This window comes from Marmota monax, unplaced genomic scaffold, assembly GCF_021218885.2.
Source record: "Marmota monax isolate L192 unplaced genomic scaffold, Marmota_monax_Labrador192_F-V1.1 WCK01_AAM20220418_F8-fsc00002, whole genome shotgun sequence".
In the NCBI taxonomy this organism is placed as follows: domain Eukaryota; kingdom Metazoa; phylum Chordata; class Mammalia; order Rodentia; family Sciuridae; genus Marmota; species Marmota monax.
In genome coordinates, this window is record NW_026693571.1 from 27,868,509 (window position 1) to 28,071,304 (window position 202,796).

At 38.1% G+C, this 202,796-nt stretch overlaps 4 protein-coding genes, 1 non-coding gene and 1 pseudogene across 9 annotated transcripts; 4 read left to right on the forward strand and 2 right to left on the reverse strand.

Annotated features, from left to right (window-relative positions):
* Positions 1–523: 523 nt before the first annotated feature.
* On the reverse strand, positions 524–132,924 carry Herc3 (HECT and RLD domain containing E3 ubiquitin protein ligase 3). Of its 5 annotated transcripts, none has more exons than XM_046458854.2 (27): positions 132,791–132,924; positions 130,399–130,459; positions 123,679–123,810; positions 119,401–119,654; positions 80,680–80,839; positions 77,466–77,542; positions 76,541–76,762; positions 75,133–75,224; positions 73,643–73,773; positions 72,899–73,059; positions 71,269–71,345; positions 61,580–61,704; positions 59,454–59,513; positions 56,221–56,332; positions 54,752–54,941; positions 52,809–52,972; positions 52,567–52,680; positions 44,509–44,532; positions 44,327–44,416; positions 42,184–42,354; positions 40,224–40,367; positions 39,088–39,254; positions 34,950–35,016; positions 34,009–34,091; positions 4,006–4,189; positions 3,705–3,807; positions 524–1,575 (listed from the first exon to the last, which is right to left on the reverse strand). In XM_046458854.2, exons 3-27 carry the CDS (start codon positions 123,696–123,698, stop codon positions 1,367–1,369), a joined length of 3,201 nt encoding a protein of 1,066 aa, XP_046314810.1. In that variant the 5' UTR covers positions 123,699–123,810; positions 130,399–130,459; positions 132,791–132,924; the 3' UTR covers positions 524–1,366. The 5 variants fall into 5 exon arrangements, with proteins under 5 accessions (XP_046314810.1, XP_046314812.1, XP_046314811.1 ...); XM_046458856.2 differs by lacking the exon at positions 123,679–123,810 and adding an exon at positions 129,670–129,739; XM_046458855.2 differs by lacking the exon at positions 123,679–123,810.
* Positions 20,278–22,283, forward strand: Nap1l5 (nucleosome assembly protein 1 like 5). The gene has a single exon (XM_046458858.2). The coding sequence runs from the start codon at positions 20,414–20,416 to the stop codon at positions 20,987–20,989; it is 576 nt and encodes a 191-aa protein (XP_046314814.2). The 5' UTR covers positions 20,278–20,413; the 3' UTR covers positions 20,990–22,283.
* Positions 126,167–126,239, reverse strand: Trnaw-cca (transfer RNA tryptophan (anticodon CCA)). Its single transcript has one exon. It is a non-coding gene; the product is annotated as a tRNA-Trp (tRNA).
* Positions 132,925–154,130: 21,206 nt separating the features above from the next.
* LOC124102706 (heterogeneous nuclear ribonucleoprotein A1-like) lies at positions 154,131–155,181 on the forward strand (annotated as a pseudogene).
* Positions 155,182–182,430: 27,249 nt separating this feature from the next.
* Positions 182,431–184,560, forward strand: Pyurf (PIGY upstream open reading frame). Its single transcript, XM_046458846.2, has 2 exons — positions 182,431–182,785; positions 184,419–184,560. The coding sequence occupies exons 1-2, from the start codon at positions 182,583–182,585 to the stop codon at positions 184,558–184,560; spliced, it is 345 nt and encodes a 114-aa protein (XP_046314802.1). The 5' UTR covers positions 182,431–182,582.
* Positions 184,561–184,645: 85 nt separating this feature from the next.
* Pigy (phosphatidylinositol glycan anchor biosynthesis class Y) lies at positions 184,646–187,016 on the forward strand. Its single transcript, XM_046458847.2, has one exon. It carries the CDS (start codon positions 184,646–184,648, stop codon positions 184,859–184,861), a length of 216 nt encoding a protein of 71 aa, XP_046314803.1. The 3' UTR covers positions 184,862–187,016.
* Positions 187,017–202,796: the final 15,780 nt, after the last annotated feature.

Below are 202,796 nucleotides of genomic sequence, written 5' to 3' on the forward strand. Positions count from 1 at the left end.
TTTGAAGTTGTATCACGGTTCATAAATACTTCATTTTATATAAATAATTTTTCTGTAGTTACCAAGAATTTAAAATTAGGCTTACACGGGTTCTTTGATCATGTAGAATTCTCTTATCCCATGATGAAGAAGGTTGAACATGTCATTTTTGAGATACATATATTTGATTTAAACATAATCCCCTCAAAATCCCACTGTAAACAAACATTTCAAATGTGATAAACAAAAATTCCATCATAAAGAATGTCCATAAGTCTAACGATTGGGGAAGAGGAAAAAAAAATCTAAATAGAAAATTTGAAATTTAAATAAAAGTACAAAAAGAAAAACATCATGCATCCACCAGGAGGAAAAGGAAGAGAGAATTAAATCATAACAAAGAAGAGAATGCAGTAGAGAAGAGAGGAAAGCAAAGTTAGGGAGGGGTGGAAAGGAGAAAAGAGAAGAAAGATGACATGAAACAGAGAAAGGGACGAGAAATTTATTGTTTCTACTTTTCTTGGGCAATATACTCTCTTTTAAAAAAAAAAAAAATTAACACAACTTGCTCCAAAAGCTAGATAACGGAAGGAGTGGGAGGCCTATCAATTCATCTTATTGTCAAAGGGACATGGTTGAGGAGCAAAACAAAATTAGGCTCAACTGCAACTTGAAGCTGCTCTGCATATCTTTAAGGAGGCCTAGGAAATATGCACAGACATGGGAAGGTTGCTGTTCCCTCAAGAACTTTTTTATTTTTATTTTTAAGCAAGCTGTGTTCATAAAGGCTCCTGGAAACTCAAGAGCTCTGCCAAAGTAATGGATCCAGTCTCAGCTTTGGGGGATTGGGAGTTTCTGAAGTAGTCCTTTCCTCCTGTAGATTAGAGTAGGGCTGCAACAAGCCAGGGCATTTCCAAGGCTGAAGAGAAAGGAGGCAGTCTGCATGCGCAGGTAGGAAGGAACAGATCAAAGTCATTCTTATAGAGGAATGAGAAGTTAAGAGAAGGAAAAGGAAGCATTATAAGGAAAGAACCAGCTGAGAGAGACATTTAGGAAATGAAAGGTTAAAAGTCTACTGCCATTTTATCCAGCAGAATGCAACACATTCACAGGTAAAAAGAATACTGGGTAGTTTGGTTTAAAACAAAAACAAAAATCCAAACCAACTCCCATACCAGAGCCAATTTTTCATCCTATCCCCAACCCCTGATTTTTTGACCAAGCTGTTAGCTACTTACAACCCCAGAAACACATCAACCATTTTTAGGATTCAAAAGTCCCAATCCACTTAGACAATAAAAAAATAGATCACTCCCCATGATTTTCTATATAGGCCTCAATGTGGACACTGAGGAAGGAAGGGACATCAAGGACGAGCTGGGGAGATTCAGGCCAAACTAAACCCCTCATAGTTGTCAAGCGCCTGGGTCAGTCGTGCACTCAGAATCTCTTTGCTGCTGTACTTGGGGAGGTCGAGCAGGTTGTAGCAAGTGTGGGCCACAGGCAGGTACTCCTCCCCACTGGCCGTGGACTGGATGACAATCTGTAGGCTGGCCATGCCATAGATGGGAATCCGGTCACTGCCAGTCAGGAATACTGTGGAAGAAAGTGAAATGGCATTATCATTCTCTCAGCAACACAGAGGATGGAATGACACCCTGTGGCTCCCATGGGAAGTACAATTCCATTCATGTGCCAATATGTACCCAAAGCAATGATGGATGCTTACAACCACCCTCAAGTAAAAAATGTCATTAAATGCATGCCCTCATAAACTTCCTAAGTTTTCACAAAACCAAAGACAAAAGGAGTGACTGACATAGAAAAAGAGGAGATGCCCTCAGGGGAAACCAGGAAGACCAAGACTCTATGATCTCAAATCTCCTCTCATGTCAAGTGTCTGATGCCATCTGACGTGTGAGCTTCCATCTGATGTCAGATGTCCACTCCCTCCTTCAAAACCCAGAAGAGCTGATCCAGACACCATATAAGTCATTTCAATCTTATAACATCACTGTGATTTGACAAAAGTCAGGGCAGGAGGTGGGGTGGGGCCATAGGAGCTTGTCTTTCCTTCTTCCTAGTACAGGATAACTTTGTCACAGTAGAAATGCTGGAAATCACTATAATGAAATTGTCACTTAAGAAGCACTTTCAAATAACCTGAGGCCATGATGTAGGGACATCATTAATCCAGAATTAATAGAAACTTCCCCAAGTATAATGGTTCCTGAACAGAAAATGTCTTTTTCTATGGAAATCCCCAAAGCCATAATAGGCTTCTCTTGAATGCCTTACCACATCACTTAGCAAGACTTATCCTGTCACCCAACTAATGCCACTGCTTCTCAATAGCCCAACATCACCAGCCAAAGTAGAGCTGGGCCTCTTGGAAGAGTTCTGGTGTTAGATCTCCACTTCTTTGTCTTTGCTGCATGTGAGCAGCAGAACATGCACCTATGTCCTACATTAATATTAATATGTGCTCATTCTTATAAAGCAAAACTAATTTCCCTTTCAAACCCTACCTATTTATTTATTTATTTAATATTTATTTTTTAGTTTTAGGTGGACACAATATCTTTATTTTATTTTTATGTGGTGCTGAGGATTGAACCCAGTGCCTCACAGGTGCTAAGCGAGCACTCTACCACTTGAGCCACAATCCCAGCTCGTATTTTTTTGTTTTATATTAATAAAAATTCTATATTACTCATTGGCTAATTTCTGACTTTGATTATATATAGACATGAATAAAGGAAAGATTTTAGGTGTTTTTAAAAGGCCGAATTTGTTCATGTAAACTAACTTCATTTTCCTTTCCAAGGATATTACCCTTCTCTGATATCATCAAACCAGTCACAAAGAATCACATATTATATAATTCCTTTCATAGGAAATGTCCATAATAGGCAAATGCATAGTACAGAATGATGGGGGGCTATCAATCATACCTCCCCACTTCCATCTACAAAGGCACTTAACAGTACGTTTTAAATTTTAATTTAGTTTTTTGTTGTTGTTGTTTAAACTTAGCAATATTTTTTAAAGCCTGCAGATATGAGGGAGGCTAGTCCAAACAATTTCCTTCCCTAAATGTAATACTTAAGGAATCACTTTCTCTTTTGGTAGGGCATGGAGGATTGAATCCCAAGGGTGCTTTACCACTGAGCCACATTTCCAGTTCTTTTTTACTTTAATTTGAGATAGGGTCTTACTAAGTTGCTGAGGCTGACCTCAACTTGCAATCCTCTTGCCTAAACCTCCTGAGTAGCTAAGATTATAGGCATGCTCCAACCACACCTGACAAGGAATCACTTTCATATAAAATAACTATTACATTCATTTATTCATCTGCTTTTGAGACAGGGTCTCTCTCTGTTGTCCAGGCCAGGCTCAAACTCTGGGCTCAAGGGGTCTTTCTGCTTCAGCCTCCTGACTAATGGGAACTATAGGTGGGCATCACCACACCCATTTAAATAACTATTTACTTTTAAAGCAACTGAAAAAAATCAATAAAAAGCTTTTTTCCTCCCTTTAGGCAAAATATATAGATGAATAATGTATGTTGTGCCTGAAATCACTGAACAAAAAACAAAACAAAAATAAGTATATTTACTTACTTACTCTTTGCCTCTTGGAAAAGTTAAACCCTACCTATGGGGTATATTTCCTTACACTATACACAAAACTAAAATGTGGATGAACACCATATTGATACTTACAGAGAAACTTCTTCTTCTTTTCCAATGGAAACTCATGAAATGTTTCCCAGAATAGTTTCACAGTGGGATGTGTGGCTGAGTAATCACCCTTGTAGATGGCAGTCTGTCCATAAAAGAAAAAAATTATCTTACAGAATATTATAGTAGACATGGAAATAATTTTCTTTGATACTAAGAAATAGCTACCAAAATGCAGAGACCTCCAAATCCTACTCAACCACGGTATACTTTGAAGGGATACCAGGCCCTGGGCACACCTACCAGGCAGCTGCTGGTTCAAGCTAGCATCTTTTGAGCTTACCTCTTCTAGTTCTTCCCAGTTGTAGTTGCTGTTCCCCACCATCATGGCCCTCAGTTCTGAAGGCTGGAAGAGCTCAAGTACTTTGCCACCGCACACCTTTAGGAAGCCACTGGAGAATGCTGTGTACCATTCATGAACTGAGATGTGGAAGACATAATTGACATAGGCATCCACAAATTCCTGCCTGCCAGAAAACCAAAGAAATAGAATTAGCTCAAGCCTGTGTAAATTATGAAGTTGCCCTTCTACTCTGAGCTTGAGAGTGATGAAAAAATGGAATTCCATCAAATTCCACACCAGGTGGTATGCTAAAGGCATCACCCAGGCCACTGGCCCTCTGTGCATTCCCTTCTATCCCTAGGATTCCATGGAGTGTTTCAGGTGACCTGGATGGGAAGGGGAGAAGGTCAGGCAGGTAGAACCATGCTGCTGACATTACCTAAGGATTTCTAGTTTCTCCCTTGTTTAATGTCCTGCTTAAAATTTAGTTTAGGAAACAAAGACTTTTTCTTTCAAGCAACAGTAGTTGTATGATAATTGTTCTAAGTCATTTCCCCTATCTTTGGAAACAGATAAAGCTAAACAACTTGATATTTGTATCCTTGTGTATATTAAAAAGCAATCACCCTGGGCTGGGGTTGTAGCTCAGTGGTGGAGCGCTTGCCTAGCATGTGTGAGGCACTGGGTTTGATCCTCAGTACCACATATAAATAAAAAAATAAAGGTATTGTGTCCATTTCCAAATAAAAATATTTTTTTAAAAAAGCAATCACCTTATAAATGGTAGTCTGTCCAAAGAGGTCCAATAGGAAAAAAAAAGTGCATTTTACAGAATAAGAATGATATTATAGAAGATACTGTACCATTTGCATTTGAGGCTATGAAATAACTACTGAGATGTAGGAGACCTCTAAATCCTACTCAACCACAGAAGTCTTTAGACAAGACAAGAACTCTGAATTCTGAACCGTCTTTCTTATACATCCTTTAAGTACCTCAAAAAAAAAAAAAAACTATCTCAAACAATAGCTCCATCTCACTAATAATGAAATGCAAATGAAGACAACAGTAAGTTGACATTAATATAAAGATCAGATGGTGAAGACATTGGGGAAATGGGAATTTCATACATAGCAAAGGGGAAGATACACTATGAAATGATAAGAAACACACATAGCTATCATAAAATAAATGAAGATCAACCAAATGAGAAAAGCAATGGCTATTTAATTGAAGCTTCCTATATAGCAAGGCAGTCAGCCACTATCACTTGTGTTTGGCAGAGACTCAAAGACAGGCAGAGAAGTGGGAATGCTTTATAGTAAAAAAGGGAGGCTGCAGGTACACCCTGCCTGGAGGCTGTAGGCATAAGGATGCTGTAGATAGGCTACCTAGAAGTGGAGCATCCTATATTTGGGGTGTGTATTTGGCTTTCTCTGATTGGCCCTATGTCAGAAGTGGGGGAAAATTAGGAGAACTATAGGCTATTAATAAAATCTTGGCCATTCTGAGCCGATTATTACAAAATTTATTGAGAAAGATGGCAATGAGGCCTCCTCCAATCCTCAGTTTCAGTAGGCTGGCTTCCTGGGTTGCTTGTTGTAGATAAAAGTTTGGCAGGTTGCTGCAGATTATGGGACAGAGCTCAACTTTTAAATATGGCCATAGTGCTGTACACATGTATATTCAGTCTCTTACAATATAAACTGTGACATGAGGCATAAACATTTGAGAAGAAAATTGCTCAATATCTAGAAAAGTTGAAAATAGAAACACCCTTTGCCTGAGCCACTCCACTAGCAAGGGGGGTAAATCCAGAGAGACTCACATAAGCATAGGGATTCCTGATTGCAGCACCTTTTCATAATATAGATAATTTAGAGAAACAAAATTAAACATCCATTAATATGAGAATGGACTTAGAAAAGGTAGTATAGTCATACAACAGAAACCATAAACAGTGCATTTTACTGGAACTAATTAGATCTGTATTTGTCAAAACAAGTAGAATCTCAAGAGCAATGAATGAAAAGCAAGTTTTTCAATATTAAGTACAATATGCCAGCACTTATGTAAGTTGTTGTTTATCCCCCAAAACAATGAGCTCTGCCGCTTACAGCTGTGATTCTTGGGTAAGTTGTTTATTCTTTCTTTGTCTTAGTTTCCTCATCTGTAAAGTGGGAAGGGTAAGAAGACATACAACACTGCTGTTGGGATTAGTTAATACATGTAAAACAGTTTAGAACTCAAGCTAGTATATAACATTTGCTTTGTAAGTCTTAGCTATCATTGTCATACTGTTTACAGATAAAATATTTTGTTTATGAATATGAAATTACATATGATACGTGATGTGCAAGTGTTCATCTTTTAAAAAAAACACTATTAATGTTCATTGGTCTTTCTCTTACACATTAGTTCTAAAATATAAAAACATGAAAGGATACACATCAAATTAAGAATTTTGTCTACATAATAAAGAATGGTAGAAAAAGGGGGATGGTATCAGTTAATTTTTTTCATTTAAAAAATCTACTTATTCCAGTCATAGATACAAATATGATTGTTATTTGTATTTATTTGTATTTTTAATTTAAAAAAAATAGTAATATCATGAAGATGGACACTTTCTACTTACCAATAACTGTCAGATAATATTTCATAAAATTTTGAACTCTTGGGCTTCCTCCAGGACAATTCTTTGTGCATAGTCACTACAACACTAACAAATGATGTAATATAGTGGATAAGTGGGCCAGACAGGGAGGGGTTCAAATCCAGGCTCTACCATGTTCTGCCTCTAACTATAAAACCTTTTTTTCATTTTTAAAATGGGACAAGTGTTTAATTTTGAAAATAATATAAAAAAGATTGGTACATTTTATCATGGTGCCAAAAGTTTCTTACACTGCATGCAATGCACTACTTCTCTGAAACCCATTACACAAAGCTAATAATATTTTTCTGCTTCAATTGCCCAAAAAGAAGCTCTTTCAACAGTCTAGATGTTACTGTGAAGGCGATTTTTAAAAATGGGATTACCATTTAAATCAACAGGATTTGAGTAAAACAGATTAGCCTCCATAACACAGGTGGGCCTCATCCAACCAGTTGAAAAAGATTGAGGTCCTCCAAAGAGGAAGGAAACCTGCTTCCAGATTGCCTGAGGACTCAAGGCTGTAATGTCAGCACCTACCAGAATTTTCAGGCTGATAGCCTATTTTTCAGACTTGCCATCCATCATAAATACGAGCTAACTCTTAAAATCAGTTGCTCTCTTTTTCTCACCTCAGATGGCCTTGACTTAAGATGCTTTGCCTTTTGAATTTTAACTGTACAATGACGCAAAAGCTACATATGTTCAGTAGAAACCAGTCTTCATGAGATTCAAGATGCAGAAAGGAGTCACTCAGCAGCACTCACTTCCTCCTCCATAAAGAAGAACCAAAGCAACAGGTGTACAACTGACTGCATTTTGAGGTGAGTGGCCATGGGAGAACACTGGCAATCAGCAAGAGGGAGCCTGGAACATTACAAGATTCAGACACCTGGGCCAACAGCACAGTGAGAAACAAAACACTCCACACATCTCCTACCCCAGCTCCACACTGGGAGAGTGGAAGTCTTCCTTTTATAGGAGTAGGAGTCAAAGAAAGCCCCAATAATCTTCACTAGTGCAGAAACTAGAGACCACAAAGTTTCATACTCCTCACAGGCTTGCAGCCACTTAAATAAGTAATCTGAAATCTGTACAGCCACCTTGTTTTGAAAAAGGATCTCACATTATCTCCCAGAGACCCCTCCCCCAGGGTGTGGTAGCCAGAAGCTGTCTTCAGAAGTAAATTGTTGTCTGAGTTGGGGATGTTCTGGGGTCAGAAACCCTTGAATACTCCCATTTTAAACTACACAAATACTCTAATGCACGGTCTTGGGAGGTAGCTACCTAGTGAACCCAACTTGGTCCAACAAAGTGACCATAATCTAAGTGCACTATGTGCCCTATACTGTAGAGGACAGTGTTGCAAGATGGAGGCAAACAGCTTTGCCAGCTACTTGTAGCCTTGTACCAATGCCAGGATAGAACTCCCAAGTTGCACTCAGGCACCTGCTACTAACAGAGAAGGGAAGAAACACAGCAGTCCCTGCTGCTCCTGCTCCACCCACAGAGAAGCACTGAGGGGACCTTGAGCAACTCTATGGCTCCAGCTCTCATCCCACCACCAGATGTGAACAGCTGTATCTGCCTCCCAGACAGGGATTGTCACTGAACCAGCAGAGAGGAACACAACAGTTCTGCTACCACTCCATCTACACTACTTTTGCTGCTGCCGCAACTCTGCACCCAGTCTGACTGCGGATACTGCAGAGGGGGTGCTGTGATTCCCACAACCGACTTTCCTCAGTTGGACCAGTTTCGACTGGCTAGAAGTCAACTGCTTCAGACCCCTCTCATCACTATTTGGACTGCCAGTCCCAGAGGTCCTGGCTAGTGGCAGAACTAGCATCAACAGTGCCTGAGGAAACCCCCATTGTCTAACAGAGGTTACCACTCTCATTGTAGGAGTAGCCACACAATGAACACCCCACACCCACTGCTGTCTGCGCCACACTGGCCTAAACTGTCGAAGTGTCCCCAATTCTTGCCTGGTCTGCAGAGACAGTGAGACTCACCAACTCTACCATGATATGCACCATGCCTAAAGTTGTCAGTCATAGTCAAAGAAGATATAGGGAAACTATACTATGGTGCTCAGCTAGAATCACAGACAACACTGTCCAACAAACTGATAACTCAAGATCCATCTTGAGGAGAAAGTCACTTTTACAGTTTGGATCATAAATGTCCTCAAAGAGTGCACATGTCTAAAGATTGGTCCCCAGCTGATAGTAATACTGGGAGTGGTAAAGACTTTAGGATGTGGGGCCTAGTTGGATAAGGAGGTCCTTGAAGGGCATATTTCCCCCTATTCCTTTCTCTTTCTGCTTCCCAGCCACCATGAGGTGAGCAGCTCTGCTCTGCTGCATGCTCTCTGCCAGGAAGTTTTGCCATGCCATGGGTCCAAAGCTGGGCCAAGTGACCATGGACTGAGCCAGAATAAACCTTTTCTGGCTGATCTCACGTATTTTGTCACAGTGACAAAAAGCTGATGAATGCAGCCACTTGCTAAAAAGGCCACTCCAAAAAAGGTGGGCCCTTTTATCATCTACTAGATGCAAAAATCAACACAGGAGCAGAAGAAATATGCAAAATTAAGGTAACATAATGCCTCCCAAGAACATAACAACTCTCTAACAAAAAATTCCAAAAAAATCAAAATAGCAAAATGCCTGAAAAAGAATTTTAAAGGATGATTATAAAAAGTTCAGCGAGATTCAAGAAAATACAGATAAATAGCTAAATGAAATTAGAAAGACAATGAGGAATGTGAATGAGGAATTCAGACACAGGTTTTTAGAAAGAAAGAAGTAGAAATCCTATAAATAACCTGGAATGTAAATGAACTAAATTTTTCAGAGCTCAATATGTCAAAAATTAAAGTTGAAAGCCTCAAGAACAAGCTATGTCAAGGAGAAGAAAGAATATCTGAATGTGAAGCAGGTCTTTTGAAATATTACAATTGGAAAGAAGGAAGGAAGGAAGGAAGGAAGGAAGGAAGGGAGGGAGGGAGGGAGGGAGGGAGGGAGGGAAGACAGAAGGACGGAAGGAAGGGAGGAAGGGAAGGAGAGAAAGGAATAATTAAGAACTGTAGGACTCCGTTAAACAAACATCTATGTTTTCAGATTACCCAAGGGTGAAAAGAATAAAGTTAAGGGCACAGAAAATATATTCAATAAAATTAAAGAAAATTTCCCTAATTGTGGTAAAGATATGAACATCCCATACAAGAGGCTTACATAGTACTTCAAATAGACATGACCAGAAAAGATCTTCACCGTGGGATATTATAGCCAAACTTTCAAGAGTACAAACAACAAAGAATTTTAGAAATCCGCAAAAGAAAAGCACCAAGTCACATTTAAATGTATTTCCATTAGATTAACAGCAAATTTCCTGGCAAAAACCCTATTGGCCAGGAGAAAATGAAATAACACATTCTGAGTCCTGAAAGAAAATGACTGCCTACCAAGATTACTAAACCCAGCAAGGCTATCCTTCAAAATGAAAGATAAATAGATATTACAAGACAAGCAAAACCTGAGGGATCCATGACAACTAGATGAGCCTTACAAAAGATGCTTCAGGCAATCCTACGTAAAAAAAATCACAGAAAGATAACTACAATCATTATATGTTAAAATATAAATCCTCCTAGAAGACATACACAAAACTGAAAATATTCAAACATTATCAATATAGTAAACCATTAAATCACAAAGAGAAACAAGGCAAAAAGAACAACAAAGAATATTCAAAACAACTAGAGGAAAATCAACAAAATAACAAGAACAAATCCTCATCTATAGATAATAACCTAGAATGTAAATGCACTAAATTCTTCAGTTAAAAGATAGATTGGTTTAATGGATTTAAAACACACAGACACACACAAACTCACACACATACACACACACACACACACTCACACACAATATGCTGCCCATAAGAAACTCACCTCATCAGTGAAGACACACACACAGGCTGAAAGTAAAGGGATAGAAAATTATATTTCAAGCACATGGAACCTGTGAGGAGTATCTATACTTATATCTGATAAGACACATTAAGACAAAAACCACAAGAAGAGATAAAGGTCACTACACAATGATCAGGGGATCAATTCAACAAGAAGATAAAATGAGTGCAAATCTAAATAAACCCAATTACAAAGCACTCAATTTTATAAAACAAACACTATTAGATGTTAAGGGAGATGGAGGTGCCCATTCAATAATAATGTAAGATATCAACACACCACTATCATCAACAGACAAATCATGCAGACCAAAATCATCATCATCATCATAATCATCAATGAGAAACAATGGAATTAAGCCATCCTAACAGACATTTACGTAACATTTCCTCTAACAGCTGAATACATTCATCAGTACATGGGACTTTCTTTAGAATATACTACATTAGGCCATGAAATGAGTCTTTAAAAATTCAAAAAAAATGTAACCATATTCTGCATCTTTTCTGATCACAATAAAAATAGAAGAAATAAAATTAGAAGTCAATAAAAGAAATTTTAGAAATCATACAAACGTACAGACACTGAACACTACACTTTTGAACTAACAGTAGTTCACTGAGAAGTCAGAAGGGAAGAAAAGTACCTATCTCATCACTTTGTTCAATATAGTCCTAGAATATTTAAAAATTCCTAAAACAAATGAAAATGGAAACACAAACCAGGTACAGTGGCACACACCTGTCACCCCAACTATATGGAAGGCGGAGGCAAGAGAATAGCAAATTTGAGGTCAAGCTTGGCAACTTTGTGAGACCCTGTCAAAACTTTAAAAATGAAAAGAGTTGGGGGTGTATCTCAGTGGTACAGTGCCCCCAGATTTAATTCCCACTACTAGAAAAAAGGAGAAAAGAAAATGGAAATACAACATACCAAAACTTGATAAAGCTTTTGCTAGATCAACCAAGGGGAAAAAAAATAAGACCCAAAGAAAATAAAATTAGGGATGTATATAAGGAGATGTTAAAATCGATACCACAGAAATACAAAAGATCATTAAGGATTTTTACAAAAAAAACATATGTAACAAATTGGAGAACCTAGAAGAAACAAATTTCTGGACACATATGATCTATCAAAATTAAATCATGAGAGGCTGGGGTTGTAACTCAGTGGTAGAGCGCTTGTCTGGTGTAGAGTGTTGGGGTTGATCCTCAGCACCACATAAAAATTTTAAAAAGGCATTGTGTCCACCTACAACTAAAAAAAAATTTTTTTAACTGGGTCATGAGGACATACAAAACATGAACAGACTAATAACAAGTAATGAGACTGTATGAGTAATAAAGTACCCCAAGAAAGCAAAAGCCCAGGACCCAATGACTTAAAATTTCACCAAACTTTAAAGAAAAATGTCAATTATTCTCAAACTATTCCCTAGAGTTGAAAGGGAAAGAATCCTTCTAAATTCATTCCATGAGACTTTACTCTGTTACCAAAACCAGACAAGAACACAATAAAAAAGAAAATACCAGAGCAATATCCTGGTCAACACAGATGCAAAAATTCCAACAAATTACTAGCAAATTCAATTCAACAGCACATAAAAAAAATCATTCATAACAATCAATTTGTTTTATCCCAGGAAAGCAATAATGGTTCAACATTTGTGAACATATTTAATAAATGTAACATAACAATAAAATAAGGATAAAAATCATATCACCTAAACAGATACAGAAAAGTATTTGATAAAATTCAACATCCCTTCATGATAAATGCCCTGAACAAATTAGGTATAGAAGGATCATACTGCAACCTAATAAAGACTATATATGACAAACCCATAGCCAACAACTTACTGACTGGGGAAAAGATGAAAGTATTTCCTCTAAGATCAGAAAGAAGAAAAAGTAGCTATCTCATCACTTTGTTCAATATAGTCCTAGAACATTTAAACAGAGAAATTAGGCAAAAGAGAGAAAAGGGTGCAGTGGTGCATGCTTATAACCTCAGCAACTTAGGAGGCTGATGTAGAAAGATCACAAGTTTGAGATAAGTTTTGGCAATTTAGACTCTGTCACAAATAAGAAAGGCAGGGGATATAGCTCAGTGGTAAAGCACCCCTGGACTTAATCCCCAGTACCCCAAAATGAAAATTTTTAAAAAGGAAAGAAATAAAAGGTTTATAAATAGGGAAGAAGTCATATTACCCCTACTTGTAGTTGATATGATTCTACATGTAGACAAATCCAAAGACTCCACTGACAACTGTTAGAACTTATCAATTCAGTAAAGTAGCAGAATACAATATCAATATACGAAAATCAGTACCTTTTCTATATACCAATAACAAAGTGCTGAAATCACAAAAGCAATCCTATTAAAATAGCTACCAAAAAAAAAAAAAGAAAAGAAAGTATCTAGGAACAAACTTAAAACAAAGAAACAAAAGATACATAATAAAAATTACAGAATTCTGATGAAAGAAATTTTTAAAAACCACCCATGTTCGTAGATTGAAAGAATATTGTTCATATGTCCATAATACCCAAAGTGATCTACAGATTCAAACCAATTCCAATAAAAAATACCAATGATTCTTTTTTTTTTTTTTTGGTACTGGGGATTGAACTCAGGGACGCTCTACCACTGTGCTACATCCCCAGCTCTTTTTATTTCTTGAGACAGAGTCTCACTTAAGTTGCTTAAGGCCTTGCTAAATTGTTGAGACTGGTCTTGAACTTGCAATCCTCCTGCCTCAGCCTCCCAAGTCACTGGGATTACAGGCATGTACCACTGGCATCTAACACTGCATCTCAAGGACATTCTTCAAAGAACTAGAAAAAACAATCCTAAAATTCATATGGAACCATAAAAGAGCCCAAATAGCCAAAGCAATTTTGAGCAAAAGAACAAATCTAGAGGCATCACAATACCCAATTTCAAGACATACTACAGAATCACAGTAGCAGAAACAGCGTGGTAATGGCATAAAAACAGACACACAGACCAACTGAACAAAACAGAGATCCCAGAAATATAAACCCATGCATCCATAGCCAACTGATTCCTGGCAAAGGTACCAAAAACAAAGACAGCTTCTTCCACAAATGGTGCTGGGGAAACTGTATATCTACATGTTAAAGTGTGAAACTTGACCTCTAGCTCTTACCATATACAGAAACCAATTCAAAGATGGATCAAATGGGGCCGGGGTTGTTGGTGAGTGGCAGAGCGCTTGCCTAGCATGTGTGAAGCACTGGGTTTGATTCTCAGCACCACATATAAATAAATAAAATAAAGGTTCATTTACAACTATAAAAATATTTTTAAATAATGCATCAAAGACCTAAATGTAACACCTGAATCTACTACAAGAAAACTTAGCAGAAACATTTTGAGACATTGGTACAGGCAATGATTTTCTGGATAGGACCTCAAAAGCACAGGCAACTAATGGGGGGGGGGGGAAACAAATGGGATTATATCCAATTAAAAAGCTTCTTCATAGCAAAGAAAACAATCAACAGAGTGAAAGATACAACTTACAGAATGGGAGAAAATATTTGCCAGCTATCTGTCTGACAGAGGGATAACATTCCAGAATATATAAGGAACTCAAAAACCAAACCAATAACAGCAACAATACCCCCCAAGCAATCCACTTTAAAAATGGGCAAATTATCTTAAGAGTCACTTCTCAAAAGAAATACACATGGCCAATAAGCGTAAGAGAAAATGTTTAATATCATTTGTCATTAGGTAAATACAAATTAAAACTACAGTGAGATACCATCTGACCCTAGTTAGAATAGCAATTATTTTTTTTAAAAAGTAACAAATGCTAGTGAGGATGTAGAGGAATAGGAACTCTTACACACTACTTGCAGGGATATAAATTAATATAGACATTATAGAGAACAATACCGAGATTCTTCAGAAAACTAAAAAGTGGCAGCAAACCACATAGTTCCCAGTTATCCGTTGGCTTGCAAGAGTCAACAACAGAGGGTCTACAGAACAGTGTTCTGTATTGCTAAGATATGATGTTTGGTAGGCTACGGATATTAAATGCACTTTGAACTTACAATGAGTTTATCAGGACTAGCCCATTCTAAGTCAAAGAGCATATGTATATACACATACTTATGCATACCCTATTGGTTCTGTTTCTCTGGATAACCCCAGCATACAAATATCAGGGTGCTTTATAGCAAATACTTAAAAATACAGAAGTGGCTTTAGAATTGGGTAATAGGAAGAGCACAGAAAAGTTCTGAGGAGCTTGATAGAAAAGGAATAGACTGCCTTAAAGAAACTATTGTTAGAAATATGGACATCAAAGGAGATTCTGGTGAGAGAAAAAAGAGGGAAGTTATAAAGAAGTTTCTACTGAACTAGAAAATATACTGTCATAAACAGAATGCTGCTGGAAATACCAATGTTGAAAGTATTTCCGGTGAGGTAATGCACTCCACTATTGTCATGTATGTAAGAAATAAATTTTTAAAAAAAACAAGTTATACAAACTAACAGAAAGTCTAAGAGTAGAAAAGTACACTATTTCCAGAAAAGTAGGGGATTGAAGGAGGAATAATCTGAATAATAATCTGATTTATCACAATAATTTTGTTCTGACTATAGCCTGAATTTCTCAGGTATTTTTTTCATTTCTCAGGTATTCTTGATCTTTTCTATGATTTGGGAAATATATGTTATATTTCATATTTTATTCTGCAAATATTTCCTAATCAAATTAAATGTAGATCTGTGAATGAAAAGATTAAAAGTATCATTAAAAAAGAAAAAAAAATAAAGAAAGAAAGTGCTTCCAGTGAGGTCCCTGATAAAAATAAGCAACATGCTATTAGAAACTGGAGAAAAGACAATCCTTACCATAAAGTGGCAGAGAACTTGGCCCACTTATGTGCTAGTGTTCTGTGAAAAGTAGAAGTTGGAAGCAATAAAGTTAGATATTTAGCTGAAGAGATTTCTAAGCAAAATATTAAAAGGTGAGACCTGGTTTCTCCTTGCTGCTCATAGCAAAGAAGAAGAGGAAAGACGTAAATTGAAGAGGAAACTGCCAACAAAAAGGAACTAGAAACTTGGATATTGGGACAATTTTTAGCTTAACACCAATAGCATGTTCTGGAAACAGGGCCGTGTGATTTAACAATGGTTTGCTACAGAGATTAGGCATATGGCTCATAGATCAATGAACTATCTCAGCCGAAGTCAGGCATAAAGATGCTGTTATACAGAAAGCTGTGGAGCCTTCCTGTATAAGTACTGGGCCCCTGTGAATTGTGTGGGATCCCACCAAGGTTATTGAGAATTTCAAACTAGCAGAAGCACTGCCAGCTTGGATCAAAGGGACTGAGATGAGATAAAATGAAGGCGAACTGTTGAGATTTCTGAAATTCCACAGGCAGGAAATGGACAATAGAGTTGCCTGGCTATAAACATGTATTCTCTTTTTAAGAAACAGGAAGAATGACCACAAAGATAGTTCAAAGGCTATCAAGACTGCCACTGCCACCAGAAGCCAGACTGAAGAAGGAGTGGTGATGCCACTTCAGGGGGTCTATCACCCTGGTGGGCTAGAAGCTGGAGGATGGAGCCTTAAGCCTTCTCAAGCCTCGAAACCTAATTGAATTTTTCCTGCCAAGGTCCAGACTTGCTTTGAACCTGTGACCCCTTCAGAGTGGTAATGTCTATCCTATGCCTGTCCCACCACAGTATTTTAGAAGCAGAAAACTGTGTGGCTTCACAGTTTAAAGCTCTTGAAGAATTTTGCCGCAGGATGAATCATACCTTGAGTATGATTCATGCTTGACTTAAATGATGTTCAGATGATGTATTACTCAAGGTTCTCTAGAGAAAAAGAGCCAATAAGGTGGGCTCTGTGTGTATGTGATTTATTATAAGGAGGTGACTCATGCAATAGAAGCTGCAGTCCCAAGATCTGCAGTTTGCAAGCCGCAGGCCCGAGAGAGTGGATGGTGTTTCAGTTCTAAGGCAGGAAACACTGATGTCAATTCTTTTCTATTTGAACCTTAAATTGATTGGATAAAGACCATTTATATTAGGGAAAATGATCACTTTACCCAATCTCCACATTTATATGTTAATTTCATCCAGAAACTGTTTCACAGACATACCCAGAATAACAATTAGCCAAATATCACGGCATCTCATGGTCTAGTTAAATTGGCATATAAAGTCAGCCATCACAAAAGAGATTGTGGACTCAGAGTTGACTGTGTTAAAAGAATACTGGAATGGGGTGAACATATTTTGTGTTTAAGAAGGACACGGTAGCCAGGCCTGGTGTTGCATGCTTGTCATCCCAGAAACATGGGAGGCTAAAGCAGGAGAATCACAAGTTCAAAGCCAGCCTCAGAAACTCAGCAAGGCCCTAAGCAACTTAGCATCTCTGGGTTTAATTTCTAGTACAAAACAAACAAACAAAAGAGGACGAAGATGTGAATTCTGGAGACCTACAGGGTAGAACATCATAAACTTTGTGTTCTACCAAATTCATATATTCAAGTACCAACTCCCTGTAAATCAGAATTGACTGGGAGATAGGATCTTTACAAAGATAACCAAGTTAAAATGTGGTTACTAGGGAGGGCTCTAACATGATATGACTTAGAAAAAGGAAAAACTGCATACAGAGACACACCTAGAGGAAAAGAATGTGAAAAGATGTAAGGCTTAGAACAGAACATTCCCTCACAGCCCTCAGAAAGAACCAACCCGGACAAAATACCTTGACTTTGGATATCTAACCTCAAGAACTATTAAAACGATAAATTTTTATTGTTTAGACCACCTAGTTTGTAGTAATTTGCTGCAGCATCCTTAGCAAATTAACATATAAATTCTCATCTCTAACACATCAATTATCATTGCTCTCAAAATATTTTTTCTTTAATAATGTCCACTAACAGTACTTACCAGGTACTAATCCTTGCAAGAAGTTCTTAGATACATATTATCTCAGTGAATATTCAAAACTAATATTTGAATGAATTTTAGGGTATTAAGATTAATGAGAAATAATTAGGTTACTAAAGTACATGCCGATACAGATGGATCTCCAATGCATTATGCTAGTGAAAAAAGCTGAACTCAAAAATTTACAGGATTCCATTTTCTGACATTCTAGAAAAAACAGAATTATTAACAGTAAACAGTTCCAGGAGTGAAGAAAGAACTATAAGGGAATTGTGTTTGGGGGGGGGGGGGTATGGTATTGTCTCATCTCTTTTTTTTTAACATTTATTTTTTAGTTGTAGTTGGACACAATACCTTTATTTTATCTCTTTATTTTTAAAAAAATATTTATTTTTTAGTTGTACACAATACCTTTATTTTGTTTATTTATTTTTATGTGGTGCTGAGGATGGAACCCAGGGCCTCGCACAGGATAGGCGAGCACTCTACTGCTAAGCCACAACCCCAGCCCCACTGTCCTCTATCTTAATAACAATAAATCATGCTTACATACCTACATTTGTGAAAGCATACTCCAAAAGGGTGAATTTTACTGCATGTAAATTATACCTCAATAAAACAGACTTTTAAACAACAGCCTGGCTTAACATCAAGTCTTAAAGTCTGCTGAGAAGGAAATATCTAAAACAAGTTAAGTTAGTCAACAGATTTGATTAAAATTGTTTTTTTGGTTTGTTTAAGTCTGTCACAATTTCCATACAACAAGAATCAGAAGGCCTACTTCCTACCCATTTCTGTCAATTAAGTGATAAATGCATTAAGAGAATATTTTGTGTTTCTGATTCTAAGCTTGATATCTACAAAACGAGAAAAATCACTCCTATTCTCAAGATGGCTGCAGCCATCAAAGATGATAAATACAATACTCGGAGAGAGAATACATACAGTGTCAGCTAACCAAATGTAAATGCACGAATATATCAAATTCCGTCAAGGCTAAGGCTGAAATTTCAGCCTTAACAATAAAATTCTGTTATAAATGGTAACAGGGAAGGGAGAAAGCAAATTTTCTGGAACAGAATTAAGAAAGTAAAATAAGGGCTAAGGGTTTACCTCAGTGGCAGAAGCACAACTAATACTGGTAAAACCATGGGCTCAATCCCTGGCACCAAAAAGAGAAGGAAAAAAAAAATAACACAGCTAGTGGGAATAACAAGTACATTAAACAGCTAGGATACTGACTAATGGGAATAACATTGGCCTTTTATAAATGTTTACTTTGGAAAATGGCACAAAAAAATGTCCATTTCTGAAAGATTACTATAGATGTCATTTTCTGCATGTTAATGCAATCATTTTGTAAAACATTATCAGGTGCTTGCTCCATATCACCACCAAGTGATTTACATATTAACTAATTTAATAGTCACAAGAATCAAAAGATGGAAAGCGATTTTCAAAATTCACTGCTTAAAGCTTTAGCAAGTCCAAAAAGCACTTAAATCAGCAATGAAAGTATTCCTAAGGAATCATGTACAACCACAAGAATGGGATCCTAATTAGAATACGTTATATTCCATGTGGGTATGTCAAAATATACTCTACTGTCATGTATATCTAAAAGAAACAAATTTTTAAAAAATTTAAAAAAAGAATGCTTGGAAGGATCCTTTGCTTACTATGCCTAAATTTTGTGTGCTAATCCTTATTCAAGAAGCTCTGGTTTGGGTTATAAATATAACAGGGTAAGAAATTAAAATGCTACTCACTTTGCTGTCAGAGAACGAGAGTTTGCTGTTTAAGATCTGCCAGCAAATGCTCTCAGATACGAACCACCAGCAAGACCCATAGAGCAGTGCTGAACTGTGTTATGCCTTGGGGACAATGACTGTGTGTGTATACACACAGGTACAGCAGTATTAAACACATAAATCAAGAGAGAGAAGGGGAAGTCCTCTTCCTGCGCCCTATGCTTTAGAGAGTCTTATTTTTCTTTGGCTCTCCTCCAGTTTTATTCCTCCCCATAGGCCATAATGTGGAACTTTCTAGAACATCCACCAACATACCGGAAGCTCTGAGATTTCCACCCAAACAGTTCCAAAACCGCTTCCAAGATCCATCCCATGACTACCTTGTCACAAGGATAAATGCTACCAGATGTGAGAGATGGGGAGGCAGCTAGATGGAGAGATATAGTCCATACACATACCACACGTAGAAGGGAGCTGGCTCTCCCATGCTTTCCACTTTCCAGAAATGAATTCAGAGGATTTAGGGCGTGATCAAGGCAGCCTCGGGAAGAACTGGGCATATACTCACTACCAAGACAGAGCAACACCAGTAATGGGGAGATGCAAAAGCTGACAGGTGTACTGGCAGATAGAAGTACCCAAGAGCCTAGATAGGGAAAAAGAAGTGCGCCAAAACCAGGATGCGGCAATATGCAGTTCCTGGAAAAAGTGCCTCAGGCATCCTCTGGCCTTTGCAGTCCAGCTCTGCAGAGAGTAGGGGGCAGGGATCTGCGTAACTAGGAGCTGGGTGTCCAATAGGAGGGTTTTGAAGGCCGAGGAGATGGTAGGGTAGCAACAAGAGGAATCTGGTGCAGTATGAGCGCACAACCATCAGCTGATAGCGAGGAACCAGTCAAGTGCCGCGATTTAAAAGGGCGGGGCTGCAGCCGACGTCACCACCGCGGCACTCGTCACCCGCGCTTGCCGCATCCCATCCACAAGATCTCTCTGGACCAGCTCGGGTGCACACGCGTCTCTGCGGGAGCCAGCCTAGACCTCTGCGGCAACTCCTGTATCATGGCCGACTCGGAGAACCAGGGACCTGCGGAGCCCAGCCAGGCGGCAGCGGCGGCAGCGGCGGCGGCAGCGGCGGCAGCCGAGGCAACTGAGGAGGTAATGGCGGAAGGCGGTGCGCAGGGTGGAGATTCTGACAGCGCCGCTGGCCACAGTGACAGCGCGGCTGCTCAGATGGCTGAGGAGCCCCAGACCCCCGCAGAGAATGCTCCAAAGCCTAAAAATGACTTTATTGAGAGCCTGCCTAATTCGGTGAAATGCCGCGTCCTGGCGCTCAAAAAGCTGCAGAAGCGATGCGATAAGATTGAGGCCAAATTTGATAAGGAATTTCAGGCTCTGGAGAAAAAGTATAATGACATCTATAAGCCCCTACTCGCCAAGATCCAGGAGCTCACCGGAGAAATGGAGGGCTGTGCATGGACCCTGGAGGGGGAGGAAGAGGAGGAGGAGGAATACGAGGAAGAGGAGGAGGAGGGCGAGGAGGAGGAGGAGGAGGAGGCTGCGGCAGCCGCGGGGGCGGCCGCGCGGGTGAGAGATGACAGTCACCATGCCGAGATGCCTGATGACGCCAAGAAATAAGAGGGGGCAGAGATCACCCGGAGAAAGTCGCCGTAAACAACAACCCATTTTTTTTTCTTTTAAATATTGGTGGACTGTAAAAGGCTCAGGTTTTTGACCAAAAATACAATGTGAATCTATTCTGACATTCCTAAATAATTTAAATTGAAGCAATTCGATTCTGGTCAGCCCATTTCAAATTTGACTTTCATTTTGAACACAACAAAGGTATCAAAAGATGTCGAAGAATACCAAATTAGGCTTAAAATGGTTTTTTCATGATCTGTGAGGACTGGGACTGAGGCTGCAATGGGTGTCAGCAGATGTAAAAGAAAGTACGTCACTTTGAAATCCATTCATAACGCGACCATTACCCTACCCATGGAACAACCCCAGCCAAACTGTACTGCATTCTCCATACTAATTCTTCTTTAGTCCTTACATTTCCCAATGCAGAGAAAGCAAACCCAAGAAAGACGTCATCTTTTAAGACTTTGCTTTTGCAACCCCGACATCAGCTTTACCACGTCAGAGGAGAGACGGTGAGAGACTGTGTGGAGGAAGCCTGCGATGGAGATCATGAGACTATTGCTAATGAGGCCAGGAAAACTGCCATTTCAATTTCTGAAAAATGTTCTGAATATTTGGATCTAGAGCAAAACATGGTTTCAAGAAGGAGAGTGTATAACATGTATAATATTGTCAACATATGTATTCATTAGTTACAGTTTCATGTTTAAGTGTTTTCTTGGTAGTGTCTTTACAAAGGCGTAAAAATTACCCTAAATGTTTTAAGTCACTTTACCTAGAATTGTAGAAATATTAATTTACTTGAAGAGATGTAGAATGTAGCAAATTCTGTAAAGCATGTGTACCCAGTGTTATGTAGTTTGATCCTTGTGAAGTCTTTGTCATGTAGCTTTTAGGGTGTAGCTGTGAAAATCATCAGAACTCCTCACTGAAGCTAATGTTTGGGAAAAAAATATATACTTGAAGAACCAATCCAAGTGTGTGCCCCCATCCCCAGCTCAGAAGTAGAAAGGGTTTAAGTTTGCTTGTATTAGCTGTGCCTTCATTATTTTGCTATTTAAATGTGACATATTAAATATAAAATGGTGCATAATCAAATTTTACTGCTTGAGGATAGACTGGCATACAGAAAGGATTTTGAGGAAAGAACACATTTAATGTAAAGACTCTTAGCTTCTTTGTGGGTTTTGAATTATGTGTCAGTCAGTGATCTACAAAAAACCATAAGCATAAAGTTGTTTACCACTGTGGTGTTAATAAAACAGTATTTTCAAAAAAAAAAAGACTTGGTATTCTTATTGCGTATATTCTCATCTATAAAAGGGAATGGTCCCTTATGAGTTAATACACATTAACCCTATAGAACAGTAAGTGCTGGATAATTTTCGGCTATTATCAATATGATTACAGAAAAATTTAACCCTCCCATTACAAAAGGGATAACACAGCCATCATTATATCCCTACTTATTATTTATTATCAGAAAAGAATTTGCCATTTAATTCAGAAATACAGAAAATTCAATAAACTTGATTTCTTCAACATAAAATCAGGTTTTGATTTCCTCTCAGAAAGGATAAAAGACTTTAACATGACATTATGAATATACAAAAATGGTTATCTTCAACTTTATGTTTGGACATTCTGAATAAAGAAAAAAACCAAAACAAAAACCTAGGCTCCAAAAACATTTTTAAAAATCAGATGCCAATCTCTTCCATTTCTTAAGGGTTAAAATTACGCAGGAGCAAAAGCTGACTGTTTTTGTAGGAAATGGAAGGCAGCTCTGACCTGTTGCTAATGACAACAGTGAGTACAAACACCTAGGGTAATGTTAATCTTCCCGATAGCCAGAAATTAAAAATTTCCTTTTAATTTAAAAGAAAATTAAAATAACATTACATAAGTCATGATTATCTTAAATCATGATTATTTTAACAAAGCAAAGAAAAAACTAATAAAATATTCATTTCTTATCTCTAGAAATGAGAGATTCTCATTTAATATTTTTATGGATCCAGTAAAAAGCAAAATTGATTAAAATACTAATAAAGGATCTTCTTACTAGGGAAAAAAAACTTGGCAGACATATGATTATTTATATAAAGAAAACCCATTCAGCTGAAAAACTATTAGATAAAAAATAATTGAAATGCTAATAATAATGGGAAAAAAATTTTGCAGGCATATGATTATTTATATAAAGAAAACCCAGAGAATCAGCTGAAAAACTATTAGATAATCGTCTGATAACTGATCTGGCTATCAGATAACAAAAATTTTTATTAAAAATAATCAAAATATATGGAAAAGGATTTCACAGTAGAAATAGTAAGACAAAAATATTTATACCAACTTCTGATAAAAAAATTATATATAACCTATGTGAAAAGAATAAACATTGGCCTTCACAAATGTAACATAGGCCTTTGAATTGTAAGATAGAAATAAAAAATATATGTTAGTTCTTCTCAAATTAACCTTTAATTTGTCACAATCCATCAAAACTCAAACTTGATGTGGAACTTATTAACATATACCCCTCATGCTTACTCATTAGAATAGCTAAGAAAACTTAGTAATATAGACTTTAATGGACAAAAAAATTTTAATTGAAGAAAATACACTAAATATTTATCAATTACTGAACATGTAAAGTCTAAGCATGGCATAAAACCAAAAGGACAACACAGAAATTAGGAAATTATAAAAAATTATACATATACTCAACATTTTCAAATGCAAATAACAAACTGGGAATCAAATCTATAATTATATTCAATGTGATTTATATTCAAATCTATAATTATATTTCAATGGGCTCAAAAAGAGCTAATAGTCAATGTAATAGTTCGTATGAACCATATGAAAATCAGGTGTTTTATAAAAATATATAAAGGATATAAGTAGGTTACTTTAAAAGGAGAAAATAAGATACTGAAATGGAAAGACACATTCCTATATGGCGGCAGCACTAGGAGAAACAGGGCTCTAGCAAGCTTTTGAGACACAAGTTCCCCAGGGTGTTCTCTGATCAGCAGTCTTTCTTTTATAAGGGCTTTAGCTCTTGGGTTTTCACTCCTTCAAGGATACGGGGATGTTTATGATGCAGTTCTTAATGCATAATGTTTCCACCATTTCCTAACTTGGCTGATCCCAGAGTACTTATTTGATAGTTTGTCTGTCAGTCATAAAACCTGCAAGTTAACAGCTAGCAAGATACCCTCCCTTCAAAGCCAATCAAATACTATCAATCAATAAACCATTTTTAACCCATTTTAGGCCAAACTTAGTCAACAAAGCACAAAACAGCAGAAAGAAGGGCAGCATGCATTACATGTAAAACTGCAGCACTCTGATGCTTACTGTGCAAGCAGGGCACAGCAGCTCTCTCTGCTTGCGAATTTCATACACAGATACATTGGACACACACGACACAAATGCTTTTTTCTTTTTTCTTCTTTTATTAAGGTGAAATCCACTTAATATAAAATTAGCCATTTTAAAGAAAAAATTCAGGGGCATTTCGCACATTGAATGATGTTGCATGGATACCACCTCTTATTTGTTTAAAAAAATATTTTAGAAATAGACATAGCAGAAAAAGGGATCAATGTTGTGCAGAATATGTAAGGTATCCTATATATAAAAAAATTAATGAAATTGAATTTCTTATCTACTTTTTGGTAAAGAAAGAATACCACAATATAAGGTTTTAGTGACATGGATATTCTCATACACTGATGATGTATAAAAAAGTACAATTCATTAGCAAAATTAATTTAGCAAAAATATCTGTCAACACATTCAAAATGCTATACATTTTATTTCATCCTTGGAATCTTATTAAAAAAACAATTTTAAAAGCAAAAAAAAAAAAAACACCTTTACACATAAAAGAGAAAAAAGGGAAATAAAAAAACATACAAGCCAAATATCCAAATAAAATAACACATTAACACAACAGACTGTACAACTATTATTAAGATGTCCATAAATATTTTGTAACATTTTAATACTATATAAGCACTGTCCCTATACCTGTTTAAAAATTCAGACATTCAATTTCATACACATACAGTATGTTTTAACTAAGCCAACCTTGTTTTCAAAAAATTACATAGCCTGCTTGGTAAAACAGCAAACTCTTTACAATAATTTTTCTTCCCGGGGGAGAAGGATACAGGAACTCTGGCTCTCAGTTGTAGTACACCGATGCTCAGGGAGCACTAAGCTGAACAGTTGGTTTTGAATCCTGGACTTCCCGCTGTGTAACCCTGACCAAGTAACCTATGCCTCTTTGTGCCTCAGTTTCCTCATCTGTGAAGTGGGGAGGCTTACCTGTTAAACACTTAAAATAGTGCCTGACACATGGTAAGCACTAAGGAAGTGTTACTGGCATCTCAATTATCTGCTGTTCCTGTAACAATCCAGTACAAATGTAATGCAGACTTTAAAGACTGCACCTCTCATATACTATCATGAGAAGTTAACTGAAGTTAATCAGAATTCTAACCTCAATAGATTTTTAAAAAATATTTTTAGTTGTAGATGGACACAATACCTTTATTTTATTTATTTATTTTTATGGGGTGCTGATGATCGAACCTAGCGCTTCACACAGGCTAGGCAAGTGCTCCACCTCTGAGCTATAGCCCCAGATCTTAAGGAGAAAGAAGTGTTTGTCATGCGTTAAGTTTTATTCACAGGTACCCTATGGAGCATTTACCTTACTAAGTCTAGCATTTCTCAGTGTTTAGTCCTTTTACTGTTTATTGTCGCTCTTCCCCCACTTCCCTCATACAGGGGAACATACAGAAGGACAGCAATTGTGATTAATTTAATCGTATCAAATCAAAGTAAATTTGGGGGGATTTATAACAATATGTGAGTTTTTAATTAGTGTTAATAACACCAATATAGCATATAATAAATACTTAAACATGAGTAGTCTTGTGATATAGTATTATCCAGATGTGAAGACAGCGGTGGCAAGATTTAGCTATGATGCAGACATCAGCATCAACCACAGATATTCCTTTACCCAGTTGTCTATAACTCATTTGACTGTGTAGTTCTTGTCCAAGGATAGAAAGCAATTTTAAGACCAAATAGAATGAAATAAATTATGGATCCACAATTGGTATTCCTCCGGCATTGCCCTCCAAGGCAGCCATGACAGCAAATATCTTACTGTTAATGAAAACAGCTTCAATGTCAATAGTATCTGTGTACATAGATGCCTAAATTAAAAATCCAACAGATATTATTCCTATAGTTTTTTCATTTCTTATCTTATTCATATCATACAGGACCCCTGGTGACAAGATTATGGCATATAGCAAGCAAAGGAATGCAGCTATAACGATTAATCTTTTATCATTTCATAAACCTTCTTACCAGGATCTCAAGGTACTTTGCTGATAAGATGTGTTTTGTGCAGCTTAAAATGAAATGGGGATAAAAATCAAATGTCTTTTCTTCTGGCTGCCACTAATGAAAACAGCTGAATTAAGTAGTGTGGAAGTAACCATATTAGATTCTTGGAAGCTGCTCAACAGTATTATGGGCTGAATGTTTGTGGCCCCCACTCCCAAATTCATATGTTGAAACACTGCCTTCCAATGAGATGGTAGTAAGAAAGTGGAACCTATGGAAGGTAATGTGGATCAGATAAAGTCATGAGGGTGAACCCTCCTGAAGGGGACTATTTATAGGAGCCATGAGAGCTTGTGTCCCCTCACTGCCCTCCACCATTCAAGAATATAAGTAGTTGGCCTTCGAAGAGGACCCTCACTAGAATGTAACCAATGTTGACACCATGATTTTTGGACTTTCAGCCTCCAAAACCATGAGAAACACATTTCTGTTGTTTATAAACCACCCCATCTATGGTACTTTGTTACAGCAATCTGGACTAGGATAAACAGATAACTGAAAGCACAGGATCTGTCACCAAGTGACACAGAAACAAGTAAACAGTGACTAACACTGTATGGATGAGCTCACTGTGTGCTTAGTGAGTGCTAGTGACCCTGAAAAGCCAGAACCTAAATTTCTACCTAACACAGAAGTGGTTCCATATGTTAATCTCAAATATAGTGTATCGGGAATCCCTACTTTGCTTGGCAATATGTAACATAACCACATATTTTATTGTACAAAGACTTTTAAAACTTTCGAAAACTATTACTTAGTAAGTCACAGTAACAAAAAAATATGGAGTTTTCTAATACAAGATAAATAATATGGGCTCCTTTTTGTGATCTTATATATATTTTGGTTTTGGCTCATAGTCACTGTATAGTGCTCATAGCCCTAGATATTTTCTAAATAACTAGTATTATAAGATTAAAAGATTTTTTCCTTTTGTCCTTGGTCTGCCACAGCTTCAGAATAGTTTTAGAGAAAAAAGGTTAAAGACCACAATGTTATAGTGCTTTAGTCTGTAGAAACAAGCCTTAGAACAAAAAAATCTCTCTCTGGCCTTCCCCTGCCCCCCTCCTTATTTAATGGACACAAAAATAAATTTTATTTATTTATTTTTATGTGGTGCTGAGGATTGAACCCAGTGCCTCACAAGTGCAAGGCAAGCACTCTACGGCTGAGCCACAGTCACAGTCCCTCCCCTGCCCTTTTTCCATCTAAGAAATTATTTCTGTCTCCCAAGGCAGGTTCTTAGAAACAAACAAACAAACATGGCCATGATGCGGCAAATTTATAATCACAGCAATAAAGTAAGAAGATCACTTGAGTTCAAGAGTTGAGACCACCGAGACAACACAGGGAGACCCTGCCTCAAAAACAAAAAAAGGAAGAAAAAATCCTCTGACTCATCTGATAGTAAATCATAAGACCCTGATTCCAGAAAGGGTCCTGCCCCATTCCTGGAAGAAGGGAATATTGCTCAGACAGGCAAGAAGATGGGCCTTGCTGGATTTCCCTACTCAGTCTCTTGGCATGAAATCATACCCTTTTTATCCAATCACATTTCTACATGGTTGACCATGCTTCAGTCATGCTTATATAATGAAGTCTTAGGGCTGGGGTTGTGGCTCAGCAGAAGAGTGCTCGCCCAGCATATGCAAGGCACTAGGTTCAGTCCTCGGCACCATATAAAAATAAATAAATAAAATAAATGAAGTCTCCATCAAAACCCAAAAGGACAGGGTTCAGAGAACTTCTGGACAGTTGAACACATGGGAGCTCCACGCTGTGTCTCACACCTCATCCTATGCATCTCTTCATTTATATCCCTTCTAACATCCTTTATAATAAATCAGTAAATGTGCATATGTGTTTCTCTGAGTTCTATGACTTGCTCAAGTAAATTAATTGAACCCAAGTAGGAGGTTGTAGGAACCTTGACTTATAAGCTAGTCAGTCAGGGGTACAAGTAAAACAATCTGGGGCTTGCAACTGGCACCTGACAGAGAAGCCCCCCAACCTGTGGGATCTGACATTCTCTCCTTGGATTACAGAGTGCTCAGCTGGTATGCTGCAGAATTCATTGCTTGCTTGCTTGCTTACTAGTGGGACAAAAACCCCACACCTTTTGGGGTCACATAAGTAATCTGTGTTGTGAGAGTACAAGAGGTTAAACTGAGCTTATTTTTCTTTCTGTTGCCTTAAAAGTACTTTTGGATTTATGTATAATTTTTAAATTAAAATATGTATTATTTATGTATTATAATTAAAATAACATATGTGTTAGCAGAACATCTTTATCATAGGTGCTCTGTAAGAGCAGTTCTAAAGTCAATGAAAGGCATACAACTAAAAAGGGATAGAAAAGAAAATCAGCATGACTTTTAAATAAATAACATGATGGGCCAGTGATCATTAATTCCACTGAATTTAAAACAAAACAAAACAAAACAAATAGCCTAGCATGTGCAAACCCCTGGGTTCAACCCCCAGCACCGAATAATAAAAAAAAAATTTTTAAATTCTCAGAGTCAGTGAAAGCAGAGTTGAGCAATGTCCGTGACCACACATATGCCAGCAATAGTGGAGATTGAAAAAAAGATCCATGGACAAGGTTTTATAGTGTAACACCTAAGCTTAGCAAATAATGGTGGCTTCTTATTATCTGCTGAATGAAGTCTCATTTCTTTAATTATCAGTTCTGTAATCTAATCCTGCAGCTAAGCCAATGTCAGTTGTTCAAATAAAGCTTTTGCCAGTAAAGTTCCTGCCCAACACCCATCTCTAACTTACTGTTCTCTGCTTAAAATAGCAACCCAGATTTATGCATCACTTTACAAAGCTTTCATTTTTATGTCCATTTCTCTACTTTCTAGCATTCAAATCTTAGTAGGCTTCTAAACCTAACTCTATCCCCAATCTGTTCTCCTAGTTGCATCTGTTCAAGTTGAATTCTCTGAACGCCTTCAGATTTGACCACTCAATTTAGTCTTCATGTTCCATTTATGGTTGCATGAGACGAGATTATCACCCTAAATAAACTGTTATATTTCAGTATTCCTGCATAGTTTGTGTTCCAACTGTTGAGTCAATTCAACTGTTGATTCAAAGAAATGTCTGTTGAATAAGGAGAGAGACATTGAGAGTGACAGGAAGAGAGAGAAGCAGAGACAAAGAGGAAAAACTCAGAAAGACAAAACATAGCAAAAATAACAGAGACAAAAGTAAGCTAAGAGAAATAACTTGGTAAAAATACAAACAGGAATTATAAGACCCAAGAAATGTCTCAATTACAGACTATGTCACAAATTGCCTATACCTGCACTAGTTCACTCTCTTTCCCACCCAGTGCACTGTCAGAGCACGTTGACTCACCAGAGCAGGAAGACATTCTCAGTGTTCCCTTCTTCAGACTGCCTGCATATCCCATTGTTAGCATCTTACAAATGATATACATGTTATCTTTTCTAAAACCTGATGCAAAAGCTAACACATCCTTTGCAAGACTGAAGCTGTAGGCCACACTCTGCTTAATGACAGGGAGACGCTCAACATAATGCACCAGATGGGCTCATTGTTGAGTGAATATCAAAGTATTCTCACACAAGACAAGACAGTCATTTGACATGACCTCTTGATACAATCAAGAGACATGGTAAACACAAAATGCCTGAAGCTGCTGCAAGTGTAACGTGGCATACACTTTTACAGTAAACTTTTTTTTTTGTAAGTAGGAGCCCAGTATAAAATAATGATAAAAATTATAGTAATATACAAACATACTTGTTTATTATTTGCATATTATGTTTCATATGTAATTGTATATGGCTGGCAGCAGCACAGCAAGCTTCTTATACACTGCATCTCCACAAATGTGTGAGTAATGTGCTGTACTACGACATTATGACAGCTGCAATATCACCAGGTGATAGAAATCTGTCAGTCTATTATAAAATCTTTTGGGATCACCACAGTATATTCAATCAGTCATTGAACTAAATGTCATTATGTGGCACATGACTACATATCTACATATGTAGCTGGTACATATGCTATAATGCAATCACCAAAATTAGGAAAAGAAATAATCTAATAATCTAGCCATTTCATAAATCCGCCATATATTTCCTCATTCTAAAAACGTTTTCAGACTATATGGGATAATGGGCTTGTTCTTATTAAGAAAATAAAGAACTGAAAATAAATTACTTGCTATTCTAAAAACTACCAATGTTACATATGTAAAGAAAACTGCTTTTAGCTCTAAGAAATTCTTATCAAATAAAGATTTTTTTATTGCAAAATCTAATTGAGACAAGACAAGCCTCTACATTAGGGTCTCCAGAACCAACATAATTTCATCATCTGAAGCCATTTTTGTTGGATGTCCGGTAGCTTCTTTATCATTTCACTAAACTGGTACTATTGCTCACACTCCACCCCCCCACCCCCCACCCCCGCCACAAAGCCAAGGCTTCCTGGATAGTCTAGAAGGTTTACAGGACAAAAATGGTTACTAAAGTTACATTAGGTCATACAAGCTGAGCACCCCTAACCTGGAAACCTGAAACCCAAATACTCCAAAATCTGGAACCTTGAGTATAACATGATGTTCAAAAAGTTTCAGATTTTAGATTTGTGGATTAGGTAGCTCTGCTGGTAAAATGCCTGCAAATAGTCTAAAATCTGAAAACTTAGAAATCTGAAACTTCTGATCTGAAGCATTTCAGGTATAGGATAGTGAATCTGCACTAGCTTCTAGTTATTTTTAAAACTGTCAAAGGATGAAAGAAGTCTACCCATTCTTCTATCATTTCTATTTTCAAAAGGAAAGAGTTATGGAAGGAAACCAAAACTCAAGAGTAAATATGGATACAGCGAATATTATAGGATTTCTAATTATATCTTGCAATTATTTAGAGTAAGATGCCAACTAAAGATCAGTGTTAGAAATTAAAAAAATAATTCCCTAACATGCTTACAAATAGAACCCAGTTTCTGTACTTGCGTCACAATTTAAATGATCTTTTGCTTTCCCCTGTAAAGGCTTCCTCACTCATAGCCCTTCCTGTTGGAGACTGCCATTCTTTCATATACCCAATCCTCCCCCACATGCTTTTTTTCTAAGCCAGGAAGTATTACCTCAGCCCTGTATGCCTATGATGCTCAAATTCTCAACTAAAGGGTCTGCATTTTATTCTAATTGTACAGCTCATTTGAGAATGCACATTTTCTTTGTCCTTGTTTTTTATTTATTTTGCTTTACGGCTTCTTTTTTAAAATTTTTTTAATACCTTGATCTTTCTTTCTTTCTTTATTTATTATGTGGTGCTGAGGATCGAACCCAGAGCCTTGCCTGCGCCAGGCAAGCACTCTACCGCTGAGCCACAACCCCAGCCCTTCATGGCCTCTTTCTTTGTGGTTCTCATTGTAAATGACCTCAAATTCACTGGTGATTGGGAATGGCGTAAGTAACTAAACAAAATAATCGTGTAAGACTTCTTTCTTAAAATACATATATGCTTTCAGTTTTAAGTATAATCACCTTGGTATCAAGCCAATATATCAAAAGCAACATATTCTAAATGGAACTTCCCCCACCTCAAACCTGCTTTACAGTCTGTTCCCTATTAGTAAGTTGTCCAAATTAGAAGCCTCGTAATTGTTATCAAAACACGCCTCATTTGTACAATCAATGTATAATCAGACACTTGCCTGTTGATTATATATCCAACTTAATATTCCTACTATGTCCATTCTTTACCTCAATTACCTTAACAGCCTCCTATGGGCTTCCATGCACATGGTCTATCTCCATATAGCTAAAGTTATTTTTCTATGTCCATATGGCCACTGAAGTTATCTTTCTAAAACTTACATAAACCCAATCCAGTCCCATCCAACCTCTTGATAACCTTCACTCTGACACTATCACAACCATCATCCATCCAAGTCTTATCCCACACACCACAAGAACTGAACAATCTTTATCATGTGTTGACCTTGAGAGTCCTGACTCATGTTATTCCCTGTGCCTAAAATTATTCCTCACACTTGAATCCTTTGACATCGAGTAAAAGCATTATAGCCTCTCACCTTAGTTCCATGGCACTTGACCTATAAATCCTGTCACACATATCATAATCCATCATAATCATTCATGTACATCCACCCTTTCCATCTCATCTTGAGATTCTCAAGGACAGAGAAGTTAAGGACAGAAGTTACTCATCTCCAATATTCAGCAACATACCAGGCACACAATAGGCTCTCAAGTATTTATAAAGTGAATTAATTAATGTGTATGCAGATAACTGGTTTAATACAAAAGTAAAAAAAATTGAGTAACTTATCCCTCTAAGTTATCCCTCTAAAGGGATAACTCAGACTGTGAATCATCCTGAAAATATCAATCCTGAATTTTCATGAGGCAAAAAATAACTAAATTTAAAACCTATATTATACATTCTCCATTAGTAGGATAACAGTAATAAGTAAGCACTTTGTGATATGATAAATACACACTATGGTTTTGTTTACAAATTCTGGTTCCCTAAGGCAGATCATAAAAACTCGAATTTTTGCTGCTTTTCTCTGACCTACCTTGTTTGATAGTACATGTTAATATCCCTATGTATAAGGGGTTCTGTTCCTAACTGGGAGGATGGAATGCTGTACAGACAGGCCAAGAAAAATCTGAACAGACAGGCCTTGCTCAGTTTCCTACCCAGTCTATCAGCATTATATATGTGAAGGAGTCTCCAAAAAATCTAAAAGGACAAGGTTCAGAGAGCCTCCAGATAGCTAAAAATGTGGCGCTTACTGGAAGGTAACAGAGAGGGCATGGAAGCTCACTTTTGCCATAACTCACACTATGCATCACCATCCTTTGTAATATTCTTTATAATAAACCAGTAGACATAACTATTTTTCTGAGCTCTATGAGCTGCTTAAACAAATTCATCAAAGCAGTGAGTCAGAAGCACAGATAAAACTACAGGGGGCTTGTGATTGCCATCTCAAGTGGGGAACAGAGGGCTGCCTTGGGGAATGAGCCCTTAACCTATGGGATCTAACAATATCTCTAGGTAGAGAGTGTCAGAATTCAATTGAAATACAGGACACGCAGCTGGTATCTGATGCAGAATTAGCTGCTTGCTAACCGGTAAGGGGAAAAACTCTCATACTTTTTAGGATCACAAAAGTAACTTGTTGTGAAAATATAATGGGATAAAACAGTTTGAGTTGATTTTTCCTCTATATCCCCAAATTTTTATGACATTTACTTTCCTATGAGGTAGACAGGACAAATATTATAATTCCCATTTTATAGATGAAAGAGAAAACAGTTCACATGACTTGCTCAGGGTCAAAGTTAATAAGGTTTAGATCTAGAACTAAACAGTCATTCCCTAAATCCAGGTCTGGTGTCTGTTTTGCTATTAAAAATTCACCATAATCTGCAAACTCTTGTTCTATCACCCTTATCTCTTCTGCAAAGGGATTAAAACATAATTTTTAACTAAAAGTCAAACTGCAGAAAAATAAAACAGCCATGTTTTTGGTCTGAGGTCAGGACTAACCTGTTATCCTTGCACACAGTCACTTTGTCTCCCCCAGGTATCAGCTTCTTCTGTTCAATTACTCCATAGCTTTCTCGGCAGATCTACATTTAAGGCAGAAAAGACATGCTTCAATTCTGTTTACCTCTTACCTTTCTAGAACCCAAATTACTGAGACACGCCTTCAGAACAACTTTAACTTAGTGGCTATTATCTCAGAAAATTCACGGGAGAGGATTAAGAATACGAGTCAGAAAGTGTCAGCACCTTTAAAAACAAATTTTAAGTTACAGAGTTGACAATAAATGTAATCTATAAGAAAATGGCATGAACTCTAGAAAAGAAAAACACTGGCTGTGTCTGAAGTAAAGAGAATTAATGCTTTTATAATTTTCCTAAGTGCACAGATTAACCCTTTATCCAACATACTTACTGAACTCCTATAACACAAGATACTATGAGTAAAATAATTTGATTCAGGGAAATCTAACTTTGTTGTTTAATTTGGAGAGGAACTAATGTTAACTATGACTTTTAAGCATGATGAAAGAGAGACATAATTTTTGTTGTTGTTGTTTTTTGTTTGTACTGGGTGGTTGAACCCAGGGGCACTTAACCACTGAACCACATCCCCAGTCCTTTTAAAAACATTTTTATCTTGAGACAGAATCTTGCTAAATTGCCTAGGGTCCTGCGAAGTTGTTGAGGCTGGCTTTGAACTTGTGATCCTCCTGCCTCAGCCTCCTGAGTCACTGGTATTGCACGCATGTACCACGTCATCAAGCCACATTTGCTAAGTACAGGAATTCTTTTTAAATTTTTTTTGTAGTTATAGATGGAAAGTATACCTTTATTTTATTTGTTTTTAGGTAGTGTTGAAGATTGAACCCAGTGCCTCACATGTGCTAGGCAAGTGCTCTGCCACTGAGTTACAGCCCCAACCCAAGTATAGGAATTCTTACTGTGAAATTGAGGCAGAAAGTTTCCTCAACGTCTTCACCAGGGTAATCCAAAAGCTCTTGAAGACTCCTAATCATAGAATAACAAAAGGAAAAGAGGCATATCAGGCATTGTAATAGAGTTTTTAAACTCACTTATATGTCCAGAATGTTTGCGAGGAAAAACTAAGCAAGAACATTCTAGACAGAACATCGAGTTTAGACTAACAGAAAACTATGTACCTATGAATTGAAGACAATTATTCAGATGGATTTTTATATGACATACTTGTGTTCTCTTAACCCTGGTATTGCTTGGAAGTATATACATGAAGATGTGGTACTAAATGGTCCTAAAGACTTGCCTTCTGCCCATTTGCATTAGTAAAATAATCCAACCTTCATTTAAAAAAAAAAGCCAGAAGTTTACCTCATCAATTTTGGAATATTAATAGTGGCTATGAGCTATAATCTCAAAAGACACAATCCCAAACACTGTAATCTCTAATGCTGAAATCCTGAAAGATCAAAATCTCTAATGTCTAAAATTCCAAAAAATATAATTCTGAAAAAAATAATTTTAAAAATTTTAGGGCTGGGGTATAGCTCATTAGTAAACATGTTTGCCTAGTATATGCACAAGCCCTGGGTTTGATCCTCAGCACTGCAGGGAAAAAAAAATTAATGAAAGTATTTATACACACATTTTTAAAAAGCCAATTTGATTGATTGTGGTGCTGGGGATAGAAACCAGGGCCTCATGGATGCTAGGCAAGTGTTCTACTACTGAGCTACAAACCCCAAAATCTAAGATATTTATTTGTACTTCTTTGTTTGAGAAACAAAAACAGTACACTTTACACACAAAAAAAACAAATTGGCAATAATGCTCATATTTTTGCAAGCACACATACTCAAATAAATAAAAAAAATTTGTACAAGTATTATAGTTACAAGAAAACAAAACATTTATAAAGATATAGATAAAAAATGACGTATATAAACAGATTATGATGATTGGTAATTATGAGCATCCAGCTTTATAGCTGCAGCCATTTAAACTATGGTAACAAAAAACCTAAGTCTTTTGAGGAGATGGATCAAAAACTGCAATGGGTCATCACTACATTTACAGCAACCCAAAGAACTAAGACTTTGAGAAATTTACAAATGCAGGTGAGCAAAAAGGAGATCTCTTCATTTACTGAGGAAATTTCAAGATTTTTTATGTACATGCAGAATGCTAACACAATGTCAATGTTGTGATAATATACTTTCATGGAGTCCAATTTACAAAAAAATTGCATAAAATGAATAAACTCTCGAAGTCTCTGCATGATTTATACATACAGTATTGGAAATCATGCAATGATGAAATATACATAAGCATAGAGAATTGTAAAGAAAATCATGCTGACAACTTAAAATAGTGGAGGGGGGCGAAAAAAAAGTAAAAAAGCCTGAAGGCTGCAGGTATAGGTCCTAGAGTCCTGAGGCCAGTGAGCCTACAGTTCTACTGTCCCATCTCAGAACAGCTGGCTCTCAGTACCTGTTCTCTCCAGGGCCCACCCCTACCAGTGGCTGGCTTGGCCAATGCCCACCCACACTGAGGGCATATCTTTTCCACCTCATCCACTCAGACACACATTAATCTCTGGAAACACCTTCACAGACACATCTTTACCAGGTTCCTAGGCATTCATTATGCCTAATACAATGCAAGTATCCTGCTGATGACTGAAAATGGACTAAAGCCCGGGAGTGTAGCTCAATGGTAGAATGCTTGCCTAACATGCACAAGGCACCGGATTCAATCTCCAGTAGGAGAGAGAAAGTAAATGCATTAATTATATTCCAGAATCTAGATTTCTACCCATCCCTGTTATATTGCTTTCTTTCTCTTTTTTTGGCCTCAACAGGAATTGTGGTTTTCAGGATTTCAATCTTCGAGGACTGAAATTTTCAAAATTTTGGACTTTGGGGACTTTACCATTCAGGTTTATAGTTTTTGGCATTATGGTTGGCACCACTTAATGGCTTATTAATGCAATAGGCACTATATCATAAAGATACTTTATTATCTAATAAATGAACTAATGAACACTGAAGAAACGTACCTTTTTTTTTTTTTTTTTGGTAGTACTGGGGATTGAACCCAGAGGCGTTTTAGAACTAAGCTACATCCCCAGCCCTTTTAAAATTTTGGTTGTAGATGATGTGTACAATACCTTTATTTGATTTATTTATGTGGTGCTGAGGATCAAACACAGACAAGCACTCTACCATTGAGCCACAACCCTAACCCACTTTTAATTTTTATTTTGAGACAAGGTTTCATTAAGTTGCCCAGGCTGGCCTCAAACTTGCCACCCTCCTGCCTTAGCCTCCTGAATTTCTGGGATTACAGAAGTGCGCCACCATCTCTGGCAAGAAAAAAAATGTACTCTTAAAAGAAGAATGTGTTTATATCAATAGTAATCATATCCCAACTCCCAAGGGAATACATTCTTAAAACTAGACCTCATTCACACTTTCTTCTTTAGTGAGCTTCTCTCTTGCAATTCCATCAAGAGTTGCCCAGAATGAAAATTCCTAATGTGGAATTTAATCTGTTACCAGGTTAACCAGCCAAAATCATTACTTAAAATATATAATTCTCAGCCAATCTGGCAAAGCAAATAGCACACACTTCTGTCATTCTCCAGCCTTCTCTTTTAGTAATCAAAAAATTAACACTGCCTGGTTCTTCTCTGCCTTTTTTTTTTTTTTTAATTCCTTCTAAATTTTCTCTTTCTAAGTGTTCCAACCCCTCCTACCCTTGATGATTTCTCAGTTCTGGTGTTTGTACCAGAGATGTTAACAGTCTCATTTTTACCTTAAAGACCACCTTCCTTTTGCCATAAAAGATGATGTTCTCTCCCTGCTAAAGCTGTCTTTTTATGTACTTGATCTTATGTTGACTAAAAATCAATATAGAGCTGGGCATGGCGGCACACACCTGTAATCCCTGCAGTTTGAGAGACTGAGACAGTAGGATGTGAGTTCAAAGCTAGCCTCAGCAATTTAGCGAGGCCCTAAGCAATTCAGTGAGGCCCTAAGCAATTCAGCAAGACTCTGTCCCTAAATAAAATATTAAAAGGGCTGGGGATGTTGCTCGGTGATTAAGCACCCCTAGGTTCAAAACTTGGTACCAAAAGAATCAATGTAGAGAAACTCAAGAATACAGGGGGCTTTAAGATTCAGAAAGAAAATGACATAAGAGCATGGCCTCACTACTTTGTAAAATAGTCTGATAATTTCTCAAAAGGCTAAATATAGAACTATGAACCAAAAATTCCATTCCTAGTATATACCAATAGTAATTAAAACTTATGTCTACACAAAAGCTTATACACAAAAGTTCACAGCAGTATTATTTATAATAGCCCCCAAATAGAAACAACCTAAATGTCCATCAACTGATTTATTTGGAAATTAAAAATGAAATAAAAATTCATGCTACAACATAGATAAACCTTGAAATTATGCTGTGTGTATGCATATATGCAGAACCACATACTGTATGATTCCATTTGTGTAAAATAGCCAGAACAAGCAAGCTGACAAGGCAGGAAGTAGATAAGTGGTTGCCTAGAGCTGGAGTATGAAGATGCTCATAGATGATGACAAAGGAGTGCCAGGTTTTGTTGTTTTTTTGTAGGGTGATGAAAATATTCTAAAAGTGACTATGGAATGGTCATAAACTCTGGATATAATAAAGTCACTGAACTGTATTCTTTAAATGGATACTGTATAGTAAGTGAATTACATGCCAATAAACTTTTGTTTTAAAGTCTCCTTTTTCAAATATTCCCTCTGTTTTCTCTGTACTATGACAAGTTTCAAAAGGTTCAAATATTTGTTTTAGGATAAGAAAGCAGAGATGTTGTCTTTCTGGGCAGCTATAACCTCTTTTATTTTTTTCCTCTGTCCTTAAAAGTGATAAAGATAGTGCTTCTAGAAACTAGCTGTGCGGCTACAGCTTAAGCAAAGCACATACAATGGACTATGAGGGTTCCATAAACTCAAACTTATGCATATGGTACTTTCAGCCTTTACTCCCTGAGCCAAAGGCAATTAAATCAGTTCCTCACACCCATCTGCATATCTTTTAGCTTTGTACCTTCCTTCAGTGGGTGACAGTTCCTTTAAATCTTCCAAGCCAGGTTTTACGTTCAGTAATTTTTTGTAAAGAGCCAACGGGAAATGGAGATCAACCACGGTGGAGTTGTAGATAGCTAGTCCACAGGTTATGCCAATCAAGTGAAACCAGTTGTGCTCTACAAAACACTTTTAGAATGTACATAAATGTGTTAAAAAATAAATGCAGCATTTGCAGCCCTTAAAACACTCTACTATTTACCTGAAAAGTTTCAGCATAAAGTAATAAAGATCACATTCATATTTAGTTACTTTCAAGGCAAAGAAACACCCCTGACATCTACTATCCCCAAAAGATGCAAGGCAGACAAAGTCAAGCATTTATGGATCTTCTAGTGATAAAGAGAACAGCTTACAGTTATCTAGAGCACAGTTATCCACAGAACTCTCAGCAATGATGGAAATACTCTATTTTATGCTGCCTATTATGGTAGCCACTTGCTACTAAACACTTGAAATGCAGCTGGTGCAAAAGCAAATGAATTATTATTATTTAAGTTTAATTTAAATTTAAATTTAAATAGCCACATATGGCAGGTGACTACCTTTTGGGACAGTGAAGATCTGGGGATAAAACTCCGGAAAAATAAATAAATAAATTATAGACTGAATGAAAATGGCTTTTAAAATTTTGCTTTCCTACTAAATTTTTAAAAATAAAATATGTCTATGTGTGCATGTTAATCAATACACATTGTTATTAAAATACAACATTTGAGTACTGACTTTTCACACATCACAAAACCAACTTCTTTGTCACACCATATTCCTTTTTCCCTTCATGGGTAGTAAGACCTGAATCTTACTTACTGGGAATGGCAATGGGGTTCATGGCTGACAAAATGCAATATGAGGTCCAGACAACAGGCAAAAAATAAAGATTGGATACATTAGATATTTTAAGTTCTTTTCTTGAAAATTTATTTATTTTAAATTATTATTTCTTTACTATGCTTCCCTTTCCAAGTTAGAAACCAGGGCTGGGAATGTGGCTCAGTGGTAGAGCACTTGCCTAGCATGCAGGAGGCACTTCAAAAAGCAAACAAATGATAAACAAAGAAAGTTTAACGCAATCCATTTGCGACATTATGAACTTACTGTATCTGAAAACCACAAGAGATGTGACTCCTGATAGTAGGTAAACATTCCATAGATGGGATTCAAAAGTTCTTTTAACAACAAAAGAAAGAACTCCTTTGTAACACCACCAGCATCAACTGCTTCTTCCCCATCAAAGATTACCTTAAAATCATGAAAATAGAGTTAATATTTCAGGTAAATCTATGACAAGTTTCATCTTTTTTTTTCCCTCTTTTCAGGAAGATTCTCTTCTAAGGTCAGGACAAAGAAGGAAGACATAATGGGCTATAACCAATGCAAGGAAAACTCCAAGGTATATCCGCTGGTGACGGCTGCTGGCATAAATGTTTAACAAGGCACTTATAGATGCACACAATTTTTACTAGGTGCTCTTTAAGATACAAAGAAACTCAGAAGTTTAGCACATGTTCACAGAAAGTCTACCACCTATTCAAGGTGAGTAAGATAAACATAAAAGAAGTACTAAGTTGGGCACAGTAGTGCACACATGTAATCTCAGTGACAGAGGAGGCTGAGGCAGGAGGATTGCAAGTTCAAGGCCAGCCTCAGCAACTAGCAAGACCTTAAGCAACTTAGCCAGACCCTATCTCAAAATAAAAAATAAAAAGGACTGGGGATGTGACTCAGTGATATAGCACCCCTGGGTTCAATCTCTGGTATCTCCCCACCTCAAAAAAAAAAAAGGCCATTTTATTTTCAAAGAGTAAAATATATAATAAGAAGTAAATGTTCTGGAACACAGAGAAAAACAATGGTAAACTTGAGTAAAAGAATACTTTCTGAAAGAAATACTCTCAACAGGATTCTTGAAGTCACGGAAGCATGTGGAAAGGAGGAAGGCATACTAAGCAGAAAGAAAGAGGGGCTCCATGAATGGCTATAAATAGGCATGTTGGACCCATAATGGTCATTAAGAGTAACAACTACAGCAAACCAACAAATGACACTGAGTTTACCACATGCCAGGACTTAAAAAGCTATTAACCTAAACTTCAAAACAACCTTATGTATAAAAATTATCATCATCCCCATTTTACAGATAACAGCTCAGGTTCAGAGCTAACAACAATATTTGAAATAGCTTATACTGTGGATGTATTCAACTCTGTCTAAAGCAGGACAAGAATAACGGTGGGGACAAATACTAGGACTCTGATTGCACAGATGCCAGCAGGAGACAACTCAAACACACTACAAAGCAAGAACGGCCCCATCTGGGTTAGTGATTGAAAGTAGCAATAAGAAGAAAAGCAGCATCTAAATATAAACCAGAAGTTGTAGGAAGAACAACTAGGCAAATTGATGGGACTTATTAGACATTTTGAAAAGCATAACAATATTATGGAAATAATCAGTTTCATTTCTTGCTTATTATGTTTCTAAAACCAGTGTTTACAACAGGAGTGGAAATAAAGATATGGAGATACTTTTAAACAACTTGAAATAACTAGAACATCTACTGTACACCAAGCATCATGCAAAGCCCTAGTAATACAATAAGGAGTAATACAAACATGTATGATCTAAGGGAAAAGATAATTTCTTCATTTAATAAGTTTAGATTGCTAAATTTACCTATCTTCATAAGTCCTGTACACAATTTCACACCTTTACATTTTCCTATTTTATCTTCTCTTAAATCTCTAACAATCAAATCTTCCTAGGTACCCAGTTGAAGCTCTATTTTTGTTGTTGTTGTTTGCTTATCTTTAGTCTAAAGAGAGTATAAGAAAGACAGCAGAAACAAAGTCCTATCATTCTTTGAATAATCCACTAGTATTTTTAATCTGATGTTACGTTGAGATGTTTGGTGATTTGACAGGAGGAAGTGATAAAATTCTTGTAAAATGAAAGAAAGTAATGATTTCACTTCACAATTTTAATAAGATCTTTGCTGTTTTCACTGCTTAAAGAAAACTTATGAAGGTATTTAGAGAAATACACTAAAGCAGCTCACTTTGAGAGGCTTTTTCAAATCAATATCAGAATGAATGCTCAACTCTCTTAGGGCATCACCAACGAGGTTATTCCTGCGAACGTGAAGGACCAGGAAGGGGCTTCTGGCCAGCAGAGGCTCCAGAGTGAGAAGCATGAAGACGTTCTGCAGATTGGCTCCATTGACTGCCACCTGGAACAGCATGCCCAAAACACAATTACTCAGAGTACCCCTGTGGGTGGGAAGAACAACCTGCTATGCCTTGGCATATGCTCAGAGAGGTACAGCCATAGAGCAAGCTGTGCCTTGGAACCAGAGAAGGCTGACTGCATTCTTTTGTCTCCCACCCACTCCTTCACTTACACATTTTCAAGTTACTTATGTTCACACAGCATACAAGTCTTTCTTACCTGGCTCAGATTAACTGAAACAGTCTATGAATCCTATTATCTATAACCAGGTCCAGAGGAATGATTTAGATTAACTGATTAAGACTAAAATACCAATGTGCTTAAAGAAACATGGCAGAACAGGTAAAGCCATGACTTTTAAAAATGGCAGGAAAGAAACCTAATAATCACTAAAAGGTTAAAAAGTTTTCATTTTGACAAAGGCATCCATTTTTCTGGGAAGGCTTTAAATTGTCAATGTCATGGATATATCACTACAAAAACAGACACACATGAATAGACAGAAAGGCAAAGGTGGAGAGACAGAAAAATAAATAAAGGTACATATGCATCAATAGTAGGAACTGGAAGATTTTGATTGCAACTTCACAAACATGTTTGTAGACTTACAAAATCAATTATGTTTTACCAAAAAAAAGTATTAAAATAAATTAAATAAATCCCTATAACTTAGGTTTCTATTTAATAAAGATCACCAAACTCCACTTAATTATTTCTTTCTCTGTCAGGAGTCAATAAGCTATGATCCCACGGATCAAATGAAGCTTGCTGCTTGTTTTTTGCATATCTCTCCCACTAAAAATGGTTTTTAAACTTATAAGTGATCAGAAGAAAAAAGAAAATCAAAGGAAGGATAACATTTTCTCATATAAATATATATACAATTCAAATTTCAGTGTAGATAAAGTTTTGTTCAAATACTGCCACTTACTCATATTTATTCATTTATTATTGTTTATCACTGCTTTTGTGTAATAACAGAGATGAATTGTGTAACAGAGACCATACAGCTTTCAAAGTCTAAAATATAAACTATGTGGCTTTTACAGAAAATATCTGCCACCCCTGATCTATATAAATGTGCATTCATATATGTGTATTAAAAATACATATAAGAGGATGTGAGGCGAAGGGGAGGAAAAAAAATAAGAGAGAGTGAGATAAATGAGTTATGGTAGATGGGGTAGAGGGAGGGGAGGGGAGAGGGAATAGGAAGGGGATAGGAAGGGCAGCAGCATACAACAGACACTTGTTTGGCAGTATGTATAAACGTGGCTGTATAATCAACACGATCCTGCAATCTGTACATGGGGGGAATAATAAGAATTCATACCCTATTTGAAAAAAATGTATGATATATGTTATGTCAAGATCAATGTAATGTTTTGAGCAACTAATGAATTTCTGATGTTTAAAAAAAAACAAATTGAGGAGATATGGGATTGATAACATTGAAGGGGTTTAGAATATGCCACCCCAAGGTGTACCATTTTGGTCTGTTGACAGTTTTGATCTGAAGGTACAAAAGAAAGAGAAGATATAGGAAAAGCTCTCTGATTTTTCTCTTTCTACCTAGAAGCGAGTCATATAATTTCTCATGAGAAAGGAAGAGAGGAACATCCTCATCACTGAAGATTGGGAGTTGATGCTGAAATGGATCTACTTAATAACTCTTATGGCTATTAGTTTCTGCCATGTAATTCCTAGTCACTATCCCTCAATTTACTTTCCTTAACCCAAGGTCTGTTGTCTTGCCACATTCTCACTATTTATTATTTTTTAAATCTTAAATAAAATATTTAAGCTTTGGGGCCTAAATATAAAATTACTGAAAGAAAAAGTAGAACTTTTTTAACAGTTATAATGGAATCCCACCCAGATATTCCTTTTAGGAAAATTACAACGATGTCTAGAACTTAAACAAAACACACACACATAGTAAAAAGAGGAAATAACTTTTTTAAACATGATACCTGCATCTGTAGTTCAGCATCAGTTTGCAACATTTTGGTCTTAGCTTGGGCATCAAAAATGAAAGGATATGAACAAAGTGTTACAGCATCCTAAAATAAGACATAGTATTGGCAGTATTACAGTATTGTACAGAGAATACTATTAGAAAAATATATAAGTAAATTTTAAAAGAATCATTTACCTGTATTATAGATGATCTAGCCTTCTGTGTAAAGAAAAAAAAAGTCTCTTACGTGGATTATAAAACCTGTTTCTTTTAAGCAACATATTATTATTATTTTAGTTGTATATAGCACACATAAAAATAAAACAAAGGTATTGTGTCTAAGGATAGAACACACATGCCAGGCAAGTGCTATACTACTGAGCTACAACTCCATCCCCTAAAACCTCAATTATTAACCCCCCAAATGTAAACTAAAAAAATAAAATATATAGCCAGGCTCAGTGGCACACCCCTGTAATCCCAGCAGCTCAAGAGTCTGAGGCAGGAGGATCTCAAGTTCAAATTCAGCAACAGCGATACACTAGGCAACTCAATGAGACCCTGTTTCTAAAATACAAAATAGGACTGGGGTTGTGGCTCAATGGTCAAGTGCCCCTGAGTTCAATTCCCAGTACCCAAAATAAATAAATAAATAAAACATAACCTATCTGACCATTCAGCCATCGAACTAACACTACTTCAACAGCTGGCTACATTTCAATAGAAAAGAATAGATGCTTTGATGGACACAGAAAAAGAGTTAAAAAATTTGTTTAAAGTTTTAAAGGATCTTTAAAGGCCATTTCACTAACTGTTTATAATTCACAGCATTAATAATGAAACCTAATTCTAAAACAGGTGATTCACAACCTTGATTTCACAGGTTAATTTTGCTGGGTAAATTGAGTTATCTCTTATTTGAAAAACATTTCAAAAAAATGTTTTGAATTTTTTTAGGTTTTGGAATATTTAAACATATATAAATGAGAAATCTCAGGGATGGTACCCAAGTTTAAACATGAAATTCATTTGTTTCAGATACATCTTATAGGCCTAGCCTGAGGTAATAGTGTACAAGTTTCACAGTGCAAAAATTTCAATTGTGACATCATGTTGGCATTAAAAAAGTTTCATAGTTTTGAGCAACTATTTATTCAGATTTGGGATGCTGAACCTGTGATAAAAATTACATTTTACTTTTAGCGTATTCCATGTTCCATCGCACTCACATAGGAGAAACCACGTTTGTAGAAAGAAAAGATATCCTGGTTCAGCACTTAGACCAGTACTTTGCCTGTGGAAGATACTCCATGAACATGTGAATGGATTTTTGTGGGTAAAGAACTTAACAAATACGACCACAATAAAGTATATCTAACAGGTTATGTTTTAGTTTCATATGTCAGATAAAAGAGAAATCCATTGTGAAAATTTGTCAAGTTAGTAACATTTGTTACATAATCTAACAGAAACAACAACAAAAATATTGACAACATAGACCATATGTTGATCTGTACCAATATTTCTCCAACAAACATAACCATGGGTTTGTTCTGAAATCTGAAAGTTTGTTTTTTTTTTTTTTTTGGTACCAGGGATTGAACTCAGAGGCACTCAACCACTGAGCCACATCCCCAGCCCTATTTTGTATTTTATTTACAGACAGGGTCTCACACTGAGTCGCTGAGGCTGGCTTTGAATTTGCAATTCTCCTGCCTCAGCTTTCGGAGCCACTAGGATTACAGGTGTGTGATACAGCACCCAGCCTAAGAGTGGTTTTTTTAAAAATGATTTCCTAAACATAATACAAACACATTCTGAATGACTTCCTCATAATTATGTTACCACACAATTTACATTTATTTTAGTGTCTACCGACAGTGCCACATAAATACTTAATTGTTCAAGGGTAATGAGAAAAGCAGTCTTGCCAGGAAAATGCTTCACTTTCAAAGAAAAGGCCAGGCTTGCTGCACGAATGAGGTTTAACAGCAGATGAGAGGAGAAAGGAGCTGAGTCATTCCAGGCCGACAGGCAGTGAAATTTAGGAGCTACACCTGAGAGTGTAGGTGCTCCCCATCCACAATGCAAGAGTGGTTAGGTTTTACCCTCCACATGAAGTCAGTGAGGTTAATGTGCATTTTATTCATTTTAATAATTGTTTAAATACCACATGAATAAGAAATGTAAACTTCCTTTTGTGTTTATATCAAAGGAACTTAGGTTGCTTTTGCCAAAAGCAATGACACTGGCCTGCAGGCCAGTGGGAAACTAAAAGCAAGATAAACCTGACATTTCTACCTTCATTTTGTATCTGTCTCCTTGATTATTTGAATGTTGGGTCAGGTCCCTGATCAGCTCTGCATGTGGGCATGTTAATGACTTATGGAGTATTATACAAGGTCATGAAGCTGAAATTTACCTAACTTATCTTATTCTCCTTTCTAGACCGAGGACACCAAGATAAGAGTAAGATATTTTCAAGATTTGCACGGATGTTTCACTGCCCAACCTTTGCAGTGGCACCTAGAAGTCTCTAGTCATTGCCCTAAACCTGCAATCACACTGAATTCCAGGAACAGAAAAACCCTGGAGCCAGACTGCTCCATATTGAGATCACCCCCCTAAATGGGAGCATTTACCCCATGACAGGAAGAGGCTGCCCCTCTAAAGAGAAGTAGTCACCCCATAGGAACCTGATTGCCTACTCGAGGGAACCAGCCACCTCACAAAACCATTCCATGGCCTGCCTGGTCATGTATGATCAACCAGGCCATGGCCTGACCTGTATCACTTACGTGCTACCAGCTAGGCAAACCACTCAGCCACACAAGCCTACAACCCTGCTTTGTTTCCCTTTTCTATAAAACCTCAAAAAGTTTGTCAACTCCTTGATGACAGATCTTTGGTCACTGTACCCCTTTCTCTGTTCTTCCCAGAAAGACCACACTGATTAAAGCTCCTTTCTTGCACTTTGATTGGCACATTGAGATGGTGGTCAAGCTTAGTCTGCTGAGACTACCAGAGCTGGGGCTTTTGCCCAAGGACTCTCTGATAAGATTTATGCATATTTAAATAAGATCATTTAAAGGCAATTTTAATTAAAATCTACCCAGTTAATCCTTTAGAACTAGATGCCTCTAGGGATCATGGAACATTTCTTTAGACTAAAAAACAATCATCACAGACACTTCCAGTCCAGTGAGACCAGGTATGGACTCTTGTTGAGAGCCACAGCCGAAGGGGCCCCAGCAAACTTCCAGCTGCCAGCAAACTTCCAACTGCCGGCTGATGATTGGCTCACAGCAGCCCCAGCAACATCTAGCTGATTGGCTCCTCTGCGGTGATGCTCATTGGGCTGTTTCCCTGCCCTTTCAGACCACGGAGCTGCTCATTGGGGGACTTTTTTGGCTCCGCCCACATGACCCAGCCAATCGGCCTCAAGAGCAGGAGGATTGTGGGAGGTGGAGAGAAGCTTATGGGGGAGAGAGAGGCTTGTGGAAAGCCGGTGGTGGCAGTTGAGGCTGTGAGGGTTTTTCCTGAGAGGCTGTTTTGTTTGGCGTGTGTGGTTCTAAAAATAAAGTTAGTTTCTTTTGACAAGTGGCTCCTGATTGTGCCCAGCCAGACTGCGGCAGACTCTTGCCTATATAATCCAGGTCAATCAGACTGACTCTCATACCCTACATATCCAATTACTTTGAATTTAAGAACTGGACATACTTAAAAACAACAACTATGCTATAACATACTACCATGGAAAATAAAATTCTTCAAGTTTAGGTACTTACAAAAGATCCTGGGAAATTCAATTAAAACTGATACCAATATTTAGGATTTTCTAATTCTTCTCAAGAAAAATCAGTTTACTATAAGCATTGTTTGTTTATTCTCAAGGGAGACGTTCTTGAATGTATGTTGGTATATAAGACAAGGTAAATATTTGAACAATTTGAATGTAAAAAGTGATGTATAGGAGAAGTAATAATGAAATTGGCTAAGGTAAGAACATAACTATAAATAATTTCCTTAAATAACAAAGTGCTCAAGTTGTTTTTCCAGAATCCACTCAAGGATAGTGCAAAGCCATCTTTTCAAGAATGGACATGCACAAAAGCTACCAGCTCACTAGTCAATGATATTTGACATCACATGCTCAAAATCCCCTATGCCAAACATAATTCCTCCCAAAACAGGTCCTCTTGACCTGTGAAGAGGAATGAGGACTGTATGCACCTGCACAAAAGAACCCTAAAACTTCCCCTTCTAGCCAGCTTCTCCTCTCTCACTCCCTATAAACTCCACATACCAACTTATCAGGGCAGAATATCTGAGCTTACACCTCCTAACCTCCTTCCTAGTTATCTGTACGAAAAAGCTCTTTGTGTGTGCGTGTGCATGTGTATGTGCGTGTGTGTGTGTGTGTGTACAAAAACTGGTGCCATGATATTGGCTTCTATGTTCATCAGGCACTGAGCCTGTGCTTGGATATCACTAACATTGACTACAAAAATACCTGTGGCATTACAGGGTCCTAATATACCTCACATTTGTAAGTACTGGTATTTTTATTGGTGTAATATATTACTTCAGCCATCAGCAAGAGTTATATCTATCTCTTGGCTCTCTCCAGTCCCATTCCTGTTCTGATTCTTTACCATCCTCTCCCTGTGCAAGCCCACCGCAAGCCTCCCTGCCCACCTTTAATACCCACCTTTGGCACTTTTAGTCCCTCTCATCACCCCTCACTGATTCTTCCCTATTCCCCAATGTCAAAGAACCCAGTTGGAAGGTTAATCTCTCTACTAGAAAAGGAGAGGAGTTAAATTGAGACAGGGTCACCATTCTCTCAGTGAGGTGGGTTGGCTGGAATGAAATTCCAATTTCCTCAGATAGGAGCTAGAGCCAAGGCCAGAGAGAAGCTACCCAGAGTTGGTGATCTAGAGATGTCTGCAGGGGATCTACCAAGGCAGGCAGAGAGTCAAGGTGCCAACTCTAAGGAAGGCAAAGGAAGGAAGAGTACTCAATCAAAAGAAGTTGCAGATCTAGATGAAGGTCGCTCTATACTCTATAATTTTTTATAAGTCTATGAATTTTTATATTTGAAAAATAATTTTACTGATTTTCTTTTATAAAGGTTGACTTTAAGAAATTGTATTAATACTGGCATTTCTCTATTATGTGAAATGAGTCTGAATGATGTTTGTGTCACTACTGCTGTTTTTAACCTACAAACATACACAGGCTGATCGGATATGTGATCACCTCATACAAGGCTGTTTCTCATTCACTGCCCCAAAATAATTCTAAAGCAAAGTTAGCGGACCATATTTCAAGGGTTCTGACCCAAAATGGGGTTGCACTGTGACCTAAATTCACTTTTGAAGTGTATGAAATAGAAGCAAGTGAGCAAGTAAATGGTATAGAACTGACAAACTAAGAGTAACTCTTTTTTTTTTTTTTTTTAGTGCCAATGTTTCCTAAATGTGGCTGTGACTAAGGCAGTATGCATTTACATAAAACCTGCAGTCCTGGGGAGGAAACCCAGCCACCTCTTCTTAGGGTTTACTTTGTCTAACATTTGTACAGTACAGGTACTGCCCCCTTGAGCTGCACCTCCTTTAATACAGCAAGATGTCAAGGTTTTTCCAGCTTTTATTTTCAAAGGATTTATGAATTCCTTACCTGTGCTGCCCTCTATGGGAGCTTACAATGAAACTCTGTGCTATTTAGTTTTCAAGCACAGATGATGGCAACTTATTAACTGAAATAAACCATTATCATCTTTTCTTAAAATGAGCAAAACTCAGCCACTTTAGAATGCTATATCTGCACAAATGTACTCTAACCCTTTGTAATTTTTCATTGCAGCCTCTGTACTGAATACACTAGCAAAGACAGACACCTTATCCAGGTCACGTCTCCATCTCTAGTAACCAGTCCAGACATATGACATTCATGAGGTGCTGAAGAACTGCTTAAAATAGTTATTAAGGGCTCATTATGATGCCAAGCACTCTGCCAAGAGGGACCTCTTTCCACGCTTTCTCCCACTGAATTCTCACAATACTATTATAATTTTCATTCACAAATAAGGATGCTAGGCCTACAGAAATTCAGTGACTTGTCTAAGCCATAGCCAGTAGACCAGAGTTGAGATTTGAATCCAGTTCTTTTGATGGAAATATGTGTTCTGTGCTATATACTGCTTTCTCTGGTACCAAGCTAAAAAACTAATTTTAAAAATCCATTTGTAGGGCTGGGGTTGTCACACACCAAGTACAGCTAATTTTGTATCTTTCCTTAATAACTACATTAATTACTGAAGAGGAAATGGGCATCTGTTATCCAAGATCTGATACTTGGTTATAACATTTTGAGAGAAAGGAACTATAACAAATGTTAAAGTTACTAAGTACCTCCATTCAGAGACTATAGTCATGATAATCTAGATTTTTTTTTTTTACATGAGCAATTCTTTTTCAGGATCAAAAAATTTTTTTAAATTATTTTGTGGGTCAAGTGTGTGATATGTCAAGATCATTGTACTGTCATGTGTAACTAATTAAAACAAAAAAAAAGTTATTGAGTTGGTGGAAAATTGTTTATTTTTAAAATTCTCCAGGTATCCATTTCCTCACCTGGAAACAAAGCAATTAGCTTAAATAGTTTATAAGGCTTATTTTAGTGCTTAGAATTTTATTATTTAATGGAAAAAAATCACAAAATGATAAAACAGAAAAGCTTATCTTTCACAATTTCTAAATTCAGTGAGAACACAGTTCATTGGTACCTCCATGTTAAATTTCCCATGTCAACTCATTTAGAATACTAAATATTTAAAAATATTTTGTTTTTTTCAGGGTAATCATAAAATCTTTTAAAATTATAACACCATCAATTTTTAAAATTCTCCACAGAAAAAAATACAACTTTATGTTCAGCACACGTCATATATTATCTGACAAAGAAAACAACCCTGTTTGTTTAATTAAATAAACCTATTTAAATGTCTAGCTTTTGGAGACCACTGCTGAACTCCAAAACTCTACAGGGAAAATATCACCCTAATGTTGCTGATTAATCTGTTCAACTCAAAAAAGACTCACCTCAGATGTATTTGTTGCACATAGCTTCACTAAATACAATAACCAAATTATCATTCTGTTTTCTGACATAACTCAAATTTATACATATGCCACAGATGGGGACTCCTGAAGAGCCTTGCACATATACCAAGCCAGTCTGCAATCAAATTGAGCAGTTCCTTCAATGCCAGGGATGGTAGGCAGGAATCCACAGTCCCCTGAACAAATGTCTAACATATGTGAAAGCTGGGTCAGGGATGTGCAACATTCTCACACAAACAGTCTTAAATCAGAGGTGACATACAGGGTCTAGGCAACTGGCACATGACAACTAAAGTAGGCTGGCTGTCAGAAGACAATAATTAGCAAATGATACATTCCTCGATGTCAGGGATAAATCAATCTGCATTGGGGACTGTGGTACACATAAAGCCTCATCTAAAGAGCCACCACTGAACTCTAGCCAGTTGGTGCCATCTGGGACGACAGGCTGTGTTGCCAGATCTTCCAAGTTTCAAGAAAAGCTGGAAATTCATATTTTCATATGTCTGGATTTTTAAAAATTGTGGTAAAAAATAAACACATAAAATTTACCTTATTCACCATTTTTAAAAGTTCACAGTACTGAGACTATGCATACTGTCATACAATGGATCTATAGAACTTTCTCATTTATAAAACTGAAGCTCTGTGTCCATAAAATAACAACTCCCATTTTCCCCACCACTGGTCCCTGGCTACCATTATTATACTTTCTGTTTCTATGAATTCTGATTACTTCACATAGCTTGATTTTTTTGTTTTATTTATTTATTTTTTAATGTGGTCTTGGGGATCCAACCCAGAGCCTTGCATATGCTAAGTACACACTTTATCACTAAGTTACATCTCCAGCCTCAGACACCTTGATTTTTTAAATGTTGGTAACTAATAAAATTCATAACATTCTGGGTGACTACTCATTTATGACTCCTCATGATAGTTATGATTACCTAAAGCACTTCCAAGTTTCCAGAATGCAAAATTCAACTAGGTGAAAGACAGATATGACACTATCAAAGTCAGACAAATTATATGGTTCCAGTGTGCTTTTCATGTCCTTATTTGTGCTCTTAAAAAAAAAAAAAAAGGACTAAAGGTTTAAAATATACTTTACATGAATTCTTACCATCCCTGCTTGATGCAAGAACCACATGAGGTAGTCTTCCTGAATGTCCACGAGACTGGAAATCTCAGGAATGTAAAATGCATCATATTCCACATGTTTCACTTTAAGATTTACCTGAAGAACAAAGTAAGAACAATTTAACCCAGAGAACGGAAAACCAGTTTCCCAGAGAACATCTCAGTAGGACATTTTACATTTCTATCTATTCACCCCATCTCCACACTGGCTCCTCCTATGCTCACCTTATATAATTTCTCCAAGAGCTTGAGAGCTGCTGTAATATAATTGTTAAACAATACAGGAATTAAGAATGTCTTTCTCCCTCTCAGTAGATAAAGGACTGCTCCTTTATAGAGGTTTATCAGCTTCATGAAATACTTTGGGCATACCTGAGACCACCAGTTATCTTAAGAAAAAAAGAAAAGAACATTTTAATTCATTATCTTGAGCAAGTTTTCTGCCTGCTAGCTAAAAATTCCTATAGCTAAAAGATACACATTAGACTAAATGTAGTTTCCCCAAACTGACTGTAAAAAGAATCCATTAAAACGTTTCTGGAGAGAGCAGCAGCTGTATAAGACTCCCTAGAGTTTTTTTTGTTTGTTTGTTTTTTGTAAAGCTTAATCTGATTTTTTTCAAAGGCTTATATAAAAATTCAATTCCAAGACTGCATGGGAACAAGATACAAATATTGGGGGCAGGAGGCATGTCTACTGTATCTTTCCAAATAGTGTTCATATGTCCTCATGCTATGTCAGCACTATTCTCAGCCATTTCAATCCTACACCAGGATGTAAAGGATGATGTGCCTTAAAAGTGACAGAAACACAGAAAACATTCCTTCCCTCCAACAAGCATAATTAATTGAAAAACTACATTTGCTTCTCTCTAAACATTGCTTTCTCATAATCAAACAAAAAGATTATGCTGCTGTCTTCTATTTTGTTAGGAAGAAACCCAGCCATATTAAAATATTTAGACAATGAAATAATATGATACCTGGGATTTCCCTTAAAATATCCCATCGAAAAAAAAAATAAAATATCCCATTAAAATATAAAAAGGTAGGTTGGGGGGACAAAATAGAAAGGACAAAGTATTGATAACTGTTCAGTTTATGTGATGAGTATCTGCAGTGTTCTCTCTACCATAAGGTATTCCTTTAAATGTCAATAATCAGAAGTTTACAATAAATTAAGCATAACACCGAACAACTCTCATCTCTTTTATGTCATTAGACCTGGAAAAAGAAGTTTTAAAACCCCAAAACTTAAAAGTCAGGTAATATCTCTTCAGAGACTACCATCTTTCTAGCTCATTTCTATAAGAACACCTGAGGAAATGTGCCCCAAAAGGATTTTGAGCTTAAAAAAATTCACTACTAATATATTACTAATGTGTTTGTTATTTGTTTTTATCTCTTGTTCAAACGTGGAAGCAATATGGAAAAGCCAGAAACAGGTCTCTTCACTTAAACGGAGACCATGCTCAAGTAACATCCCAGTCCATCTGGAACACAGAAGTTACTGAGTTGCAATAAACACCTAAAAAAAAAATTACCAGTGGGGGAAAAAAGTAAAAAGCTGGTCGGGTGACAGACTTTCTGTACTTGATTAATAAAAACATCTCAGGCGCTACTCCCATGAGAGACACTCTCCAATTCACTGAGGAACGGAAGGTTCTTATCTCAGCAAAGTGTCCGGAGCCTGCAAAAATCAGTGTGGACTCAACTGTCCTAAAAAAGAAAAACAAAACAAACATTTGGTAAGTCCCCACTAGGTCATTTTCTGCCTCTCCTTTCTTGGAGATCTCTGCATCACCAAAATTGTTCATTTTACTCCCACCCCCTAAAAGAAGGAGAGATACTAATTCTTGAGGCACTATTAACTACACAAGTGGGAGGGAAAAAAGTAGTTTAAAGTTGAATAATCTGACTTTGTGGTATTTTAAAATCAAATTAATCTGGCATTAATCACTTCAAATAAACTAAATAAATGGTTGAATTTGCTCAAATTGCAAACAGGGTTATAGTTAAAACTTAATGGTAAAGAAAGAAAGGTTTAAATGTTAAAGCTCTAAAATGACAACAAATAGATTCTTGAATCTCAATCCACTGAGAGCCAGTGGTTATACCAACAAAATAAACAAGAACAAAACCACTGGTATTAAATTTTAGCACATTCACCTAATACTTTGCTAGGGTTTGTATCCAGTCGCAGAATGGCCATTGCCAAGGGAATAGTCAACGTTATGTAATACTTGGAATCCTGGAGTAGGGGAAACTCAGGTAGTATTAAGTAGATTCTCATTGCTTCAACATCTGGTGGTGAACTTGACAACTGGGGAATCAGGCAACTTTCAAAGCTGTTTAAGATCTGTATGACAGAAAAGAATAAGAAATTCAAACATCCCAGATATCTAGTTAACTTATCTCTAAATTCTTAAGCCATTTGATAGACTCAACTCTTATTCATTGGTCCAGGCTCTCAAAATACATCAGGGAAAAGAAAGGCCAAAAATTCCTACCTATGCAGACCTAATATTCTGAAGGGACAATTCCTCAGAAAGATTAAAGGCAAAAAGAAAGCAAAATGTAGGTCAAATTCCCAAAATGAATATTTATGCAAAATTAAGATGTGTTCAAGACTTGGACTTTTCATCATAACTTTTTTTTTTTTTTTTTTTTTTTGGCAGTGCTGAGGTTCAAACCCAGAGCCTCACACACGCTATGTGAGCATTCTACCACTTAAATATATTCTGCAGTCCATTTTTTTTCTTAAAAGTTCAATTATTCAATTGAAAAAAATGCATTTTAAAGGTATACTCATACATTGCTGGTGGGACTGCAAATTGGTACAACCACTATGGAAAGCAGTATAAAGACTCCTCAGAAAACTTGGAATGAAATCACCATTTCACCCAGCTATCCCATTCTTTGATTTAAATCCAGAGGACTTAAAATCAGCATACTGCAGTGAGACAGCCACATCAATGTTTATAGCAGCTCAATTCACAATGATTTAACTATGGAACCAACCTAGGTTGGCCCTTCAGCAGATGAATGGATAAAGAAATCTGGTATATATACACAATGGAGTATTACTCAGCCATAAAGAAGAATAAAGTCATGATATTCGGGCTGGGGATATAACTCAGTTGGTAGAGTGCTTGCCTTGCATGCACAAGGACCTGGGTTCAATCCCCAGCACCACAAAAAAACAAACAAAATTATAACATTCACCAGTAAATGGATGGTAGTGGAGACTATCAGGTAAATGAAACAAACCAATCCCAAAAAACCAAAGGCCGAATATTTTCTCTAATATGCAGATGGTAATTCACAATAAAGCAGGGAGCACTAGAGAAGAATGATGTTACCTTAGATTAGGAAGAGAGAAGTGAAGGAAGGGGAGAGGAGGGAATGTGGGGATAGGAAAGACAGTAGAATGAAACAGACATTATTACTTTATGTATATATGTGACTGACTGCACAACCAATATGATTCTACAACATGTACACTCAGAAAAAATGAGAAATTATATCCCATCTATGTATATCAAAGTGCATAAATGCATTCTACTGCCACGTATAACCAATTAAAACAAATTTAAAAAAATTTTTTTAAATACACTTTATAAATGTAAGAAACATACCTGTTCTAGAATCATGGAGTGCTGAGAGTTCATTAATTTCTCAAATAATACCCTAGTTGAATTCAGATCAATCCCAGGGATTTTGGGACTTGTTTTAAAATGTTCATCAATCCTAAACAAAACAGAACAGAAAAATATAATAATCATAATCATAATCATCACCATCATCATCATCCCATAGCAAACACACTAATAAAAATCATAAAACAAGTAGATAAAATGCTTTGTCCATTCTGATCAGATTTAAATTTGACCTGGCAGACAAAAATCCAAAAGAATATCATACTTTGGGGAAGCCCAACAGAATATCTTCACAATAATACCTTTTTCAAAATGATTTTAAATTTTCAAGGAATGTTTTCCCTACAAGTCAAAGAATAAGAACAACCATGTCAGGCCGAGACAACCTTGAAGTTCATAAACAAACATTAATTCCTAGATTTACTTTTTGTGTTTTTTGTCTTTCTCTGGTCTAGTTGTAGATGCTGTGGTTAGATGAAGAAAAACATTGCCTGTGCAAACTGGCCCACTCATCACAAAAGGCAAGTACAACCTTCTTCCTGAAATTCCTTAATGCATTTAACATAACAATCTGATCTACAACAAATGCAAAGTTAATGTCTCTCTCAGTTAACAGAAGGGATACAATTACGTTCACCCAAAAACTAATTTCATAGCAAATGTTTTTAACTTCCTGACAATGAAATCATTTTTCCAACCTTAAACAGTCAGCCTTTCAGAGACTTAGAGAATGTCTCTTAAATTCCTACTCTTGAACATACTGCATTTATTAATTTACAAAAGAGTTATTTGAAAACAGGCTTCTGTTTATTAATAATCAACACATGCAGAAAGTTTTAGCACTTTTCTGACAGTTCTGTTACAATTTCTGAAGATATGTTTTCTAACACTGAAGAAAATCATATATATCGCAACTTAAATGGTCAAACCAAGAGGAATTTCTTAGACTTTCTTTGTTGGACCTTTTATTGTTCTAAAAATAAGTCTGTCCCAAACTAATTCTGGTGTTCCAAATGTAACCTTACATATACTTAGAGGTACTTTCTACTATGCTGTTAAGAAAAAACAAAATCCTTTATATGTATATACTGATTTATGAAATTGGTTTCCTATGCATATATTAGAAGAGCAGCCTTTCTGAAATAGCACAAATGTCAGTTTTTTAAAAACCTTTACCCACAACTGTAATGAATACATGATCTATGGATGAATAACCCAAGAAGTCTGGCCAAAAGCTATTCCCAATCTTCATAAAAGCTATCCTTCTAGAATAGGGTTTTCACCCTTGATTGTCACTGACTCTGGGAGCCAAACAACTCCGTGTTGGTCAGGTGGGACTGTATGATGTTTAGCAGCATCCCTGGCCTCTTCCCACTATATCCAAGAAAATACACCTCTCCACTGCAACAACCACAAACATCAGCAGACATTGCCAAATGTCCCCTAGGGAACAAAGCCACACTGGTTGAGAACTGCTGCTCTAAAAGACCAACATCAGCATAATCGAGAATACCTTTCACTAGAAGAAAAGCTTAATTATTAAACATGAAATGAATTGAATGATCCCATTCCAGCTGCCCTAATATATGAGTAACTGACTGAAATATCTAACTGTAACTGCAGAGAGTTTCTGAAGTGACCATTTGTTGGGTTGTGTCTGGTTAATTTTAGATGTCAATTTGACTGGATTATGGGATGGTAACTGGTAAAGCACTATTTCTGGGTATGTTTGTAAGAGTTTCTGGAAGAGACTGGCTTTTGAATCAGTGAACTTTGTAAGGAAAATTCACCATCAACCAATGTGGGCAGGCACCATCCAATTGGCTAAGGACCCAAACAGAACAAAAAGGCAGAAGAAAGGCAAATTCACTGTCTCTCTATTCTGGAACTAAGACAACCTTCTTCTTCTGCCCTTCCATAGCCAAACTCCAGGTTCCTTGGTCTCTGGGCCTTATACCAAAGGCCTCCCAGGTTGTAAGGCCTTCAGCCTCAGACTTAGAATTATTCCACCAGCTTCCCTGGTTCTAAAGCCTGAGGCTGAACCAGTCTACTAGCTTCCCTAGTTCTGTAGCTTGCACAAGGCACATCAGGAATGTCATCTCAGCCTCCATAATCATATGAATCAATTTCCACAGTATATCCCCTCTGATCCATCCATCCAATTTGTTCTGAACCCTATAGTGTGGATCTTGAGAATGTCCCCCAAAGATATATGCATTGAAGATTTTGTCCCCAGCCTGTGGTGCTACTGGGAGTGGTAGAACCTTCAGGAGATGAAGTCAACTGGAATAAAGTTAAGTCATTGGGGCCATGCCTTAAAGAGAATATTAGGACCCCAACCCCTTCCTTTCTCTCTCTTTTGCTTCCTGGCCACCAAGAGGTGAGTAGCTTCCTTTGTTACACTCTCCTACTATGCTTCCTCACCATGAGACCAAAAGCAATGTAGCCAACTGCCCATGGACTAAAAATCATTTAAACCACGAGTCAAAATAAACCTCTCCTATTTTACGTTTGACTACTGATTATTTGTTACAGTAATTGACAGCTGACCAACATACTCATCTTCAAGTCTCATTAGTCTGATTACTGGCAGAAAAGGACTGACAGATGATCAGATTTGGTAGCATCAAAGATCCAAACCCATGACAAAACTCTTTTGATGAATCATGTTCTTGAGAGGGATATTTGCAGAAGGAATACAACCAAACAAATGTTCTATTTGTTGCCTGTGGAGCTCAGCCTCAAATATAATTTCCCAGTGAGCTGGGCTGAACTGGAATCCAAGAAGCCACTAAGTTTCTTTGGAACTCTTCCCTAAACTTACTCCTTTTGAGAAAAGAAAAAACAAAATGGTAAAGCAAACCAAAGAAAACAAGGAAATTATTTAAAGATTAAGAGTTTACTAACAGTAAAGCACAGATCTTGGGGCTAACATTTTAGAATATCCTGAAATTCTGACTTTGAATTACACCAATTCTTCCTGAGATATAGTCTTTCTCATTAGCAATCTGCTTCTCTGCCAAACAGGCGTGATTCAGCATTGTCCTTCCTGATCTCCTCTCATTCATCATTCTTAGGCAATCCAATTTTTGTGGAAAGCATCAGTTTTTTCACTGAATTAAACCCAACTACTGTCAAAAAGAAAAAGTCTTTTTCACCTTTTGGTAAGTGTTTGCATCAGATGTGGGTTTTTTTCAGACTAAGTCACTTACTTTTTTTCAAGAAAACTTCCATTCCAACAGGCTGCAGAAGATAATATCTGAACAACGCCACTGCTCAAAAAAAAAAAAAAAAAAGAGAGAGAGAGAAAAGAAGTCTTTAATAATTTTTAAAAATATGGTTATTTGAGCACCAGCAATAAGTTAGTCATTATTTATTTCACACCCTCACTGAGCAGATTTCATTTATGGCAGCTCTTAGATTAACCTTGAAAAACATACATTTGTTTTAGATAAACAGTGTGTCACACATCAAAATGAGCAAAACCTTATATTTTCCATACATTATTTTTTAAAAATAAAAATATCAAAGCTCTTAAAAGAATAAATCTTGGGCTGGGGTTGTGGCTCAGTGGTAGAGCGCTCGCCTAGCATGCACGAGGCCCTGGGTTCGATCCTCAACACCACATAAAAATAAATAAATGAACTAAATAAAGGTATTGTGTCTAACCAAAAAATAAATATTAAAAAAAAGAATGAACTTTTGTATAACTCTGAGGGTCTCCTTCCATTTCCATGCATTTTCCCTTCTCTCTCCCTTTCCCTCCCACCTCTCATCCCTGTTTAATGTTAATCTTCTTCTCATGCTCTTCGACCCTACTCTGTTCTTAGTTACTCTCCTTATATCAAAGAAGACATTTGGCATTTGTTTTTTAGGGATTGGCTAGCTTCACTTAGCATAATCTGCTCTAATGCCATCCATTTCCCTGTAAATGAGGGGAAGGGGAAAAATAATATAAGGGGGACAAATGAATGTCAGTAGAGGGAGCAGAGAGAGAAGAGGGGAGGGGAGGGGAGGGGAGGGGGGATAGTAGAGGATAGGAAAGGCAGCAGAATACAACAGACACTAGTATGGCAATATGTAAATCAATGGATGTGTTACTGATGTGATTCTGCAATCTGTATATGGGGTAAAAATGGGAGCTCATAACCCACTTGAATCAAATTGTGAAATATGATATATCAAGAACTATGTAATGTTTTGAACAGCCAACAATAAAAAATTTAAAAAATAAATAAATAAACAAACAAACAAAGGAAAAAAAAAAAAAGAATGAATCTTGCTCCTGATAACAATCTTGAACATTCTCCTACCACAAACCATTTAAAACATGCCCTACTTTACCTCTAAACATAAACAAAACAAAGCGTGGGCTGTTATTTCCCCCACAAAAATTATTTATGCAAATTAATAATTAATCAACCATTTCCTTGTATTTTATTGCCCTATTGAGAAAGAAACTAAAAGTTAGTGCAATGAGCATTTCTGTTACCTATTTTATATAGGCTCTCAGAAAGTAGTGTGAGGATCCAGAATAAAACTGCATATCAGGATCCTGGATACTCTTATTTAGTATAAGGAGAAGGGAAGAAATAAAAATATATGGCTAGGGAGAAGACTTCAGTAACTTCTGTTAATCAGAGAAAGGTCTTTAGAGATCACTTCTTCCCTCTCTACTACTGGTGAAACACAGGGTCTCTGACTCCCCCTGCTGATAATCAGCCTGGTCCTCTTCTCACCCCTACACCCCTTCCACTTGTATGTTCATTTCTAATCTTAGTATACATTAGACTCTATGACAAAAAGGAAATGCTAAGGAAAGCCAATGAAGGTATATAAAATGATGCAGAAAATATTCTAGTTTAATAATAAAACAAACTTGATTAAAGGCCTAAATACTTTTTACTAAAGTATTGAGTATTTTTTCCCTATATGACTACGAATTCCCATTTCAACTAATCATTTTGAGTGAGGAAATGCTAAAAACTATTCATATTAAATAAGACAAAATGCTTCAGAACATGAATGTGAAGAAACCCATTAAGGTTATACAACATAATACTGAGCACAAAGGATGACTTAGGCTCTCTTTGGTCAGGAAGACCTTACACTGGAAAAGGCTGAAAAGTACACTCTGTAAGAAAAATGGGAAGCAATCACTGTTACTGGGGCCTCATGAGACCAAACCCTGAATAAATGTGTGTGGGGCTGGGGGAAGGATTCCCTAAATGTAAAACTCCATCTATATTCATAGCCTCAACACAGAAGTAGGGTAGGAAAAAAATCACTAAGCTAAAAAGTTCTAACATGGCAAAACTAAAGACAAGCAATCACGTACTTGATTGTATTTGCATTGTTGTGTTCTGAGAGTTTTTGTCTCCAAACTGCTATGGTTTCATCATTTATTAGACTGGTATAATGTGCTTGGTTCATGGTCCTAAAGTCAACAGCAGGAGAAGAATTCTGGAAATTAAACAGTGAAAGAAATTATGTATCATGGATTTTTCCTCGTCTTCCCCCCTATACACTCACCGCTTTGGTTCCACTCATAAGCTGAAAGCTGTGGGGCACTGCCCAGATAGCTCTGACTTCAGAAGGAGGCACTCACTCCCTAGTTTCAGGGTATACAGGCTCCTGACTGCTCTCACTTGGGCTTACCCTTAGCTACATCCAATGCCAAAGTGAATTGTGGTATAAGAGCCTAACCTCCTTCCCTCAACTCAGGACTGGCTGAAGGGCCATCCTAACTCTAGAGTCCCACAAGAACTGGCCAAGGCTTCTGCTGTAACAGAATTAAAGGTCAACTTCTCCCTCTGCCCAGCCCTTCCTCCTTCACCCCTGAATAAATGTTCTAGAAAGCGAGCACACCCCCTAAAACTTTGAGCTTCAAGGTCTACTTCCCAAAAAAACCAACCCAATGTGACTTTTACAGATTTTTTTCCCCCTTGCTTTAAATCACTATAACATCAAGGCTTCTAAGGCTTAGAATTATAATTTTTTTGGCCAAATTCCAGTAAAATACATTATTAAAAAGTCAGTTGAATTTGAACCTATATTGCAAATAATTTATGAAAATTTAATGCCCATTTTTATGTCTTGCTCCAAGTATATAGCTGTAAGCTTATGAGAAAAGTGTCAAAAAGGATGTTAATAATGGCCTTAAAAATCCCAGCACTGTACAAGCTTTATCCAGTGAGGCTTAAAAAGACAAAGAACTTTCACTTTCTAAAATTGCTTGTTTTCAGCTTTATTTTTCCCCAATTTTGTTCATGATCTAGAAGTAAAAAGCTGTTGATGGGGTGTTTATACCTCCTATACTTGACACTAATAAAGAGGGGGAAAGTAAGAGCAAAGCAAATATCCATTCATTCACAGAACCATCATTTTTTTTCTTCTTTGTATTTAAACATAAAACATAACTTTCAAAATAAATTTTCCTGGTTACTTTCCTATAGTTGTAAGATACCACTGTAGGGAGAAAAAAAAATGACATGTAATTCATTAGAGATGCTTGACAAAGTTTTTGATCAATTGGTTCTTATTAACCATTATACTAAAATGGCCACAGACATATTGAGAAACTCAAAATAATATTGAACTACAACAGAAAGAACATGGAAGCCAAAGGGGAACACACACACACATACACATACACACACACACACACACACACACACACACAGAGATTGCTTTTCTTTCCACTTGTGGTTTTAAAATCACTATTATGTAAATTTTAATTAATTCCCCCATTCAAAGGGGCAACAGAAACAAAATATTTACAAAAACACTGACATGGAACTATTTTCTTATTCTTTATTACATGTCCAAATAAACCACAGATGCCTTAGGTGAAATACAATCTTAAAATCACTTAACCAAGAAAGAGCATCATTTTTCCATGCCCTCCCTCCCAGTGTGGAGGTCAAAACCCTGGACCTTCCACATGCTAACAAGTGTTCTTCCTCTGAGAAACAACCCCAGCCCTCAGGTCCTTCTATAAATTCAGGCCAAAAAGAAAAAATTGCTCTAGGTCAGTGTTTCTCAACTTTGGCTGGACTTTGAATCACCAGAGGATGTTTAAAAATTGCCGTTAACCAAGTAACATTCCAGATTATTTAAATCAGAATCTCTACAGGTGTATTTTTTAAAGCTCCCAAGTAATTCCAATGGGTAGCCAAGGTTGAAAATCATTGTCTAATACTACTACTAGTAAATAACAATAATAATAATAAGCATTAAGTCAGCCAACAGGCTTTGAGGCTACGAGAGACAGATACATACTCCCAACATTTTTCCCTTTTCAATCCTATCTAGAGGACTAGATGAAAGGTAAAAGAGAGGCTACAGTTTATATTCACTAAATTGCCAAGATTAAGAACCAAATGTAGCAAATGAGTATCTGAATGAAGGTTGAGAATCCTTGATCCATAAATTCAAAATCTGAAATGCCCTAAAATACAGAACTTTGAGCACCAACATGATACCACAGTGAAAAATTAAACACCATGAAACTTCGTTTGATGAACAAAATTTAAAATACTGTACTAAATCACCTTCAGGCTATATGTACAAGATCTATATTAAAGTGATTTATTTTTTAGAGCACTATAGTTATACATAGTTGTATTCATTTTGACAAAATCATAAATGCATGGAATTGTATCTCAATCCTCATTCTCCCATGTTTCCCTCCCCTTCTCCCTCCCCCATACTCCAATGATCTTCCCCATATATTTATGATCCTCCATCCCACTGCTATTTTTCAATTTTTTTATTTGTTCTTTTTAGTTATACATGACAGTAGAATTCTTGAGGTTGTACATGATGTGGAGGTACACTGGTCGCATATTCCTATATGAACATAGGAAAGTTATGCCCGATTCCTTCTACTATCTTTCTTATTCCCTTCCCCTACTTCCCTTCATTCCCCTTTGTCTAATCCAAAGTACTTCTATTCTTCCTTCCCACCCCCCACCCCACTCCCCCCACTCCCGCCTATCTCCACTTATTGAGTGTTAGCATCTGCATATCAGAGAGAACATTCGTCTTTGGTTTTAGGGGATTGGTTTGTTTCATTTAGCCTGATAGTCTCCACTTCCATCCATTTACTAGTGAATGTCATAATTTCATTCTTCTTTATGGCTGAGTAACACTCCATTGTGTATATGTACCACATTTTCTTTATCCATTCATCTGCTGAAGGGCACCTAGGTTGGTTCCATAGTTAAGTCATTGTGAATTGAGCTGCTATAAACATTGATGTGGCTATGTAACTGTAGTATGCTGATTTTTAAATCTTTTGGATTTAAATCGAGGAGTGGGATAGCTGGGTGAAATGGTGGTTCCATTCCAAGTTTTCTGAGAATCTCCATACTGCTTTCCATAGTGGCTGCACAATTTGCAGTCCCACCAGCAGCCTAAGAGTGTACATTTTTCCCCACATCTTTGCCAACATTTATTGTTGCTTGTATTCTTAATTGCCATTCTGGCTGGAGATGAAATCTCAATATAATTTTTTTTTGGCGGGGGAGTACTGGGGATTGACCTCAAAGGCACTCAAACACAGAGCCAAATCCCCAGCCCTATTTTGTATCTTATTTAGACAAGTCTGAGTTGCTTTAGTGCCTCGATTTTGCTAAAGCAGGTTTTGAACTCATGATCCTCCTGTCTCAGCCTCCCAAGCCACTGAGATTACAGGCATGCATCATGCGACCCAACTTTAATATTGTTTTAATTTGCATTTCTCTAATTGGTAAAATTGTTGAATATTTTTTTCAAATATTAATTTATCAACCATATTTCTTATGTGAAGTACCTGTTCAGTTCTTTAGCCCATATATTGATTGGGTTCTTTTAACACCAAAATTGAGTTAAAATTTTTGAGTTTTTTATATATCCTGGAGATTAATGCTCTATCTGAGGTACCAGTGGCAAAGCTTTTTCCCATTTTGTAGGCTCTGTCTTCATGTTCTAGATTATTTCCTTTGCTGTGAAAAAGATTTTTAGTTTGATATCATCCTATTTATTCATTGATGATTTTACTTCTTGCACTATAGGAGACTTGTTGACGAAGTCAGTTCTTAAGCCAACATGATGAAGAACTGAGCCTACATTTTCTTCTAGTAAATGCAGAGTCTCTGGTCTAATTCCTAGGTCCTTGGTCCATTTTGAATTGAGTTTTTTGCTGGGTGAGAGACAGGGGTTTAATTTCATTTTGCTACATATGAATTTTCAGTTTTCCCATTTGTTGAAGAGGCTATCTTTTCTCCAATGTATGTTTATAACACCTTTGTCAAGTATAAGATGGCTATGTTTATGTGGGTCTGTCTCTGTCTTGTATTCTGTACACTGGTCTACATGTCCGTTTTTGCACCAATACCATGCCATTTCTGATACCATAGCTCTATTATATAATTTAAAATCTGGTCTTTTGAATGCTTCCTGTGTCACTTTTCTCCCTAAGGATTGGCTATTCTGGGCCTCTCATTTTTCCAAATGAACATCATAACTGCTTTTTCTACTTCTATGAAGAATGTCATTGGAATTTTAATAGGAATTGCATTAAATGTGTATAGCACTTTTGGTAGTAAGGCCATTTTGACAACATTAATTATGCCTATTCGAGAACATGCACATCTGTCCATCTTCTAAGGTCTTCTTTTATTTCTTTCTTTAGTGTTCTGTGTTTTTAATTACAGATGTTTTTCAACTCTTTTGTTAGATTGATTCCCAAGTATTTTATTTTTTTGAGGCTATTGTGAATGGGATAGTTTTCCTAATTTCAGGTAATTCATCATTGGTGTATAGGAATGCAGTTGACTTATGGGTATTAATTTGTATCCTGCTATTTTGCTGAATTTGTTGAGTTCTAAGAACTTTCTGGTGGAGTTTTATTTTTTGGGGGGGTCTTCTAAATATACAATCATGTCTTCGGCAAATAGGGATAGTTTGAATTCTTTTTTTTGAGAGGGGGTACCACGGATTGAACTCAGGGGCACTCGACCACGGAGCCACATCCCCAGCCCCATTTTGTATTTTATTTAGAGGCAAGATCTGAGTTGCTTAACACCTCACTTTTGCTGAGGCTGGCTTTGAACTCGTGATCCTCCTGTCTCAGCCTCCTGAGCCACGGGGATTACAGGTATGCGCCACCACACCTGGCTGGTTTTCACTTTTATTTTTCATTTCTTCATGAAACATTTTATTGAGTATGTTTTGTAGTGTAGGCCTTCTAGTTGTGAATATTTTAACTTTTGTTTATCATGGGAGGTTTTGATTTCATTGTCAATTCTGAAGCTTAATTTTACAGGGTACAATATTCTTATTTGGCACCCATTTTCTTTCAGAGCTTGGTATATATTATTCCAAGAGTCCTACTTTGGAGGTCTGGGTTGAAAAATCAGCTGACATCTGGATTGTGACCTATCATTTTTCTAAATGTGACCTATCATTTTTCTCTGTCACCCTTTAAAATTTTATCCTTACTCTATATGTTAGGCATTTTTATAATAATGTGCCTTGGTGTGGGTCTGTTGTAATTTTGTATATCTGGGGTCCTATAAGCCTCCTGTGTTTCATTTTCCACTTCATTTTGAAGGACTGAAAATTTTTCAGATATTATTTCATTGAAAAAGACTGTGCATTTCTTTGGTTTGTATCTCCAAGGCTTCATCTATCCTAATAACTCTAAAGTTTGGTCTTTTCATGTTATCCCATATTTCTTTCTTTCTTTTTTTTAATGGCAAAATGTTTATAAGAATTTTTATTTATTTTTTCCCCTTCCCCTCACTTCCTCTTATATGTAATTTTGTATAACAATGAGGGTCTCTTTCCTTTACCATGCAATTTCCCTTCTCTCTCTCTTTCCCTCCCCCCTCTCGACCCTGTTTAATGGTGATCTTCTTCTCATGTTCTTCCTCCCTATTCTGTTCTTAGTTGCTCTCCTTATATAAAAGATGACATTTGGCATTTGTTTTTTAGGGATTGGCTAGCTTCACTTAGCATAATCTGCTCTAATGCCATCCATTTCCCTGCAAATTCCATGATTTTGTCATTTTTTAGTGCAGAGTAATACTCCATTGTGTATAAATGCCACATTTTTTTTTATCCATTCATCTATTGAAGGGCATCTAGGTTGGTTCCACAGTCTAGCTATTGTGAATTGTGCTGCTATGAACATAAATGTAGCAGTATCCCTATAGTACGCTCTTTTAAGGTCTTCAGGGAATAGTCCGAGAAGGGCAATAGCTGGGTCAAATGGTGGTTCCATTCCCAGCTTTCCCAGGAATCTCCATACTGCTTTCCAAATTGGCCGCACCAATTTGCAGTCCCACCAGCAATATACAAGTGTACCCTTTTCCCCACATCCTCGCCAGCACTTGTTGTTGTTTGACTTCAGAATGGCTGCCAATCTAACTGGAGTGAGATGATATCTTAGGGTGGTTTTGATTTGCATTTCCCTGACTGCTAGAGATGGTGAGCATTTTTCATGTACTTGTTGATTGATTGTATGTCCTCCTCTGAGAAGTGTCTGTTCAGGTCCTTGGCCCATTTGTTGATTGGGTTATTTGTTATCTTATTGTTTAATTTTTTGAGTTCTTTGTATACTCTGGATATTAGGGCTCTATCTGAAGTGTGAGGAGTAAAGATTTGTTCCCATGATGTAGTCTCCCTATTTACCTCTCTTATTGTTTCTCTTGCTGAGAAAAAACTTTTTAGTTTAAGTAAGTCCCATTTGTTGATTCTTGTTATTAACTCTTGTGCTATGGGTGTCCTATTAAGAAATTTGAGCCCGACCCCACAATATGTAGATCGGAGCCAACTTTTTCTTCTATCAGACGCAGAGTCTCTGATTTGATATCAAGCTCCTTGATCCATTTTGAGTTAACTTTTGTGCATGGCGAGAGAAAGGGATTCAGTTTCATTTTGTTGCATATGGATTTCCAGTTTTCCCAGCACCATTTGTTGAAGATGCTATCCTTCCTCCATTGCATGCTTTTAGCCCCTTTATCAAATATAAGATAGTTGTAACTTTGTGGTACCTTTTTCCCTACATCCTTACCACACTGTATTCTTGATAATTGCTGTTCTGACAAGAGGTGGACCTTAGTATAGTTTTGATTTGCATTTTCCTCGTTGCTAGAGATGTTGAACATCTTCTCATGTATTTTTTGGTCATTTGCGTTTTTTCTTTAAAGAAGTTTTTAGTTCCTTTGCCCATTTATTAATTAGGTTGGTTATTTTTGTTTAAGTTCCTCCCACCCACATCATTTGTTAATTGTTTATTTACTAAGAAAAACTATTCCTTAGCCCATGTGTTCCTGAACACTTTACAGTTCAGAAACACAAGTCAGTAATCAACTTCTAAGGAACTCAATCTAAAGAAATTCTTTATATTCCAAAAATTCTTTATATTCCGGCCTTCTTCATCTCCTCAAAATCTTTAATAAAATCATAATTTTTGTAGAAATCGGCATATGACTTCCTTCTTGGTTCAGCCACACCAATCTCAACCCCCAGGGCAACCATGAATGCTCCACCAGTTGAAACCTCATATGATTGGCCAAAAGACCCCACACATCAGAGGTTCTGTCAAAGCATCAGAACCATGGCAGTTATTGTCCTCCACACCAATGTCCTTCCCAGATGATGGAGAAATTTAGTGGTGATGTTAAGTTTTTGAGTTCTTTATCTAATCTAATCTGGATATTAATCCCTTCTCAAAGGGGCAGCTGGCAAAGATTCTCCCATTCTGGGCTTTATTTTCAAATTTGTAACTATTTCCTTTCCTATGCAGAAGTTTTTTAATTTGAGAGCATCCACTCAGAATTCTTGGTTTTATTTGTTGAGATTTAGAGACCTTGTTTGGGAAGCTGGTAGTGCCTACCTATATGATGGAGTGTTAAACCTGTTTTCTTCTAGCAGTTGTAAGGTTTCTGGTCTAATTCCTAAGTCTTTGATGCATTTTTATTTTACTTTTGTGCAAGATGAGATGAACCTAATTTCATGTATCTAAAACAAGTGATTTTCATGTTTACACTTGAGCCCCATCCCCAAGATCTCACTATATACATACAAATATTCCAGACTCATAAATATATAAATAAACATATGAAATGTTTTTCTATTCCTAAGCATTTTGGGTAAGGGACACTCAATCTATTATCTCCTCTCCTCCCTTCTTCCACTTTAAGGCTTGAATTAAAGAATGAGCACTATATAAATATAAAATGGAGGCTGTCACTATTCAAATGCTTTTCTTGGTCTTTGATAATGGTAACTAGGTAACCACATTAATTTTATCAGTTTATATCTAAACATCTACAGTTAATAGTTTAAGTATATGTGCATCGGTTTCCATTTTAAAAAGAAAAACACCTTAAGAAATATTCCATTTTATAGTTGCTTTTATCTTTTTTATCTCGAGTTTTCAATGCATACCTCTATTACCAATTGTTTATTTTATTTATTTATTTGGTACCAGGGATTGAACCCAGGGGGTGCTTACCCACTGTGCCGCATCCCCAGCCCTTTTTTGTATTTTGTTTAGAGACAGGGTCTAGCTAACTTGCCTAGGACCTTACTAAGTTGCTGAGGCTGGCTTTGAACTTGCAATCCTCCTGCCTCAGGCTCCCGAGCCACTGGGATTACAAGCATGCACCACTGCTACCAACACCAGTTGTTTATTTAACCTGCCCTATTTCTCTAATATTGCCTTATGATACTTTACTTTCTTTTCATCAAAGTATTGTTTTCTATACCCAACAATGTTAATCAATTTAAAATTCAACTATAGATCAGATTCTATATTGATAAAAGGAGTGAAACTAAGTTTTATGTTGAATAACACAGAAAAATCAAGTTGTAAAATATTACTCAAGTCAGTTTGTTAAGGAAATGAATATTCAAAATTCTAACTATTCATGGACAAAAAAAGTTACTACACTAAAATCCTATGTTTTCAATTTTGCTTTTGAGGCATCTAGAAGAAACAAAGAATGACTTCCATTTCCCTCAGGATTTCTCTGTGATGTCTAAACAAGCCAAAAGTAGCAATTCCACATCACCCCAGAGGGCAGCACTAAACAGTCTTCCTCAGGCTCCTGACCTAGAAAATTTTAAGTTCCAGATGTCCAGCCTGCAGCCTCAGTGTTCACCAGTACCTTTTTTTTTTTTTTACCAGAATCATAAAATTATAATAATTATAATAACTAGAGGACAAGAACTTTATGTATTTAAAGATGGCAACACATGAGACAAATGGGGACAGGACCCTTTTTCCCACAGCAATCCTGATTCCTTTATCATCAGTCAGGGCCCCTTCAACGCACAACAGAGTTGGTCCTACCAAAATGCTTATCGAATAAAAGTGGGGAGGGGGAGAGAAGCACATGAATAGGGAAAAAGTGGAGGGCTGCAAACAAATCTATGGGGCTTTTCTTAGACTGAGTGCCTCTGAAGAAGTGTAACAGATCCTCTCACAGATTCTTGGATTCCCACTTGACTCTCTACCGTAAACCTGAAAAGACACTATCATCATTCTCCTGGCTTACCCACTACAATGATGCAAGAAAAAGGAGGGAAATTTTGGTGCAGTGTCATGAACAGATTATAAATAAAAGATATATGACTATTGTGGTATCAGTTATATGTTACACTCAATCACATCAAACAAAGAAACCACCAAATTCTGAAATACCTAGAATGTGTTGCTACTTAACAATGAAGAAAAGAAATGAAAAGTCAAATAATGCCAAAGCAAGCAAAAACTCTTTAGGCCTCGTTAAATTTTTGTTAGAAAAAAATATGGGCAAAAATAAATAAGTTGTAAATTAGAACTCTATGATTATACCAGGAACATTATTAACACTTCAAAGGAACCAAATGGAGATAACTTCTTTAAGATTGTTTGCTTATATTAATAAAACAGGTAAAAACAAAGACCAATACCACTTTAATATAATTATTAAAATAAACATTGGTTTACCAATATTTCACCCCCAAGTGATAGTCAAAAGAAAATTTTACCTCATATTTGGAGCAGAGTACAAAAGTTTGGTCTCCTCCAGAGAAGATCTGCTTAACAATATGATATTTAAAGCGATCTGCCAAAAAAATTTCCAACAGCATATTTTTCAATAATTGAAGTTTCTTCTTGATCCCTTTTTTAATATTCCAAAATATGCATCAGAGTGGCTTCTTATCCATTTTAATCACATTAGAGAAGAAACCAAATCTCCTGGCTCAATGCCTAGTATTACTTCTACTGCAATTAAAAATAAATATATAAAACAGTACCCTCCATTCTAGCTCTGCCCCCACTTCACTGCCAGCTAATCCTGATCTCATTTCTATTTTTCATGCTAACTCTATCATGGCACTGACCTGAAATCTAAAATGGGCACTACTATAAATGGTAACATATGCCTAACAAATAATTCCGCATCTGAGGTGGACCCTAGCCACTTCAGGATAAATCTGGCAACATAAGGACTTCTATTTCCTGCTCTCTGATTTATCCCCCATTACATGCACCCACATAAACACTGATACCATGATATTGCTTTATTGCTAATATCCCACACAATGTTATTCATTCTCCATGCCTCTTTCCTCTACACCCTAGCACACACTGTATTCTCCGAGGGATACCTCCTAGGGCAGAGTCTGAATGGTGCTCCTGGAATTTTGCCACTCCATGGGACTGCCACTGCTACTCAAAGTCCTCTATCTGGCTAACTCCAAATCACCCTGTCCAACACAGCTCACACTTCCTCTAACCAAAATACTCTTTCATGTCTTCTTCTGTGCTCGCATATTACCATGAGGTTTCCTAAAGCCACAGCATTTACACATTTATAAAATCATTTTGTCAAACATCTAAGCAAGGACAGCCTCAGCAACTTAGCAAGACTCTGTCTCACAAAATAAAAAGGAATGAGGATGTAGCTCAGTGGTAAAACACCCCTGGGTTTAATTGCCTGTAGTACCACAAAACAAAAGAAAGGAAAAAAAAAAAAAAAAAGACGAGGCAGCACTCAATATGAATGACTGCCTTATTTTGATTTCCAAACAAATGAATACTCTGTTGCATATTTTTAAGAGAAGGGGGGAAAAAGGCATGAAAAGAGATCACGTTATGCTATGACCAAAACACCAACAGAAAGTAGAGAAAATAACACAGAATTGGCACTAAGAGCATAGGCTTTCAAATGGGGCCAATCTTGGTTCAGTCCTGCCTCCAGGATCCTTGTGACTTTAGGAAAGTTACTGACCCTCTTGAAGACTCAGTTCTCTCACCTCTACAAAGATGACAACCACTAATAGGTTGTTCTGAGGCTTAGCATAATAATGAATTTGGTTAAACATTCCATAAATAGTTAACCATCAGTATTAACAACAATAAAACTTACACACTATCACCAAGATTCTCGGTGCTAACATTTTGTGTTTTATTTATTTTCTAGGATTTCAGAGTTTCATGCATAGCAAGAACTGAAATATTTGTTGATTATTGTTTTTAAAAAACTTCATATTAATTCCCTTCAAAAGACTTCAAGATATATAAGAGATGTAAATTCAAAATATGTTGGAAACAAACATATAGATATATGCTTTAGTCATTTAAAATATAATTAAATTCTAGTGCAAATCTTACCGGCTCGGGCTGAAAGCTGTCCACTGTGGGCAGCCCAATAACCCTTCACAGGAGATGGGCACTTAACGTTACAAGTGTGTCCAGTTCCTAGTTGACCTCTAGCTCCACAACCAAATGCGTAGATGAGTCCAGAAGAAGGCACAAAGGCTAGAGTGTGTTGTCTGTGGAAAAATTAAACAACTCATGGTCAAAGTATCTACTAACATGGACACACTCTCAGACTCTGACCTTTAATTTCCAAATAAAAGCATAGGAGTCCTTAGGTGTGCCCCATGGAACCTCCCCAGTGACAATATGTGACTTTTCTTTTTTTTTTTTTCTTTTTTTTGCAATGACTGGCTCTCCATAATATTCTCCTTCTCTCACACTCCAGTTAATGGGGAGGATAGTAACTTGTGGAAAAAGTTGAATAAACCTGCTGCCATATGGATGAAAGGGAAGAAGCAGTGTAGGCCCAGACAAAATTTCCAAAAGGCTCTGTGGGACTTTCTCCTTTCTTCATTTCTTCCCCACATGCTGCTACTCTTTATCCCAAAAGAGGCTTACTATTCCCTATTTCTCTGCTTACCTAAAACCCTTCCTTGCTACATCCCAGAATCTGACTTTCTCCAAATTTCACCGTAGGTATGCATGCAGTAAAGATTTCCTAAAATGATGGAACTTAGGTGTCATCACATTCTCCATCACTATAAGAACAAGATCCATTTCTGGGTCTTCTAGCAGGAAGCTCTGAGGAACACTCACCTGCCACAAGCAATCTGAGTTACTTCACTGCCCATCAGCTCTAGAACTCTTCTTGGATTAACCTCATCATTCATGGAGTCATGTCCAAGTTGCCCACAAGAACCAGCACCAAAGGTGAACACACCTCCACTCTAACAAAGAACAAACGTCAATATGACATTACTGTATCTCTAAATTTAAGAACCTTCCTCTGAAACCTGTATACAAAATTCCCATCAGAATGGTCCATGCAAGACACTATGCTCACTTAATACTTGGCCAAAATCACCTCCTGAGAACATTATTTAAATAGCAAAAAGAATAAAAAAGAAATTTAAGACTATGTCTTCAAGGAACATAGAAAGCCCTTCTCAAGGGAATGTGTGCCATTTGTAAATTTTGGAAACTGTTTAAAGCACAATGACATATTAGGAAGCAAAATTAAAGAAAAACAAGAAGATATTAAGAGAACAGGTGTGGTGATGTACATCTGTAATCCCAGTTGGTAGGGATGAGGCAGAGAGATCACAAATTTGAGGTCATGTGAACAACTTAGCAAGACCCTGCCTCAAAAAAACAAAAAAGGCTGGAGATGTAGCTTTGCGTAGGAGAACCCCTAATTAAATTCTCAGTACTAAAAAGATGAAAGGAAGGAAGGAAGGAAGGAAGGAAGGAAGGAAGGAAGGAAGGAAGGAAGGAAGGAAGGAAGGAAGGAAAGAAGGAAGAAAATAAATTAAGTACTCCACAAACTCCTTGAAAAGTAAGGTTTTTTAAAAGTTGTATTAGATTAAATGCTAACCTATTTAATTAAAGTGAATATATAATGGTATTTGCTCTATATGAAAATACAAATTTTCTTTCTAGAATGTAACTATTTAGAAATAAAAGAAACAGATTAATGATTTTAAAACAATTAAATTGCTATTTCTTTTTTACATATTTTATTTATTTACTTACTTGCTTATTTATTGGTACCAGGGATTGAACCCAGGTTCTCTTAATCACTGAGCCACATCCCCAGCCTTTTTTAGTTTTAGACAGTGTCTCACTGAGTTGCTCATGGCCTCACTAAGTTGCTGAGGCTGACTTTGAACTTGTGATCCTCCTGCCTCAGTCTCCCAAGTTCCTGGGATTACAGGTGAATACCATTGTGCCTGGCTTTTTAAAAAATAACTTATTTTAAAAGAACACAGGATTCTGTTATTTATTTACTTATACACACACACATACACATTTATGTATATATATTTAAAAGTTATTTCATTGAACTATTTTTTTCATTTTTATACTGAAATATATTTAACTGGTAGAAATTTACCAAAGAGGTAAACACAGATACAAGAAAGCAATTTTGTTCCTATTCCTTTGGAAAACAATAAAACAAAATCTAAAGGCAGCATTCAAGTTCAAGCCACAATATGGTAATTAAACATAATCACTACTCTAAAATAATGTATTATAACTGCCTATCCCATAACCTGAACCAAAGCAGAGTTCTCCAATGCCCTTACCTTTGTGAGGACTGCTGTATGTTCTTCTCCACAACTAATATAGACAACTTTCTGGGTTCGTAAAAGTTTCACATGGCAAGGAGACTCTCGATCTAGAATAAGATCAATGAAGCATTAGAATATCACTACCATTAATTTTTATATGAAATACACACAACTATCATAGCATGAATTTTGGGTCTCCCCTGGTTTCCTGGCACATATGCAACTTCCTACCTGCATCTCTGTTTGGATGTTGTTATGGTTTGGACGTGAGGTGTCCCCCAAAAGCTCATGTGTGAGACAATGCAAGATGGTTTGGAGGAGAAACAATTGGGTTATGAGAGACTTAACTCAATCAATTTATTAATACCTTGATGGGGATTAACTCAGTGGTAACTGAAGGCAGGTAGGTTGTAGCTGAAGGAGGTGGGCATTGGGGGAATGGTTTTGAGGTAATATATTTTGTATCTGGTGAATGGAGACTCTCTCTCTGCCTCCTGATCATCATGTGAGCTGTTTGCCTCTGCCATACTCTTCCACCATGATGTTCAGCTTACCTTGAAACTCAAGGAATGTACTTCTAAGGACTGAGACCTCTGAAACCATGAGCCCTCGAATAAGCTTTTTCCCCTCTACAATTGTTCTGGTTATGTCTTTTAATCACAGCAGTGAAAAAGCTGACTAAAACAGATGTCCAACAGATCTCAATTTTAATGTATCCCAAAGCTAACTCATGGTTTCCCGACACTTTCTTACTCTGCCCACTCACCCTCCACAAAATAACTGTATCCTACTTTTCTCTGTTTTAAACCACACATTCAACAACGTGCAAATAGGTCCTCTTCAAATGCTGCACAAAAATCAGACTTTACTCTCACTAACTCCAACCTGGTTTTCCCCCTTAACCCACTTATGCAGCTAATGGCAGCTAATGGTCAAACAGGATCACTTCTCTCCTCCAACACTTAGTCTTGCTAACAAGAGCAAGACTCACTAACAGATGAAGCCAAATCCTCACCCTGGTACTACCTCTTTGACCTCCATCTGTCCCTCCTCCCATTTCTCCCTCTAGACCATACATCTTTGCACAACAGCATTTGCACATACTGTTTCCTTTGGCTGGAATATTCTTTCTGCAGAAATCTAAATGTCCCACTTCCTACGGGCTCTGCTCAAACAAGTTCCTATCAGAACTAGGTATTTACTAGTTTGTTGTTTGAGAATCCTTGACATACCATATATTTATGAGTTTGCTGTTTATGTTTGCCCACTAGAATAGTTTCCAGTAAGCCACAGATGTTCTGTTTTGTTCATTGCTTCTCCCTTAGTATTTAGCATGAGGCCAACACATAATAGAACCTCAAGAAGTATGTATTAAACAAACAAATGTGCTTCTGAATTAAAGAGGTACATGTAGTTTACCAACCTTTTTCATCACTGAGTCCTAGCTGTCCTGCATTATTCATCCCCCAGCCAAAAACAGCTCCTGAGAGAGATAGGGCAAAGCTGTGAGCCCCTCCTGCAACCACCTGGGCCAACGGGATGCCCTCCAGGGACCTCACCCTCTGCGGGCTGGCTTGAGAAGGGAACTCCTTCCCCAGCCCCAGCTGACCATGGCTGTTCTTTCCCCATGTGAAGAACTGGCCATCTGAAAAAAGAACAGAATAACTAATTTTACAAAAATGGATACAAGTTGTATGCACAAAAATAATCTCGTTATTAGGATCATTTGTTAGTTGCCCTCCCACATATCCCAAACTCACCCCAGAGCAAAGGAACAAAGACACTTCATGCTTTAAGACTATCAAAACCAAAACTCCCACTTGACATGACAATACTATTATGCAAAGAACACATTAAGTAAATAAATTCAATTTTGAACAAGCCACCTACCAGGCTTAGATCTATTAAGCAAGTTCAATTAGTTGTGACCATATTAAGATTAAGAGACTTAGAACTTCAGGAGATCCAGGCTAAGAGCACCAACTTCTAAACAAATGATTGAAGAGGAGGTGTAAGGGCAGATGTCTTCTAACAAAGTACAGTGTTGTTTGCTGACTTAGGTTTCTCTTAACTCCTTCCTTTACATTTATTCCAATTTTCTATATTCTCAAGAACACTTGGGTATCATCCTGCTTCTCATTCATCTTCCCCTGTGTGTGCTGGGGTAACAATGATTAGCACCTATTTCATCCACACCCTAGAGAAAGGATGAGATATGCAAAGGCTGTCTGAGAACTGTTACTGCTCAAGACCAATGCAGTTAAAGTTTGGAGATAAATTAATGCAACTGCAGGAGAAAAATATTTTCAAAATTTCACGGCATTGGCATATATTTAATGCTACATTACCTGCTGCAAGAGCCAAGCAATGCCAGTTGCCACAGGAAACTTGTAATATTGTCTGTTGGTTCAGCTTCTGTATTAACCTAAAACAGAAAAGGCTTTCCTAAGACTGAACATTCACATACAAACACAATTATCGCTAATATTCCCACTGGGTTCAGTGGCGCAGAACTATAACCCCAGCTACGAGGGAGGCTGAAGCAGGAGGATCACAAGTTCAAGACCAGTCTGAGCAACTTAGTGAGACCCTGTCTCAAAAAAAAAAAAAAAATTAAAAGAGCTAGGGATGCAGCTCAGTGGTAAAATGTCCCTGGGTTCAATCCCCCATACCAAACAAACTACAGGACTGTCATGATCCAGCAATTTTACCTCTAGTTATATATCCAAAAGGACTGAAATCATATTACTAAAGAGATACTTTATGTTTACATTCATAGATTCATTATTCACAATGGCCAAAAGATGCAATCTTGTATTCTGCAAATCTATTGGCACCATTTTTTCCCAACTACTCAGATGATATTAGCATTATTTTTTTTTTGCAATAATGTTTTTTTTTAAATTAAGATATGTACTATTTTTTTCCTTCTGCTGGGAACAGAAATCAGGACCTCACACATGGTAAGCAAGTGCTCTACCACTGAGCTACACCTGCAGTCATGTATTAATTTATCATGTGTGTTGGTTCAAAGATCATCATCAAGGATTCTTCATGGTGCACTTTTATAATCACTCCTCCCCTGTCTCATTACCCAACCCTATCCCCCGGAAACCACTAACCTAGCCTCTATTTCTAAAATGCTGTTATTTTAAGAATGTTACAGAAATCAAATTACATACCCTTGGGGATTAGCTTTTTTTAACTCAGAATATTTCCCTGGTCATTCAAAGTTGTTACATATATGAATAGTTTATAGAATCTCGCTGATTTTAAAAATGTTAATGCATTACTACCAAGTGTGTTAGGAGTTACAATGCAGCAACGGCCCTTTTTCCTGACCAGTTTCCATAAAAAATCCCCAGAACAAATTGTCCCCTTATTGGATCAATTCTCAAACAACCCTCATGATCACATTTAGGAAGAGAAACAGATCAAAAGAACAAAGATAAATATAAAAATTACACCCTGGAGGTGGAGAGGAGGGGTACATACAATACAAACATAAACTATGCTTTACCTACTCGTCTCGTTCTATCTTCCCAATAACTCCATAAAGTAAAAAATATAAAATTTCATTTTGAAGTTAGGAAAATGTGGCTTAGAAAAGTTCAATTTGCCCAAAGTCATTCACCTTGTAAGTAACAGAACCAATATTAAATCCAAGGCTGTTTGTTCTCAAAACTGTTACTTCCCAAATACCATGGTATTAATAATTTATTTCAAGTAAATTATATAGTTAAAACTATACAAATCGTTCTTGTAAGTCATTCATAGTTTAAACATGATTAATTAAATTGTTACTATAACACAGATTACTTTGTTTTTAGAAAAGAAATGAGATTTAAAAACTTAGAATTGAGTCTTTGGTCACCAACAAATGAAATATTTTTGTAATTAATGTTATCAAAATTTTTCCCTAAAGTTACACACAATGTAACTAAAATACAGCAATCCTCTTTTCTTACTGCCAAATTAATTTTTGGAAAAAATAATATAAGACATTACTGGCTGGAATTTATCAGGAAATAAATTGCTCTCACCTCCATGTTCCTTTTTCCCTTAAAACAGCTTTTAATTAAAGAGAAAAACTTAGGAAAGGCAAAAAGGAAGAGGGAGATATACTGTCCTTAAAAAGGGGACAAGAAGGGGAAAACAGGCCATTTATTAACCTAATACTGAGCAATGTATGGACCAGGAACCCTTAGAAATGATAATATTAAAATGAATAATCCAGGTCTCCTGCCATCAAGAAGTCAAAGTTTTGAAATAAAAATCAGACATTAAAAGAAACAAATACAAAGAACATAACAAGTACTAGTATATAGAAATATGCAGTATACCAAGCATGTGGTACAAGGGGTATGTAGAATAAAAGAACTGGCATTAAATGAAGAAAATTAACAGCCTCTCTCATCATGAAAAATCCTCAACAGGACTGGGGAGATAGCTCAGTGATAAAGCACCTGCCTAGCATGCATGAGGCCCTGGGTTCAATCCCCATCATCACCACATAAAAAATAAACAAAGTAAAATGACAAAAAAAAAAAAAAAACCTCAACAGACAGACACCACCCCAGCAAAAATCATCTGAAAATAACTTCACTATTTTGAATATTTTCTTAAGTGATGAATTATCTATTAGATACTTGGCTAAATCTTCTAAAATTTTGAAGTAGCTGGGTGTAGTGGTGCACGCCTGTAATCCCTGTAGCTCAGGAAGCTGAAGCAGGAAGATTGAGAGTTCAAAGCCGGCCTCAGGAAAAGTGAAGCACTAAGCAACTCAGTGAGACCCTGTCTCTAAATAAAATACAAAATAGGGATGGGAATGTGGCTCAATGGTGGAGTGCCCCTGAGTTCAATCCCCAATACCGCCCCCAAAAATAAAAAAGAAATAAACAAAATTTAGAAGTAAATAGTTAAGAGATTCAAAACCATTAATTATATTAATTTTTGCATTAAAGAATCTATATTTGGGGCTGGGGTTGTGGCTCAGTGGTAGAGCGCTTATCTAGCACATGTGAGGCCCTGGGTTCGATCCTCTACACCACATAAAAATAAAACAAAGGTATTGTGTCCAACTACAACTAAAAAATAAATATTAAAAAATAAAAGAATCTACATTTGATATTTTAGCTATTTTTAATGCTAAAGGTAATTTGGCATATAAGAGTCAGCCTTATGATTCTACTTTAAAGTACTTAACTGAATAATTCAGATTTTTTATAATCTTATGAAGGTTGATAAATCTAAGATGTGAAAAGATGCCTTTTTTATTCAAATATTTATCGAGTGCCAGGAAGTCAGCTCGTAACCAGGCTACTAGAAAAATAAAATACGGTTCCTGACCAACTTACTTTTTGAACTAGAGGCAGACATTTCTGTAAATAATCACAATTTTTGTGCTACAGCAATATAAAGGCACAGCAGTAGCACAAAGGAAACAGCAATACAATAAAGAAAACAGAACAAAAACAAGGAGTCTGCCATAGCAACAAGCAGAAAGTAATTTTTAAAACAATTGAGACTTGAAGCCCAGATTCCTTTCTGTGGCATTCTTACCTGGGCACTGCCACAGAATCCTCAGTAGTCATGAGTCCTAGTTGACCATCACTCCCTGCACCCCAAGAGAACAGCTGGCCCCGGTCACTAAGGGCCAGATTGTGGGACTCTCCACATGCCACATGAATAATGTGCTGATCTGCCAGAGCTCCAATTTGTTCTGAAAGAGATCAAACCAAAGGAAGAAAATGTATATCTTAGAAACAGGTTATTTTGCTACCCTTCCACAGAATTACCCTTATAGGACAGTTCTCCACTCCCATTCTGGAACTAAGGACTTTTGTTTTTAAAGAGAACCACTAAATCTGCATATGTGCAGAGATTATAAACTTTATATATTTCCAAATGTTATCAATTTAGATTTAGCTACACTAGGTAGCATACATGCCTATAGTAGCACACACATCCCGTTTGTTCTCTGAACCTATAAAGCCATGTGCCTGGTGCTTCTCTATCCAGGGAGAAGTCTGAATGGAAATGATGAACAAAAGAAGCCCAGATTTAAGTGGGAATGAGACACATTCCTGTAAGTACTGTCACTGTGTGAAATTCTGCCTGGAACAATGAAACACACCCCCATTTACATTCCTCCTATCCACAAAAATATCCAGAATTCTAAAGACCTTTCTCCCATCAGTTCCAGAACATATTCTTGTGTGTATCCTGGGAGACAGGGGGACCTGTCTCCGGGAAAATTTGCCCAAATGGGCATGGGCTTATAACCACACCTACTACTAGAGTGCATCCTATCCTGAAAGCTAGTAGCCATAGCACATCTCCATTCTTAAATCTGTACCCTCATTCCACTCACATGGATGGCTGCAGCACTACAACCCCAACTGCTCAGAGCCTAGGCCTAGAAGAAAGGCTGAGATTCTAGCTGCAAAACCCAGGCAGCATCCCATTCCCCAGGAAACAGAAGACTTGAACAAAGGGAAAGCAGACACAGAGCCCAACATGCCCATGCCTACTTGACATACAGCCAGGGAGCAGCCCCAATCCCAACAAAAACACCATACCACCACAGTCACAAACACCTACAGCCTAGGACACTAACATAGCCTCAGACAACCTACATAATAGTATCTTTCTATTCCATAAAAATTGGAAAAGGTGACTGGTATACTGAATGTATAGGCATCAATTAGAGATGAATTAAAAAGCAAGGAAAGATGACACTCTAAGGTACACAATAATTCTCTAATAACAGACCCTAAAAAAAAAGGAAGCATGATCTTATGGAAGCTCAGTGAGATAAGAGAATACAGACAGACAATCCAATAAAATCTGGAAAATAATGTCATCGTATGAGAAACACAACAAATAGATATCATTAAAAAAGAACCAGAAATTTTATAGGTGGATAATTAAATGAATGAAATTAAAAAATAAAATTGAGAGCCACAACAGATTAGATCAAGAAGAAGAAAAGAATTTCTGAATGTGAAAATCGGTAATTTTAATTAACCCAAACAGGAGGTGAAAGACAACCATATCTCAAAGGTCCCACAGATTAAGTAAACAAATATTTGCATTATGTGAATTCCAGAGGAGGAAGAGATGGAGAAACATGCACAACGCACATTTAACAAATAAATAGCTGAAAATTTCCCAAGTCTTGAGAGAGAGATGCATATCCAGAACTCCAATTAAACTCAAAAGAGGTCTCTCCAAGACATATTATAATCAATCTATCAGAAGTCAGAGAGAATTCTAAAACCATTAAGACTCAAAAATGCATACATACAAGGGAAATGTCCCTAGAGTAACAGCAGATTAAACTTTGTAGGCCAGGAAAGAATGAGATGATATATTCAGAGTGATGAAAGAAAACCCACTGACAGTCAAAATACTACATACGCGGCTGGGAATATAGCTCAGTTGGTGGAGCACTTGCCTTGCATGCACAAGGCCCTGGGTTCAATCCCCAGTATCAAAAAAAAAAAAGGGCTGGGGATGTGGCTCAAGCGGTAGCATGCTCGCCTGGCATGCGGGCGGCCCGGGTTTGATCCTCAGCACCACATACAAACAAAGATGTTGTGTCCGCCGAAAACTAAAATAAATAAATAAATAAATATTAAAAAAAAAAAAAAGAATACTATATACCACAAAAGCTATCATTAAGAAACAAAGCCTGTAGCAGACAGATAAAAACTGAAGGCATTCCTAACTACTAAACTGGAAGCATAAGAAATTCCTAAGGAGCACTAGAACAGACACCCAATGCTTAGTAGAAGAAAAAGTAGGATAAAATCTCCACTAAGTCGGCTTAGGAACTGACTTCCTTAACAAGACTCCTAGAACACAAGTAGTAAAACCAAGAATCAATAAATGGGATGGTATCAAACTACTAAGCTTCTTCTCAGCAAAGGAAACAATAATGTGAAAAAACAGAATGGGAGAAAATCTTTACCACATGCACCTTAGATAGAACATTGATTTCCAGGATGTATAAAGAATTCAAAACAAATAACCCAATCAATAAATGCACTAAGGAAATGAACAGACACTTCACAGAAGAAGAAATACAATCCATCAACAAACATATGAAAAAAATATTCATCATCTCTAGTGATTAGAGAAATGCAAATCAAAACTACTCTAAGATTTCATCTCACTCTAGCCAGAATGGCAAGTAACAAGAATACAAGCAACAATAAGTATTGGCAAGGATGTGGGGGAAAAGGTACACTCATATGTAGCTGGTGAGACAGCAAATTGGTGCAACCACTATGGGAACCACCATTTCACCCAGCTATCCCACTCTTCAATTTATACCCAAAGGACTTAAAATCAGCATACTACAGTAGCACAGCCACATCAATGTTTATAGCAGCTCAATTCACAACAGCTTCATGCATTAACATTTGGGGTGAATTTGGATCTGATGGATCTTTTAGGATATCAAATAAAGGTCCCAACTCTCCTGTTGGTATGCCTAGATAAGGCCTTATCCAATTTACATCTCCTAATAACTTTTGAAAGTCATTAAGTGATTTGAGTTGATCTACTCGTATTTGAATTTTTGGTGGATGGACCAGGGTTGAGAATAATATAACTCCTAAATAATTAATTGGAAAATTTAAGTGTACTTTATCTATTGCTACCTCTAGATTATAATTTTTTAATAAGTTTGTAAGTGTGGCATAACATTCTAGCAATGTGTTTTTATCTTTGTGTGCTAACAATACATCATCCATATAGTGAAATATTTGTAGTTCAGGATTTTGATTTCTAAGTGGCTGAATTGCTTTGTTAACATAAATTTGACACATAGTTGCGCTGTTAGCCATCCCTTGGGGGAGTACTTTCCATTCATATCTCTGATCAGGACCTTCATGATTCAGTGCAGGGATAGTAAATGCAAAACATGGACTATCCTCAGGATTAATTGGAATTGAAAAAAAAAACAATCTTTAATATCTATAGCTAAAACATACCAGGTTTTTGGCAAAGCAGACAATTGAGGAATCCCTGATTGAGCAGGTCCCATAATAACCATCTCATTATTAATGGCTCTTAAATCTTGCAATAATCTCCATTTACCAGATTTCTTTTTAATGACAAAAATTGGAGTATTATGGTGAGATACAGAAGGTTGTATATGTCCCTCCGCTAATTGTTGTTTGACCAGGGCATGGGCTGCTTGTATCTTTTCTTTAGTCAGGGGCCACTGAGGAACCCATACTGGTCTTTCTGATTTCCAAGTAATTTTGATTGTCTCAGTGACCCTTTCTGAAAACCCAATCCATGTCTATCTATTTCTTGATCTATTTGTATTGGTGCTGCTATACCTTGTTCTTGTTCTCCTAATCTTTTTTCTTTCCTAAAATCTTGTCTAGCCCTAATAGTGGGTGCATTTGGATTGATGTTATTTCTTAACGTCAAACCTAATTGATCTAGGACATCTCATCCCCATAAATTTAAAGGAAGATGATCCAATACATATGGCTGTATAGTTCCTTCACATCCTTCAGGATCCTTCCAATCTAATACCATTACACTTCTATGGGGATTAGTTGCTACTCCTAGGCCTCGAAGCGTTTGAGTGGCTTGTTGTAATGGCCAATGTTTTGGCCATTCTTGACGAGATATGATGCTAAAGTCTGCACCTGTATCCAGTAGCCCATTAAATTCATATCCTTGAATATTTAGTTTTAGCATTGGGCAAGAATCTAAATTTAAAGACAGCACAGCCCAATCTACACCTGTGGAGTCTAATCCCCTGGAACCTCTTTCTATAGTATGACTGGAAAATTTATCATGCAGGCTGGGTATTATTAATAACTATGCTATTCTATCTCCTGGTGAAATTACTGATATAACTCTTGGAGAACTAGCTATAATTTTTATTTCACCTTCATAATTGGGATCAATTACCCCAGGACTTATCATAAGTCCTTTTAGAGTAGAAGAACTGCGTTCCAATAATAAGCCACTGTTTTTAGGGGAAGAGGTCCTTTTACCCCTGTGGGAATGATTTGAACTCCCATCTCTGGAGTTAGTACTGCTCTGGCGGAGGCGCAGATATCCAACCCTGCGCTCCCTCTGGTTTGTCTGATGAGAGATCTAATAGACAATGTGTCCTGGGCACTACCCTGATGGTGTCGCTGGGTTCCTCCAGTGCCCTGTATATTTGTGGTCGTGGGCCCTGGAGCATTGGGCCCCCCTGTCCGTTTTTTGGCAATGGAGCCCGATGCTTTTCTCCACAATATCATGGGTAAACACCTGGTCCTTGTCCATTTTTTGATAACGGAGTACTCTCTATGGTGGTTTGAGAACGGCTTTCATTAGCCCAATGTCTCCCTTTACGGCATCGGGGGCAAATACCCGGTATTCTACTCCTTTGATACGTAGCTTTGTTAAACCCTCCTCCTATGGGGCAACTCCTTTTAAAATGTCCTGTTTGTTCACAATTGTAGCATGTTTTCGGCCTGGCATCTAAAGCCTGTTGTACTACAGCTGCCAGGACTTGCCCTTGTTCATTAATGTCTCTACATAATTTGATATATGTGTTTAAATCTCCATGTTTCCATGGTCTAATGGCCTCCTTGCACCATCTGTTTGCTTATTCAAAGGCTAGCTGTTTAATTAATGGCATTGCTTGTTCTGTGTCCCCAAAAACTCTGGTAGCTGTTTGAATAAGCCTATCTACAAAGTCAGCGTAAAGTTCATTAGCTCCTTGTACCATCTTAGATAATTGACCTTGTAAATCTCCATGTCCTTGTAAAGTCTTCCATGCCCTAACTGCATCTGCAGCAATTTGTGAATTTATAGCAGGATCATATTCAATTTGTTGCTGTTGACCCTCATAAGGTCCTTTTCCTAACAACATATCTAGATTTCTTTGAGGGTATCCGGCTGCTGCATTTCCCCTAGCCGTCTCCATGCAAAATTCCTCATTGGCAACCTTCCATAACAAATATTGTCCTCCATTTAGCACAGATTTACACATGCTAGCCAAGTCTGCTGGCGTCATGTCCAAGTTGGTAATGGATTCGACTATGCTTACAGTGAAGGGTGCTTGGGGACCACAGGTTGTCACAGCCTCCTTTAACTGCTTCACTGTTTTGAAATCTAAAGCACGGTGAATTCGCTGCCCTCCTGCCTGCTCAAGTACAGGGCATGCTAATCTTTGAGGTCCTGTCTCAGGATCCCATCTGTCAACTACGGGGGTTGGGGGCCCCATAGCATATGTTGTCTCTATAGGTGGAGCTGTTGGTTGGACACTTACGCCCTCTGGTGATAGAAAGGTGTTAGTAGCAGCCTCCTGTTGTAACTTTTTTCCTGATAGTTCTTCCTCCTTTAAATTTTCTTCCTCTGACTAGCTCGAGAGACCTTCTCTTTTACTTGATCTAAAATGTCTTTCTCCATGGTCTGAACCTCTAACAATTTACTTAACACTCTTTCGGTTTGTTTTTTACTAATTTCTAATCTACTATAAAGATAACGCAACCCAACAAGATAACACAAAACAAAACCAAAACAAAATGAAACAAAAACAGAACAAAAAATCGTTGTATCAATTTTCCTATTTTCTTGACATGTGCATTTGTGGTCTATTTCTATCTCTTCCTCAGGGGCGAACAACTTCAAACCTTGAGCCAACCATTTTTCCCTGTTTGCCTGAGAAAGTTCTAGGGATAGGCAGCTTGAAACAAAAACAAAACAAATCAAAACAAGAACACATTGTTTTTTGAAATGGTCACCCATTCCCTCGCCTTCCCTCAGGGGCGAGCAATTTCACTTACCTCCGAGCTTCAGGCGTTCCCCACACAGGCCACCAACTGCCGCAGTCTGGCTGGGCACAAATCACAAGCCACTCAAGCAGGAACAAACTTTATTTCTGAACTCCACCTGCACACTCCCCGGGAACTCTCCCGAATGCCACCCACGCAGCTCCTCCAGGAACACACCACACACCCATTGGAACTCCCACCCCCGGAACTTTTCCAACCAACGTGAACTCTTCAGGAATCCCCGCGAGACCTCAACTGGAACTCAACGGGAACTCCGCGAGACCTCAAAAGTCATCATCTTAATGGCTCGCTGGCGTCACCTCTCAACCACTACTTCTGGCAAAAATGCCATGCGTCATCCTGACTTGGCTGTGGCCCTCAAACTATGGAACCAACCTAGGTGCTCTTCAACACATGAATGGATAAAGAAAATGTGGTACATACACACAATGGAATATCACTCAGCTTTAAAGAAGAATGAAATTATGATATTTGCAGATAAATGGACAGAGCTGGAGAATATCATGCTAAGTGAAATAAGCCAAACCCAAAAAACCAAAGGCTGAATGTTTTCTCTGATAAGCAGATGCTAACCCATAATGGGAGGGAAGAGGGGGAATGAAGGAATTTTGGATTGTGCAGAGGGGAGTGAGGGGAGGGGAGTGAGGAGAGGGGAGGGGGTGTGGGGAGGGGAAGGACAATGGAATCAGACAGACATTATTACCCTATATGTATGATTACACAATGGCGTGACTCTGCACCATATTCAGCCAGAGGAAGGATAAGTTGTATTCCATTTGTGTACAATGTGTCAAATGCATTCTACTGTCATGTATAACTATTTAGAACAAATTAAAAAATGAAATAAAAAGAAGAATTATTTGGGGGGAAAAAAAGAAATGCTTAAGGAAATGCTACATCTAGAAGCAAAAGGCCAATAACTACCATCATGAAAACAAAGAAGTACAAAGCTCACTGTAAATAAAAAACAAAGAGAAAGGAATTCAACTTTGTGACTACACAGAAAACCACCAAACCACAAAGATAAACAATAAGAGAGAAGAAAATACAAAGGCTATTCATAAAAACCAGAAAGCAATTAATGAATTGACAGGAGTCGGCTGAATATAAATGGATTGATAACCACCTAGAATGTAAATTAAATCCCCCGACTAAAAGATATAGACTGGCTGAATGAATTTTAAAAATGACCCAACTATATGCTGCATATAAGAAAATCACTTTACCAGTAAAAACACATATAGAATGAAAGTAAAAACACATAATGAATGAAATATAGACATACACACACACACACTATATATATATATAAAATATATATATATATATGTAATATATATATTATATATATATAATATATATAATATATATATTATATATATATATAAAACCAATACCAAACCACTCAAATATAATAAAGAAAATATTATATCTAAAAAGGAGAGATAGACACCAATACAGATGGATGGAGATTTTAACACCCTACTTTCATTAGTGGACAGATCATCCAGACAGAAAAAATCAACTAGGCAACACAGTTAATGTATACTATAGGCCAAATGGACCCAACAGACATATATAGAATGTTTCATTCAACAGCTATAGAATACATATTCTTCTCATCAGCACATGGAACATTCTCCAGGAGAGACCATATGTTTGACCACAAAAGAATCTCAACAAATTCAAAAAATTTAAATCACATCATGTTTCTTTTCTAACCACAATAGAACAAAATTAGAAATAAAGACAAACTTTTAAAAGTCTACAAATACATAGAAATTACACAATATGCTCCTGAATGGCCAATGGGCCAATGGAGGAATCAAAAGGGAGATCAAGAAATTTCTTCAAACAAATGAAAACAGAAACACAACATACCAAAATCTTTGGGATTCAGCAAAAGCAGTACTAACAAGATAAATTTATACCAATAAGCACCTACATTAAAAAGAGAAAAGACTCTAAATAAACAATCTAATAAGGCAACTCAAGAAACTATAAAAGCAAAGGTAAATCCACCCCCAGATTTGTAAAAAGAAATATCAGAGCAGAAATAAAATAACAAAACAAAACAAAAGATCAATGAAACAAGGGCTGTGGTTGTAGCTCAGTGGTAGGCACTTATTTGCCTAGCAATGTAAGGCACTGGGTTTGGTTCTCAGCACTACCTAAAAATAAATAAATAAAATGAAGGTATTGTGGGAAAAAAAAAAACTAAATCAATGAAACAAAAAGTTGGTTTGGGGAAAAATGAAATTGAAGAACTTCCAGTTAAATTAAGGGGAAAAAAGAGAAGACTCATAAATAAAGTCAAGAGACAAGGAGACATTAAAACTGATACCACAGAAATACAAAGGACCATTAGTACCTATCATGAACAACTACATGCCAACAAACTGGAAAACTTAGAAGAAACTAGCAAATATCTAGACACATTTAACCTACTAAGAAAGAACATGAAAAAACAGAAAACCTAAACAGAGCAATAATAAGTAATGAAACGAAATCAGTAATAAAAAGTCTACCAAAAAAAGAAAAGCCTAGGACTAGATGGCCCCACTGCTGAATTCTACCAAACTTAAGGAAAAAAAAAAAAAACACTAATACCAATTTTTCTCAACTATTAAAAAACATAAAATGAACGAAATTCTTCCATATGCATTCTATGAAACCAGCATCACCCTGATACCAAAACTGGATAAGGGCACAACAAAAACACTATAAACCAAAACACTATAAACCGGGGGTGGGCTGTGGCTCAGTGGTAGAGTGCTCACCTAGTATGCGTGAGGCACTGGGTTCGATCCTCAGCACCACATAAATATTAAATAAAGATACAGGGTCAACCTAAAACTAAAAAATAAAAAATATTTTTAAAAAACACTATAAACCAATATCACTGATGATCAGATGTAAAAATCTTAAAACACTAGCAAACCAAATCCAATAGCACATCAAAAAGATTATATGCCATGATCAAATATAATTTATCCAAAGGATTCAAGGATGATTCCACATATACAAAATCAACAAATGATATACTACACCAACAGAATGAAGAACAAAAACTATATGACCATTTCAGTAGATTCAGAAAAGGCATTAAATCAAACTGAACATATCCTCATGATAAAAACTCTCAACAAATTGAAAAATCAAAAAAAAAATCAAAATCAAAAAACCTATCTCAGCAAAATTAAGGTCATATATGACAAGCCTATAGCTATCATCATACCAAACAAGAAAACAGTGGAAGTATTTCCTAAAAGATGTAGGTCCAGACAAGGATACCCTCTCTAACCACTTGTCTTCAAAATAGTACAAGAATTCATAGCTAGAACAATTAGTCAAGAGAAAGTAAACAAGGGCATCCAAATTGGAAATGAGGAAATCAAACTACCTCTGTTCACAGATGACATGATTTTATCTATAGAAAAACTTAGACCCCCCCTAAAAAAAAAAAAAAAAAAAACATTAGAACTGATAAATGAATTCAGTAACACTGTAGGATACAAGATCAACGTACAAAAATCAGAAGCTTTTTCTTTTCTATATTCACAAACAAGCTATCTGAAAAAGAAATCAAGAAAACAGTCTAATTTACAATAGCTTAAAAAAAAAAACTACTAGGGAAACATTTAACCAAGGGGTAAAATAACTCTACCAAAAAAGGAAAAGAAAAAGAAAAATTACAAAAACACTGATGAAAGAAACTGAAAAGGACACCCCCAAAAAGGGAAAGACCTCCCATGTTCATGGATTGGAAAACTAATATTGTTAAAATGTCATACTCCAAAGTAATCTACAGATTCAATCCAATCTCTAACAAAACACTAATGATATTCATAGAAGTAGGAAAAACACTCCTAAAATGTTTGTATGGAAACACATAAAACCCAAATAGCCAAAGCAATTTTGAGATAAAGAAGAAAAGTGGAAGCATTACCATACCTGACTTCAAAACATACTACCAAAGCTATAGTAACCACAAATGCATGCGACAGGGAGATAAAAGGGTCCATTTTCAGGCATGTAAGGCTGTCAAAATATTTAACACCTAAGTGGCTTTTCTCAGAAAGCTATTTCTCAAGTCAGTCTTGCCAGAGCATAAACAGTCTCAACTCATTTTGCAAGTGTAAGGAACCCCTACCAGAGGAGCTCAGGTGACTCAAACTATTCTTCTAACCAAATTTCCATCTTGTACCAGTTGCAGGACTTGGGCAGATTTTTCCATTCCCCTGGGCCTGGGACCTAGCCTCATTCATTCATGATTGAAGCCTGCCTCTCCACACCTGATCTTCCTGCTGCCAACCAGTACCCTCTCCTGCCTGAATTTTAGCACACCCCCTAAAATGACACTATCAACAGTTTCTCCACTGTACCGATGAGCACTGAACTGTCAGCTAGCTGACCTGACAATTATTTTCTCACTCCAAAATCTTAATACCATCACTCTTAGTCTTATTTTTAATCACAGCTTAGTAGGGCATGTCTAGATTACAATTATCATTTACTCCCAGTCTGATCAAGCTCTAAGCAAACCAATTCCTGTCCCATCACATATCAACCATCAAACAGACATCAAAAACCACCCTTACCACAAGAAAACTTTCAGCCTCAAGGCATAAGTACTGTTCAATAATGCAAAGACTGCAGGGAAATTAAACCATGGTTACACATAACCAATTTATTCTCCGTGTTCTAAAAGCCAAAAAACTGCACCCATCTGATTGAGGCTAGAGACTTGTCCTAGTAAACCACTCTCCTAGAATCTACTCCCTAGGTTAAGCCAACTTGCCAATGGTTGTCCCATTTACTTCTTCCCCTGAATATTCCGTTGTCTCCAGACGGGAACAGTCAGATTGTAGTGCACATTTTCACTTGCAGTCTCTGCTGATTGATATGCTATGTTTTACAGACGGTGACAAAAAAAAAAAAAAAACAAAACGCAACCCACATAATTAAACACACAAAAGAAACATTCAGCATTTTTTGAGGATAAAAGTATATTTTCTCTCTGATCCTCTGATGGCAACACTTTTTAAGTCTTTCGTAGTCTTCAGCAATGTTACCAACTCTGAAGGAATCACAGTAATAGGGTGGTAGGGACAAATACAAACTGCTGCTTAGAGCAAGTCAGCAGCTCAATGACTTCTATTATAGGGATTAATTCTCCTTGATTTTTGAGTGCATCCTAATTTTTAAATTTTTTGTAGTTAATGGAATATTTGGCATTAAGTGTCAAAGGGTATGGTAACAGAGAAGGATGATATGAGCCTAGAGGATAGATGGGTGATTCCGACATTTATTCCTTGCAACAATCTGGACCCAAGAGCACTAACTATGATTATTCTCGGCTCAAGATACTTAATTTGGCACAGTTCACAACTAATAGTGGGGAGCTAGGATGAATACCAGATCTGTTTGACTTCAAAGCCCATTATACCCACTAAGCTATATTGGTTGCCCTTGTGGGAAAGAACTAGATAGATTTTAAATTAGTAAAACACAACCGATAAAGTGAATACTCTATTCATGGATAATGGGAAATTAACTCATTTCCCTCACTGTCTGTTCTAATGAGAAAGACCCCTAATGGATTGAAGTTAATAACATGAGCAGCTGGGTGGAAAGTATACAGAATATACAAAATCAGTGATCAATATTCGATTCTGAACTTTTAACTAATAAAACCATAACAAAGTAAAGTAACTGTCAGCAGCTGGTATGACAAAAGGGGTTGAACTTTCATCATTTGGAGAAACTCTTTCCTGGGTTTCCCAACTGTCTACTCTAAAGCTATACTTTTCTATAATAGAGAATAAGAAACCTGCTGTGGGAAACCCAGCTCTCTGCCCTTCCGCTGTGTAGATTCCAACTCCTCACAGTGACCCCCCAGCTCTGATTTCCTGTTTGCAGGAAACTCTCACCCTCCTGCACCTCTTACCTCCTGCTACTGCATACTACTCTTTCAGGATTTCTTTTTTCCTCAAGCCACTCAAAACAATATTATACATCCAAGTTCCTCAGCAGTTCCCAAACATAGAGAATGTCCTAGTACCTGATTTTTTCCCTACGGCCCTACTGACTCTTAAAGTGACTAGGCACTCTCCTCCTCATTTTCTTTGCTTCTGTGTCTTGAAAGGTTCTTTTTCCTAAGCTATCTTCCTATTTTCTTTGTTAACTATTTTGGTCTAAACATTTTGGGAGGCCTGGGCCATTTCTACAAGAGGACCTACACTTTGCTCTTGAGTCAATGCACTGATGAAATTACCTAACTATGCACTTCTCATAACATATCCCCTCAAACTTCAGCTCACATGCTACTATGAATGCTTTATCCTTCATAGATCTTTCCTTTGCCATACAATGACCTGCTTCTGTACAACAGCCTATTTGGGGATCTACAAGAACTAGAGTGGGTAGCCAGTTGCAGTGGTGCACACCTGTAATCCCAGCAGCTCGGGAGACTGCAGCAAGAGGATCATTAGTTCAAAGCCAGTCTCAGCAACTCAGTGAGGCCCTAAGCAACTCATTGAGACCCTGTCTCTACATAAAATATAAAAAAGGTCTGGAAATGTGGCTCAGTAGCTGAACACCCCTGGGTTCAATCTCCAGTATCAAAAAAAAAAAAAAAAAACTAGAAGTTCAAAGAGGACTGCCTCACACATTTTTTTTTTTTTTTTTGGTGGTGGGGGAGTATCGGGGATTGATATCAGGGGCACTTAACCACTGAGCCACATCCCCAGCCCTATTTTGTATTTTATTTAGAGACAGGGTCTCACTGAGTTTCTAAGTACCTCACTTTTGCTGAGGTTGGCTTTGAACTTTCAATCCTCCTGCCTCAGTCTACTGAGCTGCCTGGATTACAGGTGTGCCACCACAGTCGGCTGGCCTCAGACATCTTTATGAAAGACTGAAATATTAAAGAAATGCTAGGGAACATCTACCTGTTGACTTCAGAAAGTCTTTGATAACCAAAATACAAAAAAGTCAGGTTTTAAGATGTTTTGAATGATTACCAAAGAGCTCACAGGCAATTTACAGTGCTGTAACTCATATTAATTAACATGGTAAATCTCATCATCCAAGATGTGGAACACCTATAAAAACTAAAATTGAGCAACAAATATACCATTTACAGTAACTTTTGAAATAAATGTTTTTAGAGTTCTATTCTTTTGAGAAAAGCAATAGGTGAATGACTACAGCATTTGAAAAATGTATTTCATATATATAATAAAGAAGATATAAGCTCTAGATTATTATTTCCAAACTATTCTAACATACTTACATTGATTTATGAAATATATCAGAAATATGTGCAGAATTAAAAACTTGGAAATTAATTAGTTTAACGGGGGAGAAAACAAAAACTACACATCAATCAGAAGTGAAAGAACCAAGTTAGGACCATTTAGAAAAGTATCATAACTAGAACATTTATTCTCATCCAGAGTGAAAATCTACCTCTCATAATTTTCAACCAGTGGAACTAACTGCTTCCTTAGAGCTCAAATATCTTTCACTTTGGCCTCCTTGGAAGGCAACCAATACCCATGGATCAACCCCAAAGAGAATAAAAAAGCCCTCTATGCGAAGTCACAAAAAACACAGTGAGAAGTTGACATATTTTAACTGCAATCTCAACAAAACACTCTCCAATTCTTTTCAAGGAGGCCACTTAAAAAGTCTTTATCTTTAACTTCACATTTAAACTATGGTAAACCTAAAAATTAACTTTGGTTAAGCCAAAAGACAGAGATAAGTTTATCAGCTTTTAGAAAAAGAATGAAGAAAAAATTGGCAAATTGAAATTATGATATAAATTTGATCCATACCTTCCAAAAAAAAAATAGATATCAAACTTAATATGTTATCAATCAGCACACACTTTAAGGCAAACGTTTTGACAATGTATTGTAAGCCTTAAAATTTTGTATAACCTTTGATCTAAGAGATTTATTTCTATAAACATATCTAAAGAAATAATGTACATTGCATTGCTATTAAAAGGAGGGAAAGAGAGATTGAAATTTAATACTATAAAATCAAATATGCAGTCATTAAAAAGGATAATATAGGCACTGGGAATGGAGTTCAGTAGTAGATCTTATGCTTAGTATAAACAAAGCCCTGGCTTCAATCTCCAGGACCCAAAAAGCATACTGATGTAGAGCTGTATGAAAATGATCATCACAGAAAAATATTCATGAGATACAAAATGGAAAAGTAGGTTAGAAAATGGTATTTAGGATATTACTTCATTTTAATAATCACATTGATGTAAAAATTTTTTCAGGTGGTAAATTAGAGTATTTCTAATTTTCTTTTGCATATGGATATTTAAGTTGTGAGCAATAAACATGTATATCTTTCATGACATGAAATTCTTTTTTAAAAGTTTTTTAAAGGACTCCTCACTACTTCTCTCTCCTAGTCACATTTTTTTTCCAACTACTCAAAGTATTTTCACTCAACATGATGTAATAACAGGAAACAATCTGCAAGCCTGCAGATTATTTTTTATTATTTTAAACTGTATGCAGTCTTAAATGTTACTTTATATCATAATGCAAGATGAGATTAGATGCTCCTGAAGAAGCTTCCTAAAAAGAACCAATTCCATTAAATTTTTATGGATTTGGGCCCGCCCGGTATGGTGGCACATGGCTATAATCCCAGTGGCTCCAGAGGCTGAGGCAGGAGGATCCTGAGTTCCAAGCCAACCTCAGCAAATTATCAAGGTCCTAAGCAACTCAATGGGACCCAGTCTCTAAATAAAATACAAAAAAAGGGCTGGGGATGTAGCTGAGTGGGTAAGAGCCCCTAAGAAAGAAAAAAAAAAGTTATTGATTTGGAAAACTTTTTATCACATTAGAAAACTATCCCCACATTAAGATCCATTCATTTTACCTTTGAAATTGTAATACTCTTTGGCCTCCTTGGAAGGAAGCTACTGAGCCACATTAAAAAATATGTACATATAAAAACACCAATTAGAAGACAGGGATAGTCAGATTAGATGACAATGAGAACCAACTACATTGTGTTTTTTTGTTTTTTGTTTAAAAAAAAAAATACAGTAAACTAAAAAGAACTGAAAGGATTTAAAAAGATTATCATGCTTACATATAAAAAGTTATTCATATAATACAAGATAGATTATTATCAGATTTTTTAAAAATGACATCTCATGATGTTAAAAGGATCAATTCATCAAAACCTAACAATGTTAAATGTGCAATACCTAATAACAGAGCTTCAAAACTCATGTAGCAAAAACTTATAAAGTCAAAAAGGAAAATAAACAAACCCAAAATGGTAATCAAAAATTAACACCACTTTCTCAGTAATTGATAGAATAAGTAGACACAAAATCAGTAAGGATATAGATTTTAACAGTATCAACTAACTTGACCTAAATGACATTTAAAAGACACTCCATCAATAACAGAACACTGTTCTTTTCAAATGTGCACAAAGCATTCACCAATAGACCATATTCTAGGCAATGAAAATACTCCATAAATTTAAGAAGATTGGGCCAGGTATGGTAGCACATGCCTGTAATCCCAGACACTTGTGAGGCTAAGGCAGGAGGAAGGCAAATATGAGGCCAGCATGGACAACTTAGTAAGATTCTGTCTCAAAATAAAAAGGAAAGGGTAACACCTAAGTGGTGGAACTGAGCTACAATCCTCAGTACTTTAAAAAAATATATAGGAGGTTTAGAGATTTAAAATATGTACCCTGACCAAAGGGGGATTAAACTAGCAATCACTGAAAATTATCAGCAAAATCCCCCACATATTAAACACGTCAAAATAACACATGGGTCAAAAAATATATCATGAAGGAATCACTACAAAGTATTTTGAACTAAACAGAAACAAAAATATATACAATTAAAGTTCATGAAACAGCCAGCAGAAGTGGCATACACCTAGAATTCCAGCAACTGGAGAGGTTGAGGCAGGAGGATTCCAAGTTTGAGACCAGCCTCAGGAACTTAGCAAGGCCCTAAGCAACTTAGTGAGACCCTGTCCCAAAATAAAAAATAAAAGGTCCAGTGGTAAAGTGCCCTTGGGTTCACCCCACAGTGTCAAAAAAAGAAGAAGAAGATATGAAATCCAGCTAAAATTATATTTTAGCATAAAGTTCTTATTAGAATAGAAAGGTTACAAATTAGTAACCTTCCACATTAAGAAAGTTAAAAACTATATTATAACAAATCATATAATGTACAGGTATGAAGACACGAATTAATATGAATATACTGTGTATACAACCAGAGATATGAAAAATTGTGCTTCCATATGTGTAATAAGAATTGTAATGCATTCCACTGTCATGTATAAATTAAAAAAAAAACAGGAAACAGAAGAAAGGAATTATAATGGTAAAAAACACTGAATGAAAAAACAAAAAATATGAATTAATGGAATAAACTTGTTCAATAAGATGTATTCACTTCTAGCCAATCTAATCAGGAAATAAAGAAGACACAAGTAACTTAAATCAGAAAAACAGTTTTCCATCTTGTTCTTCTACAGTGCTGTGGACCAAACCCCACGGCCTTGCACATGTCAGGCAAACATTTCTACCACTGAGTTACATCTCCAACCCAGAAAAAAAGTTCTTACAAACATGAAAAGAGTAATAAGAAAATATTATAAACAATTTTATGCCAATAAATTTGACAACTCAGATGAAGTGGGCAAATTTCTCAAAAAACAAAAGCAAAGAAAGGTCACCTAAGAAAAGATAACTTGACCTCTATCTTTAAAGAAGTTAAAAATTATAATTAAAATGTTCACACTAATAATTTTTTTCACACTAATAATTATTTAACAGTATATATTACAACTTCACACTGTATATTTTGAGTACATAATTTCTGTCAACATTGGCTGAGAATCCATTATTGTTACTCTAACAAGGATTCCATTGTATGTGACTTGACACTTTTTTCTTGTTGTTTTAGTATTATCTCCTTGTCTTACACTTTTGACAGTTTGCATGCAATATTTCTTCAATTGTACAAACTGGTAATCAAAACATAAAGTGTGTACCTTGCTTTATTGCAGTGGTCCAGAACCAAACCTCCAATGTCTCTGAAATAAACCTGCGAATCTATGAGAAACGTAAACATATCCACAAAATAAGTGTTGGTAGCAGCATTATTTGTAACAGTTGTAGTAGGAACCACTGAATATCACCAACTGATGCATGTATAAACAGAATGTGAAATATCCATACAATGAGTATTCTTAGGCCTTAAAAAGGAATTAAGGGGAGGAGGCTGGCTCAGCCAGAGCACTCACCTAGCACAAGCGAGGCCCTGGGTTCAATCCTTAGCACCACATAAAAATAAATAAATAAAATAAAGGTACTGACAACTACAACTTTAAAAAAATAAATAAATATTTTAAAAAGGAATTAAGTACTGACATATGCTCCATGGACGGACCTTGGGAACATTATGCTAAATAAAAGCCAGCCAGAAGACCACATGTTACATCATTCCATTTACATGAAATGTCCAGAGTAGAAAAAACTACACGAAGTACATTGGTGGTGCACAGAGATGAGGAAAAACTGCTAGTAGGTATGGGATTTGGGGGTAAATTGAAAATATTCTAAAAACTGACTGTAATAATGATCATACAACTCTAAATACAATAAAAACCACTAAATTGTACAGATAATGTGGGTAAATTGTATGGTATGCAATGTGTCAATAAACTTGCTATTAAAAAACAAAGGTGAACTTCTATTCAACATACTCCTGGAAACTCTGGTCAGAGCAATTAGACAGACAAAAGAAATTAAAAGGATACGAACAGAAAAAAGAAAAACTCAAACTATCACTAATTGCCCACAACATTATTCTATATTTAGAAGATCCAAAAAAATTCCACCAGAGGGCTGGGGCTGTAGCTCAGTGGTAGAGCACCTGCCTTGCATGTGTGAGGCCCTGGGTTCAATACTCAGCACCACATAAAAATGAATAAATAAAGGTATTGTGTCCACCTACAACTAAATAAATATTTTTTTTAAATCCCACCAGAAAATTTCTAGAACTAATAAATGAATTCAGCAAAGTAGCAGGATATAAAATCAACACTCATAAATCAAACGTGTTCCTATACATCAGTGAGAAATCCACTAAAAGAGAAATTCACAATAGCCTCAAAAAAATAAAATACAATACTTGGGAATCAATCTAACAAAAGAGGTGAAAGACTTCTACAATGAAAACTACAGAACGCTAAAGAAACAAATAGAAGAAGACCTTAGAAGCTGAAAAGATCTCCCAAGTCGGAATTAATACTGTCAAATTGACCACCAAAAGTGCTATACACATTTAATGCAATTCCTCTCAAAATCCCAATGACATTCTTCACAGAACTAGAAAAAGCAATCATGAAACTCATCTGGAAAAATAAGAGACCCAAATAGCCAAAGCAATCCTTAGCAAGAAAAGTGAAGTAGGAGGCACCACAATACCAGACCTTAAACTACAGAGCAATAGTAACAAAAATGGCATGGTACTGGGACCAAAAGAGACACACAGACCAAAATACAGAACAGAAGACATGAAGAGAAACCCACATAAACACAGTTATCTCATACTAGACAAAGGTGCCATAAACATATATTAAAGAAAAGATAGCCTCTTCAACAAATGGTACTGGGAAAACTGGAAATCCGTATGCAACAAAGTGAAATTAAACCCCTATCTCTCACCCTGCATAAAACTCAACTCAAAGTGGATCAAGGACCTAGGAATTAAACCAGAGACCCTGTGCCTAACAGAAGAAAAAATAGGCCTAAGTCTTCACCATGTCGGCTTAGGAACTGATTTCCTTAACAAGACTCCTAGAACACAAGATGTAAAATCAAGAATCAATAAATGGGATGGATTCAAACTAAAAGCTTCTTCTCAGCAAAGGAAAAAATGAAGAATGTGAAAAGAGAGCCTACAGAATGGGAAAAACCATGTGCACTTCAGATAGAGCATTGATTTCCAGGAAAGAACTCAAAACACTCAACACCAAAAAAACAAATAACCCAATCCATAAATGAGCTAAGGAAATGAACAGATACTTCACAGAAGAAGAAATACAATCCATCAACAAATATACGAAAAAAAAGTCCAACATGTCTAGCAATTAGAGAAATGCAAATCAAAACTACACTGAAATTCCATCTCACTCCTGCCAGAATGGCAGTTATCAAGAATACAAGTAATAATAAGTGTTGGCGAGGATATGGGAAAAAAAGGCACACTCTTACATTACTGGTGGGACTGCAAAATGGTACAACCACTATGGAAAGCAGTATGAAGATTCCTCAAAAAACCTGGAATGAAACCACTATTTGACCCACCTATCCTACTCCTCAGTTTATACCCAAAGGACTTGAAATCAGCATACCACAGTGACACAGCAATATCAATGTTTACAACAGCTCAATTCAAAAGAGCCAAACCATGGAACCAACCTAGATGCCCTTCAAAAGATGAATGGATAAAGAAAATGTGTTATATATAAACAATGGAATATTACTCAGCCTTAAAGAAGAATGAAATTATGGCATTTGCAGGTAAATGGATAGAGAATATCATGCTAAGCAAAATGAGCCAATCTCAAAAAAACCAAAGACCAAATTTTTTCTCAGATATGCAGATGCTAATTCAAAATGGGGTTGGGGGGAGGAGAAGGGAAGAATAAAGGTACTCTGGATTAGGCAGAAGACAGTGGAGGGAAAGAGAAATGGTACAGGGTTAGGAAAGATAGTAGAATGAATCAGACATTATTACCCTATCTACATGACTGGTGTAATTCCATATCATATACAACCAAAAAAAAGTTATACTTCATTTATGTATGATGTGTCAAAATGCATTCTACTGTCCTGTATAACTAATTAAAACAAATTTTAAAAAATAAAAACAAAGGTGAGCCAGGAATGGTGGCACATGCCTATAATCCCAGTGGCTCAGGAGAATGAGGCAGGAGGATCACAAATTCAAGGCCAGTCTCAGCAATTTAGCAAGAACCTGTCTCAAAATAGAAGACTGGAAAATGACTGGGAATGTAGCTCAGTGATAAAGTGCTCCTCAGTTCAATCCCTGGTACCAAAAAAATAAAAACAAAAACAAAAAACAGGCAATTCTAGATGGTTTACAAGTGCACACATCTACCCCAAATCATCATGTTTCTCTTATTTTTGGAACACTTAGTTTTAGGATTATAAAAGAAATTTCACATGTATTTGGGTAAACAAATTAATACACTGTAGGGAGTCAACACTCAAGATATCTGTGTACCTAACACCAATAGTATAATTCCAACTTATTTCACAGATACTTCAAATCAAAAACTCAATAAGGCAAACCTGCTGCAGGAATGCAGGCAGAAATTCTAGTGTGACCTTTTCTTCCCATCTGCTTTGCATATATGTAAACCATGCAGATCATTACAAGCCATTAAACAAATGCCTAACAGCAGAAACTATGTAAGCCTGTCTAGAAATGAATTCCACTTAACAGCAACTCATGTGAAAAAAAAAAAATCAAATGGACTTAATACTTTCAAAATTTGTGGAACTGGGTATGGTGGCACCACCCTGTATTCCTAGCAAGTCAGAAGGCTGAGGCAGGAGGATTACAAATTTGAGGCCCTAAACAATTTAGCAAGACCCTGTCTCAAAATAAATAAAATAGAATTAGAGGTCAATTATTTTAAAAATACTTGCTAAAGCTGCATTTATTATGTGTCGTACAATGTTCTATGTGTTGGAGATACAAAACAATGCCCTGATCTTCATGAAACTTGAGCATATATTCAAGAAAGAGAGGGGAAGGGGAGGAAAAGATAGAACGAGTTCTACTGTATCTATGTTATCAGAAATAAATGCTATAGGAAAAAAAATGGAAGGAAAGGGGCTGAGGTGCTGGGCAGGATAGGAAATACACAGAGTGGTAAAGGGAAGCATCTCTAATAAGGTGACATGTGAGCATAGACTGGAAGTAAAGCCATCAGTCATGCAGAAACAGAAAGAAAGTAATTCCAGGGTTATAGAATAGCAAGTACAAATGCTCTAAAGAGGGACCATTGAGACCAGAGGAGCAGAGTATGTAAGGGAAAGAACAGTTAAGAGATGGAACAAGAAACCAATGGAAGAATTAGAGGAGAGGAATATTATGATTGCTGCTGTGTAGAGAAGGGGTCAACGGTGGAAACAGTGAAAAATCAGACTACTGCAATGATCCAGAGGAGAGACAATGGTAACTTGGACCAGAGAGACAGAAAGAGATGTCAGATTCTGGTTACATTTTCTCAACAGAGATTTTGCATAGATTTTTTTTTAGATGAATTAGATGTGCAATGTGAGGGAAAATAAGAGAAACTGGGGATGACTCCAAATATTTGGCCTAAAGAATAGGACTCTCATTTACAGATAAGGAGAAAAAGTGGTGATAAACAGGTTTGGGGGAGAAAACCCAGTTTGGCTTTGGATATTAAGTTTAAGATGTCAATTACACAGCCAACTAGAGATTTTAAGTGGATATCAACTTTGAAATTTGGTGAAGTTGAGACTGGAAATAAATGCGAGTCAAGAATACAAAGACAGAACTTAATGAAAGCTTTATCTTATGACTTTCAGTTATATTTATCCAACATAGTCCCTAGAGGATGAATAGGCTATTTCCATTATTTTGCCCTTAACACTGCTATGATAAGCACAGTTAAAAATATTTTCTTATGTTATATATTAACATTTTTATTCACATAAAAAAGCTTCCTAAAATGGAGTTACTTATTCAAAAGGTATGAAACATTTTAAATTTATACTTTTAAGTTTACAAAAAGATTGGAGCAGCTCATACTTCCTCAGTCAGCACAAGCTAGTAACCATTTCCCACATAAGTGAGCACAAGTATTACTCTTTAAAATTTTTTGCCAATCAAAAGATGAAAGAGTGGTATCTCATTTTAATTTTCATTTCTCTTAACTTATTTGCATAAATTCATTGGCCATTTATAAGCACTCCTCTATAAAATGTCCATTTTATTATAGGGTTGTTTATCTTTTCCTTGTCAACTCAAAAATGCTCTAGTATATTAAAAATATGAAAACTTGGGGCTAGGGTTGTGGCTCAACAGTAGAGTGCTTATGTGAGGCACTGGTTCAATTCTCAGCATTGCATATAAATAAATAAAATAAAGGTCCATTAGCAACTAAAAAATATTTTTAAAGAAATATGAAAACTTTATCCAGCAATGTTTGAAATTATATCTCAATCTATCATTCATCTTTTGTCTTTGTTTATGGATGCCTTGTGCCATAGGAAATTTTTTATTTTTCATACAAATTTGTCAATCATTTTTCTTCATGGCTTCCAGACCACACGTCTCATATTACCATCCTCCAGGGTCGAACACATTCTTCTGATAAATCAGGGGGTGTGCTTTCGTAAGTTTTGTATTATTTTTTACATTTGTATCTTTCATACATTTAGAATTTACTCCAGAATATGGACTGAGCCAGGAGTCTCGTTCTGTATGCCTCAAATTATATCAACACCATTGATTGAGTAAATCTCCCTTTCCCACTGAAATTCCCATCATCACATACCCAACAGGCCTGAGCAGACATACAGTCTTGACCAGAAATCAACTCCATATAAAGCCTAAGGAAAGCCAAAGTGCCCTAGTACTTTATAAAATATTCAAATTATACCACACAGTGACATACAAAATTCAGAGTCAAGAAGGCATTAAGGGAAGGGGAACAACAGTAAAAGTGAAAGGAGATGAAGTGTGACCTTTTCTTGATTTGTGGCCCTGCCCTTGCCATGATGCCCAGCCCAGAGGAAGAAACAGAGGAGACAAACTGAAAACAGAAAAGGATTAATATATTTTTAAGTCCCTGGCTCCCTCCAATTTTTCCTGTCATGAAGCTTTTACTGGATGGTTCCATCCACACACACTACCTGCAAAGTTCAGTCATAAGAAGGTCCCCAGACATCTGTTTGGCTAGCACAGATGTAACTGATCATCACCTGTCAAAGCTGATGGTCCATTTAAACTGAGAACAAACGTGGAAACAGTGTTAGTTGCTTTCTGACCCAAAATATCTAAATCCAAGCAGTAAAATAGCAATCCATAAAGTGACTGAACAAACGGGTGGCAGTAAAGAAATGAAATCAGGTTTTTTCCCTTTCCTTGAGCTCATATGATGCTAAGAAAAAAAAATGTTCTGTAGATCCAGTGTACTTTACTTGAAAGTAAAGTACAGTCAATTTATGTCTGGTGGTGGGCATCCACCAGAGAGAGGAGGGCAGGGGATAAATGCAGCCCTCTTGCTCTCTGGGCACTGTCCTACCCTCTCCCACTCCTACTCATAGGTTGTCAATTTAGAAATATAGAAACAGCTATTTACAAAACCTTGACCAAAGACGAGTGCCCCCTGTAAGAGGTTATAAGAGGCTTTTTCAAAAAATAGAGAATAGTAAAGAAGAATCTGGGAGTTCAGGGGTATGGTTCTGTGGTAGAGCACTTGCTAGTATGCATGAAACCCTGGATTTGATCCCCAGCATCACAAAACAAAAAGAAGAAAGGACACAGGCAACCCACTAATGTGAACCATACTGTGACCAATGAGAGAACATGGAGTAGCCACAATGACTATACACTGTTGACCACTCATGTCCCCGTGTTACAAATACTACAGACATTCACCACAGGTTTCCTGCTTCAAAAGCTTTCCTTTTAGGAAAGAATCAGGAACAAAAAGATGAAAGCATGGGCGAGCCCTTATAAAGATGTCACAAAAATTCTCAACTTCTCATTCACCACTAACCTGATTTAAAGTATCCCTGTCACACACCACCTCAAAGTAAATAAAAACACTCAATTAATTTGGCCTTCTTTTCTTCATGTAAAGGGAAAAAAGAACTTTTTACCCTGGTGAGCTCTGCAGGACTATCTCCCCATTTCCTATCTTTCCTTTCTCTCTAATTTATTTTCAGCTGGGCCTGGAGACTGCCAGCCTGCTGCCCCCACTTCTTTGACGAAAACGAGAGTACTTGCTGCCTAAGGACATAAAGATCACCATTTTCCTGGGCTCCCCCCACTCTTTTTTTTTTTTTTGGTACCAGGATTGAACCCAGGGGCACTCAACCACTGAGCCACATCCCCAGCTCTTTTTACATTTTATTTAGAAATGGTATCGCTGAGTTGCTTAGGGCCTCACTAACTTGCTGAGGCTGGCTTTGAACTCACGATCCTCCTGCCTCAACCACCAGAGCCGCTGGGATTAGAAACGTGTACCATGCACCTGGCTAGGCTCCCTATTTTGTCTGTGTGCAAACTGCTTCTGTGTTTCAGCGAATGTAGAACTGCCTCAGTCAGCACAATCTATTAGTATAGTGCACACAACCCTCGGCCAATTTCAAGCCAATAGTGAAAAATTCCTTTCAAGTAAAGTACACTGTAAAGTAAAGTAAAGTCTGTCTGAAGTGGAAAACAGGCTTTTTAATTATAAAGGGTCATCACCCAGCTATCATTAATATGACTCTGAAAAGAGAGAAGATAGACTCTTAAAACCCTCTGCCTAGCAGAATGCACAATTAATTATGTTAAAGTACTTTTCTTGGGAACAATGAGATAAAGAACCTAAAAAAAACTGAAAACAGACTGTCCCTGAAAACTTAAACATAATATGTAACCACTTCCTTAACAATCCTAGAGCACAATATCTTCTTACACCGAATGTCCACACCTACCATTTGTCAGATCATACAGTGTTAAGGGAACCTATAAAAATGTTCAACACAATTATATGCACACATTAATAATGAATTTATTAATTTGTTAATATATTGGAATAGCAGGATCGAAAAACTTACAATAGGGTTGGGGCTATAGCTCAGTGGTACAGCACTTGCCTCACACATGTGAGGCACTGGGTTCTATCCTCAGCACCACATAAAAAATTAATGATTAATAAAGATATTGTGTCCATCTACAACTAAAAAAAATTTTTTTTAAACTTACAACAGAGGAGGTTAACACACATTATTACTACTATAAATAATAATAGCTATCACTGATTAAATGCTTATCAAAGGCCAGGCATTGTTCCAAACATCTAACATGGAATTTATTCAATCTTCCCTACACTAATAAATTGATACTATTATCCAACACTTACAGCACTATTAGTGAACTGTCTTAGATCTAACTCTTCACAGCAGGACAACATATTTTGACACATTGAGAATCGTTATCACTTGCTTACAACATGGTAAACTGCATTATACAATCTTTACAGGTGTATCTTACATTCCTACCTAGTCTATATCTTCCAAAGGATAGAACTGGACTAAATTTGTTGTATTCCAACAGTATCTAGAACAAATGAGAAGTCCAGTAGTCTAGTCACTATCTATTCAATCAGTGACTGAATGGTAATTAAATAATTCAAGGAAATAAAGAACAAGAAGCAGGAGCTGGGGTTGTGGCTCAGAGGAAGAGCACTTGCCTAGTGCAATTGAGACACTGAGTTCAATCCTCAGCACCACATAAAAATAAACAAAATAAAGTTATTGTGTCCATCTACACCTAAAAAAAAATTTTTTTAAGGAACAAAAGGCAAATTGTGAGACAAAAATATATCGACATGAAATGTGAACTATCATATGTACTTGCCCCTATATTATCTAATACTCAAAAAAAGATAAAAGTAGGCAGACAAACATTAGTCCAATAATACTAACGGTGAACAGGAAATTGTTTCCCATACCTTTTATCAAAAGTACCTGGATAGTATTTGGTATTTAACCAGTGAATTAAAGACTATAACTTCTTGGTGGCCAAACTGATAGCCTCTTTGTTTCTCCAAAAGGACTGAGTGGAAATTAAATGTAAACAGGAAAAAGGTTTGAGAATGAAATCCTATCAGGCCTTCCTTAAGGTTAAAAACATGTCCATGGACAAAATCCTGGAATTACCAAATCAAACTGTCAGTTTCCAAGCAAGACTCAAACTCAACTCCCTTTACTTCTCCTCTATATACACTGCAGATAATAATACTGAACTACTTTACAGAGCTAGCATGAGGATTAATCATCTTTAAAAAGCTAAGCACAGAGATGAAGAAGGCTTATGATACCTAACAACTTTTACAATTAACAAATGAACAGAGCTTTTTTCAAGATCCAGACCACTATGTTAATTACTTAAAAGTAATACTGAAAATTTTAAAGTCACAAATGACACCTCTCATTAAGAAGAATGCTCATTAACAAATATATGTTTTCTAAAACACTCAAATGTCTTTACAGAAAGTAGGCTGAGTACCATAAACAGAAAAAAAGTAACTTTCAAATAATCACACTGGATAACAAAATTATTAAGCAAATGCTGTTCCCAATCCTTAGACCTCTGAACCATAAGGCTATCCACCCAGCTATCAAAGAAGGCAAGACATCCCACTGTGTTTGATTACTACCATTATCACCAACATCTGAAAGGGGTGTGCAGCCTCCTGCCACCTGTCACTTCTAATGAGTAAGGGATGAGGCACTAACAAGAGCAATGTTAAGATCTGAACGTTTCCTATGGCATTTTCTGCCTTTTATTTCAGAGTTATGCCCATAGAAACATGCATTTCAATAACAGGAAGTCATTATAAGATTTCTCCTATTTCCTTCCTTTCAGCTCAGCTAGTTTGCTTTTTCAGCAAGAGCTGATTGAAATGACAGTTATTGCGTCCTTCAGATGCCCGAGAGCAACCAGATAAGCTAGTTGAAAGAATTATTTCTACCACCATTGGAAGCAACCACAGTTTTGGGAATTGAGGTTTTGGACTTCAGCTTTATAAACCTCATTTATCAAACAGCAGGATAGCTGCTACATATGTTGATGGGCATTATGGAATTGCTTAGATTGAATACAAAATGTGAGTGAATTGGATTAAATTACCTGCAAGAAAGAGAAACTAACTCAGGAGGAATTAAAAAGAACCAATCATAGATATGAATCAAACAGAGTTGCACAGAAATGTTAGAGCCCGCTTACAAATTGTTACTCTTGAGGTTTGCTATTAAAAGGTTTCCTGGGATGTTTGTGCAGAATTTTTCAAATGTAGCAGAGTCAAATTAGATTAAATAATTGCACCCACCAGTTTTTGCCAATTCAAGATAGGAAGGAAGGTTACTGAATATTTACATAAATTTAGACATCCCTAATAACACAGGATTAGTTTATGCTAAAATCCCAATACTAAAAATCAGAAGGTATGGGGAAAGAAGAAATGTGAATTAGCTGAAGACTAGGGTCTATAATGTGGTAGGGTGAGAATAAGAATGGCACAGTAAAATATTTAAATTCTTTTTCATGGACAATCAGTTTCTATTTTAGCTTAATAAAAGATTTCTAGATTTACTTAATGCTCAATTATAAATCACTTTACTTTGAAAAATATTTATTAGCTGGACATGATGGAACATACCTATAATCCCAGTGGCTCAGGAGGCTGAGGCAGGAGGATTGCAAGTTCAAAGCCAGCCTCAGCAATGTAGCGAGGCCCTGAGCAACTTAGCAAGACCCTGTCTCAAAATAAAAAATAAAAAAGGGCTAGGGATGTGGCTCTGTGGTTAAACACCCCTGGGTTCAATCCACGGTACCAAAATAAATTTTTTTTAAAAAATTCATGTTTTTGTTTGCCTGCTTTACTGAAGAGTAGATAGGGAGCACACAGGTCTTCCTATAATGCCAGCTCTGTAACTAGGTCTTACAAAATTATGAGATGAATTCATGGACAAAAACATGAAGAAAAAAGTAATAATCCTATAAAACCTCTAATCCCTAGAATTCTCCCTGACTGGGAAGAGGGAGACTTATCAGAATGTGAGGGTGAGGAGGTAGGAGAGAAAATTCATGTGAGAGGAATATGCAAAAGAGCTATTATCCAATATTTTATTAATAAAAAGTTGAACATTGCATTTAGATGTGACTTTTCTGCATAGAAAAAAAATGTTTCTGAAAATCCCAGGCCTCTCTGCCCATGGCCCATGCACAATGGATGAGTCATGGACATACCTAAGCAAGTATCGTACAACTCTTGACACACTGTGAAAATATTTAGTGCCTACATAACCAGGAGTTGAAGTATTTGATTTGTCCTTTAAATGCCTCCTTCCCGCCACACAGAAACACACACAAAGTTGGACACAAAAGGGCATTATGAACATGAGCAGTACAGAAATGAAAGTCTCAAGAAAACACAGGAGCCTTGGGGCAACAACAGCAATAGGAAACTGTCCAATAATCCAGGATGGAAAAAAAAGGTCTCCATGACCCTTAAATCATGGTGGAGCACTTTATACCTTTGATCAGTCAAATCTACAGAATGTGTCCAAAAAATGAATCCACGTGCCTTCTATCTGTTCCAGTTGGAGACAAAGTAAATAAACAAATTCTTTATTCAAATTGTTTATTCACATGGCTTGTGGTTAAGTAGAGGACTTTCATCCTGGTACATCACACCAACTTCTTCCCATTTCCCTTCTCCTCAGCAAGATCAGACTGAGTGGCTCTCAGGGTCATTTGCATTTGAAAAGAAAAAAAAGTTTTAAGGCAAAGCAATGAATATTCCGGCTTGTGCGATATAACCACACTCAGACTGCTGGAGGTCCTGATAGGAATCAATTTAGATCCAGTAGTTTGATGGGCAGGCATTACTCCATTTCCAGAGAATACTGTAAAACCAGAAAATCTTAAATTTTCCACTTGTGCTCAAAACTGTATATGCCTCCTGGGCGTGGTGGTCCATATTTATAATCCTAACTACTTGGGAGGCTGAGGCAGGAGGATTGCAAGTTCAAGGCCAGCCTGGTCAATTTAGCAAGACTCTGTCTCAAAATAAAAAGGTGAGGAGATCTAGCTCAATGGTAAAGCACTCCTAGGTTCAATCCCCAGCATGGTGGGGGGTGGGGATGACACAACTGTCTATGTCCCCTGGAAGTAGGGCACACCAAAGTATCTACTAAAACTCTCTTCTTCACATTCTCAAAGCCTTGGAGGAAATCAGTCACACTTCTATAAAATCCTTTAATCTCAAAGGCAATTGATTTGGATAATGATGATGAAACTGCAGACTTGCCCACTGCCGCAGAAATGCCCCCTTGGGAAAGGGCTTTCTGTCAAGCTCCCTCCTTAATGCCAGAGGCTCCTTGTAACATTCCTGCAGAACACAGCAACATACAGCCTGTCTGCCACTGACTTGCCTTCCATATTTAGCAGCTCTCCAGGTCAGGGTTCTCAATAAGCACACATACACAAAACAAGCTCATTCTCTTTTTTCTCCTCCTACTCATTAAAAATAGGCCCAAATGGTCCCCAGATTTGGAACACACCTACCAATGAAAAAAGTTAAAAGAAAGGAAGGCACCCACCTACATAATCTTTTCATTCAAAGAGGCACTCTTTCACAGCTGCTATGGAGTTTATAATTAACAGACAAGCTTAACCAACAGAAATTTCTGGAATCTTGTAATTTACCCTAGAGTCTGGCTTATTCCAAAGTTAGATCACAGTCTGGATTCTGTGGCCAAATCAGAAAACCTTAGCACCCCTCTAGCTCAGGTTCCATGCCATCACTCAGCCCTGACTGCAGTAAGTGGCTGCATGATGACAAGCTGCTGGCCTGACTCAGTGTGCAGCAGACAGAGTGGCTGCTCCACAGGACTCACTCACATCCAGGAGCCCAAATGCTTACTACTAGCGCCACAGAGCTATGTCAGGAGACTCTAGAAGAGAAATGTCAGATTGCACACACATGTATTCTCCATGGTGCCTCTAACAGAACTTTGCTATGGTTGTACTGCAACATTTCTGTTTCCTTTCCCACTTGCTACCCCAGGTGAATCTTCTCTCCCTAGGTTTTAAGACAAAGGTGTATAGTGAGGCACGTCGGAGCCTCTTGCTCTGCAGTGAGGCTGTCTGCCAGAAGGCAGGGCTATGGAAAACAAAGGATGAGGAGGATAAGAGGTGAGGAGGATAGCCTTCATAGGCTGCAGGAAACTTTGTAAAGTCTTCTTTACCATTTGAATTTACCTCATTAAGAACTACAATATTAAAACCAGAAGTCTCTTTCTTTTACAGGAATAGGAACTCACACTCAGAAATAGAAAGAAACTTGCCCAGGACTAAGCTATTACTTCCTGGTGGACAAAGAACTAGATTTCAGTTTTCAAACTCCCAGCCCAGGCATCTTTCCCTGTAACTCCAGAGACGGCTTTCTGCCAGGTGGTGAAAACATCTCAGTGGCATGATTTGGAAGGCATGAGGTAAAAAAAAGCACCAGACACTGCATTAGATGCTGACACAGATTAGCTCCCTCTATTATAATCCTCATTTTAGGTCAGAGAGAATAATGCCTCCATTTGTTACCTGACTGAAGTTCATCCTAAATCTATTATCTCCAGGAGTACTAGAAAGATCTCTCAGTTCCCAAAATACTCCCTTCAGAGTCTGGCCAGAGTGAACACAAGTCCTTCAAGAATCACTGGAGTGGAGGAGATCCAACATGGCGGCGGGCGCGGAGAGATCAAGTCTCTGACCTCTTCGGCTGCGCGGACATAGGGAGTCGTAAACCGTCTAAATGCTGTTTGCTCAGGATCACTAGGCAATGCTGAGCTTACGTGGATCTGGGGCGAACAGTCTGGGCCTCTCAGAACACACACCGAGCCCGGATCAGCTGAATTCAAGATCCCGTTCGCCTGCTTCTCGCAGACAAACTGCTGTGACTCAGCACTAAATAATCCCGTTGAAACAACTGGTGGGCCCTTCTGCACCTATGGAGGTAAATGCCAACCGAGCCTTCATAGGCAGTGGCCACAGGATTGAAGCGGGACTTGGGAGACCCAGTCAGGACCCACCCGTTGCATTGGTCACCCGGCAAAGGGAAATGAACTGTCGCCATTTGCATGGGATACCACCATGGCAGAGAACTGATGTCACCAGAATGCAGCAGAGGAGACAACTTCATTGAAACCAGCGGCGACAGTGACTTCTTCACTTCCCTACTAATACCTTTCCTCCCAAGCATCAAACAAATTTATAGGAGTAAACAGTAACTCAGCAGTCAAACAGAACAAGAAGTAACATGAGCAGCATGAAAAAGCAAGGAAGAAAAGGAGTACAAACAATGAAGGACAGCCTAAATATTCAGGAGGACCTAGAGTCATCAGAAAAATGGTCATATAAAGAACTCAAGGAATACCTTAGACAGATGGAATGGAACCTTAAAGAGGATATGAGACAGCAAATTCAAACAGTGAAAGAACACATTGAAATTGAATTACATAAACAGATAAAAGAAGAAGTTAAGCATCTTTATCAGGAGATAGAGATTATAAAAAAAAATCAAACAATAATTCTAGAAATGAAGGAAACTATAAACCAAATTAAAAACTCAAATGAGAGTATCACTAACAGAGTGGAGCAAGTAGAAGCCAGAACGTCAGATAATGAAGACAAAATATATCATCCTGAAAAGAGTCTAGCCAACTCAGAAAGGCTGGTAAAAAATCAAGAGAAAAACATCCAAGAGATATGGGATAACATTAAAAAACCAAACTTAAGAGTCATCGGGATAGAGGAAGGTATAGAGATTCAAACCAAGGGAATGAGTAGCCTGCTGAATGAAATAATTACAGAAAACTTTCCAGAAATAAAAAAGGAAACGGATACACAAATTGTAGATGCATACAGGACACCGAGCATACAAAATCACAGTAGACCAATGCCAAGGAACATTGTTATGAAGATATCCAATATACAGAACAAAGAGAAAATATTAAAAGCTACAAGAGAAAGGAGGCAGATTACATTCAGGGGTAAACCAATAAGGTTAACAACGGATTTTTCATCACAGACGCTGAAAGCGAGAAGATCCTGGAACAACGTATTTCAAACACTGAAAGACAATGGATGCCAACCAAGAATTCTGTATCCAGCAAAATTAAGCTTCAGGTACGACAATGAAATAAAAATCTTTCATGATAAACAAAAGTTAAAAGAATTCGCAGCCAGAAAACCAGCATTGCAAAGCATCTTGAGCAAAACACTACATGAGGAAGAAATGAAAAACAACAACCAAAACCAACAGTGGGAAGTACCTCAGTAAAGCGAGAGTGGGGGTGGGGGGAAAGCCAATCATGGATAAACAAACCAAATTTAAAAAAAAAGATAAATAATCAAACATGACTGGAAGTACAAACCATAAATCAATAGTAACCCTAAACGTTAATGGCTTAAACTCACCAATAAAGCGACATAGGCTGGTAACGTGGATTAAAAAAACAAATCCAACAATATGCTGCCTCCAGGAGACACATCTGATTGGAAAAGACATACACAGGCTGAAGGTGAAAGGTTGGGAAAAAATATACCACGCACATGGACCTCGTAAGCAAGCAGGGGTGGCCATCCTCATATCGAATAAAATCGACTTCAAGAATAAGTTAATCAAAAGGGATAAGAAAGGACATTATATACTGTTAAAAGGAACCATTCACCAACAAGACATAACGATTATCAATATTTATGCACCAAATAATGGTGCTGCGACGTTCATAAAACAAATTCTCCTCAAGTTCAAGAATCAAATAGACCACAAAACAACAATTATGGGTGACTTCAACACACCTCTCTCACCATTGGACAGATCCTCCAAACAAAAGTTGAATAAAGAAACTATAGAACTCAATACCACAATCAATAACCTAGACTTAACTGACATATATAGAATATATCAACCATCATCAAGTGGATATACTATTTCTCAGCACATGGATCCTTCTCAAAAATAGACCATATATTATGCCATAGGGCAACCCTCAGTAAATATTACGGGGGTGGAGATAATATACCATGCATTTTATCTGATCATAATGGAATGAAACTGGAAATCAATGATAAAAGAAGGAAGGAAAAATCCTACATCACATGGAAAATGAACAATATGTTACTGAATGATCAGTGGGTTACAGAAGACATAAAGGAGGAAATCAAAAAATTCTTAGAGATAAATGAAAATACAGACACAACATATCGGAATCTATGGGACACAATTAAAGCAGTTTTAAGAGGGAAATTCATCACCTGGAGGTCATTCCTCAAAAAAAGAAAAAAACAACAAATAAATGAGCTCACACTTCATCTCAAAGCCCTAGAAAAGGAAGAGCAAAACAACAGCAAATGTAGCAGAAGGCAAGAAATAATTAAAATCAGAGCGGAAATCAACGAAATTGAAACAAAAGAAACTATTGAAAAAATTAACAAAACTAAAAGTTGGTTCTTCAAAAAAATAAATAAGATCGACAGACCCTTAGCCATGCTAACGAAGAGAAGAAGAGAGAGAACTCAAATTACAAACATATGGGATGAAAAAGGCAATATCACAACAGATGCTACAGAAATACAAAAGACAATTAGAAATTATTTGGAAAACCTATATTCCAATACAATAGAAGATAGTGAAGACATTGATAAATTTCTTAAGTCATATGATTTGCCCAGACTGAGTCAGGAGGATACACACAATTTGAACAGACCAATATCAATGGATGAAATAGAAGAAGCAATCAAAAGACTACCAACCAAGAAAAGACCAGGACCGGATGGGTATACAGCGGAATTTTATAAAACCTTTAAAGAAGAATACCAATACTTCTCAAGTTTTTTCAGGAAACAGAAAAAGAGGGAGCTCTTCCAAATTCATTCTATGAGGCCAACATCACCCTGATTCCGAAACCAAAGACACCTCAAAGAAAACTATAGACCAATATCTCTAATAAACCTAGATGCAAAAATCCTCAATAAAATTCTGGTGAATCCGATACAAAAACACATCAAAAAAATCGTGCACCATGATCAAGTAGGATTCATCCCTGGGATGCAAGGTCGGTTCAATATACGGAAATCAAAAAATGTTATTCACCACATCAATAGACTTAAAGACAAGAACCATATGATCATCTCGATAGACGCAGAAAAAGCATTCGACAAGGTACAGCATCCCTTTATGTTCAAAACATTAGAAAAACTAGGGACAACAGGAACTTACCTCAACATTGTAAAAGCTATATATGCTAAGCCTCAGGCTAGCATCATTCTGAATGGAGAAAAATTGAAGGCATTCCCTCTAAAATCTGGAACAAGACAGGGATGCCCTCTATCACCACTTCTATTCAATATAGTTCTCGAAACACTGGCCAGAGCAATTAGACAGACGAAATAAATTAAAGGCATAAAAATAGGAAAAGAAGAACTTAAATTATCACTATTTGCGGAAGACATGATTCTATACCTAGAAGACCCAAAAGGGTCTACAAAAAAACTACTAGAACTAATAAATGAATTCAGCAAAGTGCCAGGATATAAAATCAACACGCATAAATCAAAGGCATTTCTGTATATCAGCGACAAAACTTCTGAAACGGAAATGAGGAAAAACACTCCATTCACAATATCCTCAAAAAAAATAAAATACTTGGGAATCAACCTAACAAAAGAGGTGAAAGATTTATACAATGAAAACTACAGAACCCTAAAGAGAGAAGAAGAAGATCTTAGAAGATGGAAAAATATACCCTGTTCATGGATAGGCAGAACTAGCATCATCAAAATGGCGATATTACCAAAAGTTCTCTATAGGTTTAATGCAATGCCAATCAAAATCCCAACAGCATTTCTTGTAGAAATAGATAAAGCAATCATGAAATTCATATGGAAAAATAAAAGACCCAGAATAGCAAAAGCAATTCTAAGCAGGAAGTGTGAATCAGGCGGTATAGCGATACCAGATTTCAAACTATACGACAGAGCAATAGTAACAAAAACAGCATAGTACTGGTACCAAAACAGGCGGGTGGACCAATGGTACAGAATAGAGGACACAGAGACTAATCCACAAAGTTACAACTATCTTATATTTGATAAAGGGGCTAAAAGCATGCAATGGAGGAAGGATAGCATCTTCAACAAATGGTGCTGGGAAAACTGGAAATCCATATGCAACAAAATGAAACTGAATCCCCTCCTCTCGCCATGCACAAAAGTTAACTCAAACTGGATCAAGGAGCTTGATATCAAATCAGAGACTCTGCGTCTGATAGAAGAAAAAGTTGGCTCCGATCTACATATTGTGGGGTCGGGCTCCAAATTCCTTAATAGGACACCCATAGCACAAGAGTTAATAACAAGAATCAACAAATGGGACTTACTTAAATTAAAAAGTTTTTTCTCAGCAAGAGAAACAATAAGAGAGGTAAATAGGGAGACTACATCATGGGAACAAATTTTTACTCCTCACACTTCAGATAGAGCCCTAATATCCAGAGTATACAAAGAACTCAAAAAATTAGACAATAAGTTAACAAATAACCCAATCAACAAATGGGCCAAGGACCTGAACAGACACTTCTCAGAAGAGGACATACAATCAATCAACAAGTACATGAAAAAATGCTCACCATCTCTAGCAGTCAGGGAAATGCAAATCAAAACCACCCTAAGATACCACCTCACTCCAGTCAGATTGGCAGCCATTATGAAGTCAAACAACAACAAGTGCTGGCGAGGATGTGGGGAAAAGGGTACTCTTGTACATTGCTGGTGGGACTGCAAATTGGTGCGGCCAATTTGGAAAGCAGTATGGAGATTCCTGGGAAAGCTGGGAATGGAACCACCATTTGACCCAGCTATTGCCCTTCTCGGACTATTCCCTGAAGACCTTAAAAGAGCGTACTACAGAGATACTGCCACATCCATGTTCATAGCAGCACAATTCACAATTGCTAGACTGTGGAACCAACCCAGATGCCCTTCAATAGATGAATGGATAAAAAAAAATGTGGCATTTATACACCATGGAGTATTACACAGCACTAAAAAATGACAAAATCATGGGATTTGCAGGGAAATGGATGGCACTAGAGCAGATTATGCTAAGTGAAGCTAGCCAATCCCTAAAAAATCAATGCCAAATGTCTTCTTTGATATAATGAGAGCAACTAAGAACAGAGCAGGGAGGAAGAGCAGGAGGATAAGATTAACATTAAACAGAGACATGAGGTGGGAGGGAAAGGGAGAGAAAAGGGAAATTGCATGGAAATGGAAGGAGACCCTCATTGTTATACAAAATTACATATAAGAGGTTGTGAGGGGAATGGGAAAATAAACAAGGAGGGAAATAATTACAGTAGATGGGGTAGAGAGAGAAGATGGGAGGGGAGGGGAGGGGGGATAGTTGAGGATAGGAAAGGTAGCAGAATACAACAGTTACTAATATGGCATTATGTAAAAATGTGGATGTGTAACCGATGTGATTCTGCAATCTGTATTTGGGGAAAAAAATGGGAGTTCATAACCCACTTGAATCTAATGTGTGAAATATGATATGTCAAGAGCTCTGTAATGTTTTGAACAACCAATAATAAAAAAAAAAAAAATCACTGGAGTGAAGTGGGCCTAAAGTGTCTCCAAGTACTTTCTGAATGTAGATGTCACCCCAGGAAACAGCAGGATCTTGAGCTGTGACCTGCCATTAACCCCTCTGTTAGAATCTGGCTCTTATCTGGGAAACAGAGCACATTTAGGAGAGTGAGTTGTAATAGGCAGAGGGAAAAGAAGACCTTAGTTTTTAATCTTTTCCAATAAGACCATTTGAAAATCAAAAACCTCCCTGCCACTTTCATGTTAGTTGTATACTCTATTTATAATGCCCTAATTAGTAAACACATGATGAATAGGATGTATTGACTTAGGAATCAGTGGCACTTTCAACAGGATTTTATTTTAATAAACAGCAGGATCACTGAAAACCTGTAGTATTAGGTGCATTGTACATACAAGAGAATTAGTCTATAGGTGATTCAGCAAACCCCCTCCTTGAAATCCCGAGTTCAGGGCCCACAGGCTAAGAAAGTCCAGGCTAGGACACTGGGTTTTACTTCTTGGTGAACAAGCCTGGAGGGCTGTCTTAGGTAGGGAACCTGGGGGCAGAAAATGAGGAAGTGGAAGCCTATGAAGAACACCTCACATACTTCATAATTTTTCTTAACACTAACCCTGCAGCCCTTTTTCCAATGAGCAATATAGAAAGTAAAGATTATACTGACATTTGAGCAGGGAAACTAGGGAGCCCAGCCACTTACCATGAGAGCCAATGAGAAAAATAGGAAACAGTGTCACAGGAGAAAACTAGCTCACCCAAGTTTACTTGCCTAAATGAACACATATGAGTAACACTGTGTGGTAAAAACAGCCATGCTGTTCTTTAATGAAGCCTTAGTGTCTAGATTTGATCAGTGTTGCATGAAAAGGATAGCAGGTAACAAAGCAGCAGGTAAGGGCCATGCTAATGTGGCAAATACGTGGTCAGATTTAAGATCCTACCTATTACTTCTTACCAAAAGAAGACTCATTCAAATATCATCACTACTAAAAGTATCTCATAAATCCATGCTTTACATATACTGAAAGTCAAACTTAGATTCTTTAAAAATAAAGAGGAAAAAAATTCAAACCAATAGACTTAAATAAGCATAGCACCTGTCACCAAAAAAAAAAAATGGAAAGCACTAAAAATTGAGGAAATTAGTTAGCTCCCTAGCTTTCTAGCTTCTTTTCTCCAGTTACCCTCTAACACCAGTCTCAGCACACTCTGACCCGGTACTGCACTTCTGTAGTCACACTACTGGGTATACTCAGTGCAATAAATTGATGTTCCTGAACATTCTCTCTCCCCCCTCCCCTTATCCCTCTTACTCCCTCTTTCCCTCCTTCTCCTCCCCGCCTCCCTCTTGCACACACACAGAGTCCTACTCATACTTCCCACCCATCTCCTGAAGGCAGAATGAATCTCCCTCTGCCCCAGCAAGTTCTTCACCTCACTGCATTCAGACTTCCATGACAGCACTTGCCACGGGGGATCACTGGAGCCACCTAATCACTGTATCTCACTCATCTTTCTACTCACAAGACCCAGCACAGAACTTAGCACCAAATGCTTTACAAAATTCAGGAGAAAAACTTCAGATATTGATTGGAGATTACCTGCCCACAAAACCTTCATAATGTCTCAGCTTTTAATTACTGGTGGAGGGGGGTGGTGAGAAATCAACCCATTAGTCACCTCCCCTTCCCTGGTAACTGATATCACATGTTATGTAACAAGATGAAAAAGAAAAAGTCTGTTTTTCCATCAGAAGGCTTGAATTAGACACAACAGTTGTAAATCGCAGGGAATCCTGCATTGCTCAAAACAGCAAGAGACTTCCTGAAAAATAAACGCCTGGTGAGGAAAGCTGCAGCCAGCCTCCTGCTTTCCCTTTCCATTCCCCATAATCAAGGCAAACAAGGTGCACTCACCTGGCTTGTTTCCTTCCCTCTCATGGCCGAGCTGCCCCTTGGTGTTCAAGCCACATGTGTACACCTCTCCATCCTCCAGCAGGAACACTGAGTGGTTTCCTCCACAGGCCACTTCCTTGACACTTCTGTCTGATATGAATCCACACACCTGGGGCTCAGCCACAATTCCTTGCAGGTTGGTGCCGATACCTGGTTGGCCCAGAGACCAATATCCCCAGCATAACATTGTTCTTATCCTTAGGGAATCATGTAGCCTAGAAGATTTGTTTAAAAAAAAATTTAAGATTAAAAGAAAACAGGTCAGAGAAAATTAATTTAGGTAATAAACATAACCATTAAAAAAAAACCTCCTCCTGTGACAGACTTCAGATATCTTGCATCTCAAAATAAAACATATTAAGCAAGTTTTGCTTGTTTAAATGAATGCATGAACACAGAATGTAGTTTGCAGGTCACTGTTGAGGATGCTCAGTACCAGAGACTGGCTGAAACGCTCTTTGCAAACCATTAAGGTAGCAACAGTTTTTAAATTACTATAGTGACAACACTTTATACAATTTTCCAATGAACCTTTTATTTAAATTTTCTGCTTAATATTTTAAAAATATATTTAAACCAATTACCTTCTTTACATAATCCTGTTATTTCCTTGGTTAGTAGTATTGCACCACTTGAAAGGAAAATGAGAAATGGGAAACAATGTTATCTCCTTATCCCTCTTACCATCAGTCACATCTGAGTCAAGCTTCACTTCCTGCCCAAAAGACCGTGTCCATTCTGGTGACCATCAAACTTCATCCTTCTGACAGGGCTACTACACTGCCTTAACTAGCAGCTCTCTTTATACCTTTATAACTTAACTTGCCACCAGGTTTTAATCTCCTTCATTATAAACCACAGTATAACACAGATTTCTTCTCTTAAGCAGGTAGTCAATTTTGACTGATCTACTACTCAGACACTAGCTTAAAGTTTCATGACCTTTAAAATGTATGCTTCCTGTTCATACAGAAAAATAAAATAAAATCTCATATCAATCAGTTCACACCCAGGAATGATGAGTAGTGCTAATGAAGATGTAGAGAGATTGGAGCCCTCCTATACTGCTGATAGGAATATAGAGTGGCACCTGCTTTCAAAAACAGGACTCAAAAGGTTAAAACATGGAGTTACCATATGATCCAACAATTTCGCCTCTAAGTATATACCCAAAAGAACCCCAAAAATACATCCACAAAAAAAACTTGTATACAAATATTCATGGCACCATTATTCATAATATCAAAAGGTGAAAAAAAGTCAAATGTCCAACAAGTGATGAAAGAATTAACAAAATGTGGTATATACATTCAATCGAATATTTGGCCAGAACACAGATAAGCCAGAAAATATTATGCCAAATGAAAGAAACCACAAAAGACCACATATCATGTGATTACATTTACACGAAATATCCAAAAAAGACAAGTCTATATAAAGACAGAAAGCAGATTAGTGGCTGCCTAGGGCTGATGAGAGAAAGGGGAAAGAAAAAGTTCCTGTTTCTTTTGGTAGGTGATGGAATGTTCTAAATCCAGATTGTGAGGATGCCTTATACATCTTGGTGAATACATTTTTAAAAGACTGAATTTTACACTTTAAATTGGCAAATTTTATAATATACAAATTACCTCATTAAAGAGGTTTAAATTTTTTTTAAATCTCCTTTATCTTGCTATATATACCCTGCCCTTTGTGACTCCATACCAGCCAAAGCATTATTGAATTTAATTACTGGAATTATCATTACAAAAATAAGAGGAACAAAATGCTTGATAAAAGCATTCTCCTAGAACAGAGAGGACAAGGGATCCCAAGAGTTTACTATGAATAAGTGGAAGAATATCAATTTTCTATTGCCTCCTTCTGCTCACAAAGACTTAAGAAGAGGGAAAACTTTGTCTAATGCTTTTATTAGAATTTCTTTTTAAGTACTATAACTTCAAAGTTCTTTTTTCTATTGCTAAAGTTGGAAATCTCAAGTAGGTTATTCTATATTCTTTATATTTTTTCTTTGTATACAAAGAAAACACCAGAAAACACCTAACAGGCCCCTCTTGTTGTAAAGAAAGGGGAAAATCTTAAGTATGTCATAAAATAATAGAAGATCCTTTTTCAGATACCAAATTAAGAGGAAGTGATTGAAACCTGTAATATGGCTACAAATTTGGAACACGATCAGTAAGCTATAGATTCTCTAACACAGGGAAGAACAAATGAATTTTGAGAACAGTAATAGCTAACATAGTATGAAGTTGTTGTTTGCCCTATAATTACTTTCTAGAATCCCAAATTTTCTGTTGTGAAGAAACAATACCCTGAAATAACTGTATTTTACCAGCCTGGGTAAAATCAAAAGAATCTTGAGGAAAAGCCCCTAGAGTCCCTCATAAACACTGATGATTGCATGAAAAGCAAGAGCTTTGGGTGAGTCGTGATAGGATAATTCTTCCCCTCAGGAATTCTTAGCAATCTGGGGGTACACTAAACCTCTAATCAGCAAGGTCCTGGACTCGAATCACTTCATTTGGGTAAAATGAAACAGTGCAGAGAACTGGTCTTAAGGATTCCAATTATATTTGTTTCCAAATATAAATTTTAACTATGATATTAAATATCATTTTTTTAAACTAGACTTCTTCAAACTGCTATTTGCCCCACATTGGGAATCACAGTTTTAGGTTCTACAGGTCAAAGCACCATCATTTCAAGGCAAGTCTGCAACTTCCAGGGTGTCTTAGCTAATTCTTTGCCAATGAAAGAGGATGGATTCTAAAGGAAAGGTGAAGTCTTACTTTGAACTACAGGACCCAGGGGGTACATGTCAAACTGCATTAATCATCCAATCTACAGGAGAGAATTTTCTCTAATTTTTATGAATTTAAAGACACAAAGGGAGAACCCTAACTGATTTTTCTTATACAAAGTCAGCTTTTAAAATGGAAAACTCCTTCTCCCAACATACAACTATTCCCAAATGTATACAAATTAATTAAAATGCAAATTAAGTTAATTCTTTCCACCCTTCTTAACAACAAATATAGTACTTTGTCCTTAACTTGATGACATTAATTTGTATGTACAACCTAATTTCATAACTGTATTACAACAATCTAACTTACTCTTAAACTCTTGAGGTTTACAGAAAAGACAGGAAAAGGCACAAGTATAAAAGTATAAAAGCTGAATCTCAATTTGTGTCTTAACCAGAAAATTCTGTTTCTTCCCAACATTTTAAGTTCTTGTCTAGACTCTAGATTAAAAAAGTATTAAGCTTAAACATTTTTCTTTGGGTGAATTGAAAAAATTAAAGAGAAGGGAAGAAAGTTAAAATATAAAACTGTCAGGGTGGTAGTGTAAAGATAAGATCACATAATCTATTCACAATTTAATTTTCCCCACTTGCTCAACTGCTGTTATCCACACTAATTTCTTTCTTCGTTCTTAATGTTTCATGAGTTTGTCTTATCTCTCCTACCAATAATTATATAAGCAACATCACAGAATACTTTACATCAATCACTGTGCTAATCAGCAATTCATATCATTATCTCACTTCATCTTCACAAAAACCCTGCACCCATTAGTACTATTTTTAGCATCATTTTCAGAAAAAGCAAGGCTCAGAGAGATTAAGAAGCATGCGCTAGGTCACTTGGCTGGAAGGAGCCTGTAAATCTAAGCCTCATGCAAATAAATGTCCACATTTATGCACAGGGCTACACTGTCACCCAGTAGATTTATATATCACCTACAATACCCCAACACAAATATTTGTGGAATGACCAAGCTGTAGTCAGTATACAATCCAGAATGTCCTAAAACTTGAAAATAAATTTGCCCTCTATGAGTGAAATTCATCAGAATTTATAGATATGAGATTAGGCAGCTATAAGATTAAACCAAGTATAAACAATATGTCTAAAACTATGGTACCAAGAAGCCCTGACTGTATGTGTACACAAAGACCTGCAAATAATGTCCACAGTGGCATGTTTATACTGAACAAAAATGGCAGCAACCAATAAAAGTAGAGATATACAGACTGTAAAAGGCCCTGACTAAAATGCATTTTCTGAGCTTTTGATTAAAAAGTAATTGTATATATTTAGTGGGTATAATCAATGTGATATTTGAATATATATACACATATACATATGCATATGTGTATATATGCATATATATGTTGTGGAATGGTTAATCAAGCTACTTAACACATCCATCATCTCACATACTTACCATTTTTGTGGTAAGAACATTAGAATTTTAATTTCTCAGCAATTTTGAAATGAAGTTATCCTTTAGTATCTGTGAGGGATTGGTTCCAGCACTATACCTCCAGGATACCAAAATCCGCAGATCCTCAAGTCTCTTATAAAAAAATTATATAATATTTGTATATAACCAAAGCAATCCGCCAATATACTTTAAATCATCTCTATATTACTTATGCCTAATACAATGTAAATGCTACATAAATTACTTGTTTTATTTAGGGAATTATTACAAGAAGGAAAAAGTCTGTACATGTTCAGTTCAGACACAATTCTTTTCTAAGTCTTTTCTATTCACTATGGGTTTAATTTGTAAATGTAGAACACACAGATAAAAAGAGCTGACTGTACACAATACTTGTATTAATTAGTCACGGTGCTGTACAATACTCTCAAAAACATTCTTCCTGTCTAACTGAAACTTTGTACCCTATGACTAAACTGAAATGCATTTAAAAGAAAGCTGCATCTTAATATGGTTCCTCTTTCTAAACAATCAAAGTTAGTTTTTAAAAAATTCATCACATATATATTATCTACTAGTTTTTTTTTTGTTCATATCTCTCAAGTCTCTCTTTAGTGTCAAACACTCCACTGTTGAACAGGGAGGGGCATAACCCTGACCAAGCCAATCAGAAAAGCCACTCCTATGCCTTAGCACACAACCCATGTCCAACCAACCAGAGATTGCCATTTTTAGGACACAGCCATGGGCCATGTCAAACCAATAAAAGAATGCCACCGCTAAGTCATAGCAATTGGTGCAGGAATAGCTTCACACTCCCAGCTGGACTAGAATCCTCCCCATATTACATTCTATGAAGCTCTAGCAGGAGACTACCTTTTGCCTCTGAAGGATAACTGAGGCTACTAGTGGTAGCCTACTAACAGTACCTTCCTCATCACATGGAGACTATCATGCTACCATTCACAGACATTCAGATAAGAGAAAGAATTCCTTTATGATTCAAACTTCAATCCTCCTCCTGCCTGGTACCAGGCACCATCATCTTTATTTACTGTAAGTCTAACTGATTTTCATTATTGATGGATTCCATACTCGTGAATTTGCATATTCAATGAAATTTATTTGTAACCCCAAAACCAATATTTAGCTTTTTCAGTCATTCGCAGACATGCACAGAGAAGCTAAAAATTTGAATCACCCTACACACCCATTCCTGGCTAAAGGTGAACAAGGCAATCTTGCCCTCTTGTTCCAACTCTCACAGTATAAAACAAATATTTTTGTAGACTATTTAAATAGTGCTGCATTTTTTAAATTATTTCTGTTTTTGTTTTGATGATTTATAAATTAAAAAAATGGACCCCAAGTACAGTGCTCTCTAATGTTCCTAGGTGCAAGAAGGCTGATATGCCTTAAAGAGAAAATGTGTGTTAGATAAATTTCCTTCATGCATGAATTATAGCATTGGCTGTGAGCTCAATGCTAATGAATAAGTAATGGGTACATCCAAAAAAGGAAGGGGAAATCTTCCCACATGTACATGAGGACATTCAGGAAAGTGCCAAAGTAACATCTACAGGGCATGATGAAATTACAGAAAAGCTAAAGAAAAAATGGAAAAGCAGCTATATCTGTGAACTCATGAGATCAGAGCCAATAAAAAACAAAAAAAAAAGCACAGCAAACACCACTGATATGAACTAAAGGCTAAAAAAGATTTATTGTCACTTATACAGGGTCAGGAAGAAGTTAAACCTTTCTCAAATCGTTTTTTATAAAAGAAATATACAATTTTGTAAATAACATATACTGAATAAGGTGCCTAGACTAAGGCACATAGAAAGCAAGGTAATGTTTTAATTGTTGACAAAAATGTTGTGACCAGAGGTTTGCAGCAATTTACCCCTGTATCTGTCAAGAAGCAATGGCCATGTATCACTAGGTGGTGTTCATAATAACTTTATGAAACACAACAACTGCAAATAATAAGAATCAACTCTGTGTGTGTGTGTGTGTGTGTGTGTGTGTGTAGAGAGAGAGAGAGAGAAAGAGTCAAATAAACCACCTTTGTTGCTTAAGTTTGCAAAAAATTGACTTTCCTTCACTTGTAATCAAAACAAATCTGGTAGCTGCTGGTGTCCATAAATTTAAAGATTTAAGTTCGACAAGGATCTATATCACTGGGCATTCTTGATCTCCTGGTCTCTCTTACCTACTTTCCCATACTCACTATTCTCTCCCTTGCTCCTAGAGTCTTTTATTTTCTTTCAAAATACACAATTATGAAATCTGCCCCAGACTTCTTAGGACTATACTCTAGTAGGACTAAACTCCTCACAGCTGTTCCAAACCACCTCAGTCCCAGCCCCCATTTCCTGCCTCTTATTCTCCCATTACAAAACAAAATGAAAGATGACTTTTGAAGGATGACTTTCCCTTTACATCACACTTGGTATTTCTCTCATCCTTTTCCTCATCTATTTTTTGAGGGTGCTGGGGATTGAACCCAGGGCCATGTGCATTGGAGGCAAACACTCTACCAACTGAGTTCTATCCCCAGCCCATCCTCATCTATTCTTGACAAAAGATTCAAGATACTTTTAATGGCCAAAAGGACTAAAGCTCAAGCCCCAAATTAACATGCTAGCTTGAAAACCTGGGGCAAGCCTGTTCCCTTTCTCTAAAATGAAGAAAAGCATGACAGGGAATGGGGTGAGAAATAACGTGAAAATGCATACTTTTTAAAAGTGCTTTGTACGGTGCTTGATATGTAGTAGTAAGTGACCAATAAATGTCAGCTGTTGTAATCACTATTACTCTTGCTCTCCTAGTGCTCTGCTTTGAGATCTCAGCAGATAGGACAGTTCCCAAAAGAAGGTGAGGATATGACTCCTTTCTCCCTCACAGTAATTAGCATTAACTATGTTCCGCCAAATCTGCACCACAGCTTTTCCACCATCTGCCATAATTTTCATGAAGGGGATTTGAGGTTGCTAGGAGAAAGTTTTTTGCATGTATTTTCTTTTTAATTCTGAAGAGGGCAAAAACAGGGAGGTAGTTCTAGTTTTTTACCAGTCCTACTAAGTTGAATATTACAAGAGAACCTTCAACTCCTAAACATTTTCTTATAATCAGTATATGCACATGACAGTCTAGCATTTTCTTATTCCTTTGTTTGAAAGGCACTGAAACCTAAATAACATTCAGGCAGGACTTCTAATCTCTTTTAAAATAGAAATAAGCTTCCTTTCAAATAAGCTTAGAAGCAAATACCTCAATGGTGGTAGGTGTGGAGGGGATTTTTTTCAACTGCAGGAAAAGACAATGTCCAAGTCTTCAGTACTTTATAGGTACTCCCCAAATCTAAACTTTAAATAAATCTGAAGCCAAAATGCCCATGCAGAATTAACTCCAGTTACAAAAAAGATTCATTCTAACAACATGCTTTATTGTCACAAATTTCACTCCCAAGGGCTGATGTTGTGGCTCAGTGGTGGTGTGCTTGCCTAGCACGTGTGAAGTACTAAGTTCAGTCCTCAGCATCACATATAAATAAATATACAAAATAAAGGCATTGTGTCCATCTGTAACTAAAAATCTTTTTTAATTTTTTTGTTTACTCCCAGCAGCAGAAGTGATATAAAAGGCAAACAGAATTTTTCCACAATGTGAATCCACTCCCTGCTGTTTCCTCCCTCTCCTTCACCTTAGCTGGACTTTGATCCTCTGACCCTTTCAGCCAACACAAACAATCCTGCCTCTCCCATGATCATCCCTTTACAGGTTGTACCATCTTCACTACATAGCATTGGACTTTGTGAATCTAGAATGATCTCTTCGCATTCTGGGTAAGCCATGGGCTGCCTTCAAAGACACTGAAATAGCCTAGCAACAATGGTAAAGTCTGACAACAGCAACTCAAGGATATAAACAGCTAGAACTCTTATGCACAGCAGGTAAGAGTGCAAACTGTCATTACAACTTTGGAAAACAAGTAGACATTATCTAGTAAAGATGGAGATGTGAATACCACATAGCATAGTAATTTTACTGGTGGGCATACAACCAATCCATCCAAATTATTAAGAACTTATGGAGCTCCTGCACTTCCGAGAGGTGGAGATACAAAGATGAGTAAAACTGGTAAGTTATTTATTTATTTATTTATTTGTGTGTGTGTGTATATATGTACATATGTGTGTGTGTGTGTGTGTATAAAATTGAGCTACAACCCCAGCCCATGGGAGTAATTTTATTTTTATATATAAATACATACATACATATATATATATATATATATATATATATATATATACACATACATACATACATACATATATTATATATATATTGTCCTCTATGGTAGTCAGTAGCCAGATGTGGCTACTGAGCACTTGAAATGTGGCTAATACAACTGAAGAACTAAAATTTTAATAATACTTAATTTTAATTATTTTTAATTCTAAAGTTAAGTGGCCACATAGGAAAGTGGCTATCTTACCATATCATGCAGTGAAAAACTCATGAACATATGCACCAAGATATATGTATATGAGAATGTTGATTTCAACATATTTAAAATAGAAAAAATTTAAAAGACCCAAATGACCATCAATAAAAAAAACAACAACAGATAAACTGCAGTATATATAGAGAAAAAATACTGTACATGAGTAAAAATTAAATTCCCTCCATTTATAAGCATCAATATATTTAAATCTTAAAAACAGTCACAGAATTCAGAGTATTTTACAAAGCTTAAATATAAATATAACAAACATTATTTGGCAAAAAATACATTAATGATGCCAAAACTATGGAAAAAAATAAAGACAAAATACAAGGCAATGATCATGGAGGCAGCAGGGATGGAGGGAACAATCTGGAAGGAGCACAAAAAGAGGAGCTCCAAAAGCAAGGCTGATATTCTGTTTCTGTCTTTTTTTTTTCCTTAAGGCATATTTCATATACATTATTTTATGATTACAAATACTTCAAAATAAAAAAATGAAAAGTATTGCTGAAACAGTAACACTACTTCTTGCATTTTCTCCATCAATACCCTCTCCTTGCAGATGGGAAGCTTGTGGGTGTGGGGTTTATTCACCTCTATATCTCCTGTTCTCAGACTGCAGGAGGACACTAGAAGCTTGACAGGTACCTAGTGAACTGAATGCCAATCTGAGAAAATCAAATTCCCACAATCTCTCTATGCAGTAACAAAAAATAATAACGTATTTCCTCCATCTGAAATGCACTGACCCCCTCACCACATTTTAGCAGATCTAAAAATAGAATGCCTTTTACAACTGAAATTATCATTAAATGGTGTGGACTAATATCACCAGCATGGGCTGGTAGTGTAGCTCAGTAGCAAAGTGTTTGCCTAGCACTCAGGAAGGCCCGAGGTGTGATCCTTAGCTAAAAAAAGAAAGAAAAAAAAAAAAAAAATCACCAGCATGCTAAAATTGAGATGGAATTCTAGCTATCCATGAAAGCTCCAAAAGGAAGAACTGAGCCTCTTTTGTTCCTTTCTCTATCCCTAGAGGTTAGACCAGTGTCTAGCACACAGTAAGGGCTTAATAAATAATTTCTGAATAAAGAAAAATAACATATACTATGACAGCAATACTACTATGTGCCTGGATCTGTGCTAAAAACTTTATATAGATTATTTAATCTGCCCATTGTCAAATCAAAACATAGAAAACAGCCAGAATTCCTATACACTGCTGGTAAGAGTAAAAATTCACATAACCACTTTGGAACACCTAGGATTAGCAAGATTAAGTCACTTACTCAAAAACATGTAATAAATAGCCAAGGCTGGGGTTGTGGTTCAGTGGCAGAGTGCTTGCCTACCATATGTGATGCACTGGGTTCGATCCTCAGGACCACATAAAAATAAATAAGGGTATTATGTCCATCTAGAACTAAAACTATTTTAAAAATAAATAAATAAAATAAGTAGTCAAAATGGAAACTTACTAAATCAAAAGCAGAATTCAAATATCTTCTACTAGACTTCAAAATCCATACTCTTAAACGTGGCACTATACTGTAAAATAAAAGGAAGTCAAGCCATACCCTGTCTCTAATTTTGAAAATAAAACTTTAAAGAGGAAGTTGTACATAACAGAAAGCTCATACTAACTAAATCACTGTTGATGTTTTTATAGACAACTAGGACCTAGATGACCCAATCTCAACAGAGTTAATCACACCTTCCTCTAGGTTAACTGTGACACAATAAAACTAGTTCACTAACACAGAAACATGTGTCCCTGCCACCAACAGGTATTAATTCTAAATGTAGTAAAAGTTAAAGGGAGCAAAGTAACATCATCAAAAAGATCAGCTTATTAAAGAGGCCTTAACAGTCCATTTGGTCCAATCTCTAGGCAAGAGATTCCTAACCTCATTTTAATGGCAGCTGATGCCTTCATGGGCCAAGTAACTGGTTTTCTAGAGGTAAGTGGTTGAAGAAGAGACCAGAAACCAGGTCTCCCAGCTCCTGGGTTTACCTTGTTGTTTGCACTGTCTCACAGAAGAAGAAAGGCATTAAGATTTTTTAAGGTTATTCTCTAGGCAGCTATATCTGCCTGAGTCCTTTACGTACATTATCTTATTTAATCCTTTTTATCAGTTCTGAGTTTGATACTATCTCCATTTGTAAGATAAGAAAAACTGAGGTTCAAAGAAATTAAGTTAACTCACCACAGATCACACGCTTGGCATTAGAACTAGAAGCCGATCTGTTCAACCTCACCTTGGGGAGCTGCAAGTTGAAGAAATAATAATTAACATTTGTACAGAACTCAACAAAGGCAGGAGTAAACTTCTGGAAATAAGATATCTTCAATGATTTGAGTTTGAATATTCCCCAAATACTGTGTCTCAAGACAGTAATTTGGTTCAGATAACCTCAAACCAACCTTGAAGATATTAGTTAACATCACATAAATGTGAACTTGAGCCACAGAAACCACCTTATAAAATTCCTGCCATTTGATAGGGAGTAGTAAAAATAGCATTATTAATTAGCCTAACCCATTTAGGTTAGGTTATGAAGGTTAATTTCTGGAAAATAATTCAATTTTGTCTGTTTTCTTTTTCTGTATAACACATACATTGTAATTATTTTGCCCCTATGGGGGAAAATGAATACTTTTCCCCTTTCATTCCTCCTCATTACCACACCCTCTATCATGCAAAAAAAGAAGAGACTAAGAGGCACCTCAAGTCTCTCAAAAGAAAAAGTCCTGCATGGTTTTCCCATACAGGCATCATAACTTTATTTCTACCTTCTTACATAGAAAATACCATTCAGTTTGCAGATTACTTTTAATTCAAAAACTGAGGGCAAAAACTATCTTGTATCACCACTAGGGGTGCTACTTTCATTATATTTAGAAATGTTTTTAATTGGCTATCCAAATCTTAAGCAACTTAAATGTGTTCTTCAGAATGAAATGCTATAACCAAAAGCTTTAACCACAGCATGTGGAACATTTTAGAATCCCTGCTTCTTTTTCAAGAAGAAAACCCAACTACCCACTAAAACAAATACAATTGGATGCAAGTAGACCGTCTTAGCCAATGGAGTTTTGCCAAAGAGGTTTCTAACATTGATTTCTGCATTATACCTTCTACAGAAGGTTTCCAGCCTGGATAGGGGTCAATGCTGTGGAAATTGTAATTCACGTATTTTGATCAAGAAATATGTAATTTATCTACTTTGCTTTTCTGATTCATAATGTCACTCCCTCCTCCTTCACGGTAAAGGAAAATACAAAAAAAAAAAAAAAAAAAAAAAAACCGAGAACACTTCACAGTAATCTATTAAAACATGATACCCTGTCTCTTGTCATTGCACTTAAAGATCTGTTAATTCTGATTTTATTTTTCTTTCTTCCCAGTCTAGAGTTAAAAATCAGCTCACTTGATGTTATCAAGTCATCAAATGAAGGTTCTAGAAATAGTTTCCTATTTGTGGAGCCAGAAGGCAGGCGCACATACACACACACACACACACACACAAAGAGTGCTTGAATATTCTTTCCCAACGCATTCCATGTGTGAGGAATGCAAGCAAAATCCTGGAAAGCTTAGTTAAGAATTTAAGATACTTTCTAATGGGACTGATTTAAAATCTAAAATGTAATCAAAAAACAGCCAGAAACAGAGACAGCAACAGCAAAGTTCGAATACTTATTCTCCAGAGCCCACACTGCATACACAGCATCAATGCACAGTTGCAGGAGGTACTGTCTCTAAAAGGTTCATTTGTTTCAGGTTACTCATGCTATTCTCCATCTAGTTGTCCTGGTTGGCCCACTCCGAATGACTCAAAGTCCCACTGGCCCCCAACCGTCCCGACTGCCAACACCCCAGTACCGGTCCACGCACTTACGTGTCGGCACACACACACACAAGCGCGCACACGTGTCCACACACACCCTCCAGCCCGGCTCCGCCCAAGAGGCGGACCGGGGCCAGGCGAGCCAGACTCAGCCACTGCGAGGTGGGTGGTGCCGGCCGCCGCGGCCCCACCGGCGCTGTCACCGCGGACGCGGTGCCCCAGGTCCTCAGAGCCAACTCCTTGCGGCCGCCGAGGTTCCCCGAAATGCCGAGGCCTCGCCGGCTCCCATTTAGCGAGGAAACATCCGCGCCCCTCACGGCAAGGAGGTCACTGGAGCCCAAAATTTAAATGGGGACAGGGGAGGAGGAAGGAAAAGGGCCTCCTTTTGACTTTCTGCGTCGCAATTCCTCGCAGGCTGCGGGCAGCGGAATTGAGGCGGGGAGGGGGGGGGCGCTCCCATTTTTAAGGATTTTCTATCCTTTCCCGGAGCGGGGCTCTTTAGCAAGAGTGCAAGCCCCCCGAGAACTGCAGGGAGGCGGCCCGCCCAGGCCCGCCACCCGCGCCCGGGTCTCAAATCGTCACGCTAGGTGTCCTGCAGCCGCCCGCGCAGCCGGAGCCGCGGGAAGAGCGGCAGCCGCCCCTCTGGGATCCGCGCGCCGACAGCAGAGCCGGGCGAGATGCGGCGGCCGCACGGCTGCAGCTCTACGATGCCCTCCTCCCTAGAACCCCGGCCCCCGCCCCGCGCACCTCGGCAGCTGCCGAACCGCAGCTCGGGATTCCGACTGTCACAGCCCCTCTGGCCGGGCTCGGGGTTTCTCGGTTTTCGGCGTCACAATAATAAGGAAGTTTCCCCGCAAGCCTGCGGGCGGCGGAATGCGCTGGGTGAACGACTTCGCACCTGGCCAATGGACGTTCTTCTGGGCTGAACGCGCACCAATAATGGTCGCGGTAGCGCGGGCTTGGGGCGGGGCGACGCGAGCCGCGGGCGGGAGGCGGGGAGAGGCCCAGGCCGGAGAAGGAGGCGCGGGCGGCCGGAGGTGACAGGACCCGCCGACCCAGCTAGGGACAGCACCGCGGGCTTGTGAGCTGAGATCAGATTCCAAGACACAGAGCGTTCAGCAGGAATAAGACTGTTTTTCACTGGCAGGGAGGCGAAAGAACTGACAGCCGGTTGGTTCATTTAGGTTCAGGTTCTGGTTCTTGTTTTTGCAGAGATAACCGAAAGCCTTGGGAGCAGGGTGAAAAAAAGCTAGAGCGTGATAAATGAGGGTGAGTGCAGTATTCTGTTTTACTTGTCTTCAGAGGACCACGGGAAGCGCAGAGCCGAAACGTGTGGGATCTGGGGCTGCGCAGTGAGAGAGGCGGGAAGGAGGTCCGCTGCAGCGGAGAGTGCTGCCAGCGCCCTTCTGGAGAGTTGAAAATCGGAGAGGAGAGCTGTGCTGCAGAAGAAAAGAGAGCTTGAAAGAGCATGAAAAGCAGAGTCCCTGAGCATAAATCGTCATTTGAAAGATACCCTGTGTCCTAAAACTCAGTAACGGAAGTTTGCCCTTCTTCACTTTCTCCGGCACTGTATCTCAGAGCTTCCTCCTCCTCCCCAAGGTCACAAGTGCTTTCAGACTCTCCCTGGCCCTTATCTGATCCACAGATAATCTTTTGAAGAAAACATTCTCAGAGGTGACTTCATGTGTCAGCCCTTCTTAAATGTGAAATGCAGAACACTGAGAATGAAATGCAGAACACTGAGAAATTACTGCTTTAACCCAAAGGGATGACTTTCCTAGTGGAAGAATTTTTATACCCTGGCATTTGAGCCAGGAAAATTCAAGGACCAAGGACTCTTAAATCACCTCAGGTTTGCAATCACCTGGTCTGAGAACCTAATAGATTGACCAAGCAGAAAAAAGTTTTGAGGAGTGGTGTATCCTGATGATGAGACAATGTTGGCTTCAAGTGAATCCTCAAGGAAATAAGGCAAACTGTCAAATACCCCTGAGACAAGAAAGATTTAAAAAAAAGTAGCATCTCAATTATCAGGTCGCTAAAATCATCTCAGAAAATAATGCAGCTGGTGGGGAGGGGTAGCTCACATGTGTGAGCCACTGGGTTCGATTCTCAGCACCACATAAACATAAATAAATAAGGCTATTGGTTCCATCTACAACTAAAAATTATTAAGAAAGAAAAGAATGCAAACCTTTGAAATTTGATTTCACATTGGCCATGTTTAGAAACCCCAGGGACAAGAACAATAGACTTCACTTATGCTCCAGATGTGTGGAAGTTCCACAAAAGATCAGTCTATTACAATTGGGTCAGCCTCAAGAATTTAGCAAGTCTCTAAACAACTTAGCAAGAACCTGTCTCAAAATAAAAAAATAAAATCCACTGGGAATGTGGCTCAGCGGTTAAGCCTTCCTGGGTTCAATCCCCAGTATCCCCCCAAAAAAAGGCTGGTTATCAAAGATTAGACCCTGGGTATGGGGTAGGAGTGATGTCTAAATAACACTCAGGTACTGTAAGCTTCCTTACCTAACAGTCTGCTGGAACCCTGGGAACATACTCACATAGAATGGTGACAATACCACAGCTTTTGATATTGGGGATTGAACCCTACTGCTGAAAATCACCCGGGCTTTTTTTTTTTTTTTTTTTTTTTTTGAGACAGGGTCTCACTAAATTAAATTCCTGCCTTCACTAGCTGTATTACAGTATGCACCACTGGACCTGGCTCGTTTTCTTTTCTACTTGAACCATTGTAATAGGGCAATTTTCTCAGTAAGCAAGTCCCGCTCCCTTTACCAAAATGGTTTTAAATGGGCCCAGCACCAACAATGGTTTTAATAGCATATATTTAAACTGGTTTGAAGAGGGCATGATTTATTTTTCTTTCCATTTCAATAGATCCATCTTCCATACATTTCTTGCTGACTTGCCATGTATTTTCTTTTTAATTTTTTTTAGTTGTAGATGGACACAATACCTTTATTTTACTTTTTACTTATTTCATATGTGGTGCTGAGAATGAAACCCAATGCCTCACATGTACTAGGCAGCACTCTACCACTGAGCTGCAAACCTAGCCCTTTCCATGTGTTTTCTGATGGTGTGTGTGTGTGTGTGTGTGTGTGTGTGTGTGTGTTGCTGGGGATCGAACCCAGGGTCTTGTGCATGCAAGGCAGTGCTCTACCAACTGAACTATTTCCCCAGTCCCTTGCCATGTATACATACTGTATACATGTTGAGCATCTACTCTAAAATCCCTCCTTGTAGATACATTGGTGAACAAAAGGGCACACAGTCCCTATTGCCATTAAGGAGTTGGGGAAGGCTAACATTAGCCTACTAATTTCATCAAGAAGTATGTAGTTGTTAACCATGATAAATTTTATGAAAAAAAAAAAAGACATTTACAAGGTATGATGACACACACCTGTATTCCCAGCTACTCAGTAGATTGAGGCAGGAGGATCACAAATTGAAGACCAGCACAGACAATTTAGCAGAGACTCCACCTCAAAATTTAAAATTCTTAAATAGAAAGGGGTGGGGATATAAGTCAGTGGTAGAGTGCTTGCCTACAATGTGAGAAGCCTGATATTCCATCTCTAGGACCAAAAAACAAAAAGGCATTCCTATTAAATAAAAGATAATGAATTCTAACTGTAACTGTTGACATAGAGGAGGGACCATACGGTCCATCTCCATAACTACACAGGTGAGGAATCCCCCTGACAAAGTAATGATGCCCAGGGCTGCTGCATTTCCACCTGAATACGTGCTGATTTGTTCCATTCTTCACAGCTCCCTTCTTAAAATGCATATGCCTATTTTGAATTGAAGCAAATTTTCAGTAGAGTACAAATACTGTTTAATGATGATTGTTTTTCTTCCTACTCTGTTTATCTTGCTTGTCCTGCAAACAAACATCAAACATTCACTTAGTAAACTTAGAAAGGAACAGATGGATTTCTGATATCATGGTTGAAACTGATGTGAAAAAATAGGTCAATCATGACATTCTGCCTCTCGCATACACTTTTTTTATACTGAGGATTGAACCTAGAGGGCTTTACCATTGAGCTACAGTTCAAGCCCTTTTTATTTTTTATTTTAAGACAGAGTCTCATTAAGTTGCTTAGGGCCTCGCTAAATTGCTGAGGTTGGCCTAGCACTTGTGCTCCTCCTCCTTAGCCTCAGGAGGCACCAGGATTACAAGCAGGAGCCCCCACCCCTGCACCTGGCTATCTTTGTCAAATGCACCATTTGTCAATTTAAAACTACCCTCTTTGGATACACTTTGTGTGTGTGTGTGTGTGTGTGCGCGCGCTGGAGCGAGGGAAGCACTCTACCAACTGAGCTATACCCTAGCCCCAGATACACTTTTTTTAAAAATATTTTTTTTTAGTTGTTGATGGACCTTTATTTTACTCATTTATTTATATGTGGTGCTGATAATTGAACCCAGTGCCTCACACATGTGAGGCAAGCACTCTACTACTGAGCTACAACCCTAGCCCCACCTAGATGCACTTCTGTTTTTTGTTTTTGTTTCGGTGCTGGAGATTGAACCCAGGGCCCAGGGCCTTGTGCATGTGAGACAAGCACTCTACCAACTGAGCTATATCCCAGCCCCCTAGATACACTTTTGAAGAATATTTTTCTTCACCTCAAAGGAGAGGAATGCACTATTCGACAGGCAAACTATTTACACCTTGTGCAGCTACCTTTTGACAAAGGTGTTTCTTAGCCACCCCTCAATAAAAGTACTGATTTTCTCAGTATAGTCAATACTTGAAAGGAAAACCAATTGTAAAACTTTTTTTCACTGTTTTTGATTATTAATACAGTCTATCCAAGAGGTTTACATCTAACAAGCTAATCTTTTTTAAAACTGTTGTATAAACACAGCTTTAATTTATTAATGTGAAAAATAGAAGAAAAACATCACAGTAAATCAATATTCCCATCCATCAAAAAAATCACTAAATACTGTTGAACAAGTTCCATGTGTTGTAGTGCTAGATAAGAAGCATCATATCTGATTACAAAGAGCGTGCAGCCATTAGGATTATTCCTTTATTTTTCTTGAAACTAATAAAGTTTAAGTAATATTTTTTCTTCTTCTTTTTTTTCTTTCTTTCTTGTTTTAAGTATCTCCTTTATCCCTACACATTTTTTCCCCTTAAGCTATTTGGATGAAGCACAAGAACCTTACCTTGAATATAAGAAACTCATCATTATATAAGTTAAAATTTATTAATGTTTACAGAATTTGGATGGATGAACATTTTCTGCTTGTCTCTGAAATTCAATTTCATGCAATAGAGCTTTAGGAAGTGAAATTTTCCATAAAGCTTTCTCTTTCCTAAAGATTGCAAAAACTGCATTCCTGGAAATCCACCATGTGCAAACTGACAAAATGAGTACTAGAGGGTACAAACCAAGAAATCATAAACAAAGCCAAGCATGGTGGTACACACCTGTAATCCAGCAACTCTGAAGGCTGAGGCAGGACTGCAAGTCATAGGCCAGCTTCAGCAATTTGGTGAGACCCTTAGCAACTTAGCAGACCCTGTCTCAAAATAAAAAACAAAAAGGACTGGGGTTGTAGGTCAATGGTAAAGTACTCCTGGGTTCAAACACCTAAAGAAAGGAAGCGAGAGAATAAAGATTTTTTCAAAAAGTAAGGACAGTTTTTATTCAAGTACAAAATAGATTTGCAAATTAGAAGAAACAGGTTCAGTTAGAAACCAAGTAAGTGTTCTAATAAGGGTAATGAGGACTAGATTTTTAAAGGGATAACAGGGCAACAATAGGAAAAGGTGAAGTAGTTTGTTCTGAACAATTTTCTATTGGTCCTGATGATGACACAAGTTGTTTTGAATGATTTAGTTTGGTAGATTGGTGCTGGAGTCTGTTCACACATTAAGCTATATACATGATTGGTTGCTAGGAGGCTATCTGGAAGGCATCATCAGTTTTAAAACAGCAAGAAGTCCCATGATTAGAAACTGTCAAAATCTGTAGTCTTACAAGCACATTCTTTACAAACAACATTCTCTATCTGGAGGCAAAATTTTGAGGGACTTCTGGCTGCAAGGCAAACTGCAGCCTGTCAAATATGATCTCCAAGGTTCACAGAAAAATTCTGCTCACTCTTGACTAAACTGCAGCCATCTTTATTTTTACTTCCGCAAGGGAATGCAGCAAAGATCATGTTTTCACTGTGTAGATACATGAATACTTATTTTATATTTTGTTACTAGGGATTTAACCCAGAGGCGCTTTACCACCAAGCTACATCCTCAATCCTTTTATTTTTATTTTGAGACAGGGCCTTGCTAACTTGCCCAGGCTGGCCTAGAACTTGCAATTCTCCTGCCTCAGAGTTACTGGGATTACAGGTGTGCACCACTGCACCCGGCTATTTTTGCATATTTTAAATGCCAAAGAGTAGGCAGCTGCAGCTGTCTTATCCTTCTAGATTCAAAGAAAGTAAAATCAAAAAAAGTAGAAGGAAAAAAAAAACATTTCTTTGAAGTTTTACTAAATCCGGGCCAAATGAAATTTAAGGAATGTTATTAGATCTGAGAAAAACTAGAATGTTATATACCTACAACAACATAATCAGCTTTGTAGGCTGGCCATAAAATCTGGAAACACAGGCCAATATAAAAATGATTTGTTGTTATTACACAAAATGTGTTGTCCCTTGTAACAATGCACAGTTCATATTACAATAAACATGATGTATTTTTTATTTTTTAGTTGTAGATGGACACAATATCTCTATTTATTTTTTTTAATGTGGTGCTGAGGATCGAACTCAGTGCCTAACGCCTACTAGGCAAGCACTCTACCACTGAGCCACAGCCACAGCCCCAAACAGTGATATATTATCACTTCATTTTCCTCAATCCCAGCTAAAGCAGTCACCCGGGCTCCAAAGACTAACTTCCCCATCCCCCAAGAAGAGCCGTCCAATGGTGAGCCCTGCTGGCTCACGTGATCCTTACCCACCAATCAGAGCCCTGCTGGCTCACATGATCCTTACCCACCAATCAGAGACCTACTGGCTCACCTGCTCCTACCCACCAATCAGACTAGTCCTGCTGGCTCACCTGATCCTTACCCTCCAATCAAAAAACACCTCATGCCAACTGTCAAACCACCCCTGGCTCTATAAATAAGCAGAGCTGTTCCTCAATAAAGGGGCAAATTTGCTCAGACGATAAGCCTTGTTCATTCTTTCAATATCTCTATTTATTTTTTCAATGTGGTGCTGAGGATCTAACTCAGTGCCTAATGCCTACTAGGCAAGCACTCTACCACTGAGCCATAGCCATAGCCCCAAACATGATAATATTATCACTTCATTTTCCTCAATCCCAGCTAAAGCAACTGCCATGTGCTGCCTTAGTAGATTTCTCCCTCTAATTTTTACTGAATAAATATATACCCTATGAGAAGTAAGTAATGAAGGAGGTTCAATCTGCAAAATTGATATATCACCTAATTAACATAGTATATGTAATATACTTAATATAAACCTATAAGAAATAAAATATCACGTGCTTTTCCAGACTTTGTGGCTACCCTTCACCATAAAAGGGGACTGAAAAAATGGTATTTAATTTTCCACTAGCCTTCAACATTTTGTTTTTAGCTTACATGTAAGTAAAAGCCAAATGAAATCTGTCATTATATTTACTCTTAAGCTATTGATTAACAGATTGTTCTGATGTTACAGATACTATAGATATTGATTCTGTTGATTCTATTTCCCTCTTTCCATTGACTCTGAAAGCCTAGAGCAAATTCAGTGGTTTATACAGAATCCAGTTGCATGCATTTGAAGAACTAACCTCAAGTTTCATTTTAATTGTCCCATGTCATTTTCCTGTAGTACTTATGTTCTTAAATAAAAACCAACTTCTTGTTCTCTTTACAGATAGTGTATATTCACTGCAGAAAATTTTGAAATATATTCATTTTATATAAATATATGGATTTATATCTTACATATTTATAAGAAAAAAAAGAAAAGAAATAATCTATCCTTTCACCAACACATTTAGTTCTTAATAGTTTGGCATTTCCCAATGCAAACACACTCAATTTTTAAAGTGGTTTATTTATTAGGAAACCATACTGGAAAATGCAAATGAATGTTGTTTGTTAACAAAACCAAAATAATATAATTTTATATTTAGTAACTACAAAAAATAGGATCTTATTCTATATATAATCTTTTCTGTTTTCAACATACTTTGTACACATTCTATAGAATTAGAATTAGATACTATTCTACAATGAGAGTGTGTGTGTGTGCGTGTGTGTGTGTGTGTTACAGGGGCTTAAACCCAAGGGCACTCTATCACTGAGCTACATCCTCAGCCCTTTTTATTTTATTATTATTATTTTTTAAATTTTAAGACAAGATTCCTCTAAATTGCCCAAGCCAGCCTTCAACTTGTGATCCTTCTGCCTTAGCCTCCTGAGAAACTTGGATTACAGGCATGCATCACTGCACCTAGCTTCTACATCAACATTTTTAACAACTGCATGATATCTGACAAAATGGACAGACTGTCATTTATTTAATCAATTTTTCCGTGGCACATGTTAAATTTTTTTTAATTTTGTGCTATTATAAAAAAATTTTGCAACACAGCTAAACAGTGAATATAGCTAAAAGTTTGTCCTCAATCTTGATTATTTCCCCAAAATAAATTCCTAAAAGTGGAATTGCTAGATCAGGCAGGATACAGCCTCAAGGTTTTATAGTTTGCAAGTTTTCCTAATAAAGAGTAGCAGCAGCCAAACACACCCAATATGTGAATGAATGGCTTTTGTCTCACTTCCTAACCAGTAATTATTAATATTTTGTATTAATTTTGTAAGTTACTTGAAGTTTTACTGAAATATATGGAACATAAACAAAAATTAAATAAGATCTCCCATAAGGAGCAACATGCACATATCTAAATGTTAGTTAAGGGCTGGGGCTGGGGCTCAGTGGCAGAGTGCTTGACTAGCATGTGTGAGGCACTGGGTTTGATCTTTAGCACACCTACAAAAATAAGCAAATAAAATAAAGGCATGTCATCCATCAACAACTACAAAAAAATTTTTTTTTAAATTAGCTAAGGTAAAATGTTTCTAAATGTTCATTTCAAAAATTACCTAAATGCCTAAAAATTTATGATTGGGATTGTTGGTCCTTTGCCAAAATCTGTTTATATCATGTGTTTTCCCCAACCCTCCTACATACCTGCCAAAAATAAAGGTTCCAGAAAGGAAGTTCTGTACAAACTCAAACTGTTGTTAATCATTTTGATCTTCAGTACACTTGTACAAGCCAATAACAATGAGTTGATGGTTCACCAAGTTCCCTAGCAAAATGAAAAGCAGACAGTGTCAGAATTTGTGTTATCCAACACTGTAAATAAATCATGAAATAATAAAATAAAAACAAAAGAACTTGTGTCATCCATGATAGAATAATTGCCAGAGAAGCTTTTTCCGTGTGTGTGTGTGTGTGTGTGTGTGTTGTGCTGTGGATTGAACCCCAGAGGCAAGTTCTACTAGACAAAGACTACCACTGAGCTATATCCTTAGCCCCAGAGAAGGCATTTTATCATCAATTTCTCAAAAAGCCAATGTAGTATCATTTATAACATCCATTGTGTCCAATCGTCTTTACCATCAATCACCTTGCTATGTACACCCTAACAAGATACAACACCTTACTAGTCAACTGTAGTTGGACTTCTTTTTTTTAGCCTTTGACGTTGTGAATGTTTGTGTTCCTTCCCCCTGTCCTATGTTGAAATTCTAACTCCCAGGGTGATTATATTAAAAAGATGAGGTGTTGGGGCTGGGGCTGTAGCTCAGTGGTAGAGCACTTGCCTAGCATGCGTGAGGCACTGGGTTCGATTCTCAGCACCACATAGAAATAAACAAGTAAAATAAAGGCATTCTGTCCATCTACAACTACAAAAAATAAAAAAAAAAGATGAGGTGTTTAAGACATGAATTAGTCATTAGTTCAGATCCCTTATGACTTGCATTAGTATTTCTATAAGAGATGTGAAAAAAGCTAGTTATTTCCTCTCCCCATGTAAGAACACAGCAAGAAGTCACCAACTATGAACTAGGAAACAGAACCTCACCAGATATCATATCTGCCAGTTCCTTGATCTTAGACTTCACAGCCTCCAGAACTATGAGAAACAAATGTCTATTTATAAGCTCCCCAGTGTATGATATTTTGTCACAGCAGCCTAAGCAGACTAAGACATATCCTTTAGGGGCAGAATTGTACTATTCCATCCAAGTTCTTGCCAGCTCCCTTTTGGACAGACTGGGAAAAAAGTTGAAGGTATTTGTCCATTTTCTGCTGCTACAGCAGAATACCACAGACTGGGTAATTTATGATGGTTAGAAAATTATTGGTTCACAGCCCTGGAGGCTGAAAAGTCCAATATCAGAGTACTGGCATCTGGCCAGGGCCTTCTTGGCTGTGTTATTACACGGCAGAAGGGCAAAAAGAAAAGAACTCTGTATCTTCACAAGACAGAAGAGCAAAGAGGCAAAAGGAGGTCCAAATCCACCTTTGTCAATAGTATTTACACCACCCATAAGAATGAAGCCCTCATGGTCTAATCACCTCTCAAAGATCCCACCTCGATACTAGCAGTTGAATTTCAACATGAGATTTGGAGAAGAAAAGCGTTCAGACCTTAGTACCATATCGTTGTCAGCCTAGAACCAGTTAGAATGACTTGCCTAATACCTGGAATAGAATATGAACCCTGTGCCTTATTAGCTTTATGTTCTCATGAGTTTTGCTGATGTTTCTATGGGTAAATGACTTAGAACGTGTGATCAATTAGATGGTTTCCCCCTCAACTTCTTCTCTACCTATATAATCTCAGAATGTGAACCTATTTGGAAACAGGGTCTTTCCAGACATAATTAGTTAAGATAAGTGAGGCATCTACAAACCAAAAAGCACTAAGCCACCACCAAAAGCTAAGAAAGAGACATGAAACATTCTTCAAGAGCCTTCAACAGAAAACAACATTGCCAATACTTTGATGATGATGAACTTCTAGCCAATAGAATTGTGAAATACTATTCTAATGTTTTAGCCACCTAGACTGTGGTCCTTTGATACAGCAGACCTAGAAAACTAGTAGAGAAGGTGAGAATGATGCTACAACGCCTATAATCCTAGCAACTCAGGAGGCTGAGACAGGAGAATTGCAAGTTTAAGGACAATTTAGAGAGGGCCTAAGAAATTAAGTGAGACCCTGTCTCAAAATAAAAAGGGACAGGGATGAAGCCTAGTCCCTGCGTTTAATCCCCAGTGCCAAAAAAAAAAAAAAAGATAATGTTACAAAAAGTATCTATTATAGGCTTTAATGTAGAGCAGCTGTGGCATCTGTCACCAGGTTAATTGCCAGACTTGACTGACTGCTCTGGCATCCTAGTCCACAGTTCCCTTCCTCTGAGAGTGCCATGTGTGTTCTTCACAAGGTGTCATTTCAATCAAAGAGAATTGTTTCCAAACTGACGAAGTCTATTCATAGTCAGGATATACTCCCTAGCTAAAGCTTTCCATCAAGCACGAAATCCCTTTGGAAGCAAATATAGGTTAGCAAATCAGTTTTATGAAGTGCTTTCTCTCCACCTGATATTTTGTCATAGTATTGGTCAAATAAGAGCTCCATACCCGTTTCACTTAGAAAGCATATAAATTTATAAGACTGGAGTTATGTAAGTCTTGACCTTAATGAAATTCTAGTAATTTCAAAGACAAGTCATTATATTTCCCTTGATATTACAGCAGAGCAGATAGCCTTTCTGATTTAACTATAATAGTAGAAGGTGAAAAAATATTTACAATTATTTTACTTTCAAGACTGAACATTAAGGTAAAACTTCATTTCTATGGCAAGGACCCAGATAAATCAATCAGACTTATACGAAACTAATCAAATGCAGACTTAGACCATTGCCTTATTATATTAAAGGGAAATTTTGACATGATACACTTTTATTTTTAAAAAACTTCAATATTCATAAACCAAATAGTATAATCCATAAAATGAAAATATAGTAACAAAGTGTTTATTTCCATCAACTAGTAGATGTTATCAGTAAACAGCTTATTATTTTTTTCTAAAGCTTCAATATTGCATTGTAAAACAAAATGGATAAAAGTCATTTGGAAGTATTAAAGACCTAGAATAGCTAAAGCAATTCTAAGCCAAAAAAAATGCAGAAGGCATCAAAATACCTGATTTCAAATTATACTTCAGGGCTACAGTTAAAAAAATAAAAACTGCATGGGACTGGCACAAAACAGATATATAGACCAATGGAACAGAATAGAAGACACAGATAAATCCACACAGATACACAGATATCTAATCCTTGACAAAGGTGCCAAAAACATATTTTGGTGAAAAGAGAGTCTGTTTAACAAATGGTGCTGAGAAAACTGGTACATGTATAAGAATGAGATTATCCCCATTTCTTACCCTGCACAAAAGTCAACTAAAAATGGGTAAGAGAATTAAGAATTAAATCAGAAACTTTGCAACTTTTAGAAGAAAATATAGGGTCAATACTCCAACATATAGGTAGATACAGGCAAGGACTTCCTTAATAGGACTCCTAAAACTAAGGAAATAATACCAAGAGCTAATAAATGGGATGATATCAAATTTTAAAAGCTTCTGCACAGAAAAGAAAACAAAAGCATAGAAAAGAGTGTACAGAATGGGAGAAAAATCTTTCCCAGTACTATTCAGACAGATTAATATCCAGAATATACAAAGAACTCAAATTTACCATGAAAAAAACAAATAACCCTATCAATAAATGGGCAAATGAACTAAACAGATACTTTTCAAAAGAAGAAGTACAAATGTCCAATAAATATATTAAAAAATGTTCAATATTTTTAGCAATCAGGGAAATAAAAATCAAAACTACATTGAGATTTCATCCCCAGTTAGAATGGCAGCCATCAAGAATATGAAAAATAATAAAAATAAAATAAAAAGAATACTTTTATTCTGGTGGTGGAATTGTAAATTACTACAACCACTATGGAAATCAGTATAGCAGTTTCTCAAAGACGAGGCATGGAACCAACATATGAGCCAGCTACACCACTCCTTGTTCTAAAAAATTAAAAACATCATACTATAGTGATACATCCATATCCCTGTTTATAACAGAATTATTCACAAAAGCCAAACTATGGAAGCAACTTAGATGTCCATAGACAAATGAACAGATAGAGATGTGATATATACACACAACATGGTTCCATTCAGTCATAAAAAATGAGAGTATGTCATTTGAAGGAAAATGGACGGAATGTGAGACCATATGTTAAGTGAAATGAACCAAACTCCCAGTTAAAGGTCAGATGTTTTCTCTCACATGTGGAAGTTAGGAAAAAGGGAAAGAAAGATGGCAGTAGGAGATATCATGAAAATGGAAAAGAGATTAGTAGAGGAAAGAGACCAGAGGGAGGGAAGAAGGAGGGGAAGGGAAACTACTGGGGAATCCCATTATTGACTGAGTCATATTGCTATATTGTGTGCATGTATGAATGAATATACAAAACAAATTCCATTATTATGTGTAGTTTTAAAGCACCAATAAAAAATATGGGGAAACTGGATATAGTAGTGCACACCTGTAATACCAATGGCTTGGGAGTCTGAGGCAGGAGGATCACGACTTCAAAACCAGCCTTAGCAACTCAGTGAGGCCCTAAGCAACTCAGTAAGGCCCTGTCTCTGAATAAAATACAAATACATATCATACAAATATATAGAAAATGGAAACTTTTAAGTTGCTTGAGCAGCTGGTTAGGTACTGACATCCTTTACTGACGTGTAGATGGGAAAAGAAACAAGTTTAGAATATAAATCAAGAGCTGCTATAGAAGAGTTCACAGAGATTGGACATCTGCCTAGTTGCCTGAACCCAAGCCACCTGAAGAACAAAGAGAACTTTACTGAGTTGTAAAGAAACTGGCAACACGTGGGTGGGAGTCCAGTGAGACTGGGGAGAGAACAGGAATTTCCACTTAGGACCCAGCCTGAAGCTCTCCTGTCCAGTGGGGATGACTTCACAGCCTTTGCATGTGACCCTCCTGCCTGGACAGGCCCTGGGTTCAATTCTCAGCACCACATATAAATAAATTAATTAATAAAGGTCCATTGACAACTAAAAAATATTTTTTAAAAAAAGAATGTCTCATGCTGTAAACAGGTACTTCAGGAAGGAAAAAATCCTGAGAATTTCACGATAGATGAAGACTCTTTGTTTTTGCTTGAAGTTTTTAAATTCTCTTGTTGAGAGAGTTGTCTTTTAAAGGCACTGCAGCCTTTTACCACTGGCTTTTATTAGACGGCAAAGCAAATAAGAAAGCAAATGATATCATCTTTGTGTCAGCTGTTGACACTTGTCAGATTTGACAGGCTAAAGAGGAGCTCTAGAACTGACATTAAGACCAAATTGGTATTCAGCTTTTAACCTCTGAGAGCAAAACAGTTTTAGCATAATGACATTAATCTGCTATTTGCATATCCCAACTCTACCAGATTATGGAATAATCATTGTACGAAAAGGAAAAATCCTATAGAGAAGGATTTGAAAATCTATGTTTGCTAGTGTTCCACCAAAAACTATCAGATTCAATAATTTTCAATAGGAAATTAGCATATAGTGTCTTTACTATTTTGAAATACTTTTCAAAAATTGGCACTGGCTACCAATGAAAAATTAGAAATTTGATCAAGGAGAACTCAGGCTCAGTTAAATATACCCAGAACTGAAATTTTATATCTTGTCTGAGAGAGAGTTTTTAAAAAACAAACACTCCAGGATGACCAAGCAAAACATTTTTTTTAATTCTGAAAGTATTAAAAATAATTATTAATTTCATGTGATCCAGCAATTCCACTTCTGGGTATGCTCAGAATTGAAAGCAGTGTGTTTCAAAGAGATACTTTTTGTTTGTTTTTCTGTTTTGCTCTGTTTTGTTTTGGGTACCAGGGATTGAACCCAGGGGCACTTAACCACTAAGTCACATCTCCAGCCCTTTTTTATTTTTTATTTAGAGACAGGGTCTCCCTAAGTTGCTTAGGGTCTTGCTAATATGCTCAGGGCTTTACTAAGTTGCTGAGGCTGGCTTTGAAGATGCAATCTTCTACGTCCAGCTCGAAGAGATGTTTGTATACCCACGTGTATGTATAGCATCATAACTCATAATGACCAAAAGGTGGAAGCAGCCTAAGTATACACCAGAATGGCTAAACACAATGTAGTATATACATACACTGGAATATTACTCAGCCTTTGAAAGGTAGCATCCGATACATGCTACTACATGGATAAACCATTGAGATCATTATGCTAAGAGAAAGAAGTCAACCACAGGAGAAATACTGTCCAATTCCATTGTATGGAATACCTAAAGTAGATAAATGTATGAAGATAGAATAGAATGGTGGTTGCCAGAGCTGAAGGAAGAGCAGAATGGGGAGTTGCTATTCAATGAGTAGAGTTTTAATTTTGCCAGATCCTGGAGATGGATGCTGGTGATGGTCGCACCATGTGAGTGTCCTTAATAACATTTTGAAATGGTTAAGCTGGTAAATTTTAGGTTGTTTTTATTTTATCACAATTTTAAAAATAATAAAGAAATATTGATGAAGAAATAATTCATCTGACATATCAGCAATATTATAAACCATCTTCCTACTGAATTAACCCATGTACTTTTCCGCCCTATCCCTGCCTCCCGATTGTGTTGGGGATTAAACCCAGGCTTTCATACATACTACTGAGCTACATCACCAGCCCAATATCAGCAATGTTATAATAATCTGCCAGCATAAAGCATTAAGATTTGGGTGCTGGTTATAACACTCTCTTCTGAAGGTCTGGCACAGTGGGCTTTAGCTAATGGTAAGCCAGACAGACAAAAGTAATCACCTGAAAGCAAATGTAGTTTCAATGTGCTCATAGAATCATCTAGAATGAGGAAAAGGTGGTCCACCCCTCCTTTGCTGACCAGTGCACACGGAATTCTGTTCAGCTGTAGGGACACCTTTTGGAGAAACGTGGCTAGGCTGAAACAGGTCCTAGAGGCACAATTAGGAGGCAAAAAGGACCTGAGAAACATTTTGTGAAAAATAACTACAGGACAACAGACTAGCTGCAATGAAAAAGGTTAATTTGTTTCTTCTGGCAGGAATAGAATTAAGATTAAAAACTGAAAACTACACAGGCAGGATTTGGATTAGTAGAACTTTTTGACAGTTTCCATAGCATTTTCTCAGTATCCTTCCTGCAGAACTTTCCATTTTCTATCTTCAACTCAAGTTACTCCCAGGAATTACCTCAACATCCAAACAGCACATATGGGGATCTGGAGTATTTGTTGAACGAATTAAAGAGTACAAGAATGATTAAACAAATGCCAGCCAATACTGGCTAAAGACAACTGAGCTGTCCCTTGGGAAAAGGTATTCAAACACTGGCTAGTTAACTACTTGGCGGAGATGTTTGCAACAGAGCCAAGCTTTGTTTTCTAGGTTGGAGTGGATGACTCTTTAAAAGCCTTTCAAGTCCTGAAAATCTATGATTTCATTGCTTAGGTTTAAGTTTTGGCTTGGCCCACTTAGCAATTTGGCATTAGGTGAAGTCACTTAGCTTCTTTGCTCAAATGGAATTGTCATATAAACCCTTCCTGCTAAGTAAGTTCTTTGGAGGATCAAAATAGCATTTTAACATAAACAAACAATAACAAGAAACAAAAAACAAGAAGCTTAACAATGTCCCTACCTTGATTGGCAAGAAGTCACACATAAGCTTTAAGAGAAAAAGCCCTGGGGAGGGTGAGTAAATGCCTGAATTGAGAACCAGAAGTCTGGCTCTAGCTCTGTGGTATAGCTTGCCCTTGAGCAGGTAGGGAATGTTAAAAAACCCAAATACTGTGTGTTCATGGACCTAACAATTTCAGGCTTGATGAGGGTCAGAGTACTACCTATGAAGGTTCAGTCCCACAAGGACAGCAGCAATTCCTCCAGAATATACTCTCACGCATTGCCTAGAACAGGCAGCTGGCAAGTCCTAGAGTGGTCAGGGTCTCAGTCAAATGGATAGATTCAGGTTATCAGGAACAACTAAGAAGGAGACCCAGGTGCAGTAGTGACTCTGGAGGCCAAGGCATGGGCATTGTAAGTTGAAGGCCAGAATCAGCAATTTAGCAAGGCCCAAAGCAACTTAGCAAGATCCTGTCTCAAAATTTAAAAAAATAATAAGGGTTGGGCATATAGCTCAGAGGTAGAATGGCCCTAGATTTAATCCCCGGTAGCCCCCCTCCCCTGCAAAGGGGAAAAAGAAAAAGAAGAAGAAAATGAGGCAGAGATAGGGATATACACCCACATAGTAAGAGACCAGAGGAAGGTTCTACTTAGGTCTTTTAGATTTTAGACTTAAAACATTAAAATTAATACCAGGTTCCAACTGATAGTTCTGGTGCTGCAATTATACTGCCTGCCTTGGTCAGAATAGGCTCCTTATATGCCTGAGGTTAAACCTGTGGGAAGAAACCATCAGGGTTTGTAAGTAAATCTGTGGGAAACAGACCTGAAATAGGAAAATGCTCTGAAATTTATAAAGGGTTTTTTATACAGGTGGGTTTTTTTGTTTATTTTGTTTTGTGTTTTTTGATGCTGGGCATCCAACTCAGGGCCTAGTACATGCCTAATATATGGAGTACCACTGAGCTACATCCTCAGCCCAAGTGTGTGTTTGTGTGTGTGTGTGTGTGTGTGTGTGTGTATATATATATATATATATATATATATATATATATATATATATATATATTATAGTTTTCTGATTAGAAAGCTGCTTCTGGAGTCAGACTTGCAGGGGAATGAATGAGACTTGTCACCTAACATTGAGACTTGCCTTTCAGAGCCCCCATTTCTTCAAATATAAAATAGAGATAGTGGTAGTATTTAACTCAGAGGGTGATTTGAGGTTAATTAGATAATATGAAGCACTTAGAATCATACCTGGCATAAAAAGAGCTCTCAGTTAATATTAATAGTTACATTTTTTAAAAATAGGTTCTTTTATATTGTCTGGTCTGGCTGGGACCTCCAGGACTCAAGTGATTCTCCTACTTTGTGAGTCCCTGAACTGCAGGACACACCAGACTGCCTGGTTCAGCAGTTACAGATTTTGACTAGAGCTCAGTGATCCATTTTGACTTATATACCTATGTAGTTTTTTCTGCTCAATGAACCGTACTTCAATTATGTCTTGGTTTTCTTCACCTGTATCAGTAGTTCTAACCAGAAGTGACTTTGCCCCCAAGGACATTTCGCATTGTTTGGAGACATTGTTGGTTATTATAAATTGGTGAGAAGGATGCTAGTGGCATCTAATGAGAGAGGCCAAGCATGCTGACAAACATCATCTGATTCACATGTCAGTACCCCCATAACAAAGAATTATCCATCCCCAAATGTCATTAGTGCTGAGGTTGAAAAATCCTGACCTAGACCCATTTCTAGTAACCATCTTTGACAACTCTGAAGGAATAGGATGGTGCATTCTTCTTCCCTCACTTTCTAGGGCCCTACTCTGAAAAGATGAAATGTGTACATAAAGCTGTCACCTCAGGGCACACTGTCATAAGGAGTCTTCCTACCCTTGTCCTTTCTTCTAATTGTGTTCTGGAGTTGGGGGTGTGGTGAGATTTACACATTCTGGAATGTAGCAGGCCACTTTGATTCTTCCTCAGTATTTCCCAGTTGCTTTCAGAGGGTTGCAATTTTCAAATTGTTATTGATTGATTTGGGGGAGTGGAGGGAGGGAGAGCCAAGTAAGCCTTCAGTCTGGCTGCAGAGAGCAGTGCCAGCACATTCAAGGCAAGGCAGAGAGGGAGGATGAAGGGTCTTTATAGCTACCTCCAATTGGGAAGGGTCATTTTGTTTCTGGCAGCATAATATAGGTGATTTGTCAACTGTGCTCATTTTTCCAATTGTGTTTTGTTGCTTCACGAATTATGAAAACGCATTTTAGATCCTAGCCATCTTTTCTCATCTTTTCTGGAACATCACAAGTCTTCTTACCAACAGCTAGGAAAGGAAAAGCTGTCAGGGCTGCTGGCCAAGTGCTGTTTAAAATCATTAATTTTTCTCTACTCCTTCTGCTGATTCATTTTGGAAAGGACAGATGAAGGCATGGGAATCTCCACTGGAATTCTCAGTGAAGCCATAGGAAGATTTGAGTTTTCACAGATTCACTCTTAGAGAAGTTTAGAATGAGATTTCAAACACCAGTGAAGAGGTGAGGAGGGTGAAGGGATACACTGATAGGTTTCACTATCCTATCATCCTACCTCAGGATTTCAGAAGTCAGAGTTGGCAAACAATCCATGGCTCAAGGGTTCTCAGTGACCCTGCCCAGTAGCAGTATGAATAGTTATACTGTGCCAATTTCTAATTTGAAATTTAAGCTACTCAGCTGAAATGGCATATAATCAAGAAATTAAGCTTCATAATAACTGGAATAGTGGCTACATTTTAAACCTGATGAGCTTTATGTGCCATGTGCACATAAAGAATGTTTTTTAATGGCTGATGAGTAAGCTAAATATTCATTTTCTTCTCCAAATGGCTATGGATTTTCTTTTCCTCAGTGAACACTGATCTTGAATACACCCAGATGTTAAAACCCAGATGTTTCTCTTTGTGAGCAAAAAGTGGTCTTAATTAGTTTTTATAACATACATGTGTTTTCCTCTAGAAAAGTGCAGCACTCAAAAAATAACATCTTAATTAAAATCCAGTGAATGCTTTTTCCTGTTCTTTTTTCCCTATATAATCTTGTTCCATAATTTCTGCATCTAATACACAAGGAAGGGGAACCTCCAAAATGTTTTTTTGGATAAAAAAAAATCAGATTTTGTGAATTTATGACTTTTGAGTTTATGATTAAATCTCCCCATTTATGTAACTTTTATTATGGGTTTCATGAAGAAAAACTCTGCAATTATATTCATTTTAATATTGATAAATCGATTTTGATTAGAAGATGGCCCAAAGCCATATTCATTTTGTCAACTGCCACCAAATGTACAAAGGCCACGATGCTGAATTTCTGGATGCTTACTCCTTAATGGAATATAATTGATAGTACCAAGAAATTACACTGTGAAAATTTATTATTTTTTCTACTATATTATCTACATTTAGTATATCTAATTGAAAAGTCAAACCCTTTTAGAAGTATTAGTTAGGGCTGCCAGAATAAAGTACCTCAAAGGGAGTGAGTGGCTCAACCAACAGGAATTTGTTTTCTCATGATTCTGTATGCTAGAAGTCTGAGGATAAGTGTTGGTGGGTTTGGTTTCTTCTGAGGCCTCTCTCCTTGGTGTGTAGATGAGCACCTATCTTCTCCCTGTGACTTCACATGCTCTTCCTTCTGTATATACGTCTGGGTCCCAATTTTTCTTCCTTATAAGGACACCAGTCAATTTGGATCAAGGCCTACTCTAATGATCTTAACTCCATTACCTCTTTAAAGTCTCCATGTACAAATATAGTCACATTCTGAGACACTGGAGGTTAAGACTTCAACATACAAATTTTGTTTGGAAGCTCCCAAATGGTAACTCTTAAGGATGGCACATGTTTGTTTCAACAAATCTCACAAACCTGAGGATATCAAAGCCTCCAAGAAATAATGGGGTCCCAGGAAGTTAAATACATGCTAGTGTAAAGGTCAGGATTAGGTATACCTAAGGTGTACCTAGGCCCTCTAGTTTGTTCATCAAGTTCATCCTTTCAGGATCTAGGAAAAAACGAAAGGGTGAGTGAGATTTCAGAAGAAATCCTTGGAAATATCCTTAATGCAAAGCCAGTTTCTTTTTTTGCTACTTAGTTTAGAAGCATGGATGTTCAAAGACCACAAAGGCTATCATTGCTCTAATATGTGGACTGACTTACTAATAGGACACTCCCCCTCACTAATTTGTCTATTATCTATTTATCTTCACAGATAACTTGTTTACTAGTCATGATACTTGTAATGTGGGGGTTCTGATCCAGGAAATAGATTCAAAGTTTGGCAGGTGGAAGAAGATGCGAGGCACAGTGGGAATATTGGTCATCCTTTATTCAAGGCGGCCATATCCATTAGCCAACCCTGGGCTTCACCTTCAGCCTCCAGACGATTCATTTAACTCCCCATTTAGCCCCCTTCCATATCCCCTTTTCATATGCAGGCCAAATGAAGAAGGCACTCTGCCAACAGGTTACATAAGGAGGTGCATGCTCACAAGTTAGTGTTTATGACCTTGAAAATATATGCTGAATCAGAGTGTTTCTGGCCTTGACTAACCCTAACACAGTCGGTCTACAGCCCTAGCTACACACTAAAAATGTAACATAGCCTGCCGGAAGTCTCAGTGAGGGAGCCTAACTACAGCCATTTTGGGGCCTGTCCCAACAATACTTAACTTCCCTAAAGCTGGTCTTCCTTATCTCTTAAGTAGGGATAATAATAGTATTTATATCACAAGGTTGATGTGAGGATTAAATGAGATGATGGTATTAAATTGTCTACAAAGTATGTAATAAATATTAGCCAACATATTGACTAAGCTCCATGAAGGCAGGAGTCATATCTGGATCAGTCACTATGGTGTACCCAGTTCCTGGGAAGCTGGAGGCACTCAATGAAAATGTATTCCCTCTCTGTCTTTCACTTCACCTCCCTTTGCAGTCCTGTCTGCATGCACAGCCCTGTGTAAGAGGATTGTGAATTCAAAGTCAGCCTCAGGGGCTGGGGTTGTGGCTCAGGCTAGAACACTTGCCTAGCATGTATGAGGCACTGGGTTTGATTCCTTAGCACCACATAAAAAAATTAAATAAATGAAGTTATTTAAAAAAAAAAAAAAAAAAAGCTTTCTGCCCATGGACGCCCGAGAGAAAGCATCGTTAAAGTCTCTCTTCCTGCTGCCATCATGTCTAAAACAGAGTCCCCTAAAGAGCTCGAACAGCTTCGGAAGCTATTCATCGGCGGGCTGAGCTTTGAGATAACTGATGAGAGTCAGAAGCGGAACACTCACACGGACTGAACTGTGTGGTAATGAGAGACCCAAACAAAAAGCGCTCCAGAGGCTTTGGATTTGTCACTTATGCCGCTGTGGAGGAAGTGAACGCAGTCATGAATGCAAGACCACACAAAGTGAATGGAAGAGTTGTGGAACCAAAGAGAACATTCTCAAAGACCAGGGGCCCACTTAACTGTGAAAAAGATCTTTGTTGGTGGCATTAAAGAAGACACTGAAGAACATCTCCTACGAGATTATTTTGAACAGTTTGGGAAAATTGAAGTTGTTGAAATCATGACTGACCGAGGCAGTGGAAAGAAAAGGGGCTTTGCTTTTGTAACTTTTGATGACCATGACTCTGTGGATAAGATTGTCATTCAGAAATACCATACTGTGAATGGCCACAACTGTGAAGTGAGGAAAGCCCTGTCAAAGCAAGAGATGGCTAGCGCCTCATCTAGCCAAAGAGGTCGAAGTGGTTCTGGAAACTTTGGTGGTTGTCGTGGAGGTGGTTTTGGTGGAAATGACAATTTCAGTTGTGGAGGGAACTTCAGTGGTCATGGTGGCTTTGGCGGTGGTGGATATGGTAGCAGCGGGGATGGCTACAATGGATTTGGTAATGATGGAAGCAATTTTGGAGGTGGTGGAAGCTACAATGATTTTTGGCAGTTACAACAATCAGTCATCAAATTTTGGACCCATGAAGAGTGGAAACTTTGGAGGCTGAAGCTCTGGACCTTACTGTAGTGGAGGCCAATATTTTGCCAAACCACGAAACCAAGGTGGCTATGGCGGTTCCAGCAGCAGCAGTAGTTATGGCAGTGGCAGAAGTTTTAATACTGCCAGGTAAGCAACAAAGCTTAGCAGGAGAGGAGAGCCAGAGAAGTGACAGGGAAGATACAGGTTACAACAGATTTGTGAACTCAGCCAAGCACAGTGGTGGCAGGGCCTAGCTGCTGCAAAGAAGACATGGTTTAGACAATACTTACGTGTATGGGCAAAGAAACAAAGGACTGTATTTGTGACTAATTGTGCAACAGGTTATTTTAGTTTCTGTTCTGTGGAAAGTGTAAAGCATTCCAACAAAGGGTTTTAAAGTAGGGTTTTTTGTTTGTTTGTTTGTTTGTTTTGTTGTTGTTTTTTACACCCATGCTGTTGGTTGCTAAATGTAATAGTCTGATCATGACGCTGAATAAATGTGTCTTAAAAAAAAAAAAAAAAGTCAGCCTCAGCAACTTAATGAGGCCCTATGCAACTCAGTGAGATCTTGTCTCTAAATAAAATATAAAAAAGGGTTGGGGATGTGGTTCAGTGGTTGAGCACCCCTAGGTTGAATCCTAGGTACCAAAAATAAATAAATAAGTAGGACTATGTCAAACTAAAAAGCTTCTGAACTGCAAAGGAAACAACTGACAAAATGAAATGATAGCATTTGGAAAAGGGGGAAAATTGCAATCCATATATCTAATAAGAGGTCAATATCCAAAATTTACAAAAGTTCACACAATTCAACAGTGGAAAAACAACCCAATTTTTAAAAGTGTAAAACATGCTGACTAGGGTGGTGTATGCCTGTAATCCCAGCTACTCGGGGGTCTGAGGTAGGAGGATCACACATTGAGGACAGCTTGGGCAACTTAGTGAGATCCATGGGAAGGGGCTATAAGGAAGATGAACCCTTCCAGGGTACGACCCCAGTGACACGACTTCTCCACTCAGTCCCATGCTTAGTTACCACACAAATAGTCCATTCAAACTAGGATGGACTGTTGAGGTGACAGTTCTCATAATCAAATCATTCACCTCTTGCATCAGCACAGGAGGTTTTGAGGGACACTTTATATCCAAACCTCAATAATTCTCTTGCAGCTTCCTGAGTAGGTTTTGTTTTGTTTTTTCCCTAAGGTCTTTGGGATCAAATCCAGGGCCTCACACATGCTAAGCATGCACTCTACTACTAAGCTATATCTCCAACCCACATTTGGCTACTTAAGATGATTATTTTTGAGTGCTTTATCAGGAAATGCATAAATCTCCATATCTTTTTTAAAAAATATTTATTTTTTAATTGTAGTTGAAGACAGTACCTTTATTTCATTTATTTTTATGTGGTACTAGGATCGAACCCAGGGCCTTGCACATACTAGGCCATTCGCCATGCCACAACCCCAGCCCCATAAATCTCCGTTTCTTTAGCATCAGTTACTTTTCCTTTGGAAGATGCAATGCTTTCCTGGTTGATCATGATCCTTTTGGGCATGAGGATATCTGCACATTTGAAGTAGTTACTTATTCCAGTCTTTCTGGTCTGGCTCCATCAGGGAAATCCCTCAGCAATCAGTCCCACACAGAGATTTTGGACAGGCCATCTGGTGTGGTCTGTGGATGGGCTTGCCACTGGACTCTCAGGCAGGCAGGTGTGGCTCCTGGGTAAGCAGGTGGGTGAACCTGGATCTTGGGTCCTTGAGGGCTGACCTAATACCAGGGCCACTAAGGTAGGTTCATTCTGTGAGGATGAGTCTTGAGGTTGAGTCTGCAGGAGTCAGACTGGCACTTGGTCCCAAGGAGACATGCCTACAGCTTGAGTTCATGTGGTTCGCTTGGATTCTGGTTCCATTGGGATGATCCTGGAGCTTCAACCTATAAGGGCCAACATGGCACAGAGTCTACTGGGGTGGGTTTGAACCTCTGGTTCACTGAAACAGGTCTAGACCCTGGGTCCATGGCTTCTGAGGCCACAGGGACCAGCCTGGGTCTGTGGGGGGTGGGGGTAGGGGCAGCCTAGAGCCTATTTTATGAATATTGATCTGGTGTCTAGATCCATGAGAACTGGCCTGCAGCTCAGGGGCCTGGAGACCTACTTGGCTCTGGAATGGACCTAATAGCTGAGTCAGCAAGGGTAGGTCTAGGTCCTGGGATTGTGAAGGCTACACTGGAGCCTAGATCCACAAGAGATGTTCTTGAGTCTAGGTCCTCTGGGACTATCCTGGACCTTAGGTCTTCTGGAGTATGGGACTATGGGCACAGGCCTGAAACCTGTGTCTGTGGGGACCAGTCTGGAGTTTGAATCCACAGGGGCTGGCCTGGTACTTCAGTCCACAGAGGCTGCCCTGGCACTAGAGTGGACCTAGGGGTTGGGTCTATACATGCCAGTCCAGTGAGCAGGGCTACAGAAACTGCCTAGCAGTGCAGTAGCCCTGGACTGAGTTTGTGTAAGCCAAAGTAGAACTGGGATGGGTTTAGAGACATAGTGTACAGGGCCATCAGAGCCTGGGGCTATAAGAACAGCCCTGGCAGTAACGTGGGCCTGAAGCATGGGCCTTTGGAGTCGGCCCGGCATTAGGAAAGGAGCTTCTCATTGTATCATGACAAACCACCACTTTCCTGAGGTGTAGCCAGGTGCAGTGGTGCATACCTGTAACCTCAGCTACTTGGGAAGCTGAGGCAGGAAGATTCTTAGAGGCCAGCCTGGTCAACTGAGAGAGATTTTTAAAATAAATAAATAACTTTTAAAAATAAATAAAAAGGGCTAGGGATGTAACTCAGTGGTAGAATGTCCCTAGGTTCAGTTCCCAGTAATACACACACAGTCATGTGGAGTAACATTCACTATGATTTTCTCTCCTCATTCTCGTTAGAACAAACAAGCTAATATTCCTGCTCAGTCTCTAATAATGTTAGGATTTATATGCATCCTTAATCACCATCATCATATTAGAGCAGTAAGTAAATTTACATTTAAGATTATGTTTTAAAAATGATTTATATTGCCAGGCATGGTGACATGCACCTGTAATGCCAGTTATTTGGAAGGCAGAGTTAAGAGGATTGCAAATTCAAGGCCAGCCTTGGCAACTAAGTGAGATTCCCAGTTTTTTGTTTGTTTGTTTGTTTGTTTGTTTGTTTGTTTGTTTGTTTTGAGACAGAGCCTTGCTAAATTGCTGAGGACTTTGCTAAATTGTTGAAGCTGGTGTTAAATTAACAATCCTCCTGCCTCCACCTATCCAATCCCTGGGATTTCAGGTGTATGTCATCAGGTATGTCTCAAAACAAAATTTAAAAAGGATTAGGGTAGTATATCTTAGTGGCAGAGCACCTCTGGGTTTAATACCTAGTACCACAGCAAAAAAAAAAAAAAAAAAAAAAAAATCTTCTTATCAACTTGAAATGTTTTAATAATAGAATATGGCAATATCATTTTTGATAAGCCTACAAAATATTATTTTAAAGGGCCTTTATATTAACCCCATCTCAATTAACGTAATTAGTCACATAAAACCTATACCCTAATTCCACGAGTTGAAACAAATCCTTACTTGTAGCAAACACAATTACCACTTATGAACAAATTAAATGTTATGAATTAACATTAATATGATCAAATGTTAATGTCCACCTTAAATCAAAATTTTCAACATATCTCAAACTGTCTCCTAATAACTTGATATGCAATCATAAATATGAAAAACAAGAGTTATTTTGAAGGAATACATTTTAGGACTCAAAGCTACAAGAAAGAATTAAAAGGTTGCTCTCATACCCCACTACATTTAAGTGAAGTCAGTTAATTAAGCTGGTGGCCCACACTCTGAAATGTTGGCAAATACCATATCATTTCTCTACTAAAGTTTCTCTGCATGATAATTGTTTTATTTAAATTCTAGATATAATCTCTCCATAAACCTTAACTTGCACAAGCCTTGAGGTTAACATTTAGGTAAAAATCATCATCCAAAATCAACAAAAGCAGCAGTACAGTTTAGTAATTTGCTGTAATTAACAAGGCCTGATTATCAGGCCAATAAATGGAATGTAAACTCCACACCTTAATCACCATAATTCTTACCGTACTCATGGAGCTAGGCATTATCTACTTCAATTTAATTCCAAGGCATCCCATTTAATTCTTCCTAGACTTTTCCAATATGTCAAAAATTGCTCCCCATCTCAATTACATACTAACTCTTCCATCATTATCTCCTAGTTTCCATTAGCAAAGCCCTTAATTCAATTTGGCAGCTATGAGAAGGTTTAATTACATTCAACAAGAAAAAATTATAGTCTATACCTCAGTTGTTTACAAAGACTAAATAACAGTCATTGTTGTTTAAAGCACAACACTAATTAATCTCAAATGTTTTATTTACCTCATTTTCATGATTACTTTATTCTTTACTGAAAAGTCTGTGCCTGCTGTCAAGATATAGCCTCTTGACATTGATTTCATCTATAATTGGAATTGCCACTATGCTGTTTTACATTCTTATGGTATATTTGCCATTAACAAAGTTTTTTTTTTTCTAACTGCCTTATTCTTGAGAATTTATCCAACATACTACTGTTATTTTAATAATTTCATTATTCTCTCCCTGCTTCATTAAACAGTTTTTAGTTAGTATTTACAAAATACCTGAGAAAAACAACTCAAAGGAGGAAAGACTTATTTTGACTCACAGTTTCATGGGTTTAAGTCCATGGTTAGCTGGCTCCATTGCTTTGGGCCTGGTGCAAGGCAGAACATCATTGCAGAAGGGCATGGCGGAGGAAAGCTGTTTACCTGGTGGCAGCCAAGAAGCAACCCGGGCACACCCCTGGTGACACACTTTCTTCAACTAAGCTCCACCTCCTACAGTTTCCACCACTTCCCAATAATGCCATCAGATTATGAATCCATCAATAGATTAATCCATTGATGAGTCACAGCTTCATGATCCAATCACTTCCTGTGAGCCCCACATTGAGCATCTGAATATTTCTGCGTCAAGGCTTCAACACATGAGCCTTGGGGGGACATTCCAGATCTAAATTTATAACACCAAATATTTCTCCAAAATATGAATTACCTTTTGTGGGGAGGGATTACTGGGGATTTAATCCAGGGGTACTTTACTCCTGAGCCACATCCCCAGTACTTCTTATTTAAAGATAGGGTCTTGCTAAGTTGCTTGAAGACTTGCTAAATTGCTGAGGCTGGCCTGGAACTTGTGGTTCTCCTGCTTCATCCTCCTGAGTTGCTGGGATTATAGGCCTGTGCCACTGTACCCAGAAATGCTAACCACATTTTTAATACCATGGGCTTCTTAAGTGCAAGGACCCTAAAGTCTTCCTATTTTCTTTGTTCGTTATTTCCATGCATTTCATCCCAAACAATTTTCATTCTCTTTTTCTATGTCTTTCTCTTAAAAGTTCAGGATGTTCAAGAAAAGAATAATCATTGTCAAATATGATGAGTTTTTGCTGAGTGTTCTTAGTTATTTCACTTGTTCCCAAGCAAAAAGAGACTCTTCTTAGTGCATGTGGTGAATAAGGAGATTAGGATTTCATGGGAGTTTATGAACTGGGACTGGAAATTGTTTTAGATTCAAGCTCATTCCAGAAACCTTAGGGGTAAGAGTTTAGAATCTTTCCTTAAGTACTACATTTTCAGTGTTACTCAGATCTGTTCTGTGTATTTACTTCTTTCTCTCCTGCTCTAATAAACTACTTCAGCTTACTTATCATTTCAGCTTCCCCACAATTTTAGCTTGTACTCGATCCATTATGATTTCCCAACTCCTGACACTCTCACAAAATTTCAGCTAAAGCTTCTACTAGTTACTTAAAAATTATTTTTGTTGTTGTTTTTCCTTAGATCCAGTTTCTGAGAAAGATCATTCATTCATTTGGTAAAATTAATCCTTTAAAATCTGGCCTTGGAGAGTGAAAACGACTGCCTCACCTAAAGTTGAGTTGCTCGTGGGTGAGGTAGTTGTAGGTGAGGAAGGAAGGAAAATATCAGCAGAATAATTATGGCTCCTGAAGCAATAGGGTCCTTTGGTAGGTCAGTTTCCTTGGTGGAGTTTAAGGACAGGGTAAGCACAAAGACAAAGCTGGCCAGTAGTTACAGATGAAACAAGAAGATGTAACTCTATTTCTTGCTTAATGTTTATACCAATTCCATCAAGTTCCATTTTGCCAATCATGTATTGATCATGAAGCTGTATAAGAGAGGAACATGAAAATTATAAATCTCAGATTATTTATAGCATCTGTGAAAACCCCATAGCTAAAATCACACTTAATGGTGAAAGACTGAATGTTTTTCTCCTAAGTTCAAGGACAAAGTAAAGATGTCTGTTTTTACCATTTCTATTCAACATTGTGCTAGAGGTTCTAGAAAGGGCAATTAGGCAAGAAGATTAAATGAAAAACATCTAGATTGAAAATAAAAAGACAAAATTTATCTTTATTCCAGATAATATGATCTTACATAGAGAAAATTCCAAGGAATCAAATTTATAAAACTGATAAGAATTAGTAAGTAAGTTCTGCAAAGTTTCAGGACATGGGATCCATTTATAAAAATCAATTATAGCTGGGTGCAGTGGTGCATGCCTATAATTCCAGTAGTTTGGGAGATTGAGGCAGGAGGATCAGGAGTTCAAAGCCAGCCTCAGCAAAAAAAGTGAGGCACTAGGCAACTCAGTGAGACCAACCCTAAATAAAATACAACATAGGGTTGGGGATGCGGCTCAGTGGTTGAGTGCCCCTGAATTCAATCCCTGGTACCAAAAAAAAAAAAAAAATCAATTATATATAGTGGTAATGAAACAAACCAAAAAAGGAAATTTAAAAAAGTAATTCCAGGGGGGCTGTGGATGTGGCTCAGTGGTAGAGTACTTGACTAGCATGTGTGAGGCACTGGGTTCAATCCTCAGCACCACGTAAAAATAAATAAATAAAATAAATGTATGTGTCCATCTACAACTTAAAAAAAAAATTCAGGGCAGGGGATGTAGTTCACTGTTCACTGTCACTGGTAGAGCACCTCTAGGTTGAATCCTTAGTACTATACACAAAAATAAATAAATAAACATATAAAAAAAGAGAGAGAAGACCACCCATAGAATAAGAGAAAATATTTGCTAATTGTATATATGAAAGAGACTTGTATCCAAAAAATATATAGAATATATTCTAAGATAATTCTTATAACACTACTCTAGGAAATAATATAAAATTAGAACTGGAAGTTTGCCAGACTAGTAACTTCTTATCTGACTAATAACACCAAGTAATTTTATCAAAATGTCTGCTATTTCATTATTATACATGAATATTGTTTAAAATATTTCACTAATTATATCATTATATTACAAATTTGAGATGAAAGAAATAAAATAAAGGAACTATTGGAACATGATTTCTTTAGTGTCTTCTGTGGAATTTCAATTATAGACCCCAAAACAGGCTAGCATAGGAACAGCATTATATGTTACAGGGGAATGTGATGCATTATTGAAGAATAATAAGATCCAAAAACTATCTCTGAAACTGTATAACAAAGCCTCTTTAAATAACGTCAGATACATCTGAGATCAACAATGCCTAGGATATTTCAGTTTGATTAGTGTACCAAAATAAAAGTATTAACAATTGTTTGCATGATTAAGCCACATGATTTTTTTTAAATTGGCTACATAATACATAAAAGAACTAGAAAACTATAAAAGAATCATTATTAAGTAATACTGACAAAAATATTACTAGCTTTGATAGTCAATAACTTTTTTCCAAGTACATGTACAGAACTGTCCCACCCCATTGAAGTTAGAGTCCTGTGACTTTTTTGACCAATAAAAGTTGAGTGTTAAGTGACATGTACTTATTTTCTTAGGTTCCTTTCCTTCTGCCAAGGTAACCACCAGCATCCTACCTGGTAGAATCTCTGTTAGATCATGCTTCTCAAGGATAATGTGGGGTAGAGATTAGAATTAATCCGTAACTGATATGGACTACTTTTATCCATATGAATTCAAGTATCTCTAATTTAGAAATTGCTATCTGTGGGCCCAGTAGCATATGCCTGTAATCCCAGCAACTCAGGAGACTGAAGCAGGAGGATCACAAATTAGAGGCCAGCCTCAGCAATGTAGAGAGACCTGAACAATTTAGTAAGCCCTGTCTCAAAATAAAAAGAAAAAACAGTTGGGGATATAGATCAGTGTTAGAGTGCCCCTGGAAAGTCTCTTCTAAATTATTTGGTCAAGATTCACATTTATACCATTATTATAGAGTAATGAAATAAGAAGAGCAATTGAGTGAGTACATCTTTACATCAGGAGAACTTTCTATGTTTGTATGTATGTATATGTGTGTGTATATATGTATTTGTATATATCTAGTTTTAGTTATGAATTTTTTAAAATATTTTTTTAGTTGTCAATGGTTCTTTATTTTATTTATTTTTATGTGGTGCTGAGGATAAAACTCAGTGCCTCAAACATGCTAGGCAAGCGTTCTACCACTGAGCCACAATCCCAGCTGGCTTTCCTGAATTTTTTTAGCTCAAGTTGTAAAAGTTCTTTAGAGTCAATTTAACATCCAATTATGAAAAGAGAAAACAGATATTTTTCTTGGTCCATCATTACTTCAAAAATGAATATTTCAGGGGAGTGCTGGGGAGTGATATTGGCCAAATTATATTGTTGTATTGCATGTAGGAATATGTAACAACAAATCCCATCATCAGGTACAACTATAATGCACCAATTAAAAAATGTGGAAAGAGAAAAAATTAAATGCTTTTCATAATTCCTTATTCATTAAGAATTCTCCAAATGAACTACATCTTTTGAAGAATTAAATTTTAATATGCAAAATCAGTTACAGATATATAGAGTCAGTAGAATAATCAAGAACTTTTTATACCAAGCCAATGACACTAGAAGAGTATAATTACAGGGTGAATTTTGTTCCCCTAAAATTCATCTATTGAAGTCCCCACTACTAATGCCACAAAATGTGCTGGACTATATTTGTAGATAAGACTTTTAAGGAGGTAATTACCTAGACTCGGTGGTGCACATCTCTAATTCCAGTGCCTCCTGAGGCTAAGGCAGAAGGATCATCAGTTCAAGCCAGCCTCAGTAACGGAAAAGACCTAAGAAACTTAGTAAAACCCTGTCTTAAAATGAAAAATGAAAAGGGCTGAGGATGTGTTAAGAACACCGCTGGGTTATATTCCTAGTACCAAAAAAAAGTAACTAAAGGAAAATGAGGTAATATGGATATACACTCAAATCCAATATGACTGTGTCCTTGGAAGAATAGGAGTCTGGGAAACCGACAAGACAATGGAAGAAGATGGTCATTTGCAAGGCAAGGGGGAAAAAGCCTTATGCTGACACTTAGATCTTGGGCTTCCAGATATTCTGTTGTTTAGCTCACCCAGACTTCAGCCCTCATGATCTTTCCAAGTTGTATAAGGTCTCCCAAAGGGCATCCTAACATGAAAGAGGTCTTTCAGCAACTGGTGCTAAGAAGGAAAGACATGCTGCCCGTAGAACTGAGTGATTTCTTTCCTATGATGTAGAAACATTTAAAAGAATAGTTGAAGAACATTCTTTTTATTGTGCTAGATTTATGGCTCCTGAAATTAAGTAAACATTCCTCTAACCACTGGTGCAATTTTAATATAGTTCCTTAAAGAATATGTGGCTTAAACAAAGAGGCTGGAAGTCAGACTCATGGTTTTAACACCAACATAAACCTGTTCTTTTGACTGCAAAGTCTGACTAATAACATAGGACGTTATCTTCTTGTCAGAGCGTTTTTGAAGAGTGATCCAACAGTGAGCCAAATGCACAGAGCATCATAGAAACGACAGTTTCTTGTATTCAAGCTCGCTGAGGAACTGATGGGTACAGAACTCCCATTTCCTGAAGGCTTTAATATTCAGCTCTGTGGAATTCAGAGCTGCATCTTGTTTTTGTAAGTAATTTTTCAACAGAAACACTAGAAATAGCAGAAGATCATCATTTTATTAAACACTCTCCTAATTTTTTGGTGAAATTTCTAGGAAGGCCAAATAACAGAGCTAAACAATTTTTATTTAGATTGCTTAGAGATTCTTGCTCTTTCTTTTAGCCTTAAGTGTAAACTCATCCCCATTCCATAGAAGAAAACAGTAATTTACAGTGGAGACAACTTGCAGGCATCATTTCAAAAATACAACCTGAGTTAGCATAGACAGAACAATGCACTGAGGAAAGAGCATTGCTTCTGTGATTTTCCTGGCAAAAAATGAATAACCTGAATCTAATCATAAGAAATATCAGACAGACACATCCAATCAAGGGACTGACTTGCTGTAAATGGACTTCTTGTATGCTTTAGAATGACAAGGTCATGAAAGAAAAAGAAAAAAAAAAACAAGGAACTGTTACACATTGAAAGGACAAATGAGACAAGACAATGAAATGCAATGCGCAATAGTTGATCCTGGGTTGGAGCCTGGACCACAGATGGATTTTTTTTCTTTAGCTATTAAGAACAAAAACATTGGGGCTAGAGGTATAGCTGGGTGGAAGAATGCTTGCCTAGTGTGAGTGGGCACCTGGGTTTAAAACCCATCAAAAAAGAAAAAAGAAGAAAGAAAGAGAAAAAGAGAAATGGAGATAGGGACAAAGAAAGAAAGATAGGAAGAGAGACTGGGGTTGTGGCTCAGCGGCAGGGCACTTGCCTAACATGTGTGAGGCCCGGTTCGATCCTCAGCACTACATAAGAATAAATAAATCAAATAAAGATATTGTGTCCAACTAAGAAATAAATATTAAAAAAAAAGAGGGCTGAGATTGTGGCTCAGTGGTAGAGCGTTCACCCAGTATGTGCAAGGCCCTGGGTTCGATCCTCACACCACATAAAAATAAATAAATGAAAGAAAGATATTGTGTCCAAGTACAACTAAAAAGTAAATATTAAAAAAAAAAGAAAGAAAGATAGGAAGAAAGAAGGAAGGAGACTAAGACAGGAAGGAAGGAAAGAACAATAGTATTAGCTTAGTGGGACAATGAAATTTAAATCCAATAATGATACAATAATAGTGCACTGATATTAAAATTCTTGATTTTTATCATTATACTTGGTGATATAAAAAATTTTTTTGTTTTGTTTTGAAGTGGTTAAGTGTAAATGAACCTCATGTCTACAAGTTATTCTCAAACAATTTTTTAAAAGCTAACAGAAGCTGACAATGTCGGATACTTAAAAAAAAAAAGAGGTTTATTTAGTTTGCAGGTCTGGAGGTCAAGAGCATGGAGTATGGTACTATTATCTTCTAGGCTCTGGTGAAGGCCCTCTGACTGTGTAACAGAGAAGGGAATTGGCTACATGCAGAAGGCACCAAACATGTAGGGTGGCCTTGCTTTATAGGAACCATTTTGTAATATTAATCTAATCCCATGAAAGCTAGAATTCCCACAAAACAGCATTAACTGGTTCATGCAGACAGTGCCTAACTACCTCCCACTAGGCCCACTTCTTAAAGTATCCATCAATTCCTAACATGCCATTCTAGAGATCAAGCTTCCAGAATATGAACCTGTGGGGGACAAACCATATTCAAAACATAGCAGTAATATTTTTTTCTGTTGGCAAGAGGAACAACTAATATGTGGTATTGGACATATTACATTAATTTTACAAACATTTTGAAGTACCTGCTCTGATCCAGTAACTGATAGATTTAGGGATAAAGAAATAAAACATACATGCAGTATTTTGACCTAAAAGATCTTATGGATCAGTAGGGAAGACAGATATATAAATGAGTAATTGCAATAAAGTCATTGAGGTGTTTGTGAGTGTGCGCATTTGTGTGTGTATGTGTGTGAGACAGAGATATCAATCTACCACTATCAAAGGATGAAAGGCCAATTTACAGGGAACAGAGAAAAGGAGAGAGTTTCTGGATCTCCTTAAATCTCTCCTTAAACAAGAGATTATGTTTGAATTAGAAGTTAAAAGATAAGTAGTAGTTTAGATGAACAAAAGGAGGAAAGGGTATTCTGGGTAGGTAGAATGATGTGAGCAAAACTCATGGAACTATGAAATAGCTTAGAGTATTAGTGAGACAACAAATAATTCAGAATGACTGAATTTAGGATGGGAGGTCGCCACAATAAAAGAAAGTGCTGGAGAGAAGAAGGTGCAATTCCTTAAGGGCCTCATAAGCCATAGTTCCAGGAATCTTTGTACAAGCCTGTGAAAGCAGTTTGGAACTTCTTGTCCACTTATTTGGATCAAACTTATTAAACTATCACATGCATCCAGGTACAGTGGTGAAAGGAGGCTAAGGAAGAAGGATTGCAAATTCAAAGCCAGCATCAGCAATTTATCTAAGCTCTAAACAATTTAGTGAGACTCTGACTCAAAAAAAAAAAAAAGGTTGAGGATGTGGCTCAGTGGTTAAGCGCCCCTGGGTTCAACCCACAGTTCTAAAAACAACAACAAAAAATTAAGAATGAGCAGAATATCTGAATAGATATTTTATATAGAAGATATATGGATAGCAACTAAGCATATGAAAAGATGATCAACATCATACATCATTAAGAATTGCAAAAAAAAAAAAGAATTGCAAATTAAAGCAAAGAGATGCCACTCTATACCATTCAAATGGTAAAAATCCAAATTACTGACAATACCAAATGCTGACAAGGTTGTGGAGCAAAAGGAACTCTCATTAATTGCTGGGGGAACATAAAATGGTATACAATCTCGAAAACACATCTGAACAGTTTCTTTCATACCTAAACATACTCTTACTATAAGATCCAGCAATCAGATTCCTTGGTATTTACCCATGAGTTCAAAACAGTGTCTTCACAAACACCTCCACATGAAGGTCTGTATCAGCTTTATTCATAACTGCCAAAACTTGGAAGCAACCAAGATGTCCTTCAACTGATATTTGAGAAAACAAACTGTGGTATATAGATATAGTGGATTATGAGCTATGAATACATAAATAAAGCATGGAAGAAACTTAAAATCTTATGCTAGACTGTGGGGAGCCACCAGTGAGCTACTTGAAGGGTCTTCACTGGGTATGGATGATAGACCCAACCTGATCTTTTCTTAAAATTGGGAGCCATCTTGCCACAAAGCCATGAAAAGCTAATTTCGGCTTTACTATAAATTACCGCAAATTCTGAACCTGCTTGGAATGCCTGCTCGTGCGTTCCTTGAACTCACCCATGCCTGGCCCTCTGACCAGATAGTAGCCCTCTCTGAAACTTTAGTGGCACCTCACAAATCTTGGCCTTCCCTGGCCAGATAACAACCCTCTCTGAGGCTCTAATGACCTTCATAAATTCTGATGTCGGGGCCAGCAAAAATGTAAACTACCATTAGTGTTATGCTCGTCAGAGTTCTGTTATCTGTAACCCCCCTTTGTGTAACTTTCTGGGCTATAAAGCTGGGCTGCAGGAAAGATGAGGCTGCTGTCTTGTTCCCGCGGTTTTGGGAGGGAGAGGCAGCCTGGCCGGTTGAAATAATAAGCTTGCTTTCATTTGATTTTAATTGGAGTCAGTGGTCTTTTCTTGCATCCTAGTCTAACAATGGAGCCATGAAGACTTAGGTTTTTCCCTTGGAACTAATAACCCAGCTCTCCCGTGCTCATCAGATTGCCCAAGGCATGAGATCTGTGTCTTCCCTCTACTAGGGAGACAGCTATCCTCGCTCTGGAACTGGGCATAACTCATTGGGAACTAGACAGTCCCCTACCTTATTTGGCAAAGAACATTCCATGGAAAACCTTTGATGTTCCCCCACATAAATAAAGCAAGCTTGGGTTCCATTCTCTCTCTCTCTCTAGTGTGGAAACTCCTGCTTTATAAATTTACTTCCTGTGTCTGGTGGTTGTTTTGCCATTTTCTTTTTTTTAGCTTTTATTCCACAGCCAGCCTGCTCCATGAAGAGGAACCTCACTTCCACCACCTGAGCAGTACGTGGGTGGGACTAGACTTGGGGGTGAGGCTCGGTTACCATGGTAAAACACTCATTTAGCATATCTAAGGCTCTGGGTTCAATCCCCAGCACTTGAAATTAATAATAATAATAACAACATAAGTAAGTAAAATCTATTAATTCGGTCTGGGGTATAGCTCAGTTGCTAGAGTGCTTGCCTTATATAGGTTCTATCCCTAGCACCAAAAAAAAAAAAAAATCTATTAATTAAAAATGTATGATTATATAAAAACAAATTTGGGGGCTACCAGGGAGGTTAAAGTAAAAAAGTTCTCTAAAGAAACCCCACTAAGGAGTTTGGACATTATGTTTTAAGCAAAGGCTTTTAGTTGGTGAGTTTTTGTAAGACTGGAAAAAACGCCGCACCACACGACACAGATTACCAAAGAGGCTTCCCACTTTATTACAAAAGGCTGTGTGTTTATATAGGTCTAAGGAGAGGTCGCAGGGCTGAGGTAGTTAACAGGTCGCCCGTTTATTGGCAAGCTCTTCCATATGTCAGTTCTGGAGCCCAAGAAGTTAATTCTAATTGGGGCTAAGGCTTCCCACCAGCAGGGTTTGAACATTGGTGCTGGCAGGAAGGTTTCACGCCAGTGAAAGAAACAAAGAAGAGAAGGAGGGTCGTTAGACGCCATGCTGGGGTTTTTCTCTGGGATGCTGCTGCCATTATATGCTTACCCAACATTCCTCCCTTTTTGTTTTCTTAGGAATTGGGGCGTCGTTGGTCAGATCCGGCTGCTTCCTGCTGTGTGGGGGCGGTGTGGGGCCTAGAAAGGGAAGTGGAGGAATGTTCAGGGGTAGGGGCAAGTCTGGGGATATCATGGCAACCAGAAATAAAACCCAGTGGCTATAGACAGCTACTTCCGTAGCGGTGAAGTCTATGAAAGTTCCCTGAAACCACAAGTCGTCGATGGCATCGAACCAGTCCTGGATGGAGGAGATGTTGGTATCAGCCACTGGTCCTGTAACAAAGACTCTAGGAAATATTGGAAGCGTTGCCTTGACATGGTGTCACCAGCACCTGAAGAAAATCAGAGCAAAAAAAGCAGGATGAAGATTAAAAAAATAAAAGCAAATGTCAGTTTTTGGCAGAAGTTCCATGTCGGGGAACTGACAGAGAAAAGGCCAAGGGCCATGAGGAGGCTTAAAAGGACATAAAGGCTCAAGAATCCAGGATGGCAGATTAAGAGGTTCTCCGGGCTCGTTGTCTCCTGCTGTCCGATGTCCATTGCATTCCATCGCGCCTGGTAGTGAGCTTCAGCAATGAGTGAGCTGTTCTCTTGAAGATGTTTGGGGCTCATTGGTCATCAGAGGCTGGTAGTACCTAAGCATAGGCTGGTTGAAAGTTTGGTTAGAGATCTTCCGTAATTGGCCCTGTAGGAAGCGAAGCAGACAGGGCAGGAACAGCACATCAGGAAAAGAAAACATATGGGCCCTAAAAGAGGCAACAGCCATGATTGGAAGTGGGCTAAAAAGAAGGTGGCAAATGGGTTTTGGTTTGGTGGATTTTTCAAAGAGGTAGCCAAGTCGGTGAGCTTGACTACGTTAGTTTCCACAAGGCCTGATTCATTGATGTAGTAACAGCATTCTTCCCTCAAGAAAAGACAGGTTCCACCTTTTTCGGCTGTGAGTAAGTCTATAGCTCGTCGATTTTGAAGAGTAACTTGAGCCAAGGATGTGACCTGCTTTTGTAAAGATGCTAGAGATTCTGCCATAGAAGTGAGCGCTTGTTCAAGTTTAGAACTTAAGTCCTGTACAGCCCATAAGGAGTGTCCTAGAGTTCCACCAGAAATTCCGGCTCCCGCTGCAGATACAGCCAGTGAGAGACCCACCAGTATTGGAAGGGAAGCAGCCTGCTTATTCTGCACTGAGGGAGACAAGAGGGCCTGCACTTCAGCTGGGGTATAGAGAGTCAATTGCGGGACAAGCGTCACCAGTATACATGGGGTAGAGGTGTTGGTGAATAAGATAGTGATGAGAGAATGATTATACCAGAAGAATGAGCCAGGTGGTGCATAAAGGGTGAAATTAAAGGTGATGTTAGAGTGGCAAAACTTTGACTGGGAGACACCCAAGCCCAGGAGGCAGCACTGGGGAATCACAGTATGGTTATACTCCTCAGGCTCCCATAATGGAGCGTCGGGTGAAAGGGTTTGGAGAGAACGGCGGCGGGCAGATGGAGTGGAGAAATTTGAGAGGTCAGAAGCCGAGAAATTCAAGGGAACCCCTGCAAGCAAAGGTCGAGTCAGAGAGGCGCATAAGTAGCAATCAGTTGGTGTGATGGCGGGGAGGGTTAGATTTAAGAAGGTTACAGTTTCAGTAAGTAGTTGTAGCCATGAATACTGTGGTGGACTCCCGACATTAGGCTCATATGGATCCTGTATGGAGTCTAACAACTGCTGTTAAGAATGCTTTAAGAGGAGGACGACGATGTCCCCTGGAAAATGGTGTGAAAATACCACTTAGAAGAGTGTGAGTCATGGTGGAGTATGGGTGGTTACGCGAGACAGGAGAAGCTTTAGAGAATAGTTAGGATGTGGAGAGCAGGAGTAAAGGGGAGATCTAGGAGGCGACTCTTAAGGCTCCTCTGGGGTAGTCTTGTCATCAGCAGGTGGGGCGGCCTCCTGGTGATATGGCTTCAACAGGATTCCTCAGTTTGATCTGCTATGAAGCATAGCATTGCTGAACATAAGTGGGATTAGGTTGCCCAGTTGAATCCAGTAACATTAAGGGCCCGATTACAGTCAGTGAAAGGCCAATCGCCTTGGCCCATAGACTGAGAGTGGATGGTGCCATCCTGTTGCCATGTCGCTTGGATGTAGAGGCACCATCTGTGGGTTGGGATAGAAGCTTGAGAGAGATTAATGATTAGTAATAGGAGAGGATTGGCGAGAAACTTTGAGTTTGGTGGGCCCCAGCATGGTGGAAATATGACTGTATGGGGTCCTGTCTGGCGAGGTTTCAACGACTGAGAATGTAGCTCTCCAAGTAAAACTGCATCACCCAGTTAAAGAGGGTCCGATTTAATTCCCGATTGTGCTGGAACAGAAGTAACAGATAGTGCAGGAAGAAACCGGTCTGTGTGTTCTCTTAGGAGTTTGTATAGAAGCATGAGATAGGGCAGGTAGGACACAAGGGGAGGAGGAGTGACAGGAAAGTTTTAGTTGATTAAGAAAGGCATCCATAGAACAGCTCAAAGGGGCTAAGGCTTGAGGGGGCTCTAGGAGTTGCCCGAATTTGGGCTATAAGTCAGCCTGACAGGCTTAGAAAAATAGAAAAAACAAGCTTTCAAAAATATAAAATTGTGACCATGGTTTAAAGAAAACTACTCAGGACAGTTCTTAGTTTTCTGTAATCATGATTCTAATTTTTAAAATAAATCTTTCTATTTTTCATATGCAACAGTGGTGGGGGAGGGGTGCTGGGAATTGAACCCAGTGGTGCTTTAGCTCTGAGTTACATACCCAGCCTCCTCTTTTTAAAAAATATTTTGTTTTAGTTATACAGGGACACAATATCTTTATTTTGTTTATTTATTTTCATGTGGTACTGAGGATTGAATCCAGTGTCTCACATGTGTGAGGCAAGCACTCTGCCACTGAGCCACAATCCCAGCCCCATACCCAGCCCTTTTTATTTTTTGAAATAGGGTCTTGCTAAATTGCCAAGGCTATCCTTCAACTTGCCATCCTCCTTTCTCATCCTCCCAAGTTGGCTGGCATTGTAATAATGTTTGTATAAACTACATCACTGGAGAGTCAAATCAAGTTAGAGTTTATCAGGGTGAGGGGAAGCAACTTATTTGAGGCCATACTGGAGGGCTCTGTGAGTGTGCTTGCAGGTTTCAAACCGGAGTTTTTTAAATGGAGTTGCTTAGGCTCAGGCCTAAGGCCATCCTAACATTTCCTCTGCCATGTCTTTCCACCATGGTGTTCTGCTTTACCTCAGGCCCTGAGCAATAGAGTCAGCTGACCATGGACTGAACCTCTGAAACCATAAGCCAAAATACACTTCTCCTCTAAGTTGTTCTCATCAGGTGTTTTGATCACAGTGATGAAAAGCTGACTCACACACAACCTTTATGACTTCCTTCCTACCCGTTAGTAGTCTTCTAATCAGTTCTGCCTCCAGTCCTGTCCTTTTCCAATTCCTCCCCTAAAGCACTGCCCAAATAATATTTTGAAGGGAACATGAATCTGAAAACTGTTGGGTAAACATATAATGGCAGCAGCATCCCAGAGAAAAACCCCAGCATGGCGTCTAACGACCCTCCTTCTCTTCTTTGTTTCTTTCACTGGCGCGAAACCTTCCCACCGACGCCAATGTTCAAACCCTGCTGGTGGGAAACCTTAGCCCCAATTAGAATTAACTTCTTGGGCTCTGGAACTGACATATGGAAGACCTTGCCAATAAACGGGCGACCTGTTAACTACCTCAGCCCTGCGACCTCTCCTTAGACCTATATAAACACACAGCCTTTTGTAATAAAGTGGGAAACCTCTTTGGTAATCTGTGTTGTGTGGTGCGGCGTTTTTCCAGTCTTACAGTGGTGCCGAAACCCAGGAGACGGTGTGCTCGACAAACCGAGCCCCGTCTCTGCCACCGCCGTCACCAACGACACATTTTGCCCTTGTCTGTCTTTTTGGGCGCGGGCTGCCTGCCTGCACTCACCACTGATCTGGCCTAGGTACGTTTCCCCCCTCCCCGGCTCACCAACTCCCTTCAGACTCCCAGCAGGAGATGAGACCGTGATTGTCCAGCATGCTTCTGACGCCTGGTAGGGAGGAGGGAATACACCCCACTAAGATCTTCACTGGTCAAGTGGACCCTCTGGCGACCCGCTTCCCTTTGAGGCGTGAAGCTTCTGAGTTTACAGAGAGGGGCTCCCTGGTCTCTTCCTCCCCCCACCAGAGCTATGTTCAGCCCGAGCTGAACTTCTGGCCCGGAACTGCGTTCTGCTGGGGCTCTGTCTTTCCTTCCTTGATTCTCTCGTTCTGGTGGAAAGAAGTATGGGAGATGGAAAGAGAGAGAAAGGGAGTAAAAAATAAAAACCAAGAAACATGTTAAAATTGAAGTCATATAGAACTTTAAAGTTAAGTATAAGTTATTCTTTTAGTGAAATTTGTGACAAATTTGCTAATGAGAAAAATAGAGAAGAAACTTATTGTTGGGATTTTATTCTTTTTTTTTTTTTAATAATTAGGTATTGGGGATTGAACCCAGGGGAGTCTACCACAGAGCTACATTCCCAGCTCTTTTTATTATTTATTTTGATGCAGGGTATCTCTATGTTGCTTAGGGCCTTGCTAAGTTGCTGAGGCTGGCTTTGAACTTGTGATCCAGACTTACATATACTACATTATTTCATGTGTTCATTTAAATTTGCTGAACTCACACTGTGCCTCAAGCACACAAAGAGGAGTATAAAGGCAGTGCCTAAGGGAGGTTTGGGGGGAATATTGGCATGAGCCATGTGGCACCAGGAAATTGTTTACTGAGACCTCAGGAGACATCCATTTTATCTCCTTTTACAATAGTTTTTCATCTTCAAGAACAAAATTTAGATGAGAATGATAAACCTCCAGAATTATACAAGAGCTCAGAGGATGAATAATATAGACACGAGTGGATATTGTAGGGCTGCACCTTCATAAACATCTTATTGTATATTAACAATATAAATATTTAAAATGTACATTTCAAATGGCTTCTGTATAACTATCAGTAATGTAAAAAAAAAGTGTATGTTTTCCCTCTACTCTTATACAATCAATACAGAAGTCTTTTGTGACCTCAAAAGTCTGGGGATTTCTCCCCATTAGCAAGCAAGCAAGCAAGCAAGCAATTCAGCTGCAGTGGACAGTAAATGGGTATCTTTTGATTCAATTCAGTTCTGATGATGTCTACGTAGAAAGATCTCACAGGTGGGAGGCTCAGTCTCTGACTCCTCCCCACCACCACCTTCAGATGACAATTTCAAACCCCATGTTGCTTTACCTGCGTTTTTGACTAATAGGATATAAACTGGGATTCCCACAAACCTGTTCTTCAATTAATTTGCTTTAGTCTCTCACCAAACTCAGGGAAACACATTTACCAGTTTATTATAAAGGGTGTTACAAAGGATACAAAGAGATGCAGATGGTGAGGTATGGGAGAAGGGCATGGAATTCCATGTCTTCTCTGGACACACCCTCCAGAAACCTCCCCTTGTACATCTATCCAGAAGCTCCTGAATCTTCTCCTTTTAGGGTTTTACAGAGACTTCATTGCATAGGCATAATTGCTGATAGACTGGTTGAGGAAACCCAGCAAAGCTTGTTTATTTCAGATTCTTCTTGAACTCTCTGTGCATCATTTTTCCCTCTAGGTCATGCAGCAGAGCCTCCCTGGAATGAAAAGGATTTTATGACCTACTGTTGGATAAGGGTAGGTCTGGGAATTTCTTTATGGCCATCTTCAAGACAGAAAGATAAGGGAAGATTAGAATTACTGTGACCAGCCTGGGGAAGAGATAGTCCAGTTTCTCTGGCTTGCCTTGGGGAGGGAGTTATAATCCAGGGACTCCTGGTGAAAACCAAAATATATAGATCATAATGTCACACTGTCAGATTTCAAAACTGATCACAAAAATGACTAGGTTTAAATTAAGCTTAGAAGCTAAATAGAACTAACATATGCATATATGGAAAGAAGAATAGAGTTTCATAAAGGACTCATCACCTCTATTTTGTTCTTTTTTTAAACATTTTTTTTTTACTTGTAGGTGGACACAATACCTTTATTTCATTTTTTTAAATTTTCTTTGGTGAGAAACTGAAGCAAATTAATTGAAGAACAGGTTTGTGGGAATCCCAATTAATAGAAATAGACAATAGTCTATGAGCAATTATGCCTAGGCAATGAAGTCTCTGTAAAACCCTAAAAGGAGGTGTGCATATGTGTGTGTGTATATATCTTTATTTTACATTTTGTGGTGCTGAGGATCGAACCCAGTGCCTCATGGATGCTAGGTGAGCACTCTACCACTGAGCCACAACCCCAGTCCCCCTTTCATTTTTATATGGTGCTGTGGATCAAACCCAGCATCTCATGCATGCCAGGTGAGCGTTCTACCACAATGCCCCAGCCGCAGCCCTCTATTTTTGTTCTTTAAATGTTCTGTTTGTACATGTTTTGGAATACTTCAAAAATTAGAAAAGAGTTCACTAAAATTATATCAAAGGAGTATCTAGAGTAACAATTACCCATGATAATAATTTATCTATTTCGAATAAAAGAAACACAAGAATATCTTTCCTACTCACTTTTAAATAGAGATAATGTTAATCCTCTTCTGTGGCAGCTACTGTGGCTCTCTCAACCTCCATTCCCTGCTCCTTCTATTTGGAGAAGTTGGAAAGCTAAAAGGCACATTTTCAGACTCTCTTGCAGCTAGTATTCTGCATATGGAGTAGGTTCAGCCAGTTACATACACTGAAAGGGAGGTATAGGTGAGATTTCTGCAGCACGGGGAGCTGACAAGCTGGTTCTGACTCATAGGTTTGTATGAGTTTCTGTGAGCTGGGTGAGCATTGCACTCTGCTGTCACATCTTCTTAAAGAGTTCATGGTAGCATCCACAGCAGTAGTAGAAGCAGTAGTTTTCTGTCCTCTGGGGCAGATCTAGGAGAGAATAACCCTAACACCAAATCTCAGAGGAAGTTCCCTGATTTTGCTCTTCTAGCCCTTTAAATGAATTTATAAGCTCCCCTTCTCTAGCTTAAATTCCTTTATGCTGGAAATACCTAGCATAATTTCTTTTACCTACACTGAACCCTGAGTGATAAACTAGTCTGTGAGAATAAACTGTTGCTGTGAGAATTAAACAAAATAATTTATGTAAATAACTCAGAACAATGCCTGGCACTTTCTACTTAATACATGTTACTATTTAAATTTTTATTATGGTGATGGTTCACCTGGAAAAAAACAATATAGAACAGGGATTGAAAACTATGGCTTGCAGGTCAAATCCAGCAAGTTTTTTTAATAAAGTTTTATTGGAACACAGCAACACTCATTTGTTTACATGTTATCTCAGGCTGCCTTTGCACTACAAGGACATTGTTGCACCAAAGGTTGTATGGAATACAAACCCTAAAGTATTTATTATGTAGTTCTGTTAGGATTATTTGGAGAAACAGAACCAATAGGAGATAGCTTGGGGGGATGGGAGAAAAAGAAAAAGAGAGATTGATTTATTATAGAAATTGGCTCACATTACTATAGCAGATGGGAGTTCCATGATCTGCCATCAGGTAGCTAGAGAATCGGCTGAGGAAAGCTGGTGGTATAATTCACCTGAGTCCAAAGGCCTGAAAACAAGAAGTGCTGTTGTCTAAGGGCAGAAGTCAGATGTTCCCAGCTCAAACAGGAAGCAAATTTACCCTTCTTCATCTCTTGGCCCTCATGGGTGAGGGTGGACTTTCTTTACTCAGTCCAAAGATGCTCTCATAGACATACCCAGATATAATGTTTTACCAACTATCTGGGTGAACCTTAGTCCAGTCAAGTTGACACATAAAATTAACCACTGTGTTGACCCTTTACAGAAAAAAACTGCTGACCCCTCATCAGAACTATGAAAAGCAGTGGGGAGTATGAGTACCAGGAAGTACTCATGAGAACAACCATTCTTGGGTTGGGGATTTAGTTTAGTGGTAGAGTGCTTGGTTAGCAGGCATGAGGCCCCGGGTTCAATCCCAGAACCACAAAAAAACAAAACAAAACAAAAAAACAACCTCTTGATCTAAATTGTAATGTTTAGGAAACACAGTTTGGGAAATTTTCTTTCTGCAAGGGTTCAAAGTAGAGCTTAAAGAAAGGGAAACAGAAGTTGGTATACTATACAAAATTCTGACTTTATTAATAAAACTAAACAGACAACAGGAGACAAAATGATGTTACTTCAGATCTAAATAAATAATTTGGTGGTATTCATTGTTCTGTCCCCCGCCATTTTCCTTTTTTGTTTTTGCGATGCTGGGAGTTGAACCCAGGGCATTGGGTTTGCATGTGCTCTATTACTCATCTTCAGTCCTCCTCTTCCATTTTCCAAAATATTCCTTGGGATAACAGCCTAGCTTGGAAGGTGACCATGTGAGAAACAGCATGCTGACAGTCTATATAATCTCTTTCTTCCTTCCACCTGACTGCCATTTCTTATAATTTGATTCTTCATAAGTCTTCTGACTTTTACCTACCTTCATCTTAAAAGTCATTGTTCTTAGGCCTTCATGATTTAAAGTCATGTCTAACCTAATATAGCCTAAATTTATCTTCATTTTTTTTTTCTCCTTTAAAATTCTAATAATATCTGGACATGGTGGCATGCCTGTGATCCCAGCAGCTTGGGAGGCTGAGGCAGGAGGACTGCGAATTCAAAGCCAGCCTCAGCAATTTAGCAGGGCCCTAAGCAACTTAGTGAGACCCTGTCTCAAAATAAAAAATAAAAAGGGCTGGGGATGTAGCTCAGTGGTAGATTTCCCCTGGGTTCAATTACTAGTACCAAAATTTTTTTTTAAATGAATACAATCCCAATAATAAAAGTGTCTTCTTTACCTTTCTCATTAGTAAATTTGTCACAATTTTCACTAAAAGAATGATAACTTATGCTTCACTTTAAAGTTCTGTATGTCTTCAATTTTAACATTTTTCAAATCTCTTTTACTCCCTTTCTCCCTCTTTTAACCTCCTATTTTTCTTTATTCCTCCACTTTCCTTCCGCTAATAGATAAATATGATCCAAATACTCTGACAATGATTTTCAAACTTGAATGTGCATATGAATCACCTGGAAGTCTTGTTAAAACCTAACTCTGATTCAGTATGACTGGTATCATACTGTCAGCCTCAACAACTTAGTGAGACACTGTATCAAAGTAGAAAATAAAAAGGGCTGGGAATGTATCTCAGTGGTAATGTATCTCTACATTTAATCCCAGTAGAGGAAAATAATTTTAATAGAGAAACATTGAAAGAACAATTCAGCAATATTCCAAAAAGCTAAAGACATCCGATATTTTAGTTTTTATTCATTTCTCTCTCTCCATTCCTATATTTTTGGTTTAAAATAATTGTAATCAATAAAAAATACTCTATTAAAAATAATAGTTGTGGGCTGGGGTTGTGGCTCAGAGGTAGAGTGCTTGCTTAACAAGTGTGAGGCACTGGGTTGAATCCTCAGCACCACATAAAAATAAAATAAAAATACCATGTCCATCTATAACTAAAACTATTAAATATTTTAAATATTAAAAATAACAATAATTGTAAATATCGTGCATACAAATGGTGCCTGCCAGCTACACAGTGGGCATTCATTAAACAGATAAGTTAATGACTGATACTAAGAATTACATTAAAAAAAATATTTACTAGTCTAGTAGATGAAAAACAGAAGCTTTTTTGTTTCAAAATTTGCATACTTCAGTACTGAGGATGAATATTTTATATGTTTATTGATTGAATACATTTCTCTTTTGTACATTTTTCTTTTCAAACATTTTGTCCTTTTATCTACTAAATGTTGATTTCAATGAACTCTTTATAATTTCAATTTATTAATAAGATTTTAGAAATTTTTATTCCCAAAGTAAATGTCACTAAATTGGGACAACAACTAGGAAAATGAGAGTAAATCTTTGTAATCACAGAGAGAAAAGAGCAAGCATAGATAAGTGTTAGTTCAAATATTGAATGGTGCCATCTAGAGGAAAATTTATTCTGACTCACCTTTCTGGATTAGAATTTCCCAAATTTCAGTGCTCACAAATTTGGAACCTATGGAACTTTGCTAAAATACGTAGTCTGGTTCCTCCTTTGCCTGGAGGTTTCTAACTCACTTTATGACATGGTCCAGAAACTGTGGTTTTGATAATATCCATACTGGAAAGTACAAAAATTCCACTTCGGTTCAAAGGAAGGTATAGCAGAGGTACATTGTTCTTTCCCTTTTCATCACAATTTTCACAACTTCACCATAAGAAGCAATTTTGTTGCTGATAACATTCCTTTAACGGGTAGACTGGACCAGCCCCTGTGCTAATTCCTTTACTTGTAATTGTCCTTTTTAATCCACTCAAAAACTGTGAGGCAGCTGGGTGGGGAGGTATACCTCTCAGTGCTCAGGAAGCTGGGGCAGAAGGATTTCAAGTTTGAGGCCAGCTTTAGCAATTTAGCAAGGCCCTAAGCAACTCAGAGAGTTCTCAAAATGAAAAATAAAAAGGACTGTGGACCAGGCAGGGTGGTACACACCGTGATCCCAGTGGTTCAGGAGGCTGAGACAGGAGAATCATGAATTCAACGCCAACCTCAGCAAGGACAAGGGGCTAAACAAATCAGTGAGACCCTGTCTCTCAATAAAAAATACAAAATAGGTTTGGGGATGTAGCTCAGTGGCCTGAGTGTCCCTGAGTTCAATCCCCATCTTCCCCCAACCCCCCCACTCCTGCCTCAGGAAAAAAAAGGGGGGCTGTGGATGTAGCTCAGTGGTTAAGCACCCCTGTGTTTAATCCCTAATACCTGCACCCCCCTCACACACACACAAAATGAAACCAACAACAAAATAAAAAACTGTAAGATAGATATTATTATCCTATTTTATAAGTGAGAAGATAGAGGCAGTGGGTTTAAGTAACTTCCCCAAGATGATATAGCTAATACTGTAACTGAGCTCAGACCCATCAAGTGATTACACATGCCCATGTCTATGTGATGGAAAGTTCATAGTCATGCAAAAAGTATAAAAGAGACTGTTTCAGGCCCATGATTCTGTACTGTCACCTACATTCAGCTTGGTTTACTACATGCAGAAATCAGTCACCTTCCTTTATTATAAAGGGCTGTTTAGGGACATTTTGCTTTGACATTTTACACACAGTTTGGACTAATATAGTCATATACTCAACCAGTCCTTAAATATTGGTTGTTGCTTTTTAATATTATAAATTCAAGGATTTTTTTCAATATTTTGTTGGCACTCTCCATTCTTCCCCCAACTAAAACAAATTAAAGTAAAATGATCTGCCTCAAACCTATGTGGAGGTAAAGTGAAACTAATTTATTTATAACTGGTTAGAAAACCCAGGTGATAGGGATCTGTTGGTCAGGCCAGGAAAGCTAACTAAGATGGCCTTTAAGCCTGAGTGCTTGTCCCAGGGACAAGGGACCAAAGGCTGGGCCCACACAGTGCTGGCAGAAATAAGTTCTGCTTCACCACACCCTGCTGAAATATATCTTTCCTATAGTTTCCTACCTCCCCTGAGCCCAAGTATCAACTAACTTCAACCGAAAAATTAATTCTTGCTACTGCCCTCACAGGAAATAATGTAAAGGTACACTAGGAACTTTACAACAGTTCCTCTTCAGAATATTTCTGTAATGATTGTCCCCAGACTCTACTCCAATAGCATCTCTAATAACAGAAAGTTCTGATTGTGAAAGATTTCTTTGCAGAGGAGACAGGGCTTGGCAATGACAAAAATTCATTATCTCTTAAATATGTATTCACACAGAGAAGAGTTTCCTTTTCCATATCCTATAAGATATCTTAGCATTTGGATATCTTTTAAGCTTTAGAGATGAAGAGCATCAAATAATGTGGTGGGTTTTTAAAATAAGATGAACAAATAATATATTTTTCTCAGTTTATATTTGTATTGCTGAACGCAAAAGAAGTCTGAAAATATAAACTTGTATTTATATCTGTAAATCCTTTACTAAACTTTACTAACCTTAACCCCCAGGAACTCAATGCTGAAATGATAAAACCTAATAATCCAAAAAAGATTTAAGTGAATATTCAGCACAACAAAAGGAAAAAAAAATGGAATATACTAGTGTATTGAACTGGAAAGACTAGATGATATAAAAATAACAATGGGTAACATTGAGAATAAAATAGATAATATTAATTGGGCATTAATTTATGCTAAGAACCTTTCTAAATGCTGGTGCATGCACTATTACATTTAACCCCGTAATTATGAAGGAATTCACGAGGTGGGTACAATTATTAATCTTATTATACACATAAGAAAATTCAGCCATCTAGTTAAACTGTGGATATGGAACCAAGCTGACGGGCCTCACAGCCTACATTGTTGTGTTCTATACTACTGAATAAGAAAAGGTCAAACAGACACCAATTCCTTGGAGAGTCAGAGGCAAATTTGGTTCCTTGGGAAGTCAGAGGTAAATTTGGGATCCCAAATCTACTGACTGGGGCTGTGGGTGTAGTGCTAAATACACCTGGCCTAGGTTTTTTTTTTTTTTTTTTGTAGTTTTGTACACAGGAGGGCGCAGCACCAGAGTCCTCCAACCCAAGGCAGCGATCATAACCCTGAGAAAAGCAGTCGGGTCAAGTGCTCCCTCGGAACCAAAGTACCAGTGCCCGCGTGCTCCGGGGCAGCATTTTTCGGTGAACCAGAGGCGGGGCCCGGTCGACGGTGCTTGAGGAGACGGTGCGGAGAAAAGGGACGCTACTTGGCTGGCGTAGGGCGCAGGGAGGCGAGTTTGCCGGCGGCGGATCATGCTGAACGGAGTACGCTGCAGGCTCGCCTCGACGCTGTGGAGGACACGAGCGCCGCCATCCGCGGTCACTCGTAGGTGCCTCCGCGCGACAAGGTCGCTGTCCTTGGCAGATCGGAGCGAGAGGGCGAAAGAGCCGTCCATCACTTTCGATCAGGCACTGCTGGAATTCCTAGTGTGTCCTCTCTCCAAGAAGCCGCTCAGGTGCGACTCGCCAGCCCCGGGTTTACGTTGGCGGAAGGGATACGTGTGTGGGGGGGTGTTCCGGTCTGTCCCGTATCCGCTGTGGTTTCCCGGACGCTGGCCTGGCCGGGCTCCCTAGCACCTCAGCTGCGGCGCCCAGGGCGACAGTAGACCCGAGGGTAACCTCAGACATCCCGAGACCAGTCGCCGATCCGCGGAAGTGGGTCCTCGCGTTTTGAGGTTCGCTTTCTGTTTGGCAGCGCTTTCCAGTCAGCCGGGCCCTTTTTAAAATTGCCGATTCCCAGACAGGACCCCATCCCCGCCTGCTCCGCGGGCTTACTGAATGGTACCATTCGGCGACAGGGTCCGGGCATTGGTACATTCTGAACAGCCAAGTTTATGAGTCATTGAGATTCAGGACAGGGCCAAAGCATAAATAATTGCAGTAATCTCCAGATTCTTGTGAAAGTACTCCGTACAGACTGATAGCTGACAATTTTAATAGTTCTGCCGACATAGTTGAGGGCTAGCTGGTTTTTGTAAAAGCGTCTTTAACCTCTAACCTAGTTGTTGGGACAATAGCTCTACATGTTCCAGGCTACTAACACTGCATATTGATTGGTACCACTTACAAATTGCACAAACACCAAAGGTTACCCGTGGTTATCTTTGGGTGGTAGATTGTTAGCAGTTTTTTATTTTCATATTTTTCTAGCTTTTTCCAACGTATTATCCCATTTTCTTAAACTTCGAAATTATCATTTGATTTACCTTTTAGCTAATTATATAACTGGCTCACTGAAGATGTGTAACCGAAAGCTTGCTTGGTCCTTGTCCCCATGCCAATTCAATAATAAGAACACGGTAGATAACTCAAGGTGATCTTGTTCCCCACCTCCAGATTAGGGAGAGTGAGAGGGTGAAGAAGAAAAGGAAAATATGTCCCTCAGGGTTATATTCAAAAGGTGAAGTGGACCACTGTTAGAGACTCACTGCTTTCCAAAGTTTCCTCATTTCTGCCTTCAAGCTTTTATTTTACATATTTTGATTTTTCTGTGGTTTCCATCTAATGTATAATTAAGATTCTCTATTTAGCATTTACTCTAAAAGGAGGAAGTTCAGTCTTTCTCTAGTTTTTGTACCACTAGTAAATCAACTGGGATGATTTTGGGATTGACTAGATAATGAAGGAATATTTGGATAAAAGGGGGAGATATTTTCTAACTAGTATGGAAAAGAATAAAGAATTAAGGTCGTGGCGCATGCCTGTAATCCCAGTGGCTCCAGAGGCCAACCTATCCAGGTACTAAGCAACTCAGTGAGACCCTGTCTCTAAATAAAATACAAAATAGGGCTGGGGATGTGACTCAGTGGTTGAGTGCGCCTGAGTTCCATTCCTGGTACCAAAAAAAAAAAAAAAAAAAAAGGAATTAAGGCTAAACTTGGGAATAAACTGAAAAAAAAATATGAGCAATAACTAATGGAAATAATTACAGATTCTTAAGAGAAATGCTTGAATTGGCTACTACTGCTTTTGTAATTAATACTCTTTGGGATTAACAGTATCAAAAATTGGATAAATGGTTTTTATTGAACATTAAGCTCAGAAGCATTTTGTTTCCACAGTTCATTTTGTTCTTTTTCCCCCCCTCAGATATGAAGCCTCAACAAATGAATTGATTAATGAAGAATTGGGAATAGCCTATCCAATCATTGATGGGATTCCTAATATGATACCACAAGCAGCTAGGACGACACAGCAAAATAAGAAACAAGAAAAAACGGAGCAACACTAACTCATAATTTTTAAAAAACAATTAAATTTTCTTAATACTATATACCTTTTCAGACAAGGTGGCGGGTAGTAAGTGGGAAAGAAGAATGTTTCTGTCTCTGCCAACGTTTACTGTTCTGATTCCACTCATCTCTTTAGCAGGATTGTTCTACTCTGCCTCTGTGGAAGAAAACTTCCCACAGGGCTGTACCAGTACTGCTAGCCTTTGCTTTTATAGTTTGCTCTTGCCGATTACCATACCAGTGTATGTGTTTTTTCACCTTTGGACTTGGATGGGTATTAAACTATTTAGGCATAATTAGTGCAACCATAGCCAAGATGGTAAACCTATTGATGATAGGTCTTAGGTATGTATCTCTGAAAGCTCAATTAGATGCAAGTACTGGAGACCCATTTAGCTTACAGGAAAGTTGCTTTGCCTTGCTTCTCTTGGGCTTAGGACTGTGGGAGGTATAAGCTGCATAAGCTTCTTGGTACTTTTGTTCTGCCCTTGTTTTTTGAAGATTCTGACTTATAACTACTGAATCAGAAGAAACATTTCAATAACAGTTCTTGATGGAGATTAACACCCCTATTAATCTGAGGCCATTTCTTAGCTTATTAATATAAAAATTCAATCATATGGAATTTTATTTGTTTAACTTCAGCATCAGTGGTAAAGCCACAGCCATGTTAGAGATGACTCAGTTAATCCCAAAGAAGTTATGGAAGAGTTTTTAGAGAAATGCATTTGAACTAGTGTGATATAAAACTGTATAATAAAATGGAAATTTCATGTACTTAAAAAAAATTCTGAGTTCATAAAATTACCTTAATCTCTTTGGTTTCAAATATAATAAGAAGTTGACATAAAAAGTGGGTTTTGGTTTGGATTTCTTTTTTGTTTTGTTTTTGGTAATGAGTATGGTACTAAAGGAGGGAAATTGTGAAAATATTGTAAATTAAAAACTGTATGTAAATAGTAAAATATAAAAAAGAGCTGGGTGGCCCAGTGGTAGAGTGCCCCTGGGTTCAATCCCTGGTATAAAAAAAACAAAACAAAAAAAACGCTATGCTTAGAAAGGCACTTAAAATCTAAGGAGACTCATTTTCTCAGGAAAATGGGTACCTTTGGCAAGTAAGGCTAGGGATGGGAGGGAAGACTTGATATAGTTGATTGTGTCCTGTTGAATTTAACAGTGTGTTTTGAGACATACTTATTTTTTTCCTGCTTTAGTAAGTCTATTTGGCACAAAGGGCTTGAGCCGTGAGTTTTCTAGACTTTTGAACAGGACTGATTAAGAGCATGGTACAAAAACATTTCAGAAGCATAGCACAAATAATGTTCCAGTAGTTATCTTAAGAAACTTAATTGAGGGCTGGGGATGTGGCTCAAGTGGTAGCACGCTCGCCTGGCACCACATACAAACAAAGATGTTGTGTCCACCAAAAACTAAAAAATAAATACTAAAAAAATTCTTTCTCAAAAAAAAAATAATAAGTAAAAAGTGGCTGAATTTAAAAAAATAAAAGAAGAAAGAAACTTAATTGAATATAATTTTTTTTTTTTTTTTTACTGTGCTTAGAATTGAACCCAGGGCCTCTTGCATGCTAAGCAAACACTTTACCACTAAACTACAGTCCTAGCCTCAAATTTAACTGATTCTTCATTAGCATCTTAGAAAAATTGAACAGAAGATTTAGACAGTGATTTCCCCTTCCCCATCAAGAGAACATTAAAATATGTTAGATTGCTAAGCATAGTGGTGCATGCCTATAATTCCAGTAGTTCTGGAGGCTGAGGCAGGAGGATAAGCAAGTTCAAAGTCAGCCTCAGAAACTTAGCGAGACCCTGCCTCAAAATTTGAAAAAAGGGGCTGGGTATGTAGCTTCGTATTTGAGAGCACCGAGTTCAATCCCTGGTATCAAAAAACAAAAAACCCTAAGATATGTTTTCTATTGCATTAATTCAATGTATATGAATAGTACAAATCACTTTTTTTTTTTTTTAGTTGTAAATGGACACACACCTTTATTTTATTTTTTATGTGGTGCTGAGGGCCTCACATGTGCCAGGCAAGTGCTCTACCACTCAGCCCCAGCCCCAGATCACATTTATTTTTTTAAAATATTTTTTAGTTGATGGACCTTTATTTTTATGAGGTGCTAAAGATCAAACCCAGTGCCTCACACAAGCTAGCTAGACAAATGTTCTACCACTGAGCTATAACCCCAGCCCACAAGTCATTTTAAAATCACACAATATTTAAAGAACTTGGAAGACTAGAAGTTCCTAGTCATTTCCTAACAAATTATTTTATTAAATATCAAATTTAACCACCTTAGAACTCAGTATAAATGTTATACTGTTATAAAGTTAATATAACTAATGCTATAAATATGTACTTGCTTTCTTTTTCTCTAAGAGACCTCAAATTATATGAACAATTTTGCTAATAAACATTGTATCAATTTCTACTTTTTTGGAAGTTAAGCATTTTAACTGGGGAAACTGACATGATTCTCCTGAGGGAGTTCAGTATTTATCCATTGTCTCAGTAATAGAATCAAGTTAGCAGTCACTTGTACAAGCTCTGCTGGATACAGTTCTAGGCATATTATACTGTATGCTTTAATCTTATAACCTAAAGTGTAGGTAATATTAACATTTCTGTACAGAAGAGAAATGTGGAGTATAGATGACTTACCAAGATAAGAGCTTGCTACCATCTAGGAATCTGGCTTTACTATTAACTACTATGTAATGTGTATCTTCATTTTGAACGGACTTTTCTGTTGAGAAAAATAGGAACCGTATGCTTTGATTCTAATTCTTACTCAAAACTGGACCTTTATTATCTAAGTAGCAAATACTTCAGTTACAAGAAGTAAGTTCTGATGTTCGACAGCGCAATAGTGTGACTATAGTTCATAATAATTTGTTTTGTAAAAAAAACTAGGATGATGGCTGTGGCTGTGGCTCAGCAGTAGCATACTTGCCTGGCATGTGTGAGGCATTGGGTTTGATTCTCAGCACTACATATAAATAAAGGTCTATCAACAATTAAAAAAATATTAAAAACAACAACAAAAAATTAGGATAGGAATCTGAAGCTCCCTAACTGTTTGAGAAGGAAATGTTAATTACCCCATATAATCACACTGTACTTACGTGTTGAATTATACTTGTACCCCAAATATGTATAACGTGTCAAACACTACATGGTTTATTCTAGTTTTTTTGTACTGTGTCTATATTTTGTCTATCTGGACAGTAAACTTTTTTTTTTTTTTTCCCCATACTGGGGATTGAACCCAGGGGTGCTTTACCACTGAGCTACATCCCCAGACCTTTTTATTCTAGTTTGATTTTGGAACGGGATCTCACTAAGTTGCTAAGGCAAGCCTCAAATTTGGGGTCTTCCTACCTCAATCTCCTGAGTCACTCGGATCACAGGTGAGTGTCGCCATGTCTGGCCATACTTCTTCTTAACTGATTTGCAGAGAAACTGTAGAAAACAGTATGTATACAATTTTACTAAAGGCCTATAACATATAACACGATATTAATAGTCTATAGGAAGTAAATATGAGCAAAGTATATTTGGAGTAAGGAAATGACACCAGATGGTAATTTGAATTCATAGGAATACATGAAGAAAACCAGAAAACAACATAACTAATGCTATAAATATATACTTGCTTTCCTTTTCTCTAAGAGACATCAAATTATATGAAATAATTATAGTATTGTTGGGTTTATAACGTAGTATGGATAACAACAGTACAGAATGAGGGAAAAAAGAACATAGCATGTTTTTATATCCCACTTGCACTCTTAGGAATGGATTTGCAGTTTTAATAAACCTCAAACAGTCCTCATAGGCTGGTGAGAATATAAAACACTGCAACTTTTTAGGAAAATGGTTAGCTGCCTATACAAGGTTAAATATAGAGTCTGGGTCTGCAATTTCACTCCTTGGTGTTTACTCAAGAGAAATGAAACCTGTTTTCACACAAAAACTTATATGCAGATGTTCTCAACAGCATCATTCATATAGCCTTAAAATAGAAACAACCCAATGTCCATAAACTGATGAATGGATAGATGAAATGTGGTATGAAAACAATGAAGTGTTATTTGGCAATAAGGACTGAAGTGCTGGGCACCTTAGTGCATGCCTGTAATCCCAGTGGTTCAGGAGGGAGGAGCATGAGTTCAAAGCCAGCCTCAGCAAAAGCAAGGTAGGTGCTAAGCAACTCAGTGAGACCCTGTCTATATAAAAATACAAAATAGGATTGGGGATGTGGCTCAATGGTCAAGTACCCCATGAGTTGAGTCCCCAATACAAAAAAATAATAATTCTCATTATAACATGAATTTTTGAAAACATGTTAAGTAAAGCCAGTTATAAAAGATCACATATTATTTGATCATTTATATGAAATGTCCATAACAGGTGTTAAGGTTTAAATATTAAGTGTCTCCCAAAAGCTCATGTGTGAGACAATGCAAGAAAGCTTAGAGGTGAAATGATTGGGATGAGAGCCTTAACCTAATCAGTACATTAATCCCTGATGGGGATTAACTGAGTGTGACTATAGGCAGGTAGGGTGTAACTGGAGGAGGTGGGGCTTTGGGGGTATATTTTTGGGTTATATATTTTGTCCCTGGTGAGGTGTTCTCTTTCTCTGCTTCCTGGTAACGTCCTGAGCTGTTTTCCTTCAATGCACCTTTCCTTCATGATATCCTTCCTCACTTCAGGCCTTGAGGAATGGAGTTGGCCATTTATGAACTAAGGCTGTAGTAGGACAACCAAGGCTGGACACGGAGGAATAGCAGGAAGCAGGTTTATTGGCTACAACCAGGTTCAATGTGGGGGATTCTTGCCTCTATCAAATCACCCCTCTGAACCCCGAGTTCAGAAAGTTTTAGAACTTTATACCCAGTGTGTAAGTGGAGGGACTCAAAGGCTCACAATCTGTAGAAATTCACATAAAAGCAGTTTTTTCACTGTTCTGGGCACCCAATTTAAGCCAAGGACACTAGGAAATGGAGAGTCCCCTCCACTTTCTTCCCACCAGCTGGCTCTGAAGGACCTCACTATAGTCCTGTGAGATGCAAACACCTCTGTGTACCCTCCAGACCCAGGCTGGAGGCCTTGAGTCCCACTCTGTCTCTGCAAACACACCCTCCACTTGGAAACTCTTGTTATAAAAGTTCTTGCTGATAGTCTAAGAACAATTATGCTAAACAGAATGTTTGAGGATCTCTGGAGAAGCTTAGTTATAACAAGGGTCTTCTGGGTGGGGGTATCTGATATACTTCAAGACCTCTGAAACTGTGAGCTCCCAAATAAACTTTTCCTTCTCTATGTTGTTCTTGTCAGGTATTTTGGTCACAGCAGCGAAAAAGTTAACTAAAGAGGTAAATCTACAGAGACAGACAGTAGTTTAGTGATTATCTAGGGTGAGGGGAGGTTATGGAGTTAAACTCAGAGGTGTAGTAGGGCTTCTCTTTAGAGTAATGAAAAGGTTTAAAATTTGATCGTGGTGATGTTGCATAATTCTGTGTGTGTGTGTGTTTGTGTGTGTGTGTGTGTGTGTGTAGAGGGATTGAACCTAAGAGCACTTAACTACATAGTCACATCCCAAGACTTTTTTATTTTTATTTTGAGACAGGTTCTCACTAGGTTGCTTACAGTCTCATTAAGTTGCTGAAGCTTTCTTTGAACCTGCATGCTATCTTCCTGCCTCAGTCTCCCCCTCCCGATGTGCTGGATTACAGGCATGAGCCACCATGCCCAGCTAATGTTGCATAATGCCATGGATATACGAAAAACCACTGAGTTGCACACTTTACATGTCTGGATTACAGTAGCTTCTCTTGTAGGTACATTCCAATACCTCTCATGGATGCCTGAAACCACGAAGACTACTGAACTCTAGTATAGGGATAGTATACACTTACGTTTTTTTCCTATACACACATATGTATGAAAAAAATTGTTTATAAGTTAAGCTTAGTAAGAGATTAACCAAAATAATAAAATATACTATAATAAAAGTTAAGTGAATTTGTTCTCGCATGAAAGAGTCAAAACAAAGAATATTTTTGGATGGGGTCAATCACAAGTAACCAAAACCATGGCAAGTGAAACCAGGGATAAAGGGAGACTAATGTATGTAAATATTTGCTACAAGGATTATATATCAAAAACCCATTATTATTTTTCTTTTTGAGGGGTTTACCAGTACTGGGGATTGAACTCAAGGGCACTAGACCACTGAGGCACATCTCCAGCCCTATTTTGTATTTTATGTAGAAACAGGGTTGCACTGAGTTGCTTAGTGTCCTGCTTTTGCTGAGGCTGGCTTTGAACTTTCTATCCTCCTTCTTCAGCCTCCTGAACTGCTGGGATTACAGGCATGCACCATTGAATTCAATTCAATAAACCTATTATTTAAAAAATGCAATATCTAAGTCTCTGTTGTTTCAAGACATCTGCTAATTAGAGACATGTTCAAAAGTAATATGCCGTTTTTTTTAAGAGAGAATTTTTTAATATTTATTTTTCAGTTTTCGGTGGACATGACATCTTTTATTTTTTTTATGTGGTGCTGAGGATCGAACCCAGTGCCCCGTGCATGCCAGGCGAGCACGTTACTGAAAAACCAGCCTCTACCTCAGAGCAAAGCCTGTCCAAGGAAGGGACATGACCTTTGTCCTTGGAAAAACCCACAGAGCACTCCTAGGCACATTCCCACCCTGCTAAGTTGTTTATCTACAAATAACAGGAGTGATCTGCTGCACCAGGTGTCCCTGACTCAGTCAGGCTAGGTGGAGATCCATAGCAACCCCCTAGCAGCCACCAATCAGCATGAGACAGGGAAATACCTGGGATGCCAGATGACCCTCCCAGTAGTTTATGGTAGTTGATAACCTGTTGGGAAACCATGTAGTTCAGCACGTACACCCCTCTTGGCTTAAACCATCAGTTCAAACGAATACCCCTTTTGTACTGACCAATCACCCCTACCCAACTTGTTCCCGCCAGTGAATGTGCTAATCATGTTTTAGAGTTGTTATTTGATTTTCCCGCGGTGTGTGATGATTTGCTATGATGTATGTGAAGTCCCTGCCCTCTCCAAAGAGTGTATAAAACTGCTGTAAACCCTGGGCTCGGGGCCTCTCAGAGTCACCAGTTGCTGTGTGTGCGTGCGGAGGACCGAGCTAGCTCGCAATAAACACCTCTTTGCTGCTTACATCGATCTTGGGTCTCTGGTAGTCTTCGGGGGTCCCGAATTCGAGCATAACATTACTGCTTGAGCCACATTCCCAGCCCAATGCAGTTTTTGAACCTTCTAGATTTGTTTCCATTGTGCTACTTCTCGTGACCCTCTCAGATATGATATCCTTTCTTAGATTTTTTCAACTCGTTTCTAGAGTTCTAAACCAAGTTTCCTGGTGACAGACATAGACTTCATTATCTTCAATTGTTGCACTAAACCCACCATAAGGGTACTCCTTCACTAAATGGAACTCATCTCCATTCCTCCTCTGCAATAATTGAGGACTTCACAAAACCAGGGTGAATGTGTTCCTAGTCCCTTCGTGATCTATGGTCACTTGGCTACCTTGTGTGGGGGGGTAGAGACACGGAATCAACACACAGACTTCGGGAGCTGGTGAGAGAACTGGCTAGAGACCCACCTCAGGTCATCGTCCAGTAGCTCAGGTTATTTTTGGAATGCACACAACGGTTATAGGGTTTGAGTGGGGCGTGCCTGTCAATCATACATAAGCAAGACAATATCCATAAGCCAATCATCTTCTGCCTACCGTAACCGCACTGTGAGGAAACTCTAAATATTGCTGTCATGGCAGAAAGCAATCTGGAGGGGTCTTAAGCCCTTATTGAGTCAGGGGTTTCATGCCCTGAAGCCCCTGACTCAGTTTTCGGGCCGGGCAGTTTGGCAATGCTAACCACAAGTGCTGAGGATGTGGTTTCACCTCATCCTGCAGGTCCTCCTGTCAGGCCTGAAGGAAGGTGGATATTTCAAGCACTTCTGAGCTGCTACTGAAGATAGGTAGTCAGTGTAGTTAGGAAAATCGGGTCTAATATCAAGTAAGATCCAAAATGGAGGCCATGTTGAGAATGAAGTCTGGGAAAAGCAGAACAACTCTTAGAATGTTAATGTCCCCAAGGCCCAGAGCCCATCCCAAAGAAGTGTTAATGAAACAGCTCCCAGCAAACTTGAAGAAGCTGACCCAAAAGTCCTTCCTGCCCAGATTACTCCTTTGGCCCACCTGTGCCCCACCCTTAACAGAACAATGGACAGGAATGTGACAGGAATGCAGGAAAGATAAAAGAAGACCTTAGCTATAAAAAGGGGAGACAACCACCCTTCCATGGATTCCACCTCTTGGGTCCCCTTCTTCCTCCGGGAGAAGTCTTTTCTGCTGTCCTTTAATAAACTTTTACTTTCCACTCTAACCTTGCCTTGGTGTGCTTCTCTGGTGTTATACTTCGACATTGGGGAAGCAAGGACTTGTCACTGGTAAACAGTGGTAACACTGGTAGCTGCTAGCTGAGACTGAAAGTTATTCCAATACCAGGGGACCTCTCATTTCTCTAAAGCCTCATTTTTTTTTTCTTTTTCTGCACCAGGGATTGAACCAGGACCTCCCTGTCCTGGTACATGAGGCAAGTTCTTTACCATTGAACCACATCCTGGCCCCACTAGAGATGATCTTCTTAAGTGTCCTCAACTGCATCACTGTCCTCAGCCATTATATAACAAGATCTCTTTGTAGCCAGAATTAGACAGGCAGTCAGTGTGGATAGGTAAATCAAGTCAGGTCATATCTAGGAGGCCAATTTTGAGTCTGGGAAGTTGGAGGCTGTCCCCTAAGGCATCTTACCAAGAACCTGCCCCAGCTCCAACCTGTTGCCAAAGTAACCTGTGCAAGGAATTTCCCTTCCCTACAGGGAGCTATAAGGTTGTTAATGTGTCCTCCTCTACTCCATCCTGCCCTTCCCTCTTCAGTCCACCTATTTCCCACCTTTTGGCTCTCCCACTGAGCATTCCTGGGCCTAGTCACTTAGGCAGGAAGGAGAAAGATAAGGGGGAAAAGGCAGGAGAACAAAGGAATCCTAGGACATATAAAAAGGGCAGAACACCTCTCTTCTTGGGATACCATGAAACCAGCTATGGTCCCTTCTCCCTCGCGGGAGAAGTCTATGTTACCTCCTTTTAAATAAACCCTGCTTCATATGCTGCCTTGGCGTGCTTCTCTAATGTTCAAACTTCAACATGTGGGGAAGCAGGACTCATCACCACTGATAACCCTCACCACCTCACCACAGATAACCGGTAACTGGTATCACCTCGTTGTGAGGTGGTGGTGGTTGTGGTGCATGGCTGTAATCTCAGTTTGGGAGGCAGAGGCAAGAAGATCGAAAGTTCCAAGCCAGCCTTAGCAAAAGTGAGGTGCTAAGCAACTCAGTGAGAACCTGTCTCTAAATAAACTACAATAGGGCTGGGGGTGTGCCTCAGTGGATGGGTCACCCTGAGTTCAATCTCCAGTAAAAAAAAAAAAAAAGAATGAAAAAAAAATCCCTCCCTTTGCTGTAAATGAGAACTTTTCACTCTAAAGGGACAAAAATACCTGTCATGGCCTACTCTTCCTCTTCATTCACTTACAACTCCGAAAGGACTGGTTTTTAGGGAGGCGCCTCTGAACTTCAGACAGCATCTGTAAGAGGGAAATGATACCACTTCCAGACCAGGGAATACTTTTAAGTGAGGTGGAAAATATGAAATTACCTAGTGAAACCGGAGTTTGAGATAAAACTAGATTCCTAGTTTCTGTTGGTGGACGGGATTTGTGCGGGCTGCAATCCTTACCAATTTCCTTCTGGGTTCTTGTCTTCCAAATTTGAAGAATAAACTCCATGGACAAAAACATAAGGCAAGAGTAAATGGAATAGGATTTATTTAAGTGAGAACAGACAGAACTTCCACAGTAAGGGAGGGGAACTGAGAGCAGTGTTACCGCTGTTGACTGGTATGCTGAGGCAAGGTCAGAGTGGAAAATTAGAAGGTTATTAAAGGACAGCAGAAAAGACTTCTCTTGGAGGAAGAAGGGGACCCAAGAGGTGGAATCCGTTGAAGGGCGAATGTGTTCCCCTTTTTATAGTTTTTGGTGATGGAATGTAGGTGGGAAGGGTTGGGACACAGGTGGGCCAAAGAATTAATCTGGGCATTTCCAAGTCAAGTTTGCTGTTCATTAACATTTCTTTGGGATGGGCTGTCTTCAAATCTGTTGGGGGATGTTTCCTGGGCTTTATTAACATTCTGAGAGTTGCTCAACTTTTCTGGAAATTCATTCTCAACATGGCCTCCATTTTAGATTTCACTCGATATTAGACCCTATTTACCTAACTACACCGACTACCTAATTTTAAATCTGGCGTCAGCAGGATATGGTTTTGGTGGCTAACCTAGAGGCTTATAAAATTTGGAGGTAAGAGCCTTCACCAAAATCTATGTTAAATAACAATCAAGACTGTTGCCTTGTCCTTTAGCCTTTGATTTTTTTTAAAAAACACAATACCTTTGTTTTATTTATTTTTTTAATGTGCTGAGGATTGAACCCAGTGCTTCACACATGCTAAGCAAGGCACTGAGCTACAGCCCCTAGCCTTTGAATCTTAATCCTTCCTGTAACTCCCATTTGGGTTTACCTCTGCCTTTCATTTCCTGCAGCTCTGGGACAAAGGATTTGGCTGGAATGTTCCCTAGGGTTAGGTCTTTACATTTGAAAAAGGACTTGAGGGGGCCCATTTTGTTTCTACAGGTTACCCTCCAGGCATGGTCCTTACAAATGCACAGGATCCTCTTTGGGGCTTATTACTATGATGGCCTGACCATAAACTATTTCTTCTTATTTACTAGCATGGCCAGGAGCCATAGTAGAGTCTTACCACCAAATATGGTGAGGACAAAGGCATCCCTTTTTCCAAGTTTTGTCCTCCTTGGTGAAATGCTGCATTTGGAGGTAGTTGTTATATTCTGCATATACCACTAGGTGGAACTTTTGGCTAACTAATGGGATACAGTCAACCAAACACTCAGAAGGCACTAGGACTGTGCTTATGCAGTGCTAAGCCAGGTAGAGCACCCAGTGTGTATTTATTTAGCATCTACTGGAAGCCCACAACAGCTGACATGAATCCTGAAAAATGAACAGGAATGAGGTTAGGAAAATGGAACAATGAAAGTGGGATAGGAAGAGGGATCCTGGAACAAGAAAGAGCACATGTAAAAACACAAGAAAGAGACTGACCCATTCAGGAAACTGAAATGGATGGTTTACAAACTGTAATGGTGGGGTGTGGGACCAGAGCCATACATGGGCACATCAGGAAGGACTTAAAAGTTCAATAAAACTGGACTTTAAACTGGGCATGGTGGCACATTCCTGTAATTCTACTCAGGAAGCTGAGGCAGGAGTTTAATAGTAGTCTACTTCATGATTTTGAATATAGGATCTTGCTGCTCTGCCACTGAGGTTTATTTTTATTTATTTATTTTTAATATTTTTTAGATGTTGATGGACTTTCATTTTATTCATTTATTTATATGCGGTGCTGAGAATTGAATCCAGGGCCCCACACATGCTAAGCAAGCGCTCTACCACTGAGCTGCAATCCCAGCTCTTGAGGCTTATTTTTCCTCTTCTCCCTTTCACAAATTAGCAAGTGAATTTCAACACCTGCCCCACTTGGGGCACACTGGAATGTAGCTTTGGAATCACCACTTTGAAAGACCTTTGTTCCCCCAGATGGTCAGAATCACAGCCTCCAGGACAGGGATCCCTGGTGTTTCTCCTTTGCTAGCAAAACAATAAAACTTATTTTCTTTCTCTCAAAACTATGTCCTTGGGCTGAGGATGTGGTTCAAGCGGTAGCCAGCTTGCCTGGCATGCGTGGGGCCCGGGTTCCATCCTCAGCACCACATACAAACAAAGATGTTGTGTCCACCGAAAACTAAACAATAAATATTAAAATTCTCTCTCTCTCTCTCTCTTAAAAACAACAACAACAAAAAACTATGTCCTCATTATTAGGTTGGCTTGGGGATGATCTTTCCATTGTAAGGGTCCCTCGAAACGTCGGAGAAAGAGACCACCAAGTGACCACTCATGCAATTGGCAGAAGGGGGGATTTATTGAACCAGCATGCTGGGGCTCCGTGCCCACTCAAGAAGGGAAAGCAGCCCAGAGCCCCGAGCAGGGGCTGAGCACTGCTTAAGTACACTTTTTGGGGAGGGCGGAGGGCCTTGTATACATCAGAACAAATCATCATGAGGTGCGGGAAAATTGAATAACAACTCCTAAACATGATTGGTTCATTCATTGGCGGGAACAGGTCAGGCTGGAGTGATAGGTCTTTCCTAAGGAGGGGGTTACATTTAAACTGATTGGTCCAGGCCCTGCAATGCCTACGTGCGACCACACAGAGCCCTTATTAAACAACCAATAGTCAGGGGAAATATTTACTGGGCAGTTCCAAGCATTGTCTCAACAGCTACAGAAATTTAAGGTTTTGCAGGTAGCATAAATACCTAACAATACCTAATCCTTTACATTTTAACTCAGACCTTGCAACTTAGAAACTTTACAACACCCGGTCTTTTACCCTTTAACTTTTACGCTTTAACTTCAATTTCTTTTACCCTTACACCATAACAGAAAAATCACAAAGACGATCACAATAAGAAATTCGCAGTAAGAAACTTTTCTGAGACTTCTAGCAGAGCAGTTTGAGTGGAAGAAATGGGTACTGGAGGAAGATAAGGTACGATGTAGAGACAGCAACCATAGATTTTTTTTTTTAATGAAAATAAATACAGAAAGAAGAGACAGGAATCGCGCTGGGGTTGTGGCTCAGGGGTGGAGCGTTTTCCTGGCATGCATGAGGCACTGGGTTGGATCCTTAGCCCCACATAAAAATAAATAAATAGAATAAAGGTATTGTGTCCATCTACAACAACGACAAAAAAAAAAAAAAAAAAAAAAAAGAAGAGAAAGGGAAGTACATAGCAAAAGAGAGGAATTTAAAAACTTATTTAATATTTATTTTTTGGTACTGTAAGGGTAAAAGAAATTGAAGTTAAAGTGTAAAAGACTGGGCATTGTAAAGTTTCTAAGCTGCAAGGCCTGAGTTAAAATGTAAAGGACCAGGTATTGTTAAGTTCCTATGCTACATGCAAAATCTGAAATTCCTATAGCTGTTAAGACAATGCTTGGAACCGCCCAGTAAATATTTCCCCTGACCGCCTGGTTGTTTAATAACTTAAGGGCTCTGTGTGGTCTTGCACGTAGGCATCGCAGGGCCTAAACCAATCAGTTTGAATGTGTACCCCGCTTTAGAACTGACCTATCACCCCCGCCCGACCTGTTCCCACCAATTAATGAACTAATCATGTTTAGGAATTGTTTGATTTTCCCGCGGTGTATGATGATTTGTTAAAGGAGACTGTGATGTATGTAAAGTCCCTGCCCTCCCCAAAAAAGTGTACTTAAGCATTGCACAACCCCTGCTCTGGGCTCTGGGCTGCTTTCCTTTCTCGAGTGGGCACGGAGCCCCAGCATGCTGGATCAATAAATCCCCTTCTGCCAATTGCATGAGTGGTCTCTTTCTCTGATGCTTTGCCGGACCCTTACAGTACCACGGATTGAACCGAGGGCGCTTAACCACTGAGCCATATCACCAGCCCTTTTTATTTTTATTTTGAGACAGTGTCTCACTAGTTGCTTAGTGCCTCACTAAATTGCTGAGTCTGGCTTTGAATCTGCAATCCTTTTGCCTTAGCCTTCAGAGCTGCTGGGATTACAGGTGTGTGCCACCGCACCAGGCTAAAAACTTATTACCTTAATGGCAGAAATGTGACTATGTCAGAGCCTGTGGTGAAACAACTGAAGATTAGAAGATAGAGGAAAGTAGAGAAAGGATGCCAAGATCTTGAAGGAGTTGGAAATCAGAGCACAAGTGCAGTGCAAGATGCATCTTGTTGGAGTCAAGGAGGGAGGAAGAAACCAAGGGTGAGGGAAGTGGGTTTGTGCATGGTTAAGGGGCAGGCAATTCCTGAGGTGGATTCCACTCTCAAGTTAGGTCTCCTGGGAGAACATCCTGCACCAGGTGCAAGTAGTTTATAGTTCCTTCTTCTGTAACAAACAGTTCAGAACACATTGTAAATACAGAGAGTATTATAGTATTATATACAGAGGAAAGCAATAGTGTTGTTCCAGTGACTCTTGTAGCTTTTACCCTCTTAGCAAACTATTGTCTTCTACCAGTTTCAAAAACATGCGCCTATTCTTGTCTACTCTATATTGTGAGCATCTCTTGTAAAATCAGAAGCCAAAGGAACTCATTAAAAAATTGCCTTTGAAACTTGGGGATTGAGTCAAATTAATGTCCAACTGAAGGTTGTGTTATGCTCAAATTCAGACCCCCAAAGACCACCAGAGACCCAAGATCGATGTAAGCAGCAAAGAGATGTTTATTGCGAGCTAGCTCAGTCCTCCGCACGCACACACAGCAACTGGTGACTCTGAGAGGCCAGGGTTTGCAGCAGTTTTATACATTCTTTGGAGAGGGCAGGGACTTCACATACATCATAGCAAATCATCACACACCGCGGGAAAATCAAATAACAACTCTAAAACATGATTAGCACATTCACTGGCGGGAACAAGTTGGGTAGGGGTGATTGGTCAGTACAAAAGGGGTATTCGTTTGAACTGATTGGTTTGAGCCAAGAGGGGTGTACGTGCTGAACTACATGGTTTCCCGACTTGTTATCTGTGGTGAGCCGCTTCTGCCGTTTCTGCAGATTATGGTCGCCATTACAAGATGGCGCTGGCTCCGCTGTGGTCTGTGACAAACAACTTCTTATCTGGGAAAGTTGGCACATGATTTTTCGCCACCCTGTGAGAAAGTTCCACGCGGCAGCTTTGCATTGGGGCTTGGGATGCTTTATTAAGGCTGGGAGGGGCACCCGAGAGGAAGAAGAAGAAATATCCAGGGACCTGAATAAACTGTTGAAAGAAGATTCTCGAGTTGCGTCTTCCTTGCGGGCAAGGGGTCGCGACAAGTGGCGCCGAAACCCGGGAACCAGAACTTTCAACAGTCAGGGGTGGTGCACCGGTTAGTCCCAGGTAAGTGGGATCCGCGATCAAAGCGGGGTTAGTCCCAGGTAAGTGGGATCCGCGATCAAAGCGGGGTTAGTCCCTAGTAAGTGGGATCCGCGACCAAAGCGGGACAGCTCCTCTGTAATGAAAGAGAGAGCCTTACATTTTATTGCAGCTGCACTGTGTACTTTCGCTCCTACTTTCGCTTTCTTTTTTTTGTGCTTTCTTTGTTGTTGTGTCATGGGTGCCGCATCTTCAAGTCCGCTTCTCCTGGCCCTAGATGGCCTGTTACGTTCCAAGGGACTGGAAGTGAAACATAGTACTTTACAGAGATTTTTACAAAAGATAGATATCGCTGCACCGTGGTTTGCATTTTCGGGCAGCCTTACTGTGCCTAGTTGGGATAAATTAGGCAAAGATCTTGACTTTGCTTCTGAGCAGGGCATATTAGAGGGTGGGGTGATACCCCTTTGGAAAATGGTCCGTAGTTGCCTTACAGATGATAGATGTCAGGAAGCACTTACTAAAGGACAGGAGGTTTTAGAGCGATTGCATGAGGAAAAATCGGAGATGGCAGAAAGTGAAGTGACTCGGGAGGATGGGAGTGTGCGGAGCATGAGACGGGGGAGGAAACGGTTGTATCCAGATCTCAGTACGCTGCGTACACCCCCATGCGAAAGTGGGTCAGAGGAGGAGGAGGATGAGGAGGAAGAGCTCGAGAGGCTGTCTCGTCAGCTAGGGAGTTTAGCTGTAGGAGAAGGGAACACAGATAAGCAAGGGCTCAAGAAAAGCGATCCCCCGGATCCACCGCCGGATGGCGGGGGCGTTTCGGGAAGAGCTTTCCATGCCCAAACATGGAGGGCTGTTCACGCTGAGATGGGTCTTGCTTATCCAGTTTTTCAGGATGACAACAGGGGAAGAGTCCATGAACCCTTAGATTTTAAAATTGTGAAGACCCTGGCGGAGTCTGTACGCACTTATGGGGTGGATGCCGCGTTCACGCTGACTCAGGTGGAAAATCTGTCTAGATACTGTATGACTCCCTCTGATTGGGCTAGCCTTGTTCGGGCTTGCGTTTCCCCGGGTAAATATTTGGACTGGAGAGCATTCGTGCTAGAGGGCGCAATAGAGCAGGCCGCCCAAAACCATGCAGCGGGACACCCCCATTGGGACAAGGATATGCTCTTGGGACAGGGTAGATTTGCAAATCAACAAACAGGATTTCCTCTTGAGGCATATGATCAAATTAACAATATTTGTATTCGGGCATGGAAGTCGCTTCCAAATAGAGGAGAGGTGTCTGGCAATTTGACCAAGATTCTACAAGGCCCTACAGAACCTTTTTCAGATTTTGTAGCAAGGATGGTGGATGCTGCTGGAAAGATTTTTGGGGATCCTGATAGAGCCATGCCCCTTATCAAGCAATTGGTCTTTGAACAATGCACCAAGGAATGTAAAGCGGCAATCACTCCTTATAAAAATAAGGGCATAGAAGCATGGATGAAAGTGTGTAGAGAGATTGGAGGACCTTTAACTAATGCAGGTCTTGCAGCTGCTGTCCTTCGGGTGGCAAAAAGGGGCAATCCTGGTGCCGGAACATGCTTCCATTGTGGTCAGCCCGGTCATTTCAGACGTGAATGTCCTAAAAAAGATAATTTTACTGGACCCCCTCACGGTGGCCCTTCCAATGGCTTTTGTCAACCAGGGCTGTGTCCAAAATGTAAAAAAGGGAAGCATTGGGCAAAAGAGTGTAGATCAATGAGGGACATCCATGGACAGCCTATTTCAGCTGGGCCAAAAAACGGCCAAAGGGGCCCCCGACCCCAGGGCCCACAAATATATGGGGCAATGGAGAATGTCACACCCAAACCCGAGACATGGCCATCTCTACGCCATCCCATGAGACGCGGAGAGCCACTACAGGTGCCGCGGGATTGGACCTCTGTTCCACCTCCAGACTCGTATTAACACCTAAGATGGGAGTCCAATTGGTGGAAACTGAGTTCAAAGGGCCTTTACCGCCTGGCACTGTAGGTTTGCTGATTGGACGTGCATCTTCTACTTTGCAAGGTCTTCATGTCTTTCCTGGAGTTATTAGCCCTGATACTGTAGGGACAATAAAAGTTATGGTGGAAGCTCCAAGGGGCATTGTATCTATTTCCCCAGGAGATCGGATTGCCCAATTGTTACTTCTACCCAGCCTGCATACCCGCTTTTCTGCTGATTCCTTTTCAAGGACAAGTGATGAGATTGGAGTTACTGGAGGGAATTCTGTTTATTTGTCCTTAGATATGAATGACCGTCCTACTTTAAACTTAACCATAGAAGGCAAATCAATTTTGGGATTGCTCGATACTGGAGCAGATCGTAGTATAATTGCACAAAAGGACTGGTCAAAGGGGTGGCCGGTGCAGCTCTCAGATCAATCACTGAGAGGCTTGGGATATGCCCAAGCCCCTCAAATCAGCTGTAGACATCTATCTTGGAAGGACCCAGAAGGACACAATGGCACTTTTCAGCCTTATGTACTTGATTTACCTATCTCTTTATGGGGTCGTGATCTGATGAAAGACATGGGGTTCACTCTTAGTAATGACTATTCCCCGGCGTCTCAACAGATTATGCAAAATATGGGGTATAGGCCAGGTCTAGGACTAGGAAAACATCTACAGGGGCGTAGGCATCCTGTGCAAGGTCATCAAAAGCTTAACAGATTTGGTCTGGGTTTTTCCTAGGGGCCACTGGGGCTCAAATACCCATAACATGGCTCACCGAGGAGCCTGTTTGGGTGCCTCAGTGGCCTCTTCCCTCGGTTAAATTGGCAGCAGCCCATAATTTAATCAAAGAACAACTGGACTTGGGTCACATCCAACCTTCCACTTCTCCATGGAATACTCCCATATTTGTTATTAGGAAAAAATCAGGAAAGTGGCGCCTACTGCATGATTTACGAGCAGTTAATGCTCAAATGCAACTTATGGGGCCCATTCAAAGAGGGCTGCCTCTGCTCTCCTCTATTCCTCAGGGCTGGCATATTATTGCTATTGACATTA

Excerpts from the sequence above, each read along its gene's own strand:
- Nap1l5 (XM_046458858.2), top strand. The coding sequence starts at position 20,414 with ATGGCCGACTCGGAGAACCAGGGACCTGCGGAGCCCAGCCAGGCGGCA.
- Herc3 (XM_046458854.2), bottom strand. The coding sequence starts at position 123,698 with ATGTTCTTACCACAAAAATG. Across the intron at positions 59,514-61,579 it reads AACAATGCAAATACAATCAA|TGGCGTTGTTCAGATATTAT; the intron begins GTACGTGATTGC and ends TTTTTTGAGCAG. Across the intron at positions 4,190-34,008 it reads ACTGTGTGCAAGGATAACAG|GCAGGAATTTGTGGATGCCT; the intron begins GTTAGTCCTGAC and ends GTTTTCTGGCAG.
- Pyurf (XM_046458846.2), top strand. The coding sequence starts at position 182,583 with ATGCTGAACGGAGTACGCTGCAGGCTCGCCTCGACGCTGTGGAGGACA. Across the intron at positions 182,786-184,418 it reads CTCTCCAAGAAGCCGCTCAG|ATATGAAGCCTCAACAAATG; the intron begins GTGCGACTCGCC and ends TCCCCCCCTCAG.
- Pigy (XM_046458847.2), top strand. The coding sequence starts at position 184,646 with ATGTTTCTGTCTCTGCCAACGTTTACTGTTCTGATTCCACTCATCTCT.